This window comes from Schistocerca americana, chromosome 5 (genome assembly GCF_021461395.2).
Source record: "Schistocerca americana isolate TAMUIC-IGC-003095 chromosome 5, iqSchAmer2.1, whole genome shotgun sequence".
NCBI classification, from domain to species: domain Eukaryota; kingdom Metazoa; phylum Arthropoda; class Insecta; order Orthoptera; family Acrididae; genus Schistocerca; species Schistocerca americana.
Window position 1 is genome coordinate 615459989 of NC_060123.1, and position 288358 is coordinate 615748346.

Here is a 288358-nt window from a genome sequence, read left to right on the forward strand (position 1 = left end):
ACACAACAGCTATGTTCCATAGTTTCCTGATAATCTTACTGTGTTAAACTTGGCTTGAGTAAGCACAAATAGTTCACAGACTTCAGTGAAGAATGGTGGGATACAATGTTGTTGCTCTGAAGAAAAAATGGGCCTCTCATCCAAATATATTCACTAAAGTCTGAACTTGTTCTTATTAACTTATATAAGTTAACTGTCAACAGCTGTTATGTATTTAAAACAATCCATTTTATTGCCATCGGCTGTACATTGTAACTTTATTTTCTATCACTTCCGGTTTTTTCAACCATCATCAAGGAAGAAAAGTAATACAGACGGATGGTTCAAAAACACATTGTTTAATTACTGTGTTATTATTATAAAATCTGCAGTGGTCAAACAGGTGATCATCTAGAGTACCAAAAAAAATAAAGTTGTTCTGAGAATGCTGAAGTGTTTACAGAAAGGATCATTTCTAATAGAAAACATTGTGTATCAATATTGACGTCATGAGTCTGAAATTGGGACACTACTGTTTTATCCAAGCGTCTTGCAACATGTGAATTCACGTTTTTGTTAAAATTGCCATACAAATAGTACCCATAACTGGTGTGGATTTTCGATTTCGTTAAGTCTATTATGGGACTGTCTTCTAAATAAAACGAGATCAAATGGTTCAAATGGGTCCGAACACTATGGGACTACAGTTCCCTAGAACTTAGAACTACTTAAACCTAACTAACCTAAGGACATCACACACATCCATGCCCGAGGCAGGATTCGAACCTGCGACCGTAGCGGTCGCGCGGTTCCAGACTGAAGCGCCTAGAACTGCTCGGCCACACCGGCCGGCGATAAAACGAGCCAGTCTTTTCTATTACTGCAACAACTGTAACACACCCCAGATACGCAAGACTATTTTGGCACGAATCGTCGTTTTAATGTGCCTAATTTACAGAAATAACACAACGGAATTCACGAAGAACGGAAAGGAAATACATTTTACACAATTTAACAGTATTATCTTAGAAAACAGAGAAATAGTTTCACCTGTACACCCTATGTTCCAGTTACTGACTTACAAGATTGAAAAGACAAAGCACGGCTTCCTTTGACAAGCGAAATCTGCATATAAATTATGAGTCGTCGAATTCATCAAAATAATTCGGGCGGCGTCTCACTTTCTTCTCCTTCCTCATTTTTATGAACACTTCGGCCAAAAACTCGTCACCGCTGTCTGAATCCATGGGTATTCCTGCCATCTTTAAAACTTATTCCGTGTTTAAGCTCGCTAAGCGGCCAGAAATCACCGGCTAAGCTATCCCCGAGTTTATTCTCCTGTTAGGCGTTAGCCCGGGTTCGTACAACGCGTTTCTCGCGCTATTCCGTGGTTAGAGCTTAACCGGCTGCTAACTGGTTGTTGTACAACCGACCCTAGAAGAGTTATAAACTGTTCATCATAAGAATAAACCCGATTAAACCTTGCAATATGTATTCTTCCGCGTTTGCCGGAACCTCATTGGATTTCAGTTTCACGTGGGACTGCAGTCAAGTGTCTCGAGTACTCTCAAGTACGATAATAAGGGTACGTTTTGAGCTGTGCGTTGTGCGCACATCGACTTTGCGGCAATTCCGGACAACAGCTCTACTGGCGCATTTAACTCAGCACTAGCAGGTCAGCTAAAACAGTTAGCCTGCAGTGACGTGGCCAGCTGCAGTTCACACGTAAAACGAGACCAGCAGAGGAGGAATACAGCTTCGAATGTCATTTAAATTTCAAGCAGTATGAAATAAAACACTGCAAATCTCCCACAATACGCTCCTTAGACGACTATACGAAAATCGCAACACGTTATCGTTTTCAGCTAATTTAGTATTGTAACTAAAAGCAAGAATGATGAAAATTCCTGACTTAACCACAGGGTAACATTTCTGCATAAGGTGTGTGTAACGTAAGAGAGTATTCAAGGATTTCGCAGTGTTGTTAAATATTGAAGCTACTGAAGCTATTACTTACAGGCAGTCGTCTGGTAATCTCTTAGCTCTTTTCTTATCCGAATCCGAGAAACACATTTCAATTCTGGAAGTGTCACATGTTACGTTGATAACGAGCCTATAAACAATAGAATTCAAGATGCCAACCAGGCGCAGCATTTTCTCTTCTTCTTTTATGATGAGCCGTTCTATATCCTGCCAGCGTTCGGCAGTGACGTGTGAAAAGATTGCGTGCTTTAGTTCCAGTACGTCTGGCAGCTTTAACAATCTTGTTACTTATCGGACCAAATCAAGCACCTTGGCTCCAGATCAGTTCTGTTGGGTTCATATTGTAATGGTACAGTAGCAAATGCAAAAATGCAACATTTTTATGATGTGTTCGATGCTGTGAAAATGATTGTTTTTCATGTTTCTACGATACTAATCTATCACTGAGGTATAAAATGAGGGACATAGTCGAAATAAAGACAATTTGGTTTTTCATTTTTGCCTTAAAAATCAAATTGTTATGTTTTCTTAATTTAAACAACTTCTATGAACAGTCTTTCATAAAACACGGATAATTAAGAATTTGTATTTGAACTGGAATTTCGCGTCCAATATGTAACTACATTACTGGGCAATATAATTACTACACCAAGAAGAAATGCAGTTGATAAACGGGTATCCACTGGACAAATATATTATACTAGAACTGACATGTGATTACATTTTCACGCAATTGGGGTGCATAGATCCTGAGAAATCAGTACCCAGAACAACCACCTCTGGCCGTAATAACGGCCTTGATACGCCTGGGCATTGAGTCAAACAGAGCTTGGGTTTCGCAGGGATCGAATGAAGGGTAGAGCCACGGGTCGTAACACATCTGAAATGTAACGTCCACTGTTCAAAGTTACGTCAGTGCGAACAAGAGGTGACCGAGACGTGTAACCAATGGCACCCCATACCATCACGCCGGGTGATACGCCAGTATGGCGATGACGAATACACGCTTCCAATGTGCGTTCACCGCGATGTCGCCAAACACCGATGCGACCATCATGATGCTGTAAACAGAACCTGGATTCATCCGAAAAAATGACGTTTTGCCATTCGTGCACTCTGGTTCGTCGTTGAGTACACCATCGTAGGCGCTCCCGTCTGTGATGCAAAAGAATGGTTCAAATGGCTCTGAGCACTATGGGACTTAAGTGCTGTGGTCACCAGTCCTCTAGAACTTAGAACTACTTAAACCTAACTAAACTAAGGACATCACACACATCCATGCCCGAGGCAGGATTCGAACCTGCGACCGTAGTGGTCACGCGGTTCCAGACTGTAGCGCCTAGAACCGCACGGCCACTCCGGCCGGCGTTCTGTGATGCAGCATCAAGGGTAACCGCAGCCATGGTCTCCGAGCTGATAGTCCATGCTGCTGCAAACGTCGTCGAACTGTTCGTGCAGATGGTTGTTGTCTTGCAAACGTCCCCATCTGTTGACTCAGAGATCAAGACGTTGCTGCACGACCCGTAACAGCCATGCGGATAAGATGCCTGTCATTTCGACTGCTAGTGATACGAGGCCGTTGGGATCCAGCACGGCGTTCCGTATAACCCTCCTAAACCCTCCGATTCCGTATTCTGCTAACAGTCATTGGATCGCGACCAATGCGAGCAGCAATGTCGCGATACGATAAACCGCAATCGCGATAAGCTACAATCCGATCTTTACCAAAGTCGGAAACGTGATGGTACGCATTTCTCCTCCTTACACGGGGCATCACAATAACGTTTCACCAGGCAACGCCGGTCAATTGCTGTTTGTGTATGAGAAATCGGTTGGTAACTTTCCTCATGGCAGCACGTTGTAGGTGTCGCCACCGGCGCCAACTTTGTGTGAATGCTCTGAAAAGCTAATCATTAGCGTATCACAGAATCTTCTACTTGTCGGTTAAATGTAGCGCCTGTAGCACGTCATCTTCGTGGTGTAGCAATTTTAATGGGCACTAGTGTAACAGCATTATCCCCGTCTCGTATTTTATTTTGAAATGAAATCTAGTTTAGCCGCTACCTGTTTGCGTTTGCTTTTGTGCTTTCGAGAAATATGCAACAGAGTAGTCAAGACGCGAGATAAATAAAATTTTTGATTACGGTCAGATAACTGTTTTTCTTCAATTGTGCATTTAATACAAAGTCAAGTTGTAATCAGACCAGTTGCAGATCAGATCACATTAGTTCTGTTTAGTCTAGGGTTAGCTTACGGGTTTAAGGGTGATAACAGTTTGTGAGGACATAGTATTTTGTAATATGTAGACCTTTATACAGTTTGAGGTAAACGTGGGCTAAATTTCATACAGAAACAAATAAAGTGGAGAGGCTACAGTTGTTGTTATTAAAATTGTAAACTTATCAGTCACCATAGATGTGGCGAACAACAAGTTATATTTCGCGTAAGTGTGTTGTGCGAGAGGTCGTGGCGAGAGAAACTCTGAAGGAAAGATTTTGTTACTATGTATTATTTATCATTGAACTAAGCCAAACAGGTCGTTGCGCGCTCAGATTATAGCACTTGCACGCGCTAAATCGCGATGATGCGCGGACATCTGCAACTCTGTGAGCTACCAGTCGTTGAAATCCTCATTATCAGTTGAAACACACCTTTCCAAAAAATGACAAGTTTAAGCTAGGTGGGCAAAAGAGTCGAACGAACACACCAACTAAACTATGCAGCCATGTTTACAAATATACTATAGACTTCAAATATCTGTAGCGATGTAAGCGCTCCAAGCGACTACATTTCACACTGCAGTGAACAGAAGACGAACGACTTTTACAATCAAATTCAAGGCAAGGTCCTTGATTTGATCGTATTTCTTCGAGGAAAGGCGAAATTTGACAAAGTTCCTATTACACTACCAAATTTCTTTGACATAAATGTTTGACATATCATCTTTGACACAGAAATATGATAGTGTAATACCGGCCTAACAGACGTGTCCTCGGTTCGCGCCACGAGATGCGCGCTTTGAAAGAGGCAAGGGGCGAGGAAAGAGGAAAAAGTTCCTTGTGCGCATGCGCAGCAGGAGTTGCGACATGCTGACAGCAGACATTCATAGGAGGTACGTGGACCAGTGTTGGTAGCTGCATAGAGCTTGCTCCTGCGGCAGGGACAGCAGCTGTTGCGAAGCATCGGAGCTTTAAAGTCGCTATACGAGCGCCACGCTGACACGGTGGCTGATCGACTGCAACAAGGCGGCACTTACCAGTGTTGTCCTTGTCCCGCAACCTCGACGGGGAAATTTTCAAGAGACCCCTTCCACTTTGAAGAAAGGTCTGGCACGGATATTGTGTTGTTTCAAAAGCACGGACTTCTTTCCCCATTACAATTGCTGAGCATCCGATCCGGTAAATGGCCAATAACACCTGCTGAATACAATACTCATATGTGCATCATGTATTAAAAGGCGATAAAACATGTTCTAGATGACCCGAGCGCGCCGCAGACAAAACAGATGGTGAAAGGGCGCGGCTACAGCGATGTTACAACTCGCCATCGCTGATTCCAAAGATGCTACGTCCCATTCTATGACATCAGAAAATAGTTAGTTCCTTAGTAGACCTCTTACCGGTAAAGTTAATCTCGGGGGTACGTCTACGTCGGATATAGTACCGATCCACTGCGTGTTGTATGAGGCACCGCAATTGGTGTTTAAGGCTTCGGAGAAGTGAAGGAGTTTGGCTGGTGAAGCCACTGTAGTATTTTGCGCAGTTTACGGAGACAAATGGCTCTTAACGCTATTGCACTTAACTTCTGAGGTCATCAGTCCCCTAGAACTTAGAACTACTTAAACCTAAGTAACATAAGGACATCACACACATCCATGCCCGAGGCAGGAGTCGAACCTGCGACCGTATTGGTCGCTCGCTTCCAGACTGAAGCGGCTAGAACAACTCGGCCACTTCGGCCGGCTTTAAGGAGACAGTGTGGCAATTTTGTCGTTTAGGCCCCTGTTGATACACGTAGCTGCGACTGTAGTTTTCCTCCCAAGGCCGAGCTACCGAATGTATGTAGGTTCCGGGATTTTGAGTAGTCGCGGATTAGAAATTGTGTTTTTGAGCGGTCGATTGGCTGTCATCCTGTGGACAGTACGGGAGGAAGGAGAGGTTATTTTACTGTGGTAGATACAGCGTGAGCCGTGTTAGAGAGAGAGATTTGTATCTGATGAGTTTTAGGGAATCGGTATGATTAATAGTTGCGGCTCGCCTAGATGTAACTAGGTTGCTAGCTGTTTTTGGGAGTGGTTTGGTAGTGACTGGTGTGTATAGAGAAGGGAAAGCCTCGAACACATTTTTGGTTGTTGTTTGGATGCCACGATCATAGAGAGGATCAAGAATTGGCTCATGTTTATTCGAACTGTTTCACCTTGATATGAGAGATAGCACCAGTAGGATGAGTTTGTTAGCGACGGGAATAGAAAGGAACCATTTACAAGCAACACGTAACTGAACAAAGAACTTGGTTAGTAGAAGTGACGAGTGGTCTCATTTAATTTGTGGAACTTTAGCGGATCGCGTTGTGCTAACGCCTGAAGGGGCTCAGTTTTGCCTGAATTGTTAATTAAGGCAAAAGAGGCGGTGGCGCCAAGGTTTTATGTTTATATTTTTGTTTGTTCTTGAATTTTCGTTTATGAGATTTGAAATTGTACTGAGATACCTAGCCCAAATAAAGACAAGTTTTCTTATAATGAAGTTATTTGAAGATGTTACGAAAAGTCAGCGATCATACTCACAAAGATGTAGTGGTTAATCTGTGGAATACATTACGTATCATTGTTTACGTAGCAACGTTAGGCTACACAGAAAGAAATAGAATTACCGCTTCAGTTATCTTTATCCCGGTATAAAAGTTGTCCAAATACGAGTTTAATATGAATCGGTCTTCCCACTCTCTCATATTTGAGATGAATGTCAAAAGTTATTAAAAGATTATGAAAGGTTCCAGAGAGATTGTTCTGCGCTGGAAGAAAGTCGTTGCTTGTGAGGACAATCGCAAACTGGATTTACGATTTAGCTTGACATAATATAAACAGATATCGTATTGAAATAATTTTGGTTTATTCTTTTGGACGATAGGGAGATAACGTGTGTTGTCGCTGTATTCTGCAAGTTTCATCATTGCTAGTAGACAGCGACTGCCGGTGTCATTTAGATATTTCGGTGTATCTGTTTGTGGTGTACTAGCATTGCTGTACAACATCAGCTTTTGCGTATAGTGAAAATACTGTTTGTTACTATCTACACTATCTGGCCATTAAAATTGCTACACCCAGAAGAAATACAGATGATAAACGGGTATTCATTGGACAAATATATTATACTAGAACTGACATGTGATTACATTTTCACGCAATTTGGGTGCATAGATCCTTGGAAATCAGTACCCAGAACAACCACCTCTGGCCGTAATGACGGCCTTGATACGCCTGGGCATTCAGTCAAACAGAGCTTGGATGCTGTGTACAGTTACAGCTGCCCATGCACCTTCAACATGATACCACAGTTCATCAAGAATAGTGACTGGCGTCTTGTGACGAGCCAGTTGCTGGGCCACCACTGACCAGACGTTTTCAGTTGGCGAGAGATCTGGAGAATGTGCTGGCCAGGGCAGCAGTCGAACGTTTTCTGTATCCAGAAACGCCCGTACGGGACCTGCAACACACGGTCGTGCATTATCCTGCTGAAATGTAGTGTTTCGCAGGGCTCGAATGAAGGGTAGAGCCACGGGTCGTAACACATCTCAGATATAACGTACACGATTCAAAGTGCCGTCAATGCAACAAGAGGTGACCGAGAAGTGTAACCAGTGGCACCCCGTACCTTTACGCCAGGTGATACGCCAGTATGGCGATGATGAATACACGCTTCCAATGTGCGTTCACCGCGATGTCGCCAAACACGGATGCGACCATCATAGTGCTGTAAACAGAACCTGTATTCATCCGAGAAAATGACGTTTTGCCATTCGTGCACCCAGGTTCGTCGTTGAGTACACCATCGTATGCACTCCTGTCTGTGATGCAACGTCAAGGGTAACCGCAGCCGTGGTCTCCGATCTGACAGTCCATGCTGTTGCAAACGTCGTCGAACTGTTCGTGCAGATGGTTGTTGTCTTGCAAACGTCCCCATCTGTTGACTCAGGGATCGAGACGTGGCTGCACGATCCGTTACAGCCATGCGGATAGGAGGCCTGTCTTCTCGACTGCTAGTGATACGAGGCCGTTGGAATCCAGCACGGCGTTCCGTATTACCCTCCTGAACCCACCGATTCCATATTCTGCTAACAGTCATTGGATCTCGACCAACGCGAGCAGCAATGACGCAATACGATAAACCGCAATCGCAATAGGCTACAATCCGACCTTTATCAAAGTCGGAAACGTGATGGTACGCATTTCTCCTCCTTACACGGAGCATCACAACAACGTTCCACCATGCAACGCCAGTCAATTGCTGTATGTATATGAGCAATCGGTTGGAAACTTTCCTCATGTCAGCACGTTGTAGGTGTTTCCTCCCGCGCCGACCTTGTGTGAATGCTCTGAAAAGCTAATCATTTGCATATCACAGCATCTTCTTCCCGTCGGTTAAATTTCTCGTCTAAGCACGTCATCTTCGTGGTGTAGCAATTTTAATGGCCAATAGTGTAGCATTTGAGTCTGCTGTCTCATCAGTGTTTATTATCGCTCCAGGTGCTAATCACCAAAGGGATGATCTGTTCTCGATTTGTCGTCGAATAGTGCAACTACCGTACAAGCTAGGTTTCAAAGGTTTGCCAGGCGCTCTGCTACTACTGGAATCTTCTTTGATCGGACAGCGATCCACAGTCATAACATCGACTGTCGATACAAAAGTTGTACGTAATTATTGCTGTAGAGGTCGACGGTTCGCTCAAGCAACTTTGCGCCGCAGGAAGCCATAAATCAGCGGCATCGCGACGTTGGTACAGTACGATCCCTTGTTACAATATATATCCACAACAGACTCCTGATAGTACTAAGGCCCTGTCATCAAAAGTAGTCCACTCAAAGAAGGAAAATTAGCGAAAAAATTTTGTGTAGTCGCAAATTTTTGTACGTGGTACGAGGATGTGCCATGAACACCAGCCTAAAAATTCTGCGATCACCTCCGGAGTGATACTGTGTTTTGTTAATTCTTGACCTTAATTTCTCAGGAAAGTGTAAAGTTTTGGATAATCTTGCACGGGGAACGAAAAAATAATTAACTAATATTCTAGCCGTATCCATGTTTGAGAGTCAATGCCATGATAAAATCATTGATATATGATTAAAAAACTGTAGACACTTCTAGCTACTGAGCATATTTAAAATAATTCTAGTTCATTTTTAAGTTTCATTGTCGTCAGAAACAATGCTGGCCAGAGATATCACAAGAACGCGAGAATCGGCAATCTAATGAAACAAGTGAACAGCGCCGACACTGTGTAGAGTAGTAAATTTACCAATTAATATTACTGAATACTTTCAGTTAATGATGTTACTGTCTATAAATGTCACAAAACTGAATCACAGTAACTGTTTCTGCACATAACGAAGTCATTTCCATTAAGAGCTGAAAATACTCATTAGTATCTGTGCAGTTATATACACGGGTTGTAGCTTTATCAAATAAAATCCAGTATTTTCTCCCTTTTCAATATATTTGCACAGATCAGAACTTTTTCAGTAGAATAATAGACATCAGTGCTCCCCAGAGCGACACACAATCACGCAAGGTACACGAACAGGGAGGGAGAGAAACGAAGGATTACATCGCAATTTATTATTTTATTATTTATTATTTATTTTATGGCCTTCATTGGACCACTCTAGTGAAAAATACAAAGTAGTAACCAAGTTGTTACACAGGGATACAATTTGGCTCAACAGTAACTTAATATCATATTTAGGTAATATAATTATTAGAGTCTATTCTTGTATGAAAGGTGTTTTGCTCTTCTGTCTGCCCAAAAATTTCTTCATTCTTTCAGATATTTTCTTTCTTTCTTCATCTGAGACTACTCTTCCTGCACTCCTTTTATTGATTTTCATTTGTGGTCTGGTTTGCGGGTCTTGCAATATTCTGGTTTTCTCTGTCTTGTTTTTTAGGTCATCTACTGTAATTTGGAGTTCTTTTATATCGTCCTTAATTTCTGTGATCCATTTAATGTCGCTCTTGATATTCCACAATTTTTGTATTATTTTTTACTAATTCTGTTTTCTGGAGTTCTCATAAGGTGTCCAAAGAATGAGACGAGTTTCTTCCTGATCGTGCTCATGACTTGTTCTATTTTCCAATATACTGTTTCATTTGATGCTATTCTCCAATGTCCATTTATTTTATATTGTTTATTTAAACATGTCCTAATTATTCTATTTTCTATTTTTAGCGTTCTGTCAATTTCTGCTGTATTAGTTGTTTTAAAGATAGTTTCAGCTGCATATGTTGTTTCTGGTTGTGTGACTGTTTCATAGTGTTTTAATTTTGCATCTATAGATAGGCTTTTTTGTATGTAGTTTTGCTAATGTAAATTGCGTAGTTTAGTTTTTTTATTCTATTCTGCCATCATGGCTTCTCATTTAGATTGTGTGTCAGTATTTCACCTAAATATTTAAATTTATCAACAATTTTGACTTCCTGTTCTCCTATTGTAATTTTGTTTGCAAGTGGTGGATCAGTTAGCATAATCTCCGTTTTTTCCAAATGATATTCTAAGGCCTATTTTCTCTGCTATTTCGTGTAGTGATTTCACTTGTTGCCTGGCTTGTTGAATGGTGATGGCTAGGAGAGCGATATCATCAGCGAATCCCAAGCAGTTTAAGCTAATATCATCTTTTGCACTTCCAATTCTTATTATCTTTGGATTGCCCTTGTACCATTCTCTAATTATGTGTTCCAGTGCACAGTTGAACAGTAATGGTGATAGACAGTCACCTTGTCTTAAGCCTGTTTTTATGAGGAATGGTTCCGAAATTTCTCCTCTAAATATCACTTTTGATTTGGTGTTGGTTAGAGTGAGTTGTATTATTTTAATTAGATTTTGATGGAGTCCTAGATTTCTTAAAATTTTTAATACTGAAGGTCTGTGGAGACAGTCATATGCATACATACAAATGTTATTGCCAGAAGTTTGTTCCGTTTCTTGTAATATGCCATAATCAATTTTAAACTAATTATCTGCTCTGCGCAGCTTCTCCATGGTCTGAAGCCTCCCTGATATTCCCCTAACTCCTGTTCTAATTGCTCCTTGATTCTTTCATATGGGATCTTGGATAGAATTTTGTATGTGCAATCTAGGAGAGAGATTCCTCTGTAGTTGTCTGGGTTGCTCTTATCTCCCTTTTTATGTAGTGGGTAGATGATAGCTGTGGTCCAATGTTCGGGGAATCGTTCTGTTTCCCAAATTTTTGTTAGAGCCATGTGTAAGGAGGTCTTGACTCTGTCACATATTTCCACATTTCAACAAAAACCTGATTTTCTCCTCATGCCTTATAATTTTTTTGTTCTTTAAGAATTTTTTCTACTTCTTGGAAAGTTGGAGGGTCTAGTTTGTTAGGTTTGGTTTTTATTGGGGTATTCACGTTGATTTGTAAGGGTTCTTTGGGTTCCTCGCAATTCAGAAGTTTGTTAAATGCTTCTGCCATGATTTCTGCATGTTCCTTGTTACTGTGTGTCATTCTTCCGTCTTCATCTTTCAGTATTAGTGTAGGGGCCTCATATTGTTGTAGTTGTTTCCCAAAGATTTTATAGTAGTTCCTGGAGATGGTTTTACGATAATTACCTTCTATAGATTTTATAATATCTTTATGGAATCCTCTCTTGGTTCTTCTAATATTTTGTGTGAACTTTTTTCTTTCATTTTTTAGTTCGATGGCATTTTCTTCAGTTTTGTGTGTTTGGAACTTTAATCATGCTTGGTGTCTATCTTCATGGAATTTGTCACATTCTGATGTCCACCATGCATCTTTCCTTTGTGAGTTCAAGGGAGCTAGATTCTCTTCTTCTTTTTTAAGATTAGGCAATAGTTGTTCTAGATCATCTGTTAATTTGATGGTTTGTGTTATTTGTTGGTATTTATTACTTTTAATTAGCTGATGTGGGTCGAACCTCCTTTTTATTTTATTAGTTTTTCCGGTCCTCTTCTTTAACGGAGTGAATTTGATCTTAATTTTAACTATATAATGGTCCGAGCCTGTGTCTACTCCTCTCAGTACTTTAACATTGTGGATCTCCTTATGAAAATTTTTGTCCTTACAGACATGGTCTAGCTGCCACTCCCCTTCCTCTAGTCTGGATGTTTCCATCTTTTAAGTTTACTTGGCTTCCTCTTAAAGCATGTTGATTTAGATATAAGGTTGTGTTCTCTGCAGAGTTTTACAAGTCTTTGACCGTTTTTGTTCGTAAATTTATGTGGACTCAATTTTCCAATTATATCTTTATATTTCCTTTCTTTTCCCAACTGAGCATTGAAATCTCCTAATAAGAGTTTTACATTCTTTTTATTTACTCTTTTCATGGTTTGTTTTAGAAGGTCCCACAATTTATCTAACTCTTACTTCGTTTTTGTTAGACAATTTTTTTTCATTTGTTGGGGCATGAGCATTTATTATTGTATAGGTTTTATTCGTTGTTTTAAATCTTAGAGTCGCAATTCTTGGTGATACTGCTTGGAAATCCGTTACTGAATCTATTATTTTTATGTTTACTAAATACCCTGTGCCAACATGGGGACATTGTTTCATTGCCCTCGGTCTTGGTTTCCCATTATGAATTCCGTATCCTTGTGATGCGAATGGGTCCTCAGTGGTGTTTCTCATTTCTTGGATCCCTGTTATTAAAACTTTTTGTTTACTTAGTTCATCTGTGAACTCCTTGAAGTAGTGAGTTTATGTTGTGTGTTGCTATATAATTTATTCGCTCATGTCTAATCTTCTTTTTGTGTTTTAGTGTTCATTTTGATGGTTGCAAACGCTCCGATTCGTTGCTGTCTTTTAGTTGACTACCCACCGAATCCGATGTAGCCTTTTCCTGCCTTTTTGAGCAGGACGGTGGAATTTTTTTTCCTAAAAGACCTTTCCATTTTTGACTTTCGAAGGTTGTCAACCTTAGTTGGAGCAAGCTAACCGCAGAGGGTGTGTTTGGTCCGCGAAACCTATTTTATTTCACTCAAGTCCGCCGATAAACCGGTGAGGACTTCCCTATACGCCACCTGGGACGCGCCACGTAAGAGTATCACCTCTCCTCCTACTATGACAGCATAGTAAGTTCGTGGTTACATCGCAATTAATAGGAAAAGGAAAACAAAACATGTCACATCTTTAGCTTCCGTATCCTATAGGTTCATAGGAATCTAATTATTCCTATATTAATACCACATGGTAAATGTTTCTTGAAGTATATTAACTAATTATTTTTATTATTAAAAAATCTTAAGCTACGACTTACGTCTTTGGGGGGGGGGGGGGGAGAGGACGTGCAGGGTACAAGTGTGAGGGGGCGAGGGAGGTCGCCAGGGTGTGCTCTTGTGCTCCCTATCTTTCGCATGTCTGCTAACTTAAGAGCGAGCAGGCGATTCCCCACTCTGTCCACCCCACTACATCTCAAGAAACAACTGCAGGGTGTTTTCACAAAGTTATCTGACTCTTTGACAACGTGTCTTATGAATCGACGGCAAATCACTCTCCAATTTACAGACCAACGAAGGAGGGATGTGCATGTCCCCACAGTTCGGCAACAGACCTTCCGTCACGCCTCTAGCCTCCACATCCTTGCCCCCCCCCCCCCCAAGTCCATTACACCGCCATAACATAATTTATCAAGTAATAAGGTTCTACGGCTCCACTACACTAACGTGTTTCTTTAACAAAAAACATTAATTTATATAATTAAATGGCTATTTTTAATAATATCCTATTTTTTCATCCTGTGCAACGTGGAAACAATTAGCTCTAGAGAAAATGATTAGGACCTTTGTTGTAGGACGTTTAGTGTAATTTAGTTACGTACTGGGAAACATTCTCGCTGGAAGCCGCACTTTTTCAGTTACTCAAGAAAAAGTAAAAAAGTCACCTTTAAAAGCCGCCATCTCCATCCTCACACCCCACGGATTAGAATGTTTAGTTAGTTTTTCGTGACACTCCTTCCTATTACTGCACGAAAATGAGCGACTACATAAATTGTTTCCCCTAATCGAAGCTTTTTGGTGTTCGTTGACTGGGCTAAAGAAATCCTCGTCATTCGATGCGAAAAGTTGCCTTGTCATTGCACCTCGGACGTCGGAGCATTCAGAGAATACTGCTTCGGCTTCAGTACCATACATAGAAACGTGAGGCTTTTCACCAACTGAATATCTATCGCCGGCCGCGGTCTTCTCGCGGTTCTAGGCGCTCAGTCCGGAACCGCGCGACTGCTACGGTCGCAGGTTCGAATCCTGCCTCGGGCATGGATGTGTGTGATGTCCTTAGGTTAGTCAGGTGTAAGTAGTTCTAAGTTCTAGGGGACTGATGACCATAGGTGTTAAGTCCCATAGTGCTCAGAGCCATTTGAACCATTTGAATATCTATCCCACCCTGGCATATTTGTGATCAGTTGTTGGTCTAAGTTTGTGACAATGCAGGTTTCGTTCAAAATGTGTGAATATGTAACGAACCCCACTTTCACATATGTGGTCATATCAAGTTCTTTGGTCAGCTTCATCACCGACTCTTTTCCTCTCATCTCGCCAGGTAAGTGTCCCCTGTCCCGGGCTTCTAGGTGTCTTTCCGAACTTTTACTCCTTCTCCTAAATCTCTCCAGGCTTTTTCCTTCGCCCCTCTTCCTTCCCCTTCAACTCTTCTTCTGGACGAAGGAGCCACTGACTCCCAAAGCTTGTGTATGTTACCGGCCAACCCCGATTTTAGGATGAACTAGGTTCGCCTAGGTCAAACTCGTTCATCATGGTACCGATAAGATAAAACAGTTTAGCCTAGGTCGAATCTGTTTTAGTTAGAATTTACATGCTCTAGGATAAACTGGTACGTCCTAGTCTGAACTAATTTTGCCTAGTCGGAACGCACGTCGCTGCCTGTACGGACGGGGAATCCCCGAATCATCTCTAGCTCTCCCTTCGCACCTCTCAACCGCTCTTCGCTCGCACTGTTCTTTGTTTTGAACGGTATTTTGCAGCGACGAGTTAAGTTGCTGGTTGCGTTTAAAAGATTTTATTATAATTCTAGTATAGTTATTTTTAGCGTTTCATTAAGGATGAGCCTTCATGTAGTAGACAAGCCAATCAAAAGCTGGAGTAATTTTGCAAACAAAAGTCTTCTAATGCGGATTTGGTTAAACAAGTAGAAGACGCGGAAAAGTTGGAAAAAAGAACATTATTACAAAGAAGAAGACTGAATCTATTTGCTGTTTTGAAATTGGTGATCTGAAAAAACTCATTGTACGATGTAAATGGAATGTAAAATACTTTGTTAAAGCTGATGAACTTCCTGATGTTATTGACGCAGCTCATGTACCAGTGGGTCATGGTGGTCGCGATAGGTTGTTAGCCGAGACATCAAAAAAATATGCCAATATCACAAAGGAAATGATATGCCTCTATTTATCAATGTTTGGTGTTTGTCAACAAAAGAAGACAAAAAAGAAAAGAGGGCTAGTTTAAAAGCCAATTCTCCATTTGGAAATGAATAGCACATGCCAAGTCGAGTTGATTGATTACCAAACACAACCAGACGAGAATTTAAAATTCGTTCTAGTTTACCAACACCATCTCACAAAATTTGTCCTCCTTCGTGCTTTAACATCAAAGATGAATTAAGAAGTGGCTCATCATTTGAATGACATATTCCTCACTGTAGGGGCGCCGTGCATTCTTCAATCTGATAATGGCAGAGAATTTATCAATAATGTTATAAGTGAACTCGCAAAGCTTAGGTCAGAACTGAAAATTGTGCACGGAAAACCAAGGAACAGCCAAAGTCAGGGTTCTGTTGAACGTGCCAACCAAGACATTGAAAATATGATAGGTTCTTGGTTAAAGGACAACAATTCGACAAAGTGTCCAATTCATGAAAAATCGAGCATACCACTCTGGCATAAAACAATCTACTTACAAAGCATTATTCGGAATCGAACCTAGAGTAGGACTTTCCACTTCCTCGTTGCCTCAACAAATCATAAATTATATTCAGGATAAAGATGACCTAAGGAAGGCAATCGAAGATATCAGCAATATTGAACAGTAAGAAGACAGTGATGATGACAACATTGTGAAAATTCATACAAACGACATTCAAAGTGCTAGAAAAAAGGTGACAGAGATTTTTTTTTAAAAAAAAAAAACACTCTAAAAGAATGAAAGCTACCTCTGACAAATCCCATCTACCAGCTGACATTGGAGACAATGTAACCATACTTATTCCAGATGTAGGTAAAGGCAGAGGTGGCCTTCGAAACATAATTAGAGTAATACTTCAAAAGGCTGATGAGAGCCTCTACAAAGTTGGCACCAAACATGGCGTACTTCAAGAACATTAATGCAGGTATGATTTTATTAAAATTTTTCATAGTTTTTTGTAATAAAATATTAAAAAATATTTGTTTTAATTAGGGCAAGGCTTCGTTAAATGCAGCTGCATGAAAAACTGTGCAATAAACAAATGCAATTGTAAGAAAAACAAAGTACTCTACAATTGTAAGTGCCACCAAAATAAACCTTGCAAAAATAAGTAAATAAGCAAACTGCAGATAAGGTGATCTCTGTGGACATATATATATATATATATATATATATATATATATATATATATATATATATATATATATATATATATATATATAAAAAGTAGATCTAGTGATAGATGTGAAATTACTGATCAGTTAATAAATAACTTTAATGAATCATACTGACTATTTTATTTCTATTTCTTTACTCAATTTACTTTCAAAAGCTTATGGAACATAAAAACTAGGTGAAAATGGTTCAGACTAGGACATACCAGTTTACCCTAAAGCATGTAAATTCCAACTATGATAAACCGTTCGACCTAGGCTAAACTCTTTTATCTTATCGCTAACAGGGTGAACGAGTTTGACCTAGGCTAAAGTAGTTCATCCTAAAATCGGGTGTGGCCGGTAACACATGCGTAAAACGTTTTCGATGTGCGTGTTCTCACCGCAGCTTATAAAGTTACAATATGGTGTATAGTGCGTGTTCTCACCGCAGCTTATAATGTTACAATATGGTGTATAATTTCTGCTTTAGAGCGATAGGCCTTTATGTTTTTGAGAATGGGAGGCTTGCTACTTGAAGAAGAATATTTCTGAGATTCCCAGACAACTAGGTTTCGCTACTTTGCTCTTGGTATAACTGCCAATCTAGTAAACAAGAGAATCAACCTTCTGGGATATTTTGCACGTTTTCACTCAATGATGTCTTATGGAATCATTTTCTGGGGCAATCCATCACTTACAAAGGAAGTATTGATTGCACAAGAACGACCAGTACGAATAATATGTGGTGTTAACCGACAGACGGCAAGTAGATACCTCTTCAAGGGCCTAGTTTTAATTGCGTCGTAGCAATACATATATTCGCTAATGAATTTCGTCGTAAATAATTAATCCATCACAGTTTGAGAAGAAATGTGATGTCCGTACCTACAACACTAAAGGGAAAAATGACTTTTATTATGCATTATTGAAACTTTCAGTGGATCAGAAAGGGGTTAAATATGTAGCAACAAACATGTTTGACACGTAGAAAAGCAAGTTTTAAATATAATTTAAAATCGTTCCTCCCTGATAACTGCATCTACTCCATTGACGATTTTTTTTGAAAAAGAAACTTTGTTTTCAGTCTAGTAGCATGAGTAGGACTAAAATAATAATGTGTTCATTAATGTTAACCATTTAAACCTATCCTGTAAGGTGAGTCGTTCCATATCATTTGAACAGAAAAACCGTTCAGTTGATCTGTGGAGCATGTAACTAACTATTTCACAGTTGTTTGTAAATCGATTAATTTCAAGGAACGCTAATAAAGGTTGATCATCCTGAACCTATAACAACAAATTACGCAATGTACGGGGCAAAGAGGGACACTACTTGACTGATGCAATTTTTCAAATGTGATACTTAATTTCCAGTTCTGTGGAGCATATGTGAACGTTACTTAAGATTTCGTGAAGTTGTATGGTTTTTTAAAATTATTTCAATATTTCCCATTTCTCTGCGCCTTTCTGCGTATCCTGGTAAGAGCTCTGCCCATGGGTAAGCTGTAATAAAATGTTCAAGCTTCAATGCTGAATTGATTTATTCCTCACACTGACTGTCTCGGAAGACATCTTCTTTCTTAATGTGTGATTGGGTAAAAAATTTAGATATCGTCTGACCACAAGTGAAGATAGAAGATACCTTCCGTAACATGTAGAGTGAGAAATAAATCAAATCAGTATTGTACATTTTAATACAGATTAACGATTTTCAGCGGCATTGAAACTGTGGAGTGGATGTGCTGGAAACTGTGAGGTCTTAATAATATTATTTGCATACAACTGTTGACACCAATGTAATGGAAATTCCTTTTACTCTCTTTAATTGCGTAATTATGCTGATAACCAAATAGGACTGACAATAATAATAATGTGTAATCAATATCCCCGAAACTTAAAAATTTACAAAATTTAAATGACCAGTCCTCTAGTTGCTGATGTGAGACAATAAAACAGTTAATGTTGTTCTAAAGATGTATAACTTAAAACTTGGAATTCAACGTGCCTAGAGGCAACGTAAATGTTTTGTCTTATAACGGTTGGTACTGAGGTTCGGAATTTACTTTAGAGTTAGAGATTTGGTTGTACAGTACAATATATTTAGTCGATTTAATATCTGGTTAGAAACTATGTTTAACATTATCCAGAAGCAACTAGACTGATGTAGTAGTTTTCAGTTCCCTTCGGGGTGCGTGATATCGATGAGTGCTCTTGCATCTCGCTTTTGGGGTGATTAATTTCGATTAGTATAGAGGGTAGGTGCACCTGTCACTCTCAATGTGTAGACACTTTACCTTATTACAAGGTTGTGATCTGTATTCCGTCAGTAGGCGCGTAGCGGTCAGTGAGAGAGTTATGGCGGTTGGATGGAAATACACACCGAAATCTGTCATCCTGATGGTGGTGAACGAGGGTGGCCATCAAAATCATGCCTTCCATTGGTTTGGGCACTCTTCATAATCAACCCTGTTAAATATTTTTCTATCAAAAGATGTGATTGTTATTAGCCTGGTGAAAGACGTACTGAAGCATGTAAAGCTCTATCTCTGACAATATTATCGTTACCTATACTTTTTCTCTAAAAATTTCAAAGCAGTCTTGTGAAACTTCATTATCGTTATCGTAAAATCTGGTACGTAGCCGTACTACTTGTATTACGAAAACCCTTATTCCGACAAGTCAGTATTCAAACATTTTCCGGAACCCTCTACTTTCGGACAAGTCAGTATACTGATAGAGAACGAAAACAAAAGTTAATTACTCTGCCTATAAATCATGAAAAAGCAACACTCTACTATCTGCCTGCAATTTTAAAAAAATATTCTCTAACGTCTCCTACCATTACACAACAATGCTCCTGCACGCAACGGACAACTTACGTCGTTTTGCCGCTGCAACTGCATATTGTATCGAGGAACGTGTTAAAATAATTCAAAAGAAATTCTCCGATCCAAGCAGAGTGTAATGCGTGGTCACAACTGCTGATGCAACTATTCGTTTATTTTATTTTTATAGAAATTAAATGATGAGGAGGATTTTAGTCAACAAGCCTTAAGCAGTCTAAAAAGTGAAAGGAATCAATTAAACCTTTTAATTTGCTACATTCTGAAAATTGAAGATTCATGCACTGACAAACTTTAACGAAACCTTTCTTTCACTTTGACAGTGTGATCTGCAAAAACTTTAATTATTCCACAATGTCTATAATCAATAATCACGTGTCTGGTCACAACAAAGATGTGAATGTTGCATTCAGTGTATGCACACACAAATCTGACAAAATCCCTCCAGTGCGCAAGCAAGCAACAACTACATGTAGTAAAAAAGGCAAATTACCAAAAATCCTCGATTAATATGAAAATCTACTCTGGCTCTACTACAACGGTCAGGGCAGGTTGTGACCTCTCCTGATACGGCTTCTCTCCACGCCACTCTGCGTCCATCAACTGTTCGCTCTCTACCACTAGCGATAATATTATCTCAGACTCAGAGTTTGTGCATCACACAACAATCGAATCTACGATTACCAACTATCCCGTATTTACTGGGAAATCTCGTATTCTGGCTACTTTTTTTGTCAGATCCCGTGTGCCGCATTATTCGAACTTGTCCCTTATTTTTCTATCTTTTGTAATAGTAGTTCAAATAATGTATTTCGCCTGACAGGCTTACAGTTGAGACTAACTGTGCGCAGTAAAAGTTGCCGCAGCTTGCACCGAAGCAGTACTAAAACAAATTGTGATCTATATTGGCGGCATGACTTGCGGTACAAATGCCCGTGAAAGAAATGCTCATGTGGTCGTAGCCGAGGGAATCCACACTATGTGAGAGAGGCGCCCGTGTGGCCAGCAATGGCGACGCCGCACGTGAAATAAACGTTCCTCTAGCCGTAAACTCAATGCGGAACTGTAACTTGGCATGCGACCCCTCAGTTTCTGATCGGTGGCTCTCGGTAGCTGTCGGGGGATTTCATGTCGTAGGGATTTACAGATGTTCGTTAACAACTATGCAGCGTCCTATTAGTCGGTTTTGACTGCATTGTTGCCTCCATTGTCGTCAATTTTGCTACTTATATCTACTTCTAATTTCGCGTTTATTTTGATAACCGATAGCTGCTTTTCGAAAGCTTTTCTCCTTAATTAACTTGTCAGTACTAATGTTGTTGTTGTCTTCAGTCCTGAGACTGGTTTGATGCAGCTCTCCATGCTACTCTATCCTGGGCAAGCTTCTTCATCTCCCAGTACTTAACTGCAACCTACATCCTTCTGAATCTGTTTAGTGTATTCATCTCTTGATCTCCCTCTACGACTTTTACCCTCCACGCTGCCCTCCAATGCTAAATTTGTGATCCCTTGATGCCTCAGAACATGTCCTACCAACCGGTCCCTTCTTCTTGTCAAGTTGTGCCACAAACTTCTCTTCTCCCCAATTCTATTCAATACCTACTCATTAGTTATGTGATCTACCCACCTAATCTTCAGCATTTCGAAAGCTTCTATTCTCTTCTTGTCTAAACTATTTATCGTCCATGTTTCACTTCCATACATGGCTACACTCCATACAAATACTTTCAGAAACGACTTCCTGACACTTAAATCTATACTCGATGTTAACAAATTTGTCTTCTTCAGAAACGCTTTCCTTGCCATTGCCAGTCTACATTTTATATCCTCTCTACTTCGACCATCATCAGTTATTTTGCTCCCCAAATAGCAGAACTCCTTTACTACTTTAAGTGTCTCATTTCCTAATCTAATTCCCTCAGCATCACCCGACTTAATTCGACTGCATTCCATTATCCTCGTTTTGCTTTTGTTGATGTTCATCTTATATCCTCCTTTAAAGACACTGTCCATTCCGTTCAACTGCTCTTCCAAGTCCTTTGCTGTCTCTGACAGAATTACAATGTCATTGGCGAACCTCAACTATTGTATTTCTTCTCCATGGACTTTAATACCTACCCAGAATTTTTCTTTTGTTTCCTTTACTACTTGCTCAATATACAGATTGAATAACATTGGGGAGAGGCTACAACCCTGTCTCACTCCCTTCCCAACCACTGCATGCCTTTCATGCCCCTCGACTCTTATAACTGCCATCTGGTTTCTGTACAAATTGTCAATAGCCTTTCGCTCCCTGTATTTTACCCCTGCCACCTTCAGAATTTGAAAGAGAGTATTCCAGTTAACATTGTCAAAAGCTACAAATGCTAGAAACGTAGGTTTGCCTTTTCTTAATCTTTCTTCTAAGATAAGCCTTAAGGTTAGCATTGCCTCACGTGTTCCAACATTTCTGCGGGATCCAAACTGATCTTCGCCGAGGTCGGCTTCTACCAGTTTTTCCATTCGTCTGTAAAGAATTCGCGTTAGTATTTTGCAGCTGTGACTTATTAAACTGATAGTTCGGTAATTTTCACATCTATCAACACCTGCTTTCTTTGGGATTGGAATTATTATATTCGTCTTGAAGTCTGAGGGTATTTCGCATGTCTCATACATCTTGCTCACCAGATAGTAGACTTTTGTCATGACTGGCTCTCCCAAGGCTGTCAGTAGTTCCAATGGAATGTTGTCTACTCCCGGGGCCTTCTTTCGACTCACGTCTTTCAGTGCTCTGTCAAACTCTTCACGCAGTATCATATCTCCCATTTCATCTTCATCTACATCCTCTTCCATTTCCATTGTATTGTCCTCAAGTACGAGTACATCGCTCTTGTATAGACCCTCTATATACTCCCTCCACATTTCTGCTTTCCCTTCTTTGCTTAGAACTGGGTTTCCATCTGAGCTCTTGATATTCACACAAGTGACTCTCTTTTCTCCAAAGTCTCCTTAATTTTCGTGTAGGAAGTATCTATCTTACCCCTAGTGAGATTATCCTCAACATCCTTACATTTGTCCTCTAGCCATCCCTGCTTCGCCTTTTTGCACTTCCTGTCGATCTCATTTTTGAGACGTGTGTATTCCCTTTTGCCTGCTTCATTTACTGCGTTTTTATATTTTCGCCTTTCATCAATTAAATTCAATATTTCTTCTGTTACCCAAGGATTTCTACTAGCCCTCGTCTTTTTACCTACTTGATCCTCTGGTGCCTTCACTACTTCATCCCTCAGAGCTACCCATTCTTCTTCTACTGTATTTCTTTCCCCCATTCCTGTCAATTGTTCCCTTATGCTCTCCCTGAAACTCTGTACAACATCTGGTTTAGGCAGTTTATCCAGGTCCCATCTTCTTAAATTCCCACATTTTTGCAGTTTCTTCAATTTTAATCTGCAGTTCATAACCAATAGATTGTGTTCAGAGTCCACATCTGCCCCTGGAAATGTCTTACAATTTCAAACCTGGTTCCAAAATCTCTGTCTTACCATTATATAATCTATCTCATACCTTCTAGTATCTCCAGGATTCTTCCATGTATGCAACTTTCTTTAATGATTCTTGAACCAAGTGTTAGCTATGATTTCGTTATGCTCTGTGCAAAATTCTACCAGACGGCTTCGTCTTTCATTTCTCTCGCCCAATCCATATTCACTCACTGTGTTTCCTTCTCCCCCTTTTTCTACTCTCGAATTCCAGTCACCCATGACTATTAAATTTTTGTCTCCCTTCACTACCTGAATAATTTCTTTTATCTCATCATACATTTCATCAATTTCTTCATCATCTGCAGAGCTAGTTGGCATATAAACTTGTACTACTGTAGTAGGCATGGGCTTTGTGTCTATCTTGGCCACAATAATGCGTTCACTATGCTGTTGGTAGTAGCTTACCCACAATTTTTTTTTTTTCATTATTAAACCTACTCCTGCATTACCCGTATTTGATTTTGTATTTATAACCCCGTATTCACGTGACCAAAAGTTTTGTTCCTCCTGCCACCGAACTTCACTAATTCCCACTGTATCTAACTTCAACCTATCCATTTCCCTTTTTAAATTTTCTAACCTACCTGCCCGATTAAGGGATCTGACATTCCACGCTCCGATCCGTAGAACGCCAGTTTTCTTTCTCCTGATAACGACGTCCTCTTGAGTAGTCCCAGCCCGGAGATCCGAATGAGGGACTATTTTACCTCCAGAATATTTTACCCAAGAGGACGCCATCATCATTTAACCATACAGTAAAGCTCCATGCCCTCGGGAAAAATTACGGCTGTAGTTTCCCCTTGCTTTCAGCCGTTCGCAGTACCAGCACAGCAAGGCCGTTTTGGTTAGTGTTGCATAGCCAGATCAGTCAATCATCCAGACTGTTGCCCCTGCAACTACTGAAAAGGCTGTTGCCCCTCTTCAGGAACCACACGTTTGTCTGGCCTCTCAACAGATACCCCTCCGTTGTGGTTGCACCTACGGTACGGCCATCTGTATCGCTGAGGCACGCAAGCCTCCCAACCAACGTCAAGGTCCATGGTTTACGGGGGTAGGGTCAGTACTAATAGTAATATCAATTTCAATGCCAACAAGGCACCAAGTATTTAACTAGTTACTTGAGTTGTGCACATAGCTGCTTTCGTGGAAGCTCAAAACACATTAGTAGAGGACGTGACGTTGTTGTGGTCAGATTAGGAGTTTGCGATTTCTTCATTTACGACGAGTAGTGACAAAGAGAAGGTGAAATCACTCACAAGGAAGAGAACTAAAAACACATGTGTTTTCCGTTCATGTTGGGAAGAAACGTGTTCCTAGATTCGTCCTGTGAAACCTAATTATTTCAAAGCTGTCTGTTGTATCTGCAAACGGGAATTAAGTTTGGTACGTGGAGGCAATACTAACTTCAGGGCGTGCAGAAACTGCAGGTGAGATATAAGTCAGTTTCTTGGTACCATTATATTACTTCGTTTAGTGCAGTTTAAAATAACGTAAATATGAATTTAATGTAGTGATAAATATCTAGTGTAATAATATATATCAGAAGAGAAAGACATAAAGGAGTCTTGCAAGATTCCCAGCTTCTTTTCTGCTAGTGGTAGCTGCTAGTGGATTACACAGAGCTGTGCAGCAGAGCTGACATTTGTGTATCACATAGTGAAACATAATCTCAGTTATCATAGGTTGGACTGCATGAAATCGCAAAGGGTGTCTTCAGTGATCCTAGTGTTGCAAAAAGATGCACTGTGGGTGCACTAAAGCACTAAAGCTGAAGCATTAGTGAAAGAAGTTTCTGCTCCAAAAAGTATTTCAGATTTTGTTACAATTTTAAACGATCCCTACAGGTCGAGTAAATTTTTCTCTATAGCATCTGATGTTTCAAACCATAAAATAGGAAGATATTTCCAATTGTTTTGAGACATTTTGATCCCAAAATTGGAATTCAAAGTAAACTTCTGGATTTTATAGCAGAGAGCAGTGAAACAGCAGTGTCTATTGACAATTTGTTAAAACGTTCGTTGGAGTCGCACAGACTTGACATCAGCTACCGTAGTTCCTTTTGTGCTGATAATACCAACGTTAGTTTTGGAAAGCATAATTCAGTATTTAAACTGCTAAATTATCATAACAAACAAATATTCAAGGCAAACTGTTCGAATCATACTTTGGGCAATGCGATGAAACATGCCCGTGATACCATAGATGTTGATCTTGAAAATTTGGTCCTCAAATTACATGGTCACTCCTTCATTTCTGCAAAGATAAGAGATGTTATAAAATACTTTTTTGAATTTGTACATGTAAAATGGAGTGAAATTATCCGACATGTACCTACTACATGACTTTCTTTAACACAATGGGATCCCATTAAAAGTTATATGAAAAGTACTGATGCCTGTCCCAAAGCTCTAAAGCCATTTTTAAATGATTCTGACGACACTGAAAAAGATCTAACTTTCAAGATTTATTTAACTTTTCTGCCATGTCGGTGCAGTTGTTTTAGACTGTTCTTAGCTCTCAGAACTCTCTGATGTTACTATAATGGAAACAACTACTCGTGACGTCGCCTTTCCGGCTTAGATCTTTTTTAATATGTGACTTGTAAGTACTGCATCTTTTCCAGTCAGTACAAACTTTAATTTTATTAATGTATTATACACCTAATATGTTTTAGAACAGTTAGTCTAATTCTGAAGACGACGCTCATAGTAGCGTCGAAACCTGGTCAATTTTGACTTAATATTTGTGACAGAGGGCTTATTTGTTCTAATATAATATAATGGAAACGTTTGAGGTACTCAAGACCTTGATCAGTAAAATTTAGCAAAGAGTGAGTGACAGATATTTTGTTAGTGACACATATAAAGTTTTAAATAAGTTAACACGTTCCATAACCAGAAAATGCATTAAAGATAATCTTATGAAATTTTATGAGTCACTGGAAACATGTTTGTTCAATAATTTCAAATCTGAAGGTCAACTGCCAATGACAATTTAGTCTTGGATACCTCTTTTCCTAAGTTCTGAACTAAAATTTAAGCATCTTCAAGAAATAATGGAGTCAGTGCAGATAGATGATGTTGATGAAGATTGTTTGAAGAATTTTGTAATGTAAAGAATATTTTGAAGCGAAGAATATCTATGCAAGGCAATACAAACAGAAGGTGGGTTAATGTTTTCTATACCTTGAGAGCCCAAAATGAGGTTCCCAATTTGCTGAAAGTAGTTGGGTTTGTATTAAGTATTCCTTTTATATATGCTGAGGCAGAAAGAATTTTTTCCCTAATGAGTCATAAATAGACAGAGATGCGCAAGAAATGTACCACTGAGTTTATAAAAGCAGAACATCAATTAGCAGTGAATTTTAATTTTAATTATAGATTATTCTTTACGTTTGTAAAATCGAATGTATGATCGCAAAAAGAAGCAAAGTCTGTAAATATACAGAAGCAATAATGTAAAATAAAACATGCATGCATATTTTTGCATATTTCTATGTAAAAAACACTCTTTAAATTGTTTGTTTTATAGGCTTCCTCCTCGATCCCTTATTTTCCCTGTAAAGAGTTGGCAACCCTAGCCGAATCAGTAGTCAGCTTCCCCTCCCCCCAAAGAGAGGGAAAACCATACCAGTAGCTTATCTGCCAGAAATATCAGTGTCTAGCCATTTGATTTATACTGTACAATAACATTCGCAACAGTAAAATAAATTTCAACTGTTAGAACACAAAGGCTTACATTTACGTCCTAAGTGAAATGCGAAAACAGGCACACTTGATATTTGTGGATTACAGTGCTATCTACCACGAATGGAAACAGTGGTTTGAGTGAACCGTAGATATTTTTTGGGGTAGAGTCCCAATATGCAATAAATTTGAAAATACAAAGTTGGCCCCGCCTGCGCTGGAGAGGTGGTTAGGAGGTGCCCAGTTGCAGCACAGACAGATGTCCATTTACTAATAATAATTTTTCACCTAGAACATCTCGTACGTACAATGTGTCGTTTTCAGGATGTTAAGTTTTCTCAAGTTAAAACAAACAGTATATTTCTCACATACTGCTGTGTAGTGTGTACTTTTCGCTGAGTCTCTTCTGACACTGTCATGATGAGGGGATCCAGTCTGACGAAATGTTTTGTGTGGTTTTGCCACTGTACGTCATTGCAACAAAAATAACCAGTTATCCGCGATGGCAAAGAAATTCCCATTAGCCTGTTATGAAGCAATTCCGCGAGAATGCGAAGTACTGAATACATAAGATTTTGATTTATTTCGATCTCTCGCATTAAAGCCAGCATACCAAGGCTGTGATACAAGCCCGTCGTAGGTAACGAATCCACTCAGGCACGAACACTCTGAACCCACACATTGCAGCCACCTGCTTAACAGCGCGTTACTCCCTCTCTGGGACGCAGTACATCAGAGATTCCGCGTGATAGGGATTCGGCAAGTCCTTGGTAAGTTTCTGCAGAAATGTAGAACCGTATTGCTACATACTGCTCATGCAGTTCCGGTAAATGACAGACTGTTTCTTAATGAGGGAAAAGTGACGCCACAGGAGCCATCGATAGACAGTGTTGTGAAATATCAGAGTCACACCTGTCCTGCTTCTATGGACCACGTGTTCTCGAGAGGCCGTGTTGTGCATCCGTTGGGCGCGGCTGCCATAAAAGCTGCACCTTTCGTGAGCGATCTCTTGTCCTGAAAAGCTCACACCACAAATGTCTGTGCCAGCCAATCAGTGGCGATGCCTCCCTCCACACTACTGTCGCTTTTAACAATTTGTAATTTTCGTGACTTTCAATAGGGAACTCAACCTTTCAAAATAACTTGGTAGGACATCGACTCCCTTTGCCAGTTTGTCTTGTATTTGTGCAATAAATAGGATCTACGTAGTTTAAATAGTTTTTTATGTAGTCACGCAGGGACAGCTGGACCAGTGTTTCCTACCCCAGCGCGGATAACAGTTTTTCTGGCACCAGCCCATCGCCGGTGTCCACCTGTGCAGCTCTCCGCCCGTCACCGCGTACAAAGAGCTATTCTCGCTGACCACGTCATTGGTCGGCATCTGGACGCCTGTGCACTGCTTTCCACTTCCACACGAAACTCATACGATTTTCTAGTTTAGCCATAGCACCCAACGTGAAACTTGTTTCTCTTGCGTTATGTGTTCTACGTCATTACTTATTTTACGTGATAAGACATCTAAATCTACAGCTACGCTCATATTTTGCAAACCAGTGAGATGTGCATGGCGGTGGGTACTTCTCATAGTGTGGCATGTTAGAAATGTTTCCCGTTTCATTCGCGAATACTGAACAGGATTAACGCCTGCTAAAGTGCCTCTCTTCGCACTGAAATTAGTGTGATCTTCTCCTTGCGTTCCCACGTAGATGGTCGTTTCGTATTTGAAGACTCGTAAAATAATACTCGTCTTTGAAACTTCGTAATCAGGCTGTCGCGCCATAGTTGACCTCTTCTGCGTCAGGATTTTGAGTATTCTCTTGTGGCGGATGCTTCGTACCGTTAAAAACATCCCATGCTAATCCCATAGACGCATTGGTGGTTTATGCTAGTGCGTCATTGTACAGGAAATAACCGTTGTTCTTTTCGTTACTTTTCCGAAAGAAAGGTTGTGACGTGTTGTTCAAATGGCTCAAGTGGCTCTGAGCACTATGGGACTTAACTTCTGAGGTCATCAGTCCCCTAGAACTTAGAACTACTTAAACCTAACTAACCTAAGGATATCACACACATCCATTCCCGAGGGAGGATTCGAACCTGTGACCGTAGCTGTCCCGCGGTTCCAGACTGTAGTGCCTAGAGGCGCTCACCCACTCCGCCCGGCTGACGTGTTGTTCACCTGCCCGCATCTCGTGGTCGTGCGGTAGCGTTCTCGCTTCCCACGCCCGGGTTCCCGGGTTCGATTCCCGGCGGGGTCAGGGATTTTCTCTGCCTCGTGATGGCTGGGTGTTGTATGATGTCCTTAGGTTAGTTAGGTTTAAGTAGTTCTAAGTTCTAGGGGACTGATGACCATAGATGTTAAGTCCCATAGTGCTCAGAGCCATTTTTGTTGTTCACCTGCCTATTACATGTAATGATGTGGTGGAGCAAGATAATATTAGTTACATGGAAGAGGAAGATACAATTCCTTGCAAAATGAAACCACATTGTACTTAATTGATACAGTAAAATTTGTATGAAATATCTACATATTATTTTGCTGTCAGGCACTTTAGGGTGCGACTTTAACTCTGTGTGTGTGTGTGTGTGTGTGTGTGTGTGTGTGTGTGTGTGTGTGTGTGTGTGTGGTGTGTGCGTGTGTGTGTGTGTGTGTGTGTGTGTGTGTGTGTGTGTGAATTCCTAAGGGACCAAACTGCTAAGGTCATCTGTCCTTACACTACTTAAGCTAACTTATGTTAAGAACAATGCACACACACATGCCTGAAGGTTGATTCGAACCTCCGGCGGGAGAGGCCGCGCAATCCGTGACATGGCGCCTCACACCGCGCGGATCAACTTTAACTCAGTATAGGCTGGGACATCTATGGATTCACTACAAGTGGTACAGACAGACAGTCTTGTGAAGTACCTGTGAACATGTTTAACGAAAACGGCGTTGAACATTAGTTAGACAACCCACTCCTAGTGGACATATTTTAGACCTAGTAGCTGCAAACAGGCCAAATCGTATCAACAGTACCAGTATTGAGACAAGGGCTAGTGGTCACGATGCCATCATAGCGATGATGGCTACTGTTGTGTCCTGCCCACTTATCTTATTTAGGGTGCGAAGGAAATCTGCTATCACGGATCGCTAGACAACAGTTCAAGCAAGTCATTTAAATGAATTTTTATTACAGTAAGATAAATGACAACACTTAACTTTTGTGAAACACATAAGTGTCGCAAGCAATGGGTGACATACAAATAAGAAGTAACTTCAGTACCTACAATTAGTAATACAAGTGAAACAATAAGTTCCTAAGTCGCCGCTGTAGTTTTCGTAGAACTGCGGCCAGGCTGAGCGGCGCTAATGCTCTCTTCGTGTAGATGCCGCTGCAGTCTCGGTGTAGTCCTAGGCTGGGGTCGGTCAGCTTACAGTTGGCTGACGTCGTCTCACAGCCCTCTGTGTTCTAACGTTCCTGACCGTCGTGCCGGCGCCTGACGTTATGCCGGAACAGTTACCAAAGTTTTTAAATTCGTCAAAAGGTCAGGAGAGCGTTTATGCTAGAAACAGCAGATCAGCAGTTATTAGCACCTCAGCTAGACAATGAATGGACACTATTTAGCTACAGTATGACGGACTTAATTGGGATTAAGGGCAAAACTTAAACTGAAGGTAAATCGTGTGAATGGATTTAGAATCCAAAGGACCCTCTGTAGTTAAATAATCAAATTCGGAAAATAGCAAGGACGGAAAATACTAAGGACATAGAAATTGCAGCACCCCAGGTGCAAAAAAGGGTCCGTGCCCGTGTTAACACAGCCTGGATGACATGGCACCAGATGACCGCTGGATCGCGCGAAGCGTCGTCTGCTAATTTTCTTTTATCTCGTCTCTCTTTGCAAATTTTCGTCCTGTCGACGGGGTTTTCAACTTTGGAAATTAAAAACAGCCCAAAGGGACCAGCTCTGGAGAGTACGGAGGATGAGACAGCACAGTGATTTAGTTTCTTGTGCAATACTCGCGAACCAACAGGGATGAATATGCGGGTGCGTTATCGTGCTGCAAGAGCCGTCAGTTGCCTCGACACATTTCAGGCCGTTTTCTTCTCTATTTTCTCGCCGGCGTCGCAGCACATCCCGATAGTACACCGATTAATAGTTTGTCCCGTGGCACGAATTCATGATGAACTAATCTTTCAAAGTCAAAGAAAACTATCTGCATGGCTTCCGCATTTGACCCGAACTGACAAGGTTTTTATGGAGAACCTTTCCCGACCCATTTTGAAGACTGAATCTTGGGTTCAACATCATAATCGTAGATGCACTTCTCATCACCAGTTATGATTCCTTTAAGGAACATCTCGTTCTCATTTGCACGATCCAAAAGGTCTTCAAAGACAGCGAGGCGAAGGTCTTTCTGGCCTTGACTTATGAGCCGTGGGACTAACTTTTCTGCAACACGATGCATTCCAAGATGCTGTGTCAGGATTGCAGGACTCGATCCAATTGAAATGTTACATTGTTCTGCAATCACTCGGAAAGTCAGTCTTTGATTGGCACGCACCATTTCTTTGACATTCCTGACATCAGCGTCGTCGGTAGACATCAATGGGCGTCCTGAAAAACGGTCATCTTTAACTTCTGTCAGCCGCTTTTTAAACGGTGTGACCCATTTGTAACACCGAATACGGCTTAAGCATTCATCACCGTAGACTTCCTGCATCATTTGGTGTGTCTCTGTAAATGTTTTCTTGAGTTTCACGCAAATTTAATACAGACGCATTACTCCTGTAACTCTGCCGTCTCGAAATTCGCAAACTGTGTGACACAACGTTCTACTCATTACAGAAGTGAACAATGTCTAATAGACAATGTAACACGTGTATATTTCTATTGTCTATTGTCAAACCACAATTTATGAAAGATGTTTCTATGTTATTAATAGGATCAAGTAGGACTAATTAATATTCGTCGTTTTGGAAATAATTGTGGTAACAGGGAGTGTCTGCACCAAAGTATTGTTGGCAGGGGAGACCGCACATTGATATAATTTTAAAAAAGGTGCGAGAGACCGCGTATGGATACATTTTAAGAAAAGAGCGGGAAAGACCGCGCATTGATACATTTTGCAATTGTAGCAAGGATTGTCTGCACCAGAAAGCATTTTTGGCGGGAGAGACCGTACTTTAGCGTTCGTAGGGAGTCAGTAGTAAGCGAGAAGTGAAGCAAGCGAGAGGTTGAGAGGAGCGGTGTGCCTGCCAGCCACCAGCTATGATTTACAAGAGATTATAAACGGATGTACAGAAAGATCAGCTAACTATTATCATAAGAGGAACTAATATTATTCAATTATTTTATTGAGAAACTCAGTACTACTGAAGGTGAAATGCTAGTTGTAAGATTATTGTAAAAAGTAAGTCCCATTTGAACGTTTGTAAAATCATTTCATTCAGAATATAATTAATTTTTGCCAGCAATATTGCATTACTGATTATAATCCATCCCAAAATCCAGCAACGTAAAACTATGCAAAATGTTATTGTTGTCAAGAAATAATTTAACTATGAATTACGTAATGTCAGTCAAATTAATTAAAGAGTAACGTCAGCTTTGCTATTAAAGAATAACGTCAGCTTTGGTAATAAATACAGTCACTTATTGTAACAGCCCACCAGCAGTTAATAAAGTATAGTAAAACAGAGAGAGTCATGTCACAGTTCGATGTAGCGGTCAGATTTCGATCCAGTAACAGTAAAAAAGGTAAGGAACAGTTTTGGGTTATTGCAGATAACGACTGAGAGCCACGACGACGACACATTCTATGTTTCGTCGGAATAATCAGAAAAATCACTTTTAATTAAATTTGTATGCCAAGATTGAGAAAGAGAATTAATTTCAAACGGAAGATTTCATTTGTTATTATTAAGCAAGAGATAGAAATCCTAAGGGAAGGTTTCATAGGTTATTGTAGAAGTGAATGTTGCGTAACAAAAGAGATATAGAGAGACGGGAAGGTTTCACTTAGCGACATCCAATCAGTAAGACTCTTTAGTGAATCTACTGTGAAAATGAATATACTTACTTTGACAATTGTATGAATAAGCTAGTGTTAGTGGTGCAATGCCTATAGTGTATACCTTTAATTCAAAGCCCATCGGCAATTCTGTTTGCTCTGTTGATTCTGCGTTGAAAAGTGTTTGTTCAGGTTTGAATCCGCTTTGAACAGTGATATATTTTGTTGCGTGTGCTAATTATAGACAATGTCTCGCAGAATAATTACTCGTTCTCGAAGTGATAAAAGTGTAGTAAATACTGACGAGAAATTCGTTTCAGGAATAGACGGAAATAATACATGTGAAAAACCCGATAGTGGAACGTTAGGTGAACAGACATTCGAGAGTAGTAATAATATGGAATCTTTTGACGAACAATCAACTTCAGAAATGCCAACTGATAATGAGACATTAGTGCAAAATAATTTGTTTTTAAATACAACAGACGCTACACAGCCACAAATTACGCGTAGCAGACATAATAGTTTCAGTAACGAAACAACTATAATGCAGTCAAACAGTGTGACTCCATTACGTGCCGAAACAGATTCAAACGGTACACAGCTACACAACCTGCGTAGCAGATACCACAGTATTATTGACGAAAATTCCGAAACAACGGAAGAGGTGACACAATTTCAACCATCTGAGGATGTTCAAATGAACACAGATGTACAATCTTTAACAACGAATACAAATACACACAGACGTCAGTCCGAAACGGATCCAATAATGGCATTTTTGCTACAAATGAAACAAGACATGAATCAAAACTTTAACAGAAAGGCACAAGAATCAGCAGACCTAAAAAGCGAAATCAAGGTAGTCGCTGAAAAATGTTCACAATCAAATCAAGAATTACACGCCAACATTCAAGAAGTAACAGATAAACAATAACCATTCGCAGTTAGCATACGACAAACAATGACAGAGAACTTTTCTAAACAAAACGCTCACATTGGTGAACGTTTTAACAATTGCACAGAAAACTGTTTTATACGTCACCCCAAATTGGTGCGATCGCAGGATAAAGAACGAAAAGAACTATTACAAACAATTACTAAACAGCGACAGTAAGACAAAAAGAATGTGTTTGCTCAGGGAAAAACTTACGTGGACAATCACATACACTCGATTTCGGAAGAAATCGAAACGGTTAAAGAGCAAAATATTCAAATACAAGAGAGGCTCACGGAAATACTTGCTCCTCTTTCAACAGCCGTGTACCGCAAGTCTCTAGAGGAACGAAGGTTCCAAATGATTGGAAAAGAGCACAGGTAGTCCCAGTCTTCAAGAAAGGTCGTCGAGCAGATGCGCAAAACTATAGATCTATATCTCTGACGTCGATCTGTTGTAGAATTTTAGAACATGTTTTTTACTCGTTTCTGGAAACCCAGAATTTACTCTGTAGGAATCAACATGGATTCCGGAAACAGCGATCGTGTGAGACCCAACTCGCTTTATTTGTTCATGAGACCCAGAAAATATTAGATACAGGCTCCCAGGTACATGCCATTTTCCTTGACTTCCAGAAAGCGTTCGATACAGTTCTGCACTGTCGCCTAATAAACAAAGTAAGAGCCTACGGAATGTCAGACCAGCTGTGTGGCTGGATTGAAGAGTTTTTAGCAAACAGAACACAGCATGTTGTTCTCAATGGAGAGACGTCTACAGACGTTAAAGTAGCCTCTGACGTGCCACAGGGGAGTGTTATGTGACCATTGCTTTTCACAATATATATAAATGACCTAGTAGATAGTGTCGGAAGTTCCATGCGGATTTTCGGGGATGATGCTGTAGTATACAGAAAAGTTGCAGTATTAGAAAATTGCAGCGAAAACTGCAGCGGATAGGCACTTGGCGCAGGGAGTGGCAACTGACCCTTAACATAGACAAATGTAATGTATTGCGAATACGTAGAAAGAAGGATCCTTTATTGTATGATTATATGATAGCGGAACAAACACTGGTAGCAGTTACTTTTGTAAAATATCTGGGAGTATGCGTGCAGAACGATTTGAAGTGGAATGATGATATAAAATTAATTGTTGGTAAGGCGGGTACCAGGTTGAGATTCATTGGGAGAGTCCTTAGAAAATGTAGTCCATCAACAAAGGAAGTGGGTTACAAGACACTCGTTCGACCCATACTTGAGTATTGCTCATCAGTGTGGGATCCGTACCAGGTCGGGTTGACGGAGGAGACAGAGAAGATCCAGAGAAGAGCGGCGCGTTTCGTCACAGGGTTATTTGGTAAGCGTGATAGCGTTACGGAGATGTTTAGCAAACTCAAGTGGCAGACTCTGCAAGAGAGGCGCTCTGCGTCGCGGTGTAGCTTGCTGTCCAGGTTTCGAGAGGGTGCGTTTCTGGATGAGGTATCGAATATATTGCTTCCCCCTACTTATACCTCCCAAGGAGATCACGAATATAAAATTGGAGAGATTCGAGCGCGCACGGAGGCTTTCCGGCAGTCGTTCTTCCCGCGTTCCATACGCGACTGGAACAGGAAACGGAGGTAATGACAGTGGCACGTAAAGTGCCCTCCGCCACACACTGTTGGGTGGCTTGTGAAGTATAAATGTAGATGTAGATGTAGATATCCAATCACACACAATTGGGGCGAAAATTTCTAGACACTGAAATGCAGAATGATAGGGATAAATTAACAGAAGAAGTTCTAACACTAACTGACAAAATAGAACACATAGAAATCAATCAAGACTCAGAAAATTTGAAAGCAGATTTTAAGAAAGTAACCAAACGTAATCGTAAATTACGAAACGAATTGACAGAAAAGATCAACGAACCCACTACATGAATAGACCTGTTAGATGCTAACAATAACAGTAAATCAGATGACACTACACCAGTCTCAGTTCAACATATTTCTAATAGTAAAGATACGCAAATTACAAATGTGCAACAAACAGTCGCAGACCTAGAACACGTAATAATTTGTTACATCAGAAAATCAATTCTTTACAGCAAGGGATAGCTGACACACAAGAAACAAGTGCAAACAATCAATTTCAACAGAACACACACAATTACGACATTCCTCAGATGCACAATACATATAAGGTCGATAGACTTCAGAGAGTAAGAGATCTTAATCAGGCAGAAAGACACATAAATTCATATGCACAACATTACGAAAATAATTACACACAAAAACATGACGGTTTCGGCCACAAGCATTCCCTTCAGTGAGAAAGTTTAAAACATTTATAAATCACAGGACGCAAATACATCCACTGGACTGCATCCAACAATTCAATGCGGCAACCCACCATCATGGCCAGTTCAACATAAGCTAGAATTTATTATTAGTTTTCTTGAAGGGGAACCAGCGAGAAGAATGCGTCCAATTGCTAGACACTGTTTTTCAGTAGAAGCATTCCAGGAAGCATTTCTAGCAGCGTATTGGTCAGATACCACAAAGAGTAGCATTAAAGATCGGCTAATTAGTCTGCCAAATTTCGAGAATTCTACTTTCCCAACAATCACACAATTTTTCGAGTATATGGTTGAAAAAAACCAATACCTCAATGAGCCACACAGTCAAACCGCATTAATACTCCCCAGAGCATTGAAAGTGTCATTATCAACAGGCCAGCAGAAGGACAGTGTGTATGCATTTAGAGACATTCTGCAATTGCTAGAGGTAAACCAGGCAGATTATGCGTTTGTTAATAAGAACTTTTCACGGCATAACGCAAACCAGACAAACAATGCTTATTTTGAGCAAACACGATTTGGCAATAACAATCGTAATAAACGATTTCGCAGCAAAAATGAAAATTTTAATCGAGAATACACACAGGGATTTAATGAACAGCAGTATAATAACAATGTACAGTACAATTCAAGATAGCAACAAAGCCATCCAAATAACACGACGCATATATGACAGGAAATGCCGATCCGGTCAAACTTTCACATGACTCATCGTCCAGAAGATGCGACGGGTGCAAGCAATTACACAGATCAGCCGCAAAATACACAAAACGAACAAAGACAGCTTTTTCAGAGAAAAACGCGTGCCTCGGCGTATAACCACAGCTATAACGACAGAAGGAGAGAAAACAAACACCAACCGCAAAGGACATTCTACAATGATAATTTTCGTAGAAATTCAAACAGTGCACAACAACCAAGTCATCGTATGAATGTACCAGACACAAGACTTCATCCACCGCCTACCGCTAATAGTCAAAACGGTAGAACAGTACAGCTCATAGAAAATACACAACACTCCCTGACAGGAAATGAAATGTCAGAACATTTATGACTAGAGATAGCCTGTAATGAATCTCTAAGTGACGCCGATATAGATAAGGACAGAGAAAAGATAATCATAGAGAATGCCATTACATTCGGCGACGTGTGAGACACGTTGTTACACGAAAAACCGATCATGCAGAAAACTATATGCCACCCCATAATCCAGATAAATTCACAAAATATTTTAGCAATAATTGATTCAGGCTCACCAATGTGCGTAATTAACAAAGACACATTTAACAGATGCAATAGCAATAATGATTACCCAGTATTCCCGTTAAACAATCCTAAAGTTAAGGGAGCATTTCCAGGAAAAAGCAGTGAAGTCAAAAGACAGACGCAATTAACGTTTGTTTTTGCAGAGCAAACTTTCCACGGCAATTGTTGGATAGTTCCACATGTAACATCTGATATAATATTAGGAATGAATTTTCTCGTACAGTACGACCCACGCAAAGATTGACTTTAAATCGTCATACCTAACATTACAGAAGGAAGACAATGAAGTGGTAGTGAGATTTCAAAACACAGTATCCTCAGAAGAACAAAATGTGCACATGATCGAGATTATTGCAGATTCTAAAGATAACGATTGTTATCTCACACTATACACGAATACACATAATAATGACATGGCAGAGGAACAGAATGTATTAGAGACAATTACACGCAAGGCTGGGGCAGTATAGCAAAAGACGGCACAGAACACACAGAATTAGAAAATATTCTTGTTCAACGATGACAGGATTTACGTACGAATTTCAGGTGAAAACACACGAGACTTTCAAAGCAAATCGCTATCCAATCCCGCATATATACACAGAAGCAGTAATGAAAGAGTTACGAGCAATGATTGACCAGGGTATAATTGAACCAGCAGCAAGCCAATATATAAATCCATTACACGTCGTTGAAAAGAAGGATGGATCACTTTGTTTAGTCTTAGATTCATGTCAGGTTAATAAAATAATCATTACAGAAACTGACCGACCACAGACGTTAGAAGAGTCATTGCAAAAATTTCATGGCACCTCTATATATACCACCCTGGATCTCAAATCAGGATTTTGGCAAATCCGGTTGCATCCAAACTGCCGAAAATATACTGCAATTCCTTTGCTTTGGTGAATGTTACCAGTTTCGTAAACTTCCGTTTGGACTAACGATTTTGTCTGCAGCCTTTATTCGCGGCATGAATACAATTCTCCCACAGCATCCTAATAAAAAAACTTAATACATATGTATATGACATTCTAATCGCAGCAGTAAACTGGGAACAGCACAACCACATTGTTCAACAATTACTGAATGCATTCGAGCAGAACGGTGTAACTATAAACCTCCGTAAATCTGTATTTGGAATAGCCTAAATAAAATTTCTGTGTCGTATCATTTCACAAACAGGTATTGCACCAGACTCTGACAAATTACAAGCATTGAAAGATATCGGCGTGCCAACAAATAGGAAGGATCTACGGAGCTTTTTAGGTCTCATTAATTATTTTAGAAAATTCATTCATTATGAAGCATTAGACACACCCTTTATATACCAGCTCACAAGTAAAACCACAATTTGGTCATGGAATGAAGACGTTGAAGCTGAATTCGAGAATTTGAAAGAAGCGTTACTAAGGGCACCTTTGTTATCACATCCTGACACAACACAGAACTTTTCCATTGCAACAGGTAGTTCAACTACAGCACTAGGAGTACATATTTTCCAGGAAGTAGAGGAGGAAGGTAAGACAATCGTCAAGCATATTGCGTTTGCAAGCAGGGTACTTTCTCCAGCAGAGCGCAATTATTCTGTAACAGAATTAGAGACGCTATGCATAGTATGGGCATTTAAGAGATTCCGTCATTATCTGTATGGAAGACACACCACAGTATATACCGATCACTGAGCAATCCAGTTTTTATTATCGGCAAAACTTACACATGATAGATTAAGCCGTTGGAAATTATATCTACAAGAGTTCGACTTTACTATTGTACACATTCCAGGTACGCAGAATACTGTTGCCGACGCGCTATCGAGATCTATACGCCATAAACGACTAGAGAAAGAAAATACCTTTTGCCACAACAACGATAGTATTATGTATATCAAACAAGTAGCTTTCGAAAACTTTATATCATCAGCATTACAGGACATAGAGAGAGAACAGCAGAAAGATGAGGCAATAAAAGAGATTGTAACGGTTTGGTGAGACAAGAGCATCGCAAAAATCATACATAATTACACTACACATCAAAATAGTCTGCTTATTCGCTCATACCGAGACGGCAACAATTGGCTTTTATGCATTCCAGAAGCGATCAGAAACAAATTGATATGGTATACGCACCTAAGCTATGCACGTTACGGAGCTAGGAAATGCTTTCTAATTCTTCGACAAAATTGTCGCTTCAACAATACGGAAAAACACATTCGCAAAGTTATAGCATCGTGCAAGATATGCCATAAAGCTAAATCATCTACAGTATCACATATTCCACCACTGTATCCCATCATACCGAGTAAGTTAAGACACATGGCAGCAGTAGATCTTTTCGGTCAAATCCCCAGAACAAGTTAAGATTATAGTTATATTCTAGTAGCCGTACAACTTACATCCAAATTTGTAACATTTTCTCCACTAGGAAAGCAACAGCTAGATCAGTATCAAGAGCATTTGTAAGAGACTTTCTATCAATAGTGGGACATGTACAGAAGGTTATTTCAGATAACGGACCGCAGTTTAGGTCAGACATATGGAAACAAATGTTAGAGAGTAAGAACATAACACCAATTTACATATCAAGATATCACAGTTCTTCTAACCCGTCAGAAAGAATAATGAAATAGATTGGGAAGCTTTGTGGAATTTGTTGCCACTGAAAGCATACAACATGGGACGAATACATTTCACAGTTTCAGGAGGTAATAAATCCAATACCTAATGAGTCAACGATGCTCTCACCACCTGTAATACTGACGAATAAAGACCCACCGAATAAACTTACTGAAATGATTACTTTTCCAAAGAAGCGTAGATTTCGTCATTGTGAGATGATAGACATGGCACTAGCGAACATTAAAGGAGCTGCAGATCGTTGGAAGAGACAGCAGAAGCAGGTAAGTAGATTACGCAAGTACGAGATTGGCGATAAGGTACTAGTCCGTACCCATTATCTGTCACATGAAGGGAAGAACCGTGGCAAAAAATTTGAACTTCTGTGTGCAGGATCGCACAGAATTCGAAATATTCCACACGCTAATGTAGTACACATTGAGACACTCAGAACAAAAAAATCGAGAGGAAACCACCATATATCAAACATAAAGAAATTCTTAATATAGAAAAACCTTCTTACAGGGATACATATAGACAGAGTATAACAATGAGCTTTTTGACACATTCCAGGAAGCCCGAACATAGTGAGCTACTTATGGCTTATTTATGTGCACAACAGGTCACCTCGACTCGACCGTAGATAAATACACTGAACATTAATAGCAGTCTTAGAAGCGTTCTCGCAGGACATTTATTTCACATTATGTAAGGTAAGTGAAGCAATTAACAGGACTACTTTCAATGTAAATGTATAACACGTAAAAATGATTTTTATACATTAGTAGCAATTAGATGTAGTTCTTGTAGTAATTTATTTATTTATTTTATCTTGTGCTCTCATGTTATCGCCATTCTGATTAAAATACTTGCCCTTATATCGACTTTAATACATGTGAAGAACAACAAATTACATCTCTGTACAAAGTAGGCCTATGCCATATCTTTCTGTCAAGATCTTTGTTACAAGCAACAGTTGTAAAGCGCATGCTGGATGCTGGAAAAGTGTCACTGTCAAAGTATAAATTAATATAGTTTGTGTGAAAGTGTTCTGGACATCAAAATGGAGGCAGAGAGATGAACACTAACCGAAAAAAGCCGCCTATACTATCGCAGTAAGTAAAAACTAAATTTACATCCTTATCGACAGATAAGCTATAGTCATTGCGATACGTTAAAGTGTGACCCATCTTTCTGCCATAGAACCAGCACCCAGTATTATGCTACTACCAGTAATGATGTAACTTCCCGGATCCTCCCGAAACCATCTGAAGATGAACCTGAAAAGGTTCGAAAACCGGTTCATGGAGTAAAGCATTATTATCAAAAAAAAAAATAAGTAACTGGTTACAGTTCTGTATAACTTATTTACAGAGAGTAAATTTCAAAGGGAAGATTTCATTTGTTATTATTAAGTAAGAGATAGAAATCCTAAGGGAAGGTTTCATAAGTTATTATAGAACGGAATGTTGCGTAACAAAAGAGATATAGAGGAGACGGGAAGGTTTCAACATACAAGAATGAATCTTCAGGCAGCTACGCACTAAACAACGGCGTGTGCAGGGATGCCAGCCGCATTTCGCTCCAACACACTACTGGCGCGAAATTATGAGTGTTCCAGAACTTTTTGAAGAGACCCCGTATTAGGGACACGCTTTGTGAATTCAAATGGGAATCCATGGAGGGAGGGCGCCGCTCTTCTCGCGAGACACTATTACGGAAATTTAAAGAACCGCCATTTGAGGCCGACTGCATAACTATGCGACTGCCGGCAACATGCATTTCCCCTGATGACCACGAAGACAAGACGCGAGAAATTAGGGCTGGTAAGGAGGCTTTTAGACGTTTTTCCGCCGCTCTGTTTGAGAGCGGCAGGAAAGGAAATGACTAGAAGCGGTAAACACTACCCTCCGCTATGCATTGTATATACAGGGCTATTACAAATGACTGAGGCGATTTCATAAATTCAATGTAGCTCCATTCATTGACTTATGGTCACGACACACTACAGATACGTAGAAAAACTCATAAAGTTTTGTTCAGCTGAAGCCGCACTTCAGGTTTCTGCCGCCAGAGCGCTCGAGAGCGCAGTGAGACAAAATGGCGACAGGAGCCGAGAAAGCGTATGTCGTGCTTGAAATGCAATCACATAAATCAGTCATAACAGTGCAACGATACTTCAGGACGAAGATCAACAAAGATCCACCAACTGCTAACTCCATTCGGCGATGGTATGCGCAGTTTAAAGCTTCTGGATGCCTCTGTATGGGGAAATCAACGGGTCGGCCTGCAGTGAGTGAAGAAACGGTTGAACGCGTGCGGGTAAGTTTCACGCGTAGCCCGCGGAAGTCGACGAATAAAGCAAGCAGGCAGCTAAACGTACCACAGCCGACGGTTTGGAAAATCTTACGGAAAAGGCTAAAGCAGAAGCCTTACCGTTTACAATTGCTACAAGCCCTGACACCCGATGACAAAGTAAAACGCTTTGAATTTTCGGCGCGGTTGCAGCAGCTCATGGAAGAGGATGCATTCAGTGCGAAACTTGTTTTCGGTGATGAAGCAACACTTTTTCTTAATGGTGAAGTGAACAGACACAATGTGCGAATCTGGGCGGTAGAGAATCCTCACGCATTCGTGCAGCAAATTCGCAATTCACCAAAAGTTAACGTGATTTGTGCAATCTCACGGTTTAAAGTCTACGGCCCGTTTTTCTTCTGCGAAAAAAACGTTACAGGACACGTGTCTCTGGACATGCTGGAAAATTGGCTCATGCCACAACTGGAGACCGACAGTGCCGACTTCATCTTTCAACAGGATGGTGCTCCACCGCACTTCCATCATGATGTTCGGCATTTCTTAAACAGGAGATTGGAAAACCGATGGATCGGTCGTGGTGGAGATCATGATCAGCAATTCATGTCATGGCCTCCACGCTCTCCCGACTTAACCCCATGCGATTTCTTTCTGTGGGGTTATGTGAAAGATTCAGTGTTTAAACCTCCTCTACCAAGAAACGTGCCAGAACTGCGAGCTCGCATCAACGATGCTTTCGACCTCATTGATGGGGACATGCTGCGCCGAGTGTGGGAGGAACTTGATTATCGGCTTGATGTCTGCCGAATCACTAAAGGGGCACATATCGAACATTTGTGAATGCCTAAAAAACTTTTTGAGTTTTTATATGTGTGTGCAAAGCATTGTGAAAATATCTCAAATAATAAAGTTATTGTAGAGCTGTGAAATCGCTTCAATCATTTGTAATAACCCTGTAGATGTAGATGTAGATATACGTGAGAATACTGGCTGCATTGTCATATTTAGGAGTTACTGACGTCATCTGGGATGACTAGGAGAAAACTGTCGCGAGTTGCGATATATAAGCTCCTGGACGTTCTTAGAATTTTCAGTTTCAGGTAGAATGACGCCGAACAGGGAACACTCTTTGAGGTTTTGTGCCAGATAGCTCTGGACAAACTAGCTGCTGGTCAGTATGAATTACTTCTTCTGGCTTTCTATAGACTAACACTGACCTGATCTGTGTGACAGGGCAAGGTGGGTGTTCGGTATGAGATTCTCATTTGTGTCTAGTATAACAGGAAGCTGCCCACCCCTGCCCTTGTCTATCAGAAAACGGACTGATGTTTAATTGGCACAAAACATAGGGTAGATGAGAAATCACATTGCCACAAAACGAATATTTTAAATTTTTGTGACTGTACGTAGACGAAGAGCTCTCATGTAAGTCTAACAATCAGAATGTTATGCACAAAATAATTCTGCTGTATTTACTGTAAGAATGATCTCCATGATCTTTCACACTGAAAGGTGGAAGTTTGTTTATCTTGCATATTTTCACTACGCAATGTCCATTCCCCAAGAATAGCCTTTCAGTGTGTGAATTTTTTAATTTCAGGATTATTTTTTATCTCCTTGTATGGAGAATAGACCCAGAAAACTACGAAAAGTTTCATATTGAAATTTGTAGTACTGTTACAGTTTTGTCACTACAAAAATAGCGATGTCACGCAGTGAGTTGTGACTTTAGCACTATTAAAGTACATTTATTTGGCTTGCTAAACGTTCTTACATTGCATAAATATTTACATAGCATTTACTAACTTTAAAGTAATTTACAACAGTGTTTCAGTGTATGGAGTTTGTTATTAAATGCTCTGTTTGACAGGAAAGCAACTTAATGGTGGTTCGCTTTATTGAAACAAATGAATATATCACATTTGATGCACTGTGCTATTGAGAATCCTTTGTATATAGATATCCTGTATCGTTGTTTTTTTTTTTCGAGTTCTCGCCAGTGGTCGATCCTGTCGCGTCCATCTCTAATAGGAGCGTGTGAAGACTGCTTCTTCTTTTTATTTCAGAGTGGCACTGCTTGATGGCCCTCGTTGTTGAGTTCATATACGCCCCGTTTTAAATTAAGCTTCAGACAGAATGAATAACAGCGAAGGGGAGCACCACGGTGACTGTTGTGCTTGCACTGGAAACAAGTGATCGAATTTGGCTGCAATCTATATTAGCTGACCCATTCCCACTGCGTCCTCTAGTTCTGGATACTAGCACCTCAACACTTACTAGATCGCAATTTGGAATACTGTTGCGAAGAACTATTTCGGGAGAATGGAAGCCTTTCGATTTCATGTATCATATCAGTGATATCGACGTATAGTAAATGTCGTGATGCATTTCGTGGTCCACATTCTGTAGAATATTTCTAATAATCCTCGAAAACGACGTTCCCCCATGCTACACGGTACAGTGTTCTTAAAACAAACCTCCCACTCTCCATTTTCTCTGGTTTTCTCGATAAAATATAAATTTTCTTTAGTTTTTTTCATGAAAAAATGTGTTAGTTCCGACATTTCTTTCTTCAGACGTGACATTATAGGGTGGCCAACAGTGTCACAAGAAACGGCATCGCTGAAAGCGGAAAAACGGAACTGACGCGCCAAATTTACTAGGTTTCAGTTTCCTTTCCTCCTGCTATTTTTACATAGTACAAGTTGACTATTTCCGTCACTGTCAGACTTTACAGCAGTTTCCGGAATGCGCGTTATAGAGAAAGACTGACAGGAGTGAGTCCATTTTTCTTTGTGTCTTTAGTCCTCTTCATGTGCCGACCTCATCATCTCAGAGTAGCACTTGTACCCTATGTCCATAGTCATTTTTTTTTATGTAATCCAGTCTCTGTCTTTCGCTGCAGCTTTCACCTCTAACGCTCCCTGTAATAGCCTTATGTCTTAACACATTTTCTACCATTCAGCCCTTCTTTTAGTTGGTTGTATTTTCCTTTCTTCGCCGAATCTGCTAAGAACCTCCTCATTCTTGATGTTATCAGTCCACCTAATCACATGCTTCCATAGCACAATATCCCAAACGCTTCGATTCTCTTCTGTTCCGGTTTTCCCACAGCCCATGAATCACTGTCCTACAGTACTGTGCTCCAAGCTCACGTTCTCAGAAATTGCCTTCTCAAACTAAGGTATATGTTTGACACTAGCAGACTTCTCTTCGACAGTAACGCATCTTTTCCAGTGTTAGTCTAACTTTTATGTCCTCCTTGGTTCGTCTCTCATGTGTTATTTTGCTTCCGAGGTAGCAGAATTCCTTAACTTCGTGTACCAGTTTTGATATTAAGTTTCTCGCTATTCTCATTTCTGCTACTTCTCATTAATTCTGTCTTTTCTGGTTTACTGTCAGTCCGTATTATGTACACATTAGCCTGTTCATTCCATTCAATAGCTCCTCTAACTCCTCTTCACTGTCTCTGTCGATAGCAATGCCATCACCAAATCTTATCGTGGATGTCCTTTCACCATGAACTTGAGTCCCTCTCTTGAACATCTCTTTCATTTTAGTCATTACTTCTTCGATGTATAAATTGAAGAACAGGGACGAAACATTACATCCCTATCCTATCACCTCTTCAGTCCGAGTACTTCGTTATTGGTCTTCCAAAATTATTTTTTCTTCTTGGTTCTTGTAAATATGGTATTTTATCCGTTTTGCATTATAGCTTACCCTTTTTTTGAGAATTTAGAACCTCTTGCACCATTTTACACTGTCGGGCGCTTTTTCCAGGACGACAAATCCTATGAATATGTCCTGGTTCCTTATCAATCGCGACGTCAGAACTGACCGTCTTGTGCCGCTACCTCACCGAAAGCCACACTCATCGTCTTCTAGCACCCCTTACAGTTTCTTTTCCATTCTCCTTTATATTAGTCATGTCAGCAACTTTGATGTATACGCCGTAAAACTGACAGTGCAATTTTTCTAGGGCTTACCTGCCCTTGCTTTCTGCGGCATAGTGCGGGTGATTTCGCCAGACTCGTATATTCTAGATACCGACTTGAATAGTCGTATTGTTGTCACTTCCGCTCAGTGATATCAGAAATCTGAAGCTGTGTTATCTATCCCTCCTTGCTTATTTGATTGCAAGTCTTCCAAATCTATATTTAACTCTCACTCTGAACTCCTACGTCTTCCAAATCGACTCCCATTTCTTCCTCAATCACGTAATCACACAAGCGCACCTCCCTAGAAGAGGCCTTCAATCTACACTTTCCATGCATCCGCTCATATGCGCGTAACAGTGGAATTCCTATTGCACTCTTAATGTTGAGGTCCTTACTTTTAATTTCACCGAATGTTGTTTTAGCTTTTCTGTATGTTATAGAAGTCTTTCCGGGAATAATTTCCTTTCCGATTTCTTCTCATATTTCTTGCATCCATTTCGCATTGGTTTCCCGGCACTTATTGTTTATTTATGTCCATTCCTTTTCATCTGAACTGCTTACTGAGCTATACCTTATCGCAGTGTCCATAGCCTCAGGGAACTTCAAATGCTTCCCATCATTCTGTTCTACCTCAGTACCCACTTCTTTCCACTGATTCTTCCGCACCAGACTCTTAAACTTCAGTCTACCCTTCATCTTTACTAAATTATGATTCGACTCTTACCTGCTCCAAGGTATACATTACAATCCAGTACCGGATTTCGGAGCTTCTAATTTGACCACATTGTAATCTAGCTTCAATCTTCCCGTATCTTCAGTCCTTTTCAGATTGAAACAGATTGAATAACCGACGAAAGGGTAGCGTGTTACGTGTTGAAGGGGCGTAGAACGTCAGAAGTATGAAAGTGACAAACAAGTTAGAAAATCTGGAAAGGGAAATTCAAAGCTTCAGTCTAGATACAGTCGGGGCCAGAAAAATGAAGTCAAAAGAAGACACGTACTCGTGGTCAATATCCTATTGACATATAAACAGCAGCAGAAAATGGTGTCACGGGAGTAGGATTTGTTATGAATAGAAAAGTAGGACATAGAGTGAATTACTGCGAGCAGTTGAGTATAGCTCCTCCTCTTGTGATTGCGAACAGTGTATTCAATGTTACTAGTTGAAATTTATGCAGAACTCAAGCAGGTGTTTTCTTCTCTCATACCTAATGCTAAGCCCTTACTCTCCCGTAACCCTTTCTTCTAATCCTTCCTCAACAACAGCACATCAGTCCCCAATGACAATTAGATTATCATCTCCTGTTACATACTGAATTATCCGTTCAGTATCGTCACGTACTTTCACTACCTGTGCGTCTTCTTCTTGTGACGTCTGCATGTATGCCTCAACCATTGTTGCTGGCGCTGGTTTGCTGTCGACTCTGATGAGAACTGCCCCATCACTCAACTGCTCGCAGTAATTCACTCTATGCCCTACTTTTCTATTCATAACAAATCCTACTCCCGTGGCACCATTTTCTGCTGCTGTTTATATGTCAATAGGATATTGACCACAAGTACGTGTCTTCTTTTGATTTCATTTTTCTGGCCCCGACTGTATCTAGACTGAAGCTTTGCATTTCCCTTTCCAGATTTTCTAGCTTGTTTGTCACTTTCATACTTCTGACGTTCTACGCCCCTTCAACACGTAACACGCTACCCTTTCGTTGGTTATACAATTTGTTTCTTGTGGTTACCTCCCCCTTGGCAATCCTCTCTCGGAGGTTCGAATGGGGGATAAGTCCGGCATCTTGTGCCAATAGTAAGATCATTCTGACACTTCTTCAACTATAGGTCACATGTCCTGTTGATACACGATGAGTGCCTTTAATGCGGTGGTTTCCGTTGCCTTCTGCAGTCTCCTGCTGTTGATCATTGGCGATCCTTCTGTCTTTTAGGATCAGTTTCCCAACCCAAGGGCAAGAGAGTGCCGTGACCCTCCGTCCGCTCCTCCAGCTTTTTGACAAGACTGTTGGCAGGCCGCTATTGCTAATTAATTTTATTCAGAGTTGAAACTGGGCTGGTTGCGAACGCGGGACCGTGTAGGTTTTACTAGTCAAAGAGTCGTAGACGCCACCCATAGATCACGGGCAGAGACCTCGCTGGGGCTGAAAGTGGAGCTGTTACTCATGTGTTCGTCAAACAATTACTATCCAGTGTGCTAAATTACTTGAGAACATCATTTCTAACCATTCACCTGGATACCTACTAACGAATCACCCGTTTGAAATTAATAAATCTGGTTCCCGGAGACATCTAAGCACAGTAACTGATTATGTTAATTTAACACGTACTATGAAACTATCAGTGGATCGTCAAAAAGTAAGCAAAGCGATGTATTTTGATTTCAGGAAGTTTCCGTTGTATTATTTGTTAGAAGGAAAAATCTAGTGTCGACTTCCGTAGCCCAGAAATTGTTTCTGTATTTGTCACCGTGAGAGACAACGCGTACACCACAAGGATCAGTGTTAGGAGCAAAGATAATTTCCTTTCACACAAAAGACGTAACTTCCCACCATCGCATTATAGCCATCATTTTTACGACAACGGTTATCAGTTGTATCAGTACTATGAACCGTAGCACCTAGAGGCAGCTATTAACCTGAGGTTGCTCTCCGAGGTGTCATCGAATGCAAAAATAAAATATCTGTTAAGCTGATATCTACTATACACAAGCAACTGCCACAGCTCATCAGTGAACACACGTGATAATTCCTTCCTCATTTACTTCTAAGTTAACGTGGATTCCTACCTGCTACTGCGTTTTTATCCGTGAACATGAACAGGAAAATGTTTCAAGGTCTAGAGAGGTGACCTTGAACAAGGCTCAAGCTGAGGAAACTTCTGCCGATAATCATATTTGAGACCCATCTTTGATCAGACTATTCTCACCTAGCCAAAACTATTCTCATGATGGTGGTCCGATGTAGGATTACATCGCACCATGAAGCAACCTAAATCTCACCAATGATTGCAACCACTTAAAAGATACAGCAAAAAATTCATCATAAAGACATTAAATTGCAAGTTATTTTCTCTGTCCTTTTTTCTGGGAGTTCTTAAGCCAGGTCCTTCAAATCAGAGACATTAGCGTTGAGGAAGTATTGTTACAGCTTTGTGGTTTACAAATACTGTCAGCCACAATGAATAAAAAAAATAACATCATCTTTCTAAAAACAACGGTAGAATAGTCGCAACTTCTAGTTTCCATGTGCGTCTTAAATTCCATTCTGACATAATTTGTTATGTGAAATCAAAGACTTCCTGTAAGTTAATGCTCTTACAAACTGCTCCTTCTCTTTCTCTCGTTTCTCTTTTTTTTTTTCTCCTTTCTTCTTTTAGCTATAGTTTCAGCATTCCAGTTACATGTATTACAATGTGGAGCAATCACCCTTACGAGCAGTCGTTACTGGTTTGATGAAAGTACAGTACGTATATCTATGTTACAATGTGAATGACGACTACAGCTGGCTTAATGGTTAAATGGTTCAAATGGCTCTGAGCACTATGGCACTTAACTTCTGAGGTCATCGGTCCCCTAGAACACAGAACTACTTAAACCTAACTCACCTATGGATATCACACACATCCATGCCCGAGGCAGGATTCGAACCTGCAACCGTAGCGGTCACGCGGTTCCAGACTGTAGCGCCTAGAACCGCTCGGCCACCTCGACCGGCGCTTAAGTGTTAGGTATCCGTAATTTTGCTAGTGTAAACAATATAATAAATTAGTCAGTAAATATGACGTTGTTTAGAATTAATTTTCGCCTGAGGAACGAAAAGGAGGATACATCACATCAATCTTCCTGCAGTGGCCAGAAAGAGGCGTTCTTTTTTGTCGGCGAGGTAGAAGCACGGAAGAAAGATGGTGACATTCTGAGAGGGAACGACTGTTTACCACGATATGAGATCCTCAAAGACGATGGCAACGAGGGCAATAATGGAAACGTTTCGTAGTTTTTCTTTTGTCTAAGGTTGCTGTGTCCGTTGATACGGAGAATCTCTTGTGTCCGTGGAAGCGACGTTCCGCCGGTTCTAACTAACAAGCAAGAAAATCTGCGCAGAATTACTTCCATTACTTCGAAACGACAACATTGTTTTCCAAGATTACGAGACGGCAATTGTTTCACCCACTTCCTGTTCTTTTTCAGCACAACGAGTTGAACGTCTCGTGAACCCACAGAACCCGGAGCTAGTTCTTCGCGAACAGCTATGTCATATCTCCTTAAGGACGAGTAATTCTAGGAACGATCCCAGTCCTAGACCCATCGTTGGTATTGCAGAAGACAGAGCATTATCCTGTTTGTGATGTCTTTAATGGATGGGCTGAAAATATTTATACAAAATTCTACCATTTTATGATGGTTTCTAGTGAACTGTAATTTCGAGTGGTGTAAAAATGAATAGATTTACTTTAAATTATGAACGAAAATAACCTGAAATGAATGAAAAACTGCAGCTAGGAAAGATGCTTCTTGTAAACCAAGAATTAGACTCAGAAATTTCAGGCTTACTATCCTCTAGTTGCACAACTTGTGTCCTAAATTCCAATTTATTACAGAAAGAATATTCTTATGGTAGTGTAATAACACTCCACACTCGAAAAATGTTACAGATCCAGACTAGGGAAATCAAATGTGACACCAGTTTCAATAACGAAAGTAAGATTGTGTTCAAGTCTGTGAATATCGAGGACAGTTCTGTTACTACAATGAATTTTTACTTGTTCTGTGTAAAACTGTTACTAACCGACTCGGAGTTCCTGAAACTCAGCGTCGTTTTTCCAATTGATTGCGGGGGCGGACGTTAATGTATGACGAACGTCAACATACTGATACTGTATAACCAAATTATAGCTATCTGCGAGCATTAATGTAGATAGATTTATTTACAGACTGAAAGTAACTGCTGAGGCCTACTTGTAGTTTATTTTTTTTAATGGCATTAACTCGCACACAACCCCCCCCCCCCAGCACCCCCCCTCGAGCCTACCACCCCATAACGTGCAAGCACACAGATCCATTCTCATGTTTGAGGTGATAATTTACAAATGACGAACCAAAGGCTTGCGTAATACTTGCTTACTTGACTTAAAAAAAAAAAATAAAATAAAATAAAAAAAAAAAAACTCCACATGCACTACTGAACTACCTCGCTTCATCAGTGCTGCCGCCTTTACGCCGGAGAAAAATTGTTAAGCGTCATCTTGATAAGGACATCTACAGTTGTCGATAGCGTTCCAAGGTCCCCATCACTGCAAACGGCCACGCAACTGCGTTCATTGTGGTATCAACCCCCCCCCCCCCGCCACCCCCCAATCTCGTCAGCTCAGTCTGTTGCTTTTATTCTAGTGACATCTGACGTCATCACTGTACCGTCAAAGAATCGCCACACCAGAATTACTTGTCTCCTGACTCGCATTAAGTTTAACGTAATTTAACCTATCGTATTGTATAGTATGTTAACCGGGGACCTAGAAACGACGGAGAGGCTCCGTCTCCGCCGCAGCCGCAGTGGTCCACAACCCCACGACGAGTATCGCAGTCCACTTCACCCCTCCGCCTCCCCACACCGAACCCAGGGTTATTGTGCGGTTCGGACCCCGTTGGATCCCCCCCCCCCCACCCCCCCCCCCCTCCCCCCGCCCCCAGGGAACGTCTCACACCAGACGAGTGTAGCCCCTATGTTTGCGTGGTAGAGTAATGGTGGTGTACGCGTACGTCGCCAACATAATGTGACTGGGGCGGAATAAGGGGAACCAGCCCGCATTCGCCGAGGCAGAAGAAAAACCGCCTAAAAACCATCCACAGACTGGCCAGTCCTCCATTTTTTCCTTGAGGTCAGCCAGCCACTTCCATCTGCTGTATTGTTTTAGCTCCCTCTACCACTTTCTTCTTGTGTTCTCCATGTTTTACTGCTGACGGCATGCTTCGTCCCACGTTTCGGTGTGGGTAAGCACATATTTTTCCAAGCTTGTTACCTGTGTTTTACGTTCTGTTTTATGTTACTGTTCTGAGTATTTTATTGACACCCGTCTCAATCTGTTACTGAGCTGTCGCTGAAGACATTGCCGTCGTGCGCCCATACAACCCTCTCCATCCATCACATCCATGGCCGGTTTATCGGACCTCGACACAAATCCGCGGGGAGGATTTGTGCCGGGGACCAGGCGTTCCTTCCCGCTCCGGAAAGCGGTGCGTTGGACCGCACGGCTAACCGGGCGGGGTAATGTAACGTATATACTGACAACTAATTATACAGATAATTCAAAGCATTTTAATGGCACCGGGAATTCCTCACAAACTGCTACGTCTGATAGCACGCAAATTGTGTTTATAACATACTGATTGAACCGGATAGAAAGTAGGTGGAAAGATCAAAAAACATGCAAAAACCAGAAAATATTAGAAAAATGTCAAAATAAAAATCAAACACTGTGTTATTGTTAAGAATATCAAACGATTGCTGTTACTCATAGTATTACCAAACTGAAATGCGATTTTGTGCAGGCAAAGTATTACGAAAATTGTTGATGTATCTCTATCGATATTTTAATCAATTAATGATAATGAAAATACCTTCTCTTAATGGAAACTAGTTATCAGAATGTAGGTATTTTAATCTCGTGCTTCGAATGAAATACACCCATTGCATCAAAAGGCTTTTCTGAATAGCTAGCAACGTTAAGATGAGCGATGTTCCCGTATCAGGCCTTGCAGGAGTAGCTGATCGAATGTGTCCCCACAATTCCTGTTACGTCACCGCGAATAAGAAGTGCTTCTGGCGTACAGTACGTCTCAGTAAAGCTGGGGATAATTTCTAATAGATAAGCTGAATATGAAAACTAGACCTACACAAAGAAGCTGATAAAGTAGAGTAAAATCATCGAAATGTAATGGGACGCATAATTTTAAGTGATTCTATGTAGTGGCCGAATGTGTATGTTGCGTTACGTCAGAACGAAATTTTATTACGTAGATTTTGCGTTATGACGATCAGTGGGGTTTTATTTGGCCAGTAAGACCAGTAAGGTCACCGGATCTCTCCCCAACTGAGAACGTTTGGAAAAATGAGGGCATGGCCCTGCAACGAGCTCTGGATTTTGACGATGTGACACGATAGTTGGGCAGACTTTGGCACGATGTACCTCAGGAGGATATGCAACAACCCTTTAAATCAATTCCAAGCAGAATAACTGCTTGCATAATGACCAGAGGAGGACCGACGCGTTATTGACTTGCTAAATTTGCGAAGCTCTTTCTCTTGAATAAATATTCAATTTTCAGGAATTGTAACCATTTGTTTGTCTGTATGTGTGCAACTACCGATTTCCGTCCCATTCGGATAATTCCTCCCTGGAGCGTCGTCATTTTTGGTCCTTGAGTATGAAGACGATGCGTGGCAGTTTAATTAAATGTTCACTTGCACCAGGCTAGTCCTGAATCCAGTCAACGATGGCTAACATACGCGTAACTATAGTAAAACGTCCAGCTGGGGGTCTTCTGTGTGGCGACGGTATATAAGTTCTGATGCTGTCTTGAGGTATGTCGTTGACACTCTCGAACTGACTGTTGATACATTTTGAGTGGAACCGTGCGTGCACTTACATCCGCATTCATCGGCTGGACGTTCACTTGGGACCTGTTTCTGGGCCGTACGGAGGAAGCGTTGCGTAGTCTGTCCTGTGGATATCTTCTCTGACCTTGCCGTTTGGCACCCTTCGTGGGTAAGGCTGTGTGGCGTACCTCCTAGAGCACAGAAGTAGTCTGTTGCTAAGTGATGAGTTACCACAGAAACTGATACAACGATGTATTAATTAGTGTAAATAAACAAAATGTGTTGGTGTATAGAATTGTTTCTTTCCACAATTAGCAATAATGTCAAGACCAAAAGCTGTGAAACTTAGCTGCTTGAGAAACTTAGTAACAGGTTTCTAACTCGTCAAATTTTCATTAATATGTACACCCAGAGATATGGGTGAATCTCCATTATTTACCGTCTCCTCTTCTACTAAATTGGATTGTAGGATTAATGTATTCAGTTTCCTGTTTTCGAAGTTAGGGAAGAACCATTTGCAGAGAATTATATGTTTATTTTATGCAGATATGATTAATAATTTTTTTCTGTTATAAGCAACTCAAGAGATCGGAGACCATCTGGATATTCCTGCAGCAGTACTAGCCCCTCGGAATACTAGCGTGTTGAGTGATATATTCTAAACTAAGTTCTATGGCTGACCTCAGATGGAAACATACAAAAGACTTGGAAAGTACTTAGAAAATTTCATCATTTTATAGTGATACATTATAACAGACTTCAAACGATTCCAGCTGGGATATTTTGGCAAAGGCTTCGTGGGGGGGGGGGGGGGAAAAAAAGAAAAATACGATGAAATTTTTCAGTATACAGTCATCTCAGACTTTTTGCCACCAGCTCCAAAAGTTCATAATTACATTTTATTTTCCCTTATTACAGTATAACTTTATACGTTACGAGACTCAAGAATCAGTCACTAGAATTCAAAGGCAGCTTTCTCGTTAGCAAAAGATACGCTGTACTTTCACTGATTTCCAAAGCGATCACTTGAGCTTGTTTTCGTTTTTTTTTGTTGTTTTCAGTTCTGAGACTGGTTTGATGCAGGTGCGAGCGCTAGTCGAAATTGGGCAAGTGCCTTCTTCTCTGCATAACTAATGTATCCTATGTGAACTCGGTCAGAGCAGGTCTAGGAAGGCCCAACGTTATCGAAAGAGCAACTTGCCATTCTGGGCTATTAGAAATCATTGGATGCGGATATGGCGTCGATGTGGTCAGCACACCGCCCTCTCGTCCGTTGTCAGTTTTCATAACTGGAGCCGCTACTCAAGCAAGTAGCTCCTCATTTGGCCTCACAAGAGCTGAGTGCTCTCCGCTTGCCAACAGCGCTCGGCAGACCAAGTCCTGGGCAAGCCCCATAGCGCTGAACTTCGGTGATCTGACGGAAACCAGTGTTACCACTACAGAAAGACCTTTGGCATCCTATGTGTACACTGGTATGTAAATCCTAAGGACGACAGTAACTTCCGCAAGATGTATCACTGCCAACTAACATAGCACGATAAAACTTGGACCACACGAGAAACGGGCTGCTACAGTGTAGCACTGTACGTACGGTACAGTAGAGAAATACGCAATGAGGAGAAGAGAAACGACGCTTTTATTCAAAGACAGTAAGTACACTGAAGACGCCATATTCGATCCAAGATCTCCTCCACCAGTGCGGTTCGATTCGGTCGCGCGTTGTCATTTTCTCTTCAATTTCATTCAACATCTTTTCATCAGTTATGCCATCCACCAATCTAATCTTCACCTTTCTTCCTTACAAGGGCATTTCAAAAGCTTTTATTCTCTTCTTACCTGTATTGCGTCTTTTCTGGTGTTCTCTTCCATATGGTGCCGCACTCCAGATAACTAATTCAGGAGAGGTATCATAGTACTAAAATTTAATATAGTCCACTTCTGCAGAAAAGAAACTTTACTTTCTGTTGTCAGCCTACATTTTATATCATACTTACGTCTGCCATGATCAACAGTTTTACTGTGCAGACTGCAAACTCGTCTAGCAGGTACTTTTCCTAACCCAATTCCCTCAGCTTCACCTGATTTAGTTTGACTACAAACAATTATCCTTATTTTACTTCTGTTGAAATTCCTCTTAGAACCCTCTTTCAAGGAAGTATCCACACCATTCAACTGTTCTTCCAAGTGTTATTCCGTCTCAGATACAATTACAGTGTTGCCCATAAATATTAAATTTTATTTATTATTCTTGAAGGTATCATTTCCTTTCCGAACGAATCCTGTTGATTGCCTTTACTGCTAGCTCTCCGCATACATTAATAACATGAGAGATAGGCTGCAATTGTGTATCATTGCCTTCTTCATTACTGTCTCCCTTCCATATCATTTTCCTCCTGTAATAGTAGTCTAATTTTTGTACAGATAGCACTTCGCTCCTTGTAATGCATCCCTGAAACATTTACAGTATCTAAGATTGGGCTTAACACCGTCAAAACTGTTTTCTAAATATACAAATTCTATAAATGTGAAATTTCCTTCAGTTATCATCTGAAGTAAGTCGTAAGATCATTAGCGCCCCGCATTATTCTCCATTTCTTCAGTACCTAAACCAAGCATCTCCCAGGTCGATTGTTACATTTCCTCTCTATCTAGTTCCTATTAGTACCTCGCATTTATGACACTGACGGATCGGTAATACATCTACCTTCTTCATTGTTTGGATTACTAGGTTATTCTTAAAGTCGAGTGTTTAGTCGGTTCCTTCATTGTTTTCATTGTTATCCATGTAACAATATAAACAAAAAGGGAGATTTAACCGTAATGACCCGTCGTTGACGACAGCACAGGAAACAGAACGCAAACTCAATTACGGCTGCAGTAGGGAAGGAATTCGGCAGTGCCCATTTGAAAGAATGTGTTACGAGTCCTTGTTAATGCCTCTGCAGTTCTCAGATGGCAAAAGCAACAGTATTTAGCCGTGACCGACTTTCTGACTGCCAAAAGCTTTACGTCCATTCGACCGCTCGCACTTTTCCAGAATATTAAGAGAAGGCGACAGTGTATTTGAGTATCGGCAGCACAAACAGTGAAGAATATTGATAATTGTTTGAAGTCTCCGTCAGTCGACAGTTTGTGCTCGAGGAGCATGTAAAAGTTCCATCACGTTAATAAAAACTGAACGAAAACGAGGCTGTCGATTTTTACAGCTTTATGTGATGGAGGAAATGCAGTTTCTACAGAATACTGTGACAGGAGTCGTGACCTGAATTCACTGCTGTGAAGTGTGACCAACAGGCTGTAAATGGACTTCAAGAGTCTCCGATGGAAAACGCGCCTACAGGGAGAAGTATATACGTTTATGTCCACGGGGATTCCCTCTGCCCTCTGCCGCGCCCGCAGTCTTCTGTGATATTGGGCTGAAGAAAGAGAGATGCGACTCTCTAATGGGCTGGACCACAAATATACCTATCAGCTCGTTGGATCGGGAAATGAAAAGTGGAATGAAATGCTATTTCAAAGAATGTGTCGACGTAATAAGTAACAGAATAAACTTGTCCATGTTCTTGCCACTCAGCGCTTAAACGATAATGTATTTGTACTAGCTGAGAATCCCAGCATTATCCAGATATTTATTTGTAGTTGTGCCGAGACTTTGTATGGAAAGAATTTATTTTTGACCTATAAAGCTTCTTTGTAGACAACGTTTAAAGCAGTGTGATTAGGGATGTGAACAAAGAGCTTGTTTGTGTTGCTGACATGGGAGCACCCAGCGCAAAGTCCCAAGCGACTGGAAAATAGCTACGGTTACTCCAGTACCTAAGAAAGGTAAAAGAACGCCCCCGCTAAATTACAGGGCAATATCCCTAACTTCTGTTTGCTGGAGACTGCTTGAATACATCCTCAGTTCGAATATAATAAACTTTCTTGACACTGAGAAGCTTATGTGCATGAATCAGCATGGTTTTAGAAAGTATCTCTAGTGCAAAACTCAGCTTGCTATTTTCTTCATGATATATTGAGAACTGTGGATGAAGGTGAACAGGCTGATTGCGCATTTCTACATTTCCGGAAATCGTTTGACGCGATGCCCCCTTGGAGGCTGTTAACAAAGGTACGAGCACAAGGAATAAGTCATTAGCTATGTGTGTGGCTCGAAGACTTCTTAAATAATAGAACACAGTGTGTTGTCCTCGACGGTAAGTGTTCATCAGAGACCAAGGTATCGTCAGGAGTGCCCCAGGGAAATGTGATAGGACCAATGTTGTTCTCTACATATATAAATGATTTGGTTGACAGGGTCGGTAGCAATCTGGCTTGTTTGCTGATGACGCCGTGGTGTACGGTAAGGGCTGGAACAAGATACAAGACGAAGTAGACAAAATTTCCAAGTGGTGTGATAAATGTCAGCTAGACCTAAATGTGAAGAAATGTATCTTAATACGGATGATTAGGAAGATCAAAGGTGTAATGTTCGCTTACAGTATTACTAGTGTCCTCCTTGAGGCAGTCAAGTCGTTTAAATATCTGTGTGTAACGTTGCAAAACGAGGATGAGGCGGAACGATCATCTCAGAAGGGAAGGGGAATGGTCAACTTCGGTTAATTGGGAGAATCTTAGGAAAGAGTGGTTCACCTATAAAGAAGACCGCATATTCGACGCTGGTGCAATCTGTTCTTGAGTACCGCTTGAAGACATCGAAGCAATTTAGAGGAGGGCTGCTAGATTTGTTACCTGTAGATTCAAACAAAACTTAAGTGTTACAGAGTTGCCTGGCGAGCTCCAATTGGAATCCTGGACTGAAGCCGAAGTTCTTTTCGAGAAACGCTATTGAGAAAATTTACACAACGGGCCTTTGAAGCTGAATGCTGAACGATTCTACTGTCACCAACACATATTGCGCATAAGTACCACGAAGATAAGATACGAGAAATTAGGGCTCATACGGAGCATACAGGCAGCTCTTTCTCCTTTGCTCTGTTTGCGATTGGAACAGGAAAGAAAATGACAGGTAGTGGTACAGCGTACCATCCACCACGCACTGTATGGTGGATTGTGAAGTATGTATACAGATGTAGATGTAATAAGCCACGTAGGGCTGGCCGTGCGAAATGCAGCTGACACTAGGTCCACACCCATGACACAGGGCGCCTTACCTTGTGCTTTATTTATGACCATAACACTGTAGCGGCACCACAGTTTAAGATAGGGAAGTTAGATTTGGTGCAATATTTCAGAGCGCACAAGTTACAGCCAGGTGAAGGCCAGATTTCAGTGAGTTATGCTTACCAACAGTTACAAAGTAGAATGGAGGCCGCAGGGCCGTCGAACTGTTGAAAAGAGTGAACGCAGCAATTTGCATGTCACAGACTACAGGCAGAAGGGGCCCAATGGCACAACCGAGGTGTTGTGCGTACGTGACTTGAGCGGCGCGTTAGTAAAACAGAGGCACACAGCCGAGTATAAATAGGTGCCGTTTTGTAGCGAGATTCATGCAAGTGTGGCAGCTCTCCTGGACAGCGAGGCGTGTCACACCGCCAGCTACACGCAGCAACAGATGGGGCGCCAGTGTCCCAGTCCACGGCGGGTCGTTGGTTCGACCCTCTGAAGCCGACACAGGGTCCACAGCCGGCCAAGGGAGGGCCACTCTTTGGCTCGCTACCGCGGGCAGTCGTCTCGGCTCCCGACATACATTGGAGACTTCCCGAGGCAAGGGCCGAAGATTCGAATGCCGGATCGTGGGCGGTCGTTGCCACCCCGTTCTCATCTACACCAGAGAGGAAGAAGCAGCAGGTGAGGCCGGCCTTCGGCTCCTTGCAGAGCAGTGCGGAGACAACGAGGACGGTGGCCGCTGAGTCGGCTGCTGGTGCAGCCATCGTGACATAAACGAAGGTCTGCAGCTGGCGGACAAGGCCGGCTCGACACGGTGCATAGCACTGGGTCGCTGGGGTGGTGGCCTCAGGATTGTGGGACCCTGTGATGCAGACTGAGGTGAATGGGGCACTGTAGCTAAAAACAACAAATCATTTAGAAAGTTCTCGCAGAGTTTTAATACGGCAACTCCTGGCACCCACCCACTACATATGGTGTCTTCTCGCTACATTTGGTCATCCTGATACATTTGGTGGCAGAATTTGCCATTAGAACACAACACCAGGAATTGCACATGTTCAAAGCGAAATAGTAAATTATTACGAAAACGCAAGATTCTGGTTATAGAAAGTTACTCGCCTGTGCCACTTCCAGTTACTATTTCCCCTTATGTTATGTTGGATAGAGGTAGTTTTAAGCCTCTGTGAGCGAAGGATTTTGAGGAACCATATGTTACATGATGCTCTCGTCCAGAGCTACCTTGCACCCCACTATAGGTAGGAGTTTCCAAAGATCTAGTTACAGCGTTATGTCCTCGAGCTGCAGAAAGTCTTGCCTCAGGATTTTCGTTTGATTCCTGAGACTACATAGCCCTCAGCCGTTTAGCCGTGCTGGTATGTTCAGAAAGACCTGACTCTTTCTAGTCGTCTTATTCTTTAAGAAAACGAGAGCGAAATGTAATAAGTGGGCATCAAAATCACAAAGCAAACTTAATAAGCTCGTTTTTCCTAGCAAATAATATAAATAAAACCTATCGAAATAAGTTTTTAGTACGCAAAGGGAAATCAGTGAATAGTTATATCCTAGCCAAGTAAATTCTCTGATAGTTTGTGTGCGCAAAGATAAGACTGGGGCGTTCACTTCTGTCACTGACGCAATCTTCCGAAAATATATCTGCCACTAAGTTAAAAAAAAAAAAAAAAACTGAAAAAGAAACATCACCCTCTACTGCATTTTCGGTGTACAAGGAAGCTAACAGCACCAGTTACCAGTTCTTTGCTGTACTATGCTATGATGATTTAACATCCGAACTATTTTCCATAAATCTTTAAATTACGATATTATTTGCGTGTTCCAATTTTGATGAAATAAAGCCTATGTGAAGGTTTTGGATTAAAATATTAACTTATGATATTTTTTCCATGTTCCGAGTTTCATGAAAGAAACCTCTTTTGTTGCCTCATGCTACACTCAAGTTACCTGTGAAAACCCCACGAAAATTCAGTTAATAGTTTTTGAGAGCAACGTGTTCAAACAGACAAACAGAAAGAGCCAACACTTTTACAGTTTTATTATTCGTATAGAAAATTGGCGTTTGGTGTACGTGTCATATTATGCAAGCCAATACTATTGCTGCTTGATTCGAGTGGATCGAAATTTACTTGATTGGAGGCCCCTACAGTTTCTCAGTTCAGTTCGTTACTCTCTGAGGGCTGCGCAGGAAGTGACAGAGAACAGAACAGCGTATCATTGCTCGTTTGCTTAGGTCCTCTCATACAATTCGTGTGCGACTCTGCTCGGTTCGAGAGGTTTGGCATTCATTTCACTGGTGATAGGTCGGATTCGTTTCATTAGTCATGTCGGTTGATAACCCGCCACGGTATCCGAGAGCGCTAATGCGCTGCTTCCTGGACTCGGGGAGACGCGCCGGTCCCGGATCGTCTCCGCCCGGCAGAATAACTACGAAGGGCCTGGATGTGGTTTTTAGGCGGTTTTCCACTTCCCCTAGGTGAATACCGGGCTGGTCCCCATGTTCCGTCTCAGTTACACGACTCGCAGACATTTGTAACACGTTCACACTATTCCATGGCTTACACTAGACGCAGACAGCTGGGGCACACTCGTTCCTTCCTGGGGGGTACAGGGTGGCGACAGGAAAGGCATCCGGCCACCCCTTCAGCTTAACAAGCCACATCCGATTAACCATGGCCAATCCTGTGTAACCGCGGGACAAGGCTCAGAAAAAGAGAGACTCATGTCAGTTGATACTCACCATTATTTATGTCTCACAATCAAAATTTGGTAATAGTACTCATCACAGTTGTGGAATGGGTGCCTTGCACCTTCTACACCCCAATTACTTGTTTAAATATTTTTTAGTTTTTATTGGGCAATCTTTTATCTTAGACAAACTTAACTTATGTGCAACCATTTGAGTGTATTTCAATAAAAAACCACAGTGTTTTCCAAGCATATAACACGAATTTATTGCTGTTCATGTTATCTTCGTCGCATTTGAAGAAGTGTGTTTTTTACTTCATTTCTTTGCACTGTCATGAAGGCGTTCATCGATTCAAATTTTCTTCCATCTGACCAAGTGCAAGACGTTTTAGTAATTTCGTATTCTGTCATTATAATTACCAAAGTTTTCGAAATGGAAAGTTATCGTTTCCTTTGTAAGAATAATAATAATTTTGTGTTCTGTTTCCTCTTGAACAATAATAACTTGTATTTTGTCTCTGTTCATTCTTCCGAGTACTATGAAAAGACATTGCTATATGTCGTTCACACACCTATCATATGTCGTAGTTGTTGGAAAAAGATCGGTGCAGTAACTTGTGTTGCACTAACTGCACGCCACAGTCCTTTTTCCAGATCACACACAGCTTTTGATGTAACGTATGGGGATTTTCAGAACTCAGACCTCTATTTTCCTGTTATTTCATTTATCCCCACGAAAAAATGCAGTCATATTTCATCAGACAAAAAGATCATTTCAAGATCATCCTCTCCGTTGTGCACAGTCTGCAGCAGCCAGCTGCAGTAACGACGCGACAAGAGCGTCTGGACTGGCCAATCGATCCGCTGTCGTTACTTTGAAAGACTTTGTGCAGAGCTCTGCGAGCAGACGCTGCTGAAACACCGAAGCCGAATGTTGAATTGCATCATCGGAATTATTTTCGAGTTCTGGTACGTACCGTGTTTAAAAATGGGGCAAAGGAGATACCTACTATAAATTTCTGTCTCGGACTTTATGTCGGCACAGAAAAACACTCTCCAAAAAACGACCTACAATCTGTGTGCAAGGGAATTAAATGCAAATTATTATACGGCCAAGCTCTCTAATCATCAAATTAATCAAATATTTTCCCCAATAATAACATCTCAAAAACAATGATACTAATATATTATGTACTTGAATTATAGACTGTACTAAGGAACACGAAAATGTTCATTTCCAGTCAAAAGAGTTTGTATAGTGGTACGTACATTGATTGATAAACCTGTCCGCCCCCGTCAGCTAAGTGGTCAGTGCGGCGGAATGCCACGCCAAGGGGCCTGGGTTCGATTCCCGACTGGGGCAGGGGATTTTCTCCGCTCAGGGACTGGGTGTTGTGTTGTCCTCAGCATCATTTTATTCCCAATGTGGCGTCGAATGCAATAAGTACTTGCGCTCGGCGACCGAACTTCCCCGAATGGGTGACTCCCAGCCCACAATGCTGTACGCTCATTTCCATTGATAAACCTTGAGAGATTGCAGGGCACTCTCACTTCTGATTTGGTGTAGGGAATACGATCTACGGCGATTTGACTTCATACATTGTGATGAAATGGTGGGCATCAGTTTGTGGTCTTGTCTGCGTGATCTAGGGAAAGAAATACGTTCTGCAAATATCCGTGAGACAGGAAAACTAGCGCCCAGACGTGCAGACTCTGTTTCAAAACATCTTTTGTCAATGCGAGTTTATGGCCGTTCTTTGCAAACTCTGAAATGGACGCAACAGGGGAGATAACAAGCTGTTTATGGAGGGCTGTGCTTCCACCCTGTATTGTGTTAGCAAAAGACATAGCAAACGTGTGTGACAGAGGCCGCAAAGCTGAATTTTTTTGCGTTTTCTGCCAATTAACTTTAAGTCTGGAATTGGTCAAATCGTTTGCAGTGCAAAGACCATTCACTGAGCTTAGAACGCCGAGCTCGAGCTCGTGATTGGCTTGTGCGGAATTGGGGGAAGTCAAAAAAGAGAACTGTCTTTTTGGAACCGAGCTGAGGAGGAAACACTGAGAAAGGGAGATGGACACTCTGGTACAAGTCTCTTGTATTGGCGCTTCGATAGTAAAGAACTTCAGGTCTCTACCTAGACGGTGAGACTTGGGTCCCTTGCTAGTGTGCGATTTAGAGTCTGCGCCAGTCACCTTCTGAACCGTCAGAGGTACTGCTTATATCATCACGGTCACAACGAGTGACGCATGGGTGTATTTATTTATCTTGAGTCGGCCGTCTAAACATTTGACGTATTCCGACACGCACAGTCGTGGAACGGAGTCAAATTGGTTTGGCAGACCAGCAAACGGGTCCACCTGCACACTGGAATCCGTCGGGGTTTCAGAGGCTTTTATGGAAGTACCTACGTTCTGAATTAACTGAACGCGAGACCGTGTACTCGCATTTTTCGGGAACGCGCATTTAATAACAGATTGCCGCCGTCCATGACTTCAGTCGCCGAACGCATCGTAGTGTGGCGCCTTGACCAGTAGGATGGTAAAGTATTCACTGCTGCGAGGGAGGGCTATAATATCTATTTCTCACCTCCCTGTTCTTTCGAACCATATTTTTCCATTTTTTTGTATGATAGAATATAGATGCTTGGTGGTGGCGTGGTTAGATGCCATAACCTGGATTCGCGTGTATGAAGTGAGATAGAGCGAGTAGTGTTCTGGTTAGTGTCGTGTGTCCATCCCCAGCAGATCACTTTGTCCACCATAGACCCCATTTCACTAAGGCTTTTGTTAAATAAATATTTTTTTGTATGATGTTTCTTTAATAATTTTGTTGTCTTGTTTAAGATAAATAAATCGATTGTGAATTAGACTACAACTTCCCCCTGAGTTCTGATTAACAGTTCCTTCGCATTTTTATGGCAGTCTAGATTGGAGACATAAGGAGTAGCTTTTTCATTTGGTGTCCACTGCGTGGATCTTTTACCTCATTACCAGTAATCATCTTTCAATCTAACTAGTACACGCGGAGTGAAGCTAAAAGTGAAAAGTACTGCGGCTCTCGCTGTTAAAATCTTTACGCGTGAACAAACTTCTGTGTGTGACACTACTCGCGATGATCCCACCCGCGCCCAACACGAGCTGCAAGACAGCTGATACAACACGTAACGTTAGCGACAGCCCCGGACTGTGCACAAGTCCTGCCCAATAACCCCCCTCCACACCAATCCATATCCTAAGCTCCGCCCATGGTCTGCCGCATGTTCCAACATCAAAGTTGTTCGTATCACAGATATGCCAGTCATAACAAGGGAGAAAATCAGTAGTTAATACGAAATGCAGTTTTTCCGGTACCATTGTGAAAAGAATTAGAAACATGTTCATTGAATATGCGAGTTGAAAAATCGTCAATAAGAAAGAAAAATAAAAATGGTATCCAGACTGTCTTTTTTGTTTCATGAGCTTTCATCTGCACTATATCAAAAAATCTGATATTTGTTAACTGCAGTGAGCGCAAATTTCCGTCACGTCGCGTAGTGTAAGAAATTCTGTTGGGAAATATTAATTGGTAGTATCGCCAAGGATGCTGTCCATTATCTCGATTCGCGGCTGCTACGGTCGCAGGTTCGAATCCTGCCTCGGGCATGGATGTGTGTGATGTCCTTAGGTTAGTTAGGTTTAAGTAGTTCTAAGTTCTAGGGGACTGATGACCATAGATGTTAAGTCCCATAGTGCTCAGAGCCATTTGAACCATCATCTCGATTGTCTAAAGTCAATGTTGTGCATAAACAAGGCAAAGTCGATGTCTTGGTTTGTTCCTGATTACTTCCTTAAGACTAAAGAATATAAGAGTGGGATAATGTAGAAATGCGTAATGCAAGCAGTCAGATATTTATACAGTTACATCCTTCGTTAATATTTGCCTGTGTAATGGGTGAATTTTTACTTGTGAACTCTTATGACTGCTTGCTTATAGCAGACACGAGATTACTTTGAGTTCTTCTTCAGTGTTTGAGAGCTTTAGAGCTGCCTATTGTTAAACATATGTACACAATTTCGTCAGTGTCATTCCAACACATCTTATCGTACTTTAATGTCTGTTAGAAATCACTTTTGACAGCATTTGGCCACAACAGTCAAGATGAGGTACCTTGTGTATGATAACTTTATTGAGAGTGCATATCTATGTTTCATTTTGACAGTATTACACAAACTGCTAAGAAGTACTAACAGCACAACACAAAAACACGACAGCGACGAGGACTACCAAAGATCGCATTGATGCGCTCTTGGTTGGTGTGGCGGGGGGTAGGTGTATGTGTGTGTGTGGGGGGGGGGGGGGGGTAAATGGGCGGGGCTTGTGCAAATGTCCGGGGCTGTCGCTAACGTTTCCTGATACAACGCGTACTGCGTTGTGTGAGCAGTAATCTCGAACGGACAGCTGGCTGCTCCGGAACCTGGTCGGGTCGGATCTCGTAGCCGCTGTCTGTACTTGACGGCTCTGCTGGTTGAAGTCTCCTTTTTCTACGACACCCCGGCTCTCCCAGTCGTAGTATCTGTACTACACGCCACCCACAAGTGATGTGTCCCTTACTCTACCTTCGTTTCGTAAAATTTCTATATTATTCCACTTGAATCAGTGCAAAAAGTATGTTAGAATACCAATGTGGGTGTTGTTCTGCTTCTCTGCGCCAATAGCACGCGTTCTAGCTTCAGTAAACTCCCCTCTAGACAATTTTTTATGCATCGCTTCTAAAATGATGTAGTGCGTAACCAATCGCAGACCGCCCCGTCTCTATTTTATCAGAGGGATGGTGTCGAGAGAAGACGCCGTCCTAAATATTGTTCTAGGCAACCTTTCCCACGGCGGACGCCACAGTTTCCCACACCACTCTAACCCACATTAATTTATCTTTATACATACTTTGTTTTCCTTGTGAGCAGTCGCCCAGCTAACGGGATGGGACGTGACATCGCCGTTTCACTTCAGGAATGTTCACTCTGTGTTCCGACCGCATAATATCTCTGTCGCCGTTCTGGCGGCGTCCCAGGCTCCGTTTGACAACATTTGCCCAACACGACAGAATAGTTTCGCATTGTACTGCCCGTCCAAAAGGCGCCATGCTGGTGGAAACCCCATACAGCGCCAGACGCAACGCCTGCTCGCGCCTCTCCGTCCAGCGAGCCCCAGCTTTGCTCTTAGAATGTGCGGCTGGCTGACGGCGTTCCAGGACCTCGCTGCTGGAACGCCCCCCCCCCCCCCCCTCACTCAACTAGGAGTCTAGGACTTCCTCCCTGGTGAGGTAAATGCCTCTGCTCAGCCTACGGCCATTCCCCACAAGTGATATTACGCTCAGCAAAGTGTCTTCATCCGCCAACCAAATCCAGAAATCAAAGACTGTCAATAACATTGAAGATTTGCACCTAATCATGCGGAACAATAAATAACCGAATTAACCGGCCCCATAACATCGTCTGATAACTCAGTTGCGATCTTAAAGTGAAACGATAGCAAGGTTAAGTGACGTGCTACGTTTCACAATCTTCCACCTGCGATAAATTATTGCACAGGGGATGTCGCATATATTTCACGAAGTGTAACATGTACAAGTAACAATTTCAGTGGGTTATTTCTCCCCTACTGAACAACTGAATCACACGGGCGGATCAGGAGTAACGTTGACAGCCCTTACGAAAAAACTGTTATAACTAAATCTCTTTCATGCCACAGGCTCTTTCAGGAAAATGTACTCACACACACAAATCTTCACAGGAATACTTAACTTTGTGTTCTGCCTTACGGCTGGTCTTGTTATGGGGGAAGCCTCGTCAGAGAGGTCCACCGCATGAGCGTCTAGGGAAGTGATTCCAGTGGTGGTTTCCCGTTGCCTTCCACTGGTGATGATGATGAAATGATAATGAGGCCAACACAACACCTAGTCCCTGAGCGGAGAAAATCTCCGACCCAGTCGGGAATCGAACCCGGGCCCCATGGCGTGAAGGACCGCAGCGCTGACCACTCAGCTGTCGGGGCGGACACAGGAATACCGGAAGCATATAAAAAAGGATTTTGGTGGATGCTGTTCATGGAAAAAATCACACCTTAAGGTCTGCAAACAGTTAAGATCAAATAGAAAGCAGGTACTGAGTTCATGCGACTAAAGAGCAGCGGTTACATGCACTTCCGTACTTGAACAAATTTGTTTGGGTCCTTGAACTCACATATCCACAAAATAACAAATAAATGAACGCATTCAATTCCCTAACTTTTAAGCGACAGTGATTTGAAACTGGCTACACTGAAAAGCATTCGTCCTCAACAGGACGTGCAACGAAGTATTTCTGTGTGACATAATGTGTAAATCTTATTGTCTAAAGTGAAACAAATCAAGTAAACCAGTGAATTTGGTGGGTAATTAACATAGACAACCAAAGAACTTTCATTAATGAAATACATTGTGACACGTGATATCATATATAGTATTTCATAATATTTATGTGATTACTTGTACTGTGGCAATGACAAGTGCGAAGCAATGTTATTCAAGTACATCATCTAATTATTTACACCAACACGAGAAACACCTATCAGAGGGGACTATGTTGCTTGTGTCTGTGTATGTGCTGTTGCGCCAAGAATTACTGAGGCTACTGTATGGGAACTATAACATGGAATGCAGGCATCCTGGTTCCGTATCGGAAACTATCGCCAGCAGTCGGGAGATTTCATGGTGTGGCGTGGGGATTTGTACATGTTGCCAACTGTGCCGCGTAGACTGCATTTTTCGTCTGCTTTGTTGCCTGTATGTTGGTCCCTTAGCTGTGCTGTTGGTGTGCAGTAGCTTTTATTTATTTATTTAGCGTATTGTATCTACAGAGTGAAATTGCACACATACTATTAATTAGTATAATAAACTAATTACAAATATATTATTAAATGATTCATTGCAAATAACAATACGTGAAAGATTAGGGAGACAGTGTAACCTCCCCACCGTAATTTTAAAAGAAATGACAATACTTAATAGAAATGGTAATGGACATTGCGCTAAGTGTAACTTTCCCACAATGAAATTTACTGACAATGTCAATTGAACAAAATTTAACAATCTGACTCAAATATAAATTCCTCACAAAAAATTAAAGTCCATTCAGTGATAAGAAAATTCAATTACACCGAAATATCGGTCTTTGGCCCTGTATAAAACAATCAGAATTAAATTCTTACCTCAGTATAACTGGATGTCAAATTTCTGCTCTTATTCTTGCGCACGGCTTGGAGGAACTGCATTGCAAATAATAATATTCCTTTTTTTCTGTGATTTTACTGAAATTTTTCTTCAAAAGAAGTGGAATGAAATGGGAAGTGCAACGAAATCTTTAGTTCGATAAAAAAATAAAATTTTTGAAAAAATGCTTTTGAAATAAAAATTATTATTGGGGCACTTGTTGGAGATTAATTGCAATAAATAAACTTTACATTATCTGTTGATTAGCTTAATTTACAATATACCTCATTTAGCCTCTTGACCAGAATGCCATGTCGACGCTCGCCGACTCCTCACACACACAACTCCACTCGACTGCTATTACCGACATACTGCACGCAACTGAACAGAGCTACTGCTCGCAACGACTACAGACTGAGTACTCCACGCAACTAAACAGAGCTACTGACTGATAACCGCTCGCAACACTCGCGCGGTCAAGCGCCTACTCTCTGGTCAGAGATGCTGCAATGCCTCGCCATCGCTGCTACGTTACATACGTGTTTCATAACCCTCCACTGGGGGGGGCAAAAATTTGGCAGCGATGGTGAGTCATTTGGACTTGCCAATCGCGGCAAAATTTTTCATTAATTAGTCAACTTGTATAACTTACAGAATGTTTAGATACATGAATTAAACGTGGTGCACATGCACAGAGTACAAAATATTTCAGACCAAGACAAGATATGAGTACAAAACATAGTAGCAAATCAGAAAAATGTATATACAAATTATTTGACAGATAACAAAGTGCACAGGCACTGAAAAAATTCTTTAGCATATTCAGAACAAATAAACAGACTGGCAAAAAAAAAATATTATGTTGACAAGTGTCATGAGTGCACATGCACTGCAGTTGAGAACATATCAGTAAATGATGAAATGTATATACAATTAGTAACAAATGACATAAGTGCATACGCACTGAAGTATTGACTATACAGAATGAATACAAATCATATTGAAAATGAGAAAAATGCACAGGCACTGAAGTTCAATAGAAAACATATTAACACCTAACATAAGTGCACATGTACTGTAGTTCAGAACATATCATTAAAATAAAAATGTATATACAATATAAAAGACAAGAGTGTACATATATTGTACTTCAGAACAAATCGAAAAAAATGTCTTTAGCATTTTGGCAATAAATAAACATAATAGCAAAAAAATCATGTCGACCAGTGACATAAGTGTACTCGCACTGGAGTTCAGCGAATTGAAAAAAATGTGTAGCCATGAACATAAATAATGTTAGCAAAAAATGATTTTCACTATGTGACAAGAATTAGGATAGGAAAGGGAAGGATTGCATCATGGTTGTAGCACTTTAGATTGCACACAGCTGTTCTGAAAGTCCATATCTTTCCACAGAAGTACAACACCAAGTGACACAACTTGAAGTTCTTTTCCCATCAGAATTTATCAGCGTAGCCAAGACACTGAATTGTCGTAGTAATATTCCATGTTTTCATTTTGGCAGTATATTAGGTACACCAAACAGTGGGACCATAATAACGTCTTCACCGCTCACGGTGGTGGACAGCATGTCGTGTCAACACCACGCTCTTACAAGGCACACCGACGTAGAATTAGTGCAAAACCAAATATAGTGCTCCATGATCACTAGGATAAACAGGACAAATGGACATTGCAGTAATTCAGGGTAGTTAGCTTATGAGGAGAAGGACATTATGTCACATAATATTGACAATTACAGTCTTCATTAGTAGTTTGTGGCATTCATAGCCCAGTTATTGAACATTTCTGTACCAAGTATGTAGTATTACAGAAAAAGTTCATTAATTGTATTACATAAAACCAGTAACCTTCTTTTCCTAGCTACAAAGCATTATTAAATAATCGCATTCTTTTCCAGTTACAAAGTATAGCAGAGTTAATTAATTATTTGTCATTCCAATAGTATTAATCATTAGCCTTCTCCTAATTACAAAGCATTATGAAACAATCGCATTCTTTTCCAGTTACAAAATATAGCATAGTTAATTAATTATTTGTCATTCCAATAGTATTAATCATTAGCCTTCTCCTAATTACAAAGCATTATGAAACAATGGCATTCTTTTCCAGTTACAAAATATAGCATAGTTAATTAATTATTTGTCATTCCAATATAGTATTAATCATTAGCCTTTTCCTAATTACAAAGCATTATTAAACAGTCACATTCCTTTCCAGTTACAAAGTATGGTATCGTTAAATAACCATTTGTCATTCCAATATAGTAAGAATCATTAGCTTTCTCCTAATTACAAAGCATTATTAAACAATCACATTCTTTCACAATTATAAAGCATATCATAATTAATTAATCATTTGTCTTCCAATAGTAATAATCATTAGCTTTTTCCTAATTACAAAGCATTATGAAACAATAGCATAGTTAATTAATTATGTGTCATTCCAATCCAATAAGAATCATTAGTCTTCTCCTAATTACAAGGCATTATGAAACAGTCACATTCATTTCCAATTACAAAGTATGAACATTGAAAACGAGCTAATTAATGGCATAATTAATAACAATTCATCGAGTGACATTAATTATTGGCACTCAGTGGCCAGCAAGTATTGAATGGAATAAAACATAGTTCATCATTCAGTATTATTCAGATCATTACGAAGTCATTATAAAAAAATCAGTTATTACAGTCATAGCATTAATAATCACAGGCATTTTAAATAGTCTCATTACAATAAACAGTGGCAGTTATTAGCCAGTTACAAAGCATTATTTTGTATATATATATACCTTTTTTTGTCTCATTAAGAAGTCCTTACTCAAGTGACATACTATTCAGAGCTGATCAGCATTACTCAGAACTTTCTCAAACTAGTGACATTATGTGGGACTGGTAATACATTTTTTTGTTAGCAATGCATTGCGTTGGGATCGATAATTAATTGCTGGGGCATAACACTATTTGTTTTTGACCTATTGCTGCAAATGAGGATAGGTAACGTCATTCGTCATGAGTCAGCTGTAGCAAGGTTATGTAACAAGGCAGTATACGTGATCACATTTATAAATGATAAACACAAATGGGTAAAAAATAAAAACGCAAGTACTAGAACAGGTATAATGAGTAACAGGTTTAGTAAGTATCATGAAAAACTTCTCCTGAAAAAATATACAAAATGGATTATTGACCTGAAAGAAGAAACGCGCACTATGCTGAAAAGTAGTGAACTTCGAATTAACAGGTATTGAAATGTGTATAAAAATGTGTTCCATAGCTGTCCTTTCCAAAACTTTCCGTCATCCTACTATGCAATATAACACCTGCTGTCAAAGCAAACTGCAACAAATACTTAAATAACTACGTAGCATAAATACATAACTTCAACATTATCCTCATCTGTAAAGAAAACTTCATTATCCGTATCATCATAAACTCCATTATCATCATCACCTGTAAAGAAAAACTTCATTATTCATAATAGCATATTCTTCATCATTATTCATCAGTATTCATTATCATCTGCAAAAATCACTTCATTACTCATTACATAACTATTCCTTATCTCTAGCATATTTCATCACTAAAACTAAGATGTGTAGTTCTGTCTGACAGCCTGCATCAATCACCTTGTATTCTGAAAAAAAAAAAAATTAGTTAAGACTGCTATTCTACGATGAGTATAGTATATTCTTGTTAATGCTTGTTAATCCTGATCCATTTACTCTTCCTCATAAAGTTATTGCATCTTCTTTCGTTTATTCCGTAGGTGAAATTCCCATTTCTGTTGAATTTATTTCTTACACGCATCATTTCTTTCTGAAATTGATGAACAAAGATTAACGTCTTGCATTTAAATCATATACCCACTAAATAATGACTGGTTTATGGTGACACAATTAACCATACAGCATAACATGACAGAAAACGTAATATGTCAAAGACATTGACAGTGTTCAAAGCCAAAATGTACAGAGAATATCACAATGCAGCAGCAAAAAATGTAAAACAGTCACGATGTTGAGATGTCATAAGGCAAAAAAAATGTCAAAGTCGACTGGTGTGTGTTATATCTTAACTATTGCACAGTGCATACAAACAAAACTGAAAACAATCGTACATAAAAAGACAAAATGTGACGTTCGTTGTGTTCAGCTTGTATGTAGTGTAGTTAATCGAGGCGAGAATTAAAGACTTTAATGGAGAGAGAATTTGATAAAATTACTACGTCATTACATAGAATTGCATAATTATTCATAAAATATGTAAGTTCGTCTGGAAAAATATGCACGGTCTGATGTGTAACGACAAGAAGAGCGACCTGCTAACCTTACCTTGCCGGGCACTTGCCAAGAAAAAATACGATAATCATCAGTAATTAGTCAGGTGAATATAATTACATTAGCAAATGGCATCATAGTGTGTTGAATCATACAGTGGTTTCACTCAATAAACGGTTTGATGTTTGAGATATGGTGATTGCCTTTCGATTTTCTGGTTCTCAAAGTTTCGACGTGTACAATATTGGGGTGAGGGATGCTGCGAATCCGATATGGACCTGCGTATAGAAGTTCAAATTTACTGCACTTACCTTTTAATTTGCTGGATAAATAGTGTGTACGTACTAATATCTTCTGTCCAACGTGAAAGTCGCGGCGTGTACAAACCTGTTTTTGCTGTCTTCTCCGGCGCTCTGCGGCACGTTTGATGTTGTTCAGCGCAATGTCAATTATTTCGTGGTGTCTTAGTCGATGACATTTGGGGAAGTTTACTAATTCTTTAATTTTGTTTGGCGGCTCAACGTTTTTCAGTATAACAGATGGAGATAGCATAGTGGATTCATTTGGAATAGAATTAATTACGTCTTGGAATGAGAGTATGTGTGTATCCCAATCAATATGTCTTTTGTGGCAGTATATTCTACACAGTTTACCAATTTCTTTCATTAATCTTTCACAGGGGTTCGAAGAAGCGTGGTACTTGGATATATAGATCGGAGAAATGTTTCTGGCTCGTAACATGCGTGTCCATACGCTACTACGAAATTGAGATCCATTGTCAGAAATTACTTTCATCACATGCCCTACATGAAATAGAAAATGTTTTACAAATGCTTTCGAAACAGTTTTAGCAGTAGCTTTGCGTAACGGAGTGAAAGTAACAAATTTTGAAGTGAGCTCAACAGCGACAAAGATGTAGCAAAAACCTCTGTTAGTTCTGGGAATCGGACCAAAAATATCTACAGCGGCCATGTGTCTTAATTTAACAGGTATAATGGGATATAATGGAGGAATATGTGAAGTGGTGTCTGATTTAGCTTTCTGGCAAATTTTACAAGACGCTAAAACTCGTCGTATACGTTTCTCCATGTTGGCAAAATAACAGTTCTGTCTCAGTATAAGAAAACATTTTCGTGCTCCTTAATGTGCGTAGCTTAAATGAGTGTACCAAATTAATTTGTTAACCAGTTCGTCAGGAATGCATAATAACCAATTGTTGCTGTCAGGATGAGAGCGGCGAAACAGAATGTCATTGCGCACAGTGTAGTGGTTCCTAATCGTAACATTTTTCCTATCTTGCCAAAGGTGTTTAATTTCTTTCCACACATTGTCTTTGTTTCGTTCTTGTGCTATGTCCTGTAATGACGATGAAATAAAATTTTCAAATGCAACTTGCTGAATGTACATGACACTGAAATTTGTTTTGCAGAAGTTGGTTGCTACGTCTTGCTGATTGTTGCTGAGAGAACGCGATAGTGCGTCTGCTATAACATTTTGTGTGCCGGGAATGTGAACTATTGTAAAATTAAATTCCTGTAAATAAAGTTTCCATCTGCTTAATCTGTCGTGAGTAAATTTAGCTGAAAGCAAAAATTGTATCGCTCTGTGGTCTGTGTAAACGGTGGTATGTCTGCCATAAAGAAAGTGCCGAAATCTCGTAAAAGCCCATACAACACATAATGTTTCCAATTCTGTAACGGAGTAATTTCGTTCAGCAGGTGACAAAATGCGGCTTGCAAATGCGATGTTTTTAATTACTATTGAACCATCTTCTTCAATTTCCTGGAAAATATGTACGCCTAAAGCGGTGTTAGAACTGTCGGTGGCAATGGAAAAATTTCTGGTAAGATCTGGGTGCGATAAAAGTGGAGCATTCAACAAAGCATGTTTCAAGTTCATGAATTCAGAGTGTGCTTGCTTATCCCAAGACCAAATACTGTTTTTACCTGTTAATTGGCATAATCTAGGCGTGTCTAAAGCAGAATGATGAATAAATTTACGAAAAAAGTTAATTAAGCCCAAAAAACTGCGTAGTTGTTTCTTCGTCGTAGGAACACTAATGTCACGTAGAGCCTGAAGTTTTTCCGGATCTGGTGCAATGCCTTCTGCTGAAATTACGTGTCCAAGAAATTTTATAGAAGTTTTGCCAAAGTGCGATTTACTGAGGTTAACTGTAAGTCCTTGTGCATTGAAAGTTTGTAACAGACGTTCAAGAATCATATTGTGTTCAGACCAGTTAGCTTCTGCGATAAGAATATCGTCTACGTACGTCGTAATTCTGTCTTTAAGTTCTGTCGGAAGTATAGTGTTCAAACCGCGAATAAAAGCTGCAGAAGAAATAGTTAAGCCGAACGGTAATTTGCAAAATTGATAACAGTCGCCGAAACAGAGAAAAGCTGTATATTTTCTGCAATTTGGATGAAGTTGAATTTGCCAAAATCCCGATTTCAAATCTAGTGTAGAATAAATAGCTGTACCATGAAATTTCTGTAAAAGTTCCTCTAGTGTCTGTGGTCGATCTGTCTCATTAATAATAATGTCATTAATGTGACGTGAATCAAGTACAAGGCGAAGTGAGCCATCTTTCTTCTTAACAATATGTAGCGGGTTTATGTACGGACTAACTGCTGGTTCAATAATTCCTTGGTCAAGCATATCCTGCAATTCTTTTTTAACTTGTTCTCTGTAAATATATGGAATGGGATAATGCTTTGCTTTAAATGTATCGTGCTGTTTGACTTGAAATTCATACATAAAACCGGACATAGTACCAGGAACATTGTCAAAAACTGGAGCTTGCTGTAAAAGAATTTTGTGTAAGTGCGTTCGTTCGTCGTCTGTAATTGCACTGCTCTCTTTAACCTTATCAGAAATCAATTGCATTACGTCGTAGTCAGCTTCGTCTGGAGTATTATAGTTGTGTACGTACGTATCCGTGAACAATGTGGGATTATAGTCTACGTTACGTGTTGCGGAAATGACCTCTGTGCGGTTAATTGTTTGTTCTTCCGCAGATAATGAGTGCTGAAATTCTAAAGCAAGTTGTACATTTTCATCCCTTAACATTAAATAAGAATTTTGAAAATCGATAACTGCGTCGTGTTGTACCAGAAAATTCGTACCTAAAATAATGTCTGTTGTCAATAAAGGAACAATCCAAAAATTAGAGTGGAAAGTATGACCTCTAATACAAAATGATAAATGCGTCTGTAATTTAACGTCTACTCCTTTACTCGGTACTGCTCCTTTCACTTTTGTTTTGCCTAAAGGTAATGTCGGATAAGTATTCTCTCTGTTGCACTCGTTGAAAGTCTCTTCATTTATTACTGATATAGGTGATCCGGAATCAATTACTGCTGAGAATTTCGAAGAACCAATTTTAATTTCAATAACAGGATGTGAAATGGTTTTCTGAATAACTGGTCTTTCCTGCAAGAGAGTGTCTCTGATATCGTCAAAAATAATTACATTTTCGTGAACGACATTTTGCGTGTCTAACGTAGTGCTTGTATTATTGGAAGATGTGATCTGTACAGTATCTAGTCAGATTCTGTCTGACGTGTTATTATTATTAGGAGAATTCTGTGGCATTTCGACTATTTGAACTGTCCTATTACTTCTTCCAGACGTGTTACGCTCTGGATGATACCTACTGTCGGGTTCGTTCATGAGAATAGGTTCTTGTGTAAAATTTTGCTGTTGGTATGTCCGACTGTTGTTAGATATACGCTGAAAATTGTTCTCATTATTTTTACGTCTGTCGTAATAGTCATTCCTATACGGTGTATTGCGATAGGAATTGAAATACTGCCTTCTTTGTACGTAGTTGTTTCCTTGCTGACGTACGTTACTATTTGTTGTATCAGGGACTATACGTGCTCGCGGCGGAACATTAAAGCCTGGTTGACCTTGTGCATTACATTGTTGGTTATGTATTCCAACCGGCTGACTTTCATGCTGTTGTGGTGGAAAACGTCTATTGTTACCAAAATGTGTTTCCTGTTGCTGAAAATTTTGACGATATTGATAATCTGAATTTTGTCTGTGATTTAAGTTCTGGTAGTTGTCGTTCCTAAAGCGTCTGTTACTTTTCCTATTGAAATTACGTCCCTGATCATAATTACCATAAGTTTGTTGACCTTGGTTATTATATGAAAGGTTTTTGTTTACAAAAGAATAATCAGATTGCTGTACTTCCAAGAGCTGTAAAAGATCTCTGAATGCTGAAATGTTTTCTTTTTGCTGGCCCGTTAGATGTAACACTCGTAATGACCGTGGTAATTTGGAAATGCATAATTGTATAAGTGCGGATTCACTGTACGGCTCACTTAGGTACTGGTTTTGTTGCACCATGTGCTCAAAAAATTGCGTAACACTCGGAAAATTTGTGTTCTCATAATTTGGTAAGCTAATTAATTGATCTTTAATTCCGCGCTGTGTCGTCTTCGACCAGTATGCCGACAGGAAAGCATTCTGAAATTCCTCTACTGAATAGCATTGCCTCGCGATCGGTCTCATACGAGTTGCCGGTTCGCCTTCCAAAAAACTGCAATTAAATTCAAGTTTATGTGTTACAGGCCAAGTCGGTGGAAGAGCAAAGCTAAATTGTTTAATCCAATCCAGTGGGTGAATCTGCGTTCTATCGTTTTTGAAAACCTTAAACTTTCTCACTGACAGAAAATGTTTGTAGTCGAAATTATCATCTCTGTGTGATGGAACAGGTTCAGGATCGTAAGAGAATCTATTGAACTGTGGTTGATCGGAATCTAAGTCCCGTACTCCCTGTAGATTACCCAAATTATACGCGCTGCGTGAGTCTGACACATGTTCATAAAGTGGCGTCTGTTGTGGCATGTTATTAACTGAAATGTTTTTCACCTCTGTTACTTCTTGTTGTAAATTTGATAACTTCCTACGTAACGTGTTGTTAGATGAATCGATCTCATTAATTGTCTGCTGTAAATTTTGAAATTCAGGTGTTTGGATAAATGAAACCGGTGCAGTATCGTCTGTTTTATTGTCATTAGTATTTTCGATAACATCAATACGACTGGCCAATTCATCACATTTTTCAGTCAGTATTTTAACCTGATCATCGGTTTTAGAATCAGACGCATTAACCTGTTTTTGCAACTTACGCGTAGTTTCATTCAGTTTTTTAACGTCAGTTTTGATGACATCTGAATCATGTGCTAGTTCTAATTGTTCTAGTCTGTCGGTCACTGTTTGAAAATCGGTTGTGTATGTGTCTGTATTCGGCTTAAGATTGGAAATTTCGTCACGTAATTCTGTGTTCGACTGTTTGATGGAATTAATTTCGTCGGACACTGTAGCAGTATTATTGTCTACATACGTTTTTGCCTTCGCAAACATTTTACGTTTGTCCTCTTGTCTTTGTGCAGTGATTGTTTCCATAACCTGACGTTTGACTTTATTTTGATCCTGAATAAATTTGCGGAAACGCGTATCATTGTGCTGTATGTGCTGATTAAAGCGCTCGTTAATCTGAGTGTTCTGCTGTTCGAATTTCGCGTCTATCTTTGCGTCCATTGTGCGCGAAAGTTTTACCGTCATTGCTTTAAACTCATCTAGTAATTGTGTAGCCTTTTCAGAGCATTGTTTAGCTACTGTACTAATTTCCGCTCTAAGTGTTTCTGTAGCGGCTGTTTGCATTTCCCTTAATTCTCGCGCAACAGATTTAATTTCTTCGCTATTTTTTTGTGAACAAGCCTCAATTTCCACGCGCAACTGTTCCTTAGTGTCATGACACTGCGCGGCAATGGCTCTTATTTGTTCACTAAGCTGTTTGAGATTTTCGTCATTATTGTCAAGTTTCTCATTTAAGTGTTTGTTATCTTCCCTAAGTTGTTTGAAATTGTTGTCTTGTTTTTCGTTCTGTTCGTTCCTAAACTGTAGCATTATTGCTATAAATTGATCCAAAGTAACATTACCTACTCCATTATCTGTGCTGTTTGATTGTGTACCTGGAATTGTCGCGCTTTGTGTGACCATTTGGTCATTCTGCAATTTACAAAAAGGATTATCAGTCGGACCTACACTGTCACTCACTATTTCGGAATTAAATAAATCCGTCGTACTTTGTGTATCCTGTTCATTTTCATTACACAAATTTGTCTGTACGTTACTTGAGTTTTCCAAATCGGGTGTGTTAAGCTGGGCAGCGCTCATTACAATAGGGCGTCCCGCGTCATCAATTGTCGTCAAATTAACAGACGAGACAATTGGGTTCGTTTGCTCATCATCAGGGTAAAAGTCATCACTAGTGGTTGGAATGCACTGATCGTTAGTGAACGCAGGATTGTCATCATTACTCTGCGTGTCAAAATTATTATCAGTCACGTTGTTTAAGTCGGTAAATTCATTCACAATACCTCGTGATACACTATTCATAGTCTTTCGCGGCATTTTTACAACAGTCACAAATATTCACAAAAGAATAAGCACAAATGCAAAAACAACACACAAATACAACAGAGCAACGAATTGCCGTTGACCTGTAGAAAGAAAGTCACAAAATTAGTAAAAGCGTAGCGCCAAATCCTAATTATATCTAAGCAAATAAGAGCAGATATCTGACTGTTTTTCAAAAGATTCTCAACGAAATACGATCCTGGACTGGGTGTCGCCAAGTGTAACCTCCCCACCGTAATTTTAAAAGAAATGACAATACTTAATAGAAATGGTAATGGACATTGCGCTAAGTGTAACTTTCCCACAATGAAATTTACTGACAATGTCAATTGAACAAAATTTAACAATCTGACTCAAATATAAATTCCTCACAAAAAATTAAAGTCCATTCAGTGATAAGAAAATTCAATTACACCGAAATATCGGTCTTTGGCCCTGTATAAAACAATCAGAATTAAATTCTTACCTCAGTATAACTGGATGTCAAATTTCTGCTCTTATTCTTGCGCACGGCTTGGAGGAACTGCATTGCAAATAATAATATTCCTTTTTTTCTGTGATTTTACTGAAATTTTTCTTCAAAAGAAGTGGAATGAAATGGGAAGTGCAACGAAATCTTTAGTTCGATAAAAAAATAAAATTTTTGAAAAAATGCTTTTGAAATAAAAATTATTATTGGGGCACTTGTTGGAGATTAATTGCAATAAATAAACTTTACATTATCTGTTGATTAGCTTAATTTACAATATACCTCATTTAGCCTCTTGACCAGAATGCCATGTCGACGCTCGCCGACTCCTCACACACACAACTCCACTCGACTGCTATTACCGACATACTGCACGCAACTGAACAGAGCTACTGCTCGCAACGACTACAGACTGAGTACTCCACGCAACTAAACAGAGCTACTGACTGATAACCGCTCGCAACACTCGCGCGGTCAAGCGCCTACTCTCTGGTCAGAGATGCTGCAATGCCTCGCCATCGCTGCTACGTTACATACGTGTTTCATACAGCCACTGCAGCTATTACAAGTCCACATCTAAGCAGGTCACCGAATGACCAGCACGTGGAGTAGCATTCATGGTATCCCTCCATTCTCCTTGAAACCTCCTCGCAAGACATTCGAAGATCAGGTGAGGGATTGTTTGTTCTTCTGCACCACAGTCGCATCGTGGGTCATCAGTGAGTTTCCATTTGTGGAGAATGGCCTTACACCTGCCGTGGTTAGTCCTCACACGATTAAGTCTGCACCAAGTTCTTCTGGGCATTTGCATTCCTTCCACCGGTATCGAAGGATCAAAATCAGCGATGCGACGATGGTGATTATTCAGCGAGCAGTATTGTCTCCGTTCCCTTTCTTGTCGTACCTTTCTGGCAATTTGAGGACTTCGACTTCCCATATAGGTTTCCTGGATTTTAGGCGGGTAATTGGCAGATGGTCTAATATTCTTCGAATAGGTATATCTTCAGATACAGAGGGGTCATTAATTTTCTTCCATTCTCGGATAGCTGCCTGTTGCCTTCTGAGGGAGGGAGGAACTATATTGCAAAAGGCATGGTACCAGGGAAGTGGAGTTGATTGCAGAGTTCCTGAGACAATCCTCATGGTGGTATTAAGCTGGACATCTATTTTCTTCGTATGTGTGCTCTTGTACCAGACTGGCGCGCAGTATTCTGCCACCGAGTAAACAAGAGATTGTGCTGCGGTGCGTAGAGTGTTAGCTTGAGCTCCCGAGGAGTTTCCAGTCAGCTTTCTTAATATGTTATTTCGATTTTTTATCTTTTGAATGGTTATTTCTATGTGTTTTTTATAGGGTAGTGACCGGTCAAGGGTGATTCCTAGATATTTTGGATGGCTGTTGTGCGTCAGTCGCTTATTGCATAATGTTACTTGTAACTCTCGTCTTGCCTCATGATTGTTCAGGCGGAATACGCTTACTCAGTTTTATTTGGATTTGGGCAGAGCCTCCATTTCGTATAATACTGGTTAAGAAGTTGAAGGTCCGTTGACAGAGTAGCTTCCCCCTCTTCGAATGTCTTGCTCTGAGTGGCTATTGCAATGTCATCTGCATAGCAGAATTTTTGCGGTTTAGTTGCTGGCATGTCACTCGTGTATAGGTTGAAGAGAAGGGGTGCCAACACGGAACCCTGTGGGGGGCATTGTTTATTGAGTAGGATTTGTGGTGTCACCGCCAGACACCACACTTGCTAGGTGGTAGCCTTTAAATAGGCCGCGGTCCGTTGGTATACGTCGGACCCGCGTGTCGCCACTATCAGTGATTGCAGACCGAGCGCCGCCACACGGCAGGTCTAGAGAGACTTCCTAGCACTCGCCCAGTTGTACAACCGACTTTGCTAGCGATGGTTCACAGACAAAATACGTTCTCATTTGCCGAGACGATAGTTAGCAAAGCCTTCAGCTACGTCATTTGCTACGACCTAGCAAGGCGCCATTATCAGTTGCTATTGATATTGTAAAGAATGTACAGACAAGAGCTACGTTCAACATTTATGGATTAAAGTTAAGTATTCCACCAGTTACCTCCTTTTTTTCTAAGTTCTAATATCCTTGTCCTGTTCCAGACCTCACGCCAGCCTACGTGAGCTAAACGCGTGCCTTTCGGCTTCCTCTATTCGTGGGTTGGCTCTCCCGCCAATCCACAACAGGATTTACTCGTAGATTGACCTGCGTTTACTCTGAAGTAGCGATTTTTCAACATGTTCTCCAGAAGCTTACTTGTCTTGCGGCAGGGGATCGGTTTATTCAGCTTGAGTATGAGCAGGTCGAGCCAAATGTTATCATATGCGGCAGAGAGGTTCACAAAAGCCACACAGGTTTTTTGGGCCCTTTGAAAGCCTGACTCAATGTATGAGGCTAAGGTAAGGAGTTGTTCACAGCATATCCGTTTGTTCCTAAATCCTGCCTGGTCTGCGGGAATTAGTCTATCTATGGAGTCATACATTCTGTTGTACAGCTGTAGTGGCGTAGCAAGACAGCCACGCCACTCGGAAGTAGCCGAAAGGCACGCGTTAAGCTCACGCAGATTGGCGTGAGCTCTGAAACAGGATACGTAATGAATGCTATAAAGAAAAGTACGTAGCTTCTGGAATACTTAACTTTAATCCATCATTTGTATACATCGTTCTTGATGAGACATGCTTCATACGATAACTATCAATTGCTATGGCGCCTTGCTAGGTCGTAGCCATTGACTTAGCTGAAGGTTATTCTAACTATCTGCTCCTCAAAGGAGCGAGGCTTCGTCAGTGTAGTCGCTAGTAAAGTCGTCCGTACAACTGGGGCGAATGCTAGTAAGTCTCTCGAGACCTGCCGTGTGGTGGCGCTCGGTCTGCGTTCACTGACAGTGGCGACACGAGGGTCCGACATGTACTAATGGACCGCGGCCGATTTAAAGCTACCACCTAGCAAGTGTGGTGTCTGGCGGTGACACCACAACAGCAGTCTTTCCAATAGCTTGTAGCAAATGCTCAATAGGGCTATTGGCCGATAGCTAGATAGGTCATCCTGTGGCTTTCCTGGTTTTAAGACTGCGAGGATTTTGGCTATCTTGTACTGATAGGGAACCTGGCAGGTATTCATGATGTCACAGTAAAATTGTCTAACCCATGCACGGGTGGAGGGGCCCAGGTGTCTGATGAATTCAGGGAATATTCCGTCTAGACAGGCGGCTTTCCTCAGTTTAAGAGATTTTATTGCGTTATTCATTTCCAAGTCTGTGAATGGAATAGAGAAATCCGTATGTTCTTCGAGTTGGCTGTCGATAATTTTAATCTCTGCTTTAATCTCTTTCTCGAAGGTATCATCTACTGGGGCATTATCCGCCCGTCGTTTTATCTGTAGTGCTACTTATGAAGGAGATATTTTAGGGTTGTTATTGATTAGAGGTGTTGCTGTTCCCAACTGGCGTTAGAGAGACCATGCCTTCCTGCTAGAACGGGTGAAGTCCAGGTTTTTTGTTGTACGTCCCCATCTTTCCCTTCTGCCTTCATTTATGGCGTTTAATATTTGGTTTCCTATGTCAGGATCTCCAGTTCTTTGGAATTCGTTATAAAGCATTACAGCATCTCGATTCTAACAAGGATGTATTCTTTCCTATAGCCACGAGGAATGTTACGTTTTGCTGCTGCAGTAAGGAAACCCACAGACTGTGTATAGTTCTCTGCAGAGGGTGGGACCCATCGCAGGTGTGAGTCCACTTCCTTGTCCAGTCTGATTTTCTGAAATTCCATCTTGGTTTCTGTGTGGATGTAATTATGGTGAGTTGCACTCTAAGGCTCAGTAATACTGGGCGGTGTTGTGTGCGGGGGAAACCAGGTAGTACCCTTTTAGCATGTAATAGTGGATTCATCATTTGATCAGTTGTTATGAGGCATAGATCTGGGTTAGTTTCACTTTGCCAACGGGCAGATCGGAACATTTTCAGGTCTTTAGCATGACAGGCCAGGTGGAGCCCTAGGTATTCAATCCAGTCGGATAAGATCTCTTGTAGTAGCAGTGTTTTCACTGTTTTCAATATTTCGAAAATGAGTGATGATCCGGTTGCTGGCCCATCGTGGGAGCTACCGTCGACTCCTGTTCGGAAAAAGAATCCGGTTATACGGAGCGCTTGTCGTAAAATGACGATGAATGTAGTGAAGTGCTGCGATGATGAGAAAAACCAGAAATCACTGCTACACCAGATTTGGCAATGTTCCCTCAGAGCTACGACGTACACAGGGTAGAGCCTGCGTAGTATTGCGAGAGTTAGAGAATTTGCCAGGAGTCACCCAGACGTATCCCCAGAAACTCCTGGCAAAAAGTGTTCCGGCGTAACCACAAGCGCCGGAACGAAGATGCAGTACGCAAGACCAGAGAAGGCGGTGAGGAAACGTCGGCCAATGGTGCGCGGAACTGGACCACGCCGCGCCAGGTGAGACATCTGGAAGAAGCGAATATAAGCGCCGCTCCTGCGAGCTTCGGCCGCTCAGGTCGGCCCAGTCTGCAACGGACGTTAGTGCCACGCTATCAGTTTGTCGTGATCCGTGTCAAGTGCGTACTTGGACTTTGTGTATAGCAAGAACTTAACTGTTTTAATGTCACTTCTCGCTAGCCACATTTGCTGTAATAAAAGTTAAGCATTGTCAATTTGGTTTCTAGATATAACACTACTAACGTTATTTGTTTAAATTGTTGTATAGCATTCCGAGAACGCAGCATCCTTTAGGCACCCTATACGCAGCGAGTGGCCACGATCCCACAGAAAAAGGTTAATTTCAATTATAACCCTGTTAGAGAATATTTCTAAATAGCTCCACATCTGTTTGTAATTAATTTGAAATGTGTACTCATTTACTGATAAAGCCAGTAGAAAGACAGATGCTCATAGTAATGACTAATCGTACAGACTAACCCATTTCTGAAAATATGAGAATGTAATTTCAGTTCGCAGAAAAGCTTTTTATCCTCTTCAACTAAGGAGAAAAAGCGGGGAAACTGGAGCAGTTCTTTATGACTTCAACAAACGAGTCATCAGGGAAACAATAGAAGAGTTTTACACTGTGCAAAAGGATGTGCCCAATGTGCGAAATTAGGAACTGAAATGAGTTTTGCTATTTAGGTAGCAAAATAACTATCGGTGGCAAAAATATGAAAGAATATAAAACGCAAGCAGGCATTATCAAGATAAGCGTTGTTGAAAACGAAAATTTTCTTAATATCGAATTTCAATTTAAATGTTAGGAATCCTTTTCTTAAGATAGTTGTCTGGAGTGTAGTTTTGTGCGAAAGTAAAACGTTCATGATAAATAGTTTGGACAATAACATAACAAAAAAATGGTCCAAATGGCACTGATCACTATGGGACTTACCTTCTAAAGTCATCAGTCCCCTAGAACTTAGAACTACATAAACGTAACCAACGTAAGGACATCACACACATCCATGCCCGAGGCAGGATTCAAGCCTGCAACCGTAGCGGTCGCGCGGCTCCAGACTGTAGCGCTTAGATCCGCTCGGCCACACCGGCAGGCAATAACATAACAGAAAACTTTGAAATGTAATATTACAGAAGAATCCTGTAGATTATATAGGAAGTTCTGTATGCTAATCAGGAAGTAGTGAATCAAATTGCGGAAAAAATTATGGAACATCTTGACTAAAAGAAAGGGTCGGCTGATTGTACACGTATTGAAACATAAGGGAATAGCAAATTTGGTACAGGAGGGAAGCATATGTCTTGTTGTGACGTAGGAGGTGGGGTGTGGCAAGATTTATAGATGGGGACCAAAGCTTGAACATGGTTAGCGGGTTAAAGTGGGCGTATGTTGCAGAGCTTACGCAGATATGCAAAAGTTTGCACAGAGCTGGATGAAACCAGTCTTCGGAGTAAAGAGGACCATCATCATCATAATACCAAGAAGCAAATGTTGCTATCTCGTAGTAGTTGTAGTCCTTATTATATTTTACTACAGTGCCACTTTCATAGTCTTAGAATATAGTTTCTGTTCGAAGAACACAACGAGGTGGTGTAAGGATTATGGCATTGCACAATTTTATCACTTACGAGGAACAACGGTCTGAAACACGTTCACTGTAATTAATTTGTTCTTCATTTGTGTAAATTGCTCTAATGAAATCTGTAATGAATCTATTACGACCAGCCGGCTGCTGTAGTCGAGCGATTCTAGGCGCTTCAGTCCGGAACCACGCAGTGTGATGTCCTTAGGTTAGTTAGGTTTAAGGGGTTCTAAGTCTAAGGGACTGATGACCTCAGATGTTAAGCCCCCATAGTGCTTAGAGCCATTTGAACCATCTATTACGAGCAAGCGTTCATCTTTAATCCGTTTGAAACTGACTGTCTCCACTTTCTAATGGCTAAACGTCTCCGAGGTATTGTATTCTATATCGCAAGCTATCTGCAAGTAAGTGATAATACGACATGGAAAAACAGTCTGTCTGTTGAACTGCTGCTAAAACGACATCCGGTAAACGGTGGATGTTACCCGTGTTCGTGCGTCCGAATGAATGAACCGTTTAATATAAACGGTGTAGAACAGCTGTTTCCCCTTATACTGTATTTGACCATTTATTAATTTAAAGCCAGGGATGAAAATATTTTAACCCGTTTGAGTTAAATATTGTGTTCAGTAGGAGGCATAGGGTTTAGAGCGATAGTTACTGATATTTCGTTGTGATGTACACGTGGGCGGCTTCCTTCAGCATGATTGGGTGACTTCCACTTTAAAAACCACTCTCAGACAATGTGCTTGTTGTTGTCGTCGTCTGTTGCAATAGTGGTCTGATGCGGCTTTCCATATCACTATGTCCACTTCGTATCTTTTCAACTCCGCGTGGCAACTAGCATCCTCTTGAACCTGTTTATTGTCGTTTGGTACACATTTTTGTGCCCTGAACGCTATTCTTCCTTATCTCTTTCTTTATTCCAATTGTGATACAAATTTCGTTTCTCCCCAATGTTTTTCAGTAGTTTTTCATTAATTACCTATTTCACACATATAATCTTCAGCGTTCTTCTGTAACATGTTTCACAGGTAGTGTTGTCTTCTTCTCTGTATTGTGTATCGTCCCCATCTGGCTTACGCATCGAGTTCCACTACAGCCGAACGCACTGCTGACTATTAAACCTGCAACATCATGAAGGTGACACGCAACAGACGTTAAGTGAACCAGATTTTTTATGTACTAGGGGCGTTCAATAAGTAACGCAACAATTTTTTTTTTTTGAAAGTAGGTTGGTTTTATTCAGCATTCCAGTACACCATATTATTCATCACTCTTTTGCCTACAAAACACTGTTTTTCAACATAATCTCCGTTCAACCTCCATTGCGATAGCCTTACGCCAACTTACAGGGGGGCCTTAGGCCCGCATGGTACCACTCTACTGGTCAACGCCGGAGACATCGTCTTGCTGCCATCAGCAACCTCCACTTCATCCACGTGCTGCTTCCGGCGCGGTGTATCCTTCATTGGGCCAAACAGATGGAACAAGAGAGGCACGAGACTCGGGCTAAAGGGTCACTGAGGATGAACAGTCCAATAAAGTTTTGTGAGCTCCTCTTAGGTGTGTAGACTTGTGTGAGGCCTTGCGTGTCAGAAAGAACTAAAAGTCCGTTTGGATTTTTGTGGCTACGAACGTGCTGAATTAGTTTATTCAATCTCATGAGGGCACCACAAAACAATCCAGAGGAGATCGTTCTACGACGAGGGAGGACATCAAACAGAATAACCCCTTCAGTGTCCTATAAGACTGGCTTCATGACTTAACCAGGTGAGGGTGCAGCTTTGATCTTTTTTCTTCGGAGGAGAGGTGAAGTGGATCCACTCCATTGATTGCCGATTTGTTTCTGCTTCGAAGCGATGAATATGTGTTTATCACCTACATCTACATCTACATCTACATCTACATGGATACTCTGCAAATCACATTCAAGTGCCTGGCAGAGGGTTCATCGAACCACATTCACAATTCTCTATTTTTCCAATCTCGTACAGCGCGCGGAAAGAATGAACACCTATATCTTTCCGTACGTTCTCTGATTTCCCTTATTTTAACGTGTTGATCGTTCCTCCCTATGTAGGTCGGTGTCAACAAGATATTTTCGCATTCGGAGGAGAGATGGTGATTGGAATTTCGCGATAATACAAAACGTGCTGCCTTTCTTTGAACTTTATCGATGTACTCCGTCAATCCTATCTCGTAAGGATCCAACACCGCGCAGCGTAGTGTAGGCAGTCTCCTCAGTAGGTCTGTTATATTTTCTGAGTGTCCTGCAGCCTTTGGTTAGCCTTCCCCACATTTTCTATGTGTTCTTTCCAATTTAAGTTGTTCGTAATTGTAATACCTAGGTATTTTGTTGAATTTATGATTTTTAGATTAAACTGACTTATCGTGTAATCGAAGTTTGAGTTCCTTTTAGCACTCATGTGGATGATCTCACACTTTTCGTTATTTAAGATCAACTTCCACTTTCCGCACCATTCAGATATTTTTTCTAAATCGTTTTGCAGTTTATTTTGATCTTATGATGACGTTATTAAACGACAGCGTCACCTACAAACAACAGATTGTCTCCCAAATCGTTTATATATATAAGGAACAGCAAAGGGCCTATAACACTACCTTGGCGAATGCCTGAAATCACTTCTGTTTTACTCGATGACTTTCCGTCAATTACTACGAACTGTGACCTCTCTGACAGGAAATCGCAAATCCAGTCACATAACTGAGACGATATTCCATAAGCACGCTATTTCACTACGAGCCGCTTGTGAGGTACAGTGTCAAAAGCCTTCCGGAAGTCCATGAATATGGAATCGATCTGAAATCCCTTGTCAATGGCACTTAGCACTTCATGTGAATAAAGAGATAGTTGTGTTTCACAGGAACGATGTTTTCTAAACCCGTGTTGACTGTGTGTCAATAGACCGTTTCCTTCGAGGTAATTCATAATGTTCGAACACAATATATGTTGTAAAATCCTGCTGTATATCGACGTTAACGCTATGGTCCTGTAATTTAGTGGATTACTCCTACTACCTTTCTTGAATATTGGTGTGACTGTGCAGATTTCCAGTCTTTGGGTACGGATCTTTCGTCGAGCTAACGGTTGTATATGATTGTTAATTATGGAGATAATGCATCAGCATACTCCGAAAGGAACCTAATTGGTATACGGTCTGGACCAGAAGACTTGCTTTTATTAAGTGATTTGAGCTGCTTCACTACTCAGAGGATATTAACTACTAAGTTACTCATGTTGGCAGCTGTTCTCGATTCGAATTCTGGAATATTTACTTCGTCTTCTTTTGTGAAGGCTTTTCGGAAGGCTGTGTTTAGTAAATCTGGTTAGGCAGCACTGTCTTCGATATTGTCTCCATTGTTATCCCGTAGAGAAGGCATTGACTGTTTCTTGCCGCTAACATACTTCACATACGACCAGAATCTCTTTGGACTTTCTGCCAGGTTTCAAGACAAAGTTTCGTTGTGCAAACTGTTATAGGCGTCTCGCATTGAACTCCGCGCTAAATTTTCGCGTTTCTGTAAAGGATCGCCAATCTCTATGACGAAGTTCGACAAAAAATTGTCACGATGATCCAAGAAATTGCGCAAAGATGGTCTTTCGTTGCTCTTTAGTGTCTTCTGTTATGCGGCGAGTAACCCACTGGACACAAATCTTTGAGTAACCCAACTGGTGGACCAGTGCGTCAGCACTACCAAGAGAGACGTCCAGCTGTCCAGCGAGGTGTTTGATTTTGATTGCTCATGGAATGAGAGTGTCCGCACGTTCCAACACTGCAGGAGTCACGGCTCACGGGAGATCGGACAGGTTTGCACAACCTTGTTGCGATGACGAAAGACCCTCGCCCAACAACTGACCGTGCTTTTGTTCACAGCCAGGTCTACGTAGACATTCTGTAAGCGCCTATGAATATCTGTGGTGCTCTAGTTTTCTACCAAATGATACTCAATGACACGTCTCTGCTTCAAAGCACCTCCGATAAAGACGCCATTTGGAAGGCTATCTACAGCGCCGCCGCTACCTATCGGAACTTCATGTTACTATAGCGGCTAGAGCTGGAATATTCCACGATGACCCTTAACAAATTCCGCATTTTCTCAGCATTGCTTATAGGACGCTCTTCGTACATAAGGTTAGGATTTTAGAGCAACCCCACACAGTACGCAGAAACAACGCCACCTTCATTCCATGTGTGAGGGAAGATCACGCAGTTGCAGCTCGTAACTAACAAAACTCTTCTACAACTTTTAGTGTCTCATCTCCTAACCTAACTCCTCCAGTATCACCTAACTTCACTCATCTCAGTCCATTACACATATTTTACCTATTTGTTATTTTTATAACATATTTTCAAGACACGATCCGTTAGGTTCAACATCCAAGCCGCTTGCAGACTCTAGCAGAAAATACTGTGACGTCAGGACACCTACAAGTATTTGCTTCTTCGCAATGCGTTTCAATTGCTTTTGCCCTGTTGCTTTCTTATGCAAAGACTGCATGAGATGGGAAGTAATATGCAACCTCCATCTCTGTTACTTTTTCCTTTTCCCATCCTGCAACAATTGTTACTAGTTTCTGTGCAACTATTCGAAACAATTGCAAATAATCTTCGCTCCTTGTTTTTCATCCCTAATAAATCCAGGATTCCAACAAACTCCTCCAGTCAACATTCTCAAAAGTTTCTTCTAAAACCATAAATGAAATAAATATTAATGTACCTTTCTTTAGCTCTGCGGCCTGGTGCGTGAACTTGACAACCCACACATTTTTACTTTTGAAATATTCAATAAAGAGCAAACTGGTCATATTATACAGGATACGATTAAATTCAGTTTGTATTTGTGTTTTCAGAGTTAATAATATAACGAAAGTATCCACAAAGTTTCGGCTATATACCTTAGTGATGGGTCAAAAAAAAAAAAACAGAAAATGCTCCAAATAAAATTTAATTATTTCAATGCATGAACCTGGTAAGCCACGATACCTTTTTTTACCCATCATCTTCATCAGGCTTTGAATCTTTTGGCTCATTTCCAGTCTGATGGTATTATTGTGGTTGTTGTTGTTGTTGTTACTCTCGTGTTTGTTAATCTGTCGCCATGTACCACTTACTTTGCATGGTGTAGGCACTTTGTTCCTCAGTACAGCATAAAACTTCTTCAGGTATATACTGGCACAGATCCTCTGGTCCTTCATTTTAGCTGCATTGATTGGTAGGCGGCATTGGTGGACAGTTGGTAGGCATGTTATATGTATCTTACCTTTCTTTCCAATGTTTACCACGTTGTTTTGTCCCATTTCTGGATAGCTTGTGTGTGCAATGCTGTATTTTTCTGGTAAGCACTGAGTAATCAAGATGTGTGCAGCCTTTTGTTTCCCACATTGTTGTTAACAGTGACTTTCTTCCTACAGATTAGACAGTTCTTCAGCTGGCACAAACCCTTTCTGCGATATCTTTGTCACGTGGAAAAGCTGTTTCTTCTTCCATGTTTCTACTTACGTGTACGAACCTTCTGTTGCCGAAATAGCAGGTTTTTTTCCTTCTTTTCTATAACACTGAAGTCATGGCAACAATATGTGTCCAGGTTTAGCAAATTTATGTTTCGCTGTATGGAATAATTTCCATATATGAACAACATAGTATCAAAATAATACCAAACTCACATATTTGTTTTGGCTCCCACATAAGTGTGAACAAATCATCAGGTCTTTCACTCCTCTTGATGTTGTTTGAGGCTTCCATATAAACGTGATAGCACTTCCTGTGATCGCGATCCTGCAATATTATCTGATCACACATGCATGAGGGATTTTCCTTTAGAACCACAGACTCCACGATTTTTTGTCCGCAGTTGCCCGTAATAAACTGTGACACTGGTATCTATGTGTGAAGTTGGTGGGATTTGTTGCATATCAAGTGTTACTATGAAACATGTTTCACTACCAGCAAGATTCTCAAAATCATATCATTTTCGTTTGCTCTTTTCAGTTTTCCAAAGGCGCAGCTCTTTGTCCCTTAGGATGCTTCTTTTCTCTGTTTCTGCTAGAGTACTTCTTAAAGTCATTTCTAGCAACTCACGACGTTTACTTGTGTTCAAAATGGGTTTGCCAAAATGCAAATTAAATTATGTTCTTAAAATTTGTATGAAGAACGTGAATTCTGTTGGTTCCTGTGCATTACCAGTTCAACTTTTCGTGCACATGTCATATAGCTTTCTTTCAGAGGATTCTGGACACTGGTATTTTGTAGTAGGAGTATGTCTCCTTGTCTGATGACTCCTGTATTTTGGTATTCTGTTAATGAAATCTCGAATAATATTCTAGCATTCTTCAACAGTTTATTTGGTCTTGACTGCTATTTTCCTTGTAGTGATGGATCCATGTTTCGTCACCAACACTTGTGCGACCATTTCGGAATTTTTCAATCGGTTCGTAGACACTCCGTTGTGGCAAAACACTGTTCCCGTACTGTACCGAAAGTCTTCGATGAATTTCGGCCCCTGATACGCCTTCCGACCGCAAAAACGGGTCACTGAACGCTGCTCTTCTTTGGAGCAAATAGACAGTGGAGCACCCTTGATTAACAGCATGGAAGCGATAACGAAACTAACCTAGCAGCTTGAAAATTGCAAAGATATAACAACAAATAAACAAAGCATGCGTCATCAACGTAAAACGACATTACTACCAAAATTAAAAAAAATATAACTAAATTGCGGATAATAATTGATTTACTCTCGTATATACTGCTGGACTGTTCACTGTTGTATGCTCAAAGCCAGTACCATCACCGCTGCTGCTGTAGGTGTTTTCACCATCGAGTATTGATATTTTATAATGGTTTTATATTTATTGTTGATTAGCTTGTTGCGCTCTTATGTTCATTGGTCAAATGTAGTATTTCGCCACACGTTTCCCTATGATTAACTGAATAAATTATAGGTCTTTCGTAGATCTTAGGAAAATATGGTTCATTAAGCACCATCTCCAATGTGTATTGTGTCATCAGTTACATTTATAGGCTGAAAACGCAGCATGTACGGTCTTCCTCCGCTGACGCCGAAGGTCCTAGCTGCCTGGCCAAGGGTGGACGGATAATGCATTCGACAGTGGTAACACTATCGTTATCGTGTTTTCCGCACTTCTTCCTCTTATTATGTGCCCGCTTCCTCTTCTCAGTAACAAGGGCCTCTACATCTATTTTTCCTTCAATAGCCTTAACATTTTCAGTTAAGTCGGTTACTTTCTTGCGGATTTATATAACTAACTCATTTAATGCGTTAATCATACTCAAACGAATCTGGCAGTACGTCTGTAGCTATCTGCGCGTACCTCCAGTTTTATGAACGAAAGCCTGAATTTTTGCATCCATGTTCAAGCGAATGTTCTATTTATGTACATCCATTCTCTCGAGCTGAGAGCCAGACAGGTGAGTGAATATGTCCATGGTGCAGCGTATACTGATGTACTCAGGTCTCTTACCAGGCTATATGTACAGAAACTCTTGGAAGTTTCGCCTATACGTACCATCACTCAGCTTTATTTTATCAATAACGAGAAACCCACACTGTGAATGATTCCAGCAGTCAGCACATATCTTAACAAAATCATTGAACGACATATCAGTTCCTAAATGTGTTTTAAATTCAGATTGTCTTGTTAGAAGGCTACATTGAGGTTTGCATTATACCTATCCAACTGTTTCGGGATCCTGGAATATGTTTCGCTTGGCTAAAATACATCAGTACTCATATAATGACAGAGACAGAAATGTTTTCGAATTTGGCCTTTGTTTTCCACAGCAATATCGTCAAATTTGAAGACAGTGTTTGGCTTTCCTTTTTCTGTTGGGGAATATCATTCCTTTCACTGAATGTCGCCTATGTAGCGGCTTTTTACTCCATTCCATGTCAACTGTAATAGCTGGTACTTCGGTTGAAACAGTGTTTTTGAAAATACACAAACATGTTCAAATCAGACTCTATCTATGCGTGTTAACAGCGTAATGAGAACAATAGTCTTGCCACAATTGGATGGACCTACAACAATTGCTCGTATATTATCAGGAAGGAGTATTCCATTCTTCTTCTTCTTCTTCTTCTTCTTCAGGTCCTCTTTTACACATTCACAGCATCAATCACCTACAACAAAGTCCTTGTCATGAGGATGTTTCAGCCACCCTGCCATGATACGAACTACGTCAGGTACCGACAAGTAGTGAGAATATGTAGAATGACTCACACACACTTGTATGGATGGTAGTAATATGTGTAGCCATTATAGCTGTGTCACTTAACCAGCTGAGCTACAATGGCTACTCAGAGAATTCAACTACACATATATACCCCTGATAAGTAACTTCATCATTCAGTTTGACTGGTGAGGTGGTGTTCCAGGCAATTGTATGCTGCTGCATAATTATAGGCACAGTATCGAAAATAATGGTATTAATAAATGTAATACTTGGAGACAGATACGAAAGAAAACACAAAAACAATGTGAAATTAGATATAAACATTATTTATTTAAATATCATACACTGGATGCAATATTTCAAAAGAATCATGACACTCTTTATCGTCATTGCACTCCATAATATTTCCCAATTAAAGCTTTTTGATAGGCAATAAATTCCCCATGCATCTCCTTCAAACTGATGGGCATCTCATCATTTTCTGGTTTTTCACACATACTTGTACACTGAACCTCTTTCATTGCGGCTCTGCACTGACGCTGAAACAAAGTTACTGATCCACATTACCAACACGCACACTGTCCATATGTTGAAAGTCTACAACATCGTTGTGTGCAGATTCTATGCTTGGCAACCACCGACTCTGTCTCTCAAGTGCAAGGCATAGCACAACACCCACATCACGTAAGTTTATAACTGTGATGTGTCGTAAATAAACGTAGATGTCACCCGATTTCACACAAAGCCAGAGCCATCACACGCTGTTGTAAAAGACAGTGTCACACCAGTAAGGCGAATGTCCAGTGGGTACCAGTTGGATAATACTCAGTGGTCATCTGCTGAGTGACATAGCAATCTGCACAAAATATTTTGTCCCAGTGGAATTTAGAAGTAGACGCCTTAACACCCTTTGATGCAATTTCAATTTCTGTCCTCACATGCAGACCGCATCATGATGTTCTTCTATACTCAAAATTACATATTTTGTTCCACTAGGAGTTAAATTACATGTAGAAATGAAAAACTTGGGTACAGCTGGTATCTTCATATCCACAGTACCTGCCCTCTGTCCCTGCACTACCACAGTGACTTTCTTGTTGAACACGTCATGTATTGGTGATCAGTACTGTGTTCCATCTTGTTGTTTAGGACATCCAGCAGCACTTGAGGCACTGGGAACAGACTGGGCAGCCTCCTCGCACAAATCTATGAGCAGGACAGACAACAGCAGCTCCTTATCCTGTTCCAGCATGTGGGCTATTTAAGCTGGAGCATCTCCCATAGTCGCTACAAGTTTGGACATGCTGGAGGTTGCTGCTGCTGCCTGCAGGTCTAGACTTGGTGCAGGTAAGATGGTGGCTGAGGTTGGTGTGGGCATAGATACGACAGAGGTCGGCATGTTGGTGGTCACCCCTGCAGCTACTCTTGACCATGGAGGACGCAGCGTCATATACAGGCTAAGACACGAAAAAATCAATAATAATGCTAACTGCAGACAAAGACATAATATGCAGTACTTAATGTTCCGCTTCTTCCTGTTCTGCAGGGCTGCGCTGGATTTTGACTGCTGCTGCTGATGTTTCATGGCTCTTCTGCTGCTGCTGGCCAATTGAGTGAGAGTGACACTGCGGAGCTGCTGAGCCCACCTTATATCTCCTCCGATGACAACCCCAGATACTCTGATCCTATTGGCTGAAGCCTATCACATGACTGGATTCAGCGTTCCTGTTGGTTTCCATCTTTTTTTTCTGGAACACTGTCTTGGATTATGTCACAGGAAGGGAGGGGGAGGAGAGAGAAGAAACAAAGAGGGGAGGTGGCTGGGAGTTCCCTGATGGGGACTCACATGGCGGCTGAGGAAAACCTATGATGTCATCAGGGGGTGATAGTAAGTAATTGATCAATTTAATTAATTCGCATAATTAATTTGATATCAAAACTGGCACTGAGCCCTCTTTGTCCCACTCTTTTTAGTGTGAGGGGGACTCACATGGCGGCTGGGGAAAACCTATGATGTCATCAGGGGGTGATGGTAAGTAATTGATCAATTTAATTAATTCGCACAATTAATTTGATATCAAAACTGGCACTGAGTCCTCTCTGTCCCACTCTTTTTAATGCATATTGCTCATGCTGATATCATTTCTGGCTAACTGCAGTAGGCCTAATCTCGGAGTGGAAAACATCAGTAGACTACCAACTAGATAACCAGTTCCAGCGGTCTAAATGAGTTTATTTTGGTGGCAGACAAGTCAGTAGAGGAAACCTCTGAAGTTCTGATATCTGTTGATTCATAGGTGTGTACCACATCATCACTAGCTATAGAAAAGAATAATTTAGTAAAATTTAAATATTAATGTTGCTAAAATTCTATTTTACATATCATTTAAGTTTAGTTGGTATGAAATACGTTTCCTGTTTTAACTGCAGGTGAAACAACATCTACAGAAAGAAGAAGAAAGTGTGTTTGTGACGAATCATCCTGGTACAGGAACAAACAAGCAGTGAATCGTAGAGAAGGAGACAAGTACATTGACTAGACAAGAAGACATGTTTCTGAAGTTATAGAAGGTATAGCATGTAACTTCTCGAAGAATTGCTACCAGAACATAGAAGAAAATGTGAGTTCCAGTATCCGATCTCAATATTACACCCTTCCCGATGAAATTCCTTAAAAATTATTTCTTTCTAAATGAATTACTCTTTTCTCACCAAAGAGGCGTTATGCATATATTCCCCTCAAAAACAGAACTTACAGTGTGCAGTATAGCCTATTTGTAATTAGCGAACTCGTTATAATTCGTAATCAAGCACCAACCACATGCTTGAAATGAAAATAACAAAAAATTAATTATATAACCTTAAAAGAGATGATAAGTGTAAGTATTTGGGAAAATGGATATAGTCAAATGGGTTAAATAACACCACAAGTAAGGAAATATCTAAGAAAATGGAATTAGCATACAAACTCACCCAAAACTGATACAATAAAAGATTAGTATCTTTATGTGCAAAAATTATACACGTAACAACTGCAAACGTTGAATAAAATACGTGAACAAGAAGAACTGGAAAACAAAGAAAGGAAAATAGTCAGAAAAATTTGGACGAAGAGGAGAAATGAAGATCTATGTAGAAACATAGAAACAATCACAGACGCACTAAGAAAGGGACGATTAAAATTTTACGGTCATATTACAGAATGAATGGCAACTGGCTAACGAAAAAGAGTTTTAACTTCATTTCCAAATTAACAAACACCACGGGATGGCTGGAAGATACAAGAAACGTCTTGAGAAACCTTAACGTCGCATAAGAAACCATACAGGGAAAGCTTCGGACTACTGATCAATACTGCAAAATTGACTTGAAGAGACAAGAAAAGTGTTGAGGAAACTTACCGTCCCAGAAAACACCATACACAACGGACTATTGATTAATACCGCAAAATTTCCTGTCCGACAACGCAACTCACGACCTAGGAGGGTGATGTCAAATGAACACAAGCAAACCATCAGCCAACACATGAAGAAGTTCTGGGAAGATGTAAAGAAAAAGATTGTATCTTTGCTTCGGTTCTAAGCGGTCTGTAATTGGCCAAATCCTGTAATAAAAAAAATAAACAAACAGATATGATATAATGAATAGAACACAGACAGAGAAAGAGCGCTAGAGTCAGAATGTCAATGAGACAGACGCTCCCATAATGCCGCTTTTATATAGTTGCCAAAATGTAAGAGTCACAGATAGAAATAAACTATTTCGTAGCACAATATATCCAGTCTCTATTGTCCCTGGTTTTCTCGAAAGTACCATTTCGTAGACCTAACTATCTTATATTCCATGTCGGTTGATTTTCTTTTTCACTAGTTGTTACTCTATACAGAGTTTCTTTTTATTGAATTACTGACTGCATTAATTAGTAAAAAATATAAAAATATTCATAACATATAAATGTGAGAACGCTATACAACATATACAAGAACGTAGGTGTTAGTTATCTGTGTTTGATCTGATAATAAAAAGGTATCGTTATATTTCATTTACATCTGAATACAGTAAAGATTTACTTCCCACTGGGACACCAGAGGTGGTATTAGCTTTTTTAAACCAGCAATACGCTGATGTGAGATAGAGTGCCAGGTTTCACACATGCAGCCATCCATACTGCGTGACCCCCATCTGCGAAAATGTGACGAAAATATTTCCTCGTGAGACACTGAATCATAACAAATAAAATTAGCTTACCCAGTAGCTCCATTGGATAGTGGGTAAGGCTCTAGTTGTGTAAGCTAAAGGTACGAGTTCGGTACTTACAGAACGGTAATGTTTTAAAATCCTTATCAAAATTAATGTGATTTTTATTTTAATTCGTTTAATTTGACTTCAGATGCAATTTTTTTTAAAATTCGGTTTATGATCCTTGAATGCCTTATTACAGTCATTGTACATTCTAAGACGAAAAAAAAGAAAGAAAAAGACGCACCATGAAGGAATCCTCCGAATGGGACAGAAATCAGTAGATGTAACGTACCCGTACAGACCACCAAGTTATTACAATTTTAGAAAAGCTGGATGATTTATTAACGAGAAATAGGTTCACAAATTGAGCAGATCAATAACGCGTTGTCAGCCCCCGATAGCTGAGTGGTCAGCGCGATAGAATGTCTATCCTAAGGGATCGGGTTCGATTCCCGGCTGGGTCGCAGATTTTCTCCGATCAGGGACTGGCTGTTGTGTTGTCCTATTCATCATCATCTCATCCCCATCGACGCGCAAGTCGCCGAAGTGGCGTCAAATCGATAGACTTGCACCCGGCGAACGGTCTACCCGACGGGAGGACCTAGCCACACGACATTTATTTAATAACGCGTTGGTCCACCTCTGGCCTTTATGCACGCAGTTATTGTTCTTGGCATTGGTTGATACAGTTCGACGTCTTCCTGAGGGATATCGCTCCAAATTCTGTCCAATTGGCCTGTTAGATCGTCAAAATCCCTAGTTGGTCGGTGGACTCTGTCCATAATGCTCCAGACGTTCTAAATCAGAGAGAGACCTGGCGATCTCGCTGGCCGACGTAGGGCTTGGCAAGCACGAAGACAGGCAGTAGAAGCTGTCGCCACATAGGAGCCGACATTACCTTGCTTAAATGTTATCCCAGGATGGGTAGCTACACTACTGGTCATTAAAATTGTTACACCACGAAGATGACGTGCTACAGACGCGAAATTTAACCGACAGGAAAAAGATGCTGTGATATGCAAATTATTAGCTTTTCAGAGCATTCACACAAGGTTGGCGCCGGTGGCGACAACTACAACGTGCTGACATGAGGAAAGTTTCCAACCGATATCCCAAACATAAACAGCAGTTGACCGACGTTGCCTGGTGAAATGTTGTTGTGATGCCTCGTGTAAGGAGGAGAAATGCGTACCATCACGTTTCCGACTTTGATAAAGGTCGCATTGTAGCCTATGGCGATTGCGGTTTATCGTATCGCGACATTGCTGCTCGCGTTGGTCGAGATCCAATGACTGTTAGCCGAATATGGAATCGGTGGGTTCAGGAGGGTAATACGGAACGCCGTGCTGGATCCCAACGGCCTCGTATCACTAGCAGTCGAGATGACAGGCATCTTATCCGCATCGCTGTAACGGATCGTGCAGCCACGTCTGAATCCTTGAGTCAACAAATGGGGACGTTTGCAAGACAACAACCATCTGCACGAACAGTTCGACGACGTTTACAACAGCATGGACTATCAGCTCGGAGACTGTGGCTGCGGTTACCTTTTTACGCTGCATCACAGAAAGGAGCGCCTGCGACGGCGTACTCAACGACGAACCTGGGTGCAGGAATGGCAAATCGTCATTTTTTCGTATGAATCCAGGTTCTGTTTACAGCATCACGATGGACACATCCGTGTTTGGCGACATCGCGGTGAACGCACATTGGAGGCGTGTATTCATCTCCATACCGGCGTATCATCTGGCGTGATGGTATGGGGTGACATTGGTTACACGTCTCGGTCACCTCTTCTTAGCATTGACGGCACTCTGAACGGTGGACGTTACATTTCAGATGTGTTACGACCCGTGGCTCTATCCTTCATTCGATCTCTGTGAAACCCTACATTTCAGCGGATAATGAACGACCGCATGTTGCAGGTCCTGTAGGGGCCTTTCTGGATACAGAAAATGTTCGACTGCTGCTCTGGCCAGCACATTCTCCGGATCTCTCACCAACTGAAAACGTCTGGTCAATGGTGGCCGAGCAACTGGCTCGTCACAATACGCCAGTCACTACTCTTGATGAACTGTGGTATAGTGTTGAAGCTGCATGGGCAACTGTACCTGCACACGCCACCCAAGTTCTGTTTGACTCAGTGTCCAGGAGTATCAAGGCCGGTATTACGGCCAGAGGTGGTTGTTCTGGTTAGTGATTTCTCAGGATGTATGCACCCAAACCGATTGAAAATTTAATCACATGTCAGTTCCAGTATAATATATTTGTCCAACGAATACCCGTTTATCGGGCTGATGACCATAGATGTTAAGTCTCATAGTGCTCAGAGCCATTTGAACCAACCCGTTTATCATCTGCATTTCTTCTTGGTGTAGCAACCTTAATGGCCAGTAGTGTATTTAGGGCTACAAAAAGGGCGTAGCATATCATCAACGTACCAATGTGTGGTAAGGGTGCCGCGGATGACAGCCAAAGGGGTCCTGCTATGAAATAGAATGGCATCCCAGGCCATAGCTCCTGCCTGTCGAGCCGTATTGGGATCGGCAGTCAGGTTGGTATCTAACTACTGACCGCGGCTTCTCCAGATACATCTTCGCTGGTCATCAGGGCTCAGTTCGAAGCAGGAGTCATCACTGAAGATAATTCTACTCCACTCAATGAGATTCCAAGCCGAAGACGTGTCTGGAGACGCCGCAGGAAGCGGTGGGATATCAGTCTGACTGCTGTCTGCCATATGACCTGATAACGAGAAGTGATGGCCTAGGGTGACATTTCATTTCATAGCAGGATTACTTTGGTTGTCATCCGCAGCACCCTTACACCACAGCGGTACGTCAGTGATATTATACGCCCTGTTTTGGATGCCATTCATTGGGAGCCATCCTGGGTTAACATTCCACCAAGGTACCTTCTGCAGCAAGGTCGCCGGATCTCTCCAATTGAGAACATTTGGAACGGGACCTTCGAACCATCTGGAGAGTTTGACGAACTAATGCCCCAGTTGGAGAGAATCTGGCCCGAAATCCCTCAGGAGGATGTCCAACAAAATATCAATCAATTCCAAACCGAATAAATGGCTGCATAAGGGCCAGAGGTGGATCAACGTGTTACTGACTTGCTCAATTTCTGAACCTCTTTCACTTGAATAAATCATCCAGTGTTTCAGCAAATGTAATCATTTCTTTGTCTGTATATGTACGAGGGTTGGATGAAAAGTAATGCCTCCACCTTCGTCAATTGGGTTTGGATGGGAATATATTAATAAATCAAACGCAGAAATAATCGTTAGAATGTGATCTTTAACTACCAATATTCACTTTTTCGCATAATCACTAGCCAATTGGTTACATTTCTGCCAACGATGAACAAGTTTTCTGAAGCCGTCGCGGAAGAAGTCGACACTCTGCTTCCGCAACCACAGTCTCACAGTTCTCTCAACGTCTTCATCAGAAGCATAATGATGTCCCAGCATATCGTCTTTCATTATCGGGAACAGATGGTAATCAGACGGTGCTAAATCTGGACCCTATGGAGGATGCCGTACGGTGGTGAGATTCAGTCTCTGAAGTTGTGCTGTGGTGGCACGTGAAGTGTGTGGTTTGGCATTGTCATGCTGCGGGAAAACATTTCCCTTTTCCTTTCGGACCTTTGTTAGCCGTCGTTTCAGATTTCGCAGCGTTATGATGTAACGCTCTGTATTTATTGTTGTTCCACGATCAAGGAAATCAACTTGGATAACACCATCTGCCTCCCAGTACACAGTGGTCATAATTTTTCCAGCTGAGGGCTGCGTCTTGAATTTCTTTTTCTGGGGCGAGTCTTTGTGTCGATATTCCATAGATTGACGTTTCGTCTCCGGGTCGTAATGGTGCACCCACGTTTCGTCTTTTTTCACAATTGAATGGAGAAAGGCGTCACCTTCATTCTGGCAACGCGAGAGGAATTCCTGGCAAAATTTCAAGTCTGTGGGCTTTTTATTCAGGAGTCAGCGTCTGGGGTACCCATCGTGCACAGATCTTCCAATAGCCGAGCAAAGCAATAATGTGACCCAACGTTCTTGTGAAATGCCGATTGTGTTTGTAATTTCTCACTGACTGATACGACGATCGCCAAGCGGTCTAAGGCGCTGCAGTCATGGACTGTGCGGCTGGTCCCGGCGGAGGTTCGAGTCCTTCCTCGGGCATGGGAGTGTGCGTTTGTCCTTGGGATAATTTAGGTTAAGTAGTGTGTAAGCTTAGGGACTGATGACCTTAGCAGTTAAGTCCCATAAGATTTCACACACATTTGAACATTTTTGATACGACGATCGTCCTGTATCAATCTGTCAACATTTTGTTTGTGACGCTCACCGGACGTCCAACTTTTTGTGATGTTCCAACCTCAACATCTTTAAATTTAGTCGCCCAACGACGCACAGTACTCACATCAACACAATCACCATAAACTGATTTCACTCTCTGATGAATCTCCTTTGGGGTGACACCTTGTGCTGTCAAGAATTCAATGACTGCACGTTGCTTATATTGCATTGACTGACGGTCTGCGCAGGGTTCCATACTTTACACTGTAACAACACAACCGTTCAATGCTAAGGCTCCCCGCCAACTGGAGCTGTAGAGAAGAGTCTACGGAACAAGCCAGTACCTGCCGCATAGCCATGCTGCCAGTTGTTGGAGCTACCAAGGGGGAGAATTACTTTTCAGCCAGCCCCCGTACGTCTACCGATTTCCGCACTATTGTGATAATTCCGTCGAGTTGCTTCGTTTTCTTGTTTATCTCAGACTATGTTCTTAATGTTCGTATGACGATAACAACCAAAGTAAATGTATTTATCATTCTGGGCCCAAAGTAAAGTGTTGTGTTATTTTATACACTAATCTTTGAGGCTTAAAGCAAACCTCTTCTTACCATATGCCAGGGCCCCATGCAGGCTTAATACGGCCTACGTACACACTCCAGTAACGATTCTGAAAATGAGGGTTTTCAGCCTCCGCAATCGATATCGCTCCATATCAACATTTGAACGGTTGTTGGGTTGTCACGTTACTATATGTCATAAAAACGTTGGCTAATGTGTGCGAAAAGGTCTAGTGTGGACTCAAGAAAAGAACTACTGGACTGATCGGGAAGTTATTCATTTCCGTTGTTTATCTGAAGAGAACCCCAGTTTATCTGTAGCAGAGAGAGAGATAAACAAATGCTATCGTATTTGCTGCATTGGTAAAATCATGCTGCTTGGTGAAAATGATCTGCTCCGCATACTGCAGCTAGCTTATAACTTGCCATCGCCACACTCTCTTTTAGTGATAAATGCTCGTTCACAGTCCTTGGCCACTGACAAAACATTCATTAATTCTGTTCGCAGGGATAGGAAGGATTCTGGTCATACGTGTATCAGAAATTTTTGAGTACAATAATGATTCAACAGTGATCACTTCGCTCTTTCTTCCACAACACGCGTGACCTCGGCAGGTGTGATGAAACACTTCCGGAAAGATTAATTGAAGTGGATAATACTGTTCTCTTCTACATCTACATCTACATCCATACTCCGCAAGCCACCTGACGGTGTGTGGCGGAGGGTACCCTGAGTACCTCTATCGGTTCTCCCTTCTATTCCAGTCTCGTATTGTTCGTGGAAAGAAGGATTGTCGGTATGCTTCTGTGTGGGCTCTAATCTCTCTGATTTTATCCTCATGGTCTCTTCGCGTGATATACGTAGGAGGGAGCAATATACTGCTTGACTCTTCGGTAAAGGTATGTTCTCGAAACTTTAACAAATGCCCGTACCGAGCTACTGAGCGTCTCTCCTGCAGAGTCTTCCACTGGAGTTTATCCATCATCTCCATAACGCTTTCGCGATTACTAAATGATCCTGTAACGAAGCGCGCTGCTCTCCGTTGGATCTTCTCTCTCTCTTCTATCAACCCTATCTGGTACAGATCCCACACTGCTGAGCAGTATTCAAGCGGTGGGCGAACAAGCGTACTGTAACCTACTTCCTTTGTTTTCGGATTGCATTTCCTTAGGATTCTCCCAATGAATCTCAGTCTGGCATCTGCTTTACCGACGATCAACTTTATATGATCATTCCATTTTAAATCACTTCTAATGCGTACTCCCAGATAATTTATGGAATTAACTGCTTCCAGTTGCTGAGCTGCTATTTTGTAGCTAAATGATAAGGGATCTATCTTTCTATGTATTCGTAGCACGTTACACTTTTCTACATTGAGATTCAATTGCCATTCCCTGCACCATGCGTCAATTCGCTGCAGATCCTCCTGCATTTCAGTAAAATTATCCATTGTTACAACCTCTCGATATACCACAGCATAATCAGCAAAAAGCCTCAGTGAACTTCCGATGTCATCCACAAGGTCATTTATGTATATTGTGAATAGCAACGGTCCTATGACACTCCCCTGCGGCACACCTGAAATCACTCTTACTTCGGAAGACTTCTCCCCATTGAGAATGGCATGCTGCGTTCTGTTATCTAGGAACTCTTCAATCCAATCACACAATTGGTCTTATAGTCCATATGCTCTTACTTTGTTCATTAAACGACTGTGGGGAACTGTATCGAACGCCTTGCGGAAGTCAAGAAACACGGCATCTATCTGTGAACCCGTGTCTATGGCCCTCTGAGTCTCGTGGACGAATAGCGCGAGCTGGGTTTCACACGACCGTCTTTTTCGAAACCCATGCTGATTCCTACAGAGTAGATTTCTAGTCTCCATAAAAGTCATTATACTCGAACATAATACGTGTTCTAAAATTCTACTACTGATCGACGTTAGAGATATAGGTCTACAGTTCTGCACATCTGTTCGACGTCCCTTCTTGAAAACGGGGATGACCTGTGCCCTTTTCCAATCCTTTGGAACGCTACGCTCTTCTAGAGACCTACGGTACACCGCTGCAAGAAGGGGGGCATGTTCCGACACGTACTCTGTGTGAAATCGCACTGGTATCCCATCAGGTCCAACGGCCTTTCCACTTTTGAGCGATTTTAATTGTACGAGGTACTTAACTCATTAAGAGTTCGCAGAAGTTGGTGAGGGCACCATAAGTAGTCTCTTAAAAACATTACGATATTAATGATAATCGGAACAACTAATTTACAGACATCATTTGCGTAAAACAGTTGACTGATATTCGGACAATCATGTTCGATAAGAGTGGAAAAATCGATTCAGCATCTAAACGCGACAGAGAAATCAGATTCCCAAGTACCATTCACGTCATCCGCAAGATATGTGGCACTGAAACATAGTACCTGTAATGTGGGTGAAGATATGATGCAACGATCTTCTGCAAATTATCGCTGCAAAATTACCAGTGGTTCTCCACAGAGAAGTCTCTTGAAAAGCGGCGAGCGTACCGAGCTAACGAGCATTTCGATTATGACGTTCGAGTGATTTGAGGAAAGCGCAGTCAGATATAGCACTTATTCATTCTGTCGGCGTAGGCGATGATGGGAGTTTGGCGGCATTAACAGAGCTGAGCTGCGGAAATTACCAGTATTGGAAGTGGCTGCGTCGAGGCAAATTCATCTCGCACCAGTTGTTCCATTAAGCCGCTGTTACCGAACTCGATCCGAAAGTTAAATCACCCAGCTCCAGTGGCGAAGTTTCCCTTCAGCCCACCGGACGTCATTTTCGCAGGAACTGGCGCAAATTTAGGGCCTACTTAAGATTTTCCCTGCAATCTCATTGCTTTAGTTCACGAAGTTTATCTTTTTTCAAAGGAAATCCGTGAAAATTATTTTTCATCTGTTGCGCTGTTATACTAGAAAAGAATGTTTTTAGAAAAACGCGAGTGTGCTCTATACTAAGGTTTCATTGCAGCATTCATAAGCTCATTACACCAAAAAACCTCCCCCTGATCTGTCCTAGGAGCAATTAAGCTACTAACGTGAATACAGGCTCTTAGTCTTGACGAGAGTCTCAGTTCGGCGAGGGAGGGAGTCCACAGGTACCTTCAGGTATGCGACTCGTAGCTCAAGTCACTACTTGACAATTGAGTTCCGCAGCGCTAAGAGATTGTGAGCATGTTGATTGCTACGTTTCACCTAGTGATTCAAATAGTCTGAGGAATTTTCAATGAGATTAAATTCGGCTGATTTCAAGAGCCATTCGAGATGTGATAAGATGCCGGATTGCCCGTCAGGCCGTCACACCAGGAGCATAAGCATGTAGTCCTGCGAACGCGGCTGGTGGCATTTTGGAAGAAGGTAGAGCGGGTAGCACACTCACCACGAAGAGGTAGATGAAAGAGCGCCATCACCGAGAATGTTCAGATAAACAACCTGGTCCATTCTCACGATGTGACGAATGAGAGAGCCCAAATCGTGGTAGGAAAAACACTCCCAAAACACCATGGCTTGAAATACATTATCCGCACACTGTTGGTAAAACTTTTAATTGGGCCGTTGGTAAACTCCAAGCCTTGCATAATTCAGAAGAAGTGAAATCATGGCATATCAGAACACAGTACGTTACTCTAGTCACCTGTTGTCTTCTTTTTGTGGTGTTTGGCTCACTGAAGACGTGCAGTTTTCTGTGCCGAAGTGAGGAATGATTTTTCGTGGAGAAACCGGCTCCAAATGTACAGGTGGAATGAACAAAAATATGAAAAGTCCAAAAACACAACAGATTATCGTGCCCAATACGGGTAGGTAAACCGTTGGCACTCAAAGAAGCTGTCAGTCCTCTCTGAATGGATAAATACAGTTCCTGCGTGGCTTTCGAGGGAGCCTTATAGCATTATTCCTGGAAAATATTGCCAAGGTCAGGTAACGATCAAGAAGGAGGATAGCGAACACGAATCCTTCTCTCCAAAAGTAGACCACAAATACTTAATAATATTGAGGTATCGTCATGGTGGTGGACACAGGAGAGGTGCCAATTCATCCATGTGCTTACAAAACCATTTCTGGACGATACAAGCTATGGGATTCGGAACCCTGTCGTCTTGGAACACACTACCACCATTGGGGAACAAACATTATAAGATCGGAAGGATCTGAACAGCCAGAATGGTCACATAATCCTTGGCAGCAATTAACCTTTGGAGAGTAACTATGGGGCCCATGGAATACCACGATACGGCCCCCCGAGATCACCATCGAACTCCCATCATTAGTCGGACGTAAACTCGGCCAGAGGTTGGAAGCAATGTGAAACAAGACTCATATGACCAAATGACTTACTCCCATTGACCCACAGTCGACGTTTTATGGCTCCGGTAACACGTTTTCCTGTTACAGGCATTTGCATCACTCATGGGTGGCTTTGGAATTGAAGCTGAACGTGCAATTCCGTTTATGGAGATCTCTTAATTTTTTTATGCTGACGTTCAGTTCTGCAATGACTTCCGCGGCTCTTATTTTTCGTCACAATCTTCTTCAATGACTGTATATCACAATCACTTACCATGCATTCTGTTCACGATGCGACTTACATTACGAAGTTTCTCTGCTTTCCCTTCGATACGGTGCCATTTGAAACACCAAACACTGCGGCAGCCTTGGTTATGGAAGCATCCACCAACGAGTGCCAGTAATTTGCCCACGTTGGAAATCACTCAGCTCCAACATAATGGCCGGCCGGTGTGGCCGTGCGGTTCTAGGCGCTTCAGTCTGGAACCGCGTGACCGCTACGGTCGCCAGGTTCGAATCCTGCCTCGGGCGTGGATGTGTGTGAAGTCCTTAGGTTAGTTAGGTTTAAGTAGTTCTAAGTTCTAGGGGACTGATGACCTCAGATGTTAAGTCCCATAGTGCTCAGAGCCATTTGAACCATTTTTTTCCCCAACATAATGCACTCATGACTACACAGAACACAGCCACGACCACCACTGACACTTGCACAGGCTTCGCTAGCAACTGCAATTATGTTAATCAGTGCGTTTATGACAGTATTCCATAATTTTGTCTGTCTCCTCCCGGCCACTACATAATGTTCACTCGGGAACTGGTTTAGATTCGACGATACAATATTGCAGTGCTTGTTTTGTTAACAAGTACGATGCAATGATCGAAGGAGCATTGCATCCGACTTCTTAAAAACACACAGCAGTATCGTATTTGTCAGCCGATTCCAGGCAGTGACTTCCATTTAAAATGTCCTCCCCCTGTACAGGAATATACGCAGTGGATGTATGAGTACAGATTGCAGACGTATGGTTGACGACATGGGGAACTTTGAGTCTGGCCGCGGGTCGTGCACGGATAGTCAAAGTGGTTCAGACGACCGCTCACGTAAAGCGCGAAATCAGGGTTCGAGTCCTGGTGGTGGCACTAGTTTTCATTGTCGCCATTCAATTCCACAGCTGATTGTTGTCCATATTCGCAACTGTGAATACATATACCCGAGGTCTCCGCTAAGAGTTGTTAGGCGTATCTTCTCTGGTGTTTCCGCAGATACTTGAAATTTCATTTTTGCCAAGTGTAGCCGGAGTCAGCCCAAACCATTCCGTCTCGTCAGGTCTTTCATGCGCCATTAACTGTCGACAGAAAGCGTCAATTTGTGTCTCGTAAGAAACGAAATTATTTTTAGATTGTGACTTTCCGTTCCCATTCGACAGAGCGCTTCCACGTTAGACTGGTGCGACACTCATTTTATGCATGTGTATCAACAGTGACAGTCAAAGTGGAAGAATGAACAATAGCCCACCAGCGACTCTGTAGTGCAGTCAGCGAGGGCCAGGGATGTGCTGTCGCTCCTGGAGTACTGGTTATTCTTCGAGTTTTACTTTTCTTGTTAATACTCATCGATAACATGAATGTCAGACTAGGCTTATCTGTCATCGCTCTACCATGTGGGCATGTAAATTTTCTCTGTAAGAAGTATTTTATTTGCAATGGGAAATTAAGCATCGCTTTCGATACTGGGAGTCGCATCAAAGACTTGATGAGCACTATTTGTTTGGGCTGACTTCAGCTGTACAACACATAATTTGCAAATATCTGCTGAAACGCTGTTTGGAGAGACAACATATGAGGGTTGGAACTTTAATAGTGGCAACTATTTATTTACAGCTCGTACAAAATAGATACGTGTTTCAAAATTTTACTGGCCTTCAAAGTAGTCACCAGCATTGTGTATAAACCGTTCCCAGCGATGTGGAAGTCGTAGGATACTCTTAGCAGTGCCAGTTGTGTTGACAGTTCAAGCGGCGCGGTCTATTGCCCGACGAATTTGTAGCAGTTCTGAAGCGAATGCCGTGAAGTGTTTCCTTCAGTTTAGAAATCGAGTTGAACTCACGAAGGCTCAAGTCAGGGGAGTGCAGTAGGTGGTACAGCACTTATCAGCCCCATCAGTCAAACAAATCAGTAACCACTTGCACTGTACGTCCTTGAGCATTGTCATGCAAAATAATGGTCAGGTCATGCAGAAAGTGTCATCACTTCTATCTCTATGCTGTTAATTTTTGGAACACAACCTACGACCGGCTTGGAGACAGAAGAGATGGAACTTCCTGGAGAACATGACCAACATTTTGTAGGACAATTCTCAAGCATGTACAGTACACTGAAGGAAACAGTTCACAGCATTCGCTTCAGAAATGCTACAAATTCGTTGGGCAATAGACCGCGCCGCTCTAACTGTCAACACAACTGGCACTGCTAAGAGTATCCTACGACTGCCACATCGCTTGAAACGTGTTATACACAATGCTGGTGACTACTTTGAAGGACAGTAAAAATTTGAAACACGTATCTGTTTTGTTCGAGCTGTAAATAAATAGTTGCCACTATTAATTAAAGTTCCAACTCTCGTACATAATGACCATTGCCTGAAGTGCGGGCAGTTCCCGAGTTGGACGGCCATTTGGCACTGTGGCTGAGATTCGTGGCAATATACAGTTACTCAAAAGTAACCGTGTATATGCTACTTTGGCCGGCCGTTTCGCACATTGGCTGGAAATCTCTGCCCAAAGCTTGACATAATGACGCAGCAATGTGCTTTAGGGAACACTTCTTTCCTTCTCACTGTTAAGTCCACCATGCTCGCGGTAGCTGCTGTTTTTCGGAAAAGGTCCCTAGACTTCTTTTCTGATGCATGGGCTCCCTTGCGAGTACTATACTAGTTCCTGGTATTTGTGCTTCATCTGCAACTTCTTATTTAGACAAATCCGTTTCATTCTAAGTACAGCGGTTATTCGTGGTATTTATATTAGACACGGCCCACTAACATTAACGTGATTACCACCTAAGTTCAAAGTCAGCGTATACTAGCCATTCACACCACTAGCAGTGAAATGTATATAAAGCGTGTCGAGGGGACAATGGAAACAGTGCAGACGTTGTTGTAATGCAGAAACGGAGTGATTTATCTGACGTCCATATGGGCATAGTCATTGGTTTACATGCCAAGGGGGGAAGCATTACCGAAATAGCAATCTTTGTGAACTGTTCGGGTGGCGCTGTGATAAAAGTACACCGTGTAGGGCAAACCGGCGCCTTTCAAAGCGGGCACCGAGGCAACAGTAGTGCAGCACGTGCCATACATGACGCCTCTGGGGATGTGTACGGGCGAATAGACATCCAACCGTTGAGAAACTGACCGCCCAGATCTCGCAAGGAGCTACCAACAGTGTCCCCATAACGACCGTTCAGTTAACGGTATGCGTATGGGCCTCCGCAGCAGACATCTCGTTCCTGCCCCGATGATGACTGCTGTACTCCGGCGATGAAGACTGGAATTTGCACGCGAGTATCGCAACTGGATTAGCGGCCTTTTCAGATGACAGATGACCGTAGGCATGTACGTGTGAAGTGTCTGATAGCAAATACCCTGCAACAATCGTCTGAAGGATCCAGGCGGGAGGAGGGACTGTTATGGCCTGGGGGATTTTTTCCTGACATTCCCTGGACGACATCGTCATTGTGGAAAGCATCGCGGATCAGCACAAGTACGCATTGGTCCTTGACGACCATGTCCACCCGTGGCTGCAGTTTATTTTTCTCGCACGGTGGTATCTACCAGCAGGACAATGCAACCTGTCATGGAGGTGACAGTATACGTGCGTGGTTCAATGAGCACCGGTATGAGTTTACTGTACTCCACTGGTCACCAGACCCTCCAGATTTAAACCCAATAGAGAATCCATGGGACAACCTCGATTGGTGGGTCCCCATCCAAGAAATCTTGTTGACCGTGGTATGGGTCCAAGTCCTTGTCGATTCCTTGCTGAATGTCACTGACTCTCTTTCTATGGATCTCGCAGTGTTCCGCGCTTGGAAGGCTGGTTCTCGGGCTTTTCACAGGTGGTCACGTTAACGTGACTAGACCGTGTGTTACATTGTACTATGCAGTAAGCTCCGTTTAATCGGCCTGAACTAAGCGTGACCTGGTCAGACGAACAGGAAGTTGGAATGACGCGGGAAGTGACAAATAAGAAAGTCACAACTGAAAAAATACAGTAATTTCATGAGTTTTTACAGTTTCTTTTTTTTCCAGTTACCAGCTCGTATTAAATGGAAGGCCTGACTAGCAATAGCCGGATGACCAGGACTGTGTTTTTGTGATATTTGTATGCTTCCTATGAATGTGGTAAGTCAGCAACCGAACGTAATTAGAGTCGCTAAGTGGCGCTAATACTTCCATCCAGTCACTTGTTGACCAGTCTGGTGTGGCAACTGATGACAGTAAAACTAAAGCCGAAGTTTTAAATTTCACGTTCAAGAAATCGTTCACCCAAGAGTATAGTACAAACGTGCTGTCAAAGCACCGAACAGACTCCCGAGTGGACGACATACTAATAAGCATCTCTGGCGTAGAGACAACTGAAGGAATCAAAACAAATAGTCACCAGGTCCGTCACTGCGGTATTGGCCCCTTACTTAGCTTGCATTTATCAAGAATCTCTTGCCCAGCACATAGTCTCAAGCGACTGGTAAAAAGCGCAGGTGACTCCAGTATATAAGAAAGGTAAAAGAACGGACTCGCAAAATTACAGACCAGTATCCCTAACTTTTGTTTGCTGCAGAATCCGTGAACACCTTCTCAGTTTCAGTATAATAACTTTATTGAGACTAAGCAGCTTATGTCCACGATTCCGCATGGTTTTGGAAAGCATCGTTCGTGCGAATCTCAGCTTGCTCTTTCCTCAGATGATGTACTGTGAACTACGGATGATGGGCAACAGGCAGATTCCATATTTCTGAATCTCCGGAAATCATTTGACACGGAGCCACATTGCAGACTGTTAAAGAAGGTACGAGCAAATGGAATAGGTTCAAAGATATGTGGGTGACTCGAAGACTTCTTAAGTTATAGAGCCCAGTATGTTGTTCTCGACTGCGAGTGTTCATGAGAGACAAGGGAATCCTCAGGAGTGTCACAGGGAAGTGTGACAGGATCGCTATTATTCTCTATATACATCAATCATTTGGCGGAGGGGGTGGGCAGCAATCTACTGTTGTTTGCTGATGATGCTGTGGTTTACGATAAGGTGCCGAAGTTGAGTGACTGCCGGATGATACAAGATGTCTTAGACAACATTTCTAGTTGATATTATGAACGGTAGCTAGCTCTAAATGTAGAAAAATGTAATTAAAAGCAGATGAGTAGGAAAAACAAACATGTAATGTTCGGATACAGCTCTACTAGTGTCCTGCTTGACACAGTCAATTGGTTTAAATATCCGAGTGTAACGTTCCTATGCGATGTGAAATGAAACGACCATGTGAAGATTGTGGCAGGAAATGCGAATGGTCGATTTCGGTTTATCAGGAGAATTCTAGGCAAGTGCGGTTCACCTGTTAAGGAGACCGCATATAGGACGCTAGTGCGACCTGGTCTTAAGTAGTACTCGAGTGTTTGGGATCCGTACCACGTCGGGTTAAAGGAAGACATCGAAGAAGTTCAGGAGCGGGCTGTTTGCTTTGTTACTGGTAGGTTCAAACAACACCGAAGTGTTATGGAGATGCTTCCGGAACTCAAATGAGAATCCCTGGAGAGAAGGAGACGTTCTTTTCGCGAAAGACTATCGAGAAGATTTAGAGAATCAGCATTTGAAGCTGACTCCAATAAACATTGCACGTAAGGACCACGAAGATAAGATACGAGAAATTAGGTCTCACACAGAGGCAAATAGACGGTCATATTTCCCTCGTCCTCTCTGCGAGTGGAACAGGAAAGGAAATGACTAGTAGTAGTAAGGAATACCCTCCGCCACGCGCCATAAGGTGGGCTGCGGAGTATCGATGCGGATAATTATTTGATCTGTCGGCCTGTCCCATGTAAAAGTACTTCGATTATTCGCATTATTATTCCAAAGGCACTCCTATGGCTACGGCCACAGATCAGCAGCAAGAAGTTTGCATGCTTGAAAAAGCGGTACCAACATATGACATGAAAATCACGTTATCGGAAACTTTGGATACTCTACTACAAGAAAAAACAAATAACAGTGGTGTCTCCACCAGAGATAGATACTGCTCTCTTACTGCGGACGTAAAACAATACAAAGAATAGCAGAGGAAAGAGTGTTGACTCTCGATGGCTAAGAAAATAAGACATTATTGAACTTGACGGGAATGAAAATCTTATTGTGCCAGTAACGGAAAATAACAGCGTTATTTTGTATTACGTGCATACAGAAGAATTGTTCTACATACTGCACTGGACATGTTAGGCACCCACGATGGGAAAAAGAACTACAAACTATACACAAAAATGTCAGCAAATAAGTCACTACATTATATCCCCGTTTATGGAAGCCTCGTCGGACAACGTTTTCTAATCTCATTAATATACTACGTATAAAGACATAGATTTCTAAACCATTCGTTACACTATGTACAGAGAGATATCAGAGTCCACATCTAGAACTCGGTTTTCGGTGTGCATCTTGCCTCAGCCAACATGGATTTTCAGCTGCCCAATAATGCATGTTACGCAAATTAACAGTTCAATCGTTCGTGAATGTAGGCTCGTCAGTAAATAAAATCAAATTAATAAATGTGTCATCCTTCTGAATCTGAAGTTGAGCCCATCGGCAGAATTCAACGCGACGCATACACTCCGTACGAGTCAATTCTTGGTAGAGACTGATTTTGTAACGATGATATTTATGGCGATGCAGAACACGAACAACACTACTCTGGCTCATGCCAAATTCCCTTGCAATTTGACGCGAACTAACACAAGGATCTCGAACCACAGTGGCAAGAGTACCAATATCCATTTCCTCGTTAGAAACTTTCCTTTGCTGGATATGTTTCCAATGCGTTAATGATCCAGTTGTTCTCAATTTATCATACACATTTTTAAATGTACAACGTGTAAGGTGAGTATGTTGAGGATATCTTTCACCGTATAAGTCTCTAGCTCTCACTGAATTTCGTTGGAATTCTCCGTAAATGAGAAGCATATCGACTTGTTCAAAAACTGGTTCAAATGGCTTTGAGCACTATTGGAACTCAACTTCTGAGGTCATCAGTCCCCCTAGAACTTAGAACTACTTAAACCTAACTAACCTAAGGACATCACACACATCCATGCCCAAGGCAGGATTGAAACCTGCGACCGCAGCGGTCGCGCGGTTCCAGACTGTAGCGCCTAGAACCGCTCGGCCACTCTGGCCGGCTATCGACTTGTTCTTCGAAGGAATACATCACTCACATTCGCTTGATTCGATGATAATAGTCTTACCGTTGCTATCAGTGTTGTATTGCAAAATGGTCGAATGGTGTTTAAATGTCAATGGCACGTTAGATGGGTACGCCGTATTCGGCGAATATTTACTGTTTGCACGATGTACGAGAGAGAATTGTCAGGGCATGTGCTTTGATAAGTGTCGAAGTGATAAGGAATACCACTCAATTCATGATAAGAAGATTGCAGCACTTCATTTATAACAATGGTTATCACTTCGGCATCATTGGATTCGTCTCGATACTCGCTATCAGAAAATAAGTATCAAACTCTAGCATCCAATTTAAAAAGAAAACAAAGTTGACCTTCATATCTCTGACACGACCCCACCTAGCAACAAAATATCATCGTTATATTATGGCTCCCGTTGTCCCATGCAACATTTGTCCCACAAACTATTCAGCTACTATCATACTTGTGGAGTTATTCTACGTGGAAATAGTTAGTGACTCACACTGTATGTAACTCCAACCTGTCCCTTTCCCTTTAAGATTCTCTAGCCTACCTACCAGATTAAGAAATCTAGCATTCTATGATCAGATCCATAGGGCCAGTGAGCCGTGGTAAAAATTGCTGTTTTGAAGAGCGCTCCGTAGCGCGTTCTGTGAAGCAGTCGCTCTCCGTTTCTGGCGGTGGCGCCGTTGTGGCAGTCGCAGCTTTGGTGTCTCCCTCTGGTGGGAAAGGTTGCCTGTTCACGTGCATTTAAGGGGCGATATTAGCTCGGCAGTTGGTCAGTCCGAGTGAGGCTGGGTCAGTCCCGCGTTACCAGTTGCTGGTCTGTCTCTCCTTCGCATTTGTGCGGCAGTGAGTGTCTATCTGTCGTCGGAGTGCTAGTATGGCTGTCGTTTGGATCAAACTTTAAGCCAGAAAATGAGAGTCTTGCCACTCCGCCAGTTACAGGACTCAGCTAGTGGTGGCCCGGTCGGGACTGTGTTCCTGCATCTGAGTCTGCGCGTTAGGCCGCCAATCTGCTCGAGTTGCTTGGGTTGGATCGGTCAGTTGGTCAGTCGTACACCGAGACACAAGATGAATGGTCCGCCTTGAGCGTCGGAGCATGTGAGGTCCTCACGTGAGTCCAGTGGGCCGCGCCGTATAGAAAGGGGTAGTGGCTTCGCTGTCGACACGAGAGCAGCAGGAGTCAATCCACGACATCAGGCTGGCCGGTGAGAGCTGCGACGCCGTGAGACGGGAGATCGGCCCGCCTTCCTGCGTCCATTGAAGCGCCTGGCAGCGGACGGTTCGGGAGAGCGTTGGGGGTGCCGCGCCTGGTCTTCGCCAGAAATCGCAGTTTATTAGAAGTGATTGGAGATATGTTGTTTCATTTACTTGTTAAATTTTACTTGTTTTCTTGGTGAGGTCACGAGCCGCTTTGTTTTGGGGTCATCCATTCTTCTCCGTTGCCCACCAGCGGGAAAGTGGTTATTTGTGAATTGGGTGGTTCGTTTTCCCTTGTGGAGTTGGGACGGGTTAGAGCAGTCTGCGGTTCGGGTTGTTCAGTAATCCCCCTGTCAATCTGCCATACGTTAATAGCTGCCTCTGTCATGTTTGTCGGATTCGGTGTTAACGAATTTATTGCTTAAGGTGTAAAGGCCGAATTCCTGAAATATATTTTTATCTTGCCTATCATCTTGCGAGGTGGTATATGTGTAATGTAGAGCACGTTGGTACATTTTATGTAAAACTGCATTTCATGGATTTTATTTAAATGGTCATTTTGGTATATAAAATTGCCAACCTTCCACCACAAGAGTTCCTTTAAAAACAAGTTGCACTTTCAGTGGCAAATAATTTTTAATGTGTTTTGTACCATTTCCATCCCTCTTACGGGGTGCATTGTGAGTTGTTAAAATTTTTAGTATAAAGTAATCTGGTGTGTTGCAGATTTGCACCAGTGTAGTCTTTCAGAGGTTGTTGTGAGCGGTCGTGACTGCGGCCGTGTTAAAAGGGAGCGGCCAGGTTCTCAGCCCGAAAGCTCATACTAAAAATAAAAAATAAAAAAAAGTTATTTCTGCCTCTGAATAAGTTGTAACTTGATATTTACAGCGTGCATCTGATTATAATTTTAAATCTGTATAAAAAAAGGGCTTTTAGGAATAAAATTTCCGTTTAAAAAAAATTAATTTGTTTCTTCAGTTACCATTGGCAACTATTTCCACACTCACATAGTGTGATTAAATGTGTTAATGTTCTTGATGAATCGCTAGTAAATAAAGTCTTAAGAAAAGATTTTGAAAGTAAATTCACGGTTCAGCCAGTTTTATTTTCCCTGTAGATGATATCCTCCTTAGTAGTCACAGCCTGGAAATCCAAATCGCTGACTATTTTAACTCCGGAATGCTACACCCAAGAGGATACGATAATCAATAAGCCATACAGTAGAGCTGCATTCCCTCGGAAAGTATAATTGCTATAGTTTCCCCTTTTTTTCAGCCGTTCGCAGTACCAGCACAGAAAGGTCAAGCTGGGTGAAGCTACAAGGCTGGGTCAGTCTATCATCTAGACCGTATCCCTGCAATTACTGAACAGGTTGTTGCCAATCTTCAGGAACTACCGGTCAGTGTGGCCTCTGCAGTGTGGTTGCACCCACACAGTATGAGCTCCGGAGACGTCGACGGGTGCTGGACAGCGCCAGATTTGTATCTCGTGGCCAAAATTGGAAGTAATTCTTTCCAGCGTAAATCGGCTACGCATTAACTGATTAGCATATCTACCAAGTTTCGCTGCCAAACAATAAATATAGCCTAAACAGGAGCTGCAATTCAGTGATAACCACCCTGTATTATCCAGTTTTAATCTCCGTTACTAGTACTTGGACTGTATCCAGTTGAGGTACCAGCGTACGTAATAACATTAAATACGGATCCAGGAAAAGGAAGCTGAAAAAATAACGGATGATGTCAGTTAAATGATCATTGAAATAACAGAAATAAGGTGATGAAAAATCATTCCATCATAAACGTTTCACAAATAAAATGCTCTTGCTTCGAATATGCCGTAATGAAATTTACTCTCTGAGGAGTTAGAGAGTTACACGAGAATTTTAAATACACAGAAATAAAATACTACTGTTTCCGTGACTATCTCACAAAGTAAACCGACTATTACGACGTAGTTATTGGACCAAACTACTTTTACTGTAAAAAACCAACAACTGTTTTCAGCAATAACGCCAGTACCATAATTTTACACAAATTAAATTCTGAACCCAGGTACCGCAGTGCAAGAGATCTGAAGTAAATGTTATTCAACAGTAGGTACAATGTTAAACAATTATTTTTTCCAATTCACATTGGGTAATAAGCAACATAACCTTCTCCAAATTATGTGAATATCATGCGCTATCATTTGGTCTTGCATATGACTCTGCAGGGAAGCCTGTTGTTTCACACAAAGTATTCATTCGCAGACAGCTTACGAAAAGCAGTGTGCTTCGACCCCACTAACTCTAAAAGAAAACGAAAGGCTTCTTCACTAACAGGAATCTGTTAAGCATCCAATACGTTTCAAAAACGGAACACTGTTTTCTGTTTTACAGACACCGATTGTACGACAGACCACCTTTCTCTTTCGTAATAAAATTTCTTGCTGTCAGCGTTGTGCAACCCTGTGACTCTCATAACAGATAATTTTGATTTATTCCCATACATACAGATGTACAGAGGCACATAAAATACGCTCTCGTGGACGCTGAAATAATAATCCCATCGGAAGAAGTCTCTACGTTCCTTTTATCACGCGTATATTGTAGAGCTGAATAATTGGCCTCCCGAGAGAGAGAGAGAGAGAGAGAGGGGAGGGGGGGAGAGAGAGAGTCATAAATAAGGCACACAGGCTGTAATATCTGCGAGAGTACTTCCCAGCGAAACAGGAGTCAAAGGTGGGCAGAAGAACGAATTCATGGCCACGAAAAGGCGTAACTCAGAAAAATCAGCTTTTCTCAGTTGCTTTCGGTTAAATAAAAGTAGCCGCTTTAATTTGTTTTCTCTCGTGCACTGCAGGAAAAAATATTTATGGTAGGTGCTTTCTGCTGGGCCTAGATACAACTCTTGAGTCCACGTTTGCAGCAGTGCGATGGCAGGGCAAAATTACTGCTACCTTATGCATGATATACATTATTAGTGCTGTGTCACTTCTTTTGCTTCTATCTTTAGTTACGTGCACACAATGCACATAATATTCGTAACCTTGGGACTGAAGCCACCGCGGCGTAGGGCTTGCCACAAAAAACTGTGAGAGGCACAGCTCTGTTGTTAACCATGTAAGTAAACGGAAGAGCCAACAATCTGCATAGCTCTCGGTTCGTTCGCAGGCGATAATATCGCTTAAAGACACACGACCGCACGTGGTATCTTTTAAATGGGTTGACAGAAAGCTGTTACAAGCCTTCAAGGAAACAATACGTCAAGCTTCTAAGTAGATGTAACTTTTCGTCCTCTTCTTCTATTTTCTATTCCGGTTTCAATGGTTCTTCGGCTGGAGAGCATCTTCCGTATTCTCTACTAACATTTCTATTTTTTTATGTTTGGTTAAACAGTGTTACATTAAGCAGAGTAAAAAGAGGTAACATTGGGCTTTTCGGATTTAATTAACGATCTACCGAAGGAATCGTCATAAATTATAATAATATTTCAATTAGCCATTCATGTAAACTTTGGTTTTAAATAACACGTTCTGAAGCAGCTAAATGAAATTTAAACTGTAATGCACACTCGATTAAAAAAAAGTAATTAATGTCTTATCCGGCCATGGGGTAAGACAGCGATTCTGATGGAGTAAATTTCTATATTATTGTTATAACAAGAAAAAAAGTGCCATTCATTTATGTCTCGTAAATTAATTTTCGGTGTACACAATTTACTTTGTTTCTCTGCATATAAAGTTATTGTTAGAACAAAATTAGAATTATGAACAATTCCGTCACAGCAAAAAATTAAAAAACCTGCGACATAATTCGAATCAGAGGAAGAACCATTGAACAGAGACCATAAACGAACCTTCATGCTAGGAGAAAGATTCGTGCTACCACTCCTGGTACCTTTCCGACTGATTCCAGTCATACGTTGGTGCGTTACACTTTCCGTTTCAGGCCAGAGAGTGCAAAGTTTGTGGATATTCTGTCGATGCACTGGAGTGTTTTACTTGTTCCTTTTTTCTGGTTTCTTTTGTCATATGTGATAGCTTCCAACAACATGATTGCAGGGGCTGGAAAGGTGTGGGTCTCGAGAGTCGCTGCTCCCCGCGACTTTCCACGACTTTGGTGTCAGTTCCAGAGCCACAGACAGGAACGACACTCGTCGCTGAATGCCATAGAATGCCTCTCAGCGTTCCAGTTAACTACGGCTTTGCACTCTGCAAGTAAATACAAATAATGAAAGTTGCAGTTTCAAAACATCTACATAGATACTCCGCAAGCCAACTTACGGTGCGCCGCGAAGGGTACCCTGTACCACTACTTGCCATTTCCCCACTTGTTCCACTCGCAAATAGAGCGAGGGATAAACGACTGTCTATACGCCTCCGTATGACCCCTAATTTCTCGTACCTGATCTTTGTGGACCTTATGCGCAATGTATGTTGGCGGCAGTAGAATCGTTCGGCAGTCAACTTCAGATACAGGTTCTCTAAATTATCTCAATAGTGCTTCTCGAAAAGAACGTCGCCTTCCCTCCTCGGATTCCCATGTGAGTTCCTGAAGCGTCTCCGTAACACTTGCGTGTTGTTCGAAGCTACCGGTAACAAATGCAGCAGTCCGCCTCTGAATTGCTTCTATGTCTTCCTTCCGTTCGACCTGGGTACGGAACCCAAACACTCGAGCAGTACTCAAGGACAGGTCGCACCAGCGTCCTATATGCGGTCTCCTTTACAGGAGAACTCTCTTCTCCTAAAATCCTCCCTATAAAAAGAATGCGACCTTTCGCTTTGCCTATCACAGTTTTCACATGCCCGTTCCACATCATATCGCTTTGCAACTTTACGCCCAGATATTTAAACTACTTGACTGTGTCAAACTGGACACTAGGGACACTGCATCCGATCATTAAGGGTTTGTTCTTCCTACTCATCCGCATTAACTTACATGTTTCCACATTTAGGGCTAGCTGCTATTCATAACACCAACTGGAAATTTTGTCTAAGTCATCATGTATCTTCCTACAGGCACTCAACTTCGACTCCTTACCTTACACCACGGCATCGTCAGCAAACAGCCACAGACTGCTGCCCACTGAGTCCGCCAAATCATTTATGTATGTTGGGGTACGTCTGACGATAGCCTTGTCTCTGATGGACACACGCCATAGAGGACAACATACTGGGTCCTCTTATTTAAGAAGTCTTCGAGGCACACACATATCTGTGAACTTATTCCATATGCTCGTACCTACGTCAACTGCCTGCAGTGTGGCACCGTGTCAAATGCTTTCCGCAAATCTAGAAATACGCAATCTGCCTGTTGCCCCTTAAATAGTTCAGATGGCTCTGAGCACTATGGGACTTAACTTCTGAGGTCATCAGTCCCCTAGAACTTAGAACTACTTAAACCTAGCTAACCTAAGGACATCACACACATCCATGCCTGAGGCATGATTCGAACCTACGGCCGTAGCGCCTAGAACCACTCGGCCACTCCGGCCGGCTGTTGCCCTTCATCCGTAGTTCACAGTATATCATGTGAGAAAAGGGCAAGCTGAGTTTCGCACGAGCAGTGCTTTTTAAAACCATGCTGATTCGTTCAAATAAGCGTCTCAGCATCAAGAAGGTCATTATATTCGAACTGAGAATATGTTCAAGGATTCTGCAGCAAACAGAAGTTAAGGATACTGGTCTGTAATTTTGAGGGTCCGTTCTTTTACATTTCTTATATACTGGAGTCACCTGTGAGTTTTTCCAGTCGCTTGGGACTTTGCGCTGGGCGGGAGATTCACGATAAACGCATGCTAGTTAACATGCCAATGCTGTAGAGTACTCTTTGTAAAATCGAACTGGGATTCCATCCGGACCTGATGATTTATTTGTTTTCAAATCGTTCAGTTGCTTCTCTGCGCCAGGGATGCATATTACTATGTCGTCCATACGCGAATCTGTCCGATGGTCAAATGACGGTATGTTTGTATGATTCTCCTGTATCAACGATTTCTTCAACGTGAAATTTAAAACATCAACTTCCGTTTTGCTATCTCCAATTGCCATACCAGACTGGTCAACAACGGACCAGATAGAAAATCCTGTAAGAACTACTGAGAACGACGTGAAATTTGAACAGTAGACCGTTGAGATCGCCTGATATTAATCCGACACAAGGATCGGTTGTGGAACATGCAGTTTCTCGATTTCATTTTGTGGCAGAGAACGGTCGACAGCATATTGATTATCTCTTGCCTCTGTTCACGACGATTGGAAACCCATGTTATTTTGCTTTTTATGCGGATTTTGGCCCCATGATAATTAAGAACCGATGTCAGTTTGCTTCGTAGGCAGTTTTTGGCCACAGGACAATCAAATACCGATTTTTCACATACGATGTGATACGACCTTGCCTTGGTGGATGGGGTCACCTAACTAACAACTAACAGTGGCACAACTAAAAAAATGGTTCCAATGGCTCTGAGCACTATGGCACTAAACCTCTGAGGTCATCAGTCCCCTAGAACTTAGAACTACTGTAACCTAAGTAACCTAAGGACATCACGCACATCCATGCCGGAGGCAGGATTCGAACTTGCGACCGTAGCGGTCTTGCGGTCCCAGACTGAAGCACCTGTGTCAATGATGTGATGCTCAAATTTGACGTCATTCTAAGCTGGGGCTCTCTTTGTACAGCGTTTTGAAACTGGAACTTTCATTGTGGGCACCCTGTACTATCGGGTGTATGTGTATCGGAGGGCTTGGCTGCTGGCAAGGGTTGTTGGTGTGGCGTCAGTGTGTGGCGAGTGTGACGGGGGGCTTTCGGGCTGATTCATGCATGGCTGTTGGCGAGGGTGGTTGGTGTACCTGTGGTGTGGTGTGAGAGGTAAGCGTTGCATGTAAAGACCGTTGGAAAGCCAAGGTTGCACAAAATATTTTTTTTTATTCAGGACAATCGGTTTCAACAGGATCAGCTGTCATCTTCAGGTCTTAAACAATTTTTTGTAGTAAAACATGTTTATTTTACCCTGACCTCACGCAGACTATGTCAAGTGCATAAAACTCAACACATTATAAACGTTTGTCATCACTAAACTATTTAAAAACACACAGCATCTTCTCCAAAAGGCCGTGTCCGTATACGTATTGCTTACATGGCACTGGAATCAGTAATCTGTGTATACTTCAATTTAAATTACATTCCTATCACTTTTAGTTTGGGAGCTAGAACCCTTCAAAGTTTCAGGTGCAGCTATTGTTCCATTTAAAAAACTGTATCTTTTTGTTGTAACTCTTTGGATAATAACACAGTAACAAATAATGTGATTGAATATCATCAAATTTTGTTCCTAAGAAAAGTAATAGTATTTTTATTTTTTTATTCTGCCACCAATTCTTGATTTTTTGGATCTATTGTTGACTAAATATTTTTAATAATGTCTGAAAATCATATGAAACTAATCCATTATTGATTTTTGGTTCTAATGCTTGAAAATCTTTCATTTTCTCTAAATCATTGTTGAGTTTAGCATAATACATATTTCCAAAAATGTCCATTTAGTAAAGTTGAAATATTATTGAACCTATAAACAAATAAACACAAATGACGACATAGTACATAATCAGAATGTTGTATCCTTTTGATGTAATAATATACATCATTTTTCCTATTTAATTTACTAGTTGTTTTGGTATATTACTGCCAAATGAGTAAAAATCAAATAAAGTCACTTTATTGTTATAAGACAAATCCATAGAGTACCAACATGATCAGATGTTTCTAAATTTACTCGTCCACAATCCAATTTTTTTTGTTTATCACATAATTCATTGATCTTAAAAACGCAACCAAAATATTTAACTTGTTATTGCTTAACTAATTCTTCCATGTCAAAATTAGATAATGGATTATTATATTTTTAATTATTCCTTTGAAATTTGTCAACTTTTTTCAAATCTTTCTCTTTATTTTCGATTGCTTGGTTGCTTTTTTGCTCTTTCAATTCTTTATCAGCTTTTTTCTCATTTATAACAGCATATACTGTTGGTACAGATCCATCAGTGAGTGATGCAATGGTTGCTAAATATGGTAATGCAGCCAATAGTAATGGTAAAAATCCACCTTACTATTTTGTTAATCCAGAACTTTCTTTTCTTTTTGTTAGGTATTCAACAATTTTTTCACAACAGTAATAGCTAATGTAACAAGTAAACTTCCACCAGTTTTTTCTCCTTCTCTCTTTTGTAACATTAATTACAAATGGTTCAATATTATTTAATTTTTCATTACAAAGTTTAAATTTATTTGATTTTGTTTAGCTTTGCCACTAGGTAATAAAATATACTACATTGGAATGGTATTTTTACATGCAGGTTAAAAATTAATAAAAAGTTCTGTAAACCGAATCCATTTTCATGACATATGGTCCATTCTTAATTATGCCTCTAACTGCAGCTGCAGCTACTTTTTCACCAATTGAAGCATCAGAAGTGTACATTCTTTCCTTTACAGTTAATCAAAGTTGTTTGTCAACTTCATGTCTTTTTTTCTAAATCTTTGTTATCTTGATGAGGAATATCTTGTTCTTTAAAAGCTTCATATAGTGGATTCATTTCTGGATCTTCTCTAGCTAATCGTTCTTCTAATTTGGTCGTCGGACCACTAAATCGATAGCCTGGAAGATGCATTTCGCATGGTACATTGTTAATAAATATACTAACTATTTTTTCACTTCTCCAAAATGTGTGAGGAAGATTATTCAGAACTCTAATCAAATATGGAATTCCTTTGACTTATTAACAATAAAATCCTTAAATTTGTTTAATAAAATTTGAGTTTTTCAACATTTCCATTATGATAATTTTTATTTCCGTCCAATTCTTCACCAGGACTTACTGTTAATCTATGAATTAAATCTCTAATATCATTCATCCAAATATAATTGAATGGTTTTTCTGAATATTTTTTAATTAAATCTTCACTCATTTTTTCATTTACACTTGAATATAGATTTATTGGTAATTTTTTGGTAAAATAAAGACCAATAATTTCTTTTATGAAATAGTTATATTTATTTCCTTTATCTTATTTTATTTTATTTTGATTATTATCAGAATATAATGAGTCAGTGTATCTGCATATTTGGATAATTCAGAACTTGTACATAATCTGCACATATCATCCATGGTGCCTTGTTTTTAGTTATGAGATATCATTAATCCATCAGTTACTTCACGTGTTCTATCACCAACTGTTAATTTATCATCTTCAAATTTTCCAGGTAATTTGTTAACAAATTTAAATGTGCCTACAGCTCTTAATCCAAAAACTCTATCTTCACTATGATTAATATGCTCTACCATTCTTTCCCTTATTTTTCGATACTCGATAATCCTCTTCATTTTTGAATCCTTTCTATATTTGATTTAATTATCATATTTATTCAATAAATCTTGTATTTCTAATTTTTTAAATGTATTACCTCTTTTACCAGTTTCATATTCTTTAATTATTGCTGTATCATTAAATTCTTCTCAATAACATTGATTAGTATAACAAACAATTTTTCTTTCAGTTTCTCTATTTTCTTCAATTACTTTTAAAAGATTATCACCTAATCTCTCAATTCTTGCCTAACTTGTTCAATCGAATCAATAACTGATTGATCTTCTTTTTATAAATTTTTCATAATTTCTCCTTGATTGATATTTCCATTTTTTAATGTCTTCTCGTAATTGTTCCTTTACTTAAATTTTGGGCCATAATTGGAAAACATTTAATAAGTATTAATTTTATCTATTTTATGTTCAATGTCTTTATGCTCAACATTTAATGTTCTCCAATTATGTACAACGTTTTTATATTTGATACTTATGTTCGACATATTTATGTTCAACATTTATTTTCAACATTTTTGTGTTTACTATTTAATGGTTAAGAAATTCTTAATCTCCTCTCTACAATAACCATTATTAATTTTTAACATATTTATTGTTATGAAACTAAATTCGCCTTTATTCTAGGGAATGATGACCTCAGCAGTTGCGTCCCTTATGATCTACCACAATAAATTTCACCTTTTTTTCCAGTATTTAAAATACATCTCTAAAACTCTCAAATCTAAAATCTGCACCATTACATTCATGACAAATACAATTTAATTTTGTATGATCTTGTCTGAAAATATTTAAAAAATTGAGATTACTGTAACCATTTTTTTTGTATTTATGTTCAACATAAATAAAAACCATCTATTCTTATGTCTACCTCTACTGAAATATTCTCCAACCATATCTTCATTTTCAAGAGTAAAGCATCAAAAGCTACAACCAAATTAGTGTCACATTGGTCCACCAGACTATTTTACCAATATTTTCATAAAATGAGTATTTGTCATTAATTTTATTTTAAATTTTTTATCATCTTTTTACAAATTATTGATATTTGGGTTGATCTAAACTTTTAGTATAAATGTCTAAATCACTATTTTTTTCGAAGGTTCCCATCCTGGGACTAGAATATAACCATCGATCATTACTGTCGTTTTTACACCACCATTTGATTTTATTACTGAACATCAAATAGAATTTGTTTCACAATCTTTTATTCACACAAATTTTATTAATATAAATGAGTAAATTATTTCAGGTGAGCAGTAATTCATCTGTTCTGAAAAAAGGTTAACTGTTCAAATAAAAGAAACTTATAAAAAGGTTTCAGTAGTTGGTTTTGACACTACTTTTTTTACTCTAAGTATTGCATCAGAAAACAGTAAGTTATATACTACTGAAGAAATTCCTATTGTCAACGAAGTTTGAAATATTTAAGAAAAACTTTATTCAATCGAAAAAACCTGAATTGCACATTGCAGAAGATAAAATTTTAAATAGATTTGTTATCGAATGTGATATTAAATTATTTACAAATAAAGAAAACTGTGTTGGCCAAATTTTGGGATATAATAATCAAATTAGTGTAGGTAATGAAAAAGCAATTGCAATAATGTTCCTAAAAATTAACCCATTTGAATTAATAAGTACTAATGGTTATCTAGCTGATGGAATATCTGTTAAACAATGACGATTTTCATAGAGAAACTTACCATTTCTTCATTTAAACCAAATGCTAAACTTGGAGGACCAATACTTTATAAATCATATTACCCTATTAAATTGCAATTTTTGATACTATTCCAAATTTAATAATTAATATCACTGATGAAAATTATAATTTTATTGACTTCAATGGTGCTAGTGTAATAGTAATTTTAAAAATAGATTAATAAGTTTCTTTCTTAATAAAGCATTAACAAAATTGAGAGATTCCAATTTTATTCATTTCTTGTTGATCTTCCTTACAAGGAAATAGAAATTTGTATTGGTTGCTTATCATCCTAATAATTATGTCTTATACCTCTTGATTTTATTCACACAGATAGAACAGATTTTTCAGGATATGATGGTAAATCATATATTAAACTAACTGATAGTGGTGTGTTAGATATCTTCAACAATAACTCAATAAAAAGGAAACTATATTTTATCTACGAGGGCCGTTCAGAAAGTAACCTCTGGTTGATTTAAAAAAATACACCAAGTTAAATAAAAATATTTTAATATGTACATCTTACAACTACATCTTTGCACTATTTTTCTACATAGTCTCCATAGCGATTGAGGCACTTATCGTATCTCTTCACAAGCTTTGAAATTCCTTCTGCATAAAAATCACCCACTTGTGCCTGGAGCCAGCCTGTGACCGCATCTTTGAGCTCTTCGTCGTCATCAAACCGCTGCGACCCGAGCCATTTCTTCAAATGCATGAAGAGGTGATAATCACTTGGCGCCAGGTCTGGGCTGTAAGGTGGATGGTTGGTAATGTCCCACTTGAAGGACTCAAGAAGAGCCGTTGTTCTGCGAGCAGTGTGAGGACGGGCGTTATCGTGGAAAAAAACGATACCGGAAGTCAGCATACCATGGCGTTTGTTCTGTACAGCCCGTCGTAACTTTTTTATTGTTTCACAGTACACGTCTTGAATAATGGTCGTACCACGTTCCATGAATTCAACCAACAACACCCCTTTGGCATCCCAAAACACCGTTGCCATCAGTTTTCTGGCAGAAAAATCTTGCGAGGCTTTTCTTGGTTTGGTAGGCGAATTTGAATGTGCCCACATCTTTGATTGTTCTTTTGTCTCAGGGTTCACGTACTTAATCCAGGTTTCGTCACCGGTCACGATTCTGTTTAACAATGGTTCTCCTTTGTCCTCATAACGTGACAGAAAGTCTAATGCAGACGTCATTCTTTGAGCTTTGTGGTGGTCGGTAAGAATTTTGGGCACCCATCGTGCACAGAACTTACGGTAACCCAATCTTGCTGTCACTCTCTCGTACAAGAGAGTCTTAGAAATCTGTGGAAAACCAGTAGACAACTCCGACATTGAGAAACGTCGATTTTCACGAACTTTTGCATCAACTGTCTGAACGAGTTCGTCAGTCACCAATGATGGTCTACCACTCCTCTCTTCATCATGAACTTTGTCTCGTCCACTTTCAAATAAACGTACCCATTCACGGACAACTCCTTCACTCATAACTCTTGGTCCGTACACGGCACAAAGCTCACGATGAATAGCTGCTGCAGAATATCCTTTGGCTGTAAAAAACCTTATGACAGCACGCACTTCACATTTGGCGGGGTTTTCTATTGCAGCACACATTTCAAACTGCCACAAAAACTAAACTAGCGCAGGTACGACGTTCACTCGACCACGGCTTGATGCCGACTGACCTGTTGAGTGCGTGAACGCACAGATGGCGTCGCTACTCCCCCCACAACCCGCACTGTGACCAATCGGAGGTTACTTTCTGAACCGCCCTCGTAGAAATGAACATCCTTTTATTTCTGTCAATCCATTTACAGTTAATTTCATTGCTCTCAAGTGAATTAACTATGGAAGGACATGTTCTAGACAATGATAACCTATTAGAATTATTTGGTGGATTTTTAAAGATTTTAAAGAAATAATTGGGCAAGGAGATTTAATAGTAGTTTTACTTAGATTTCAAGAAATATCAAGAAGATTTTATTCATCAATGGAATACAGCTAATGATAACAGCACATTTCCAAAGGTAGGAAAAATTGTTGGAAGAAGTATGGAAATTCATATATCTGTTATTAAATATCAGCCAGAATATTCGCTTGAACTAGAAGAAAACAAACTGGAAAATTGAAAAATAGCAATTTCTTCCTTTGAACTACAAACAATTGAATTTCCTGGATTACATACAAAAGGAAATTTAGGACTAGATATTATTAAGTATTTTAATTCTGCAGAATTTCATATGGCTTACCGTATTTTCATTGTTTTCGAAACTAGTCGAAAACATAATCAGATAAATGATTCTCCTTTATTTGATCATGTTACATTACAAAACATGTATGTAGAAAGTTAAATAAATTATGTTTTCCACATAATTAATGGAATCTTGATCACCCTAATACATTTTTAAATGTTTAAGATACATTTAGAGATTTTATAAGAGTAACACACTTAAATAACGAAGTAAATGAAAATCCATTCAATTTTATTCCAAATTATCCTATCTATGTCGTAAGTAGTGCTACAAGAATAAATTTTGTAACTAATAAAGAAACAACTATGAAATTAGATGCATATTTTAATGAAAAAATACCTAATAGTACAATTGTGTAACTAATGATACACAACATAGAATTTCAACTGAAAATTTTTGATTGCATAAATGATTAAAAAATTAGAAAATATTTATGTTACAAAAATAACAATGTTTGGTGAAATATTTTAATTTTTGATCACATAAATTTTCAAATTTTTAAAATTTTCAGTTTTAAAAGTTTTATTTTCAGTTTAAAAACTATGAAAATCTAAATTACTTCATACATTAATAAAAGCATAACAAAATGAATATGAACAGCTTTGCTAATAATCTATTAAATGAACTTAACTATTATAGTAATGGTTCTGCAGAAGTGTTCATTAAATTATCAGAGCTTAAAAACCTAAACGTTACACTATTTCAAAAGCTGAAATTTGGGTAGCTAAATATAGATGAAGTTTCTTTACTTTTGGATAACAAATATAAAATTACTCTTCCAAATTGTTATAATAAAATCTTTTTAGAATATGCTGATAAATTGGAAACAATTGTGGGATTATAATTTATTTATTTAGGTAAAATACAAAATAAAGATTATTTTATTCATGTGATAGACTTAGTATTATATTTAGAAATTTTTTCTTCTTTAATTTTTTTAATATTAAATTTTAGTTCAATAAAAATTATTTAAATTAAATGGAAATTTCATTTGCGAATATATAAATTTTTAAAGGGGGAATTACAAAACTAAAATATTGTTTTATTTAAGAAAATTTAAAAAAAATATGATCATTGCATCAGAATCACCAAATAGATACTACTGTTTAGTTTGCAATATATGCTTGAAGATGCTTTCTGCAGAGGCTCATTTAATTAAGCACCTTAGTATATAACGTGGGAACAACATTTAAGTTTCACAATATAAAACACAAGGGAACATAGTTTACGAAGCATCACCTGGGATGATGTCCAGCCCTAGTAGCTAAGTGGTCAGCATGATGGAATGTCATACCTAACGGCCCTGTTTTGAGTCCTGGCTGGGTCAGAGATGTTCTTTTTCTCAGGGTGGATATTGTGTTGTCCTTATTATCATCATTTCATCCCCATTGACACCAAGTTGCTGAAATGTCGTCAACCTGAAAGACTTGCACCAGGCGACAGGAGGCCCTAACCACACGGCATTCATATACCTGGTATAATTAAGTGTAAGAATGACTGTTTAGTCCAAAAATTAAATATAAAAATTACAGGTAAGTGGCTTTGATGTAAATGGAGCCTTCCCTATTAGAATCGTCCATGTCACATGCATGAGGGAGCATTTGGAATAATTTACAAAACTATGAACATTTTTGAGCAAGTAGAAGTAATTTTCCTGAGTTGAAACAGAAGATTATCGATTGAATGTTTGATAAGAAACGATCTGGAGAGGGTAGTCACTACCCTGCAGCGTGTGGCCACCAGCTTTAGTGACCTGCAAGTTGCCTTCTGCTGTCGAAGATCATATGATGTTAAAATCCTGCAACACTGCTGAAGGTGCTAAATCTTTGAAGGGAGTGGAGAAATTAGATGAGGTATAGAGGTATAGCATTGACTGCTGCAGGCTGTTTGCATATTTAAACACATGGTGAAAGTAAATAAAGCAAATCTCTGCAGAAAGCAGTTATAAGGACATAAGATTTGTTAGAATTTCACTGTACTGGACAAATATCTTCTGCAGGATATCAAGCACATGTTAAAAGTCGTCAGTCACCGCCTTATGGACCCATCATGTGAATAGGAACATGTTACACATAATGAAATTGAGTTAATGCTCCATGTGACAATTCAGAGGGCATATTTTGTTAAACATATTGGAAAGTGAGAATTTGGGATATGAAACTGTGCTTTATATCCACGTATGTATTATTAAGTCCATATAAGGAACAAATGTGGAAGTCGATTACATTGAGAAGTAATATTTTAAATAACGATTTCTACAAACTGAACTTACTTGCTACAAGCTGAGAGAGAGATGCCACAGAGATGCCACTGGGTTGAGTGGGTACTTGAGCCCATGACCACAAGGCTCAGTTCAGCTCCTAATAGCAAAATTTCGATCTCAAAAGAAGAGCAGAAAAATGGTAGAATTTTCTATGTGTGACTGCGACATTGGGAATGAAAAGAATCGTCCCAAGTGAGTGCAGCACTTTGTGATCGTTGAAGGAAGTTAGCTGCAGTGTCTGCTATCGTTATGAGGGTGGGGGGCTATACATAGTGGACTATTCTAATCCATAATGGGAAATAACTCGGAATAGAGATGATATACAGTAATGTTTTATATAAAACTTGTAGGAGGGAATGAGGGTCACGCATTGCTACTAACGGCCATGACTGTCAACCCGATTTTCAAGGTGTTTCGGAAGGTAAAGTAATTTTTTAAAGTCTTACCCCTGGTATTTGATTTAAGATGTGAAAGTAGTGGCAAATTTTACATATAAAATGACACATTATTCAAGGTCGTGTCAAGTTTCAATTAAAGTCACATAAGGGAAAATATTTTTATTTCTAGCATGGATTAACTCAGAATAGCGGAGAGATGCAACAGTATACAGTGTTAAATTCAAATTGGAAGGGGAATAAGGGGTCATTTATCTATACCGATAACCATGATCTTAACCATAATTATCGAACGTCATTCGAAGATTGAGTTTAGTTTCATGGAAACCCCTATTTGTGATCTCAGATTTGGAAAGAGGAAGAGTGATTTGAACTTGAAGTTTTCATTATGCATTTATTGGCAAAATTGATACATCACAACTTATCAATGTTATTTTGACATTTGCAAAACTGAAGAAACATAAAAATTAGATCACTGATTTTCATGTCATTGAATGAGATTTCTCGCCACTTATTCCTACGTATGCCGGATCAAATTTGTATCTATCATTGTATTTTAATGTATCTTTCATGTGTTCCGAGTTAACCCCTACTAGAACTGAAAACATATTTGGTTATTTGACCTTCACTGTACATTGCCATTACCTTGAATAATGTATCAATTTTACACATAATATTTGTCGTTCTGTTCAAATCTTAAAACAAATACTAGGATTCCCATTTTAAAGAATCACTTTAACCTCCAAATCACCTTGAAAATTATTTTCAAGGTCTCTGCCATTACTAGTAATCGGTTACAGTCGCTGTCACCTATAACTTCCATCTGAAACATTTTGCTTTATCTCATCTCTATCCCGAGATTTATTATTATTAACATTGTGGATTAAAATGGTTCACACTGTTTATACATGCCTGCCACTTTGGAGATGAGAGAGTAGTCACTTTAAGGAGAGATTGTGGTCGAGATCGATGAAAAAATGGACTCTTGTAGATAATTTGCATCCATGATATATCTAGATTCTGCCTGCAAAAGGATATTTTGACTGAAAGTATTTGAGAAGTCACAGCACGTTGAATGGTGCCATGCGCCCAGCAAAATATAGACAGCTGTAGGCGCTTGATGATTTAGCTCAAGGGAAGATTCGACCAGTATACGAATTCCTGTGCAATGAAGATTTTCTTAAAATATAAATTAGTACCAGCGAAATGACAATGAGAGCTTCCAAACGTGCATTTGGAAACCAGTGGGGTAGAAACTATTGAAATAGCAGCATATACAGCTGCACGTAGATTCAGTGAAGGTTTTTCAACCTGAAGACCATAGGCGTGTTAGAAATACTCACAGGGACAAACAGCGGAAACCTAGCGGAGTTATCTGACATGGAAAGGGTGGCTACTGTAAAATCTCCTTCTGTGTGACTTGTGTTTACGCTTGGGGCCAGAAAAAATGTAGACTGCTTAGGGAGAGAAAAATAATTTAACAATTTTGAAAATAAGATACACCCACAAATGAGGATGATTCTGCATGGAATCTTTAGTCAAAGCACACATTATCGAGAGAGGTACGAACGGGTTATTTCGTAGTGCCATATTTCATGATCATGGTTAATTTCACGATCTATAAAAAAGGACCTGTCTCCCTTTAGATCAGTGTGCAGGAGGCTTCTCTCATGAGCAGAACTTGAGAAAACTATTATATTTTGACTGTAAAAGCGTTAAGTTAAAGACTGCAAACTCTTCAAACTGGTGAGGATTATACTTGTTTAATTTTCAGCTATTGCGCAAGCGACCATATTGACACAGTTGAAGCCAGTCAGGAATTAATCCATTTTCACTTAGCTCCGTCTACAGCCTCAAAGAACAGCTATACTCCATTGACCGAAACAAGAGACGTACTGTAAACACGGCAAGGCGCGTGACCACAGCACTGCCGTCGAGGGGTGTACAAGGCAGGGCGTCAGAAATTAAAAAATGAAACTCGTGTTTTTTATAATTTGGCACCTCAACATGATAAAGTGATCCGAGAACTACCTTACGACACCTTTTTTTACATTACATTAAAATTTATTGTCTCTGAAAAAGTGAAATATTTAAGCTTTCTGGAATAGTTGTTTTTTCGCGTTCCTCTATATTTATAACGCTATATCTCCTAAGCTGTGTGTCGCACAGGAAAATAATTTTATAGTTTTCTTCAGTATTATATGTTGATGACGTCTGCAAATTTTCTGCCCAATAGAGTCAGTAATAGTGAAGTAATAAATTAAAATCTCACGTCTGATGCAGAACTTTTCCTAAATCATCATCCGAAATGTAGTAAGCGACAAACATTTGCCCTTTAAATTTTTTTGTTGGGGTGTAAGCGAGAAAAGTTTCAGAAAGGTTTGAATTTCATTTTGTGGTTTGTTCGAATGCGATGGGTGCAAGCGTTTGTCCTTTATGAGCGATGCATTGTGCGGTTCGCAGGCGAGGCGCTCTGTCAACTGCCGACGTGAGATCGTTAGTGGGTGTTGTACAGTGGCGATTTCAGGATATCTTAAGTTCATCTGTAAAGGCGCTTGAAATACTAGTTTTTGATTATTAGAGTAAGTATATGTGTTTGTAGTCACGCTGAGCATTCACTGTTTATGTGCACATCCAATAGCATCACATGGTTTCTTATTTTATATATTCACTTATTTCATCAGCGTCACATACGGCTGTCCTCATCATGTCATCCACGGATTCAGCGAGTAAGGTCGACGTGTCAGTTCTGAGTTTTGAAGCGAGCAAAGAAGATATCATTAAGTTCTTCTGAGAAGCACGTGCTGCTTAGTGTGTATAAAATGAAACTGTTACATCCAGAGCAGTCGATGAGCGACATTGTTTCGAAAACAGCTGCAGCTACAGGTGTTGGACACACTTCAGTGTATCGTGTGATAAGTGAGTACGAGGCCACACACTCTTTGAAGTCTCCCAAGAAAGGAAAATTACGACAGAAACTTTCTGAAAGTGTTGATGACTTCGACAGAAATGCGATACGAAGGAAAGTACACGAATTTGTTTTTCTTAACGAATTGCCAACAACTGACAAAGTGCTTACAGTCATGAACGAAGATGCAGATCTAGGAATTTTTCGGAGAACAACATTTTATAAGTTATTGAAAGAAATTAATTTCAAATATCTCCGTCGTGGGCGCGATAGCATGCTAATAGACAGGGATGACATCATTTTATGGAGGCGGCGTTATCTTCGAACCATTAAATGGTTGAGAGATGAAGGCAGACCCTTTTACTATTTGGACGAGACGTGGTTGACCGCAGGACATACCCGAAGTTACGTCTGGGTAGATGACACTATAAATTCCTCAAAACAAGCGTTTCTGTCCGGATTATCCACTGGAAGCAAAGGTCCATCAGGTAAAGGGAAACGTCTGATTATTGCACACATTGGCACCAAAGCAGGGTTCGTTGAAGGATGTTTGTGGACTTTCGAATCCAAGAAAAGTGGATATTATCATGAGGAGATATGCGCCGAAACCTTCGAGAAGTGGTTTCAAGATGTTCTTCCTCGGCTTCAGGAAAATGCAGTTATTGCTCTTGATAACGCGCCGTACCATTCTCGGTGAAAACAAAAACTTCCCAATGCGAATTCCAATAAGCACGAAATATCAGAGTGGCTCACATCTAAAAATATCGATTTCGAAGACGGTATGTTGAAGAAAGAACTTTTAGATATAGTTAGAAATCACAGAACAGCGCACAACGAATACGCAATAGATGAAATGGCGAAGAATTCAGGGAAAACAGTTCTCAGAATTCCTCCGTACCACTGTGAATTGAACGCCATCGAGTTAATGTGGGTCATAATCAAAGGCTATGTTGCAACGAAAAACAAAACATACAAAATGCCGGAAGTTAAAGTACTGCTAGAAGCAGCAGTAAGAACTGTGACTGCAGAGGACTGGAACAAGTGTGTGTCCTCTGTGTTGTAGAAAAAGTGGAAACTCAAATCTGGAAATTAGACTGCAATATAGAGGATAGAAAGGAGCGGTTTGTTATAAACCTCAATGAAAACAGATCGACAGAGTGAACCTTGTTTCGTCCTTTATCAGTATTATTACTGATATTGTTATTAAAATTAACAATTAATTGTGTTTGAATGGAGCGTTTTGTTAGTAACCTGAATGAAAATAAATCTGCTTCGACAGAATGAACTCAGTTTAACATTAATTTAACATTATTGTCAAATTTATTTCGTACATTGTTGCCCAGGTTTCTCACGGTCCGTTGTGACAGCCCGGCAGCCAGCCGAGCGCCGCCAGCTGCAAAGTGTGCACCACACCCCTACGTATCACGTGAACGCCGAATGCTTTCCCTGGAAACGAGCGTAGTTGCTCATGTGACACTGTTTATGTTTCGTCCCAGCTCTCGGTGAATACACTATAAACTCCTTCGCCTTCTGTACTGCAAAGCGTGCCACAGAACAATTGTAATTGTGTACACGCATTTCTTTATTTGGATAGTTACTATTAAATAATGAACGGAATTCTAGTCAGTGCTAATAAAGGTAAAGATACCAGAATGCGATAAAACGATCAACCTTAAAATAGCTACTGTTTTTCTATAGAGATCATAATATTTCATCTGGCACCGAAATAATTTATTGTAACTATTTACTGCCCCCTTGGGCGAAGTCTGTGCAGTTCACGCTCACACGCCTTAGGCCAGCGAATTACTTCACAAAATATTTGATACATACTGCACATCACATGTGCCAGAATGTTCTCGGGTATTTGAAACTCTTAGTATTCATTATTGTTCATGTTGCTTTGAGGTTTGGTCACTTCGTACATGTTTCTTCCACACATCAGTTTTTTCAGTAATATTAAATGGTTTTTCGTTCTGTTCTTTCAATTATAGTAACACACACAATATTGACTTTACACACACAAACACAAAAAACATTCTAGCTTATCTAATCACATCGCGTAACTTATCACTTTAGCGTCATGCAAGGTGATTTCTCTCTTCGTACATATTTTATGCATTCATATTTCAATAATAGAATAATACATGTGGCCGGCCGCGGTGGTCTAGTGGTTCTCGGCGCTCAGTCCGGAACCGCACGACTGCTACGGTCGCAGGTTCGAATCCTCCCTCGGGCATGGATGTGTGTGATGTCCTTAGGCTAGTTAGGTTTAAGTAGTTCTACGTTCTAGGGGACTGATGACCACAGATGTTAAGTCCCGTAGTGCTCAGCCATTTGAACCATTTTTTTTAATACAAGTGTTTTTTCAGTAAAACAGTTCCTATTCTTCATACATGAAACAGAAGCAAGAAAAAAAAACAAGGGTCGTGCACAGGAATACGTTCTCTTATTGGACTTTTAAAGTCGTAGGATGATTCAGGAATAGGTTGGGTAATGGGACTGCGTTTGATCCAACCATAAAAAGGCCTTCAAAGCATAGTTTTTGGTACCCGAGACTACCAATGGTATGCATTGCCTTTCAGAAATGTCAATTTCTTTCTCAGATGATAGTTCACATGAAACAAATCTTTTAACAGAAATTATAAAGCTACTACGTTCTCGTTTATTACGAGTACATCATCTGTTCATTCTCGGTAATCTTAGGTCTGGGGTGTCTCGAGTTTTCTCTATTTCTGTTAACTCACTAGCCTTCAGTAAAGACGGCAACGGCCTTGCCACAGTGGATACACCGGTTCCCGTGAGATCAGCGAAGTTAAGCACTGTCGGGCGTGGCTAGCGCTTGGATGGGTGACCATCCAGCCTCCATGCGCTGTTGCCATTTTTCGGGGTGCACTCAGCCTCGTGATGCCAATTGAGGAGCCACTCGACCGAATAGTAGCGGCTCTGGTCAAAGAAAACCATCATAACGACCGGGAGAGGGGTGTGCTGACCCCATGCCCCTCCTATCCGCATCCTCCACTGAGAATGACACGGCGGTCGGATGGTCCCGATGGGCCACTTGTGGCCTGAAGATGGTGTGCTGTGCTTTAGTGAGGGTACAGTTATTCCTTTCTCTACATATTCCCTCAATATACACTTGCATGTCTTTGTGAAGTTTTCTCCCCATTTTTAAATTCACATTGTTCCTATGTTAGGGTGACCAAATTATTTTCGGTGAAAAACGGCACACACTCACCTGGGTGCCAATGGACACCTCATTCCACACGTACCCAGGTTCCTTAATGTTAAATATTAATGCTTTGTTGATACTTTTGTTAACTCGATTATTATACCTAATAAGAGGTTACAAAAGATTCATATAATCTAGATTATCTGTATAATTAATGACATTTAATAAACGTATACAGTAATAAAGAAATGTATTAAGATTTTACAAAATTTTACAGTCATTCAACTTTTAATCAATTAATAGTAACATGAGCTTTAATATTACTGAGCACTTGTAGATGGACTGTCCTTGGAGAAAAGGGTATTTTTCACTGCCTCCAGCCTTCTTGACCATGTCTTTGTTCTTTGAGACACAGTGATAAAACTCGGCACAATCCATTTTGTAGTTGTACAGAATCTGCCGGATTGCTTCAAGAGAGTCCACCTCCGTTCTGTTTCTTTCATCAGTCCACTGGATATTCATGATGAAAATATTCTTTCCACATTGGCATTATGGGCTGGGATTGCAAATAAATACCTTGCAATTATTACCAACTCAGAATAATGCTGAAGATAGTCACAGCTTTAAAAAAAACTCACCCATTTCTCATGACATTCCAATGGTGTTTTTTTTTCATCATTCCACTTGTGAAGAGTTTCTTCAACAAAATTTGTCAGTATGCTGAACTGATAAAAGAGAATGGAATCATCGATTTCAATCTCTTGACCCTTCAAATAAGAAACTGTCTCTTCAACAGTTCCCCATTTTGGCACTCTCTTCAGTAACATCCAATCAAACACCGGCGATGAGGGTAAGTATGAGGCGCTCCACTTGCTGAGATATTCTACACAAGTGTCATAAAACTTGTTAACTTCTTCTCTAAAACTCCTTTCCGCTGCTTCTGATACTTTTGCTCTTTTGAGGACAGATTTAACATTAAAAGAAATGAACTGCTGTTCTCTCCTCTTAGTAACAGATTCCAGAGTATTTTTCAAAACATCATTTACCTCTATTACACTTTTCGTGCTTTCCTTAATTTCCTTTATCCCATGCTGCAAAGTGCTAAGCGGACTGTGAATGAACCATAAGTAGGCTTCACTTAAAGGGTTACTGAAAAACTGAACCAATATTTTGGGGGCTTTGTCTTCATTTAGGAAAAAATCTTTTAACGGTTCAAACAGGCGGGTTACTCTTTCAACTGCTGGAAACAGTGATAACCAGCGAGTTTTCGAGTGACACGTTACATTCATATATTCTGTTCCCACATAATCACAGAACTCCTTAGCCTTTCTGTTCTAACAGTATATATGTAAAAGTGTGAGTATACCTTCATGACGATAGTTTCAACATCACAGCTTAAACTGTCAGCAGATGTCTGCAAGCTATTGTGTAAAACATGTGCAGGGCACCCTATGCCTTCAATATTTTCATGTAATGTTGCCTTTAATTTGGTAAATACGTTGCATTTGCCTTGTCTTTTTAAACCACCAAAGTTTGTGTTGGTGTTGTCTCCACAAAATGCCACACATTTATTTTTCTCAAGATCAAACATTTCGATAGTATTCATACAAAATCTTGAAATTTCATCTGATGTTTCATTAGGTAGGGAACTCACCTTCAAAAGTTTGGTCTGAATTCCCTGATTAATATCGAAAAACTGAACAACAAACGAAAATATTTTAGTGGCCTTATGATTGCTGGCATCAGTGGATATCCCATATAAAGAAGACTTTTTGATGTATTCAAGGCTTTCCTTTACACTCTGGGGAGCAATAACTCCTTTCACTAAGGCTGACACTTTAGTTCTTGCTGAACTAAGCTTTTTTGCAATGGAAAAATCATCAAACATAATGCTGTTAAGCTTATTGGTACAATCACTAGACCCATAAGTTTGGTGATGTTTTACCGTGTGGTAGCCTAGTGTAAGCTCGGCTGCTCGAACTTTCGTCTCTTCACTTGACTGATGTTTCACGAAATAATTTTGTAGAGTTTTACTGCAGCTAGGTGCACTGTATCTGTTAATGTGTTTCTTTGACCTGATGTGATCAACTATGTCGGAACGTCCACTATGACTTATACTAATAAAACAGTTACATACGGAACACTCTGCTTCGTAATGAAAACGACCTTTCTTAATGAAATTCCATTCCTCGGAATAACAAAATGGTTCAAATGGCTCTGAGCACTATGGGACTTTACATCTAGGGTCATCAGTCCCTAGAACTTACAACTACTTAAACCTAACTAACCTGAAGACATCACACAACACCCAGCCATCACGAGGCAGAGAAAATCCCTGACCCCGCCGGGAATCGAACCCGGGAACCCGGGCGTGGGAAGCGAGAACGCTACCGCACGACCACGAGCTGCGGGCTCGGAATAACAGTCACTGAACTTGCCGGCAAGTTTCGGCATTGCGTTTCACAGTACTGCAGCAATAATACCACTAATATGAGAAAAAAAAAACTATTGCATTTGGTCTGACAAAACATCAACTACTACACTGTTCTGACAGTGAGTGTGTGAGTAAGTGGCGCGACAATCAGACGGTTTCATAGCTCTGTTACAATAATACAACTTACTACTTGTTGACCAAAGTACCGCTCAAAGTAAATTATTGCCTGAGTGTATCAGTACTGATACTGTGGTTACTAGTATGGGACAATGGATGTTTTAGACAAATAAGCTAAAATATATTAATTTATTGTGTTTTATTTCCTTTAATATAGCGAAAACCCAAAAATTTGAGAAAGTATCACGAAATGTATTTAAAAACTGAATTCCGGGACTTTTGAGCGTCCAGAAACAAATTTTCGGGACACCGGAACACGGGGATGAAAACCGGGACAATCCCGTTTTTTCCGGGACGTTTGGTCACCCTATCCTATGACCGTTGGGCAGCAAGAATTCTGGAGCGTCCATGAGAGTATATCCAACAATCAGTGTCCTACCACAGCACAGCAATTCGTCTCCTTATCCATCACAGTTGAGTGGTGCAGTGTACTTTTTATAACCGTATGTGTATTAACGAGCGTGTGTTGCCAAGCGCTTTTTTTCATTGTCGTTTACGTGCACCGGGACCCACCATGCAAAGAGAAGCGCAGCAAGAAGAAGTGGAGAGTCCCTTCCTTACTGCTATAGTCTGTTCATTATAACAATAAACCTGATTTAAACAAGCACAAACGCGATGATTGGTAACAGTCCGTAGCACACGTACTGTGGTGTTATTACGCTCTTGGAATTTGGTCCTATTTATGTATCAGATATCTAATTACTAAATTACGTTAAACGTAACTTTAAGATATTCTAATGTATTAACAGCCATCAACTTTTATATAATTCACGGTTTAGCTATGTAGTTTTTATTTCAAAAGTCGTGTAGAGTCACAGTCTCTGTTCTGTTGTGACCTGATGGTCGCCCTGTGAATACGCAGAATGAAAATGGCTGAGGCTGCTTCCTGCTCCGTAGTGAAACACGCGTGTGGAACACGGTTCAAATGCCGAGAAATATAGTAGGTTGTTCTTAATGTTTTTCATAAACTTACAGAAAAAACGGCCTTGAGGTTTTCCGATGGACTTTATTTGACACAGTTGAGTTTTAACTACACGTTGAATGCATAGCGGAATCGGTAAGGTACTGGTGCAGTTCGTGGAACGTTGATTCGGGTCTCGCCTTGGTCATAAGTTTTTTCGTTCCATCTGAAATACCTACATCTCGTAATTGTAAAATTCATCATAATTTTTTATGAATAATGTACGTCTTGTTGTTTCTAATTACATATTGCACGCGGACTTCCTGTTTTCATTTAGAATATGAATTCTTAATAATCGATATTTAATGAAAGATTGTTAGTAAAGGTTGCTTAAATTAAGAAAACATAACAGTTTCATTTTTTGGGAGAAAAATGAAAAACCAAACACTCTTTATTTGGATTATGTCCATCATTTTATAACACAGATTTAGCCTCACACAACCCAGAGTGATAAGTGTCGTAGAAACATGAAAAAACAATCGTTTTTGCAGCATCGAGGACACCATATAAATGCTGCATTTTTACATTTGCCACTGTACCATTATGATATGACCCAAAAAGAACTGATCTGGAGTCAATTTAAGGTATTTCAGTGAAAAGTAACAAGACTGTTACGCTGCCAGACGTACTGGAACTAACTCACGCAGTTTTTTCGCATGTCACTGCCGAACGTTGGCGGGATATGGAACAGTACGTCATAAAAGAAGAGAAGAAAATGCAGCGCCTGGGCTGGGTGGCTTCGTGGATCCTGTTGCCGATCGACTCGTCATCAACGTAGCAGATGACAGTTCCAGAACTGAAACGTATTTCTCGGATTCGGATAATGGAGGGGCTGAGAGATTAACTGACGACTGATTATAATTAATACCTCCAATGGCTTCAATATTCAGCAGTTACGGTAAAATCCCTGTAGCGCTTTGTATCACACATGGCTCGCTCAGAAAAATTACCATCTGTTTGAGTTAGGAATGTTCATCTCTCTTGTTTGTAATCACAATACTCTGTTAGGTGAGAACGACAGCATTTTATGCTTTCCGTCTGGTCACCTAACAAGGGAACCTCCCCATCGCACCCCCCTCAGATTTAGTTATAAGTTGGCACAGTGGATAGGCCTTGAAAAACTGAACACAGATCAATTGAGAAAACAGGAAGAAGTTGTGTGGAACTGTAAAAAAAATAAGAAAAATATACAAACTGAGTAGTTCATGGGAAGATATCCAATATCAAGGACATTAGAAACGCAGGATCGCTGTGGTCTCGTGGTAACGTGAGCTGCTGCGGAGCGAAAGGTCCTTGGTTGAAATCTCCCATCGAGTGAGTATTTTAATTTTTTATTTTCAGTTTATGTGACAAACTCATATGTTTTCATCACTTTTTTGGGAGTGATTATCACATCCACAAGAAAACCTAAATCGGGCAGGGTAGAAGAATCTTTGTACCCATTCGCCAAGTGTACAAGTTAGGTGGGTCGACAACATATTCCTGTCATGTGACGCACATGCCGTCACCAGTGTCGTATAGAATATATCAGACATGTTTTCCTGTGGAGGAATCGGTTGACCTATGACCTTGCGATTAAATTTTTTCGGTTTCCATTGGAGAGGCACGTCCTTTCGTCTACTAATCGCACGCTTTTGCGATGCGGTTGCAAAACAAAGACACTAAACTTATTACAGTGAACAGAGACGTCAGTGAACGAACGGACAGATAATAACTATGCAAAAACAAAGAAAGTAAAATTTTCACTCGAGGGAAGACTTGAACCATAGACCTCTCGTTCTGCAGCTGCTCACGTTACCACTGGACCACGCCGCTCCTATGGTCCTGATGTTGCCTATCTGATCCATGTACTACTCAGTTTGTATATTTTGCTTATTTTTTCACAGTTCCACACAACTTCTTCCTGTTTTCTCAATTAATCTGTGTTCAGTTTATCAAGGCCTATCCACTGTGCCAACTTATAACTGAATCTGAGGGGGGTGCGATGGGGAGGTTTCCTTGTAAGAAGCACGCGGAAGTGCTGAAGTTTTGCCGAGTATTATTTCATTCTCTTTAAAAATTAAATGACATTCGAAGCCATATTGTTTCTCTGCTCGTCTTCTTTTACGTCTGAACTGCAACTGCTCGCATCAATGCACCTTAGTTGGACCGGTTGTGTGGCCTGCGCTGTTACGTTAAATGCGCCGGTGGAGCTGTTGTCCGGCATCATCGCTCAATCTATGTGCGAGTCACGCAGCATAAAACCTATCCTCACTATCGTACTTGACTATACTGGACACAGCTTGACTTCCGCTCCACGTGAAACGAGATCCAGTGACATTCTACATCTAAATCTACATCTATACTCTGCAAACCACCGTGAGGTACTTGACAGAGGGTACGTCCCATTGTACCAGTTATTAGTATTTCTTCCTGTTCCATTCACGTATGGAGCACGGGAAGAACGATTGTTTGATGACTCTGTGCGTACAGTAATTATTCTAATCATATCCTCACGATCCCTATGTGAGTGATACTTAGGGAGTTGTAGGATATTCCGATAGTCATAATTTAAAGCCGGTTATTGAAACTTTAACAGACTTTCTCGAGATTGTTTACGTCTATCTCCAACATTCTTCCAGTTCAGTTTCTCCAGTATCTCTGTGACATTCTCCCACGGATTAAAGAAATTTGTGACCATTCGTGCTGCCCTTCTCTGCATATGTTTAACAGCACTGTTAGCCTATCTCGCACTAGTTCCACTCACGTGGGCAACATTCTAGAACCAGTCGCACGAGTTATTTGTAAGCAATCTCCTTTGTAGACTGATTGCACTTTTCCAGCATTATGACAATAAACCGAGATCTACCACCTGCTTTATCTATGTAATCATTGCATTTCATATCCCTACAAAGTGTTACACCAAGGTACTTGTACTAATTGGCCGATTCCAGCAGTGACTCATTGATGTTTTAGTCATACGATACTACGTTTTTCCGTTTTGTGAAGTGCAAAATTTTACTTTTCAGAATATTTAGAGCAAGTTGCCAATTTCTGCACCTCGTTGAAATTTTATCAAGATCTGATTGAAAATTTATGCGGCTTCTTTCAGATTCAAGCAAACGCAGAAGATACAGGGTGTAACATTCATAATTTTGATTCGCAGCTCCTTGTATTGATCGTGTTTGCAGTTAAAATTGTTGCATGTGAGGTCCGCCAGTTATGAAAAACACCGTTTTTTTCTCAGTACCCAAACATGTTTCGGCACCACTGTGCCATTATCAGTTGGTTTTAGTTTTTATGTATTCTGCAATGTGAACATTTTTGTTGAATGATTATAAAATTATGTGCATCTTTAGTTCAAACAACAGATCGTTTCTTTTTGTAAATGCCTTTACATTTGGAGCGCATGAGTTTTCTGGATCACTTGTGTGTTAATTACTGCAGGTAGCTTGTCATCTGCAACCGAACGATGTTGATAAAGTTTTTTGCTGGGAGTTAACCTATCTTCTAGATTTAGTTTGTCGCGATGTTTTCGCGCCTATATCCGTTCTAACTTACGTTTTCGTGTGGCAAGCACTTCCATTCTCCGCATCATGCTGAGGTATTGTGATGCAAAAGTAACTGGTTCAAATGGCTCTGAGCACTATGGGACTCAACTGCTGTGGTCATAAGTCCCCTAGAACTTAGAACTACTTAAACCTAACTAACCTTAACACAGCAGACAACACCCAGCCATCACGAGGCAGAGACAATCCCTGACCCCGCCGGGAACCGAACCCGGGAACCCGGGCGTGGGAAGCGAGAACGCTACCGCACGACCACGAGATGCGGGCAGCAAAAGTAAGTATAACAAGTAAAAGAAGGGAAATAAATCAGCGGTGCTCTGCTAGATTTGTTAAAGGAAGGTGCGATGAAAACGTGAGTACTGGGGAATTATTCCGTGAATTCAAACGGGAATCGCTGAAGGGAGGAAGACGTACGTCTCGAGAAACACTTTTGAGAAAGTTTAGAGAACAGGCATTTGCGACAGACCGCAGAACGATTCTGCTACGAACGATCTCGCGTAAGGAATGAGAAGACAAGACAAGAGGGAGATCGGCTCAAGTGTAAGCACACGGGCAGTCGATTTCTCCTCCATCCACTAGCGACTGGAACGGGAAAGAGAATGGCTAGGAGTGGTACAAGGTACCCTCCGCTATGCGCCATATGGTGGCTTTTGGAGTTAGTATGCAGGTTCAGATGTAGAGAGGGAGCGACTCCTTCACTTAAAGACTTTAACACGAAGAATTCAGGTTTTCAGCACTGCCTTCATGAGCATAAAGGCCACATTTAGCCTGTGTCCAATTTGAAACGCGTTGCCAGGCGTGTCCTACGGCGCGCGACTTGACGGAAAGTTCCACGTTGTTGCCAGGGCAGCGAGTGACAGCAAGGTGTGACGGACTCTGAACGTCAAGCAGCAGCCGACCCGACTCGCAGAGGACGTATCTGCTCGTCGGCGGACGCCCGCCGTGCCGGCCGCGACTAACGGAGCTCTGCCCGCTGCTAAGTAACTCGTTCCGTCGTCGCCGCTGACGTAGAGGAAACAAACGGGTGAGAGGAGCTATTAGCACCCTGGCCGCCGGCGAGTTACGCACGCGTGGGCTCGCCTCTGAAAATACGCACCTGTCCTCCGTGTTGCGCTTGGAACGCCGCCCGCGCTCACGAAGCACCGGAATACGCGCCCTGGCCGCACCGCCGTATCGCCTTTTATACCACTCGACATACAATGAAGCGCCAGAGCAACTGGTATATGCATGTGTATTCAAATACAGAGGTATGTAAACAGGCAGAATACGCCACTGCGGCCGGCAACGCGTATATAAGACAATTAGTGTCTGGCGCACTTGTTAGGTTGGTTACTGCGGCTACAATGGCAGGTTATAAAGATTTAAGTGAGTTTGAACGTGGTGTTATAGTCGGCGCACGAGCGATGGGATACAGCACCTCCGAGGTAGCGATGTAGTGGGGATTTTTCGTACGACAATTTCACGAGTGTAGCACGAGTATCAGGAATCCGGCGAAACATCAAATCTCCGACGTAGCTGCGGCAGGAAAAAGATCCTGCTAAAACGGGACCAACGACGACTGAAGAGAATCCTTCAATGTGACAGAAGTGCAACCCTTCCGCAAATTTCTGCAGATTTAACCGCTGGGCCATCAACGCGAACCATTCAACGAAACATCATCGATATGGGCTTTCTGAGCCGAGGGTTCACTCGTGTACCCTTGATGACTGCACGACACAAACCTTTACGCCTCGCGTAAAGGTGAGGTGCAGTGCATGGCGTTCCAGGATTTGATGGAATTTATAGAAGGTAGGAGGGGTGGAGATTCAGGCGGGATGGGCATAGCAGGGGATAGGGCGGATAAGTTGGTCTGCGTTACAGATGCGCCTATATATTGTACGATTATCCACACAAGACAGACTGAGCATAGAAAACGCACTAACGACCACTGTCCCGTTTGTAACAGTGAGTTTTGTTAGATTGGCATTAGGCTTGTTTCTGTGCCTAACGCTTTCGTTCGTAATGCTGGAGTCATTCTGAGAACACATTACTATTTAACAGCGCCTTTTATTCCATGCTGGCCAACAACATCACACTCCGCCCTCGGCCCTGCACAGCTTTAGCAAATTTACCAGCAGCGACCGTTAGTTCGCGTGATGCTCACCAGGTAGCACCGCCCCTGTGTTTGGAGCCTACCTTCCACGCCAAGGTTGCTACATCCATCAGTTCATTCCGTCATTCACCGTGAGGTCTAGCGTTACGGCAGAAATTGGAACACCTATTAACAGACACTTACAATCGCAGTTCAGCGAACTAGCGAACTTTACTTATATGATGACAGCTATAACCATAATCATAGCGAACCTTACTTCGCTAGATCGCTTACAAAATTGTGTTGCTGAAAGAAACACATATTCAATAAAAGACGAACTTTAATAATTGCTTTATCAACATTAAACTTGTAATATGCCATCCTCGTTGGCACTGGAGAACCTTGTACCGCAAAGAAGCAAGGGAGAGGACGTTGTTATGGGTGGCCAGTATCTTCTTTCAACAACACAAATGCACATGTGGATATGGTTCTTTATTTACAAGAACTGGAAAGTTAACTTGAATAGAGTCCATGTGTAGTGGTACAAGCTCATCAATAACAGTAGACTGACAGATGTCAGCAGTATGAGTGAGAGAGTGAGGCCCACTGGTACGAAGCGGCAGCTTAAATATATGCTGTCGAGAGGGCGTTGGCGACATGTTGCTTGTTGGTGTGTCTCTGGCCTCTCTCGTGATAGACGCGCTTGAACCTGTGCCTAGTTATCCATCTTCTAGCTACACTGTTGCCGACCGCTCTGCTGGTGACAACTTATGCCAGCACAAAACTATAGTTCATATACTAATGTTTGATAACTGTCAAACCTGACTGCCAACAATTGTTATTTAATTAACAATGTTTACTCACTGTAACATTTATATTTTAGAAGTGAATTTTTAGTTGCTGCAATTACAATCATTTTCCGCTCTAAACCGCAAAATATGCAAGACCAAGAACTAGAAATGAATCTGTGGTGTCAGTGGAGGGCAAGGCTAAGGGCCTGCAATGTGAAAAATCTCACACACCAAAATTTGTCAAGAGCGTGTAACGACAGTGTGACAGCGCTCAGACGACCTGTAGAACGTTAGGTAGCTTCAGCGATGTGTGGGCGCTCGTGACGAAGTTTAGATGCCAACTAAACTACCCTACCAAACACCCACCGGAACGGAACACAGGGAATAGCCCTAACTGATGCACAAGAATCGCTAGTTGCAAGGCTGGATATCGGGCCAAGTTGCTAACGACTTTAACTGCCGCTTCTACATTTCGACGAAGCGCAGTTAGCTCGTTCAACAGAGTTCATTACGCTGGAGGCGCTGTAATTGATGCAGTACAGCCACAACAGTCTGTATAGTTGGAGGATTCCCCGCAATGAAGCCCGGGGCTGTGGGCAGTTCACACTACTTCCGAGCTTTCCTGAACACTTCTCGCACTCAGTTTAAAGGCAGTGTACAGATATGACTGTCAATTGTTCTGATAGTCTTAGTGACGTTATTCAAATACTGAAATAATGAACACCAATACAGCAGTGGAACTACAGCTACACAAAGTGAACAAATGCCCCGTAGACTCTGATGAAACTCCTGCTGGAACTAGTCCCTTTTATAGCTCACGTTCATCGAGGAGCTCAGCGAGCCATACCACCTGAGTGGAGAACATCACACGTCGCTTCTGGTATGTATAATGGCGTATGCGTAAAATTACACATAAAAGTCACTGCTGTCCATATGTTGCCAAATCCTACAGTATATCTTTAGCTTGATGATTATGACATTCATCGAGCCATCGGATTCTCGAAAAAAACCATTCATGTGGAATTCAGCTCGTTCCAATCGCACACATCTTGCGAAATGAGAATGATAGTGGGCAGGTGGGTTCCGTCTTCCTACCTATTCAGAAGGCGTTCCACACTGTGGCACACTGTCGTCTAATAAACCAAGACAGGGCCTACATTCAATCTCTAGTCATATGTGATCGACTCGATTAATTTTTGACAATATAAACCAGTACATTATATTGTGCGAGCAACCTTTCTCACAAACAAAAGCAACATCCGGCCGCAAAACGACGGTAGGACGTAGACAAAAACTTTAACAAAATTTCCACTAGGAGCAATGATTGGCAGCTACCAGCCACTATCTCGAGTCCTCCACTTCGAAAACTGAATCTGGTGGCAAATCAATAAATATCTTGTACACATTCCTTATTTAACATTAAATTAGGACACAAAGGAATTACAGACATAATAACATATATGTAATTAAATTATTAACTCCAGTTTAATACATTGCTCAACTATACTTCATTTCTCCAATTCTTCTCACGCTGTCGTTCAGCTATAATCATCAATGTTTCTTTGTACTGTGAGGGGGACATGATGATTTTAATATCATATATGACATAACTTGAAATAAACTCTGGAATAGTTCAGACTGGAAACGTTCACTCCAGTCTATGACTCAAGGCACCTGTAATATAAAGAAATTCCTTGAGATTGTAATAAGCGTCTGCGCATCGAAAACAGGTAATTACTTCAGGAACGATCTCTCTCTCCCTTACTGCCTTTCTGTCCACAATGACACTGTGAAGTAACCTTAATGGCGCTACACACATTTCCGCATCTTCTGAAAAATCATACAGTTTAAAATTAGAGGAGATGTGCTGAGGGCAAGGAAACTGAAATTATGGCTATCTTTCTGCAGGAGAATATGTAGCACTCTGAATATACAACTTTTTTATTTCTTGGTAAAAACCTCGAACACTGGTAATCACAATGAGGAGCTGAAGGATCTGATAGCTAATTAGGTTCTCTCATCATGCTTTCTTTAATTTCGAGGTCTGGGTTTTCTAAGTCGCCTGTAGCGTTTTTAGCTCCAGGTAACAACTTTCACAGCTTAACGGTGGTCTTCTTGACAGGTTAGCAGTTAAGGGGAGTTAGAACGGATTTTTTTTTTCAGATTTTCTGATTTTTATATCATTATAAAATTCGCAACTCACATGGGAAGTATTTTATTTTATTTATTTTATTTATTTTTTTAAATAAAGTCAACACCAGTTGAAAATGTTAAAATTTTTATGTGCATTACTTCAAGATCTAATAAAATCAGTAACTTTTTATATATAAGGCTGTGGATTACTGAGTTAGAAATGTCATGTCCACAAGAGGATGGGCACCAAGTTGAGGAAGTTGAAACAAAGTTTGAGAGACAAGAAACTGTCTGATGGTAAAACCATAAGAGGAAGGTTGACAGACAAAATTATTGATGAACTATAGCAGTATTATGGGATGTCCTTTAGATATAATACTGAGGATTTGATGAAAATGAAGCAGGCAATATGGGCTACCTTCTTCAACAGACTGTCAACAGATGAAAAACAAGTACACCACCTGGACCTGATTCATGGTGCAATTACCACAATGACCAATACTCAAATAGTTCATACAGTCATAAATATTCCACTCCAGCAGCTGTCATGGTTATAACAAAACCTATTTTCAGAGACCTGGCAATGATTTGTTCAATAATCTTATATGGACTTGCTTACCAAAAATGTTTTTGTTTGAATGAAGACGTTAAAGTGGATGTCGGGAGGGGGGGGGGAGTCATGCTGTGATTGCTTTTAATGACGTCAACATTGGTAAAGTGAAAGTGTAACAGCATCTGGGAATTAATACTGGAGCAAACTGCATCAGAGAACTTGAACAGATCGACAAGGTTCACGTTGATAAAGTAGTGTATGTAGCACAGTTGGCCACTAAGGAGTCCAGAAAGAAGAAAAGAAGAAAAAACTTGGAAAAAGATGAAGAGGATGACATACAGTATGGTGCAGGGTGCTTTTGAGTGACTAAAAATAAACAATTAAGCATATATTAAGTGGGTAGAGTCTCTTGAAGCTTTCGAAGTCATTCTGTTGCATTTTTCAGCAAATCTCAGAAACCACATCGAGTAGAGTATTCAAATTTTCAGAGAGTAATAGCATACGTATCCTGAGTGTACTGAAATAAAATAAGAACGTAATGTTATCTGTAATTAAAATTATTTAGGATAAGGAATAAAAAAGTTTACTAATTTTTAAACATGTAATTAAAAAATTGTATTTCCGAAAGCAGTGGCTGAAATGCAATTATTGTAGTTCAGTAGACTCAGAACATACAGTTTAATGTCTTGTAAAGGTTTCGTGTCAATGGCTACAGTGGTTCCCGAAATACAGGGAAGCCAAGTTACTGAATTTAACATTGTCGAGATAGGGCGTTCCAACTCCCCTTAAGAAGAGAAAGATCATTTCTCAGGTAAGTGACCTTTACTGATCCTCAGATTTTCTTATGATACCAAGGTGGGTTTATAAATGAAAGGTGCCTTGTCTCTTATAATGGTGCGAATACAGGATGTCCACTAATAAAACCGACAAAGTGCAGGGATGAACTCTTGATTCGATATTGGTGAAAGAAGGTCCTATGGACATGTGTCTGGAAACGCATAGTTGCCAAGGTAGATGGCGCTGACGAATGACGGTTCCTCTGACCATGTGCTGTGTTCCTTGCTTGTTTCATGCATTGTGATTGACACAGGGTACTGTAAGTAGCAGAATGGTCCGGTATTCAAATCAGTAACAAGCTGATGTGGTGATTGTGTACGGCCATTCAGATGGAAACGGTCATGGGACGTCATGGCTATAGCAAAACAAATAACCTCACAGACAGAAAGCACATCTCACAACATTTCAAGCCCTTTTTGGGTGTTTGTGTGATCATTTGTCCTTTCGGACAAATGAACGTGCAGGTAGGTGCCGGAGTGTAAGTTTACAAGATTTGGCGGCCAGGATTCTACAGGATATTGAGACGAACCCAGCTACAAGCTCCGCGCAAGACACCCACCAGCATGGTGTAAGCCAAAGTACGATCGTGTGTATCCTGCATGACAATTGGAACAATTCCAATGACCGGCAACGAGGGCAAGAATTATTAGCAGCGGATTTCCCTCTACGGGAAGGATTTTTTTTAATGGTTTTTGCACCAGATCATCACAATTACGGTATTTCTGTCGTCAATACTCTTTACACATGAAACAACCAGAATTGGCATCATCAGTTTGCATAATCTTTGTCTGTGGGCGAGAGTCAATTCTCGGCAACAGTTGAGGCATCTCGTCAGCATTGGTTCAGCATCAACGTGTGGCTAGGGATTCATGAGGACCACAAGTAGATCCATTTGGTTGGTTCCGGCTTACTGGCTCCCTTCCTGACTCACCCAGAGAGTTCATCAGAAAGTGACCTAGTTATCCAGAACCTACCAAATGGATCTGCTATACTCCAAATTTTCAAGTCTTACTCACCCCACTTTCATGCAAAAGAATGTATTTCTTACAGAGCTGCGATTAAGAAAAATGAATTTTAAGTTTTCTATAAAAGGTGCAAGTAAAAACATGAAGTTAATACAATTTTTATAAAAGGTGGACGTAAGAAAATAAATAAAATTATTTATATTTGTAATGTCCATATGATAGTGTACCTATTTTATTTTTCAAAACATCTTTTATTATCATGAGGGCTCATTGCTTTCTCCTTTATGTCAACTGTCTAAATTTCATGTGTTTCATATTGAATGATATTAATTCTTCTATACTGTTCTCTACTGTTAAACAATCAATCCTTGTAATCTTCTAAGATTATTCTGTTTTTACAAAATATTTCTTAACTCCTTTAGATTTTTTCCCTATTTTTGACCAACTTTATAAGCATACATTTTTGCTCTTAAACCACAGAATTCATCCATTACTTTTCCATTACATTAACCTTTCTTTTCCTGAAAACTTTCTTCTTTACTTGTGGAATTCTGTAAATATTATCAGCTGGATAATAACTTGAATCAAAGTAATCGATCATTGATTTCATGTCTTCATAAAAATCTTCAGTCTGTATATTTTAGATACACCTAGCTGTATGCTGATAACACAACTCAGTATCTTCTCCATATTTCAGTTTCATTATGCCATAGTGAAAATCATACATCAATTCTTTAGATAAATCAAGTATATTCATTCTGACATAGATGATTTTTGTCTTGTTCATATGAATGGCAACAAGATTTTCATTAAAAATAGTTCTTCTGTTAAAGTTTGGTTTTGCTATTACTTTTCTCCATCTGATACTATATTTATGTCTACTCTGTTTCTTATATTTTCCATTGTCTTACCAAACACAGAATTGTTCAATAATATGTAGAATTCTTTTCAGTATCATTTTTGCCTTTAGTTCTAATTTGTGCATTCAAGTATACATATTTCCTCAACCAATCAGAATGCTTAAATTTTAAGGCTTTGTGTATCTTTGTAAGTTTAATTCCAAGAGCCTCCCCCCATGAACCATGGATCTTGCCATTGGTGGGGAGGCTTGTGTGCCTCAACGATACAGGTAGCCGTACTGTAGGTGCAACCACAATGGAGGGGTATCTGTTGAGAGGCCAGACAAACATGTGGTTCCTGAAGAGGGGCAGCAACCTTTTCAGTGGTTGCAGGGGCAACAGTCTGGATGATTGACTGATATGGCCTTGTAACACTAACCAAAATGGCCTTGCTGTTGTGGTACTACGAACGGCTGAAAGCAAGGGGAAACTAAAGCCGTAATTTTTCCCAAGGCCATGCAGCTTTACTGTATGGTTAAATGATGATGGCGTCCTCTTGGGTAAAATATTCCAGAGGTAAAATAGTCCCCAATCGCATCTCCGAGTGGGGACTACTCAGGAGGACGTAGTTATCAGGAGAAAGAAAACGCATTCTACGGATTGGAGCGTGGAATGTCAGATCCCTTAATCGGGCAGGTAGGTTAGAAAATTTAAAAAGGGAAATGGATAGGTTAAAGTTAGATATAGTGGGAATTAGTGAACTTCGGTGGCAGGAGGAACAAGACTTCTGGTCAGGTGAATACAGGGTTATAAATACAAAATCGAATAGGGGTAATGCAGGAGTAGGTTTAATAATGAATAAAAAATAGGAGTGTGGGTAAGGTACTACAAGCAGCACAGTGAACGTATTATAGTGGCTAAAATAGACACGAAGCCCATGCCTACTACAGTAGTACAAGTTTATAAGCCAACTAGCTCTGCAGATGACGAAGAAATTGAAGAAATGTATGATGAGATAAAAGAAATTATTCAGGTAGTGAAGGGAGACAAAATTTTAATAGTCATGGGTGACTGGAATTCGACAGTAGGAAAAGGGAGAGAAGGAAACATAGTAAGTGAATATGGATTGGGGCTAAGAAATGAAAGAGGAAGCCATCTGGTAGAATTTTGCACAGAGCATAACTTAATCATAGCTAACACTTGGTTCAAGAATCATAAAAGAAGGTTGTATACATGGAAGAATCCTGGAGATACTAAAAGCTATCAGATAGATTATATAATGGTAAGACAGAGATTCAGGAACCAGGTTTTAAATTGTAGGACATTTCCAGGGGCACAATCTATTGGTTATGAACTGTAGATTAAAACTGAAGAAATTGCAAAAAGGTGGGAATTTAAGGGGATGGGACCTGGATAAACTGACTAAACAAGAGGTTGTACAGAGTTTCAGGGAGAGCATAAGGGAACAATTGACAGGAATTGGGGAAAGAAATACAGTAGAAGAAGAATGGGTAGCTCTGAGGGATGAAGTAGTGAAGGCAGCAGACGATCAAGTAGGTTAAAAGACGAGGGCTAATAGAAATCCTTGGGTAGCAGAAGAAATATTGAATTTAATTGATGAAAGGAGAAAATATAAAAATGCAGTAAATGAAGCAGGCAAAAAGGAATACAAACGTCTCAAAAATGAAATCGACAGGAAGTGCAAAATGACTAATCAGGCATGGCTAGAGGACAAATGTAAGGATGTAGAGGCTTATCTCACTAGGGGTAAGATAGATACAGCCTACAGGAAAATTAAAGAGACCTTTGGGGAAAAGAGAACCACTTGTATGACTATCAAGAGCTCAGATGGAAACCCAGTTCTAAGCAAAGAGGGGAAAGCAGAAAGGTGGAAGGAGTATATAGAGGGCCTATACAAGGGCAATGAACTTGAGGACAATATTATGGAAATGGAAGAGGATGTAGATGAATATGAAATGGGAGATACGATACTGTGTGAAGAGTTTGACAGAGCACTGAAAGACCTGAGTCGAAACAAGGCCCCTGGAGTAGACAACATTCCATTAGAACTACTGAAGGCCTTGGGAGGACCGGTCCTGACAAAACTACACCATCTGATGAGCAAGATGTACGAGACAGGCGAAATACCCTCAGACTTCAAGAAGAATATAATAATTCCAATCCCAAAGAAAGCAGGTGTTGACTGATGTGAATATTACCGAACTATCAGTTTAATAAGCCACAGCTGCAAAATACTAACGCGAATTATTTACAGACGAATGGAAAAAGTGGTAGAAGCCAACCTCGGGGAAGATCAGTTTGGATTCCGTAGATATGTTGGAACACGTGAGGCATTACTGACCTTACGACTTATCTTAGAGGAAAGATTAAGGAAAGGCAAACCTACGTTTCTAGCATTTGTAGACTTAGAGAAAGCTTTTGACAATGTTGACTGGAATACTCTCTTTCAAATTCTAAAGGTGGCAGGGGAAAACACAGGGAGCGAAAGGCTATTTACAATTTGTACAGAAACCAGATGGCAGTTATAAGAGTCGAGGGACATGAAAGGGAAGCAGTGGTTGGGAAGGGAGTGAGACAGGGTTATAGCTTCTCCCCAATGTTATTCAATCTGTATATTGAGCAAGTAGTAAAGGAAACAAAAGAAAATTTTGAGTAGGTATTAAAATCCAGGGAGAAGAAATAAAAACTTTGAGGTTCGCCAATGACATTGTAATTCTGTCAGAGTCAGCAAAGGACTTGGAAGAGCAGTTGAACGGAATGGACAGTGTCGTGAAAGGAGGATATAAGATGAACATCAACAAAAGTAAAACGAGGATAATGAAATGTAGTCGAAATAAGTCAGGTGATGTTGAGGGAATTAGGTTAGGAAATGAGACACTTAAAGTAGTAAAGGTGTTTTGCTATTTGGGGAGCAAAATAACTGATGATGGTCGAAGTAGAGAGGATATAAAATGTAGACTGGCAATGGCAAGGAAAGCGTTTCTGAAGAAGAGAAATTTGTTAACATCGAGTATAGATTTAAGTGTCAGGAAGTCGTTTCTGAAAGTATTTGTATGGAGTCTAGCCATGTCTGGAAGTGAAACATGGACAATAATTAGTTTGGACAAGAAGAGAATAGAAGCTTTCGAAATGTGGTACTACAGAAGAATGTTGAAGGTTAGGTGGGTAGATCACGTAACTAATGAGGAGGTATTGAATAGGATTGGGGAGAAGAGAAGTTTGTGGCCCAACTTGACTAGAAGAAGGGATCGGTTGGTAGGACATGTTCTGAGGCATCAAGGGATCACAAATTTAGCATTGGAGGGCAGCAAGGAGGGTAAAAATCGTAGAGCGAGACCAAGAGATGAATACACTAAGCAGATTCAGAAGGATGTAGGTTGCAGTAGGTACTGGGAGATGAAGGAGCTTGCACAGGATAGATCAGCATCGAGAGCTGCATCAAACCAGACTCAGGACTGAAGACCACAACAACAACAACAATTCCAAGAGACAGACACTGCTTGAGGTTTCTATAACGAACTACATAATCACGATTGTCAAGCAGAGTAGTCCTCAACCTGCTTTCTTTAGTGGTAGACACAATTTTATTTTCAGGTGCAACTGGTAAATCTTTATGTAAATCATATAATTCTTTTGGATATTCTAAATCTGCTTCACAAATATATCCATTTTTAGCAGTAACTAACATTACACTTATTTTTGTACAACTTAAAGACTTTGGTTCACCCCATTCAAATCCTCCACATGGTAAATATTGACTCATAGGATAACCATATAAATTGTTTGATTCTAAATAAGCTAAACAATTTTATATCTTAGTCACATCATAATCACTCAGATATTTGTTGTTTGCCTTTACATATCTCTTGCAAAATTGTGACATTTCTCCTCTTACTCCTTTTTCACCACTAAAATCATATCATAATCATGTAATAAATTAAGTAGTGTTCGGACATTTTCAATATCACATCCAAAGATAAACCAAGATCTGTTAAATACCAAGAAGGATTTAAATCATAAGCTTGTATACAAGTTTTTCTAAAATTTTCGAAACATCAGCTAACAATTGTACTTCAGATTTTTCATATTGAAGTTTTCCCACACCAGTTTTGAGTGTTTGTAATCTTCATGACTTAATTCACAGTCATTCAGTTTATTCTAAAATTCTTCTTTTGCTGGTGATTGTGTCTCTTCAAATTTCTCGCAAGAATCCATGTAATCTTATGGATATACACCTTTTCTGGTTACTAAATCGAATAATTCTGCTTTGAAAAACTTAATATTTTACATTTGATCTCTCTTCAGATTTAATGGAAGTTTCTCAAATGAAGAAACCATAATGTTGAATGTGTCAATAAATCTCATCTTCATACTTTCTCTCCCTTTACCAAAACTAATATGTCTGTTTTATTGTTGGGTATTAAATCTATCTCTTTATTATCATACCCAAGTTCTTTCACAGACAAATGAGTGTCATATCCACATAAATCATATAAATAAATTCGTACAAAGTTCAGATGTTTTAACTGTAAATTAGAATTACTACACAATCGTTTTATATATTGTCCAGCCAAATGATCATGATGCTGAACCTTCTTATTATTTCTTGTATAATAACATCCAAACAGTGCACAGATGTTAGATTTATTATGTCTTGGTTGTACTTCAGGAGTTAATGGTTTCATTTCTTCAGTTTCAGAATAACTTCTACTAATTCCCTTAACCTCTTTTTTATGGTTTCAATAAGTTTCTTATAACAATTGGGTACTCAGTAAACAACATGATCTTTATAACGCCATTAACATACTTCATATGATAAAAGAACCCAGTTGGTTCACGTTTTTGTTATTTGATTGTATACGAATTTTCTGGATTTGGTTGACAGTTGTCCATCTTCAACAGTAACCTTTCAAAATCAGCATAAATAACAAATGGAACTTTCTGTGTATGTTGATAATTTTTAAATTTAACATATGCACCTTTCTCTAAAATTTCTACTTTTAAAGGTTAGTTAGTCAAACAATTTGGATTATCTAATTTTTCTTTGCTCGTGAAATGGAGTAAACATAAATCACAAATAAATTTTACTTCTTCATGTTTATTTATTTGACTCGAGACAAGCCTAGATAAATTTTTTATTTAATAATAATGTGAATTACTTCCTTCCTTGAAATAAAGGAGATTTGCATGTTTCTCTCTGTTACTTTTCATAATTTTTAATGGATACACTTGGTATTTTTCAACAAACAAATGAACATTAATAGATACATTAATTGCATTCTCAGTTTTTGGAATATGATCAACCACTATAGGAAATTCAAAACCTTAAGTTTCTGATCAAGATCAAGACCAATGTTTCTATATTTCGTTACTCTCTCTGAATACTTATCTACTGGATACAATGCAGATTTTATAGCCCATAGAAAACACTTTTGATCTTCATTTTTCACATTAATACAAGCTTTTTATTTTTTATTTTATGTGGTAATACACTCTAACATGATCCTCTCAATGGAATATACTTGTTAATTCCAAATTGTAAACCAATAATACTGTTTAATGCTTTCCTGATCCGTGAGCTTGAAAGTCATCCATTCTTGATAAAACATTTTGTTTACCAATTTCAAATTTTTTAATTAATTCTCTTTCATTTGTGTTCCTAAAGTTTTATTTTTGGAAACAATATTCCATAATATTTTCGTTCGTTTGCATTTGAATCTCACAACAAAGTTTTAAATTTATCATCAGCCCATGATGTATTCTTAGGCTGTCTTTTACAATTTTCATAGTTTTAGGTTTTACTGCAGTTAAGAAATGACTAGGTTCAACTGAGTTTATGTTATTCTCAAAATCTGTTTACAAATGCAGTATCAACTAAATTATCTCTAAACGTTTTCCTGTCTCTTTGTTAGTGAAAAAGGGGACTAGTTTTTCCTTAATAATTCTAGTTCTTGGTTTCACACACACATCATTAGAAAATGAAAATATTTTTTTCCAATGGTTTATCTTTAGTTTTCTGTTTTCTAAACACACTGGTAGAAAATGGAAATATTTCGTTCAATGTTTTATCCACTTTAGTTTCGAAAGTTTCATCGTAATAGGCTGTGTTATGATAAGGTATTTTTTCCAAAGATTGGTCTTGAGGGGGGAACCCACTTTCGGTGTGTGATGATGCCTAACAATAAAAGCAATTAGGTCAGCTTTCTTTAATTTATTACATCCTCTTAAATTATTTTTCTTACAGTAATCATGAAGTTGAACAACTGTGAATCGTTATATTTGGCCCTTCTGTTTACAGGAAACAAGAAATATGAGCTTTGTACAAGAATTTACTTTCTTACTGAAGTGCAAGGTTATTTTACTTTCTTATTTTTCGTATATTCTAAGGTACACTTCTTACATTTATTATTATGTTTATCCTTATGTAGAGGATTTACATTAAAGAAACTTAAATCTTTAATCTCTTGACAACCTTCACATTCCATTGTAGATGAATCAATTTCCTACTTTTCAACATTTTCCCATAACAGTACTATTTTCGAATGTTTTTCAGTCAGAGTTCACCATAAATGTTCTTTATAATAATATTTCGCAATATTTTTTCCATATACACTAGGAATTCGAATTTCATTGTAAATTTTTACATGATATTCATTTACACATCGATTTGTAACCATCTTCCGGGTATTTCTGTAATGTAAAATTATCAACTGACTTGTCAGTATTACAATATTTGGAAAATTTGGATTTAATTAGACACAGTCCTAACGCTGGCGCTGCTGGCGATGACTCCATTTATATAGAAAATAATTTGTTACATTTGTGGAAAAGTAAAATTTTCTAATTTCTCTAATGCATTTTTCGAAATAGTTATTAGTTCAGGAACTACAGCAGATGGTTTATTAGAATCAATACCAAATAAAAATAAACCACTTGTACCAGCTCTAACTACCTTCTTTGTAAATTCACTGTTTCCATAGGATGTACTGTCCTTGAAAAAATAAAACAATCCATTAACATATCTAAATGACAAATTTATTCTGGTAGATAGTCCAGGATATTCTCTACTTATAACTCCTTGAATTTATATTTAAAGTTACATTCATCTAATTCACACATAGAAAAGTTCATTAAAGAATAAAAATTTTCGACCTGAATAAGTGTTAACTACACCACTTAAACAAAAAACCTGTACGTAATCCTACACTAAATTTGATTTTGGATGTCCTAGAATTAATTGTAATGTGTGTAAATTTATCATATGCATCATATTGTCAGCAAATACCACAACTTCACCACTTGGTCTTTGATATGTTTTGGAAATTTTGAGGGAAGAATGTTAAGCAACTGGTTATCAATTGCGGCTTATTATCGCCTATTGAAACCCAATTCTTATGAAAAATATATAAAACCCCATTTACAAAAAATAAGTGATCTATCTTTTTCATTTGACATGACTCAGTTTGTTTATTTAAAATAGAAGGTTGTATTGATGATGGGTGAACTACTATAGTTGGTTGTGTTACTATTTTGAATAGTATATATATATTCTTGAAACTATTCTAAATGTTTACCTTTATAGTATATATACATTATTGATTCATAAATATCAGAATTATATAAAAAGAAGTAGTGACATGTTTCATGAATTAAAACTTCAAATAAATTTGTCACATGTTTTGGTGTATTTTTGTCAATTTCTAAGTATCATAACTCATCATCATCCAGATTTTTTTCTCCTGGATCGTTACTCTTATTTGGAATGCATGACCTAACATATTTTCATTTCCATCTCGATCCTTTGGGCAGAAATTACCATATATTTCATATTCATGTAATCATCTTTTATTTGAAATTAAAATATTGCAGTTATTGTTATTGAGGTGAAATGTAATGTCAGTGTATTTTTGCCATTAATTAAATGCTTTTTCTGCTGTCTCTAATACTTTCTTAGTTGCTCCTTTATAGAACCATTTTCTATTCTTTTTATTCTATTTCCACTTACTAGTTCTATAACTACCAAAAGAATCTTCTACACTGCACCTAGGGCGATTCATGAAACCTTCACTTAACTTGCCAGTCATTTCAAGATTGTGTGTTAATTAAAATAATATTAATGAATCTCTCAATAACTCAATTGAGTTATTTCAGTTGTTGATGGAATATCCAAGTAACCAAAATCAATTAAATATTTAAATGCTTTATTCTTTTCATTAGCAAATTCTAATTTGAAATACAGCTATGGTAGAAGTATCTTCATTTATTTCTATTTAAAATTTAAAAGATCTGCATCTTCTTTTTATTCTTTTTCATAAGCTTTCTACAATATGGACAAGTTTCTTGTTCCTTTAACCATTTGTCAATACACTCTTTATGAAAAATATGATTGCAACCTGCTTTTTTTAAATTGAAGGTTATTATAATTTAAGCATATAGAACAGTCACAACCTTCAGACTGTTCAATCAGCTCATAAGGCTTAATTCTTTTATTTAAGAATGATGAAGATAATTTTTGACATTCTTAAATTATTTCCCAATTAATTTTATCTATAAATTCCATTATAAATGCTTCAGACAATCTTTGTACATCCGATATGGCATCCCAATTTAATTTGTCTTGGAATTCTATTGTAAAATCTTCATACACTTTTTGTGTATGTCGTAAAATTCACCAATTTAATTTCTTGAAATTCTATCAATAAATCGTCAGATAAAAATAATATTTAGTTGTACATTCCAAATCTAATATGTCTTGAAATTCTCTCATAACATTTTTAGGTAAACGAGAACTTCTCGAAATTAAATGTTTCCATTCAAATTCACTAAATGGATTTTCCTTTTTCACATTATCATCAACTATGTCAACCTCCTCATTGCTAACATTAATAATTCTAGTAAGATTAATGATTTCTCTATTGTCCAGTCTATTTTCTTTTGCTCTAGCTTTTAAGTCATTTATGTCTAGACTCTTTAGGCTCAAAATTTCTTCGAAACAATTTTTAAGAAAGAATATATCTAGACCCACCCACGAGAGAGGTCTAACTTATAACTGAAATCATGTTAGAGAAAAAAAAATTGTAAATTAATAGGAGGACTGATTTGGTCCCCTTAAGAGGTAACGAAAAATCAGCAGTTTCTATCAGTGTTCCAGTGACAGCTAAGCAGTCTTAGACTGCATCTGTTCTCCACTCTCTAATTATAAAATCTAAAAAATATTTTTTAAGAAACTAATAAGAATAAAACGTTGGTCAATCACTGAGGCTACATAATATGCAACCAACCACTTTTATTAATGAGACACAGTCTGAAGACTCAAATCAGTGACAGATAAAGCAATCTTTGACTCTGTCAGGTCTCTATTCTCTGATAATGAAATCACTTTACTTTCTGCTGCTCATTTTTTGTAAATCTAATAGAATTTAATTTAGTAAATGGAGGCGATTGTAGATCTGCTCAACAACAAGCTTATGAACAACAATAAGCAAATACTTGTAATAACTGGTAAAGAGAATAATCCATGGTATAAAGGAAATGATATTGCAGAAACATTACAATATCAATGATCAAGAAATGCCATCATGATAAATGTTAATGAAGGTGATAAAATATCTATACTAGATTTAATAAATTTAAATAGTGATTTGAAATTGCTATCTTCAAATATACATTCTACTTTTATTCATAAATGAGGCTTTCATTCTTCGATTCTGAGATCAAAACTATTGTGTGAATTATCAAATCCTATCCATTTGACATACACTTTATCTCCTTTCTTTCTCAAAACTATTTCAACTAGGTATACATCTGGATATATCGTTTTCTGTAGTTCTTGCTCATGAAAATTTCCTTCGACATCTTTCAATTTATATGTGATTGGATTAGAACGAATAACATCTACAATTTCAAAAATTTCTTGTTACCAATTAGCGGTATACTATTTTTCAAAAAGACCATTAAGATTGCTAATTTCCAATTTAGCTTCTTTTTAAAATTTAGCCTTATCATTAGACACAACAATGCCTATATTATAGTTCTTATCATTAACCTCTCGAATATTTTGTTGTTATTGTATTCATCAACCAATTTCAAAACTAGTTCAATCCATTTGTAATTTACTTGTAAGCCAAATCTCTTCCACATCTTTTCTTTAAGTGTTCTGTTGAATTGTTTAACAACAAATGCCTTTAATTCTGTATAAGTTGAATAATGATTGACGCTGTATTTCTTCATCAATTCTTGAAAATATTTATTAGAAATTTTTTCACCATTATCTGTCTGTAAATTGTTTGGTTGTCTTTGCCTGACCACAGGTCTAATCCTGCTGCAGCTGGCACTGAAATTTTTCCAAAAGTGTCAACTACACTCTTACCTGTTTTATCTTTAACTAGCCCAAGCAAATTTAGAAGAGATGTCGATAAGATTCAATAGCTGTTTTACCTTTTATTTATTTTTGAAATTCCTTTCAAATTACCTGAATCAATTTCGACTAGATTGGCATGCAGTATATTATCAATATTGAGAGTAGTTACATTCATTCATTTCATATTTTTTGTCACCAGTTTCATTAATTCATTAATGATTTCTTCAGGAATATTTATGCCACCACTGCAAACAATTTTTTTATAGAAACGTACTCTTTTTAGTTTTACAAAGTGTGCAAAGACTCTCAATCCAATCCCATCTATTTCTAGTGGTGAATCTGTGAGGATTATGCATCTCAGTAAATTTTCTACACTTCAAGGTGTAGATGTGATCGCTCTGAAGAGCTGAGTGTGAAGCGTGATCATTGATTTAAAGAGAATAAAAAATTTATTTAGATTTAAATTACTTCAACAGATATAATTATCTTTACATCAACTGGGACGGTTTTAACAGAATCATTCGATATTACAGCCAGAAAACTTGATTTATTTACAATTAGTAGGAGTTATTTTGTAAAGATTATCGTAAACACTTACTGTAATATCAAAATCATTAGAATATAATTCTTTATTTATATTTTGGCCAATAACAACAATTCTTTTTAAAATAAGCTTATACTCAAAAAGGTGGGTTTTTTGTTCCCCTCTAGTCATAACTTTAATTTTAAGAATACTTAACTCATCTAAGTACGGAGTTAAGTCTGCTTTTGAGAAATAATCTGAAAAAGTTTTTTCTACTTCTTTCTTTTAAAGAAATATTTTATAGCATTATAGTTACCTTGATGAATTTGATTAATTTTTTTCATTAAGCTGTGCAGCAGTTAGATAAATATTGAACTGTATTACAGTACTTGTGTATTCAGGTTTTGTTACAAGAATGGCCATCTCTTCTTCTAGGTACTGTTGTGTAACACCATGATAACCATTTACCAGATCTTTTATATCTATTATTCTTCTACCTTTAAAATAAATATATCCTTTAGCTACTATATAAATGGTTCGTAATTATCTATGAAATTGGTTGATGATACTTTGTATTTTTGCAACAATTCCACTCTTGATTTATTCTAATTTTTCCATTCTCTCCTTATTAGTCTTATTTCCAAAAATGTCCATTTATTAAACTCATAATATCATTATATTCAAAATAGTCACAAAACAGTTTTAAAGCCAACAAATGTAAGTGACCACATATTACTTCATCAAAATTTTGTAGTCTCTCGACATTGTAGTACACTAAATTTTTTCCAAAATAATTAGCTAGTCTAATTGGCATATTAAAGCAAAATGAATCAAAAACAAATTTTATATCTTTATTCTTATAATTACAAATCCAATGAGAACCAACATGATCATATGTATCTACATTAACTATTCCAGATTTGTAATCTCAAGGATGACTTGCTATTTCAGCAATCACAAAAAAGCTATGAAAGTGTTTAATTTTTGTTTAACTAATTCTTCTATCGCGAAATTTGATAATGAATAATTATATTTATAAATAATTTCTATGAATTTTCTTACTCCACTACCAGCTTCCTTTTCCATCACTTCATTATGTCTTTTCTGTTCTTCTAATTCTGCATCAGCCCATTTGTTGTTTATTACTGCATTTGTAATTGCTGCAGATCCACCAGCAAGTGAACCAATAGTTGCTAGATATGGTAATGCAGGCAAAAGTAATGAAAGAAATTCACCTTTGTGTGTGTTAGTCCTTGTCCTTCTTTATTTTTCATTTAACAGTAGTACCTAGTGTAATGAGTAAATTACAACCAGTTTTGTCTCTTTCTTTCTTTTTTGAGCATGAGTTAGAAATGGGTCAATGATATTTAACTGATGATTATTCAGTTTAAATTTAATTGATTTTGGTTTATTGTTGCCACTAGGTAGCAAAGTATAACCGATTGAAAAGTTAGTCATTTATACAGATTAAAAAATTGATATTTTTCATAATCCCTAACCATTGTCATCCACACCTAAGCCCATTCCTAATTTTCTCTTTCCATACATTATTCCTCTAACAGCAACTGCAGCTATTTTTTGACAAGTTGAAACATGACTTGCGTGCATTCTTTCTTTCATGTCTTTTTTCTACATATTTTTATCTCTACAGACAATGTCATGTTGTTTGCAAGCTTCATCTAATGGATTAATTCCTGACCTCATCTAGCTACTCTTTCATATAGTTTGTAACCTGGGCCACAAAACCGATAGCTTGGAAGATGCATTTCAAATGGTAATTTGTTGATTAATGTATTTACTTTACCTCTACCATATTTATCACATTTCGAAAATGTGTGAGAAAGATTATTAAAAAATCTGATTAAATATGGAATTCTTTTTGCATTATCGATTATGAAACCACTGAATTTATTTGTTAACATCTGTGATATACCTTCTTTTTCATTACGATAATTTTAGTTTGCAGCTAATTCTTCTCTATGAATTACAGCTAATCTATCGATTAAGTCTCTATTAATTCATCCAAACATATTCACCTGGTTTTTCTGTTTTTTTTTAACACTTACCTTTTTTCTCACCCACAGCTATAACTGCATTCAGGCTAACTTGTTTCGGAAGAATATCAATAATCTAGGAAATGGGAATAATTTAAAGAATCTATTGTTGGTCTTCTTAATTTTGGGGAATAGTCATCAATTATTTGTTTTATCAGCTATTTATGTTAATACCTTTACTTGATTTGATTTGATTTTGGTTGTTTTCAGAATACAGTGATCCTGAGTTGTCTAATACATCCAAATAATTTGATATATGTACTCCATGAAACTTTTGACCAATATCATCCATAGTAATTTGATTTTCAGTTAAAATACTCATTAATCCAACAGTTCCTTCATATGTCTTGTCACAAATTGTTAATTTACCTCCACTGAATTCAGGTGGTAACTTACCAGCATATTTAAACATGTCAACATGTTTCAGACCAAAAACATTATCTTCACTATGATTGTATTACTTTAACATTATTTCACTAACATTTGTCTTGTTAGCTTCATCCTGATGACTGCCAGACAGTGCCTCCTTTGTTTTTTAGATTGTCTCTCTTCTCCATAATTCTTCAAAAGGTTTTTAATTTCTGGTTCACTTAATGCACTGTCATAACAACCAGGAATATCATCAAAGCTATCCTTTAATGGTTTAATTCCTGATAAATCTCCGAAATCTTCTATATGATGTTGATATGGAATCATCGGTTTTTCAACTTCTGTATTTTCTTCAGTAGCTTTCAAAATATTATCTCCTAATCCTTCAATTCCTTGTTTTACTTGTTCAATAGCATCAATAACTGGCTGAGCTTTTATTTTTTATTTTTCATACTCTTTCCTTGGTTGTTTTTCCAAAGCTTAAATTGTGGTTTCAGTTCTCCAGCTTTCTTTGTATTTCACTTGGCTTTTTTTAACAACCTCCAGATGGTATTTTGTGACCATTTATTAAAGAAGAAAAAATATTTATTAAACATTCCTAATATTTGTGCTGAAAATTTTATAATTATGTTGAACGTTTATGCTTAATATTTGTATCTACATTTAACGTTTGCATTTATGTTTATTGTTTAAGGTGTTATGAAATGTTGTATTTTATTTCTGAACTTAACTCCACTTGGTTTTCTAGTCATATCTATCGTAAAAAATCCAAACTCATCATTCTAACATTTATTACACATTTCTTTAAGATCATCAAACTTTAAATCACCTCCAATGAACTCATGGTAAATATGTTTTAAATTTGTGTCCTCCTGTTGAAAAGTATTTAAAAAATTCTCCTTATCTCAGACTAATTGTTTTGGTATTTTAGAATATGTCTGAGCTAACTAAGAACAGTCTATTCCTGTATGTCTTCAAGCAGTAAAATATTCTCTATCTATATCTTGATTTTCTGGAATGAAGTCATCAAATACCACTGCAAAATTTGCTTGGCATTCATCTAATGGCATAATTACATCATTATTTTCAATAACAGCAGCAATTTTCTCTGTATGATTATCTACAATTGTTTTCACACCTCATTATAAATATTTGATATTTTGGTTGTTATAAACTTTTAGAATAGACATACAATTGATTGATTTTATTGCAATTAACCTTCCTGGAGCTAGAATATAACTGTCAATCATTAATATATTTTTTCCACAATCACTTTTTCCTATGATTGCACATAAAATATAATGTGGTAAAAGTTTACCATGTTTATTTTTTTGTTTCTTTTCAGAAATTCTTATTTTTGATTCCCAATCAGTATTCATTTATTTAAATGAAAATGTTTAATAGTAAATGAGCAGATTATTTCAACTGAGTGACAATTCATCTGTTCTCAAAAAGAGATTGACTGTACCTATACGAGACAGCTTCAGTAATGTTGCAATGGTTGGTTTTTATTCAACTTTTTTAACTGTGAATATTACATCCATAAATAATAAATTATATTGTGATGGAGAAACAATAGAGATTCCAGTTGGTCAGTATAGTTTGAAAAACTAGAAGAAAGTTATTCATTGGAAAAAGTCTAATATTCACATGAAAGCAGATGAAATTTTAAACAGAGTTAATGTTGAGAGTGATGTAAAATTGTATATGGATATAAATGATAGTATTGGAGAATTTGTAAATTTGTGGTAAGGTCTTATGGGACCAAATAGCTGAGGTATTCAGTCCGTAAGCTTACACACTACTTAATTTAACTGAAACTAACTTATGCTAAGGCCAACACCCACAACCATCCCTGAGGGAGGACTCGAACCTCCAATGCAGGGAGCTGGGTGCGCTGTGACAGCACACCTCAGGCTGCACGGCTACCCCACATGGCGATAGTATTGGAAGTGTGCTTGGTTTTAGTAACCAAATTGTTGAGGTTAATGAAAAGACTATTGCTAACGAAGTTTCTAAAATTATTCCATTATTCCATTATTCCATTAATAAATATAAATCTTAATTTGGCTGATGGGATGTTTGTAAACCATACTCATCGTTTTCATCAAGTAACAAATATTATTGCTTCATTCAAGCCTAATGCAAAATTTGATGGACCAATAATTCATGAACCACATTATCCTCTAAGTATTCCTATTTTTGATCCTACTCAAAATTTAGTAATAACTGCAACTGATGAACATGATAATCTGATTGACTTCAATGGAGCTACTGTAACAGTTGTTTTAGAAATGTCTTAATACATTTTTTCTTAATAAATCAGCCATAGCTAAAGCATGAACAAAGTCGAGAATTATCAGTTTTACTCATGCCCTGTGAACGAGAAGACTAAAAATACGAGGGCGGTTCAGAAAGTAACCTCCGATTGGTCACAGTGCGGGTTGTGGGGGGAGTAGCGACGCCATCTGTGCGTTCACGCACTCAAAAGTTCAGTCGGCATCAAGCCGTGATCGAGTGAACGTCGTACCTGAGCTAGTTTAGTTTTTGTGGCAGTTTGAAATGTGTGCTGCAATAGAAAACCCCGCCAAATGTGAAGGGCGTGCTGTCACGTTATGAGGACGAAGGAGAACCATTGTTAAACAGAATCGTGACCAGTGACGAAACCTGGATTAAGTACGTGAACCCTGAGACAAAAGAACAATCAAAGATGTGGGCACATTCAAATTCGCCTACCAAACCAAGAAAAGCCTCGCAAGATTTTTCTGCCAGAAAACTGATGGCAACGGTGTTTTGGGATGCCAAAGGGGTGTTGTTGGTTGAATTCATGGAATGTGGTACGACCATTAATCAAGACGTGTACTGTGAAACAATAAAAAAGTTACGACGGGCTATACAGAACAAACGCCGTGGTACTCGTATGCTGACTTCCGGTATCGTTTTTTTGCACGATAACGCCCGTCCTCACTCTGCTCGCAGAACAACGGCCCTTCTTGAGTCCTTCAAGTGGGACGTTATCAACCATCCACCTTATAGCCCAGACCTGGCGCCAAGTGATTATCACCTCTTCATGCATTTGAAGAAATGGCTCGGGTCACAGCGGTTTGATGACGACGAAGAGCTCAAAGATGCGGTCACAGGCTGGCTCCAGGCACAAGCGGGTGATTTTTATGCAGAAGGAATTTCAAAGCTTGTGAAGAGATACGATAAGTGCCTCAATCGCTATGGAGACTATGTAGAAAAATAGTGCAAAGATTTAGTTGTAAGATGTATATATTAAAATATTTTTATTTAACTTGGTGTATTTTTTTAAATCAACCGGAGGTTACTTTCTGAACGGCCCTCGTAATTTAAATATGCCCAACAAGGATACTGAAATAAACATAAATATTGGTGATGGATGGCTTCATCCTAATCATGCTCAATTATACGTGAATTTCGATATTATTGGAAGTGATGGCACAGATTATCCAGCTTATGATGGAAAATCCAATAAAAAATAATCGATAATTATGGGGCAAAACTTTTTGATTTTATAACCATAAAAAAGGGAAATAATGTTATGTTACAATAGAGCATCCTTTCATTTCCTTTTCAGTTTTACTGCATGTGACTTCATCTCTTGCTGATAAAATAGGTATGGAAGTGCATATTCTTAATAATGGAAAAATAAATAGCAAGAAAAATGAAGTGCTTTATCCATTAGGAATGCTTGGTGGATATTTTAAAGATTATAAGAAAATTATGTGGGAGGGAGATTTAACAGTAAGTTTTACTTGTCATCAATTGCTGGAGATCCTATTCTTTGATGGTCTAATTATAATGTCGCTGGAATTGAAATAAAAGCCACTCATCGAAAAGAGGTACAATTGTTGTAGAATCCATGGATATTTGTGTACCAATTGTTAAAAATTAGCCAGATTATGAGTTAGAACAAAGGGAAATTGTCCTGAAAAATCAGAAACTTCTCCTATTTTTTTATGAGATACAAACTGTAGAAGTTGCTGGATTGAATGGTAAGAATAATTTTGAACTAGATATCGCGAATTACTGTAACTCTATAGAACTTGATATGCCATATTTCTTATTTCTTCCATTTCAGACAAAACGTAAAAGCAATCAGTAAGTCGACTCTTCCTTATTAGATCAGGTTAAACTAGAGAATATATACTTGAAACATGGAAGAAATGAAATGTTCCCATAAGAGATGTTGAATATTACTCCTCCAAATAATTTTCTGAAAGCATATGATGCATTTCTTAATTTTAAACAAGTTACACAACTGAAAGCAGACCTTGATATTACCCCATATAATTTCATAACGAAATATCCGATTTATGTCATTAATATGACTAGAAGAAAATATACTGTAACATAACAGAAAACGTGTATGAAACTGTGTGCAATTTTAGTGATAAAATTTCTACAGACACTGTAGCATATGTAGTTAAGTATGGAAAGAAGAATCTTACATACGATGCTCAACACAGAATACTTTGAAAATTTTTAATTACTAATTTTTACTTCTACACAGATAAATGAAAAATTTAAAAAACTGATGAAAGTGTTAAGTTCGTTCTTATATATATTTTTGAAACATTTTAAAAAAGATAGAGAAAGTAAATAGTGTTAGCGGCATGTTAGCACTTGGAATTATTGAAATCGGTTAATATTTGGCTGAAAAATTAGTGAAAAATCAATCTATTACTGTCGCTGTGGAAAGCTCAATGTTACGTAAGGTCCTACTCCACGTGAAGACTGACTCTGACAGCGACGGGGAAACAGCGATGGCTGGCGGTGTGGGAGCCTTGGCTTGTTATTTGATGTTGCGCCTTCTCGCTCGTGAGTAGCTCTTACTCCTTCAGTGCGAGGGTCACGCCCAGTTATCGTGGCTCTGAGCGAAGTCTCGCTTCCACAGGAATGTGCTACCTCCTTAGACATTCTAGTACCCTACTACAGCGACTCACTTCTAAGCTACTGAAATGAATTGGAGTTTCAAAAGTTTCGAGAGTATATAATAGATGACGTTGATGCATGTTCCATTACAGTTTACAGCGGAACATGTTTGGTTTCAAATGTAAATAATTCGTTTATTAAACTTAATTTTTACGATAACACTCACATTTATGTGGTTTTTCGCATGTGTTCTTTATTTACAAAATGTAGTAAAGTCAAAAATATTACGTATTTTCATCACAATACATTCATATAAGTAGAGGTTTTAGAAGGTACTTTGAAACTTAAATACCAACTATATATACAGATTGCCAGTGCTATTGCTTTTCCCTGATGGGGCAAAAACTGTATTGCTGTAGAATTGGTTTGGCCAGTCAATACCATTGTAATTTGCTATCATCGTCCACCTCTGCAGCCCACAATCAAGAAGAAGACACCAACATCTGCCGTCAGCAGCTCTTCCATGTATTCCAGAGATAGATGACAAGTCGCTGGCACAAGAAGATGATGGGTGGGTGATGAGAAGCAATCAAAGTCACGGAACAGCGACGTTCAGCAAAAATCCCAGAGGATGTAAAAATGAAAGAAAGAGAGTACCATTAAGAAAAAAAACCCTCCAGGCTTCCTTTAAATGTCGCCAAAGTTTTAGCACTTTTTGGTAATGACTACTCATTAGCCAATTCATTTTATTTATTTTCTTACGTTCACCTTTTCTAAAAATTGTATTAACTATATTTTCTATGTGCACTTTTTATAAAAAGAAAACAGTTTTATTATGTATGTCTTTGTAAAAAATATATTCTTTTGAATGAAAGTAAGGTAAGTTAGACTTGACCATTGGGAGTATGGTAGATCCATTTGGTAGGTTCAGGATAGCTGGGGCACTATCTGATAAAGCATCCGGGTGAGTCAGGAAGTGAGCCAGTGAGCCAGAACCTACCAAACTGATCTACTACCACATACTTGGACCAGTTATTATTTCAATACACCTTGACGGAGGAACGTAACTGGACTTCTAGTGGAATACTGTGCCTGGGCTACTTGAGTATGTGCATTTCTTAGTGCGGCAGGTTATGTGGTTTTGTTGGGGAAGAGCACGAGCCCACTTTCGCATTACAGTTCGCCAATACCTCAACATCTGCCCTGGACATTGGATAGGACACGGCCAGCTAGATCAATGGACTTAAACCCCATGGAATATTATCTCTGGGGGCTTTTGAAAAGCGTTACAAACGCTGAACCTGTTCCTCATGTGTAGACCCTTCAACAGCTTGTTCACAATACCTGTGACACTGTTCAGAGAGAGGCCGGAACATGTGAAAGCGATTGGCAATCCACTATGCGACGTGTGGATGTGTGCACTGAATCCCATGGAGACCACAATAAACATTTGTTGTGACGTGGATGCCATGGAGCTCTGTACTGTGTTCTGGGACCATTTGTTGTCGTTGCATGCACACCGTCCATTTCCGGATACATGATCTTAGTTCCATTTTCCTCCACTGCCATCACGAATCCGTCCCTGCAGCTTGGTGGTTTTATTAATGCTCACCCTGTGTAATCAGTCAGAGTTACTGAGGAGTCTTTGCTACAATCGCACTGCAACTTTGCTGAGGCATGGTCTTTATAGAGAGTCTGACAGTTGAGGTTAACCAGTAGCAGCAGTGAAATGAGTGGGAGTGCCCATGTTGAGGATGCACAGCTCGTGAGATGACATGAGGCTCTCCAAGACCCGACCCCGAGGGGAAGTAAAAGGTCGAGCCCACAATACATGATGGGCAGTGAAGTCTCCCAGAAGGTGAAATGGTCAGGATCTACAAGATCTATAACATCCACGACAGTTTCAGAGTCTATCACACATCTTGTGGTGGCAAGCACAGCGAAGGAACTGTGATCCTCTGACTTCAGCTGCAACTACTTGCAAGTCTGTAGCCAGGAGGAGAGCAGAGGACTGAGGCGCATTAATGAGAAACACCATGAGCTTCCCTTTATTCTTTCACCAGTCAGCTCATGCTTGTGGTTTGCGGGTGTAGCCATGTGGCACAGGGGCGTCGGTATCTTTGAAATGTTTTTCTTGGAAAGACAAGCACAAGGGGGGGGGGGGAAGCCAGTTCTAGAAGTTTCAATTCTTCCACCTGAATCCTGAACCCATTCGTGTTCCCCTGTAGAATGGGAGCCATACATCGTGGAGGTAACACTTCCACCCTGTTTGTCCTTCATGGAGGAGAACCCACAATGGGTGGAGGCACAATCTCGGGGCTTGATGAGCGCCCCAGCCTGACATCAAGGTCAAGCAACTCTGAAGCCGAATCATGAAAGACGGCAAAGAGAGTGACGTTGGCACCTTTCGACCACTTACTTCCCATGTACATCAGCAGTTTACGCTTCACCTTTGATTTCTTGGCTGGGCGAGGCTTCAGAGGCACAAACGAAGCAGTGGTAGCAGCAGTACTGGGCGTTGGACCAGACTGAAAGTTTGAAGAAGTTCCTCGAAAAACGTTGCTACTAATACCGACACTAGCAATCTTCTTTTGTGTGGCAACATATGCTTACACTTAGTTGTTTTAATCTCCTGTACCTTCCAATTTGCAAGGAAGACAGTGTAGTCACTACTAGGAAGAGAGTGATGCTCAGTGCAATTTACACGCTTTGTAGGAGATGAACAACCGACTCCTTCGCGGGCGGCTTTACCGCATTTCCCGCAAGTGGCTTCTCCCTTACATCCTAGATTGGCGTGCCCAAAGCGTTGACATTTAAAAGAGCGCACTGGGTTAGGGTCATAGTGCTGCACGTTTAAGCGAAAAAAATTAGCACTGACATGTTCTGGGAGTTTCATACTATTGAAATTGAGAATGAACGAATTGGATTTGACGAGATCGTCTTTTACCCTTTTAACGATGTTCTGCACATCAACAAGTTGTTCTTGGGCCCCCTCCACCTACAGATCTTCTTTGGGAATGTCCACTACATACCTGCACGTAACAAAGCCTTTGCTGTAATTGAACGTGGTATGGAGCTCAGTTTCAGTGACATATTCCCCAAGGCTTTTTGCTTTCTGCAAGTTCGTTGCCTGTTGAGAATTAGAAATCTCGATAAACAGAGACCTATTGCGCAACTTCCTGACTGATTTTAATGGTCCTATGATCCCCTGTAAACCCTTTTGAATGTAAAAAGGGGAATCTTTCTGAAAGATTCCCACTCGTCTTTTGAGTATAAAAAATACATGGTGCCCTATGACATGCATTCTGTTACTAAATATTGTCCTGCTCTTAACTACTCCAGAAGTTGGCCCACCCCTTCCGCTGACAGGAGGTGAAGATTTCTTGGGCAACATCGCGGTTCCACAAGTATTTAGGACAGCGAGGGTCTACCCAGACAGAGCACGACATGCCTGCGTAAGACGTAAACAACTAAGGTGCGACAGTTCCCCAGAGGTTACCCGCTAACGACTGTTCAACCTCAACAACGATGTATCCCGTTGACGCACAGCACATCTTAAAAATTTTTTACCATTCCCTGTGGCGCACAATGTTCCACCGCCACGCCGTTCAGTGGCCGCTGAAGCATGTCCAGAGCGTACGGTAACAGGGGACTGGCGGCACTTACCAGTCCCCAGCCTAAGAACCCCGGGGTCGCCAAGCCTCTATCCAGCAAACGAATACTAAGCCCCTGAGGGCCACCTTTAAGCGAATTTGGCGATTGAAGTACCGTGTAATTGATTGTGAGCCGTTGGGAATTTGATGGGAGGACCATGGAGTTTCAGAGGTGAATGCTTATTTAATTCATATCGTGTGCTCAATGAGAACTTCGGGCAAACAAGGCTGTATAAAATAAATACACCTACGTCCTTTAAGACGGGTTGCACCACAGTGTTAGGACAGAGGTATTTTTGTACGCTACTGGCCATTAAAATTGCTACACCACGAGCATGACGTGCTACAGACGCGAATTTTAGCCGACAGGAAGACGATACTGTGATATACAAATGATTAGCTTTTCAGAGCATTCCCACAAGGTTGGCGCCGGTGGCGACACCTACAACGTGCTGACATGAGGAATGTTTCCAATCGATTACTCATACACAAACAGCAGTTGACCGGCGTTGAAACGCTGTTGTGATGTCTCGTGTAAGGAGGAGGAATGCGTACCATCATGTTTCCGATTTTCATAAAGGTCGGATTGTAGCCTATCGCGATTGCGGTTTATCTTATCGCGACGTTGCTGCTCACGTTGGTCGAGATACAATGACTGTGAACAGAATATGGAATCGGTGGGTTTGGGAGGGGAAAACGGAACGCCGTGCTGGATCCCAACGGCCTCGTATCACTAGCAGTCGAGATGACAGGCATCTTATCCTCATGGCTGTAACGGATCGTGCAGCCACGTCTCGACCCCTGAGTCAACAGATGGGGTCGTTTGCAAGACAACAACCATCTGCACGAACAGCTCCACGACGTTTGCAGCAGCATGAACTATCAGCTCGGAGGCCATGGCTGCGGTTACCCTTGACGCTTCATCACAGACAGGAGCGCCTGCGATGGTGTACTCAACGACGAACCTGGGTGCACGAGTGGCAAAACATCATTTTTTCGGATGAATTCAGGTTCCGTTTACAGCATCTGTGTTTGGTGACATCGTGGTGAATGCATATTGGAAGCGTGTATTCGTCGCCGCCATACTGGCGTATCACCCGGCGTGATGGTATGGGGTACCATTGGTTACACGTCTCGGTCACATCTTGTTCGCATTGACGGTACTCTGAGCAGTGGACGTCACATTTCAGATGTGTTACGACGCGTGGCTCCACCCTTCATTCGATCCCTGCGAAACCCTACATTTCAGCAGGATAATGCGCGACCGCATGTTACAGGTCCTGTACGGGCCTTTCTGGATACAAAAAATGTTCGACTGCTGCCCTGGCTAGCACATTCTCCAGATCTCTCACCAATTGAAAACGTCTGGTCAATGGTGGCCGAGCAACTGGCTCGTCACAATAGGCCAGCCACTACTCTTGATGAACTGTGGTATCGTGTTGAAGCTGCATGGGCAGCTGTACCTGTACACGCCATCTGTTTGACTCAATGCTGAGGCGTATCAGGACCGTTATTACGATCAGTGGTGGTTGTTCTGGGTACTGATTTCTCAGAATCTATGCACCTAAATTGCGTGAAAATGCAATCACTTGTCAGTTCTAGTATAATACATTTGTCCAATGAATATCCGTTTATCATCTGCATTTCTTTTTGGTGTAGCAATTTTAATGGCCAGCAGTGTAATTTAAATATGTTTGATCCTGGCTCCTATGTTGTGTGGACTATTACACTGCAGCCTAGACAGCACGCAGTGTGGACGCGGCCCTAAACCCGCACTACATATGATGGCGCTGCAACCTGCCGTAAGTACACTACGACTCGCCCCCCTCCCCCCCCCCCCCCCCTCCAACCCATGTATCGACAGCTGCTTGCCTGCCTGCCACTCCTCGCTGTCTTTCGCTGCCGCCACCACGTCTGTCAACTAGAGCGCGCGCCCGCTAGCCCTGGCCGTAGATGTGTCCGAACACACAGACAGCTGTCCAGCTGCTCGAGCCCTCCCTCTCTCAGAGTGCAGCGTCCAACTAGGTCGCCCCCGCGGACCTCCGGGCCCCTGTAGTGTACACACCGCTCCACAGAGCTCACCGTAGCAAGCAATATGCCATTCAGAACTCACAATATCTCCATTTTTAAGCCGTCGACATTGCTCTCTAGCGCTGATAAAATCCTTCAGTACGATATTCAAAAACAAAAACCGACTCCAAGACATCGCCGAATCGTCACTCTAGATGTGACTTTATGAATGGACTTACTTTTCACAGACCATCAGCACAATTTAATGCCCCTGCATGTGACTTTTTTTTTATTGTGAAATGGTTCAAATGGCTCTGAACACTATGCGACTCAACATCTGAGGTCGTCAGTCCGCTAGAACTTAGATCTACCTAAACCTAACTACCTAAGGACATCACACACATCCATGCCCGTGGCAGGATTCGAACCTGCGACCGTAGTGGTCGCGCGGTTCCAGAATGTTGCGCCTAGAACCGCTCGGCAAAACCGGCCGGCTTTTATTCTGAAAAAGCCTTTGATTCTGTGCCCCGTTCTCTGAGACCACGATATTGGTGGAATGCTGGTTGAGTGGATCCCTGAAGGAACTAACAGCTGAGTAAAATACCGAACTGGGCAACAGAAAATATTTCCCATGAACAAGAGAAAAAATTACATCAACTAAACTAAAATTAACAATTTCGACAGCAAAAACATGGGCCATCTACAAACGCCCTTTAGACCAGTTACTAGGAAATTATGCATATGCCTGGTTCCATTACATTACCAGGCGTTGTATTAGAGAAGGTAGCAAAATTCTGGCACTTGGGATCCCGTGTGAATAGTGGTGAAGCAGTTAGACGTTCACAGGAGTTTACAGAGCATGTACACTACTGGCCACTAAAACTGCTACACCAAGAAGATGACGCGAAATTTAACCGACAGGAAGAAGATGCTGTGATATGCAAATGATTAGCTTTCAGAGCATTCACACAAGGCTAGCGCCAGTGGCGACACCTACAACGTGCTGACATTTGGAATGTTTCCAACCGATTTCTCATACACAAAGAGCAGTTGACCGGCGTTGCCTGGTGAAACGTTGTTGTGATGCCTCGTGTAAGGAGGAGAGATGCGTACCATCACGTTTCCGACTTTGATAAAGGTCGTATTATAGCCTATCGCGATTGCGCTTTATCGTATCGCGACATTGCTGCTCGCGTTGGTCGAGATCCAATGACTGTTAGCAGAATATGGAAATGGTGGGTTCAGGAGGATAATACGGAACGCCGTGCTGGATCCCAAAGACCTCGTATCACTAGCAGTCGAGATGACAGGCATCTTATCCTCATGGCTGTAACGGATCGTGCAGCCACGTCTCGATCCTTGAGTCAACAGATGGGGACGTTTGCGAGACAGCAAGCATATGCACGAACAGTTCGACGACGTTTGCAGCAGCATGGACTATCAGCTCGGAGACCATGGCTGCGGTTACCCTTGACGCTTCATCACAGACAGGAGCGCCTGCGATGGTGTACTCGACGACGAACCTGGGTACACGAATGGCAAAACGTCATTTTTTCGGATGAATCCAGGTTCTGTTTACAGCATCATGATGGTCACATCCGTGTTTGGCGACATCACGGTGAACGCACATTGGAAGCGTGTATTCGTCGTAGCCATATTGGCGTATCACCCGGCGTGATGGTATGGGGTGCCATTGGTTACACGTCTCGGTCACCTCTTGTTCGCATTGACGGCACTTTGAACAGTGGACGTTACATTTCAGATGTGTTACGACCCGTGGCTCTACCCTTCATTCGATCCCTACGAAACCCTACATTTCAGCAGGATCATGCACGACCGCATGTTGCAGGTCCTGTACGGGCCTTTCTGGATAAAGAAAATTTTCTACTACTGCCTAGCCATCACGTTCTCCTGATCTCTCACCAATTGAAAACGTCTGGTTAATGGTTGCCGAGCAACTGGCTCATCACAATACGCCAGTCACTACTTTTGATGATCTGTTGTATCGTGTTGAAGCTGCATGGGCAGCTGTACCTGTAAATGCCATCCAAGCTATGTTTGACTCAATGCCCAGGCGTATTAAGGCCGTTATTACGGCCAGAGGTGGTTGTTCTGGGTACTGATTTCTCAGGATCTATGCACCCAAACAGCGTGAAAATGTAATCACATGTCAGTTGTAGTATAATATATTTCTCCAATGAATACCTGTTTATCATCTGCATTTTTTCTTGGTGTAGCAATTTTAATGGCCAGTAGTGTATGTAGTGTAGTACAGTACGGAGACACTGTGTGACAGAAATATTCGTCAAGTTGAAGACCAGATAATGAACAAACCTCGCCTCGCAGAGTACTAGACAGTTCCAAAAAATGCTGACGGAAACTCCAATGGAGAGCAAATGCCAGTGCTGTGGTGGATAGCACTTGTGACGTTGACTGCATAACAGACAACGTCATCAGACAACAGATCGCGGAGAAGCCTAATGGGGCGGGGGGAAGAGGTGGGATGATAATCCCAGAGAGCGCCGTACGGCACAATGATTAGGACTGCCCACCAGATAAACGCGCTAAGTTTTCACACTAACTAACCTAAATTATCCTAAGGACAAACACACACACCCATGCCCGAGGGAGGAATCGAACCTCCGCCGGGATCAGCCGCACAATTTGCGAAAATGGAAAGTGCTATTGATGTATGGTTTTCACAAAATGGAGTCATAGCCTGTGGCTCGTACTATTAGGCAACCAACAAATTGTAATAATACTTGGAAAGTGTATTATTTGTTGAAGGATTCAATTGCAAGTTGTTTACGAGATATCGTATTTTGAAAAGTTCCCGTGATGACATTTGTACAATACTCGCGCTAGCACACACAAAAGATCAACACAATCGCATACACTGGTTATGTGAATTCTAACCAGTAAATAGACAATTGACCATCAAAGTTTGTGTTCAAAATGACCACCGACAGCGGCAATACACGGTTCCAGTCTGGTATGGAACGATTGCTGTACATGTGCCATCATTTCAGCAGATGCGTCCGAGCAAACTGTAGTAATACGTCATTGAGTATCATCAGATGGAGTTGGTATGTCGTCGTAGAAAGCGTCTTTCATTTCTACTCACCGAAGAAAAGTCTAAAGACGTTAAATCCAGGGAACGGGCCTGCGTCCAACCGAACAATTTGGAAACAGTTGGTGAATTCATGCTGTAGTACTTCGTGCTCTATGGGCTGAACAGTCATGATGTTGGTATCACAGGTTCATCCTAGTCAGTAGAGCAACGTCCTCTGGTATCCCTGGAAGATGGTCTGTTAGAAGAGTGCAATACTTGTGTCGTTCACTGTTATGTCTATGAAAAACAGGCCTGTGAGCTGATGGTTCACTATACCAAACCACAAGTTTGCACTGTATGGGCAGCGACGTTTCACCTGACGAAGCCGACAGTGATTGTCATCAGACGAATACTGCATGTTCCGGGTGTTTACCAGGCCATGGTTGGTGAATCTGGCTTCACCACTAAACAAGGTAAGTGATACATCCGGAGTATCCTATCTAAATGCCCATGTATACAAGTTGACACGATTCTCATAATCTTCTCCCTGCAGCTCTTGATGTAGAGAGATGTGATAGGGATGAAACCTATGTCGATAGAGAAAGCGTAGGACACTTTCCTGACTCACGGCACTTCCTTGTGGGTCGGCACAGTAGGTAATGCGTGGATCAACTGCAACAGCAGCAACAACACTAATTTCCCCTTCCTCTGTCGTTACTTGTTTCCTTCTGTTACGTTGTCTGTTTGGTAATGATGATCATGATGATTATTGATGGCGGATGGCGCTAAACAGCGCCCTGGCAGTAATGAGATACCGAAGAATATTGTGAAAATCTATGAAAGGAGATCAAATCCCAGCACAGGAATCATAAAGCAACGCCAAGAAGATGAGCTTCAGAGAAGCCCGTAATGAAACCCCAGCGAGACACAGCGGGATAACTAAATAAAATCATAGATAAAATGCCTGTAATGATGCTGTTAAAAAAGGTGCACATGACCGTGGCTGGATTACGACTTAGAAATGACCCAGCCACTCTGTGACACATGAAGATCTCACACCCAGTATTTTGGGAAGAATTCTGGACACCACACTAAATCTTGATACACGAACAACACTCGCCTCGTTATCATTTAAAACAGGAAAATCCTGTGGAACACCCAGTTCAACCCATCTTTAGGTCATCATATAAAACACACCCAGTTAAAATACGTCGTACTGACAGCTGTGCCCCTCATCTCTGACATACTGCGGGATCCTCCCGAAGTAAGAGGAAGCCATGTGTCAATGGAAAATGTCGAACTCGGAGCCGAGTAAGGGCTACTTCTTCAGACCGTCGCGAACGAAAGGAGGTAATCCATGGTAGCACTAAAGTCTTAGTTGAACGCAGTTTATTATTCCTCACTGCCAGCCACTGAGACTCACACCAACATATGGTCTTCCTGGTCACAAATGAAGTGACAGACCGCTGAGGGAATGAACAGCGGGCAGGCGGGGAAAGGGAGCAAGCCTCCTTAGCAGCAGCAGCAGCGAGTTCGTTTCCCTGTATGCCTGTGTGCCCTGGAACCCAGCAAAAAATGATTTCCTTGTTTTGTCTGTGCAGAGAAGGAGAGTGGCCCGCACCTGTTGCATCATCCGATCTGCTGACTACGTCTGTCCAAGAGCGAGAAGGGCTCTTTGAGATTCAGAGCAGATGATAAATTTTTCGTCACGACGCCGTCTCATCTGCTCCGTTGCTCTCAGGATAGCAAAGAGCTCCGCCTTATAAACTGGAAACTACTCTGGGAGCCCCAACCTGAGGACAATGTTGGAGAACACGGCAGAACAACCGAAAAAACCTCCCTGCTTAAAACCATCCGTGTAGACGGTAATAAAATCTGGGTGGCTACGTAAAGTCTCCTTAAATTTTGGTTTAAAAACATAGTCTGGGGTACAGTGCTCCATTTAAGCAATCAGTTCTAAAAGCAATCTCGGCCTTGGTTGTAGCCAGGGGGATATCCTACTCCAATAGTGGCTTTGAACCTTAATGTCACCGACCTGTAATAATTCTAGGCCCTCCCTTGCACGGATCCCAAATAGCCGTTTTGCTTGTGGCCGATGATCGATCAGCCGTTCCAGTGGCGGCTGAACAATGTAGCTGGATGCTGGCGATGTAAGAACGGACAATGCCCCATATCCTTGGCGTACCACTGCAAAGAAGACGTCGAATAGACAGCGGAGGCTCACCAGCCTCTGCACACAAACTAACAACAGGGCTCGTATGATAGTCCCCTGTTGACAGCCTAATACCCTCGTGGTGAATTGCATCCAGCATTTTAAGATATGAAGGCCTTGCTGACCCATAAATCTGGCATCCGTATTCAAGCCGGGGTCGCAGAAAGGTCTTATAAAGTTGGAGCAAACGTGCCCTGTCGGCTCTCCAAGACCTATGACTGACACATTTCAGGATGTTTAAGGCCTTGAGACATCTGAGTCTGAGTTCTTTAAGGTGTGACAGCCATGTTAACTTTTTATCAAAGATGAGACCCAGATACTTTCCATACAAGAGGTGTCCCCCAGTTTTAAAACTGGGAAATTAAACATACAGCGGGAACGATTAAAATCAACACAAACTGTTGTCTCTAATGAGAATTCAAAACCTGCGGTGCAAGACCATTCCTCCAACCACCTGATCGTCAGTTGCAGTTGCCGAGTAGCCGTGGCGAGGCTGGAGAATGCGCATAAGATGGAGAAGCTGCCCACAAACAAGGAAGTACGAAAACGTACGTACACGACTGCCATTAGATTCCTGCAACAAACACCACTGACTTCTAATTTATCCTACTTCTAGCCTATTAATGCCAATAGGCATTGTTTCACTTAAAAATGTATGTTTGCACGAAAGTTTCATTACAAAGTGTTGATTGGCTCACAATACGAGCTGTTGACTACCAATCCATTCTGTGAAAACTCACATCTATACCACTTGCCATTTCCGTAATATTTTCGGTGTTGACAGGAGCACTCGATAAGTGTCGGTCGTCCATTATATGACCACCAATATCAATGCCTATGTAGTTGTGTTTCCTGTTGCCTGAAACCTTGAACTTCCACCGTCAGAGGGTGGCGTGGCACTTCAAGTCCCACCGCCACACCTTCGATGTGCACTCCAATGATGTCATTGGGATGACATCATTGTAGAATAGAACAATTTTACCCTTACACCACGACAGTAAGACCGAGATCCACATATGTCGGACAATGATTTCAATTTCGTGTCGTGAAATCAGTCTAGTCCAGTAGCTCACCGAGCGAGGTGACCCAGTGGTTAGCACACTGGACTCGCATTCGGGAGGACGACGGTTCAATGCCGCGTCCGGCCATCCTGATTTAGGTTTTCCGTGATTTCTCTAAATCGCTCCAGGCAAATGCCGGGATGGTTCCTTTGGAAGGGCACGGCCGACTTCCTTACCCGTCCTTCCCTAACCCGATGAGACCGATGACCTCGCTGTTTGGTCTCTTCCCCCAAAACAACCCAACCCCACCCAGTAGCTCAGCACGGACTGAGTGATTTTTCACGCTTTTTATCCAGGTGTAGTAGGGCTGGGGTGGACTGGATTTCCCAGAGATGGTGGGGCCATAAATTGATCATGGTCCAGGGTTTGGGGGGAAGGTCCGACGCCTAGAATAAATTAAAATTGTTCCAGAACTGTCTTTATTCCCACACTAGTAGGGACCAAACAGATCTCATGTTCAACTTATGTAGTCCTGTCTTCCTCAGTTGCGTGTAATATGACGGTACACTGACAATTTCTACTTATGGCCTGTCTGACAGGAACTGAATAAAACACAATTTTAGTGCATTTGACACTAAAATTGTGTTATATTCAGTTGCTGTCGGAAAAGTATCAGCACACCGTAAGATCTCATGTTATCAAAGATTGAAGGCTTTTTTTTGGACGATGAAAACTTCCTCCATGACTGTATGTTGCTCTTTAACTGTGTGTGAAGAAAAAATAGTTTGATGCAGCAAATCATATGCGAATAAATCACAATGGATACGTTGATGCGCGCTGTGAAAGCAATCGTGACATCTATTCAAAAATGTGTTAGTGTCCAACGACGAGCAGAAGATTTTCAGTAAATTGATGAAGTGTGGCTACTGACGTGAACGCGGATAGCTATGAGTAATAAATTAAAAATACGGATATCATCACGGTGACTTTATTGAAAATGACAACTGCTAGCATTCCAGAAAACACTTCTGAAAACAACAAGCGATGTTCACTCAAAAATGGAAAATATTAACATCATGAACTACACGATGTCGGCTGGATCGTGTCCTAAGTGTGGGAACAGAAAGGAAGCGTGCAGACTCGCCGTGCTGTCCAGCACAGCCAGGCGCGCCTAAGGTTCACCCAGAGAACGCCAGTTAGCCTGCTAGTCAAGGTGCAGCGGTGCCATTACGGGTAGAACGTTATCCGCGCTCCGTTAGCTTGTTTGCTTGGGGACCAAACAGCGAGGTCATCGGTCCCAGCGGATTAGAGAAGGATGGGGAAGAAAGTCGGCCGTGCCCTTTCAAACGAACCATCCCAGCATTTGCTTGAAATTATTTAGGAAAATCATGGAAAACCTAAATCAAGGTGTCAGTACGCTGATTTGAACCGTCGTCCCCCCGAATGCGAGCCCATTGTGCTAACCACTGCGCCACCTCGCTCGGTGCCCCATTAGCTCTGTAGTCTTTCTCACACGACTTTATAAAAACTAATCGCTAAAAAAATTGATTTTCACGTTTCTTACAGTTTGATATGTCAGCTTCGTGGCGCGCGAAACTCGAAAAAGTTTCCAAGAAAAAATGTGGGTCGCTATGATTTTGCGTTTAGTTCATATTACACCATATGTAGCTGCGAATGAAACTTAGCTAAGGTATTGAATTTTTCTTTTGCCTTGAGAGGAGTTCTCAGTCTGGATCCTACCTCAAGAAAATGGAATTTATGTTTCACGATCACTTCCGACCACACGCGCACGGGAATGAAATACTCGTAACATACCTCACATCTCCTTAACCGTTAGACATATCGATACGAGGTTTTGTAAAGTGATAGCATGGAAAGGGGAGAGTATTTTGCCATGTGGTTAAAGATAAGACATTTCACGTTTAGTTTCATACTAGCAAATTCTCTTTTCAATAGTTATATAAAACTCTTAAAAATTACAGTAGTGGATTGAGAAATAAAATAAATACCATAACTCCTGCTACGTTGCTGTAGATACGACAGCTCCCTGTGTTAACTAGGCAGACAGACTGAAATACTAGACTGCGCGTGAGTAGTTCAAACAGCTGACTACAACACCAGCGGGAACGCTTAGCACGAACGCGCAGGAGGGAGAAAGTTGACAACTTTTTTGTGCACAATTTTGGTTTCAAACCGTGGGGTATCACCCACTCATCGCTAAAAGGGTGCCTACGGGATGCAGCGTTCTCGGAATGCTGTACAACAATTTCAAATAAATAACATTAGTACTTTTATATCTAGAAAAGCAAATTGACGATACTTAACTTCACTACAGCAAATGTCAGTAGCGAGAGCCGACATGAAAACAGTACAGTTCTTGCTGTACACAGACTCCAAGGAAACACTTGATACTGACAGCGTAGCACTAATCACGTTGCAGACTCGGGCCGACCTTGCGTGACGAGGCTAGCAGGAGCTGCGTTTACACACTATGTGATCAAAAGTATCCGGAAACCTGGCTGAAAAGGACTTACAAATTCGTGGCGCCCGGCATCGGTAATGGTGGATTTCAGTATAGTGTTGGCCCACCCTTAGCCTTGATGATAGCTTCCATTCCCGCAGGCGCTGGAAGGTTTCTTGGGGAATTCTTCAAGGAGTGCTGCACTGAGGAGAGGTATCGATGTCGGTCGGAGATGCCTGGCACGAAGTCGGCGTTCCAAAACATCCCAAAGGTATTCTATAAGATTCAGGTCAGGACTCTGTGTAGGCAGGTCCATTACAGGGATGTTATTGTCGTGTAACCACTCGGCCACAGGCCGTGTATTATGAACTGGTGCTCGATCGTGTTGAAAGATGTAATCGTCATCCCCGAATTGCTTTTCAACATTGGGAAGCAAGAAGGTGCTTAAAACATCAGTGTAGGCCAGTGCTGTGATAGTGCCGCCAGCCGATGTGGCCGAGCGGTTCTTTCTTCAGTCTGGAACCGCGCGACCGCTACGGTCGCAAGTTCGAATCCTGCCTCGGGCATGGATGTGTGTGATGTCCTTAGGTTAGTTAGGCTTAAGTAGTTCTAAGTTCTAGGGGACTGATGATCTCAGATGTTAATCCCATAGTGCTCAGAGCCATTTGAACCAGTTTTTTTTGTGATATTGGCAGGCATAACGACAAGCGGTGCAAGTACCTCCATGAAAACACGACCACACCATAACACCACCGCCTCCGAATTTTAGTGTTGGCACTACACACGTTGGCAGATGACGTTCACCGGGCATTCGCCATACCCCCACTCTGCCATCGGATTGCCACATTGTGTACCGTGATTCGTCATTCCACACAACGTTTTTCCACTCTTCAATCGTCCAATGTTTACGCTCATTGCCGGCCGGGATGGCGGAGCGGTTCTAGGCGCTTCAGTCTGGAACCGCCCGACCGCAACGCTCGCAGGTTCGAATCCTGCCTCGGGCATGGATGTGTGTGATGTCGTTAGGTTAGGAAGGTTTAAGTAGTTCTAAGTTCTAGGGGACTGATGACCTCAGAATTTAACTCCCATAGTGCTCAGAGGCATTTGAACCATTTACGCTCATTACATCAAGCCAGTCTTCGTTTGGCATTTACCGGCGTGATGTGTGGCTTACGAGCAGCCTCTCGACCATGAAATCCAAATGTCTCACCTCCCGCCTCCCTTACACGTTACGATCCTCTTCAACTGTTGAACGTCTCTGTCAGTCAACAGACGAGGTCGGCCTGCACGGTTTTGTGCTGTATGCGTCCCTTCACATTTCCACTTCACTATCACATCGGAAACAGTGGACCTATGGATGTTTAGGAGTGTGGAAATCTCGTGTACATATGTAAGGCACCCAGTCGCCTGAGCACGGCCGAAGTTCGTGAGTTCCGCGGAGCGCCCCATTCTGCTCTCTCACGATGTCTATTGACTACTGAGGTCGGAGATATGGAGTACCTGGCAGTAGGTGGCAGCACAATATACCTAATATAAAAAACTTGTGTGATCACATAGTATATGCAGTTGCAGGGGGTGCGCCTGGAGCGGGGCGGTAACATTCCGTGGACCACTGGCCACCGATTCTTCACTGCCTTCTCTGTATTTTCATTTCGCATCTTAATTCCGGCGTTTGTGGTTACACCAGAACACAAACAAAGATCAAATGATGTTTCAACAATGTTCCGACAGCTAATGGAAACATGAAACGTGGTTTGAAACATGAGAAATTTGTTTGAAAATCATTATGTTTGCAACAAATGCACAAGTCGTATTTTTTAAAATTTCAATTTTTTTTTCAAAAGTTGCCACCTTTTAAGTTGCCAACTGCAGTGTAAACGCGGCTTATGAGCCGTAGGGCCGAAAAAACGCGCTACAAAATCTACTATACAACGTCGTATTGTTTCAGATTTCGTGTACTGTCAGGTGACTTCGTTCTTACCATTTATTTACGGAAACTCAGAAGATTGCTGTGGTATCGATAGCTACGATGCCACGGCGTAGGTGCAAGTTCTTAGGCTGACACTACGACAGACACCGACGACAGCGCCCTCTAGCCGGCGCTGTGGAGCTCTACGAGCGTCGCTCCGGATTCAGCCCATTTGAATCCGAGGAGACGACCTAGCATCATTGTTTCTATTTTACAGTGGGCGAACCACTGCTTGTAACTTAGTAACTTGATGTACGGCTTCGCACCTACGTGCTCATCTGTACGCAACGTTAAGTAAAGGCGATTTTAGTTCACACTGCAGTGCCGAGAGTTCTACCTCATCTGCTCCTCCTAGCTTCCCACATTCGGCCTACCCTTCAGTTTTCAGGAGCAGATCCACGCGCCACCTTCCAGGCGGGATACAAAAATTGCTGCTTAGTAACAACACTACAGTTACGGCCTGTAATTATCAGACTCCCTCCTGAGTTATTCTTTGTGAAACGTTATTCATCGTCATTAACACTTGTATTTCGCATTATTACCGTTTGGCGCTGATGTGACCGACACCAGTCTGTGTGTTAGCTTGTAAGTCATCTTCCCGCGTACTGAGTTCCTCCCCACACTGCAGAGTCGCTGTAACCTCCACGTGTCGTGGCATGTTGCTGTTCACGCTATCTCCGGATATAGGAATGACGTCTCACTAGGATGCGGTACGTCTGTGAGCTACTGCTGAAGACGATACCGTAATGTGAAAATCTTAATAGTAATTAAATATCCACTTAAAGAAAATACAAAAATGGCTGAACGTAAAAATGCGCATAACAATGTTCTGTAGGTCGTATTCTCTCGTTCAGCTACCGAGAGATCTCGATCAAGCGCCGCTGTGAACGACAACATAAAAAGCTATGATACAAACAAATCTTACGTATTATACGTGTCACAATGACCACACTCCCCTTCGTTTAGGAAATTTAAGGCGTGATGCCTTCACACTGTTTGGCTCTAAAATACTCAGCTCTCTAAGAATAGCCTTTCCCGTTATACTTTTCGGCAACAGCGAGAAACCGTTTCGGAATTACGCCACATTACCTGAACTGTGTCTTGTTTGTGCACCACAATTTGTACCCATGTCACGCTCCAGCCAACCACTAACCCACGTAGTTTTTAAGTGCTCATCCGTCTCAGTGAACAGTAGTATCAATAAAGGACTCTACAAGCCATGTAACGTGTGTGTCATCGAACGAGTGCAAACTAGTGACAGGATCGTTGAATCATATCTCATACACAGACGATACATTTACACAACTTCCATGAATTTCTTGATGCCACCATTCGAGAGAACAGTAACACCATCGACCTGAAAATGAGGAATTAAGAAATTATTAACGCAGAGCGAATATAAAGAATAACACTTACGACGTAAGTATTTGCTGTCTCAGTAATGCTGAGAGAGGGCGAACCACTTTCCCACTATTCTGTATATTCAGGTGCACAATTTAATGTTGATTCGTACTGCGACTGGTCTTGACTGGGCAGCCTGTGGTGAAGACTTAGCTGTACCGACAGTTTATTAGGCTAGGCGCAAATTGAGACGCGTATAGCACGAGTGACGTGACTCGACACTACAGCGCGACACGCACGTGCCGCACGGAACGCGCGGGTGCAGCGCATACTGCGACGCGCACACCATACCTCGCACGCGCCGACTGGCGACGCTCTGTGCTGACAGAACCGAAGCGCGCGCAACCTGTTATCTTCCTCAAGCGATTTTACAGAAACTATTCACTGAAAATATTTGATTTTGCCTTACTTGTAGCGTTATATGTCAGCTTCGTGGCGAAGTGCCCATCATCTCGCTGATGGCCATTCTTATTGTGATGTACACATTTTAGTAAAACACTACGCAAAACTCAAAAAGTTTGCAATGAAAAATAGGGGTTGCTATGATTTTCCGTTTAGTGCGTATTACACTATATGTTGCTGCGTATGAAATTTACCTGACGTTGAATTTTTGTTTAGACTTGGGAGGAGGTCTCTGTCTGCCTCTGATCTCGAGAAAATGGATCCCATGTAGCGCGCCCACTTCCGGTCTCACGCCCGCGAGAATGAAATACTCGCAACATCTCTCATGTCTCCTAAACTGCTCGAGACATCGTAACGAAAGTTTCCATACAAGGAGGAGAGTATTTTGCCAATTCGTAAACACGCGGAACTTTCTTATCTACCGCGATATATCAATACTTACACTTCCCTTTTTATTTCTTCCACTCCAGTGACTAATGTTTTAAGAGTTATGGACAGCTAACGAAACAAGTGTCCCTAGTATGAATTTTCTTGTTTTATTTTACTGCAAACAGACAGTAAGGGGTTTTTCGTAAGCTATTGAGCTCTGTGATAGTCAAGTACTTGTTTAATGAGGCACTCCGTTTCGTAATTCTGTCGCAGTAGCTGCTGTGAGATGAGTTTGGCAAATTACACTGTGACAAAGGAAGTAGAATTAAGCCTGGCACCAAGAGAAATGTGGCCGTTACTCATAAATGGTGATGCTTCTTCGAATGAGAAAAGGCTAACAACTCACACAAAAATAGATTGCCGATTCTATTGGCATTTTGGTGCAATCCAAGTAACCCATCGTATATTTAACACTGAGCGACTGGAATGGAAACTTACCAAATGATTTTATTCCTTCCCTTGATCTAAGCAATATTAAAGTAATGACAAGTGTTCCTTCAGGTGGAATGATAGGCACATGCCAGGTACTGGTTACTCACCTACGGCTTGTCAAACTGACAATGTGTGATCGCGAATAACATAGCTGTTATTGAGAAAAATAATCTGTCGCACAACGGTCAGTGTATTGTTAGCAGCGGAGGATAATGCACACGACAGGAATGCACAAGCTAGCCATGTATGCCTTGTGAGCTGGAGTTCGAAAAACATTGTCATGAAAGTAGACCTGCCTTTGCCAGCAGTACATTTCAACAAATTAAATATATATATTCATGACACTCTCTTAGGATATTATTACTTTCGTTATAATATCGACCATTTTCTTCATTTGTGTAGCCTGGTGTATAATTAGTTTATTAACGCTGATAATATCCATGCAACAGTTGAAATGCTTTTCCTCATCATAGCGAAGCAATTAAAATATTGTTATTTGTGACTGCTTTTCGACTGTTTCTAGCTTGCAGTGGAAGTGTGATGTTCACATGCATGTAGTACAGTGTGTCTAGCGGTTCTGGCGCTGCATTCCGGAACCGCGGGATTGCTACGGTCGCAGGTTCGAATCCTGCCTCGGGCATGGGTGTGTGTGATGTCCTTAGGTTAGTTAGGTTTAAGTAGTTCTAAGTTCTAGGGGACTTATGACCTAAGATGTTGAGTCCCATAGTGCTCAGAGCCATTTGAACCATTTTGTAGTACAGTGTGTTTTATTACGTTATTACATCCATATCGAAGTAATCACAGTGAGACTTCTATACTAAAGATCTTGGACGCTTTTTACCACGAGCACAAAGAGGTCACACCTGTGGAGATTATCCGTTTCCAACCTAGTGATGGGAGAAACACAAGTGAAGTTGAAAAAAGTCTGGAGAGGTAAAGTAAAGGAAAGACTAAACATAGAAAGAGTCAAAGAGGTAGGAAAGGCATCAGATTTGGAGACAGATTTATAGAAAAATGGCAAAGAGGTAGTGTTGATGAAAGTGTTAATGACAAATGGATAAAAATGAGGGAAGGACTCATGGACTCTGCCAAGAAGTACTAGGAATTAGAGTATCCCAAAGCACCAGGAAAGAATGGATAACAGAAAACATGTTGAAAAAGATGGAAGAGCGGATAAAGTCGAAAAGTGTAGAAACTGAAGAAGACAAAAAGAGGTACAGCAAACTGAATAATGAATTAAGAAGAGAAACTGAAGAAGCAAGAGAAAAATGAATGAAACAGAAATGCGACGAAATAGAGAAAATGGAGAGAGAGGGAAAGTATGAAATGATTTATTGACTGGCTAGTGAGATAGTTTTTGAACGTAAAAGAAAGAGGAATAACATGGAAATAGAAAGAGCGGATGGTACTCTAGCAGAATAACCACAGGAGGTTTTGAACAGGTGGCAAGAATATATTGAAAGTCTGTGTAAGGGGGATGAAATGCAAAGCGAAATTAAGGTTGAAGAGGAGCAATATGTGCCGGAAGACGGAAAGGGATTTACCATCTTGGAAGCAGAAGTAGAAAAGGCGCTGAAGGAGATGAAGAATAGGAAGCTATGTGGAATTGATGATTAACCAGCAGAACTGTTGAAGAGTCTGGGAAACAAGGCAATAAAAGAAATAGTCTATCTCTGTAACGAGATATATGACAAAGGGGAATGGCCTGAGGACTTCGTTGCAACAGTTATGACACCAATAGAGAAAAAGAGAAATATTTAAAAATGTGGAGAGCACAGGGACATCAGTCTAATTTATCATGCAGCTAAAGTCTTGCTGAGAGTGTTGAATAGAAGGTTATATGGCAAGCTGGATAGAGGGATTGCAGAGGATCAGCTCGGATTTAGAAGAGGAAAAGGAACAAGAGATGCTATTGAGTAAAGATACATGGAAAAGGGTATAGAAATCTTTGATGTTTTTATAGATTTAGAAAAGGCTTTTGACAGAGTTCAATGGAACAGGGGTATTTTGAAGAGGAAGGGAGTGGATTGGAAAGAGAGACAACTGATACAGAATCTATATTTACGCCAGAAAGTAAGGAGAAGGATTGGAAATGAAATGTCAGAAGGAAGCAGCATTGGACGACGTGTTAGTCAAGGTTGTTTCCTTACCCCACTGTTGTTTAACGTATACCTTGAAGAGATTATTGCGAAAAGCTTAGATGGGAAAAGAGGAATATGTGTTGGTGGAAAGAGAATAGAATGTATAAGATTTGCTGATGACATGGTATTAGTGGCAGAAACTGGACGGACAGTGAATAACATGCTGAAAGATCTGAATGAAGCTTGTGTGGAATATGGGATGCAAATAAACACAGCAAAAACAAAGAGTATGGTCATCAGTACAAGACGCAGACTGTCCAATATTAGAATAGGACAATCTACCATTAGCCAAGTAAGTGAATTTAAATATCTTGGAAGCACAATAACTGAAGACTTGAGATGTCACCAGGAGCTGAAAACTCGAATTGCCATAGCGAAGGAGGCAGTCAACAGAAAGAGGAGACTCTTATGTGGCAAATTAGATAAAGGACTAAGGAAAAGGCTAGACAAATGTTTTGTCTGCAGTGTAGCACTATATGGGGCAGAAACATGGGCACTGAGACGAGAGGAAGAAAAAAGGTTAGAAGCGTTTGAGATGTGGATGTGGAGGAGAATGGAGAGAATAAGCTGGACGGAAAGAGTGAGTAATGAAAGAGTATTGGAAGGGGTTGGTGAGAGAAGGTGTCTGCTGAAGGTTGTAAGAGAAAGGAAAAAGAACTGGCTGGGACATTCACTGAGAAGGGAGTGCTTGCTAGTGGATGCTTTGGAAGGATTGGTTTTTGGGAGAAGACTGAGAGGAAGAAGGAGATACAAGATGATAGACGACATATAGGGAAGAGGAAATTATGCAGACCTGAAGAGGATGGCAGAAGACCGGACAGCCTGGAGAACCACCACGTGAAAATCTGCCTTTTGGCAGAACACTGCTGATGATGATGATGAAATTTTTGTAACAGATCGTACAGATTCGCCAGCATACTAGGCAGCGAGAAGATAACCTTGTTTTACTTTCCTGCCTTGCTTCTTAATCACATGATTTTTTAATTTTCCTTGCTTCCTTGTTCTCTATCCTCTGTCTCTTCTTGCCATATGAAAACATCGCGAAGGCTCATGATACAATTCCAGCGCCGAATAGCTCATCAGTTACTGAAGTATGCATCATTCTTGACAGAAGAAAAACAAAGCTATACAGATGCAAATAACAGAAAAGTATAATGTACTAACGAAAAAAGCTGGAGCGTTTAAATGGCGAAAAACGAAACACTACACTAAGGCAATAAGATTTAGCGCACAGTAAGTCATAATTTATCGTACGGGCAATACTACCACCGCTCATATGCGCTGTGCCGATGTGAGCGTATGGCCGGACTACTTTTCCGCTCCCCGCCTCAAATTCCCGACGGTGCTAGCGAGGCACGCGCGACGCGCGGCGCGAGGAACTGTGCCACAACCACAACGCCGCGCGACCTGGCGCAGGCACGTGTCGCGTCCCAGTCGCGTCGCGTCGCAATTTGTGCGGTCCCATTCGAACCAGTGTAGTTACAAAAGCGCGCTGCGCTGCGCCGTGCCACACACGCTATACGCGTCTCAATTTGCGCCTAGGATTAGCATAACGTGTAAGCTAAATGAGCCCTGACCCGATTCGAAACCGTTTTAACAGAATCATTTTGTCTACAGATGTTCTGACTAGATAATACCTGTTTTAACTGACATTCATTTTCGACCAGCAGTAAATTCTAGTTGTAACAGATTAAACTCTAGTTTTTACTAATACGCTCTCATTAAAAGCGGACTCTGTTATAATGTATATAATGAGAAGGGTGCGTCATTTTCATATTTGATATTATTAAAAAATTTAAAGAGTAACTTTCTCATTATACACACAGATAAAAATGTCTTTCATCAGTCTGTGTGCAAATTAGATGATTCGTCCACAAGAATAGCACAGTCACATCTACTTCAACTTGCATAGTGTGACGTACATCCAGACCGGAGCAGAACTATGTCTGCAGGAAATAAGTACCACGTAAGTACAATGACATTATATACTGTAAGGGAACATGTGACCTGGCTTACATGACTTGAAATGAATAAAAGCATCAGTTCAAAATACATCTTCTGGCCAGCTAAGAGTACATTTATTGTTCGAAATAATACGAAACAGGAATTTAATGATATGCAACATAGTAAAGATTAAACAGAAACAGCCGGCCGGGGTGGCCGAGCGGTTCTAGGCGCTACAGTCTGGAACCGCTCGACCGCTACGGTCGCAGGTTCGAATCCTGCCTCGGGCATGGATGTGTGTGATGTACTTCGGTTAGTTAGGCTTAAGTAGTTTTAAGTTCTAAGGAACTGATGACCGCAGAAGTTAAGTTCCATAGTGCTCAGAGCCATTTGAACCATTTTTGAAACAGGAACAGTTATTTAATAGAAAAAAGTTATAAATGGATAACACAATAATATTTGAAGAATATTAACAATCAGACTACGTAAACACTTGCTATTAGTTGAACTATACTTCTCCTTAGCTTGCCTAACTACAACGTTACCTTAGCAACTTCTAAAATTTAAAACAAACTTTTTCATTTAATTATTTAAAATGACTAAGGACAATGGCCTACTACAGCTGAGTACAAATTTCGGATGCGTACGAGGAAACCAAACTGAAATGCCGTTATGTTCATGACAAGAACATACTGAACTTATTAAATTTAATATCTCTAAAATTTATCATAATAAGACACTGAATATCGTGTGATTCAAAATTAAGCTTTTCCGTAATGTACGAGAATTGCCCAGAAAGCAATGCACTGCATTTTTTTTTTCTCAGCCGAAAACAATTGTACGAGTGCGAAAAGTTACGCATGTATTATTTGAAGTCTCCTGTGTGAACGAGCCAAGATTCCGTCACTTCCGACTGATGGAATAGCTGGACGGTCTAAAAATGGCATCTGTAGGTGGTGTACGTTACAAGCAACGTACCATCACTGAATTTCTCGCTGCAGAGAAAGAAACTGTTGGGAATATTCACAAACGTTTGTGCAGGGCCTGTGAAGCACCTCCTGTCGACAGAAGTACAGTTAGTCGCTGGGCACGGAGGGTGAGGTCATCAGAAGGCGGTTCGGCGGAGCTCCACGATTTGCAGCGGTCGGGGAGACCATCCATAGCCGTCGCGCCTGACATGTTTGCAGCGATCTGATGTTGTCATTCGCCAATAAGGATGGCATTCGTGGAACACATCCGGAGGACAATGAGGAGGTGATTCACTCAGTGAGGCACTGGCTGTGCCACCAGGACAAAGAGTGGTATCGATATGGCACACGCACCCTTTTTTCGGGCTAGAGGAAGGCCACAGAACGGGATGGAGATTACTTGGAAAAATAGAGTGTGTAGATAAAACACCATTCTTTCATGTGTGTTATTCTCATTGTGTTCAATAAAGAACTGTTGAGGAAAAAAAATCCGGTGTATTATTTTCTGGGCAACCCTCGTAGTAAAATTGAAGAAACATGAACGTAACAAAAGCATATTTAAAATATCACGAAAAGTGTAATGAACTTCTAAACATGTTTTCAGCTTTGATAATTAAGAAAGTGGAGTGAAAAACAGAGTCCAATTTTGAATTCTCCGTGTACCTTTTGCCCTCTTTGTTTGTTGTATATTACCTACTTAAAAAAAAAAAAAAAAAAAAAAAAGAAAAAGCATCCTCAATTCTGAATGAGAATGAAACATAACAGATGTTTCATTTTGTAGGCAGCCACGAAGACTATGTTTAACCTATTTATCGTCATAATCTACTTCCGTTTGAGACCAGAGTTACGAAACCATGGAATATGAGCTACTGGGTTCCCCAGTACCATTTCCCGTTGAAGTTGATGTGCTGATTACACAGAGCTGAGCTTTCTGGCTTTGTCTTGATTGCAAGCAATAGATAGTAATGACTGTGTTTGGGATGTGAGTTGCTGCACGTTTTGGCAAGCCTCTTATACGCAATGTGGCGCGATGTCCAGTGGACACAGATTCCTTTACGCGGATCTTTCGATGTCCTCAGGTGTCTCAGGATTTTTTCGCGCTACACACTTCGCAGTTTCCCCCACGTTGCATTTAATAAGTACAGAAAAAAGCTGACGAAATCGTTACATATTAGGAGTCTGTCGTCTTGGAGTTCAGTTGCGTGTACACAGACGGAAGTGATACACGCTGAAGAGGTTGACAGTACGATACGAAACTTATACTCCACATCGTCCCTGCCTGTGAGATGTTCGTCACTTGTAAATGAGCGAATTATTTCATGAAAACCAAAGATTACTGGGGATATACTGCTTCATAAACTGAAGCGCCAAAGAAACTCGTAAAGGTAAGCGTATTGAAATACAGAGATATGTAAACAGGCCGAATACGGCGCTGCGGTCGGCTACACCTGTATAAGACAAAAAACATCTGGCGCGATTGTTATAACGGTTACTGCTGCTACAATGACAGGTAAATGGAAATGCCGTGTGGCTAGAGCAGAGGTTCCCTACAAAATTTTCTCGAGGACCCCTCATCGAGTGTGATTGGTACCTGGTCATATCACAGTATCAGGTACCTAAAAAGCCAAATTAAGAATCTTTTTATACGTTTCCTATTTTTGGTACTTAGAAAAAACATTGACATATTCATTATTGAAAAAATATTGAACTTAAAAGTTTTTCAGTTTAGCCCTCATTGTTATTGTAAAATTTTTGATTATTGCTCAAAATCTTTTTATTCAAATCTGGGTGTTTAACATAACAAACTCCTTAAAAAAATAGAGTGTGCTAGTGTCAGTTGGCTCTAGGAAGACACTAGACGCAGAATTTAGCGTTCGCTAAAGCTCTGCTCATACAGGAAGCAGCCAAAACAAAAACAAAATCATACGAAATATATTTAGTATATTTTTTATTCTAATAGCATCTTGCGGACTCCTCTGGCATAGCTCGCGGACCCCTGGGGGAACGCGGGCCACATGTTGGGAACCACTGGGCTAGAGGCTCCAGTCGGGTAGACCGTTCGCCCGGTGCAAGTCTTCCGAGTTGACGCCACTTCGGCGGCTAGCGTGTCGACGGGGATGAAATGATGATGATAAGGACAACACAATACCCAGTCCCTGGGTGGAGAAAATCTCCGACCCAGCCGGGATTCGAATCCGGGCCGGTATGTATAACATTCCGTCGCGCTGACCACTCAGCTACCAGGGACGGACAATGACAGGTTATCGAGATATAAGTGACTTTGAACGTGCCGTTGTAGTCGGAGCACTAACAATGGGACACAGCACTCCGAGGTAGAGATGAAGTGAGGATTTGTCCGTACGACCATTTCACGAATGTACCGTGAATATCTGGAATCTAGTAAAACATCAAGTCTCCGACATCGCTGCGGCTGGAAAAAGATCCAGCAAGAACGGGACCAACGACAACCGAAGAGAATCGTTCAACGTGACGGAAGTGCAATCCTTCCGCAAATTGCTGCAGATTTCAGTGGTGGGCCATAAACAAGTGTCAACGTGGGAACCATTCAACTAAGCATCATCGATATGGGCTTTCGGAGCCGAAAGCCCACTCGTGTACGCTTCATGACTGCACGACACAAAGCTTTTCGCCTCGCCTGGGCCCATCAATACCGACATTGGACTGTTGATGACTGGAAGCATGTTGGCTGGTCGGACGAGTCTCGTTTGAAGTTGTATTGAGAGGATGGACGTGTACGGGTACGGAGACAACCTTATCAATCCATAGACCCTGCATTTCAGCCCTGGTGGAGGCTCTGAAATGATGTGAGGCGTGTGCAGTTGGAGTGCTACGTGTAGAGCCGACTGTGACGGGTGACACGTATGTAAGCATCCTATCCGATCATCTGCATCCATTCATGCCCACTGTGCATTCCCAACGGACTTGGGCAGTTCCAGCAGGACAATGCGACACACCACACGTCCAGAATTGCTGCAGGGGGGCTTCAGGAACACCCTTCTGAGTTTAAACACTTCCGCTGGCCACCACACTCCCCGGGTGTGAGCATTATTGAGCATAACTCGGATGCCTTGCAACCAGCGGCTCAGAAGAGATCTCCACCCCCTCGTACCCTGCAGGATTAATGGTGTCAACTCCCTCCAGCACTGCTTCAGACGTTAGTCGAGTCTATTCCACATGGCGCTGCGGCACTTCTGCGCGCTCGTGGTGGCCCTACACGATGTTAGCCAGGTGTACCAGTTTGTTTGGCTCTTCAGTGTAAGAGGGGGTGCTCAGAAATGACGCCTCTGAATTTTGTATGTGAAAACTCTTTAAACCCCAGAACGTGCTCAGTAAACGACAATATTTATGCAGTTCAGTTCAATAACGCACTAGGTTTCATTAAAATGAACGATTCTCGCGCTCTTTGATTCTGAAAGTTCACTGAATTTCCCGTGTTTTAACGGGATAGAAGCAAATCTAAAGAGGAACGGAGCGTGGGTGCAGCCTTGACGTCAAACTTATCAAGTGCAAGCAACGCCGACATAAATCGGCAAGGTGAAGTAGTTAATCAGCCTTTCAGTGGCTGTCTGCAGTAGCCTCTGCTTTACCGATCACGGTATATTCAGCCTTAATTAAACTTTGCGAGGCATATTACTTCTCCTGACTTAGCTGCGCTACTCTTGATTAGCTCCCCGTTGATTGACCCAGACAGAAGGTAATCTTGATCAGACAAAATACGCACGCTGAGGAGAGCACACTGAATCTTGTTTAACGAAGTAGTTTTATGCTACTTCTAGGTCTCGGCCAGCATAAATCGTGTCAGTCATGGAACAGTTTGTGTAACCTCAGGGTGAGAAATACAAAACAAATACGGCATCGATGTGTATGACGGTAGTTCTAAATACAACATACCGTTATGAAAAAGGATAAAGACGGTTCCAGTACCTTACCATAAAACACTCGCGGATGGTGCACGGGACACGTTGATACCGACACACATCAGTGTAAAACTGGATACCTCAATTTTTGCAGTCGCAGTCGTTTCATGAGACGCATGTGTTTATATTACTGACGTTCCAATGTCATCTTCTATGAGTAAAGCATCCCATGATGCTCATCTTCTTTCTCGTAGAGCCTCGCACTCGAGTTGGTTCAAGCTTACTTTGAACACAGCTACTTGGAAACAAACGTGACGAGTCACACAGTTCGTTGATTCCACTCTACCTTTGCCGTTAGTACTACTTGCTAGTGTGGATTGTGGAAAGAATGACTGCTTTTATGCCTAGTTGGATAAATATTTATCTGCACCGGCTTACGACTGAGAAGATGAAATTGTACGTTGTAATTAAAAATTAAAATAATCGTCGGAAAAACTCTCACGAAGAAGCACGATCGTAGTAAGTACCAGAAAACCACTAATTCAGTAAACAATCTAACTCGCATGTATCTTTAAACAATTGATTATTGTACAAAGAAGTTAAAACTTTAAATGTTTGCCTTCAAACTTGCAAGGGAGAAAAAAATTTACAAATAATTTCAAATTATGCTCTAAGTTTGTTGCAAGTCGACGAACACACTCGTTATGAAACAGCGGATGATTATAACCTGGATAATTTGCGCTCCATTTTAAGCGCAAACTAGTTTTTTATATATCTCAATGTTTATGACGTCATATGTGCGAAGTATGTGTTGTCACACATTGATATAATTTTGCAGGTACAATTAGTGATATATGTAGATACTGGCTGCAAACTGTTTTGCTAATAGAGGCGGCAGAAAATAAGTAATAAATTAAAATGTCAAGTGTGATGTTGAAGTTTCACTGGGCGCCATTTTCAGCAAAAGCTTCTTTTCTTCGCATCTCAATGTCTATGACGTCATATACCCTGAACTATGTACCGTACGACGATATAATTTTGCAACTAGAGCCAGCGGTAATATGGATACTGTCTGAAAACTGTGATGCGTCCAGAGTCGGCAGTGTGAAAAATTAAAACGCCACGCATGATGCTGATGAGTGACTGCACGACGGCGAAAATTTAGCGAGGCACAAACAGATTTTTTCTAACAGTAACGTTTGTCTTACTGTATTAAACTTTTAACATACAATCATACCTTATAATGAATAGATCATGACAGAATTTTAATTTCGGTCAATAACTATACGAAGTACTGAAAACCAAGTTTTTGTTTCCCCTGTAAGTTGTTAGATAGGCAGTTTTCCACCGATGCCGGTTTCCGGAATAGTGAATTAACAATACAGATAATGAGATGTGTAATCGAACAATGAACGTTCAGCGTCTTGTTTGGTTTTATCTTCAGATAGACACACGGCTATTACACATAAACTAGTACTTGCAAAATTCATGTAGCCTTCTTAATAAGGTTAATGAAATAATAAGATGTTAATCAGCAGATGTAGATCGCCGACCAAAATGAGTAATTTGTTGGCGAAATGCAGCTTACAAAGTGGTAGTCGTAGGCGACAATCTAAGCTACGTAACTCTCGAAGACAAAATGGTAGAGTTTGGTTGACAATTTACTTTTCTACACTGAAGAGCCAAAGAAACTGGTATACCTGCCTAATATTGTGAAGGCCTCCTGCGAACACGCAGAAGTTCCACTACATGATGTGGCATGGACTCGACTAATGTCTGAAGTAGCGCTCGAGGGAACTGACGCCATTAATCCTGCAGGGCTGTCAATAAATCCGTAAGAGTACGAGGAGTGGAGAACTCTTCCGAACAGCACATTGCAAGGCATTCCAGAATGCTCAATAATGTTCACGTCTGAGGAGTTGGTGGCTAGGAAAAGTTTTAATTTCAGAAGGGTGTTTCTGGAGTCACTCTGTAGCAATTCTTGACGTGTGGGTTGTCTCATTGTCCTGCTGGAAATGTCCAAGTCCGTCGGAATGCACAATGGACATGAATGGGTGCACGTGATCACACAGAATGCTTACGTACGTGTCACCTGTCAGAGTCGTATCTACATGTACCAGATATCCTGTATCACTCCAACTGCACCCTCCCCAAACCAAGACAGAGCCTCCGCCAGCTTGAACAGTCCCCTGCTGGCATGCAGGGACCATGGGTTCATAAGGTTTTCTCCATACCCGTACACATCCATCCACTCGATACAATTTTAAATGAGACTCGTTCTACCAGGCAACATGTTTCCAGTTATTAACAGTCCAATGTCAGCGTTGACAGGCGCAGTCGAGGCGTAAAACTCTGTGTCGTGCAGTCATCAAGGGTACACGAGTGGTTCTTCGGCTCCGGAAGCCCATATCGATGATGTTTCATTGAATGGTTCTGACGCTGCCACTTGTTGATGGTCCAGCTTTGAAATCTGCAGCAACTAGCAAAAGGGTTGCATTTCTGTCACGTTCTCTTCAGTTTTCGATGGTCCCGTTCTTGCTGGATTTTTTCCGCTGCAGCGATGTCGGAGATTTGATGTTTTACCGGATTCCTGACATTCACGATACACTCGTGAAATGGTCGTACGGGAAAATCCTCACTTCATCGCTACTTCGGAGATGTTGGGTCCCATCGCTCGTGCGCCGAGTATAACACCAAGTTCAAACTCACTTAAATGTTGATAACTTGCCATTGTAGCAGCAGAAACGATATAACAACTGCGGCAGACACTTGTCTTATACAGGCTTTGCCAACCGCAGTGCCGTATTCTGTCTGTTTAAATATCGCATGCCTATACCTGTTTATTTGGCGCTTCAGTGTATATTTCATAACATAGCGAAAAAAAAAGACGAGAGAGATTCTGAACCCTCTCACCGAGTGTATCCGGATTAACACGATCGCTACGGCATAGATTATTAATATCGTCGGGACCCTAAACAGAAATGATACGAAAAAATTCTTACGAATAGCTGCTTCTAACACATTGTTTCTGCTTCATTTCGTTTCTTACACAAAATCTTGTTGATTAGTGTTCTTCCAATTTCCTGCCTCGCATTTGTCTTCCCCACAAAAGTAATTACGTCGACACGTCCTATTGAATTACTCCGATTAAAAAAAAGGCATTTTGCGAGTGTGAGTCGCTATAGTGGTTACTCTCTGACTGTGCAGGCGAATGGTATCATAGATTCGCATGTATGCATGCTTGAGGTACACGTGTCTACTGTCACGGTCTGTGCAACAAACGCGAACAGTCTCTGGAGTCTGTCCACTTTGACCTGTTCAGAATGGTTCAAATGGCTCTGAGCACTATGGGACTTAACATCTGAGGTCATCAGTCCCCTAGAACTTAGAACTACTTAAACCTAACTAACGTAAGGACATTGCACACATCCATGCCCAAGGCAGGATACGAAACTGTGACCGTAGCGGTCGCACGGTTCCAGACTGAAGCGCCTAGAACCGCTCGGACACTTCTGCCGGCCTTTTACCTGTACGTCTATTGAGCAATAGTGGCACAGTAGCATTTTCTTACGATACACCAGGCGCCGATATCCTTTTTACCATAGTTCATGGTTGGAGACCTCACGCTGAGTTCCGTTTCGCCAGAAGTCTTCATCGGATCACATAAATCTTGTTTTACTCATAAAAAATGCATTGTGTCTACAAGCTCACGTTACGTAACTGTATCGAAAGAAGACTGTCGGGAAGTTATACAAGAGAGCTACCCTCTCTGTAGTCCAACGGATTTCGTCAATTTGAAGCGCTACTCAAGTTCTCCGTTGAGTGGTTATGCCTCTGATACAGTCACCAAAATTTGAGTACAACACAAGTTCTACGGTTCAAAAAAACCTGACGTAAATTGTATTAATATATGATAAATGAAACACACACATAACGGATGTAATAATCTACAATATGTATTTCTTGTTACGCCAACCGGTTTTCGGCTGTTACGCCATCGTCAGGGACAAAGATAAGTATGTAGTGCAGTGAAATTTTGTAGGATCAAAGATTTTAAACTGCTCAGGAGTCCCTAAAGATTTTCACAGACTTACTGGATAAATCAGGAGTTAACCTAGTTGTCACAGATGACATAAGGTTAGCTTCAGAAACTTGTCCGGTACAAAATAATTTCTGTTTCAGTGACAGGATATACGAACAGCTGGATGGTCTAGCTATGGGATCTCCCCCCCAGTCAAGTCCTTGCTGAAGTCATCATGGGCAATTCTGAAACACACTTGTCGGAAAATAATCCACCATCTACCAATGTTGGATACTGCTTTAGGTATCTTCATGATTTGTTGTTGCCAGACAAGTTCAAAAATTCCTCAAGTAACTAAATTATAAACAGAACAATATTAAATTCACAGTGGAGTTTGAGGGTAACTGCATAAATAATTTAGATCTAACCGCAGACATAGGTGGCCCTATTCATACTCTTAAAATTTATAGGAAACCTACCAGCACAGATATAGTAATAGCGGCTAATTCTCAACGCCCAGTGGCCTCTAAACATGTCTCTCATTCTAGGGTATATCGCCTGATTTCTATGCCCATGAGTGAAAACAGCTTCTAAGTGGATCTAAATGCAATCAAACAAATAGCATCAAACAATGGCTATCATCCTACCTTAGTGAACTCCATACTGCACCAAAAGTGGAAACAACAGGTGTACTCCCTTCTTTGCCCTATACTCGACCCACCACCTTAAGAATACAATAAATGGTGCACAATTCCATGTATATGAGAAGTCTCACTGGATGTAGCCAGACAACTTATATCCAGGAATGTAAACACATCATTTTGTGTGCACATCATTGCTGGACACTTTTAGCCCAGTGATAAAGACAGCACTCCAGCCTTGGACTAGAGAGGAATGCATAAAATAACTTATAATTGTGGCAAATTATATATAAGGCAGTCTGGCAGTGCAATATTATGCACCCGTTTAAAGAAAGCCAGAGAAGTTGAAAACTCAGAAAAGGAGACTACTTTTACAGACGACCTGCTTGAAGAAGTCAATAGTTACAAAGTGAAACATGAAGTATTATATCACGTCCATAAAGGAAGGAAGATGAACTATCTTGAAATAATGGAAATTAATACAAAAATGTCCATCAATTAAGGATTAGTACTGAATGATAAGACTCAGTTCCCTTACTCGCCACTTGGAACTGCAGATACTACTCATAATCCCATCCACGCCATGTTGTAAATTATCCCTCTTACTCACATGGTCCATTTCCTTGATTTCAGTTACTATTATTTCTCGCCTTGTGTTAAAAAAAATGTATCCTGTTTAATCACAGCTGCTTCACTCTCCTGCTTACTATCTCTATTCTATCTTATCTGTTTATAATTTAGCATCTAACAAAAACACGATTATTTTGTTCAACTGTATCTTTGGAATACGTCAACCAAGTTCATTGTTCAATCATTTTCTTTTATGTGAAACTGTTGTAATTTGTCTATAGATCATTAGTTAATGTGTCACATATTTTATCTTAGTTAAGCAATCTTACATTGCATTTACACTGAAATAATCCCTCTTGTTTTATTCCCAATTCTAACATTAATGTTTTTCATCTCTGGAAATGGAGATACTCTGTACATGCACTAGTTTAAAATCTTTGGTCCACCAAAATATCACGGCTCTACATACTTATATTTGTAACTGATGATGGCGTAATAGCAGCATACCGTTCGTGTAATAAATAACAAATATTGTAGAATATTACACTAGTGTTCATTCGTAATGTATAAAACATTCTACCAACGACCGCCGGAAGAGTCAGTCAGCACAATTACTCGTATATAAACGCGTACTTTAGGTATCTGCTCTTCGACTTGTCTCAAAAACCTGGTGCGGCTTAAGCCTCGTTTCAAGTGCTTGCAGCTTTCTCTGTATCTAGACGGGTAAGGTAAATTAATGTTTGCGACGGGCTATTTCTGTCAGGTAATCGATGTAGCGTCGAGCAGCCAGCTCGAATTCTCCAGGGTCCAAGCTAATTGGTTTCTGCTCTTCCCTTACTGCAGGGATCACGTGGATCACGTTTCTCATTACCACAGGTCGACGATCGTGTCCCGTTAAGCTGTCACCCAGGATAATGGCTGCTTGAAACGCCCACCGCACTTGCGGACACACGGTGGTGGTAATGATTTGCTGTGGGGCGACATTCACCTTGGTTTCTCTGGAACCTGTGGTAGTGATCTAAGGCACAATGACAGTTATGAAATTTGAAGATAACTGTGAACCACATGCGTCCGTTCATGCCCGTTGTGTTCCCGGCGGCGGCGGCATCTTCCAGTAGAATAACTGTCAGTATGACAAGTCCAGTCTGATGCTACAGTCGTCTGAGGGCATGATTGTGAACTCATGCTGACGGCCAGAGCACCAAACTTTCCTGATCCCGATGAAACACATCTGAGACGCTGCCGGTCACCAACTCTTCGCCCTCAAGCCACCGACTCGTAACTTATGGCAATTGAGTGATCTGTATGTAGACAACTGGTGCCAGCCACCTACAAAAACCTACCAACGACTTGTCGGATCCATACCACGCAAAATGGCTGCTATATTTTCCCAGGGTGGAACAACACGCTGTCAGATAGGGGGTCATAATGAAACTTGGCAGATTAAAATTGTGTGCTGGACCGAGACTCGAAGTGCTAGTTCTGCAAGGTTCGCAGAAGAGCTTCTGTGAAAATTGGAAGGTAGGAGACGAGGTACTGGCAGAACTGAAGCTGTGAGGTCGCGAGTCGTGAGTCGTGCTCAGTCGGTAGAGAACTTGCCCGCGTAAGACAAAGGTTCCGAGTTCGAGTCTCGGTCCGCCACATAGTTTTAATCTGCCAGGAAGTTTCATACCAGCGCGCACTCCGTTGCAGAGTGAAAATCTCATTCAGGGGGTCATAATGTTTTGGCTCATCAGGATAAATATTCGCGATCCCATGGATAGTGCATTGCTATGACTGAAGAAATTGAAAAAAAAGTTATGAAATCTTGGGGGTGGTACCTGGATAAGTTGAAAGAACCACAGTGTTGTTGGGAACTTCTAAGTCTCAAATAGGCAACAATTGACTAACACAGGCCACGAAATTCATCATGATACGAGTGGGTAGGTAGGAGGGATGAAATAGCGGAGGCACCAGAGGAAGGGAAAGGAAAGAGACCACGTAGAAATCTTGCATAACACACGAGATATTAAAAGGGGCGATCGAGTGGTTCTGTTCGAAGGCCGTGCAGTTCAGAGTCGGTATGCCAAACAGGCAAAAGCGCCGTGGGCATTGCGGCCATCACCCCATCGACGCTCCAGGTTGGAGATGGCCATTAGATTAAACGCCGTGTCCAGCTGCGTGAAGAAGTTCGTAACTGCCGGCTGCACATCATCGTCCAGCCCTTCAGTGCCATTTTTAGGGGACCGAACGGGGGATAATCCCACGGGGACTGACCAGTAGCATAAGCCGGCTACCCGAATCTCTCCCACCTAAGGTGGCGCCGGGAAGACTCGAATGCCACATGTCGTAGCTTACAAATGCCCATCGGAGTCGTGCTAATTGCATACACGCTGCAGCAATGCCTTCAGACGGAAACTTCCTGAGCGTCCCCTGTAAATTTTATTTGACGAAAGTGAAAAATACAAAACGGCTGAAGAAGAAACTGGGAAAGGGCGTGCATATGTATAAAAAGTTAGATTGACAGACAGTGAAAATGGTGAATGAGAAATGGCTAAAATATATGTGCAAAACTTTAAAAACAGGGACGCCTATATGGTAAGGTCACGTATAACAGTATTAAGCAAATTTCTGAAAAATAGAATAGGAACATCAAGAGGTCAGATGGCAAGACAGCACTACGTAAACAAGATGGGTGGTAGAGGGGGAAGGGCGGACTGAAGGGTTGAAAGAATACATCGCTCGTTTTCTTCTGGGTGGGCACCACAGCCTCCATAAATTTGAGGAAAGACATCATTCCACCGGGATGTATTTTAAAAACGTACTTCACTTAGCAGTACTAGTCTCAGGAATGGCTCATTTTCAAGTGAATAAAACAAAACAACACACCATAATCAGAAGAAAATTACAACATTCGAGCTATACATTTATACCCAATTTAGTGTTTTCGCGAACATAGTAATTACGTATAACAGATTTGGGTACGTCGTCATCGTCTCGTCGAACAAAAATCGCTAGCCATGTTTAACTGTGCTTAGCACGGTCGTCAAAGTGTATCATCTAAAATATATAGTTCACAGAATAGAGTATCCCAAAGCACCAGGAAAGAATGGATAACAGAAAACCTGTTGGAAAAGATGGAAGAGCGGAGAAAGTGGAAAAGTGTTGAAACTGAAGAAGGCAAAAAGAGGTACAGGAAACTGAATAATGAATTAAGAAGAGAAACTGAAGGACCAAGTGAAAAATGGGTGAAACAGAAATGCGACGAAACAGAGAAAATGGAGGAAGAGGGAAACTCGAATTGCCATAGCGAAGGAGGCATTAAGCAGAAAGAGGATCTTGTTTTGGTACTGTTCATGTGTTTTCGACTAGTTGATCGTATTTTACGAAATAAACATCACTCGAACCGCTAGTCTCCTCGAAGCCATCTTCCGCCACCTAATCGATAGATTTCGATTCCGTTGCGCGACAATTCGATGATCACTATTTGTGCCCGCTATTTAATCGCTCATTCTAATTTCCAGAAATGGCAGTGGAGAAAGCTGGGCTCGAACTGCATGCGTAAGTTTAACTTTCCGTTTAGCACACCCCACAAGAAGCTGTTCTTACATACTCGACAGCGATACCATTAATTAGTTTTACCACCAAGTTGTGTATTAAAGACGGACAAGGAAGAATTCAAATGAACCATACAATTCTTATGGTGAATTTGCACAGAACACATTAACTTTAGCTCAATGACACTGATCGGTTATACGCAAAAACTTTTCTATACCCCATATACAAATGTTGCACGATTAACCTTGTTGCTTACGTGTATGTTTCCCTCAACGCTAAAAATTTACTACCTGCAGATGTCCTCGGTCACTTCTAGTTGCAATAACATCGTAATCCTCCCAGCTGTTTTATAGAAATAGTGGCTGCGCGGGACTAGCCGAGCGGTCTAGGGCGCTGCAGTCATGGACTGTGCGGCTGGTCCTGGCGGAGGTTCGAGTCCTCCCGCGGACATGGGCGTGTGTGTTTGTCCTTAGGATATTTTAGGTTAAGTAGTGTGTAATCTTAGGGACTGATGACCATAGCAGTAAAGTCCCATAAGATTTCACACACATCCGAACATTTTTGATAGAAATAGTGTAACTCTTCTTGGTTTCATTTCGAATCTTCACTTCATCTAAATTTACACCAGCATGACTACTCTGCAATTCGCAATACGGTTCTTGGACGAATGTTCCTAAAACCACCTTCACTATTTCTGTATCGTTGCAGTCGCAAAAATGGACACGTAAACCTTTCCAACCGAGCTCTGATTTCTCTTATTTTATTACGATGCTAGTTTGTTCCTATGTAGGTGCGAATCAACAAAACATTTTCGCATTCGTAAAAGTAAGTTGGTTACTGAAATTTCGTGAAAAAAGTCGCCACGTCGGGAAGCTCCTTTGCTTTAAAGACAGCCACTCCCAATCGGTTGTCATAAACGTCACACACTGTTCCCTTTTCCGCAATAATTGAAAACGGGCTGCCCTTCTCAGAATTTTTTGATGTCGTCCGTCAGTAGCATTTGGTAAGGAGGCGACACCGCGCAGATATGTTGGATCTTCTAATTCTTCTGCCGCTAAAACGCAGCTTTTCCTCGGATTCCCACAACAGTATCTGTGTCATGGGTCCAATTAAGTCTTTCATAACTGTAGACCCTAGATATTTAGTTGCATCGACAACCTTTAACTTAACGTGATTTAGAGCGTAATCTAAATTTAAGCGATTTTTTGATACTCACATCGAGAACCTCTTGCTTCTCATTATTTAGGGCGAATTGCTAGTTTTCACACAGTACAGATATCTTTTGAAAATCATTTTGTAACTACTTTTGATCTCCCGATGGTTTGTGCGCCCGTTTACTGCGGTAACTACTGTTATCTACCCGCTCAGTGCTCATGGTTTCCCTGCTATTGTAGCGACACAGCGACACGTTAGCCGTCAGCAGCACGGAGGTTGCGGCACCATCACAATTTTGATATCAAATTGATACGCAAATTGATATGCAAATTAAGTAAATTGATCAATTAACATGTGTTGGATTATGACCCGTTGATTACGAGTGCTGCTTTTTTTTTCACGACAATTTCGATGTGTAATTGCAAAAGCGGAGTATTTTCTCAGTTATAGCAGCGTGTATTGTCTTCGATTACCAGGGCGTAATCGTGGTGTAATGCATGGGGAGCAGTCTGTAGCGAACTCTGACGTGGAACAGCGCTAGATACTCTCCTCAGTTGTATGCTTACAGGTGATACACTTATCAAACTCCTCTCCATCCAGCACCAGCATCTCGTCAGTTGTGGTGTGCGTACTGTAAGACCTTCGGTACACACACCATCAGATTATTTGACTTGTCGCTCTAACGAAGTAGGCGAGTGTCAGCAATATGTCTCGTGGTCTTATCGTGGCGTGTTTATCTTCTGCCGTTAGGTCAGACGAAAGAAATGCCACTTGCACGCTTAGAGTAGCAGATTGACGGTGACCAACTTTAAACAGAGCTTGATTAATTTTCACACACATTTATTAAAATAATAACAGGTATAAAAATTACTTAACTTGGATCTGGATGCTATTTACAATTGACAGTCTGAAGTTCCTATGGTATTGGTCCGTTAATCTTATTCTCACATATATCTCTGATACTTGACAAAAGTCTCCACACATTTATCTTTATGGCTATATGGTAATCTTATTAGGCGCAGATTGAAACTTGACTACAGACTAATGCAGACTAAGGCAGACTGGTAAAGACTGATGCAGACAAATGCAGACTGGTACAGACTGGTACAGACTGGTGCACACAAATGCAGACTGACTAATCAGAGGTCTATACACTCGTTATAATACCTCGCGCATTCATGTATCACTGCGCGAGTGTGATCTGTGAGGAGAAAAGGTTCTACATAAGCAGCAATCTCATTGGCTGCGTTACATATTAATACGCGGATCGGCGGAAGCAGAATTTGGTCCATCTCTATGGCAGCGCCATCTCGTAGTGCGGAGTCAGACGAGCACTGCGCCTGTGCTGTTGTGCTTAGCGAGGCGCGTTCCAGTGGGAAAATTGTGAAAGCGCTGACTACGCAGAACTATGTACACATCAGTTGAACATATTTCCCACCAAAAAATAAAGATAGCACCATCCACTCTATACTTTTTCCTGCCAGCTTGTTGATGAGGGGAAGAGTTTGAGTACGCCTGCCACTAGTTTCGAGGGGATTGTGAAATTTTTTCCAGCAGAGTAACACCATTTGTATGCAATCTCCAATTTTGGAGCTTCATTGCGATTTTAGGCATTCCTTGTGCAGCACTATACATATAGTTGTGTAATTAGGACCGATCATTATGCTTAATTACGTAATTGGGCCAGACCTTTACTGCAGTCTACCAACCAAACTAATGTACACTAACTTAAGCTTCGACTCCTGCATCTGCACAGTTTTCATGCTTTGGGGGGTGCACTTGGGATTTCTGTCCAGAAGGACCAGGGTTCGGCCACAGAAAGGGCACCGATATTTTTAATTTCCCACCAATTCAAGGGTGGAAGGCTGGGTGGGTCGTCAGCACAGTCCTGGGACAAAGAAATTCCCAGCAAAATTCGAAATTCCCCCCCAAAAAAAGAAATTACCAACAATAGGGCAGGTGGGGGAGCAGGAGACGGAGAGTTGGGGAGGGACAGGGAGCAGGACCCGCATGCTGGGGAAACAGATTACGTCTTCTGGAGCTAGGGGCGGGAGTAGGTGGAGGGTAGTTAATTGTAACTAGCTAATCAACTTAATTAATCGGAATAACAATTTGATATCAAAATTGGGGTAGAGCTTCATTACCCTACTACTGTCGTTATTAACTGGCCTATACCGTTTCTTATTTGGTTGCATGCCACACTTCCACATTGTGTATGATTTTTATTGTTTAATAATATCTGTTCGATAGAACTGTTGGCGACGCGGTAGCTCGAAATCTCCACACGTGTAGTAAATCGACACGGAGTTGCAGTAACTGCAGACTGTGCAGCAGCTGCATAAAACGAGGAAACTGGGAATATACACTACTGGCCATTAAAATTGCTACACCACGAAAATGACGTGCTACAGACGCGAAATATAACCGACAGGAAGAAGATGCAGTGATACGCAAATGATTAGCTTTTCAGAGAATTCACACAAGGTTGACACCGGTGGCAACACCTACAACGTGCTGACATGCGGAAAGTTTCCAACCGATTTCTCATACACAAACAGCAGTTGACCGGCGTTGCCTGGAGAAATGTTGTTGTGATGCTTCGTGTAAGGAGGAGAAATGGGTACCATCACGTTTCCGACTTCGATAAAGGTCGGATTGTAGCCTATCGTGTTTGCGGTTTATCGTATCGCGACATTGCTGCTCGCGTTGGTCGAGATCCAATGACTGTTAGCAGAATATGGAATCAGTGGGCTTAGGAGGGTAATACTGAACGCCGTGTTGGACCCCAACGGCCTCGTATCACTAGAAGTCGAGATGACAAACATCTTATCCGCATGGCTGTAACGGATCGTGCAGCCACGTCTCGATCCCTGAGTCAACAGATGGGGACGTTTGCAAGACAACAACCATCTGCACGAACAGTTCGACGACGTTTGCAGCCGGATGGACTATCAGCTCGGAGACCATGGCTGCGGTTACCCTTGACGATGCATCATAGACAGGAGCGCCTGCGATGGTGTACTCAACGACGAGCCTGGGCGCACGAATGGCAAAACGTCATTTTTTCGAATTAATCCAGGTTCTGTTTACAGCATCACTATGGTCGCATCCATGTTTGGCGACATCGCGGTGAACGCACATTGGAAGCGTGTATTCGTCATCGCCATACTGGCGTTATCACCCGGCGTGATGGTATGGGGTGCCATTATTTACACGTTTCGGTCACCTCTTGTTCTCATTGGCGGCACTTTGTACAGTGGACGTTACATTTCAGATGTGTTACGACTCGTGGCTGTACCCTTCATTCGATCCCAGCGAAACCCTACACATCAGCAGGATAATGCACGACCCCATGTTGCAGGTCCTGTACGGGCCTTTCTGGATATAGGATATGTTCGACTGCTGTCCTGGCCAGCACATTCTCCAAATCTCTCACCAACTGAAAACGTCTGGTCAATGGCGGCCGAGCAACTGGCTCGTCACAATACGCCAGCCACTACTCTTGATGAACTGTGGTATCGTGTTGAAGCTGCATGGGCAGCTGTACCTGTACACGCCATCCAACCTCTGACTCAATGCGCAGGCGTATCAAGGTCATTATTACAGCCAGAGGTGGTTGTTCTGGGTACTGATTTCTCTGGATCTATGCACCCAAATTGCGTGATAATATAATCACATGTCAATTCTAGTATAATATATTTGTCCAATGAATACCCGTTTATCTTCTGCATTTCTTCTTGGTGTAGCAATTTTAATGGCCAGAAGTGTAGTTGATCAGTGAGAATACAAGACAGTTGATCAGTGTGCCGGCGCACCCACAAACGCTGTCAGTGATGTGGTGGAGGCCTGGGATTCATACCAGCGGCCATTAGGTCTTCATTACGTCTCGCACTCTTAGCGGTCTCGTATCGTGCAGTCCGCTCATGGCTTTAGGCGCTGCATTAGGCCGGAAGTGCTGCGTGCTGCAAATACCGATTAATATATCTGAAAGTGATGGTATTCAGTTATCTGGTGTTGTTCTCTGATTTTTAACCGTTAACTCTACGCAACTATCCGTGAACGAAATCACCGCCACGCTGGACAAGTCGCCGGGCCATCCCAAGTTGGAGAGCTGGAGAGGGATCGTAGTTAGAAATAAAATGGTTTACCTGCGATAACGCAATGTGACCTCTAAGAAAATGTACTGAAGATTTTATGAAGCAGCTTATGTGACGGGTTGTATGTATGATTCTAATTTCAATAATCATCTTTTATTGACTTTATCTTTCTTACATACGCTTCAATAAAACGCTTGAAGCGCTTTGTATGTGCCTACATGAACATCTACACAGATAGAACGGAAGTTAGCCTAGGGTGCGTGGCGGACGGCATCCTGTAGCACTTGTCATTACCTTTCCTGTTCCATTCGCAAATAGAGCGAGGGGAAAACGACTGTCTACGAGGCGTGTTTTATAAGTAAGTACCGTTTTGAAATTAATAAAAGACGTGATAAGATATCTCAATAATTTTATTTTTACGTGAAAGCCCGTACCTTAATCTACTTTTCTACATAATTTAAACTAATATGGAGGCTCTTGTCATAACGTTGTGACAGTTTTTGAATGCCCTCCTCATAGAAGTCTGCCGCCCGACTTGTTAATCACTGCATCACCACTGTCTTCAAAACGATGACAAAGTCAAAACTGTGGTGATTCAGTGGTTAACAAGTTAGGCGGCAGACTTCTATGAGGTGGACATTCAAAAACTGTCACAACGTTATGACAGGAACCTCAATATTGACGGAAATTATGCAGAAAAGTACATTAAGATACAGGTTTTCATGTAAAAATGAACTTATTGAGAAATCTTAGCACGTCTTTTTTTTTATTTCAAAACGGTACTTATAAAAAAAAAAACATGCCTCGTATATGCCTCCATATGAGGCCTAATTTCTCGAATCTTGTATTCGTGGTCCTTACGAGCAATGTATGTTAGGAGCAATACAATCGTTCGGCACTCAGCTTCAAATGCCGGTTCTGTAAATTTTCTCGAAAATAACGCCGCCTTCCCTCCAGGTATTCCCATCTGAGTTCCAGAAGCATCTCCTTAACACTTGCCTGTCGTTCGAACCTACCGGTAACAAATCTAGCCGCCCGCCTCTGAATTGCTTCGACTTCTTCTTCGCTCAGACCTGGTATGGATCCCAAACACTGGAGCAATACTCAAGAATGGGTCGCACCAGCGTTGTATGCGGTCTCCTTTACAGGTGAACCACTCTTTCCTACAATTCTCCCAACAAACCGAAGTCGACCATTCGCCTACCCTACCACAGTTCTCACACGCTCGTTCCATTTCACATTGCTTTGCAACGTCACACCCAGATATTTAAACAACTTGACTGTTCCAAGTAGGACATTGGTAACACTGTATTCGAACATTACGGGGTTGATCTTCCTACTCATCCGCAGTCCCCCTTTAGCTACCATTCATCACAACAACTGCAAATTTTTTTCTAAGTCGTCTTGTATCTTCCTACAGTCACTCAACTTCGGCACCTCGCCGTACACCATGGAATCACCGGCAAACAAACACAGATTCCTGCCCACCCTGCCCGCCAATTCATTTATGTATATAGAGATCAACAGTGGTCCTATTTAGACTTCCATGGGGCCCTCTTGACGATACCCATGTCTCTGATGAATACTCACCGTCGAGGAGAACATACTGGGTTATATTACTTAAGAAGTCTTTGAACCACTCACAAATCTGTGAACTTATTCCATATGCTCGTAACTTCGTTAACAGCCTGCAATGGGGCACCGTGGCAAGTGCTTTCTGTAAATCTATAAATATGGAATCTGCCTGTTGCCTTTCACCCGTAGTTCTCAGAATATCATGTGTAAATAGTGTAAGCTGAGTTTCGCATGAGCAGTACTTTCTAAAACCATGCTGATTCGTGGACGTGAGCTTCTCAGTCTCAAGAAAGTTTATTATATTCGAACTGAGAAATAGTTCAAGGATTCTGCAGCAAACAGAAGTTAGGGATATCGGTCCGTAATTTTGCGGGTCCGTTCTTTCAGCCTAATTATATACTGGAGTCACCTGTGCTTTTTTCCAGTCGCGTGGGACTTTGTGCTGGGCGAGAGTTCACGACAAATGCAAGGTAGGTAAGGGATCACTGCAATAGAGTACTCCTTGTAAAATGGAACTGGGATTCCATCCGGGTCTGGTGATTTATTCGCTTTCAAATTTTTCAGTTGCTTCTCTACGCAAGGCATGCTTATTACTATGTCGTCACTGCGGACATCAAAAGTATATCATATATAACAGCTACTGAAAAGCAAAACAATCACTAACATAAATGTTTCCAGGTGCTAATAAACAGAGTGCAGATGCTGACATATCCTTAGGTTATCCCAGTCAACGGTTTCTGCTTTGAAATTTCCTCCTCATTTGTAACGAGAAGTCAGTGAAAACCAACGTTAATACGCTATTTTTGTTAGCTCTTGTTCTCCTCATAACCATAGAGTAAACGTTTGTTCAGAGATTCAATAGAATGGTAGTGAAAACTAGGAATCTTTCCATTAATGCTCATTCGTTTGTGTTCGCTTCCGCCTAAAGGGGGCTACAAACAAAATATGAACTCTTCGTCGGTTATCCGTGGCACATCGAAAGCCTGGACAATGGCTGTGTAGATGATGATGATGTTGATTTGTGGGGCGCTCAACACCGTGATCATCAGCGCCCGTACAACTTCCCTATCTTTCCATTTCCAAGCTCGCCACTCCCCGAAGTGATGATGAGGTGATGAGGACAACACAAACACCCAGTCCCCGGGCAGAGAAAATCTCCGACCCTGCTGGGAACTGAACCCGGGACCCCGTAATCCAGAGGCAGCAACGCTAGCCAATAGACCGTGAGCTGCGGACATCAGTCTTCGAGTCTTCGGCCTTAAGACCACAACGACGACAACGCTGGAGCTTTCGTTACGTGTATGGCACGAAACGTATTACTTATTTTTGGAAGATTCTAGTGAAACAATGCCACAGTTCTGCACTGCGGGCTGCTCTTTTCGGGGCGGCCACATACGTAGAGTCAGCTGCTTCCTTCCACCTCCACGAGACATCATCGCGAAAAGTTCCGAGTTCTGTGCACAAGTCCGAGACTGGTTGCTGCTGAATGGACAAACCTCCTTCCAGTTCTACCGGTGACGGAATAGCCCACTAGACTTGCTCACCTCCCGAGTTCTATGTTACACTTCCCAACAACCCCCAGAGACATTCAGAGCACTGACTCAAAACGTTGTCGCCAATTAAAAGATTTTACAATAAATTTGCAACTCCCACCTACTGAGACTGTGAGAAAAAGCCAATCAGAAAAGTTTCCACAAATAGTGGCTTGCAGCCACATAAATTCCACTTCTTCTCATATTTCAGCTGTCTATCGTTCAGCTGTCTACATAGTGAGGTCACTCTGAAGATGGCTGAACTATACACAACCAAGATATCAGAAGTAAAATTTATGTGGCTGTGTGCCTGAAATTTTGTGGAGCAGTCACTGAGCCATGAAAACGCGAAGATAGTCATTACATACAGTATATAGTCTTGAACGTAACAAGCAGCTTACCAGCACGAGTTCCACAGCATGTAATGTAGGCAAAAACTTCGTTTAACGAATTCTTGCATATTCGTTTAAGAGCACATTGTGTGCTTTTACACACTCTTAAAAACGTAAGTGTTACAGATCATGAGAAAATGCATCATACAGAGAGTATGGTAATACTGTCTTTTGCAGAAACAAACTTATCATCAGAGGGAAGTGTAGACATGTGATCACAGTGTTGCATATATGACGTTAATATTTATTAAAATTGTAACAAAATGGACTTTGACATAACCTACAACTATTACAGGCATAACCAAACATTCGTTGTTGCTGCAACGATGGATGAGGTCTTTTTAAATATTTTTGAAAAATGCCTTCTGTTTAAAATGGAATGGCAGAAATTAGCCTCTATGCTCGTTGTCATTACACCAACTATAAGGTGGTACAACATTAATGTCTCTTGCCACTGTAGTAAAACAGTCCTTATATTAGATTAACATCCTTTGACACGCTGATATGTGACCTGTTGAAATAATTTAAGTTAGTACAATACTGGCCATTAAAATTGCTACGCCACGAAGAAGACGTGCTACAGACGTGAAATTAAACCGACAGGTAGAAGATGCTGTGATATGCAAATGAATAGCTTTTCAGAGCATTCACACAAGTTTGGCGACGGTGGCGACATCTACAACGTGCTGACATGAGGAAAGTTTCCAACCGATTTCTCATACACAAACAGCAGTTGACCGGCCTTGCCTGGTGAAACGTTGTTGTAGTGCCCCGTGTAAGGAGGAGAAATCCGTACCATCACGTTTCCGACTTTGATAAAAGTCGAATTGTAGCCTATTGCGATTGCGGTTTATCGTATCGCGACATTGTTGCTCACGTTGGTCGAGATCCAATGACTGTTAGCAGAATATGGAATCAATGGGTTCAGGAGGGTAATACGGAACGCCGTGCTGGATCCCAACGGCCTCGTATGACTAGCCGTCGAGATGACAGGCAACTTTTCCGCACGGCTGTAACGGATCGTGCAGCCACGTCTCGATCTCTGAGTCAACAAATGGGGACGTTTGCAAGACAACAACCATCTGCACGAACAATTCGACGACGTTTGCAGCAGGATGGACTATCAGCTCGGAGACCATGGCTGCGGTTAACCTTGACGCTGCATCACACACAGGAGCGCCTGCGATGGGGTACTCAGCGGCGAACCTGGGTGCACGAATGGCAAAACGTCATTTTTTCGGATGAATCCAGGTTCTGTTTACAGCATCATGATGGTCGCATCCGTGTTTGGCGACATTGCGGTGAACGCACATTGGAAGCGTGTATTCGTCATCGCCATACTGGCATATTACACGGCGTGATGGTATGGGGCGGCATTGGTTGCTCGTCTCGGTCACCTCTTGTTCTCATTGACGACACTATGAACAGTGGACGTTACATTTCAGAAGTGTTACGACCCGTGGCTCTACTCTTCATTCGATCCCTGTGAAACCCTACATTTCAACAGGATAATGCACGACTGCATGTTGTACGGACCTTTCTGGATACAGAAAATATTCGATTGCTGCCCTGGCCAGCACATTCTCCAGATCTCTCACCAATTGAAAAGGTCTGGTCAATTGTGGCCTAGCAACTGGCCCGTCACAATACGCCAGTCACTTCTCTTGATGAACTGTGGTATCGTGTTGAAGCTGCATAGGCAGCTGTACCTGTACACGCCATCCAAGCTCTGTTTGAATCACTGCCCAGGCGTATCAAGGCCGTTATTACGGCCAGAGGTGGTTGTTCTGGGTACTGATTTCTCAGGATCTATGCATCCAAATTGCGTGCAAACGTAATCATATGTCAGTTCTAGTATAATATATTTGTCCAATGAATACCCGTTTATCATGTGCATTGCTTCTTGGTGTAGCAATTTTAATGGCCAGTAGTGTACATAAGCGGGACTATGAGTGACGAAAGTCTCTCAAATTTACTAATTTTACAGCTGTCTTGTCGATAGAATGCAACACAGCTGCTAAACTTGACTTCATTAACATAACGAGATTGATTCGTTAAAAGTAAGGAATGCGAGATAAATCTGAAATAAATGCGCAGTCCCTAAAAATTGATATTTTCTCATGCCCAACTATAGCGCTTTTTCTTTTGTTTTTAGTTACTAACTTGTGCATTGTTAACAGTTTAAGAGAAAAAAATGAAAGTCTGTTCTTTTTTATTGATCACACTGATTCAATGGAAAGAATAAGATTATTTAGAAAGTTTATATAACTTGTAATTTATTTTACACACTGATACATACTGTACGAGTATTTTTCATTAAATATTCATGGCCGCCGACCGGAGTGACGGAGCCGTTCTAGGCGCTTCAGTCCGGAACCGCGCGACTGCTACGGGCGCAGGTTCGAATCCTGCCTCCGCATGGAAGTGTGTGATGTCCTAAGGTTAGTTAGGTTTAAATAGTTCTAAGTTCTTGGGGACTGATGACCTCAGAAGTTAAGTCCCATAGTTAAAAAAAATTCATTGCCATTAAAGCCACCTAGAAGATTATAAAATTCGCTAACCTATGTAGAAAAAATTGCAGGAAGGTAGACGCCCGCGTTGGTAACCACTGCTGTAGGCCAAACGTTTAATCCATCCTTGTGTCGTGTCTTTGTGGAGATAATATACTATATCCTAGATTGAGTCAATTGTGTCACAGATATGAAACGAAGATTGCACTCTTCGCAAACCTCTTAGTATTTGCTACGGAGTCATCGTCCACATTCTGTAAAGTGGCATTTCTCTCGTGGCAATACGCATCTTGCGGTCGGCTTACGTCGAAGAGTGTTTTCATTGACAATGTACGAGGGGCGTTCGAAAAGTCCGTGCAAAGTCCGAGAGATGGCACCACCGGTGCGTATCGAGGTCATGTTTAGTTAGTAGCATCTTTGGACAGAACGCACACCAAGTTTCAGCCATATTGGTCTATTTCTTTGTGTTTGGCATTCGTGTGAATCAAAGAAGTCGAGTGATGGTCAAAAAATGGACGAAAAAGAATTAAGTGTGGTGATTAACCTTTACTTCATGAAAGGGAAAACGCCTCAGGAGACTAAAGAGAAGCTTGATAAACTTGCTGTGACTCTGCACCTTCAGTTAGAACAGTTTATAAGTGGTTTCAAAATTTTCGCAGTGACCATATGGGCACAGGTGATGCAGAACGTTCTGGACGCCGTGTAGAGGTTACAACTCCAGAAATCACTGATAAAATCCATGATATGGTGATGAGTGACAGAAGAGTTAAGGTGCGTGAGATTGCTAGTGCTGTGGGCATCTCGAATGAACGGGTGCATAATATTTTGCATAAACATTTGGACATGAGAAAGCTATCCGCAAGATGGGTTCAGCGATTGCTTACACTTGACCAAAAACGGAATCGTGTGAAGTGTTGCAAGGATTGTTTGCAGCTGTTCAGGAAGAATCCGCAGGAGTTTAAGAGTCGTTTCGTCGCTGTGGATGAGACATGGATAAATTACTATACTCTTGAGACCAAACAACAATCTAAACCCGGAAAGGTTATGGCGACTGTCTTTTGCCATTAGCAAGGGATAATCCACATCACACATCGATTCTCTGGAAAAAGGTAAAACTATTAGAGGTGCATATTATTCATCGTTATTGGACCGTTTGAAAAGCGAGCTGGAAGAAAGACGCCGGCGATTGGACCACAAGAAAGTCGTTTTCCATCACGACAATGCACCAGCACACTCCTCAGCACTTGTGGTCGCAAAATTAATGGAAATAGGATTCCAACTCGTTTCACATCCCCCTATTCTCCAGACTTGGCTCCCTCGGACTACTATTTGTTCCCCAATTTCAAGAAATGGCTGGTGGGACAAAGATTTTATTCAAATGAGGAGGTGATTGCAGCAACTAATAGCTATTTTGCAGACTTGGGCAGTTCCTATTATTCAGAAGGGATCAACAAATTAGAACAGCGTTGGACGAAAGAAGACTATGTCGAAAATAAAAAAGGTTTACGCCAAAGATGTAAGTAGTTTTTATTTTTGCAGGGACTTTTCAAACGCCTCTCGTAGCTGCGTAAGTTATGCAGTGGAGCCGGGTGCCGTTAAGGCCCCCATAAACGATGAAACGTGTTTGACAAAATCACTCTTATCTAGCCACGAATTTGCCAAGCAAGCCCATATACGTTCAAACGATGTTTGTCAGTTTAGCCTTACTTTGGAGCAGACGTTACCCGTGCTCGTGTGTTTATTGAGCGTAGTGTGTATGGCCACAAATGCAGACAAAGCTGTCCTGACATTAGCTTTGGCACTATGTTTAAAGAAGAAGAATGAAACAAGACACTGGTCCAGGAAATGGCTTAAAATGATTTGTCCATGAAAATACGCTAAAGTAAGTATTCTCAGAGCCCTATGATTACATCAGCTTTCTTCGAATTGACAATGAAACTTTTTAAAACTTATTGCGTGCGTCCAAAAAGAGAGAACTTGACTGCCAAGTTGGCTCTTGTCCAGCGAGGGATATGTCAAACAAGCCCTTACACAGACTAACAAAGCTTGTCAATTTAACCTTTCTCTTGAAACAGACAGTTTTTGTGTGTGCTGTATGCTGGCACTAGTGGGAATGGGTACAAATGCAGATAAAGCATTTCTAACATTGCCTCTGGAACTGTGTTTCAAGAAGAAGAGTACAAGACACTAGTCCAGGGAATGGTTAAAATTGAAGGTGCATCTGGAAACCTGTTAATGGAAATGTTTCACTCAGAACCTGGTGATTACATCAAATTTCTACGGATGGACCATCAAACGAATAATAATTTGTTTAGCGTTCCTTCACCCCGACATTGAAAAAAAAGGCACAAGTAGGCGAAATTCTCTTCTACTTGGTTCTCTAATGACAGGTCATTAAAATACCACAACGTGGGAACATACAGCCGCGGAAGAACCGGAAAACTTCGATTTCTTTCATTTCATTCCACTCCGCTTGTACGTCACTGTATGCGCAAAATGTTGATTTTGTTCGAAACCTCGTCATGCGTAATAAATGGCTGGGAAAGGTGTGGTACGTATACCACTTTGGTAATTGTCGGTGCTATTTTGTTTTTTTACTTGACCGTGGTTCTCGTAGTAGTGGAAACTCACTATACTGAAGATAAATCGTAATAAAACAATTTTTCACGAAACGTATGCTGCAAAATCTCAACACAAAGAAGATCCACCATCTTGTCAAACGTTCTGTCAATCAAAATTACTCTCTGCTTGACAAACACGTCGAACTGCAGCGTACACGGTGAAATATGTGGCGAGCATAGTTAAGTCTGACAAAATGCTTGGTCGTTTAAGGGGGCCTTTACAGGGTGCGCCCTGGCGCCCTCCCGGTCGTCGCTCCTGGTCGTGTCGCCGCTCGCAGAAACAGCGCGGGCTCCTTCGGCCGACCGGCGCCCCCTTTTACGGCCACCGGCCGTAATGCGGCCATTCGGACGCTGCGGGCCATCCCATATACACGTAACGAGCAGAGGGCCCCGATCCGACGGAGGAGCTCCCGGCCACCGAGACGAGACCGCCCCTGCCTCCGCCGCCGCCCCGTAACCACAGCCTCTGCCGCCGGCACAGCAGCAACTCGGTTCGTTCGAGAGCGGCCGGGAAGATAGCTCGGCCTGGGCCGCCTTCCGCGCCCACTCGGCCACCCCGAGCAGCGCGCATCAGCACTAAGCCGGTCCGTGGGAGTGTAGTAGTCTGACCCGTGGTTACCTGCATCTACATCTACACTATTGGCCATTAAAATTGCTACACCACGAAGATGACGTGCTACAGACGCGAAGTTTAACCGACAGGAAGAAGATGCTGTGATACGCAAATGATTAGCTTTTCAGAGCGGTCACACAAGGTTGGCGCCGGTGTCGACACCTACAACGTGCTGACATGAGGAAAGTTTCCAACCCATTTCTCATACACAAACATTAGTTGACCGGCGTTGCCTGGTGAAACGTTGTTGTGATGCCTCGTGTAAGGAGGAGAAATACGTACCATCACGTTTCCGACTTTGATAAAGGTCAAATTGTAGCCTATCGCGATTGCGGTTTATCGTATCGCGACATTGCTGCTCGCGTTGGTCGAGATAGAATGACTGTTAGCAGAATATGGAATCGGTGGGTCCAGGAGGGTAAACGGAACGCCGTGATGGCTCCAATGACCTCGTATCACTAGCAGTCGAGATGACAGACATCTTATCCGCATGGCTGTAACAGATAGTGCAGCCACGTCTCGATCCCTGAGTCAACAGATGGGACGTTTGCAAGACAACAACCATCTGCACGAAATGTTCGACGAAGTTTGCAGCAGCATGAACCATCAGCTTGGAGACCTTGGCTGCGTTTACCCTTGACACTCCATCACAGACAGGAGCGCCTGCGATGGTGTTCTCAACGACGAACCTGGGTGCACGAATGGCAAATCGTCATTTTTCCGATGAATCCAGGATCTCTTTACAGATGTGTTACGACCCGCGTCTCTACCCTTCATTCGATCCCTGCGAAACCCTACATTTTAGCAGGATAATGCACGACCGCAGGTTGCAGGTCCTGTAAAGCCCTTTTTTTAGATGCTGCAAATGTTCGACTGTTGCCCTGGTCAGCATATTCTCTACATCTCTCACCAACTGAAAACGTCTGGTCAATGGTGGCCGAGGAACAGGCTCGTCACAATACGCCAGTCATTACTCTTAGATTAAATTAGATTAGATTTACTTTCATTCCAATTGATCCGTAGTCAGGACGTCCTCCAGGATGTAGAACAGTCTTGATGAACTGTGGTATCGTGTTGAAGCTGCATGGGCAGCTGTACCTGTACACGCCATCTAAGCTCTGTTTGACTCACATCCTAGCTCTGTTTGAGTCAATGCCCAGGCGTATCAAGGCCGTTATTACGGCCAGAGGTGGTTGTTCTGGGTACTGATTTCCCAGGATCTATGCACCCAAACTGCGTGAAAATGTAATCACATGTGAGTTCTAGTATAATACACTCCTGGAAATGGAAAAGAGAACACATTGACACCGGTGTGTCAGACCCACCATACTTGCTCCGGACACTGCGAGAGGGCTGTACAAGCAATGATCACACGCACGGCACAGCGGACACACCAGGAACCGCGGTGTTGGCCGTCGAATGGCGCTAGCTGCGCAGCATTTGTGCACCGCCGCCGTCAGTGTCAGCCAGTTTGCCGTGGCATACGAAGCTCCATCGCAGTCTTTAACACTGGTAGCATGCCGCGACAGCGTGGACGTGAACCGTATGTGCAGTTGACGGACTTTGAGCGAGGGCGTATAGTGGGCATGCGGGAGGCCGGGTGGACGTACCGCCGAATTGCTCAACACGTGGGGCGTGAGGTCTCCACAGTACATCGATGTTGTCGCCAGTGGTCGGCGGAAGGTGCACGTGCCCGTCGACCTGGGACCGGACCGCAGCGACTCACGGATGCACGCCAAGACCGTAGGATCCTACGCAGTGCCGTAGGGGACCGCACCGCCACTTCCCAGCAAATTAGGGACACTGTTGCTCGTGGGGTATCGGCGAGGACCATTCGCAACCGTCTCCATGAAGCTGGGCTACGGTCCCGCACACCGTTAGGCCGTCTTCCGCTCACGCCCCAACATCGTGCAGCCCGCCTCCAGTGGTGTCGCGACAGGCGTGAATGGAGGGACGAATGGAGACATGTCGTCTTCAGCGATGAGAGTCGCTTCTGCCTCGGTGCCAATGATGGTCGTATGCGTGTTTGGCGCCGTGCAGGTGAGCGCCACAATCAGGACTGCATACGACCGAGGCACACAGGGCCAACACCCGGCATCATGGTGTGGGGAGCGATCTCCTACACTGGCCGTACACCACTGGTGATCGTCGAGGGGACACTGAATAGTGCACGGTACATCCAAACCGTCATCGAACCCATCGTTCTACCATTCCTAGACCGGCAAGGGAAGTTGCTGTTCCAACAGGACAATGCACGTCCGCATGTATCCCGTGCCACCCAACGTGCTCTAGAAGGTGTAAGTCAACTACCCTGGCCAGCAAGATCTCCGGATCTGTCCCCCATTGAGCATGTTTGAGACTGAATGAAGCGTCGTCTCACGCGGTCTGCACGTCCAGCACGAACGCCGGTCCAACTGAGGCGCCAGGTGGAAATGGCATGGCAAGCCGTTCCACAGGACTACATCCAGCATCTCTACGATCGTCTCTATGGGAGAATAGCAGCCTGCATTGCTGCGAAAGGTGGATATACACTGTACTAGTGCCGACATTGTGCATGCTCTGTTTCCTGTGTCTATGTGCCTGTGGTTCTGTCAGTGTGATCATGTGATGTATCTGACCCCAGGAATGTGTCAATAAAGTTTCCCCTTCCTGGAACAATGAATTCACGGTGTTCTTATTTCAATTTCCAGGAGTGTATATTGGTCTAGTGAATACCCGTTTATCATCCGCATTTCGTCTTGGTGTAGCAATTTTAATGGCCAGTAGTGTATATCGAAACTGTGCAAGGCACCGTACAGTGCGTGTCGGAGGGTACCCTGTACCACAACTAGTCGTTCCCTTCTCTGTTCCACTCACAAATATTGCGAGGGAAAGCTAGTATCTATGTGCCTCCGCATGAACGCTAATTTGTGGAATCTGCTGCGACTAATGTCTGGTGAGATCTGACAACACCGTCTGAAGCTCCTGCGTTTAAGAACTTTTGTATCCAAGTGTGCCCATTGATGCTCTATCGGGTTAAGATCAGGGCTCTGTGGTGGTGTGAAAACCTTTCTTGGACCATTACATAATAACCACTCCAGACTACTCAGAGCTGTATGTTTAATGTCGTTGTATTGTTGAAAGTAAAATACGCCATCAAGACGTAGTTCCTGTGCACGGCCTTGCAATACATCGATATACGTCCATCAAAAAAGTTTTGCATCACCACGGTTTCGGGAGTTCCGAAACGTGGACAGATAATTGGAATAGAGATCACCATAAACATCCTTTCCGCCCTTTTTATTGCTTATGAAAACCACACGTTGCCTGTTGTACCACTATACAGTGAGACCTTCAGAGGTGGTGGTCCAAATTCCTGTACACACCGGTACTTCCAATACTCAGTAGCACGTCCTCTGGCATTGATGCGTGCGTGTATACGTCGTGGCACGCTGTCCACAAGTTCATCAAGGCACTGCTGGTCCAGATTGTCCCACTCCTCAACGGCGGTTCGGCGTAGATCCCTCAGAGTGGTTGGTGCATTACGTCATCCATAAACCGCACTTTTCAATCTATCCCAGTCGTGTACGATAGATTTGATGTCTGGAGAACATGCTGGTCACTCTAGTCGAGCGATGTCGTTATCCTGAAGGAAGTCATTCACAAGATGTGCACGATAGAGGCGCGAATTGTTGTCCATGAAGACGAATGCCTCGCCAGTATGCTGCCGATATGGTTGCACTATCGGTCTGAGAATGGCATTCAAGTATCGCACAGCCGTTACGGTGCCTTCCATGACCACCAGCGGCGTACATCGGCCATAAATAATGGACAATCTGTCTAAGGCGTTCAGCTTGACCGGGTTGTCTCCAAACACGTCTCCGACATTGTCTGGTTGAAGGCTTATGCGAAACTCATCGGTTAAGAGAATGTGATGCCAATCCTGAGCGGTCCATTCGGCATGTTGTTGGGCACATCTGTCCCGTGCTGCATGATGTCGTGGTTGCAAATATGGACCTCGCCATGGACGTCGGGAGTGAACTTGCGCATCATGCAGCTTACTGCTCACAGTTTGAGTCGTATCACTACTTCCCGTGGTTGCACGAAAAGAATTATTTAACATGGTGGCGTTGCTGTCAGGGTTCCTCCGAGCCATAATCCGTAGGTAGCGGTCATTTCCTGCAGTAGTAGCCCTTGGGCGGCCTGAGCGAGGCATGTCATCGACAGTTCCTGTCTCTCTGTACCTCCTCCATGTCTGAACAACATCGTTTTGGTTCATTCTGGGACCCTTGGATACTTCATTTGTTGAGAGTCCTTCCTGGCACAAAGTAACAATGCGGACGAAGTCGAACCGCGGTATTGACGGTCTAGGTACGGATGAACTACAGACAACACAAGCCTTTCTGGTGGAATGACTGGAACTGATCGGCTGTCGGACCCCATCCGTCTAATAGGCGCTGCTCATGCATGGTTGTTTACACCTTTGAGCTGGTTTAGTCTATACGCCGGCCAGGGTGGCCGAGCGGTTCTAGGCGCTACATTCTGGAACCACGAGACCGCTACGGTCGCAGGTTAGAATCCTGCCTCGGGCATGGATGTGTGTGCTGTCCTTAGGTTAGTTAGGTTTAAGTAGTTCTAAGTTGTTGGGGACTGATGACCTCAGAAGTTAAGTCCCATAGTGCTCAGAGCCATTTTTGGCTGGTTTAGTGACATCTCTGGTCAAAGGGACTGTGTTTGTGATACAATATCCACAGCCAACGTCTATCGTCATGAGTTGTGGGAACCAGGGTGATGCAAAACATTTTTTGATGTGTATATTTAGAAAGATCCATCAGACCTTCAACATCTACAGAAGCTGCCAAACATCATCAAACCTTTATTCTTCCTTCCCCGTGTTTTACTGTAGGTAGGACATGTTGTCACTGGAAGCCTGTATTTGGTTTGCTCATAACTGGTCCACATCTTAATTTAGCAACAGACAGCAAAAGGTTCATGATGTTGAGAATAGCTGTGATGTGGGGTCTGAGTGGGGTACTGTCAAGTGAGAGGGACCGATGACTTAGCAGTTAGGTCCCCCCCCCCCTCTTTAAACCAACCAACCAATCAAGTGTAGGGAGGGGGGGGTGTCCCAGGGATCAGTGTTGGGCCCACTCCAGTTCCTTATTTATATAAATGATATCCCCTCTAGTATTATGGGTAACTCTAAAATATTTATGTTTGCTGATGACACTAGCTTGATAGTAAAGCATGTTGTGTGCAACATTGGCTCGGTTTCAAATAGTGCAGTTTATGACCTAAGGTCATGGCGTGTAGAAAATAAATCACAGAAAAATAAATCACAGAAAATAAAACACAGTAAGACTCAGTTTTTACAATTTCTAACACACAATTCAACAAAACCTGATGTTTAATTTCACAGAATGGGAATATGATTATTGAAACTGAACAGTTCAGACTTCTAGGTGTTCACATAGATACTAAACTGTTGTGGAAAGGCCACGTTTAGGATCTTGTTCAAAGACTTAATGCTGCAATTTTTACTATTCGAACGGTATCTGAAGTAAGTGGTCATTCGACATGAAGATTAGTCTACTTCGCTTGTTTTCATTCGCTTATGTCATATGGTATTATGTTTTGGGGTAACTCTTCCCATTCTAAAAGGATGTTTTTGGCTCAGAAACGGGCGGTTCGTGCAATACGTGGTGTAAGTTCGCGAACCTCTTGTCGACCCTCTTCACGAGCCTGGGTATTATGACAATGGCCTCTCAATATATATACCTTACTGCCATTTCTTGTTAACAAAATTGGCTTATTCCCAAGAACAAGCAGTTTTCACTCAGTTAATACTCGGCAGATATCAAACCTGCATTGGGATCGGACATACTTAACTCTTGTGTAGAAAGGTGTGCAGTATACCGCTGCAACCATTTTCAATAAGCTACCACTCGAATTCAAAAATTTTAGCAGTAATCCACGCGCTTTCAAATCGAAACTGAAGAGTTTTCTCATAGGTCTCTCCTTCTATTCTGTCGGGGAGTTCCTTGAAAAATTAACGCGATTCTTTTTGTTTTGTTGATTGCGTTTACTTAAACTTATGGATTCACTTTTTGCGGATTCATAAAGATTTTATTTTTATTTGTTATTATTACTTTTATGTTGTAATTTCATGTAGCGACACGTTCCATGACCTTGGAGATTTGATCCTCAATTCGGTGCTACGAAACTTGACATGTAAATAAAAAATAAAAATATCTGATTACATGTGTTTCTGCTGTGTTGGGAACATATTTTAATGAAAAATTTATTGCCTTTATTGGGTCAGAGTTAATGTTATAGAAATAATATTCCTAGTACTTATACATTTTGTATTAGACGCGGAAAGGTACCTCTGCCAGCACTTTTTAGTGCCACTGTAATCGTATTTTCTTTGCCTTTGTTACTGAGTAATGAATGGCGAAGCGTGATATTGTTGCAGTGTTGTACAAGTCAGAATAATTTTACACTCATTTGCCTCTTTTCTACTAAAATTTTAGTTTAGAAATAACCGAACACTTTCTAAAAAGAATTGACCATCTTCGGCCGTTTAGCGGCCTGCTACATCTACAACTACATGGATACTCTGGAAATCACATTCAAGTGCCTGGCAGAGGGTTCATCGAACCACCTTCACATTTCTCTATTATTCCAGTCTCGTATAGTGCGCGAAAAGAACTAACACCCGTATCTTTCCGTACGAGCTCAGATTTCCCTTATTTTATCGTGGTGATCGTTCCTCCCTATGTAGGTCGGTGTCAACAAAATATTTTCGCATTCGGAGGAGGAAGTTGGTGATTGAAATTTCACGAGAAGATTCCGTCGCAACGAAAAACGCCTTTCTTTTAACCATTTCCAGCTCAAATCCTGTACCATTTCTGTGACACTCTCTCCCATATTTCGGGATAATATATAACGTGCTGCCTTTCTTTGAACCTTTTCAATGTAATCCGTCAGTCATACCTGGTAAGGTCCCAACACCGCGCAGCGCTATTCTAAAAGAGGACGGACAAGCGTGGTGTAGGCAGTCTCCTTAGTAGGTCTGGTACATTTTCTAAGTGTCCTGCCAACAAAACGCAGTCTTTGGTTAGTCTTCCCCACAACATTTTCTATGTGTTCCTTCCAATTTAAGTTGTTCGTAATTGTAATACCTAGGTATTTACTTGAATTTACGGATTTTAGATTTAGACTGATTTATCGTGTAAGCGAAGTTTAACGAATTCCTTTTAGCACTCATGTGGATGACCTCACACATTTCGTTACTTAGGGTCAACTGCCACTTATCGCACTATTCAGAAGACGGCTGCTCAGATTGTATCCCAAATCGTTTATATGGATAAGGAAGAGCAAAGGGCCTATAACACTACCTTGGGGAACGCCTGCTGCTTCATAATGGACCGCTAGGCGCTGTTGGTTTCGGATCGATATCGGTGTCTGCTTTGCTGCTGCTGCGCCCCGCAGTGCACTGCCTCAACAAGGAGGAGCCTGGGGCGAACATAGCAGCATCAGCACAACAGCGGCGGAGGAGACCTGGCCCGAGCCTGTGCCCGCCTGCTGCAGCACGCCCACAGAGGAAACTGTTCCAAATGTCTCCGTTAGATTGTGCTGCTCAACAGAGATATTTACGTCCCTGGTTTCGAACCTCTCGCAAGCTTTTTGTCAACTGTACATCGAGCTTAGCGCCAACATTGTCACATGCGATAAAGTACCTAGCCTATAGTGAAATGGTATTGTCTGTGTTCCTGTGCCCGTTATACACTACTGGCCATTAAAATTGCTACACCGACAAGAAATGCAGATGATAAACGGGCATTCATTGGACAAATATATTATACTAGAACTGACATGTGATTACATTTTCACGCTATTTGGGTGCATAGAGCCTGAGAAATTATTACCCAGAACAACCACCTCTGGCCGTAATAACAGCCTAGATACGACTGGGCATTGAGTCAAACAGAGCTTGGATGGCGTGTACAGGTACAGCTGCCCATGCAGCTTCAACACGATACCACAGTTCATCAAGAGTAGTGACTGGCGTATTGTGACGAGCCAGTTGCTAGGCTACCATTGACCAGACGTTTTCAGTTGGTGAGAGATCTGAAGAATGTGCTGGCCACTGCCGCAGACGAACATCTTCTGCATCCAGAAAGACCCGTACAGGACCTGCAACAGACGGTCGTGCATTATCCTGCTGAAATGTAGGGTTTCGCAGGGACCGAATGAAGGGTAGAGACACGGACCGTAACACAGTGCAGTGCCAACAAATTATGCTTCAAAACACGCCTGTTCGGGGGCATGTACTCGCCATCACACTTAGAAACACTTAAAATCAGACAACAAAATACAAGAAGACAAAATGTGTGAAATACGATGACGTCACCTATATCCAAATTGTTGAATACCGTAATTCTGCCATCAGTTGTATGTCACGTGACGTAAGAGCTATCTGAAACCAAAATACCGCAAAACTTATAACATGTCATAAACGGAAATACACTACTGGCCATTAAAATTTCTACACCACGAAGATGAAATTTAACCGACAGGAAGAGAATGCTGTGATATGCAAATGATTAGCTTTTCAGAGTATTCACACAAGGTTGGCGCCGGTGTCGACACCTACAACGTGCTGACATGAGGAAAGTTTCCAACCGATCTCTCATACACAAACAGCACTTGACCGGCGTTGACTGGTGAAACGTTGTTGTGATGCCTCGTGTAAGGAGGAGAAATGCGTACCATCACGTTTCCGACTTCGATAAAGGTCGAATTGTAGCCTATCGCCATTGCGGTTAATCGTATCGCGACATTGTTGCTCACGTTGGTCGAGATCCAATGACTGTTAGCAGAATATGGAATCGGTGGGGTCAGGAAGGTAATACGGAACGCCGTCCTGGATACCAGCAGTCGAGATGACAGGCGTCTTATCCGCATGGCTGTAACGGATCGAGCAGCCACATCTCGATCCCTGAATCAACAGATGGGGACGTTTGCAAGACAACAACCATCTGCACGATCAGTTCGATGACGTTTGCAGCAGCATGGACTATCAGCTCGGAGACCGTGGCTGCGGTTACCCTTGACGCTGTATCACAGACAGGAGCGCCTGCGATGGTGTACTCAACGACGAACCTGGGTTCACGTATGGCAAGACGTCATTTTTTCGGACGAATCCAGGTTCTGTTTACAGCATAATCATGGTCGCATCCGTGTTTGGCGACATCGCGGTGAACGCACATTGGAAGCGTGATGGTATGGGGTGCCACTGGTTACACGTCTCGGTCGCCTCTTGTTCGCATTGACTGCACTTTGAACAGTGGACATTACATCAATCTTTCAATCGATCCTCTGAGAGCGCTGGTTGAACCAATGCAAGTCGATGCTATGCTGTGAGTGGCACATGGCTAGAGGTGTGCATGTCAGTAGTCCCACTGCTAATAACCAGCATGTAACAGTTCATGTTGACACATTGTTGTGTACATAGTTCCGCGTAGTCAACGTGTACACAACTTTTCCACTAAAGCCTGAATGCGCAAGGTATTATAACGAGTGCACAGACCTCCGATTAGTCAGTCTGCATTTATCTGCACCTGTCTGTACCAGTCTACATTAGTCAGTGTGCACGTAATAAAATTACCATATCCCTGTACATTGTTGTTGTTGTGGTCTTCAGTCCTGAGACTGGTTTGATGCAGCTCTCCATGCTACTCTATCCTGTGCAAGCTTCTTCATCTCCCAGTACGTACTGCAGCCTACATCCTTATGAATCTGCTTAGTGTATTCATCTCTTGGTCTCCCTCTACGATTTTTACCCTCCACTCTGCCCTCCAATGCTAAATTTGTCATCCCTTGATGCCTCGGAACATGTCCTACCATTCGGTTCCTTCTTCTCGTCAAGTTGTGCCACAAACTCCTCTTCTCCCCAATTCTATTCAATACCTCCTCATTAGTTATGTGATCTACCCATCTAATCTTCAGCATTCTTCTGTAGCACCACATTTCGAAAGCTTCTATTCTCTTCCTGTCCAAACTATTTATCGTCCACGTTTCACTTCCATACATGGCAACACTCCATACAAACACTTCCAGAAACGACTTCCTGACACTTGAATCTATACTCGATGTTAACAAATTTCTCTTCTTCAGAAACGCTTTCCTTGCCATTGCCAGTCTACATTTTATATCTTCTCTACTTCGACCATCATGAGTTAATTTGCTCCCCAAATAGCAAAACTCCTTTACTACTTTAAGTGTCTCATTTTCTAATCTAATTCCCTCAGCATCACCCGATTTAATTCGACTACATTCCATTATCCTCGTTTTGATTTTGTTGATGTTCATCTTATATCCTCCTTTCAAGACACTGTCCATTCCGTTGAACTGCTCTTCCAAGTCCTTTGCTGTCTCTGACAGAATTACAATGTCATCGGCAAACCTCAAAGTTTTTATTTCTTCTCCATGGATTGTAATACCTACTCCGAATTTTTCTTTTGTTTCCTTTACTGCTTGCTCAATATAAAGATTGAATAACATTGGGGAGAGCCTACAACCCTGTCCACTCCCTTCCCAACCACTGCTTCCCTTTCATGCCCCTCGACTATTATAACTGCCATCTGGTTTCTGTACAAATTGTAAATAGCCTTTCGCTCCCTGTATTTTACCCTTGCCACCTTTATAATTTGAATGAGAGCATTCCAGTCAACATTGTCAAAAGCTTTCTCTAAGTCTACAAACGCTAGAAACGTAGGTTTGCCTTTCCTTAATATTTCTGCGGAATCCAAACTGATGTTCCCCGAGGTCGACTTCTACCAGTTTTTCCATTCGTGTGTAAAGAATTCGTGTTAGTATTTTGCAGCTGTGACTTATTAAACTGATAGTTCGGTAATTTTCACATCTGTCAACACCTGCTTTCTTTGGGATTGGAATTATTATATTCTTCTTGAAGTCTATTTCGCCTGTCTCATACATCTTGCTCACCAGATGGTAGAGTTTTGTCATGACTGGCTCTCCCAAGGCCGTCAGTAGTTCCAATGGAATGTTGTCTACTTCCGGGGCCTTGTTTTGGCTCAGGTCTTTCAATGCTCTGTCAAACTCTTCACGCAGTATCGTATCTCCCACTTCATCTTCATCTACATTCACTTCCATTTCTATAATATTGTCCTCAAGTACATCACCCTTGTATAGACCCTCTATATACTCCTTCCACCTTCCTGCCTCCCTTCTTTGCTTAGAACTGGGTTTCCATCTGAGCTCTTGATATTCATACAAGTGGTTCTCTTTTCTCCAAAGGTCTCTTTAATTTTCCTGTAGGCAATATCTATCTTACCCCTAGTGAGATAAGCCTCTACATCCTTACATTTGTCCTCTAGCCATCCCTGCTTAGCCATTTTGCACTTCCTGTCAATCTCGTTTTTGAGACGTTTGTATTCCTTTTTGCCTGCTTCATTTACTGCGTTTTAATGTTTCCTCCTTTCATCAATTAAATTCAATATTTCTTCTGTTACCCAAGGATTTCTACTAGCCCTCATCTTTTTACCTACTTGATCCTCTGCTGCCTTCACTACTTCATCCCTCAGAGCTACCCATTCTTCTTCTACTGTACTTCCTTCCCCCATTGCTGTCAATTGTTCCCTTGTGCTCTCCCTGAAACTCTGTACAACCTCTGGTTTAGTCAGTTTATCCAGGTCCCATCCCCTTAAATTCCCACCTTTTTGCAGTTTCTTCAATTTTAATCTGCAGTTCATAACCAATAGATTGTGGTCAGAGTCCACATCTGCCCCTGGAAATGTCTTACAATTTAAAACCTGGTTCCTAAATCTCTGTCTTACCATTATATAATCTATCTGATACCTTTTAGTGTCTCCGGGATTCTTCCATGTATACAACCCTCTTTTATGATTCTTGAACCAAGTGTTAGCTATGAGTAAGTTATGCTCTGTGCAAAATTCTAACAGACGGCTTCCTCTTTCATTGCTTACCCCCAACCCATATTCCCCTACCATGTTTCCTTCTCTCTCTTTTCCTACACTCGAATTCCAGTCACCCACGACTATTAAATTTTCGTCTCCCTTCACTATCTGAATAATTTCTTTTACCTCATCATATATTTCATCAATTTCTTCATCATCTGCAGAGCTAGTTGGCATATAAACCTGTACTACTGTAGTAGGCGTGGGCTTCGTGTCTATCTTGGCCACAATAATGCGATCACTATGCTGTTTGTAGTAGCTTACCCATACTCCTACTTTTTTATTCATTATTAATCCTATCCCTGCATTACCCCTATTTGATTTTGTATTTATAACCCTGTATTCACCTGACCAAAACTCTTGCTCCTCCTGCCACCGAACTTCACTAATTCCCACTATATCTAACTTTAACCTATCCATTTCCCTTTTTGAATTTTCTGACCTACCTGCTCGATTAAGGGATCTGACATTCCACGCTCCAATCCGTAGAACGCCAGTTTTCTTTCTCCTGATAACAACGTCCTCTTGAGTAGTCCAAATGGGGGACTATTTTACCTCCGGAATATTTTACCCAAGAGGACGCCATCATCATTTAACCATACAGTAAAGCTGCATGCCCTGGGGAAAAATTACGGCTGTAGTTTCCCCTTGCTTTCAGCCGTTCGCAGTACCAGCACAGCAAGGCCGTTTTGGTTATTGTTACAAGGCCAGATCAGTCAATCATCCAGACTGTTGCCCCTGCAACTACTGAAAAGGCTGCTGCCCCTCTTCAGGAACCGCACGTTTGTCTGGCCTCTCAATAGATACCCCTCCGTAGTGGTTGCACCTACGGTATGGCCATCTGTATCACTGAGGCACGCAATCCTCCCCACCAGCGGCAAGGTCCATGGTTAATGGGGGGACTGGGGGGCGGGGGGGAATTCCTGTACATAGCCATGAAGATAAATGTATAGAAACTTTGTCAAGTGTCAGAGATATGTGAGAATAGGATTAATGTACCAAGACCAAAGGAACTTCAGATTGTCAGTTGTAAACAGCATCCAGAATCAAGTTACGTAATTTCTATGCTTGTTATTATTTTAATAAATGTGTGTGAAAATTAATCAAGTTCTGTTTAAAGTTGGTCACCGTCAATCTGCTACTCTAGGCGTGCAAGTGGCATTTCTTTCGTCTGACCTAACGGCAGAAGATAAACACGCCACGATAAGACCACGAGACATATTGCTGACACTCGCCTACTTCGTTAGAGCGACAAGTCAAATAATTTGATGATGCGTGTACCGAAGGTCTTACGGTACGCACACCACCCACATCTGGTCTCATAAGCCCTCTTATCGTTGCTATGGTAGCTGTACAAACTGCCCTGCTGCTTTTACAATATGATGATCCTAGTGGGGTCTGTGTTGTGAAGATGCCCAGAATCTCATCTAAGAGTGTGAGAACGCTCATCTTACTACTGATAGCAGCATCGTTGCACAACTGATGCAGTTTGTGTAGCTTGTATGGCACTTCTTCAAAGCACCTTCCTGCCACTTGGAATGCTACAAATTGACCCCTTTCAAACTCACTCAGTTGGCTGTAAGAAGCATGAGTGCATCTACATAGCATAGTTGACAGCTCACTTCATATACACTCCTGGAAATTGAAATAAGAACACCGTGAATTCATTGTCCCAGGAAGGGGAAACTTTATTGACACATTCCTGGGGTCAGATACATCACATTATCACACTGACAGAACCACAGGCACATAGACACAGGCAACAGAGCATGCACAATGTCGGCACTAGTACAGTGCATATCCACCTTTCGCAGCAATGCAGGCTGCTATTCTCCCATGGAGACGATCGTAGAGATGCTGGATGTAGTCCTGTGGAACGGCTTGCCATGCCATTTCCACCTGGTGCCTCAGTTGGACCAGCGTTCGTGCTGGACGTGCAGACCGCGTGAGACGACGCTTCATCCAGTCCCAAACATGCTCAATGGGGGACAGATCCGGAGATCTTGCTGGCCAGGGTAGTTGACTTACACCTTCTAGAGCACGTTGGGTGGCACGGGATACATGCGGAAGTGCATTGTCCTGTTGGAACAGCAAGTTCCCTTGCCGGTCTAGGAATGGTAGAACGATGGGTTCGATGACGGTTTGGATGTACCGTGCACTATTCAGTGTCCCCTCGACGATCACCAGTGGTGTACGGCCAGTGTAGGAGATCGCTCCCCACACCATGATGCCGGGTGTTGGCCCTGTCTGCCTCGGTCGTATGCAGTCCTGATTGTGGCGCTCGCCTGCACGGCGCCAAACACGCATACGACCATCATTGGCACCAAGGCAGAAGCGACTCTCATCGCTGAAGACGACATGTCTCCATTCGTCCCTCCATTCACGCCTGTCGCGACACCACTGGAGGCGGGCTGCACGATGTTGGGGCGTGAGCGGAAGACGGCCTAACGGTGTGCGGGACCGTAGCCCAGCTTCATGGAGACGGTTGCGAATGGTCCTCGCCGATACCCCAGGAGCAACAGTGTCCCTAATTTGCTGGGAAGTGGCGGTGCGGTCCCCTACGGCACTGTGTAGGATCCTACGGTCTTGGCGTGCATCCGTGCGTCGCTGCGGTCCGGTCCCTGGTCGATGGGCACGTGCACCTTCCGCCGACCACTGGCGACAACATCGATGTACTGTGGAGACCTCACGCCCCACGTGTTGAGCAATTCGGCGGTACGTCCACCAGGCCTCCCGCATGCCCACTATACGCCCTCGCTCAAAGTCCGTCAACTGCACCTACGGTTCACGTCCACGCTGTCGCGGCATGCTACCAGTGTTAAAGACTGCGATGGAGCTCCGTATGCCACGGCAAACTGGCTGACACTGACGGCGGCGGCGCACAAATGCTGCGCAGCTAGCGCCATTCGACGGCCAACACCGCGGTTCCTGGTGTGTCCGCTGTGCCGTGCGTGTGATCATTGCTTGTACAGCCCTCTCGCAGTGTCCGGAGCAAGTATGGTGGGTCTGACACACCGGTGTCAATGTGTTCTTTTTTCCATTTCCAGGAGTGTATCTGCACCACACTGCACCACTAAGCCTTCTGACCATGAGTAGACGTAGATGGCACTGTGTTAGCTATACCACTACACTATCTGTTGGTGGACGACACTGAAACCAATACCAGTACATCTACTATCCCCAAGGTCGCACGTGCAGTCGTAGGAGCAGAATTGCCATCGTCTTTCTAGTTGCACTATTTTTTCCCAGTAGTGTGTGTTTACCCAGTTAGATTTAAATCAGTGCAAGGTTTTAGTACGAGCTCTTTACTCACAGCTATGCAAGACCATACACATCTGACATTTGTTTAACGTACTTCAGACATATTTGTACACATATTTCACCTTAATCTGTAGCGAATTTCGTCGTCCTCCAGTTTCGATTTCATTCAGCTCAATCTCTATGACATCATGTCTATTGAACAATGTCTTAACTATGATACATTCAGTGCTACATCTTTATACTGTGTGCGAAATGTGTTATGAATAGAGTTAGTAGCAAAGATATAATAAATTAAAACTTCTTGCATGACACGGTATTTACACACATCTCATTATGTTTGGCATCATATTTCCTGAGATATGTCTCATACTATGAAATGATTTTGCATGTATGTTCAGAGTTATATGTGAATACTATCTGCAATATGTGTTCTGAATACAGAAGTAATAGATTAAAACGCCAAGCATGATATGGCAGTTTTACTGCATGAACAGTGAAAACATAGTAAGTGATGAACTTTTTCCTTTCATAATTTTGTGAGGGCTGTCCAAGATAAAATGTTTCTTAAGTGATTGAAATTATGTGTAAAGTTTATAGCAAGTCACTAAGTGCTCTCATTCTCAAACACTGGATGAACAAATTCTGTGAATTCGGGCCTCATGAGCTTTGGTACTTTTTCAGTCCATCCACATCCCTTTAATAGGTGGATGGTTGTCGTCCTCATGGGAATTCTCTCCATATAATAAGTTATATGTGTGCCAAGTTTAGCTGAAATCGGTCTGGTGGTGTAGAGCAGGTGTGCAACATACATACCCATACATATGCATGTATACCCACAATATATGTGAATGAGAGAGAGGTAAAAATACGGTATATATAATATGAAATTCTTGTTTTCGTAGCACTACAAGAATAATTCAGAACTAATTTCTGAATTGACTTCGTAGACAAAATAATTGCTAAGATGTACCTGGAGCTAATAGGGCAAAACAGATAATTCTGAAGTATAAAAACTTCAACCATGTCATATAGCTTGACCTTAATTCTACGATTTAACTGAAGAATGGGATACAACAGTCGTTCATCAGAGTAATGCTTCATTCTCTTTCTCAATTTTCGGTGTATAGAATTCTTGATTGTAGCTACAACTCTAAAATTGAGAAAACGATACAACAGCTTTGCCTGGACCGCATGTACATTATTCTATGTTCTTATCATTAGGTTGCTATCATTCACTGAAAAGGTCATCCCTGTCGGAATTTGATTGCGTTACGCATCAAAGTCAAGGTGCTGTATCGAAAATTTGACTTTACCACGAGCCTCCGTGAAAACTATTAGAGACATTAAGCTATCGTATGTGAGACTGTTTCTCTCATAAGGTGAAAAAGCAGCTTCGGAAATGAACCTGAAACAACGAAAGGAAAAGCTTTCTAGTTTGAGGCAGGTAACGTTGATTTCTATGGAGATATGGCCCAGACCATCCCATTTCACTCAGCAAAGACATTGCTGCCAGCTTGGGCCAGTTGGCAATGTGAAGATGCTGCATTAATACAGGGTCTGACATAAATCGTGAAGCACCGAGAAGGGCCGTAAAGGGAAAAAAAAAATGGAACTTCGCCGGTTGAGAGGGTACGTGACGGTATTCAGTGATTACAAAAACGTGTCAGATTCACAATTAACATGGCAATGTGATGTCCGCCTATCAGAACATTACGATGCAGCCATTCTGGCCTAAATGAATGCTCTGATACGGTTGAGAAGGGTCTCATACAGCCGTCGACTTCTCTCCTGAGGCAAGCTGGTCCACAATAGTTGTAACTGGCACTTTAATCCAGGACACTGGCACCCCCGTAGTCACTACCAGACTAGACATGAGGTCATAGCTGATAGCTCCCCACTCCATGACACAGGGAGTAACTCCGCTATGGCTTCCCAGGTCACCACCATATAGGCACGAAGGTATTCCAGGGCCAACTATAACTGCGATTCCTCATATCAAAAACTGCGAAGCTGTTGATCAGTAGGCCATGCTTTGCAGTCACGGTACCATTCCAACAGCCACAATCTTTGCGTTAATGCAGCGAACACTTGGAATTGTAATTACACAGTCCACCTGCTGCTGCACTGTGGCCAACTGTGCAGGATGACCCGGAATTTTGGAGGCAGTTCATTACCTGGTCCGCAATGACAGGACTTGTGAACTTGTTACGACGCACTTTGGGAACAATAGGTAGGATCCTCCCTTGCATTCGCCAGACGATTCTATAAAGAATCACCGTTGTATGTCTATAAGTATCTTGTACGTCTTGTTTGGTTATAGTGCTTGTTATTCAAATGGTTCAAATGGCTCTGAGCACTATGGGACTTAACATCTGTGGTCATCAGTCCCCCAGAACTTAGAACTACTGAAACCTAACTAACCTAAGGACAGCACAAATATCAATGTCCGAGGCAGGATTCGAACCTGCCACCGTAGCAGTCCCGTGGTTCCGGACTGAGCGCCTAGAACCGCTCGGCCACCGCGGCCAGCCCTGTTTGTTGTTACCAGTCTGGAATTTGTTACTTATAATTACAGAATGGACAGTGTAAATGACCCTGTGGAAAAGTGTCTTAATTGTATCAAACGCCAGCTTTCCACTTTGTCCACAGTAGGTGACAAATGTTTACTATTACAAGCAAAAGTTAGTAATTAAGAATGAGGCTCACTATAATTCTTGAGTGACTTGGAAAAGCCGTTAAAAGTGGATAGCTGAAAGCACGGCAACCACCGTTTCGTATCTGTGTGAATGTGTATTACACTCATACACGGTGAGAAGTATTGACATATAAGAAAAAAAACCTAAATTAGTCACAAACTACTGCACGCACACACATTATTTAACGTGTAAACGTCACTACCGATATTCGGATTTAGGTTTTGACATGTTAGATATGTCTGCCATCCTTGGCGATGATGTGGTGCAGACGAATAGCGAAATTCTGCATGACCTGTTAAAGTGTCGGAACATCGATGCTGTCAATGACCTCCTGAAGGGCTGTTTTCAGCTCAGCAGTGGTTTTAGGGTTATTGCTGTACACTTTGTCTTTAATACAGCCCCACAAAAAGGGACCGCATGTGTTCAGATCCGGAGAATGAAGCGGCCAATCACGGCCCATGCCAGTGACCTCAGGGTACCCCGGAGCCAGAACACGGTCCTCAAAGCGTTGCTCCAGGACATCACTCTCCTGCTTCGATGGAGTCGAGTTTCGTCTTGCATGAACCACATATTGTCGAAATCAGGTTCAAAAATGGTTCAAATGGCTCTGAGCACTATGGGACTTAACGTCTGAGGTCACCAGTCCCCGAGAACTTAGAACTACTTACACCTGACTAATCTAAGGACATCACACATATCCATGCCCAAGGCAGGATTCGAACCTGCGACCGTAGCAGTCGCGCGGTTCCGGACTGAAGCGCCTAGAACCACTCGGCCACAACGGCCGGCTTGAAATCAGGGTCAATTTCGTTAATGGGGATGAAATCAGATTCCAAAACCTTTACGTACCGTTTGGTAGTCACTGTGCCATCAAGGAACACCACACCGATTATTCTGTCGCTGGACATATCGCACCACACAGTCATCCGGAGAGGGTGAAGAGGCTTCTCGATCGCGAAATGGGGATTCTCAGTCACCCAAGTGTGTCAATTTTGCTTATTGACGAACCCATTCAAATGAAAGTTGGCTTCGTCGCTAAACCAAACCGTATTCATATGAAAGTCCTGTCCGTCATTTACGTGGACTGTAGTGTTGGCGAAACACAACCGCCGATTCATGTCCGTGGGACTTAATGGCTGATGGGTTTGAATATTGTATGGGAAGAGATGCAGGTCTTCAACAACACAGCGCCTGTCTTCTCGAAGTTTTCAGGCGTTTTCACCCTTTTTGGGCGACCGACATTGTCGACACTGTCATCGTGAACACTACCCGTTATCTCAAACTTGCAAGTCAAATTCTTGGTTGTTAGCACACCTGGAGCGGTTGCATTGAGCTTGAACTCAGTCGCAAACTTCCTCTGAGCCGCAGTTGGGCTGTTATTGCTCACGTAATCGACCTTCACAAGCGCTATTCGCTGAGGCACGTTGTACTGTGACATTTTCACGTGGAATGGACAACATTAACAAGGCGACTACACATGCTCATGCTAGTTCCCATGGTGCCCTGCGGCCAACCGTGCAGTTTGAACTTCCTAATATAAAGTGTTCAGAAGTTATGACGGTTTTATTTCATTTAGTTCTATAATTGTCACTGTACGTTGGTACACAGTTCAGCGTGTTATCGAATTGTCCTGTAGATTATCTTGTGTGGTAGCATAAGTTAGCAGTATCAACAGAGGATGACAAATATTTTGCACTATAATTAAAAGTTCATGGAGTCACTATAACGTTTGGACAACAATGGAAAGCAGTTGAAAGTATAGTAAACTTCGTTTCTTAATCCATGTACACACCGGCCGACAAAATGTTGCCAGTATGTTGACAGATGTTGCCAACATATTTGTTGGATAGAGCAACTTGTATCTAGGTAAAAGTTGTTAACGGTATTGTACGTCCAATCAGACTCGGTATTGGATAAAAAACGGAAGAGACTGGAGCTGCTGGGACATGTGCTGGTTTAATTATAATATCTGCCCATCTCCATAAACGAAAAAACAGTTGTTGGCGGGGATAAATTAAAAAAAATAGCACAAGATATGGTAAAAACTTAATGCTTGATTTACTATGGAATGATGGTAGCTCATCCCGCAGTTTCGCCCCATTAACAAATCCTGATTTCGACAAAATTCTGCGTTTCATGTCCCCTAAAACCTCCAGAATAAATATAAGCTACCGTGCTGTTATCCACCACCAATAAGACTGGCGGCTGCTCTTCTGCATCTACATATACACCTACATCCATACTCCGCAAGCCACCTGACGGTGTGTGGCGGAGGGTACTTTGAGTACCTCTATCGGTTTTCCCTTCTATTCCAGTCTCGTATTGATCGTGGAAAGACAGTTTGTCGGTATGCCTCTGTGTGGGCTCTAATCTCTCTGATTTTATCCTCATGGTCTCTTCGCGAGATATACGTAGGAGGGAGAAATGTACTGCTTCGGTATTTAGTTACAGGCTACTCGTTTGGTAGTTATACTTATAAAAACTTGTTCTGCGATGAGTTAGTTATTTGCTGAATGTCACTGAAGGAAAAGAGTCCAAACCGTTGTCATAAGTATCTCACCGGATCTGAGATGTCTTTTGATATGAAATATGTTAAAGAGAGATTTGTGCTAGTGCAGTTCTGTTGTTCATACATTGCAAGAAACACAGAGAAGAGTTCATTGTCCGGAGGAGCCAGATGAAATACCAAAAGGAGATTTATTTGATATAATCCTGTGCGATTCATTAGTATGAGTACATTCGAAGTACTCTAGTATAGTTGTTCTTATCAGTTTAGATGAAATAAGCATAGAAAGATTTACTCAGTCAATACGCTGTGAAGTTGCTTTGTAATGGGAATAAATTGATTTTGCATACTCGCAATACTTATGAGTATTTCAGACTAAGAAAGTGCTATCACGGTCTTTGTGATAACGTGCTACTTCATTAACATGGAGAAGAGAATCTATAAGCGCTAGCTTCATGAAAAACTTGTGAAAATACATAACTGCTGACGGTATATCACCACGCTGTCTTGGCACACCATCATTCCTTCAAAGCTAAAGGAACCTGCTGCTGCCGATCCATCGTAACTGGTTATGAAAGAAGTAGGGTAATTATGTCATCTCTTTTGTCATTGTTGTCACTCGACTCGGGATTCATACACTATGTGATCAAAAGTACCCAGACACCTGGCTGAAAATGACTTACAGGTTCGTGGCGCCCTCCAATCGGTAATGCTGGAATTCAATGTGGTGCTGGCACACTCTTAGCCTTGATGACAGCTTCCACTGTCGCAGGCATATGTTCAGTCAGATGCTGGAAGGTTTCTTCGGGAATGGCAGCCCATTGTTCAGCCAGTGCTGCACTGAGAAGAGGTGTCGATGTCGATCGGTGAGGCCTGGCACGAAGTCGGCGTTCAAAACATCCCAAAGACTTTCTGTAGCATTCAGGTCGGGACTGTGCAGGCCAGTCCATTACAGGGATGTTACTGTCGCGTAACTACTCCACCCCAGGCCGTGCATAATGAATAGGTGCTCGATCGTGTTGAAAGACGCAATCGCCATCCCCGAATTGCTCTTCAACAGTCGGAAGCAAGAGGCTGTTTGAAACATCAATGTAGGCCTGTGCTGTGATAGTGCCACGCAAAACAACAAGGGGTGAAAGCCTACTCCATGAAAAACACGACCACACCATAACATCACCGCCTCCGAATTTTACTGTTGGCGCTACACGCTCTGGCATATGACGTTCAGCGGGCATTCGCCATACCCACACCCTGCCATCGGATTCCCACATTGTGTGCCGTGATTCGTCATTCCACTCACCGTTTTTCCACTGTTCAATAGTCCAATTATTTATTTTATTTAGCGTATGGCTAATACAGACATATCATGAAATTAAATTATATATATATATATATATATATATTGACACAAAAGAAACTTAAGTTTCTCTTTACAATTGAATATCCAGTCCTTCAATCCAGCGCACTGCATCTGGAGTTGCTAGCAGGAAGTCCTCTTTGGCGCCGTGATAGGCTCGAATCTTGCATTCACTGACAATGTGGTGAACAGTTTGGTATGAAGCCCAGTAGTCACAGGCTGGATCAGGCAGCTTCTTCCACTTAAAGAGAGCATCCCTGCATCGGCCATGGCAGGTAAGGATTCTGTTGAGTAGTCCAGGTCTTGCGTGGTTGGTCGAATCCACTTGGAAGTTTAGCACCTGAGAAGATGTTATGCAGGTGCACATCTGTCACTGTTTCCCACCGACCTTTCCATTCCTCAAGAGGTTTGAAATCCTTAGCAACCATGTCAGCAGCATCGCACAGAGTTGTATGGCATGATTTCAGTCCCTTGCGATTTAAAAGTGGCAGGTCGCTATGGACGGGTAGGTTAGAATTACTGGAGATCTTGTGGAATTCTCTCATAAGGGCAGTACATCTGCGTAGATCAGGAGGCATTATACCGGTTAACTGTGGAAGCAAATAAACTGGAGTAGAACTAATTGCGCCAGATATTATGCGCATTGTCGTATTCAGCTGGGTATCAACAAGCAGCAGTGATTACAGGCAGCCAGACTATCCATAGGATCTCCTGGCAAAGACATATTATCTAAATAGCAGAAACAGTTCTTTTCAGAACTCATTAACAAGAAACATTGGACCAACTATCAGACTCCTTCAACTGAATATTGAATCGTCCAATGTTTACGCTCGTTACACCAAGCGAGGAGTCGTTTGGCTTTTACAGGCGTGATGTGTTGCTAGTGAGCAGCAGCTCGACCATGAGATCCAAGGTTTCTCACCACCCACCTAACTGTCATAGTACTTGAAGTGGATCCTGATGTAGTTTGGAATTCCTGTGTGATGGTCTGGATAGATGTCTGCCTATTACACATTACGACTCTCTTCAACTGTCGGCGGTCTCTGTTAATCAACGGATGAGGTCGGCCTATAGGCTTTTGTGCTCTACGTGTCCCTTCACGTTTCCACTGAACTATCAGATCGGAAACAGTGGACCTAGGAACGTTTAGGAGTGTGGAATTCTTGCGTACAGTCGTATGATATAAGTGACACCCGATCACCTGACCACTTTCGAAGTCCGTGAGTTCCGCGGAACGCCCCACTCTGCCTTCACTCGATGTCTAATGACTGCTGAGGTCACTGATATGGAGTACCTGGCATTAGGCGGCAGCACAATGCAACTAATATGAAAAACGTGTGGTTTTGGGGGTGTCCGGATACTTTTGATCACATAGTGTATATCCGCTAGTTTCGATAGATTTTAAAGGAATTACCTAATGACGCTGCTGCCACGACTTGTAATGAAAATAGCCGGCCGAAGTGGCCGTGCGGTTAAAGGCGCTGCAGTCTGGAACCGCAAGACCCCTACGGTCGCAGGTTCGAATCCTGCCTCGGGCATGGCTGTTTGTGATGTCCTTAGGTTAGTTAGGTTTAACTAGTTCTAAGTTCTAGGGGACTAATGACCTCAGCAGTTGAGTCCCATAGTGCTCAGAGCCATTTGAATTTTGTAATGAAAATTAATATCCGCTAGGTGAGTGTCAACGGGTTGTTGGTATGTCTGCTTAAAAAAAAAAAAATTGCGACCCAATGATGTAATAGAGTAGTCTTTGTCATATTCAAAGGGCTGCCAAGAATCTTAATAGGAGTTCTAAGTTTACGAGTGCAGTTTCTTCATTCACTGAAATCTCGTAAGTTACTGGGTAATTGAGTTCACAGAGTCACAAGTTCCTCCCTCTAATTCTGCTGCTCCTCCTGGTAATGCAAGCGGCGCAACAAAACGCTGGGGACGTGGCGAAGCTCAGGAGAAGACCTTGAGGCCTGCACCACGTACCGGAAGCTGAAAGTTCTGTGTTGCATTTGCACTTTTCATTACTGAATTATTTCGCGTGTTGTTATCTATGACGTATACTGCAAAGTTAGATTCTGTACGAAGCTGTCTATATCTACTAGTACAACAGTCTTTCGTACGTTCGTAAGGAGAGTGGAAGACACAGTTTCGGGTATTGGAACAAAGGTTTTGGGCATTCGGTAGACGGCGTCCGCGAAAGCGACAACGCGGTCAGTCTTACGCTGCTGGTCTGTCTGCTGAGGTCAGTCATTGGCGGTGAATGCTGCGCTGTTGTTTTTAACGATGCGAAATGGCGGTGTAGAATTCGAGAACATTTTGCAGTCAGAGTCTCCTGGTCACTCGAACGCGTCGTGCAGGTAATTAATGCCCATTTTTGTAATGCATATCGCAGGGTTTGAAGAGGAGATTTTTGACGCAATGCTTCAATACTTTAGAGCATGTATCCATATTGAGAACTTCTGTTGTACTGTGAAGAGAATGGTCTTTAATGTACATAACTATATATATATATATATATATATATATATATATATATATAATATATATATATATATACAGGGTGTCCCAGCTATCTTGTCCACCCAGAATATCTCTGGAACAATAACAGCTATTGGAAAACGACTTTCACCGGTATCAATGTAGGGCTGGGGCCCATGAATGTACATATTTGGAAACATTCTAAAACGAAAGCATATGTGTTTTTTAACACAAACTTATGTCTTTTTAAATGAACCTCCTATATTTTTTCTTCAGCAATCCATAGCATGACAAAGCACATACACAATGGCGTTGATTGCATCGAAATTACATCCCGAGATATTGAGACGCGAAGTTGACGCTTGAAACACCCGATATGCGCTGCTGGCGCACGTCCTGAGGCTCAGGCGTGAACCCCATGCTGCCCGTAATCGCGATGTGATTGGCATGCGTAATCACACTTCCATACTTATCAAGAGGTCCGAAACGAATAATACGATCTGCTGCCATCCTGCAATTACATCGTACATTCCAGCAGGTATTTATCCCATAGGCTAGGGGTGATGCAGTTCTGTAACAATTCTGTGTACCGCAACGTTAGTCACAAAGTTAACTTCGCTTATCCTTAATCCGTTACTAAAAAGGTAATGTCGTTCAACGTTTAAACTTTACTTTACTGTCGATCTAGCGCAAGTGACAGTTAATCATTCACTCGTAATAGTAAAATTCATGTTGATGGTTTTAGTGAAACGAGCAAGTGGACTAAAAGTTTTACCGTTGTTTAGATAAAAATGTTTTGATTTGGGAAGTTCAGGTAGGACATAGAAGATGAATGTAAACATGTTTAACCAGTTAGTTTTATTATCACATAATTATCAATGTTATGTTTATCTAATGCGTTAAATGACAAATTGTTGCAAACAAATGTTTCTTAACATCACTGGGTAAAATGGCCCTTTGTAGAAACTTCCAGCACTACATACTAAACATAGCGTTGACATCTCATGCTCAAAGTGATGCCCATTGGCTTGCATACATAGGGTCGCTCTGCGGATGAAGGATGCCCTACTTCGTGCTACTGTTTCCTCTTTGATGGCTGTACAAGCATCAATTATGCGTTGCTTCATGTCCTCTGGTGTTGTTGGTTCATGTTGGTAAACAGCATCCTTCACTGCTCCCCAAAGAAAATAATCCAGCGGTGTAAGGTCCGGAGACCGGGCAGGCCACCTAACTGGGCCACCTCGTCCAATCCACCTACCAGGGAACTTACGGTTCAGAAGTCGTCGTGCTCGTAAGGCGTTATGTGCAGGGCATCCGTCATGCTGATACCACATGACCATTCTCCGGTTCAGAGGTACGGTGTCCAAGAGAACAGGAAGATTGTGTCGTATAAATCTGGAGTATTGTCTGTCATTTTGGATGCCATTTATAAAGAAAGGTCCGATAATGGTATCTCCAATAATCCCACACCAAACATTAACTTTCCACGGACGTTGATGCTCTACCTGACGGAGCCATTTTGGATTGTCTGTGGACCAATAATGCATATTCCTCATATTGACAATTCCTTTGTTGGAGAATGATGCCTCGTCGGTAAAGAGAACATCTGCAATAAAATTTGGATTAGTCAGAAGTTTTTGCTGAGCCCACCGACAAAATGTTACCCTATTGCGGAAGTCATTTCCATGAAGATCCTGGTGTAAATGAACATGGTAAGGATGAAATTTATGACGTTTAAGAATACGCTGTGCACTTCATTTCGACACACCAATTCACGTTCAATTTGACGTGTGCTGATTTGAGGATTCACAGCTATGGTTGCGAGCACAGCAACTTCAGCACGTTCATCTGTGCGTGTTCTAGGACGATGTCGAGGTCTTAGATTTAAGCTTCCCGTTTAACGTAGACGAGATGTGAGACGACCAAACATCCGGCGCGAAGGCGATGGCTTGTCAGGGAATCGTCTTCTGTACAGTCGTTCTGCCTGAACAGCATTTCGTCCACCTTCAACAGTGTACAGCACAGGTATGTAGAGTAGGGTAGAAAACAGACATATTAACTTAATAATCATAATGTTCGCTAACAGTACTATCAACAAACAAGCAATCTCATGACGTACTTCCCGTCAACGTACATTCTCCAAATATAAGCAGCATTTCTACCATATCTTCATATGTGTACATTATACTGTACAGTATAAGTTCCTCAACACAACGTTTGTTCACAATGTGTACTACCTCCGTGCCGTCACTAGATTACTCTGATGCACAACTACACTGGCAAGCGGTGTACTGCACGCCAAAGCAACAACAAATGAGATGCTCGGAGGGTGGAGGAGTACAGGAGTTTGCATGGGTCGCAAATCATAAACAAGACGAAGTGGTAACTGTGGCAGTAGTGGGAACTACGTTGGACACTTGACTAGGTAGAGCCAGGCCCTGCACGACAGGCACAATGGGTCATATAACGCATTAGATAAACCTTATTTTTGGTGTGCAGGATAAATAAGACAACCTGACGGGTGTACACCGATCGGTACTGGTTCATATTGTGTACGTAGATACGTAAAACGTGCAAGAGGGAAACCATTATGCGCTTATGAGAGTTGATGGCAGCAAACCGTATTATTCGTTTCGGACCTCTTGATAAGTATGGAGGTGTGATTACACATGTCAATCACATCGCGATTACGGGCAGCATGGGGTCCACGCCTGAGCCTCAGGACGTGCGCTAGCAGCGCATGTCGGGTGTTTCAAACGTCAACTTCGCGTCTTAATATCTCGGGATGTAATGGGAATATTGCGATGCTATTAACGCCATTGTGTATGTGCTTTGTCATGCTATGGATTGCTGAAGAAAAAATGTAGGAGGTCCATTTAAAAAAACATAAGTTTGTGTTAAAAAACACATATGCTTTCGTTTTAGAATGTTTCCAAATATGTACATTCATGGGCCCCAGCCCTACATTGATACCGGTGAAAGTCATTTTCCAATAGCTGTTATTGTTCCAGAGATATTTTGGGTGGACAAGATAGCTGGGACACCCTGTATATACATGTAAAATATCTGGGGCACTGTGTCTGCCACATTTAGGTTACTGACCAAGTGATGTCATCATCTTTACCAGCCACGTTATTGCTACGATCAGTGACGTCATCAGCCTTATGCGTGTTAGGCCACATCCTCTCCTTACCTCCAGCCAATAATGATGCAGTATTAAAAAGCCAAGATGGCGGAAATAGGCTAGTTGCAAAAGTGGAAAATCTAAACCCCTGCTGTCCCCCTATCTCTAAACCAATCATAGCACAGGAGTAGGGATGAAGTAACCAATGAAAAATCTAACATGCCTGAAATACCCAGTTGCGCTAGTGGAAAGCTAAAAACCATGTCCTGATCCTCATCCTCCTCCTACTCCGTATCTCCAACCAATTCTACTGTGGTATTAAAAAATATCCAGGATGGTGGATATTGCACAACTGTATTATGGAAAGATTTTAACGGATTCTCCTCCTTTCCTTACATGGAAACGGAAAACAGTTGTGAACTTTACGTCCTCTCCTCTTTTCCCAACGAATCATAGCTTAGTACTTAATAATGTGCATTTGATCATTCCCTCTCCTGTTTCAAGCACAGTTTTAAAAATCCAAGATGATCGAAAGAGACCGACTGTGTGTCTTATGCACCACTCCTCCTCTGTATCTCCATCAAACCAGAAAGTGTCATTTTCAAGGCCGCCACCTTTTCCACTCTAAGTGGTCACCATTAAACGGTAAATTCTTCACACTAAAACGGTCAAAGCTAAACGGTAATGCTAAACACTGAACACTGAACTTAGAAAAATAAATGCTGAATGCTGAATGGTGAACACTGAGTGTCGAATGGTGGATGGTGAATGGTGAAAAGCCGCAGAGATTAATCAATCCATGGCAGAAATGTCTAGGACTTATAGAGTGATGAAGGAGGTCACGTGACTAATTGGTGCTACCTGTCTAGTGAAAGGTGATGTGGAAAATTGAGACCTTTAGAATTACTTAAAGAGATTAACAATGACACATTTCCAGCAAGAGGTAAATGAGTCTTCAGCAAACAATATTAAAGAAAATTAAAGATAGTACTATGTATTGAATGACAAAGTGTCAGTTGGTTCAAAAGACAGCTCTCCTACAGGCAACTGTGAAAGAGATAGTGAAAGAGATGCTTTTTAGAATGTATATTGTAGTAATAGGTCGGCTTATTCAGATGAAGATAAGGAGAGGTAAAGGATATTTTGGAGATCTAATTATCAAACACCACTGTGCAGAAATAAGATGTACTTTATCAAAATTCTGAAAAGTGAAGGCAACAATTAAGTAAGCTGCTGACTTATTAATACTCGGCATGAAAAGACACATGAATTACCTGTAAAACGAGACATTATGAAAAGAATAAGAGTGCTTACTGAGCAGCAACAAAAATGTTGGTAACAGACAAAGGTATCTAGAATTTAAAGTTGTGACATTCATTGACCTTCAGAGATCTTACCGTTACTCATCATTGTATTCCTGTCGATAGCCGCTGACAGAAAATAGGAATCCAAACTATAGCACCCCATTCAAAAAAAAAAAGCCAAGTCGACCTTCATATCTCTGACGCAACCCCACCTAACAACATAAATCCAACGTCATATTATGGCCCCCGTTGTCCCATGCAACATTTGTCCCACAAACTTTTCAGCTACTATCATACTTTCGGAGTTATTCTTGGCGGTAATAGTTAGTGACTCACCCTGTATGACACCCCTGCTGCAATTACTGTGCAGCATTATATGAACAGTAGGCAAGGTGGACTGCGAGAACAGGGGATGTGTTGTAGGACCATCTAAGTCAGAGCAACAGTGCATTTATGGTTGGTTGACTTAGGGAGAGGGGACCAGACAGCGAGGTCATCAGTCCGATGAGATTAGGGAAGGACGGAGAAGGAATTTCGCCGTGCCATTTCAAACGAGCTATCTGGCATATGCCTGAAGTGATTTAGGGAAATCAAAGGAAACCAAAATCAGGATAGCCGGAAGTCTGTTTGAACCGTCGTCCTCCCGAATGCGAGTGCAATGTGCTAACCACTGCGCCACCTCGCTCGATGTAATACATTCATGTATTGAAACAATTTGTTCCAAAGCGTCATCTGCGTCAGTGTATTGTGAAAACACGTTTGCAAGCTGTGTGATAAAAACTAATTTCACCTGCCCTCACTAACGAACTAAAGGATGAAAATGCCTTACTTCATGTCTGGATTTCCTTCAGTAAGGCTGCATGCAGCGACATTTAATTATTTACGGTAGCGTATACTATGTAATAGTTGAGAACGTTTGTATACGGTTTCGTTGCATTAAGCCCCTCATTACACACACATAGTAATTTTCAACTTTTTATATGGTTCTTGTCTAAAATTTAAGGACTTTTATGTCCATTCTGAAAATCATCAATGCCGTAATGAGGCCATATTTAAATAACTTTTCACATTTTATGCATTTATAAAACATTTGGGATCTATCATGTTGATCCTCACATTCATTAAGTCTGTAATGAGGCAACATACAACCGTTCTATTTTTAAGTATTCATGTATCATTTGAGGGCTATATCTTTTGTTACAATTATTAAAGCCATAGTGAAGCCACACTTGAGTGTTATACTGTCATGAATTTATGTCATAGTAAGGACACAATGCCCATCTGGATAGCTTTATTTTATAAACTCGAGGCAAATTTCAGTACACTTACAGTTCATGTTGGTAGACTGGACTATGAGCTTTGTAACATGCTACTGATATCAACTGGAAACCGTTTTGTGGTGATAATCACGTTTTCAGCATTTCTATGGAGACTATGGGTATTCGAACACGTTTGTACACTGAATCGTTTAGGCAACATCAATTTGTTATTTTATAACTGAGGAAGGCGCTCGAACAACTTGGTCATCTTGCAGACAACTAGGTAGTCTGCTCACAAAATCTGGTGGAGTCTGGTGAAAGCTGCCCATCACATTTGACACCATTAAAAGTTTATTATTTTCCGAGTTTTCTAATTCACGTGGGACTGGCTGAGTGTAGAGCTTCGTGTGTGTGTGTGTGTGTGTGTGTGTCTGTTCTGACACATTCTTAGGTGGCGACGTTAATGTGCATTCATGAGATGATACTGGTTTCTGCACACTGCTGTTACAAGCTACGAGGTAAGCGAGTTAAAGCCTAGTGTCGTACAGCTCAGGCTATTGATTTAGGAAAAGTTTCAAGTTTCAAATGGTGAGACTTAGATGGCTTAGTACTGTGAGATACTCAGTCTGTATCCACGTGGAACTCAATAAAAAAATATCCAATTTGTAAGCGAGGTAAATAAGTCATGTTCTTGATTATTTTATTATTTTTGAGGTTTTAGTAGGATTCTTGAATAGTATGTGGTTAAATTTTTTAATATTTGTGAAGTCAGGCGTGTGACATGTCATCAACGACCGTGAGTACACGATATCATCGCAAATAATATTTCTCATAAAAGGTAGTCAACAAATTTTGTGTGGAAAAATTTATTTGTTTTGTAAACCCACTCACGCACGCACGCACGGGCACACACACACACACACACACACACACACACACACACACACACACACATACATACATACAATCAAATGTAAGCAGAAATTACTTAAAGAGTGTAATGTGCAGTATTTTAAAGGAGGCTCAAAAGTATACAAACACCCAAATATTTTTCCGTCATATTTATCAAAATGTAAAGCAGCACTTCTGTACGCGCAGATTTCAAAAGAATCCTCTAATTAATTACTTCTCACATCTAATTGCTGCCAAGTGTCACAAGGTGTACAGCCAATCATCGGGAAACTAACCTTGATGACTATGCATGTTTTAAGTCTCAGCTGGTCTGAGATAAGCAAACATGCATTTTTGTCGAGTCGACAAAACATACCGTGTGTGGAGATTGCGATACTATTGACTAAGTGACTAACAAGAGAACATTCCCAGGTGTAAATAAACGGTGTTGATGATACCTGGTGGTATATAAATTGACCCAAATAATGCAATATACAGAATGAAATTTTCACTCTACAGCGGAGTGTGCGCTGATATGAAACTTCCTGGCAGATTAAAACTGTGTGCCGGATCGAGACTCGAACACGGGACCTTTGCCTTACACAGGCAAGTGCTCTACAACTGAGCTACCCAAGCACGACTAACACCCCGTCCTCACAGCTTTAATTCCGCCGGTATCTCGTCTCCTACGTTCCAAACTTCACAGAAGCTCTCCTGCGAACCTTGCAGAACTAGCACTCATGGAAGAAAGGATATTGCGGAGACATGGCTTAGTCACAACCTGGTGGTTGTTTCTAGAATGAAATTTTCCCTCTACAGCGGAGTGTGCGCTGATATGAAACTTCCTGGTAGAGCACTTGCCCGTGAAAGGCAAAGGTCCCGAGTTCGAGTCTCGGTCCGGCACACAGTTTTAATTTGCCAGGAAGTTTCAATCCAATATATATTTTTTCGTTTTTGCTCTTTTTATTGTCAAGGGGTAAAAATAAAACCAAAAAGGTAATTTATAAACCGAATTTATCTGCAAAATATCCCACCACTGTAAATTAATTTTGAGAAATGAAAACTTCTGTCACAACATAAACTAGAGAAACTCGCTTATGACATCCGTCTATATGTAGTAAAGCTGGAATCTCAAATGGAATTTTTTGGAGATACGAGTATGTTGTGCAAAATGTACTGTCGGATTATTTTTTAACGTATCTAATTGAAACACCTAAATCTACATTAGGCTTCTAATTATTTGTCTTACGAAGCTTCGTTTTATGTTGTAAATTGTTAATTTAACTTTTAAATTCAAGTGTTTTTCTTTACCATTACAAGTGCCTGTAATACGTTAATTGACAATAATAGGTAACTTATTCTGATGATACGAAATGATTACAGTAATAATCATCTTTAAGGAAAAGCTTGGAACGTTTTTTACACCATGCACAAAACATGAAGGAAATATCTGCGTACAACGCATACCATGAACAAACAATACGAAACAAAATACAGCAGAATGCTGAAACTGTGGGGATTGATCCTGTAAATATTCTAATTTGTACCAGGCGTATTTCAGTAGACTGGGAAACCTTGGCGAAGAGAGTAGATTATGTACTGATGACTGCCACTAGATGATATTGTTTTTGAAGTGAAGATTTACGTCATAATCACGCACGAGCTGTACCTGTCCTGTCGAGGGTTTTGGTGAACAATTTGCTTGTCCTCAAGTATGAAACTCAAAACGGTGCTTTCGCAGAGACGACCCCAATAATTTAATAATAATTAGAGATTTTTCTCCTGTAGTTGGAAGGAAAACTTATGTCAGATATCTTTTGATGTGGTCAGACATTAGTTTACCAAACTTTGATGCCGTGACTAGAATATATGTAGCTTTCAAAAAGAGTTTCCCGAATTTTCTGCGCAAACTCTCCATTAGCTTCTTTTAAATTAATGAAAAGGAGGCAAGCAGTTAGCAAGCTGCATAGACTTCAGTCTGAATATAAAAAAGTATGAAAAGCTCATGACAATGACTGCACAATGCATTCAATTTTATTTGCAACTCTTTGGAAGAGAGATCATCCCCAAAACTGTAAATCGTAAATTGGCCGTCTCGAGGTAGTTTTTATTGTCTACGTAGTTTCTAGTAATAAGCTCTGTTATTTTCCAAGATACAACTGCGTGTGCCTTTCTAGAATTGAATAACAAATTTTTGGCCTGCCTTGAAATTCTTTACTTCCCTGCTCATTTACAAGGCCCACTTTTGATGGTCAGTGTCATGGAAAACAAGTTGACGATCTATAACCTCAAACATTTTTGAAAAGCCCTGCAATGTATTACCTTCATCTTATCACGTTTTGAGCTATTGTAAACAACGAGAAAGCTGCGCCACTGTGTACTTGCTTTACGATATTTACGCTTCAGGGATGAATGCGACCTTTTCTCTTCTTTCCTGAAATTTAATCTGATTTCTGAACGCAGGATTTTGCTTAAGATAGATGACCCTTCACAAGTTCCTGCCCCAAAATCATCACTGCTAATATGGTATACATCAGTGCTATTTATGGCGAATTAATAGACTTTTCATGGAAATCCGTACTGCTGAAATGATCAAGTAGTATTCGACACATATTAACTGGATTAACGGTTGGCACCTTACCCATTAGTAAACCCATGTATAAGGGACGACCAGACGACCAAAAAGGTTTCGTTGAAAGCTTGTACATTCCAGAATTAGTATGCCAATCATGCGAAATCTCACAGAACACTGAGGCAGTCATTCCAATGATGCAGGAGGCTGAAGATACCAAACTGATAAAACACCATGAACTATGGTGTGAGGAAGGCCGTAATTGCCTCCTGGACGTTCTTGTCCAACAGGAATCGTTGACACTTAAAGACCTTTTTTAAGGGAATGATGACGTGATAATCGCATAGGGGAAGTTCAGGACTGCCGTACGGGAGCTCGAGATGTCCCACTTCAGTTGGTGGTTTAACTCGTGTGTTACGAATTTCGTGATAGGGGTTCGTGCGTTATCAGGATGCAGCAGAACCCCTTGCAGCAGTTTTGGTTTTCTACAAACATGCCGCCCCACACACATTCTTCATTCTCTGACGTATGGTGTTTGTCCTTGAGCAGCCAAGAAAATAACAGGTTCTTGGTCCCCACTCGATGCACTGCGTAACAACTTCGCCACAGTTTAGTTTTCCGCATTTACCGCAAGCACGTCGGAAAGGTACGAATGCCACACCAATCCCCTGCCCATTTCACAGTCCTTCTGCACCTATACCGAGGTGGTGCTACATTACGTATACACTGCAGCAACGCCCTCAAACGGAAAGCCTTAGATGGCCCTTACATTTTATAAGAAGAACAAAATCTTTGGTCGGCAGCAAGTTTATTCACCATTACAAGTACAATGAATACTGGCAAGTAAGTACAGGTAGTCCAGACGACAGTCTACAAAGAACTTCGTCTTGATGGCCAAGTGCAAAAATCCTGCGATGCATAGTGCTACACAGAGCTTTTCAAGAGAGATTCTGAACAGTGTGATGACGTCCGTAAGCCGCACGGTGATATAGATTTCCGTAGTAGTAGCAAGCGGTGGACGAGGCTACTGCAGAACTGACGGCAACGTTTTATATAGCGGAAGGTAGAAAGGAGAAGGCACCAGTGTACGCAACACTCGGCAGACTCGCAACGTGTACTACGGTGTCGCTGACTAGCGGTACAGCCCTGTTCCTCACGAGCTGCCAGCTGCCGAAGCTCGGTGGGCTCCTGCTCGCAACCCACAGTGTGTCTTGGCAACAGCGAGTGACAAGTGGTGCCAAACAGGGTCGGCAGCCGGAGGGGGTAGTAAGGCGTTTTGCCATAATATGTAGTGCTTTTAAATTCTCGAAATAACAGTCTTTAGAAACAGCTACTAATATCAGAAACAAGTCCTGAAATCACAGTCGTCGTATCGCCAAGAGCTTGTCATAGCCACTATTCTCAGTGGATAACGATTTGAGCAGTATGTACTCAAATGTATCGCCCCAGTATACTGGAGTTTGCTAACAGTGCATACGCTGTTTGACTCTTTGTGCAGTCGTCTTCGTGAGATGCGCCACACAGTTCAAGTACAGTCTCTGCAGCTGAAAATTAATTATCTCCTTTTAATTTTTTTAACAGAAAGTAATGGAGACTTTGGACTGGGAATTCGAGAATCTCCTTTTGAAACGCTAAATGCTTTTGTGAATGCATCGCAATCCGGTAAACTACCGTCTGAGCAAATCAAAACGTATTTGACAGAACTTTCTTTCGCAATGTGGAAAAACAATTGTATTATGGTTAGATTCTTGGTGTGTTAAGGGTGAAAGAACCATTTTGAGTTCTGCACCTGAACATAAGGACCTTATTCATCTGGAGATCGCAATACCTTGACGGGTCAGGGCAGCCGTTAGACTTAAATGGTTCTCAATGTTTGAAGAACTTAGTGAGAACATTTTCCGGTCTACTTCTGCTGAATCCATATGGTTTCAATCTTCACTTCAGAAGCAATATTATCAAGCTCAATCACTAGCACATAATCGGTTCATTCACTGAGGATTTCCAATGTACTGAAATATGCCTGGCACAAACCATTAATTTGGAAGACTGCCCTCCACAATTCGACTATCGTGTTTAATTATGTTTAATACCATGTTGCCTATTGTGTGTTTCAGGTAAAGAAATCTCATTCATGTCACATAAATGGTGTAAAAATGTTAAATATTACAGATTCCTTTACAGATTATCATTATTGTAATGATTTTGTATCATAATCTTTTGTATGATACTCTGACAGGGCATTACATATAATATATTCCCAAAAAATATACAGCTTTATTACATATGGACATATGTGATGCGGGAGCTTCTGTAATCTGTGTTGTAACAATGGACTTCACTTTGCACTATCAACTAATCGTGGTAGGATATTTTGCGAAACTTCAACTAAGAACTACACTTGATTACACGAGTTTCAAGAACGTTAACTGTATTTCAATAATTGTATCAAACATATTTTTTGTATTTAATCGTTTCGAAGATATTCCCTCGTAACGTAATATGGCTAATTAACTTTTGGGGCGTGTTTTTATCCTTTAAAAGTGAAATTGGAGAAAAACGAGATAATATCTATTCCATTATTTGCGCCACTCTACGTTTCTGTCAAGTTTTATCAGGATCTTTTTTTACACCTAGAAATGTTCCCTTCTGAGTAATTCTGCTTGCTCCAACATTCCTTACAGCTGATCAGCATAATATGACATGTCTAGTGCATTGCAAAATACACGTGTGCTGTACTGCCTATACTGAATGTGTCGACCAAAGTAATTAAGGTTTTCACAATTCCAAATTTCATCTGATAACAAAGTCATTCTAACAGTATTGTGAATCTCTTCAGACTAGCCGGTTTTCACATTTTCAGTATGTGGCAAGTATCACAATGCTCTTTTCACTTTTGAAACGTCTGCAAAACTCATGTGAACTACGCAAGAAATGCATTGTTCTTGTTAAGTTTTATAATGTTTAAGTCATATATTATTCTATTACTTTTCACACCAATTCATCACACTAGTGCCAAAAAGATGACAACGAACTCTGCATTATGATATTTCCATGTCTAATCACATGAAGTACAAGGCGAATAACAACATAAAAATTACAAGTTAGGAGTAAAACATGGAAAGTGTTCCATACAGGATTTAATTCTAGACATGCAGAAAACCAAATGGATATTCTGATCATATTCTTGGTGCAACACGCCATTTTCCAGCCCCAATTTAGGAGGGGAGAAGATAAGCTATCCTTAGAAACATAGATCGGTGGCAGTTATTGCAAGTGACTGGATGTAGTCTGGGCTAGATAGGAAACAAAATTCTCCAGCGGGAACTATGGCTCTATGAATTGTTTGCAAGTGTTACAAAGACTATCTACAACGTATGTAATGCAGACATTTACACGAGGAAAAATTAATCTGAAGGTCCAGTGTAGCTGCAAACTGTACGAAATCTTCCATATTTTGAGAAATTTCATTTTGAGCTAATTATGACAGGTATCTATGATTATACTTTTAAGATAGCAGGTTCCATGTGTGTGTATGTGTGTGTGTGTGTGTGTGTGTGTGTGTGTGTGTGTGTGTGTGTGTGTGAGTGAGTGAGTGAGTGTGTGTGTGTTTGTGTTTGCTTTTCTACTCGATAAACGATAACTAATTTTAAAGAAGATTGAAATATCAGGTCTGTCATTTTCTTTGTCCTATTACATTTCTGTCTACATCCTATGTCATGTTGTGTGTGTTTAAACATGGCACTCGTTTTCCACATTAAGTAATATATCGTAATAAAGCACCTTACTCCATCCTTCCTAATATGTTGTGTGTAATTGTGGAATTTTACGTTGAGTATTTTCATCAAATATTTGTGTTGATTGTACGAAACACAGACTCTAAATGCCTTTACTAAGTCCAATTATTTATAATAATTGCAGTCTGATACTCAATGAATAGGCTCAATTAATTACACTCAAAATGACTATTTGTTTGTGTGCTTACCAAGTGCTCTAACTTGGTTAGGATAACTTCGATACTTTAGGGCTAACTTCTAATGCGAACTCTGTGTTATTTTTCATATGCGCCATGTGTCTTGACATGGAAATAGTATATTTTACTGTTCATAATTATCATTTAACAACCAATATGACGAATAAGTGTGGATAATAGCAGTGGAATATTTAAGGTAAACATTATGATACGCTACACCAAAACTGCACATGTTGCACTGCTCGCACGTTTTTCATGGACATTTTATAGAAAGAACACTATGGTTCAGGCAAGCGTCGTAGATGTGGAAAATAATTAGTGTTAGTTCAGTACAATGTTTTACTGACGTTGATATCAGACGAGATTTGACATAATGATAACATTGCTTACGCTCATCGACAGGTGCGTTATAAGTTCTAGTGACTATGTGTGTCTCATGAAGCGATATGCATTTCATGTTGTGCTGACGGAATGTAAAAATTGTGGGTACAAGGAAAAGTACTTAGTCAGTAGGTCAGTACTCTCGAAAACTCCGAGCAAATTTTATATCGCCAACTTGATAAAAAGGCATTCTCACACTAGTTCAGGCTTGTAAAATACATAGTCATCTGTTTATTCTTGCCACTGGCTTCCTGCCAACCTTTTTAAATGTGAAAAAATTTAGATTTGGGAAGTAATTAATTTGTGGGTTCGTTCAAAGTTTGCACATAGAGAAGTGCTGTAAGTGATTTTCTGGAAAAGTTTGGCAGAAAAAATTCAGAGCACCTGGGTACCTCCGAGCAGTCTTTATAGTACCAGGAAATACTGCAAGTTACAAACTTTCCGTAAATTAGGCATGAATATATACTTATCTAACGTGTATAATTAATATTTTCATTCCATTCACTGCAATATAAGGCCTATATTTTTACATATTTCACGCCATCACGACTTTAAAATGTGTACGTTTGACAAGTTTGTACTTTGTAGTACGTTTCAATACTCGCACATCCTAGACCACAGGATCGCCAACTTTGCACTACATTTGAATAATAGTACATAATGAACCACAGGATGTGCCGCTATTGAACTGTAATGCGCCAAACCGTCATCAGCCCGGAAAAAACGTTCACTTGTTTGTGTCGCTTCAGCTTACTATCGATTTTTACGTTCTAGGAGAATGAAGGGTTTGTTAAGTTGTTTGTATAGTTTTCTTACAGTTTTGTGTTAAAAAGTTGTAGACATGTGACACCTCACGTTTGAGAACACTTGTCTCCTGTCAGGTCAGCGAGTTTGCCTCGCCCAGCCGACTTCTGAAATGCGGCGTGCGGTAAAGACAACTACGATGCAACTAGCGGCTACGATCGTTTGCCGGCGACTGCTAAGAAGAAACACTTATTGTTAATCAGAGAATTAGCGTGATATGTTTGTTCGCTGAGAATGGTTCCTGGCTTTAGAATTTCGGTAGTAGTATCTGACAAATGTTCGAGCAGTGAGCCTCGAGAGAGCTTATCTCAAAAGAATCGGCTCACACGTAGTATACGTGAATTTGTCTGCAGTGGAGATAGAATTCGAGTGTGTTCAAAGCAGTTCTAAGTCGTTAAGAAAACGATTATTTTGCCGATTTTGGTAGAGTGCAGACCCGTCAGTGTTTGTAGGCGAACCGAGTTTCAATAATTTTTGGGAAATTTTCCGTTGGATGGTGTATGCGAAGAGGCGTGTTCAGCCGGCTAGGGTGGCCGAGCGGTTCTATGCGCTACAGTCTGGAACCGCGCGAGCTCTACGGTCGCAGGTTAGAATCCTGCCTCGGGCATGGATGTTTGTGATGTCTTTAGGTTAGTTAGGTTTAAGTAGTTCTAAGTTTTAGGGGACTGATGACCTCAGAAGTTAAGTCCCATAGTGCCCAGAGCCATTTGAACCATTTGAAGACGTGTTCACGCGAAGTCGTTTAGTTATTTTGTGATTGAGGATTAAAGCACACGCGTTGCGTTGTGTTATTGTGGTTGTATTGGTGTACGCAATGACTAAGCAACAGTAACTTAAAGACATTTGGTTAGGATTTATGGCGTGACTTCGCCGTGAGCGTTGTAATATAGTATATTCGAGAAATGTCGTTGGATGCACTGAATGTGTACTCTGTATTAAAGTGAACGGTCGTCCTAAGGAACAGTTATTTATTGAGAAACAACTGGAAGTTTACTGAGAATTTGACAGGTTTTCCATTTGTCCTTAAGCGACAAACCGAGAGTCATTCGTTAGAGAACACGCTAATTCTCTGTACAACAGATCGTCGAGTGTTGGGGTTTGAGTTTTAAATAATAGTGGGTCGCGCCTGAACGCCTGAAATGGATGACATTTGTTCGATTATTTAAAGTTCTTATGGTTGAAAAGTGGGGTTGACATTTAGGTTTTTGTTTAATTTTTTTACTACATTTCCTCGTAGTGGGGTCTGGAAAATAGCAGCAGCATTCGCACAGTAAAATGCTGATTTGTAGCTGTACACAATTAATTGCAGGAAATAAAGAATTAACGGTTGTAAACTGAAGAAGTCAGTACCCGGCTTGTCGTTTATGCCCAAACTATTGCAAAAAATACTCAGAGGCTTATTTCAAAGCAGACTAATAACTTCAGTATATACTGAAGACCCAAAGAATCTGGTACACGTGGCTAATATCGTGTAGGGCCCCCTCGAGCACGCAGAAGTGCCGCAATACGACGTGGCATGGACTCGACTAATGTCTGAAATAGTGCTGGAGGAAATTAACACCATTAATCCTGAAGAGTTGTCAATAAATCCGTAAGAGGACGAGAGGGTGGAGATCTCTTCCGAACAGCACGTTGCAAGGAATCCCAGATATGCTCAATAATGTTCATGTCTGGGGAGTATGGTGGCCAGCGGAAGTGTTTAAACTCAGAAGAGTGTTCCTGGAGCCACTCTGTTGCAATTATGGACGTGTGGATACAATTTGAAACGAGACTCGTCCGACCAGGAAACATGTTTCCAGTCATCAACAGTCCAATGTCGGTGTTGACGGGCCCTGGCGAGGCGTAAGACTTTGCGTCGTTCAGTCAGCCAGGGTACACGAGTGGGCCTTCGGCACCGAATGTCCATAACGACGATGTCTCTTGAATGGTTCGCACTCGGACACTTGTCGATGGCCCACTTGTCATCGGTCCCTGGACTTACATCCTACTTAATCTAACTTATACTAACTTACTCTAAGGACAACACTTACACCCATGCCCGAGGGAGGGCTCGAACCTCCGACGGGGGGAGCCGCGCGAACTGTGACAAGCCGGCCTAGACCACACGGATCCAGCATTGAAGTCTGCAGCAATTTGCGGAAGGGTTGCACTTCTGTCACCCTGAACGATTTTCTTCAGGCGGCGTTGGTAAGGTTCTTGCAGGATCGTTTTCTGGTAGCAGCGATGTCGGAGATTTGATGTTTTACCGGATTCCTGATTTTCACGGTACACTCGTGAAATGGTCGTACGGGAAAATCCCCACTTCATCACTACCTCGGAGATACTGTGTCCCATCGCTCGTGAGCTGACTATAACACCGCGTTCAAACTCACTTAAATCTTAATAACCTGCTATTATAACAACAATAACCGATCTAACAACTGCCCCAGATACTTGTCTTGTACAGGCGTTGCCGACCACAGTGCCGTATTCTGCCTGTTTACATATCTCTGTATTTGAATATGAATACCTATACCCGTTATTTTTTCTTTTTGTTTTGGCGTTTTATTGTGTCTTTTCGTACTGAAGTAAATCTAAATGCCAATACTGTGAAAGACTGGAATATTGGTAAAAAGAAAGTTCAAAGAAATTAAAGAGAAGGAACAGTATTTTACAGGCAATAATCCCAGCAGAAAGAAAGACAATTAATCTTTATTTGGATGGGAAAGGCAAAATTACGTTTTATTGAGAATATATTCCATTTAATTCTGAAATGTTGAGGTTAACTAATTAGGTTATTATGATAAAATTTCTATGAAGTCAAGGATATTGTTGTAGGAAGGTGCTACTTATAGAAGTTATCGTTGATTGGCAACGAGGGAAAAACAATATTAAATTATATCTTTGCCTTGTGAACGTATCCTTTAATTTACGTATAAATTTATAATGTTCGTACCGACTGTGTATAGAATTATTCATTGAAGCTTTGAAGGAGGTGCAACTACAAGATGCAACGGATCTACATAACTATTCGTCAGTTATGTACGACAGCTATCGTTTTGGTAACTACGTTGTTGAGAAAGTGTTTAGTTGTGTTCTCCGAGTACACAGAATAAGCATCGCTATAGGTTGCCGTGTTGGCAAAGTAAATATATCATTCCTGCTATCTGTAGACTCTCGCGTTTAGTATTTTTCTGGTGACTGATGCTAGCTTTGGTGGTAATTTATCTTTCGAACCTATTGAACCCTGATAGATGCGTTGTTGTAACTGATGTCCATATAGCTACCACTGATTCTGTGTATACCACGAAAAGTGTTATTTTGTCTACCTTTATTATATAGCAATTCGTAGCGAGGTGTAATGTGATTTATAGCGTGAGAAGCTGAGTATCAAATCTTATGTGACGTCGTCGTGTTAGTATAGACTATTATTTCAAGTTACACAGACTACGTCGTTGAGTGTAGGCAAAGTCTTGCGAGGATAACTTATTGTAATACTATGAGAGTGAGCTACATTGTCCGACGTTGCTTTTCACCTACGTATTGGAGTGCTGTTCGAGCATGTTCATACAGTATACCTCCTGCGAGTTAGTGCTAGCTAAAGGGCGGCGACATACAGTACTTTTAAATCTGATAAGAATTCAAGGTACCGAGCAGGGTGCGTCAGTGCTTAGCACAAGGGGGTCGCGTTCAGGTGGACGACGATGCAAATCCGCGTCCGGCCATCCTGATTTAGGTTTTCCGTGATTTCCCTAAATCACTTCAGGCAGATGCCGGAATGGTTCCTCTGAAAGGGCACGGCCGACGTCCTTCCTCATCCTTCCCTCAACCGATGGACCAATGAGATCACAGTTTGATCCTCTCCCCCAAACCAGATCCTAATGTGCTGTAAAGTGGTTTGGTCACCCATTATTTGTAAGTGGTCACCCAGCCACAGTTAATTATTTTTACCTGTTTTGTACTGGTATTTTATTTTTAGTTTTATCTACCTGTTTTGATGTGCTGTGTCCAATCTTGAAATCTGAGCATTTACAATTCTCGCAAAGATCGGCTCTGAATTGATTCTTGTTTAACAGATCTTGGCTGCACTCGTCAACATTTATTTTGGTAACGGGCGATGATAACTTCGTTGTTGTGCGCCCTAAAACACTAATCATCATCATCATCATCCCCCAAATCAAACAATCAAACAAAGGTTCAAGGAACCGAGCTCGTTAATACATTCATCTTCTGTTGATACAAAGCATTTGACATACCAAGGAAGTAATGGCTATATGGATTTGTTTCATGTTAGATCAACATATATTCTCTAATTCACATCCTTTCTCTTTCTTGTGTTACAGTACCAGTAACTTAACGGCGATAACTACTTTGCAAGTTTTTTCTTGCTCCCTTCTACCCCCATTATCATTATCTCTAAACTGTTACACCTTATGAGAGGAAATATCTCGCATACTAATATGTGTTTGTTTACTTTATTTCATCCTGTGCACTATAAATTACGCCAAACACAAGAACTGCAGAATTCAGGGTGGGGCTGGCAACAGTTAATTCCGGAAAATTTTCACTGCCAATGTGGTTACTATTTTCCTTCAAGCAAAATAAATCTTTTACATTTTTCTATTTCACTATATTTTGAAGGAATCTGTAGTTAACTGAATATGCAGACAGTCGTATGTGACACTCAGAAGTTATGTTGCTGCTACTGTCGGTTTAAAAATATTTAGTCAGCGTTAAGGATGACAGGTAGCTGACACGCCTCGTTCTGTTGACACCACGGTATGGATTACTTGACTCAGTACCCTAAACACGTGCGAAGAAGTTTGATAACTAAAAGCCACTACTTTTAGCTGGGCAGGTAAAAAAGAAAGCTTTCAATAGTAATAAATGAAATGCTCTGTTCTTGGGCTTCAGTCATAGGACAAATCTGCTGATGAGAGTGTGAAATAATTTTCAATGTAAGTGGCCAGGTAGTCATGGACAAAAATTTGGATTTCTGTTTTGTTTCCCATTCAAGGACTTGAATCACCCACTAGTGTTGTGGTTCTACTATTAGAGGTGCGCTTCTGTAACTTGAAATAGTGATACATTACATCCGTTTACTTGTATGAAAAATATTTGGTCTATTACGTTTTGTGGTAATGTATGACTTTCCACAGACTTAATTTTTGAAGCATTTTGGTACCACGACTGTTTACCTGTTCAGAGTCACTGGTCATCAGTATCCCTGACAAATTATTTAAAAACGAGGACCAGTTTGGACAGTCATTTGTATTTTGGGATGTTAGTGGAGAGGGTTAATGAAAATTGTTTCTGATTTGGTAGTTTCGTGTCGAAGGGGACATCCTATGGTAGACCCGTGGCTGATTGTCTCAGTCACAGATAAACGTCGGTGTTGCTGAACTACCATCACTGACTGCTTACAGCACAGCACGTTGCTGCGAAAGTTCACGTTCAAGACTGAGAAGCAGTGACGTTGTAAAACGCACATGCGCGTGAACGCCTGAGCAAATACATATGCCTATTATTTTTATTTTCACGCAAAGTGAAAAGTGCATTCCACTGTGAAAGTAATCGTTGAAGCATGTAGTGACATGTTTCCAGAACAGCGAGACAGTCATATGTGCAGGTATATTGGTTTGTGTGAATTCTGGGGAATAAATTAAGAGTTTGACAAAGATTAATGAAAATATGATGTCTTTATAACTTGAAATGAGAATACACATCGGGACAACAGATGAAATGAATTCTGTGAACAAAGTAATTTCAAATTATTTTGTTTAATTTCTATTCAAAGATTCTAATTTTGGAAATAAAGGGTGTAAACATGCATCACGATATTTCAGGTGTACATTTGAATGAGACACAATGAACCAGCCTTTGACATATCACCACATTACATATAGAGCGTAATGTAACTAAGGTAAACGAATTTCTGTTTATGTTACTGTACTACTTACCACTGTTTGCGCAGCTAAAATATCCTGCCTCGACTTCATTGTCAGTATCACCGCGCAGACCTTCCACCTATGTGATACCCAGAGGGCTTAGTGTGGCCAGGGGGATAACGGTGCAGTGAATGCAATAGCTTATAACCGAGACAAGCCTCCGCAAACAGTGGACAGGGCCAAGACTGTAGCCATTTTAATTTTCATGCGCCAGAAAAGAAAATATCGAAGTACCAGAGCAAGTAGGTAACTTTACTGATGAGTGTTACAGGTACACTGCAAATGGTGAGATGATCATCAAGATTATTGAGTTACAAGACTAGGCAGGTAGTCCATCATGCTCCAGACTATTAAAATTTTGGCTAAGAAAATGACATATTCGATAAAAATAAATTAAAATTTTTTCCTGTTCCTCACTTGCAAACAAGTATTTCGAGAAGTTTTGAGGCATATTAAAATCTGGAAAACCTTCCCAAATACTTCCAGAATGGGAACCGTCTGATTTACTACCAAGTCAGCTGCCATTTGGCTGACAAGAACCGGACTCTGTGTTCCTACTGTAGACGGCCCACGTTACTCTCTGCGGTAGAGAATGAAAGTATAAAAAAATAATAACTTCAAAATATCAGATTTTACCGTTTCCTTAGTCGCAAAATATCTTTGCTTTTACAGGTGGAGTAAAGGATACATTGTGACTCTTATATTGTACTGCATAAACAGACTGAATTATTATTTACTGCTAGTCTTAATTAAATTAACCTTTAGTAAGCGCCTATTATGATGAGTATAATTAACCGTATACTACAATTTTCCTGCTGGTCAGAAATGATACAAAGTGCTCTGTATAATTTCCCAGTTAACTACTGATCAAGCTAATTAAATGACTAGTGGAGAAGTAGTGACATCTTAGATGTCTGTACATAGGATCATAAGTTTTTTGCATTGCAATACATACCGGTATTTGGGTGGCAGGGCTCACTTCCTTAGTTTGATTGATAGCGATTTTACGCAAATTACTCATACAAGAAACTACGCAAATAGTTGTCTTGCAAATCTGATATACAGCTATAATTACTTTAATTTGTTTAAAAAACATACATGATTATGTCACATAAATAACCCAGACCTATTGTACTTCAGTTACTGTTAGTCATTTTGCTGATTGTCCCACACAAAAATTTCGTTGGCAGATTCTTCGTACTTGACTAAGCTATTACTCTATAATCACAAGACTGAAGACTGAGAACCAGTACTCAAGTCCCAGCACACTGATAAATGTGGATTAGCCCAAATGCCCCTCCCCACACTCCTTCCTATCCTAGAGGACACTATGTGGAATGGTAATGGCATATTCATGAAGGCAGCTGCGATACAGGGTAAGTTCCACATCGAAGAATTCTGCACAGACGACACAACAGGCCAGAGTAACCTGTTACATACGCCTGAACCTACGGCCGCATAGTACCTTCATGCAGAGGCACGCCATTAGCCGCCGTAGCAGACCGAGGCTGTCGTCTCGACTTCCCCCACTTGCCCCTCCCCCTCCTCCTCTTCACATCTCCCGCTTCCACCTCCTCGCGCTCATGCTGCGGCTGCCTCTGCTGGATCGTCTCGTCTCCGTTTTGTCACTCTTCCACCTTACCTGCTGTCACATTCTCTACAACAATATGTCAGAGCAGGCCTTGGAGACGGCTCTGATTGCACGTCGCGCTGGTACATGAGCCACGTAAAACAAGAGTACAAGAGTCCTTCGCTACTTGCTTATTCCACCTGACAAGTTAGTTCCGGGGCAGAAACGGGAAATGCAATAATAACTGTGAAATATGCCAAGAATTGTTGTTGAAATCTGACCGAGCGAGGTGGCGCAGTGGTTAGCACACCGGATTCGCATTCGGGAGGACGACGGTTCAATCCAGTCTCCGGCCATCCTGATTTAGGTTTTCCGTGATTTCCCTAAATCGCTTCAGGCAAATGCCGGGATGGTTCCTTTGAAAGGGCACGGCCGTTTTCCTTCCCCATCCTTCCCTCACCCGAGCTTGCGCTCCGTCTCTAATGACCTCGTTGTCGACGGGACGTTAAACACTAATCTCCTCCTCCTCCTTGAAATCTGAGTATGCTCCAGTGAACGGTATGACACTACGCGAATATTACTTCAAATTTTCCGTTTACCGCTGAGTTAAAGACTCTGCATGGTGCCCACTTACGAACTGGCAGCATAATGACGTTTCAAGACTGAATCTCACACTATGCAACAGAGTGTCTGCTGTTTTGATCAGTTAATCTGCCTGTATGTGAGGATTTGGAACTGCGTCAGGTCTGTGTCTTTTAGCCGTTCTCCTTGTTCGCTGTCCGTCTTCGTCCCTTCACCGCATGTGTTCCTGTTTCTATGCGTTTAGGCGCTGATGACCACGCTGTTTAGCGCCCGAAAACCTCAAACCACACACACACACAACAGTTTTGAATCTTCATACGTGAGCCAGTTTCATCAATGTTGATACTGTGTCAACAGTAATTGTCACTATCACAGTTCAATGGCAATACGTCCTCAGGTGGATGATATTGGCAAATGTAACAATAATGGAGGCCATAAGTGTTACATGATCGAGATGAAGTTTTAAATTAATTACTGGTGAATTTATTTCCCTTTATAAACGTATTTATGTCAGGGACCTATGATTTAGTACCATAGATATAAAGAACAAGAGAACAAGATCTGACTGAGACATTCACTTACTGACCTCTGGTAAGTTTTGGGTACCTGTAAGGTTAATGTTCCGTAAGTGGATAGTTGAAAAAAGTACTGAATATTACCGCTGCTGTAACGTTTATTGGAAAATCGCGGACAGCACTGCAATTCTGAAAAACAGAGTTATTACAACTTTCCTATTGTATCCTCTCACTTGGTTGCGAGTATATGGATTTAGCAGAAAGTTCCATCAGGAAACTTTTTCCCTGCAGTCGAAATGCACTCTCGTAAATGAACAATTCCAGCAATTTGTCATAGCTACTCAGTTGTCAGTCTAATGTAGACCGCATGACCTGTAAGGAGTATAAACGTAAAATCCGTTACCCTCTCGGTATAGTGGAGTGAGCAACTGCAACCGCCCATAATATAGGAAGTGGTTTTAGAATTCTTGAGACATTAATCTGAGAATGTGATAATATCATGTGTGTTTGTCTGTGTGTGTGTGTGGGGGGGGGGGGGGAGGTGTTATTTTTTGTGTGTGAGTGTGTGTACATTCAGTGGTACATACAATCCATACCCAAATATAGATTCAAGTTTCCTATGTATGTTTAAGTATACACTTTAAACTCGACAGGTCGTAAGACATAAACTTGACCTTCCCTTCCATACAGTGGTTTCTGCAGTAAGACGTATATATTGTTACTGGATCTCCAAACCACATTACATACAAAGCAAACTACAAATGAGCAACAAAGACGTTCCATTACTAAATTATTTCTGTTTGTTTGCAGGGGTGTTGTACCAAACCTAAAAATTCCAAGAAAGCTAGTTCAGGAAAGCCTATATTGCTATTACATTTGCAATTTAGATTTTACTTGTGTGCTCTGCACAACAAAAATACTCGCGACATATCAATAGTACCTCCACTTATCGCTCAGTTCGTTTGGGCGCTGATGACCACGCTGTTTAGCGCCCGAAAACCTCACACCACACACACACACACACACACACACACAGGCCATATAGGTAGAATGGCTCTGCACTCGGCATCAGTTCTCATCACCTGGAAAAGAGACGTGGAATGAAATGAGTGTGCCGCCCTGGATTAGCCGAACGGTGTAACGCGCTGCAGTCATGGACTGTGCGGCTGGTCCCGGCGGACGTTTGAGTCCTCCCTCGGGCATGGGTGTGTGTGTTTGTCCTTAGAATAATGTAGGTTAAGAAGTGTGTAAGCTTAGGGACTGATGACCTTGGCAGTTAAGTCCCATAAGATTTCACACATATTTAAACATTTTTTTTTAAAATGAGTATGTAGTATTAGGCCACATTGCAATGTATTGTATATTTTGAAAAGCAGTCAAAGGTTTCGAAAACTCTCCAGAAAACATTTGCTTCACATTTAGTTTGATATAAAATTATTAATAGGAACAGCAAAAAGGCCTCACTGCAGCGATGTGCTAAGAAATGCTTTCAGCTTTATTCTGTGCATTATTACGACAGCTTCTGCACAGGCCGTGTTGGTGAAATGGCACATCATTCGACAGCGGTATTAACCACATGGGACAACGACATGGACTGCGATAAGGAGTATTCCGCAACATTGTAAGAAACGAAATTTTGTGAATAGAATCCATCGTTTTAGAAAGTTCTCACCAAAATCTTTTGATTGACGTTCAGTAATCGTTTTTATGAAGTTTCAGTCCGAGTAACGGATATTATTATTATTACGAACAAGAATAACAAAAAAAGCTTGCATGTAGCATTGTGGTTGGAAATGATTTGCAGTTAGTCAAGGTCCGACAGCCTCAGACTTTTACTGTCTTTGATGCAGAATTGTTTGCGATCTTGCGGGCACTGGAGCACATGAGACATTCTTCCTCTCCTAAATTTCTTGTCTGTTCCGATTCACTCAGTGCCCTTCACTCATTGCAACGTTTGTATCCGGCAGACAAAATTGTCCACACCATCGAGGATGCCCTCCTCCGACTACAGCGACTGGGGAAGGTTATAGCTTTCTGCTGGGTTCCGGGGCATGTTGGCATTGCTGGGAATGAAAGGGCAGATCTCACAGCCAAGGAGGCGTGTCTCGATCCACAAGTATCTGTGTGCTATACCCCTGCACGCACTCACCTCGCTGTTTGAGCTCACGGGTCATGCGTCGGTGGGAGGATGAGTGGCTGGAAGTGACTGACAATTAGCTCCGTATAGTTAAGCCCACAACGCTTGTGTGGTGTACTTCCTTTCATCCCGTCGACGGGACGAGGTTCACCTCACTCGGCTTCGGATAGGCCACAGCCCTATGACGCATGGCTTCCTGCTCCGGCGAGAGGACCCTCCAATGTGTGGTGCTTGTGGCGTCCAGGTCACTGTGTGCCACGTTTTATTGGATTGCGTTTAATTTTCTGACCAGGCGGCTGACTTGCCAGTGGACCTGCCATCTCTTTTAGGCAACACTCGGACGAATGTTTTTACAAAGATTTTAGGGAGAGGATCTTAATTTGCTCACTGTGTGACACGCTCGCCCATATTTTATGTAAGTGGCCAGCCAATGACAATTTCCTGTGGCATTCTTGTTGTTATGTTTTCCCTTTCCTGAGGTTTTAATTTCTTATGCAGCGTTTTCCTTCTTTTCCTGCTTTCTTTGTGTGTGTGCTTCAGTTTTATTAGGTCTGTCCACATTCGTTCCTTTTAATGTGTGTCAGGGCGCTGTTGACCTCGATGTTGAGCGCCCATAAGCTCCAATACACACACACACACACACACACACACACACACACACACACACACACCAAGTTGCCACACTGCAAGCGAGAATTCTAACACAGGGCTCGTGAACCTGATTTAATGTATTGAAGATACTCGGGAAACTTAAGAGACGATTTCATTGAGAATTCTTGAGAGTTGCATTGCCTGCTTTGGTTAACTGCTATTTGAAGTATGAATTTCATGTACCAAAAAGTAAAAAATAAATTAAGTACGACTGGCGTGTAGTCTCCTTCTGAGTCTGGATATACTGTACAGTGCGACTGAACTCAACGATTTTTTTCCATAGTTTTTTGTTTTTTGCTGACAGAAATTTTTGGATGAAAACAAAATTATTCAGAGTTTCTCGCGTCTTTCGATAGTAAATTGCAATGTTCTATTCAATATTCAAATAGAAACATGTAATCTGTCGTAGCCTAGTTGAAAGTACAAGCCGTTCGCTGATCATTGATACGACTGGAAAAAAAGGTCAAAATGATTTTACGTTCAACGAAAAACAGTACTTACGTTGTAGCAATTTTGTGGTTGTTGCCAATACTATGTCAACGCATAAAACGTGGATATTAAGATTTGCTCTTAGAAAGTGAAACACAAACATACATACCATTCATTCCGAGCAGAGAAGTTAATCATTGTGTACACCACAATAATAAACTGTCACGCAGCATCTGCTGATAAAAAAAAGCAAACCCAAATACCATTTAACGTGGCGGGACTTGACTACAAGATATTCGGGTCACAATAAATTTTTAATGTCAGGAGGATAGCCCCTGAAGTTAATGTACCTTTAGTTCACTGAAATCTGTAAATAATACGAATTTGTAAGATATCCGTCATGAAGCATTCGAAATCACACCACTTTTCACATGTATTTTGAATCCTGACACTCATTCGCAATCACAGAGGCTAGAGCTATAGAAAGTGCAATGCTGCATCTTTGCTCCTACCTTAGAATAAACTGTATCGTTGATTATAGCGTAGAAAGTCGCTGACAACGTTGTGTCTGTTGCAACTCGATCGTGTTACTATCTTGTGAGCGAAACGACGCAAGCTTTTAGAGTTGTGTAACTTTAGACATATGTAATTCGTCCCGATACGCGCATTACATGGCGCTGCATCGAACATATTACTTATCTTTTCGTACTGACGCCAAGCACGTAATACGCCTTCTTCTTCACCGTCGGAGCAGGAACTGGAACACTACTATCTTGCTGGAACATCGCGAACCAACTGAAGAGGTGCGTTTCCGCGGTTACGTCCTTACGCTCGTCAACTGTTAGCAAATATTGTTGCGTGTGCTATGGCTTTTGCTGTATCGGTCTCATTGTCTTGATGAAGCCTCGTGATAAGTTGTTGTGGCTAAAAGTTAACGTATCTGTTATTCCCTGTGCCTATTTACGCCCATGTACGTTTGCGCCTTTATTACACGACTTTCATGCTGGGTCAGTTCAGTCTCTTGTACGAAGAATGCCATTTCTGTCAGCGACATATGAGACAGCCTATTATCCGTGTTGATCTTCATCTTTGGTAATATTACAATTTTGAAGAAAATTTCCTATCGTTATATATAGAGTTTAGATTACGTATTGAAGGCTGTTGTTAAACGCACCAAAAACTACTCGTTGGCTGCTCTTTTCACAACTGTTAAGACTGCTATTACAGAACCTGTGTTAGTCTGATATGCTTCCTGCACGACTTTTACTTGACTTTAGAATGCTTCAGTCTATAATCTGTGCATAACAAGAATAAGCCTAATGTAAACAAACACAAACGCGATGATTAGTCAGAAGCTGTAGCACACATACACTGGTGTTGTTACGCTCTTGGAAGTAGGTCCCACTTATGTAGCAGATATGTTATTGCTAAATTATGTTAAATGTAACTTTCAGATATTACTAACAGCCATAAACGTTTTTCTTAATCACATTTTAGCTAGTAGGATTTATTTCAAAAATCGTGTGCAGTCATAGCTCCTGCTGCGTTGTGATCTGATTGTCGCGCTGTTACTGCGCCGCTTTTGCTCACGCTGCCCATGTCGAGCAACGCTCCTTGCCGGCTAGCTGCAGTATTTTTACTGCAGAGCTGGTGGCCATCTTGCGCGCTCTTGAGCATATGCGTTTCTGCTCAGGTAGGTCCATCGTCATCTGCAGTGACTCCCTGAGCAGCCTTCAGGCCATTGACCGCTGCTATCCCTCTTCTCCTCTGGTGTCCTCTATTCAGGAGTCTGTTTCCGCCATTGCCCGTTCTGGACGTTCGGTGGTCTTGGTTTGGACGCCAGGTCATGTTGGCATCCCGGGGAACGAACGTGTTGACAGGCTGGCCAAAGGGGCGCTCGACGCCCCAGCTTTGGAGATCGGCCTCCCGGCTCCCGATCAGCAGCTGGTGTTGCGCCGTAAGGTGCTTGGGATGTGGTCTGCTGAGTGGCGAGGCTTGACAATGCCTAATAAACTGCGGGCTGTCAAGGAGACGACCGATGTGTGGCGCTCCTCCCTGCGGTCTTCTCGCAGTGACTCTGTTATCCTGTGTCGGCTCCGCATCGGCCATACATACCTGACGCACGGCCATCTTTTGCGTCAGGAGGATCCCCCCCTGTGTCGGTGTGGGTCCCGGCTGACGGTCGCCCACATTTTATTGGAGTGTCCCCGACTGCGCACCCTTCGGCAGTCTTTTAATTTCCCGGGCACCTTGCCTTTGATTTTATGTGATGATGCCTCCATGGCTGACAATGTTTTACATTTTATTCGTGCTAGTCCTTTTTATGGATCCATTTAGGGGGGTCCTGCACTTTTCCGTTTCTGTGTCTTTTGTCCTCGCGTCTCTCCATATTTGTTGCTGTTTTGGTGTGTCGTCGGATGGTTGACTGTTTCCCTTTTTTGTTGTCGTGGTCAGTCAACCAGTCTCCGGCCATCTTCTTTTCTTCTATTTCTTTCTGTCTGGTGTTCGTCTGTACTCTTCTTTTCTGTAGTGTTCGTTGCCTAATTTGTGTTCTTTAGCACCTGGGGGGGGGGGGGGGGCAGTCTCCTTCCCCTTGGGGTTTTATCTGCTCTGCGACTTTGTCTCGCTTGTTTTTGGAATAGGGGACTGATGACCTTAGCTGTTTAGTCCCCCTTAAACAGCCCAACAACCACCACCACCACTGTGCCGTATGAAAATGGCTGAGACTGCTTTCTGTTCTGTAGTGAAACACGTGCGTGGAGCATGGTTAAAAAGTGCCGAGAAACAGGCTGTTCTTAATGTTTTTGATAAATTTACGGAGATAGTCGTTCTGAAGTTTTCCCAGCGTTGTATATACTGCAGTTGACCAAAGCTCGTGTATGGCATTTGTAGTGTAGATAGTAGTGTGATGAAATGTGAACAAAATCCTCATATTCCTGCATTGGTTTACATTTCCCCAAAACCATGTTTTCTCGTTCAGTTTGAAATATCTGCATCTCATAATTATAAAATTCATCACCATTTTTGTATGAATAATGCACGTCTTCTTGTTTCTAATTACATATTGGACGCGAAATTCCTGTTTCCATTTCAGATAGAAATTCTCAATTATCGATGTTTTATGAAAGACTGTTCATAAAAGTTGTTTAAATTAAGGAAACATAACAGTTTAATTTTATTAGACAAAAATGAAAAACCAAGTTTCGTTACTTAGACTGTGTCCATCGTTTTATACTACAGAGATGGATAAGTATCGTAGAGACTTGAAAAACAATCATCAGACAAATGCTGCATTTTTAAAGTTGCTACTGTACTGTTACAATATGAACCCAACAGAGCAGATCTGGAGCCAAGTTGCGGGATTTGGCCCGAGAAGTGGCAAGCTGCCAGACGTACTGGAACTAAAGCACGGAGCTTTCTTACACATCACTGCCGAACGCTGGCGGGATATAGAACGGCTCATCATCAAAATAAGAACAGAAAATGCTGCGCCTGGTTGGCCTCGAGCATTCTGTTGTTGATAAGCTCGTTATCGACGTAGCAGGTGACACTTACAGAACTAAAATGTATTTCTCGGAGTCGGATAAGGAAGGATCCAAGAGATTACCATATGACTGACTGTAAGTAATACCTTCGGTGGCTCCAATATTTAACAATACGGTGAAATCCTTCAGTACACTCTCTTACGTTACACGCAGCTTATGCAGAAACATTACCCTGTGGTTAAGCTAGGAATTTTCATCGTTCTTGTTTTTAATTACAGTAATATGTTGGCTAAAAACGATACCGGTGTGGGGTTTTCTTCTAGTCGTCGAAGGAGCGTATTGTGGGAGATTTGCAGCGTATTATTTATTTCTGCTTAAAAATTAAATGACATTCGAAGCTGTATTGCTCCTCTGCTCATCTCTTTTTACGTTTGAACTGCAGCTGGTCACGTCACTGCACCCCCCAGGGGCTCAGCATTCATTTGCTGAGTACGGGCTTGGCGACCCCGGGGTCCTGAGCTGGGGACTGGTCAGCGCCGCCAGTCTCCTGTCACCGTAAACCCCGGACATGCTTCAGCGACCACCGCATGGCGCAGCGGTGGAATGTTGTATGCTGCGGGGAATGGTAATCTTGGCTTGACCGCCTGGATTGCGAGGAAGGTAAACCTCTATAAAAACCCCTCAATCTTATGGTGTGCTGCGCGCCTATAAGATGCATGGCTGTTGGGGTGGAACAGTCGCAAGCGGGCAACCTCTGGGGCACCTGCCGCACCCCAGTTGTATAAGGCTTACTCAGGCACGCGGGGCTCTGTCTGAGCGGACCTTTAGTTCCCTAGCTGCTCGTGGGACCACAATGGACCCTTCGACCTCTACGTTTCCCCCTACCAGTGGATTGGGTGGGCCACTGGTAGGAAAACACACCCAATCGAAAAAGCGACTTCGTGCTGCGAGTCCTCCAGCGCCTGGTGTTACTAGAGATTTATCAGACGGTCGTAACAGAGCACATGCTGATATCCAGAATGTGTTTTTGATTGTCAAACGGAAGGAAGGTAGCTTTGAGAGAGTTTCTCCCTTTTACATCCACAAGGGTCTTGAGGGAATTGCAGGAACACTGAAATCTGTGAAGCGTCTGCGCAATGGGACTCTGTTAGTTGAAACTTCTAGTTCCCGTCAAGTCACTTCTCTTAGGAAAGCAACCTGTCTCGGAGAGTACGCTATCGAGATCGAGCTCCACTCCACTTTGAACTATAGTAAGGGTGTTGTGACATGTAGGGACTTGGTGGATATCCCCAAGGACGAGTTGAAATCTGAGTGGGCTGACGAAGGTATTGTCGACGTGCAGCATATTATGAAACGAGTCGATGGGGACCTAGTCAAATCCGACTCGTTTATTCTCACGTTCAATCGCCCGAGACTCCCAGAGCATGTTAAAGCGGGTTTCTTACGTTTGCCAGTACGGCCATATTTCCCCAACCCAATGCGCTGTTTTAAATGTCAGCGCTTTGGGCATACTACGTTGGGGTGCAATGGGATAGCCACTTGTGGTAAATGTGGTCAGCCTGCCCATGAACGAGCCGATTGTTCATCGCCTGTGAAGTGCGTGAATTGCTCTGGGAGTCACCCTGTCTGGAGCTGGGTCTGCCCCATCTATCTCGAGGAACGGAAGATACAGGAGATCAAAACATCTAAGCGCATCCCCTATGGTGAGGCCAAGAAGCTCTTTAAGGCCATGCAGCCTCCTGTGTTTACAACATCTTTCGCTTCCACTCTGCAGAAACCGGTACAGTTGGCTACTGTTGCTACACAAACGGAGGTTGCTAGTGTCAGCACTAATACCTGCATTTGCCAGTGCACTTGTGCTGCTGCGGTTGTTTTGCAACCTGCAGCTCTCCCCACAACATCGGACAAGGCCGTGGTTGCTGACATTGGGGTACTTCCTGCACCTCCCCATATGGCACCTTCTGCCCAGGCGAGTAAAGCTCCAACTGTTGACAAGGTTCTGCATTCTAAGCCCCCCAAGACGAAGACGCCAAAGGTGAAGGTTTTGCCACCTGAGGAGACTAGTCACGGTCAGTCCGATGATGATGCCATCGTACTATCTGACATCTCCCTTGGGTCGCCATCGGAGCTGATGGACATTGATGTCGACCGGGGGCGATCTTCTCGCCCCAGGAATAAATCTCCGGCCAGTATGGGCTCTCCTCCAAAGCACAGGGGCAGGGTGAAAATTCAGCCACCCTGATCACTGGCTCCCATATTACAGTGGAACCTGAATGGGTTCAGGACGCATGTGGCCGAATTACAACTCCTTGTACGAGAGCGCCCCTTGTGCTTATGTCTCCAAGAGACACATTTCCGGGCAACTGATGCTCCTTCTTTACGGGGCTATACCGTGTATCGAAAAGATGATCTGATGGGGGAAAGGGCAAAGGGTGGTGTTGCGGTTTTTGTCCATGACATGCACCACTCATCTGAGCTCCCTCTCGTTACGGACTTGCAAGCAGTTGCAGTTGACCTTCTTGTGGGGCAGAGGCTCACAATCTGTTCCGTTTACTTACCGCCTCAGGACGCCATAGACTCTGAGGCTCTCACAGACCTTATTACCCAACTCCCCCGCCCATTTCTCCTTCTGGGTGACTTCAATGCTCATAATGTCTTATGGGGCTCTACGACTACTTGCCCCAGGGGTCGCATTCTGGAAAGCCTCATGGTATCCGAAGAACTGTGCATCCTCAACTCTGGTGCTCCCACTCATTTCTGTACTGCTTCTGGGTCGTCGTCAGCTATTGACCTTTCCTTTTGCTCTCCAGCACTCGCGGATTCTGCTCTGTGGGAGGTTGCCACTGACCTCCATTCTAGTGACCACTTCCCCCTTTGGATTCGCCTCCTGGATGAGACTGTAGCATTACCAGTGCCACCCAGGTGGAACCTCTGCAGAGCTGACTGGACACTTTTCAGCGATTTAGCTGTTTTGGAACACCGTGCCAGCGTCCACGAATGGGTCGACCATGTTACAGCCGTGATCTCCCATGCTGCTGAATTGTCGATCCCACGGTCCTCAAGTCATCCCAAGAGGCGCCTTGTCCCTTGGTGGACCACTGAGTGCCGCTCAGCCATCCGAGCCCTCCGTGCAGCTCTGCGCCGCTTCAAGTGCCGTCCCTCAGCTGACAATCTTGCGGCCTTTCGGGTGGCAAGGGCCAAGGCGCGGCGAGTGATTAAAGAGAGCAAACGACGGTCATGGCAATCGTTCTTGAACTCCATCTCCCGCTCTACTAGTTCTACAAAAGTGTGGGAAGCCATCAGGAGGATCTCCGGGAAACGCAGCCAACTACCTGTCACGGCATTGCTGCATCAGGGTTGTCTACTCACGGCGCCGAGAGACATTGCCCAGACACTGGCCACGTATTTTGCCGAATCTACTGCCACTATGAACTGTGATCCAGATTTCTGCCGCTACCGCACTGCTATCGAGAGGGATCACTTGGACTTCCGGTCTCCAAATTCTGAACCCTACAACTGCCCCTTCACAATGTGGGAACTGGATTCGGCGCTGTCTGTGGCTCATGATACTGCGCCAGGTGCTGATCAAATCCTGTACAGCATGCTGCAGCACTTGTTGCTGCCATCCAAGGAAGTACTCCTGAATTGTTTTAATATGATATGGTCATCCGGCACGTTCCCTGACTCGTGGAGGGAGGCGATTTTGGTTCCCCTCCTCAAACTGGGAAAGGACCGAATGCATCCCAGTAGTTATCGGAGTATTGCTTTGACGAGCTGTGTCGGGAAGACATTGGAACGCATGGTCAACCGTCGCCTGGTTTGGCTGCTCGAGACCAGGCAGCTCCTTAGCCACTCTCAGTGTGGCTTTCGGAGATGTCGTTCAACTATAGACAACTTGACCCTGCTTGAGGCGGTCATCCAGCAGGCCTTCTTACGTAACCAGCATTGTCTAGGTGTATTCTTTGACATTAATAAGGCGTATGACACTACTTGGCGCCGCCTTATCCTCAATTAACTCCATCAGTGGGGCTTTCGTGGCCATCTCCCCATCTTCATTCGGTCCTTTCTTTCCCGCCGCCTCTTTCGATATCGGGTTGGTAATGTGCTATCTGATTTGTACGTGCAGGAGAATGGTGTTCCTCAGGGAAGCGTTTTAAGTGTCAGCCTCTTTGCCATCGCCATTAACAGTATCACGTCCACTATCCGGAGTCCTGCCCAGTGCTCCTTGTTTGTGGACGATTTTGCTGTTTTCTGTTCTTCCTCCAGTCTTGTCACTGCTAGTCGGCAGCTGCAGCTTACGGTAAAGCGATTAGAGGCATGGACTGCGAAGACGGGTTTTACCTTTTCTGCAGACAAATGTGTGTGTGTTCATTTTAATCGTTCTCGACGTGCTTTTACCTCCCCTGAATTGCGTCTGAGGGGCACCATTCTTCCTTTTAGAGACACTGTGAGGTTCCTGGGCCTCACTTTTGATTCCAAGTTGTCGTGGTTGCCGCACCTTAAAGACCTCAAGGTGCGGGCCCTGAAGGCGCTGAATATTTTGAAGTGTTTGAGCCATCGGTCCTGGGGAGCAGATCGGGCGCGTCTGCTGCAGTTTTATAGGGCTTTCGTCCGGTCGCGTCTTGACTATGGATGCACTGTGTATGGGTCAGCGAGGCCTTCGTATCTGAAGATTCTTGACGCAGTACACCATGAGGGTATCAGGCTGGCCACTGGTGCCTTCCGTACCAGTCCCATCCCCAGCCTGTGTGCTGAGGCAGGGGAACCGCCGCTCGCCATCCGGCGGAAACTCCTCATGGTGCGACGGGTGTGTCAATTCCTTGCCTGTCCTACCTCCCCTGCGTACCCTACTGTTGCCCGACCCCCTATGGAACGTCTCTTTTCCAGTCGTCCAAGGGCAACGAGACCATTTGGGATTCGTGCCAAGCATTTGCTTGAGTCCCTTGGTGTGGAGCGTGTGGCACCCCAACTCCAGGGTTTTACCCGCCTGCCTCCCTGGTTGCTCCAGAGGCCCAGCGTCCTTTTAGACTTGTCAGAGTACCGGAGGAGCTGCACTCCTGCGTTTGTTTTTACCTCCTTATTTTACGATATTTTAAACCAGCATCCTGACCATGTACCAGTATTTACGGATGGCTCTAAACAGGGGGACTCTGTAGGTTGTGCTGTGGTTTTCCCTGATCGAGTCATCAAATTACGGCTTCCAGCAGCGTTTACCATCTTTGATGCCGAATTGTTTGCGATCTTGCGGGCATTGGAGCAGATGAGATGTGTTCCCAGTCTTAAGTTTCTCATCTGTTCTGACTCTCTGAGTGCCCTTCAGACCATGCAACACTTGTACCCAGCGGATACGGTCGTCCAGAACATCCATGATGCCCTACTCCACCTGCAACGGCAGGGGAAGGAGGTTTCTTTCTGCTGGGTGCCGGGGCACGTGGGTATTAGGGGAAACGAACTGGCGGATGTGGCTGCCAAAGATGCATTTTCCCTCCCTCACGTTGTTGAATGTGCCGTCCCCCTCCATGCTGTTACCTCCCTTTTGCGTTCTCGTGTTATGCGTCAATGGGAAGAGGAGTGGCTGGCAGTCGGTGAAAATAAGCTGCGTCTGGTCAAGGCCACCACGCGGCCATGGCGTACATCCTACCAGTCATGCAGGCGGGATGAGGTTCTCCTCACCCGCCTCCGCATCGGGCACAGTCCCTTAACGCACGGTTTTTTACTCCGGCGGGAGGACCCCCCAATCTGTAGTGTTTGTGGCGACCTGATAACTGTGCGCCACATTTTACTTGACTGTCCTTTATTCTCTGACCAGAGGGCGGTGGTTTCCTTGCCACCGGATTTGCCCTCTATTTTGCAAGACGACGCAACGACTGTGGTTAAGGTCTTACGGTTTTGTGTCCTGTCCAATTTGTTGCCTCGGATTTTAGGGAGAGGATTTTAATGTGCTGCTGGGTGACTGGTTCACCCAGGTTTTAGGTAAGAGGTCCGCCAGTCACGATTACCTACTTGTTTCCCTTCAATTTCTGTTCTCTTTTCCTTGTGTTTCCTTTCCTTTTTAGTGCGTTTCTTCTCCTCTTGTTTTGCCTCTGTATGTGAGGATTTGTAACTGCGTCAGGTCTGTGTCTTTTAGCCGTTCTCCTTGTTCGCTGTCCGTCTTCGTCTCTTCTCCGCATGTGTTCCTGTTTCTATGCGTTTGGGCGCTGATGACCACGCTGTTTAGCGCCCGAAAACCTCAACCCACACACACACACACACGTCACTGCAGGCTAGCTGTACCAGCTGTCCAGCCAGTGCTGTCCAAGTTAAATGCGCCGGTAGAGCTGTTGTCCCGTATTATCGCTAATTTGATGTGCGCGTAACTCAGGCACAAAACGTACCCGTATTATCGTACATGAAAGTACTCGATACGTATTACAAGAGTTTTCGTTGTTGTGCCTTTCACTGAAACAAAAGCAAATGACGTAAAACGATGAGTCAATCTTGATTACAGTATTATTTTTAAATGAGCGCCTAAAGACCATGAAACGCCCGTACCAATATACTTAGAAACTAGCGCTGAACAAACTATGGTGTTCAGACTCTTCTTGTGTTTTGGCTGTTCTGTACTGAGTGCCTCACCTCGTGTAGAGATAAGTGTAAGTGTTACAACAAAAGCGTACATAGTAACACTAACCCCATATTCAGCGTCACCTGCTGAAATGTCAAGTTTTAAATTTGCACTTGATCTTAGGCGTTGTTGCTGAGTATGTGTCCTTCCTATAAGGGGTCACTCAAACCTTAACGGCCTAAATTATACAGAGGGCGAGAGATATTACAAAGGGGACCTTTAGCTACGCAACCGGTAGTCACAACATGATGACGTCACAATAGAAACACTGAGTGATTTGCAGAGCTGCTTTAACGGAAACTTATTCGCTTATTACACGCAAATAGTTTCAGCGATAACGGACTACCATCAATGGTTTTTCTATTCCTTTACTTTTACTACTCCATTCATATCACTATTTTAATACATTGTTGTACTACGCTATGCAGCATGCCACATTGTCGTCGATTTCCAAGTCCAGGAACAATAAACGAACGTGTCTGCAACGTACAGGGCGTATCTTGTATTTTTACAGAGTGGATCAGTAAGGAAGGCTTAAGATTAATAGTATTCAACTCACCAATGTTACATCTCCACAGTTGAAATTATTTTGGAAATGGGGTTACTCAGCAATAGATCTGTACATGACCTGTTCATCATATCGAAGCTGATCTTCAAAACGTCATTGTAGCGAACCACACAGTGTTTTCGCTCATCATACCGACAGTGGTCACGGTAATCTCAAGATAATATGTTGTATATTACGAGAATTAACTCTCACGATGACGTTGAACGGAGTATAACGTTCAACGCTCGAAATACGCAGAAATATATTTCAACCTTTCATTAACTACGCGAAAGACGATGTAGATATATCATAGTTCAGTCTGCACCATAACTACATTGTGCGAGAGAGGCTACAATAGTGGGAAAATTTATACACATTAACGGAAAGCATACGGAAATGTACACTCCTTTTATGTACGTTACATAATGAGCTTGAAAAGTGCAGAAACGGATATTAGCTTTGTCGTTCATAAAAGCGTACGGTGTTAAAATAATTCCGATGATTATTTACATTCCTGCCGATAAGATCTAATTACGTGGCACTATATATAATTACTTCTTGCTTTTGGCATGCATAAAGTTCTATATAAACACATCACATTCCACCATAACAGCAAATCGTAGGTAGCTATAATTAAAGTAGAATTATTAAGTCTGATATACATCTGTACTCCTCAGGTATTAGACTTGGGGTTTCGTTTTCATTATTTGGGAAGGTGTAAGAACGCATTCATTAGCAGGGCCTGCGACTAACGCGCCAATAGTAAGTATGGTTTCATAATAATCCATGGGTGTACATCGCTTTCACCTTTACCTATACAGCTGATGATAAGAACGTATCTTAGTTTTATCGGCTTTTCCTAACACGTTTGCTGACAACATTGTAATATTTCTGACAAATGGCTTTACAACAGTGTCTGCTAATACATACATAAACACAGGTTAAAATCAACCACATATGCGATGGCAGCGCGGTGTGTGGGATGAGCGGCAAAAGTGCACCTACACTGTCCTTGTCCCTTTCTTTGCACAGTGCTGTTAGTAGCAAAATCCGTGATGAATGATGGGAAGTGTACACAGACGAATCATTAATCATCTACATCTATATCTACATGGATACTCTGCAAATCACTTAAGTGCCTGCAGGGGGTTCATCGAACCACCTTCACATTTCTCTATTACTCCGATCTCGTATAGCACGCGGAAAGAATAAACACCTCTATCTCTCCGCGCGAGCTCTGATTTCCCTTATTTTATCTTGGTGATCGTTCCTCCCTATGTAAGTCGGTGCCAACAAAATATTTTCGCATTCGGAGGAGAAAGTTGGTGGTTGGAATTTCGTGAGAAGATTCCATCGCAACGGAAAACGCCTTTGTCTTAATGATGTCCAGCCTAAAACCTGTATCATTTTGTGACACTCTCTCCCATATTTCGGAATAATACAAAATGTGCCGCCTTTCTTTGAACTTTTCCGATGTACTCCGGCAGTCCTATCTGGTAAGGATCCCACACCGCGCAGCAGTATTGTTAAAGAGGACGGACAAGCGTAGTGTAGGCAGTCTCCTTAGTAGGTCTGATACATTTTCTTTGTGTCCTGGCAATAAAACGCTGTCTTTGGTTAGCCTTCCCCACAACATTTTATATGTGTTCCTTCCAGTTTAAGTTGTTCGTAATTGTAATACCTAGGTATTTAATTGAATTTACGGCTTTAGATTAGACTGATTTATCGTGTAACCGAAGTTTAACGAGCTCCTTTTAGCACTCATGTGGATGACCTCACACTTTTCGTTATTTAAAGTTAACTGCCACATTTCGCACCATTCAAATATCTCTTCAAAATCGTTTTTCACTTTGTTTTGATCTTCTGATGACTTTATTAGTCGATAAACGACAGCGTCATCTGCAAACAACGGAAGACGGCTGCTCAGATTGTCTCCCAAATCGTTTATACAGATAAGGAACAGCAAAGGGCCTATAACACTACCATGGGGAACGCCAGAAATCACTTCTGCTTTACTCGATCATTTTCCGTCAATTACTACGAAATGGGACCTCTCTGACAGGAAATCACAGATCCAGTCACATAACTGATACGATATTCTACAAGCACGCAATTTCACTACGAGCCGCTTGTCTGGTACAGTGTCAAAAGCCTTCCGGAAATCCAAAAACACGGAATCGATCTGAAATTCCTTGTCAATAGCACTCAGCACTTCATGTGAATAAAGAGCTAGTTGTGTTTCACAACAACGATGTTTTCTAAACCCATTTTGACTGTGTGTCAATAGACCGTTTTCATCGAGGTAATTCATTGTGTTCGAACACAATATATGTTCTAAAATCCTGCAGCATATCGACGTTAACGATAAGGGCCTGTAATTTAGGTAGGGTGTAGGTAGCCAATGACATTACTTGTTCGTAATTTCATACGCTTCATGAGTGAAGTTAGCACTTGTTTTGTTCCACTTGGAGCCATCTAAGCAGTGATACAAGGTTCCATCCTAAGCACAACCTGGGAAATCATGACATATTACGTATTAACGGACAAATAATTGTGACAATCAAGATTATAAATGTCTGTTAGGTCCCAACCTAACCATAACCTCAGTAATCGACATATTCTAATAAAAATGGTTAGACTGAGCGAGTCTCACTCGCTGCTGTGCACTGTCAGCCGACGTGTTACGACCTACGGCAACGAACTGGCAACAGCAGCATCCAATGGATGAGCCGGCGACACCGTTAAGTGCACGTCAGCACTACAAATTACAAATGAAGTACAAAAATTATACAATATGGCATGTAAACAGCAAGTCGTTGCACTCTGAGATGTGTACGAACGATAAATGAATTTTTGTACTGACATATGAATAGAACACACGTCTTTTTCCATTCTGATGCTTCATGAAGGCAGAAAACAAGGAATCAGGCAATATCGACCCTCACTGCAAGCAAAGATATAATACCTACACTGTATCTCAGTTTCTTTGTTTATGTCCCATAGTAAGTAATATCGTTGGATAGTGCATTGGCCGGCCGGAGTGGCCGTGCGGTTCTAGGTGCTACAGTCTGGAACCGAGCGACCGCTACTGTCGCAGGCTCGAATCCTGCCTCGGGCATGGATATGTGTGATGTCCTTAGGTTAGTTAGGTTTAATTAGTTCTAAGTTCTAGGCAACTGATGACCTCAGAAGTTAAGTCGGATAGTGCTCAGAGCCATTTGAACCATTTTTCATAGTGCATTGATACTCTCTGTCTTCATTGTATGTCTCTATAAGAACATTATGCAGCCAAAGCGTTACATGTGATCGGACAGGTATATACGGCATCAAAATTTTGTAGCTCCGTAACTTGTAATCCATGCAGTGGCCGCTGCTATGCACATTACGTTAAGCCGTCTGGAACTTACAACTTACTTTTCCGTACCCGTGTCACGTCACGTAATCCTCCTCCTTCTTTATGTCTGGCACAGGAACTGGAACACTCGCGACTCTCTCCGTCATCGTGAACCAACTGACGAAATAGAGACCTACTAAGGAGACTGCCTACACTACGCTTGTCCGTCCTGTTTAAGAATACTGCTGCGTGGTGTGGGAACCTTATCAGATAGGACATCGAAAAAGTTCAAAGAAAGGCTGCGCGTTTTGTATTATCTCGAAATATGGGAGAGAGTGTCACAAAATGATACAGGTTTTAGGCTGGACATCATAAAGGCGTTTTTCGTTGCGATGGAATCTTCTCATGAAATTCCAATCACCAACTTTCTCCTCCGAATGCGAAAATATTTTGTTGACACCGACCTACATAGGGAGAAACGATCACCACGATGAAATAAGGGAAATCAGAGCTCGTACGGAAAGATATAGGCGTTCATTCTTTCAGCGCTCTATACGAGATTGGAATAATAGAGAATAGTGAAGATGATTCAATGAACCCTCTGCCAGGCATTTAAATGTGATTTTCAGAGTATCCATGTAGATGTAGCTGTAGATGAAATGAACGTGAACTCTAGAGTGTGCTATTTCCATGCCTAACCACATGCGGTATAAGACGAATAACATTGTAAAAATTACAAGTTAGCAGTAAAAAATTGAAACTGTTCTTTATATGATTTAATTCA